The 288,358-nt window shown below is 36.7% G+C and overlaps 3 protein-coding genes across 12 annotated transcripts; 2 read left to right on the top strand and 1 right to left on the bottom strand.

The window, feature by feature from the left end:
• Positions 1-73,728: 73,728 nt before the first annotated feature.
• Kif20b (kinesin family member 20B) lies at positions 73,729-143,870 on the bottom strand. 6 transcript variants are annotated; one of them, XM_047554536.1, is made up of 32 exons: positions 143,798-143,870; positions 142,060-142,222; positions 139,795-139,881; positions 139,586-139,702; positions 138,458-138,596; positions 137,409-137,593; positions 135,054-135,090; positions 134,113-134,340; positions 133,108-133,219; positions 131,921-131,992; positions 131,685-131,831; positions 130,865-131,027; positions 130,052-130,333; positions 126,865-127,004; positions 125,041-125,179; positions 123,910-124,138; positions 122,824-122,855; positions 116,986-117,136; positions 111,807-113,040; positions 111,355-111,493; positions 110,346-110,465; positions 106,989-107,049; positions 96,726-96,851; positions 95,344-95,471; positions 93,937-94,092; positions 88,975-89,151; positions 86,575-86,685; positions 84,471-84,668; positions 82,241-82,342; positions 81,678-81,828; positions 75,231-75,373; positions 73,729-73,977 (listed from the first exon to the last, which is right to left on the bottom strand). In XM_047554536.1, the coding sequence occupies exons 2-32, from the start codon at positions 142,204-142,206 to the stop codon at positions 73,900-73,902; spliced, it is 5,331 nt and encodes a 1,776-aa protein (XP_047410492.1). In that variant the 5' UTR covers positions 142,207-142,222; positions 143,798-143,870; the 3' UTR covers positions 73,729-73,899. The 6 variants fall into 6 exon arrangements, with proteins under 6 accessions (XP_047410492.1, XP_047410496.1, XP_047410493.1 ...); XM_047554540.1 differs by having other exon boundaries at positions 123,910-124,018; XM_047554537.1 differs by having other exon boundaries at positions 142,060-142,207; positions 143,798-143,848.
• A 173-nt stretch (positions 143,871-144,043) lies between these two features.
• LOC124985314 (jerky protein-like) lies at positions 144,044-195,133 on the top strand. Of its 4 annotated transcripts, none has more exons than XM_047553940.1 (3): positions 144,044-144,162; positions 149,205-149,354; positions 160,186-163,407. In XM_047553940.1, exon 3 carries the CDS (start codon positions 160,405-160,407, stop codon positions 162,061-162,063), a length of 1,659 nt encoding a protein of 552 aa, XP_047409896.1. In that variant the 5' UTR covers positions 144,044-144,162; positions 149,205-149,354; positions 160,186-160,404; the 3' UTR covers positions 162,064-163,407. The 4 variants fall into 4 exon arrangements, 3 of the variants coding, with proteins under 3 accessions (XP_047409896.1, XP_047409897.1, XP_047409895.1); XR_007108840.1 differs by lacking the exons at positions 144,044-144,162; positions 160,186-163,407 and adding exons at positions 144,171-144,718; positions 194,966-195,133; XM_047553941.1 differs by lacking the exon at positions 144,044-144,162 and adding an exon at positions 144,171-144,497.
• Positions 195,134-213,121: 17,988 nt separating this feature from the next.
• Positions 213,122-276,028, top strand: Pank1 (pantothenate kinase 1). 2 transcript variants are annotated; one of them, XM_047553937.1, is made up of 7 exons: positions 213,122-213,824; positions 248,825-249,177; positions 259,585-259,838; positions 265,004-265,180; positions 265,671-265,794; positions 270,352-270,477; positions 275,174-276,028. In XM_047553937.1, exons 1-7 carry the CDS (start codon positions 213,122-213,124, stop codon positions 275,231-275,233), a joined length of 1,797 nt encoding a protein of 598 aa, XP_047409893.1. In that variant the 3' UTR covers positions 275,234-276,028. The 2 variants fall into 2 exon arrangements, with proteins under 2 accessions (XP_047409893.1, XP_047409894.1); XM_047553938.1 differs by lacking the exon at positions 213,122-213,824 and adding an exon at positions 214,509-214,716.
• The last annotated feature ends 12,330 nt before the right edge of the window (positions 276,029-288,358 follow it).

Raw genomic sequence — 288,358 nt, 5'->3', positions numbered from 1 at the left:
TCCTCCAGCTTCAATAGACCATCTGTAAAGTAGATCGTGAAGACTCAGATCTATTTGATTTTATCAAGACTGAAAAAATAATCATGCCATGTTATGAAGTATACTAGTGGAGGAAAATATTTGAGTACTGAGTACCTCATGGCAGTAGGAAAGAAAACAGAGACCTGAAGCAAATTCACCAATAGTGTCTGCTGTCCAAACTGTCATCAGAAATGTATGGTCCATAGAAACCTAATGGCAGAAAAACTGATCTTTCTTTCTTTCTTAATGAATATTTACTTGTTTGTTTATCCACATTTTTATTGGTACATTATGGTACACTGTAGTTGTACATAAGGGTGGGATGTGTTGTTACATTGCACAAAATATAATAATATGATTTGGCCAGTATCATTCCCCAATATTTCCCCTCCTCATTCCCCAAGTCCCTTTCCTCTATTCTACTGATATACCTTTAATTTGCATGAGATTCCCCCCGCACTTTCTTTTCCTTTTCTCACACAGTTTCCACACATGAGAGAAAACATACAACCCTTGCCCTTCTGAGTTTGGCTTATTTCACTTAAAATTATGTTCTCAAGTTCCATCCATTTTCCTGCAAATGACATAATTTCATTCTTCTTTTTGACTGAATAAAACTCCATTGTATATATATATATATATATATATATATATATATATATATATATATACCATATTTGCTTTATCCATTTATCCATTGATAGGCACCTAGGCTGGTTCCATAGTTTGGATATTATGAATTGCGCTGCTATAAACATCATGCTATCACCGAAGTATGATGACTTTAATTATTTAAGACAAATATCAAAGACTGGTATCATTGGGTCATATGGTAGTTCTACTCCTAGTCTTTTGAGAAAACTCCATACTGATTTACATAATGATTACACTAATTCACAATCCCAAAAAGAGTGTAAAAAATCTTCCTTTTTCTCCACATCTTCTCCAGCATTTATTATTGTTTGCTTTGTTGTTGTTGCTTTGTTTTTTTCTGTGGTGCTGGGGATTGAACCCAGGGTCTTGTGCATGCGAGGCAAGCACTCTACCAACTGAGCTAAATCTCCAGCCCCTTATTTGTATTCTTGATGACTGCCATTCTTAATGATATGAGATGAAATCTCAGTGAAGTTTTGATTTACATTTCCCTAACTGCCAATGATGTTGAACATTTTTTATATATTTTTTGGTCATTTTTATTTCTTTTTTTGAGAAGTGTCTCTTTAATTCATTTGCCCATTTATTAACTGGGGCTTTGGGGGGACAGTGTTAAGTGTTAATTTTTTTTAGTTCTATACATATCCTGAATATTAATCCTCTGTCAGAAGAGTAGCTAACAAAAATTTTACCCCATTCTGTAGACTCTCTCTTTACATTCTTAATTGCGGCCTTTGCTCTACAGAAGCTTTTTAATTTGATGTCATCCCATACATTAACTCTTGACATTATTTCCTGAGCTTTAGGGGTCCTATTGAAAAAGTTGTTGTCTGTGCCTACATTCTGAATTGTTGACCCTATGTTTTCTTTTAGGAGTTGACTAGTTTCTACTGTAATTCCTAGGTCTTTGATCCATTTTGAGTAGATTTTTTAGGCAGGATGAAAGACAAGGGTCTAGTCTCATTCTTCTACATATGAATAACCAGTTTTCCCAGCACCAGGAAAACTGCTCTTGGATGTTGACACGAACATCAAGATTGTAAACTCTAGTTAGCTTTAAAAACAAATTCACCTTTTACAACAAGCTGGATATCTTCAGTGGTAGAGCCCTCTACTCAGCAGATCCTGCTTTTGATGGACATAACGTCAAAGAGCTGCCAGAGGGGTACTCAGTAGAATATATTCCTTCTACATGCCCATGGAGGGTAAAAATTTGCTCAAGAAATGTCTCAGTCTCAATCCCAGCATGTTAGAGCACATTGTGAGGGATCCAGGGATGAAGGTGGGTTATAGACATGAAGAACGTAAGAACTACATGGATTCACTCCCTGACTTGAAGGTCCCAAGACTAAGTTCATGGTACCCATGGGTTACAGACAGGAAGGGAACTTGGACTTCTTGAAGAGCAAAAGTAAGGCCAAATGGGCTTCTCTGCCTAATCATGAGTTCCAAGAGATCAGAGTTGGAGGGTTACCCTATCACCTGAAGCCCTGGTCTTCAGCTGATCTGACCAGCAGCAATATGCCTCCCCATCCTGCAAGGTACAGTTTAGGGTCTCTGCCAATCCCAAATGATGGAGTTTCCCAGATTACCACCCCCAAAGACCAATCCCCCTCTCACTGTCACTCTAAGAATACTCAAAAGAGCAACAAAGGTCCTAAGGAGGACCAGGAGACAGGGCAGAAGACAAGCAGCCCAGCCCACAAGTCTGTTAGCCTAAAGAGAAGACAAAGGTGCCCTCTCTGTGAGCAGTAGTGAATTCCCCACCAGCACATATCAGAGCAGTAATTCCTCACTTTCAGAGGAGTCAGCCTTGGCCAGACCTCCATTCAGAACGGCAAAGTCGACTTAACCTGCCAGGGTCTAGGCTGTGTCCCACAAAGAGTATCTGTGGGGTGCCACCGCTCAGCACAGCCCCCAAGTCTTTCCCTGTTGCCTCTGTCTCCATCCACAATCTCAACAGAGGGGATAGAGCCTCAGAAAAAATAAAGCAATCTCTGCAGGGCATGCCCAAATGGAAACTATCCCAAGTGGGCATCCCTAACCAATGTTAACCCCAGATTCTCTGCCCAAAGCTCTAACCCAACTTTTCCCTCTAAAAATGGCCAAGACTAGCAGACTGGCATTGAGAGTTTCTTTGGAAATTTCAGGTCCAGATATTCAGGAAGAAATTTGCTTCAGGTTTGCCAGAAGTAATCTGAATGAATCAAAAAGCAAAGACCAAGTTGGAAATGTTCAAACCTCAAGAAGTCAATTGTTCAGTAGACTTTGGGTGGGTGCTGAGGATACCGAGCTGAGCTTCAGCAGCCTGCAAAGAGGCGAGCAGATGACTGACATTAGAACTAGGAACTTAGGCTGAATCAGCCTGGCCTCAGGGCCTGGAGGACACATGTGGAAAGATCCAGGTCACCTCCCTGCGGCATGGGGACCCTGGAAATGTGTGCAGCCATCTCCTCTGAGACCTTCCTCAGCGCTTAGGCTACTGAGTCCCCATCCATCGCCAGCTAGCATAGAGAAGGGACCTTCGCAGGGCACTGCCCCCACAGGCCGCGGGCTGTCCATCCTCGGGGGCCTTCTCCCCTCACCTGCAGTTCCAACCTTCGCTCCACCTCTGTGCTGTAAAATAAATGAAGACGCATCAGAAGGGCGCATCTGAGCTAGTAATCAGAGTTCTTTTCAAGGTGGAGGCGGCTAACAGTACGTGGGTGGTGCAGGGTCCCTAAGGCGGGCAAGGGAGCAGGAAAGTTCAGCCCCAAGGCCACGCTTCCTTCCTGCCCCGTGGGGAGTGGAGACTGCATCTGTCTCCCGCTCCCAGGGACACTCAGCATTCTCCATTCTAAAACAGCCTTTTGTCTGAAAGCTGACACTACCTGCTCTACCTGCGTCCTCTTCTTGCTCTTTTTTTTTTTGGTTGGCACTAACCTGAGCCCACCGCTGTCTCATCTCTCTGTCCTTGGGCTGGGGGACAAGCAGGTCAAAATGGTTCCCCATGTGCTAACTCAAGGCCAGTGTGGGAGCCGGTGGTTCTGGGCATAGGATGGTAGCGGCTCCTGCATCTCAATGTATTTCTCTGCTATTTCTATTCTTGAGAAATTGGAAGATCCAAGATGGCGGCCTAGAGGGAGACTGCACCCCCAGTCGCTCCAGAACCCAGGAGTTAAGAAGGGGAGGCATTGAGAGACTCGGACTGAAATAGAGCCACGGGTGAGTCTGCCCACTGGGTAAAGCTCAGCCCGGGTGGCAGGCCCAGATAGAGGTGGCTTATCGGAGCCGGGCAGGGCAGCTAGAGTCATCCACAGGCAGCCCTGCACACTCCGGCGGTGGGCTCCGCCCACACATCCAGCTTCTCCAAGTTCTTGGAACGGAACTGGCCCGCTAGTGAGAGCCTTTCTGACCAGAAGAAGCTCCGAGTCCCGGAGCCAGTGCAGCGCAGCATACTCTGGCAACAAACCAGCGGAGAGCCTCGATCTGCAAGCAGCCTCTAGGATCAGGGAAGGGCAGCCAGAGACCTCTTCAGGCGGCTCTGCCCACTCCGGCTGCAGGCTTTCTTCACGGGGTGATCCAAGATGGCGGCCTAGAGGGAGACTGCACCCCCAGTCGCTCCAGAACCCAGGAGTTAAGAAGGGGAGGCATTGAGAGACTCGGACTGAAATAGAGTCACAGGTGAGTCTGCCCACTGGGTAAAGCTCAGCCCGGGTCGCAGGCCCAGATAGAGGTGGCTTATTGGAGCCGGGCAGGGCAGCTAGAGTCTTCCCAAGGTAGCCTTCCACACTCCGGCAGTGGGCTCCTCCCACACGGCCAGCTGCACAGTGCAGGCCCACAGTGAGAGCATTTCCGCACAGAGCCAGTTCCAAACCGTGGAACCAGTAGGGGGCTAGGGGCAGTTTTCTTCGGATGCGCTGCTTTATCAGATTCCTCCAAGACATCAGGCTACTGAAGGCTGGGAGGTGATACACTGGAAATCTACCGGGACACTATAAGCCAATAGAGGAAATCTGCAATATCTCAGGGTCCCACTGACAACTGACCAATATGAGAAAACAAGGGAAGAAAATGTCCCAAGCAAACCTAGATACTACATCAATAAAACCCAATGACAGCACAGCAGAAGAAATGTCAGAAAGGGAGTTCAGAATGTACGTAATTAAAACGATCAGGGAAGCTAATGAGGAGATGAAAGAGCAAATGCAGGCATTGAAGGAGGAGATGAAAGAGCAAATGCAGGCATTAAATGATCACACCAATCAACAGTTAAAAGACCAAATACGGGAAACAAGAGATCATTTCAATAAAGAGTTAGAGATACTGAAAAAAAAACAAACTGAAATCCTTGAAATGAAGGAAACAATAAACCAAGTTAAAAACTCCATAGAAAGCATAACCAATAGGATAGAACACCTGGAAGACAGAACCTCAGACATTGAAGATAAATTATTTAATCTTGAAAGCAAAGTTGGCCAAACAGAAAAGATGGTAAGAAATCATGAACAGAATCTACAAGAATTATGGGATATCATGAAAAGGCCAAATTTAAGAATTATTGGGATTGAGGAAGGCTTAGAGAAAAAAACCAAAGGAATGAACAATCTATTCAATGAAATAATAACAGAAAATTTCCCAAATCTGAAGAATGAAATGGAAAACCAACTACAAGAGGCTTATAGAACTCCAAACATACAAAATTACAACAGACCCACACCAAGGCACATTATTATGAAAATACCTAACATACAAAATAAAGACAGAATTTTAAAGGCTGCGAGAGAAAAGAATCAAATTACATTCAGAGGGAAACCAATAAGAATATCAGCAGATTTTTCAATCCAGACCCTAAAAGCTAGAAGGCCTGGAACAACATATACCAAGCCCTGAAAGAAAACGGATGCCAACCAAGAATCTTATACCCACCAAAACTTACCTTCAAATTTGACGATGAAATAAGATCCTTCCATGATAAACAAAAGCTAAAGGAATTTACAAAAGAAAGCCAGCATTACAGAACATTCTCAGCAAAATATTCCATGAGGAAGAGATAAAAAACAACGATGCAAATCAGCAACAGGAGGCACTAGCCTAAAGGAATAGTCAAATAAAGGAGAAACCAAATCATGTCAAAAACAAATATTGAGTCAATTGACTGGGAATACAAATCATATCACAATAATAACCCTGAATGTCAATGGCCTGAATTCATCAATCAAAAGACACAGACTGGCAGATTGGATTAAAAAGAAAAATGCAACAATATGCTGCCTGCAAGAGACTCATCTCATAGAAAGAGACACCCATAGACTAAAGGTGAAAGGATGGGGAAAAACATACCATGCACACGGACACAGCAAAAAAGCTGGAGTATCCATCCTCATCTCAGATAATGTGGACTTCAAACCAAAACTAGTCAGAAGGGATAAAGAAGGACATTACATACTGCTTAAGGGAAGCATAAATCAGCAAGACATAACAATCATAAATATCTATGCCCCGAACATTGGCTCATCCACGTACGTCAAACAAATCCTTCTCAATTCCAGAAATCAAATAGACCACAACACAATAATACTAGGTGATTTTAACACACCTCTCTCACCACTGGATAGATCGTCCAAACAAAAATTGAATAAAGAAACTATAGATCTCAACAACACAATCAACAATTTAGACTTAACCAACATATATAGAATATACCATCCAACAAAGAACGAATACACTTTCTTCTCAGCAGCACATGGATCCTTCTCTAAAATAGACCATATTTTATGCCACAAAGCTGCTGTTAGCAAATACAAGAAGATAGAGATACTACCTTGTACTCTATCAGATCATAATGGATTGAAATTAGAAATAAATGACAGAATAAAAAACAGAAACTTCTCCAATACCTGGAGACTAAATAATACACTATTATATGATGAATGGATAACAGAAGACATCAGGAGGGAAATAAAAAAATTCTTAGAAGTAAACGAGAACAAAGACACATCATATCAAAATCTCTGGGACACTATGAAAGCAGTACTTAGAGGAAGATTTATTTCATGGGGTGCATTCAAAAAAAGAAGTAGAAATCAACAAATAAACGACTTAACAGTACAGCTCAAAGCGCTAGAAAAAGAAGAGCAGACCAATACCAAAAGTAGTAGAAGACAGGAAATAGTTAAAATCAGAGCCGAAATCAACGAAATCGAAACAAAAGAAACAATTGGAAAAATTAACAAAATATATAGTTGGTTCTTTGAAAAAATAAACAAAATTGATAAACCCTTAGCCACACTAACAAAGAGAAAGAGGGAGAAAACTCAAATTACTAAAATTCGGAATGAACAAGGAAACATCGCAACAGACACGAGTGAAATACAAAACATAATTAGAAGCTATTTCGAAAATCTATACTCCAACAAAACAGAAAACCTCGAAGACATCAACAAATTTCTAGAGACATATGAATTACCTAAACTGAACGAGGAGGACATACACAGCTTAAATAAATCAATTTCAAGCAATGAAATAGAAGAGGTCATCAAAAGCCTACCAACAAAGAAAAGTTCAGGACCAGATGGGTTCTCAGACGAGTTCTACAAAACCTTTAAAGAAGAGCTCATTCCAATACTCCTCAAACTATTCCATGAAATAGAAGAGGAGGGAACCCTCCCAAACTCGTTCTATGAAGCCAATATCACCCTGATACCTAAACCAGACAGAGACACATCGAGGAAAGAAAATTTCAGACTAATATCCTTAATGAACATCGATGCAAAAATTCTCAACAAAATTTTAGCAAATCGCATACAAATATATATTAAAAAGATAGTGCACCACGATCAAGTGGGTTTTATCCCAGGGATGCAAGGTTGGTTCAACATTCGGAAATCAATAAATGTCATTCACCATATCAACAGACTTAAAGTTAAGAATCACATGATTATTTCAATAGATGCAGAAAAAAGCATTTGATAAAATACAGCATCCCTTCATGCTCAAAACACTAGAAAAAATTGGGGTAGTGGGAACATTCCCAAACATTATAAAGGCAATCTACGCTAAGCCCATGGCTAATATCATTCTAAATGGTGAAAAACTGAAAGTGTTCCCCCTAAAAACTGGAACAAGGCAGGGATGCCCTCTTTCACCGCTTCTATTCAACATCGTCCTTGAGACTCTAGCCAGAGCAATCAGACAAACCAAAGAAATTAAAGGGATACGAATAGGAAAAGGAGAACTCAAACTATCCCTGTTCGCTGATGACATGATTATATATTTAGAGGAACCTGGAAATTCCACCAGAAAACTTTTAGAACTCATAAGTGAATTCAGTAAAGTAGCAGGTTACAAGATCAATGCTCATAAATCCAATGCATTTTTATACATAAGTGATGAATCTTCAGAAAGAGAAATTAGGAAAACTACCCCATTCACAATAGCCTCAAAAAAAATAAAATACTTGGGAATCAATCTCACAAAAGAGGTGAAAGACCTCTACAATGAGAACTACAGAACACTAAAGAAAGAAATTCAAGAAAACCTTAGAAAATGGAAAGATCTCCCATGTTCCTGGATAGGCAGAATTAATATTGTCAAAATGGCTATACTACCTAAAGTGCTATACAGATTCAATGCAATTCCAATTAAAATCCCAATGATGTACCTTGCAGAAATAGAGCAAGCAATTATGAAATTCATCTGGAAGAATAAAAAACCTAGAATAGCTAAAGCAATCCTCAGTAGCAAGAGCGAAGCAGGGGGTATTGCAATACCAGATCTTCAACTCTACTACAAAGCAATAGTAACGAAAACGGCATGGTATTGGTACCAAAATAGACAGGTAGATCAATGGTACAGAATAGAGGACATGGACACAAACCCAAATAAATACAATTTTCTCATACTAGACAAAGGTTCCAAAAATATGCAATGGAGGAAAGATAGCCTCTTCAACAAATGGTGCTGGGAAAACTGGAAAACCATATGCAATAGAATGAAATTAAACCCCTATCTCTCACCCTACACAAAACTCAACTCAAAATGGATCAAGGACCTCGGAATCAGACCAGAGACCCTGCATCTTTTTTTTTTTTTTTTTTTTGGGGGGGGGGGGTGTTGGGGATCGAACCCAGGGCCTTGATGCTTACAAGGCAAGCACTCTACCGACTGAGCTATCTCCCCAGCCCCGACCCTGCATCTTATAGAAGAAAAAGTAGGTCCAAATCTTCAACTTGTTGGCTTAGGATCAGACTTCCTTAACAGGACTCCCATAGCACAAGAAATAAAAGCAAGAATCAACAACTGGGATAGATTCAAACTTAAAAGCTTTCTCTCAGCAAAGGAAACTATCAGAAATGTGAAGAGAGAGCCTACGGAGTGGGAGAATATCTTTGCCAACCATACCTCAGATAGAGCGCTAATTTCCAGAATCTATAAAGAACTCAAAAAACTCTACACCAAGAATACAAATAATCCAATCAACAAATGGGCTAAGGAAATGAACAGACACTTCACAGAAGAAGATGTACAAGTAATCAACAGATATATGAAAAAATGTTCAACATCCCTAGTAATAAGGGAAATGCAAATCAAAACTACCCTAAGATTTCATCTCACCCCAATTAGAATGGCGATTATCAAGAATACAAGCAACAGTAGGTGTTGGCGAGGATGTGGTGAAAAAGGAACACTCATACATTGCTGGTGGGGTTGCAAATTAGTGCAGCCACTCTGGAAAGCAGTGTGGAGATTCCTCAGAAAGCTTGGAATGGAAACACCATTTGACCCAGCTATCCCACTCCTTGGCCTATACCCAAAGGACTTAAAATCAGCATACTACAGAGATACAGCCACATCAATGTTCATTGCTGCTCAATTCACCATAGCCAGATTGTGGAACCAACCTAGATGCCCTTCAGTTGATGAATGGATAAAGAAACTGGCATATTTATACAATGGAATATTACTCCGCAATGAAGAATGATAAAATTATGGCATTTGTAGGCAAATGGACGAAATTGGAGAATATCATGCTAAGTGAGATAAGCCAATCTCAAAAAACTAAAGGACGAATGATCTCGCTGATAAGCAGATGAGGACATATAATGGGGGGTGGGAGGGGCTAGCATTAGGTTTAGGGTTAGGTTTAGAGTTAGGCTAAGGAGAGCGGTAAGAATGAAGGAAAGAAGGACTGTATAGAGGGAAAAGAGGGGTCGGAGGGGTGGGGGGGAGGGAAAAATAAAATAAACATCATTACCCTATGTAAACGTAAAAAAAAATAAAAAAGAAAAAGAAAAAAATAAAATAAAAAAGAAAAAAAATAAATAAAAAAATAAAAAGAAATTGGAGCTCAAACCAAGGGCGCCCCCTACCTCCTACTACATACTTCCTGCCTCCCACCATGATCTTGCCAGGAGGGGGCTAGGATCCTGAAGGGTAATAGTGGTTGTCGCATCTCATTAGGGAGCCCATTCCTACCCAGCATCCCCTCCTGCAAAGTAGTAAAGAGGTAAGTAATAAAGAGAATATGGGGGATGGAGGGCAGGTAAGACCTTTAGGTGTCTATAAACACTGTTAATCAAAGAGAAATAAAGAGGCATTAGAGGAAGTTCATAGAAAGCTAATATAATCTAACTTAATTTTAACACTATCCCTGTGTTTGATAGTGTTCAGGAAAGCAAAGGCAGAAGTAGGTAGACACTAAGAAATATTGCCATAACCTGGGTGACTGGTGATGGCTAATTGGGCCTGAGTTGTGGGAGCAAAGGTGGAGGAGGAGAGCCTGCCTGTGGCTGGCAGTGTGCCTGCTGAATTGGCAACCAGCTGGCCTGGTTTCTGATGGTGCTGCACAGGGCTCTCCCTGCCTCACAGGCCCAATATGGCCTTACCTCCTATCCCAACCTCTTCTTCCAGACCCCCCTCATGTAGCTAATATCAGGAGATTCAAGTAGCAGAAGTCAAAGAGAGTAAGATTTAAGTTAATACATATAGAACTAAGGGAGGGAAGATAAGTCCCTGAATTCATGAGTCTTAGTCATAAACAGCAGAAACTAACTCATGTCGACTTACATAAGAACTTCATGATAAGGATATGGGGCAGGTCACAAAATTGTCAGAATGAACCAACTTCCATGAAACACGACTGGGATCGATGCCCACTACCACATCTCGTCTAGTGTGGGTATCCCTGCCACCATCAGCAAGCCAACCCCTAGCTCTGCTGCTACTGCAAACTAGGAACTCAGCATAAAGGGAGGGAGGCTCCCAGTCCCTCCCTCTCTGAGTCGCTTGTTTAATTTAAGTCACATGACCCTCCTAGCTGCAAGGCCATCTAAGAAAGCAAGACTTTGGCATTTTCATCTCTCTGGGGAAAGCAATGTCTGCATCCCACTATGGCTAATAAGTTGGAGAAATCCCAAACATACAAGGGAATTCACATGCTAAACAGATCAAAAAACTCACAAGTACCCATAAGAAAAAGTAAGCCAGAGTGGGACGAATGACTGTCCTAAGATTATAACATAACCAGACAGATTTCCTAATCTACAATCCCAAAAAGAAATTACAAAATTATAAAAATGTACCATACTTTTATAAGTAACCTAGCTTCCAGAGAAAAAAAAATCTTAAATGATTAATATTTGTTTGGATACTTGTTTAAATATTATTGTTGACATGAGAGAAATTTTTATTTTAAAAAAATTATATGATATGAATAGATCAAACACCCAAACCCTGGCAATATCATTATATCATGTGATAGCTACCTTGATCCAGCTATAACTAGAGCTGAATAAACCACTGGAATTTCTAAGTATTCAAACAATTAAATTACCTGCTTTGGTTCCAGTTGTCTTGAAATGAGTTTCTGTCACTTACACCCAAGAGAGTCTGGAATAAAAATACATACTTAAATATTGTTGGTCCTTAATATCTATAAATTTTGTTTATATTTATTAAATTGAGATGTGGGAAATTTTTAAGTAATATTAGAAGTAGATAAAAGCTGAAATTATTATAGTTTTATTTTTTATAATTTTATAAAACCTAGAGCTATAATAAATTTCACATTTTAAATTTCCCATCATTTTTAAGGTTTAGTTTTTCCTGAGGTGTATGAGTGGGACACATGCATGTTTAACAAAAAGAAAAGTTTCTGTTATATTTTGAATAATTATTTTTAAGTTCCAAGTGACACAGGTTCTATTCTTTCCTGGAAAGGTAATTGCTTTGCCATGGATTTAATGTCATTTTATGAAAAAAAAAAGAGTGGATTTTTAAACTTAAGTTATTCATAAAATATATGAGAGAAAGGAGAAAGATTAAGTAGATTAAGTTTGTGATTAAATAAATATAGAAACAGCATAAAATTAAGACTTGACTAATCATCTGAGTCTAGAGCTAATGCCCTTTATCCTTAATACACACACATCAAACATCTACTTACTTTGCACTTTAAGTTCTGGGATACTAGATTAAACTTATATATAAAAATGTGTGTAAGAATTTTATGAGCTACTTCTCACTAATTATTAAAACAATAATCAAGGATATTTATCTCCATTTCCCTGCTAACTCCACTAAAATGATAGTAAAAAGATTCATTTTAAAGGTGAAACCTCAGAAGAAATAGAAATGTCAAGGAGACACAGTATATGATTTTGGAAGCAAGAATGGAGATGTATGAATCTTTGCTTTTTAGCAAACACCCAAAAGCTCAAACCTCACCCAGCAGGGGCAGAAGTATGGAGAGCTCATTCCTGCTGCAGACCTCTCAAAAGCTCTGAACAGGAGGCGTCAGGTAGAACATGGTAGAATAGGTGAGTGCAAACACAGGGAGACTCATGGGAAGTCTGAACTCAGAATGGTTAGAATCCCATGTCCTCTTCGCACTGGCAGACAACTGGAGATTTCAGGTTTACTCTCTGGTACTGTTGACTCAGCAAAGCTCTGAACTTTAGGTTCCAAGTTGACCCAGCAGGCAGTGAAGCCTTACTGAAAACAAGGGAAAAAGGGAGAGTCTACAGAGCAGAGTGACACCTTCTGGCCTCCTTGTCCACTAGGCTCCCCTGATATTGGAGTTTAATTTAAGGTGCAGCTTCCAAGCTACCTTTACTTTCTTCTTTCTATTTTTTTTAATTCTTTACAATGAGCAAGTAGTATGCACATAATTACATAAAAATAATTCAGGAGGTGAATAATTTCTAACCTATAATTTCATATCTAGCCAAATAAGTGTGAGAGACCAGAATATGCTACCCTAAAATATGAAGCATTGTGAACTGCAGACAAGAAGCAGATGCAAAAAAACTCTCTGCATTCCTTCTTCTTGCCTAAAATCAAGACTTATATTTATAAAGACAAACAGTATTCTGCCCAGCTTGTACCAGCAAGGCCAAAAGTTAACCACTGCAGATAATTTTAAACCCTTATCATCTGGAGATGATACCAGGAGACTCTACATGACCTAGCTTTCCTCACTAACCTCTATCTGCCATTTATTTGTCTTCTCACAAGCCACCACTTCTAGACACTCAAAGTCCTGTTCCTTTGTCTTCTCACTTCTCTAAAAATGTACTGTTCTTTATTGAAACTGCTATACAAACCAGAATTCAAAGCCACCTCTTTGAGAACTATTCATTCCCTGGGTGTCTCTGATATACACATGAAATATACATGTTAATAAATTTGGGATTGTTTTCCTCTTGTTAATCTGCCTTTGATTCTAAAGATAGATTTTTTAAAAGGAACTTTAAAAAGATTATTTTTCCCCTGCAAAATCAATTATAGGGTAGACTGAAACATTTATCTGACATGCAAGTCCTCAGACTTACCTCTCAGACACCTTATATCAGGAGTCTTCTAAAAGATGCCACCAAAATGAGAGAATGGCATGGTATTTATTGACTTATTTTAAACTTCTCCAACAATCTAGGGGGAAAAATGACATGACATACCAAAAGTAGGGGCTTAAATTTATGGAAGATTAAATATATGGGAGACAAAAGGAATTGTCAGGATGAAGGTAAAGGAACATCTTAGGTCTAGAAAATAAGTAGTATATGTTGGAACATGAGAAGAGATGACTCCAGGAGTGATGGATGCCTCCAGCAGGACTTGTTTACTCATTAGACCTGGTAGACAAAGTGCCTAAAACCCAGGACACTGTCAGAGCTTTTCAAAAATGTTTCCATTTTAATTTCCTTTAAAATCAGTAGGAAAAATCAATATAATAGCAATGAATATATAATAATAGCTCCTGCCTGAATTATATTCATCTTTATATCAGTGCAGCTACAAAGTAATTTTTATTATCTTTTATGTAGAAAGGACACAAAGACAAAGTGAGGACAACCCACGAAACTCATAATGGGGCTTTCTTTCTGGCCTCCAGAAAGAAAACGAGAGAAGCTGGATAGTTTTATTGGAACATGTGAAAAGGTGATTTAGACTGGTCAGAATTTCACAGAATGCCAGGTGCGGTGGCTCACACCTATAATCCCAGCTACTTGGGAAGCCGAGGCAGGATGATCACAAGTTCAAAGCCAGCCTCAGCAACTTAGTGAGACACTGAGCAACTCAGCAAGACCCTGTCTCTAGATTAAAAAAAAAAAAAAAAAAATTTAAAAGGCTGGGGAGGGAGGCTGGGAATGTGACTCAGTGGTTAAGTGCCCCTGAGTTCAATCTTTGGTACCAAAAAAAAAAAAAAAAAAAAAATAGAATTTAGCAGAATGAGAGATAAATTCTTAGAAAACTAACAAAAGAAATATCAAGGGATTATACACTGTTAAGGTACAAAAAAAATTAAAAGAAAGGGGATGTGAGATACTTATCCCTAATACTTGATCCTATGAATAATACTTATATTGTCAACATACACACTGGACACTGATGTAATAAAAAATGTGATATTGTGGACTGGGGATGTGGCTCAGTGGTAGAGGGTTTGCCTAGCATGCACAAGGCCCCAGGTTCAATCTCCAACAACACACACCACACACACACACACACACACACACACACACACACACACAGATTTTAGTGGATCAGGAAGATGAAAGAAGGGGCATGTGCCTGGTTTTAAGACAACTGATTCCTCATCCTCTACAATAGGAAGGCAATTAATAAGAATTAAACTGAAAAATCAAGAAATATTGAGAAACTTGTAACAGAAATGTGAAGGTAAGTAATAGAATAAAGTTAAAGGAACTGAAAATTGTTCCCTTTGGGGAGTTTAGAATCAGTGGTAGAGAAGAGGGATCTCGGTGCAGATTTGCATTGTGCAATATAATTCTCACTTTACAAACAAGAATGTAGGTTACCTTAATGAAATTTAAATTAAATGAAAGGAACTATAAGAATTGGTGAGAGTTAATATAGTTTCTTGAAGAATTTTCTATTTTTCTAAATGTTTATGTGTTAAATTTTTAAAGTTTAAAGTGTGGAAAAGACTGAATTGTGTGTTGGAAAGCAAAATCCATGAAAGATGTACTCACAGGACATTAAAGAGATTGAGTAGATTGTGAAGTCAAAGTGAAAAATTTGACCAAGATGAAGTAGGAAATACTTGAAGAAAGAAAAGAATGACTGAAAATTAGGAAAGTAAAAAATGGCAAAACCTAATTGAGCACAAGTGTCTGTAATAGTCACTATGGTACAGTCAGTATGAAAGAACAGGATATAATATAGGTTATTGCTATGGTTTAGACATGAGGTGTCACCCAAAAGATCATGTGTGAGGCCGTTTAAGAAAGTGTAGTGGTGAAATGATTGGGTTATAAAAACTTTCACCTAATCAGTGCATTAATCCCCTGACAGGGATTAACTGAGCAGTAACAGTAGACAAATAGGATATGAATGGAGGAGGTGGGTCCCTGAGGGTGTGCCATTGGGGTATATATTTTGTCCTTGTTGAGCAGAGTACTCCCTCTCTCATTCATATCCTCTCTCTCTCTCTCTTTCCCCCCATCCCTTCCCCCCACCCCGTCCTCCTTCTCTTCCTGGGGCCATGTCCTCCATCACACTGTTCCACCATGATATTCTGACACTCCTCAGGCACAGAGCAATGGAGCTGACCATCTACAGACTGAGATCTCTGAAACCATAATCCCCAAATTTTCCTCCTCTAAAATTGATCTTTTGTTCATGGCAATGAAAAAGCTGACTAAAACGGATATAAATAAGAACTTCAAGACAAGAAGGAAAGGGTTAAATAATATAATAACAATATACTATTGTATTAACAATTATTTTTATTTGCTAAAATGGCATATATTACATAGGCATACATGCCATAAAATGCCATTTATTACATTTGAAAATCTATCCCCGGAAATTACCCAGAAAGGTCAAAATATAGCTTTCATAATTCTTTAAATCTTTAACAGCTCTCCAACAACAGTATGTCCACCCCACAATGCTTCATACTAATCCATGGATAGTTGATTTTGAAAAGGAAAAAGAAAAAGAAAAAGAAAACAGAAATGATGCTCTTAGGTAAAACAAAATTTTAAAAAATCATTTTCTCAGACATGAATCAAAAAGTTATATATAAAATAATTAGACATGTTTTAAAAGTCCATGTAACTTCACAAAAGTAAGAAAAGAAAATCTTGCTGATCACAGAATACTGAAAAAAATTAAAATTCAAGAAAGGCAGAGAAGAGTTATAATGAAGGCATCAGTTAGTGAAACAGGAAGTACAAGTCACATTTTTCAGACCACTGAAGTGCCCCACCTACAGAATTCAGAGTGATATCAGACTTCCAGGGAATGGCATGGATTTGGAGATCCAGGAAACAAGGTCATATGGAGGTCATATGCTTCCTGAAATAGATAAAAAGAATTTTCTCTGATAAACCTTTAAAGCCAGATAGTGAAAGCAAGTTTCTCATGTATCCTCTTTCTTAGGTTGTACCCTCGTGTTTGAAAATCTAAGTACTGGATAAATAAGAACTGTGAATTATTGTGGGATTATTATAAGCCATGTTCGTGTATTAGGCCCTTTAATAATCCATCGAATACTTAATGTTTTCTAGGTGCCAGTTACTGGGACAATAGCTGTAAACAAAACAGTACAGTGATGCCTGCCTCACAGTTTAGAGTCTACTAATTTAAGAAGGAGACCTTACACAATATGGGAGGAAGTGATAGGTACTGATAAAGAGATAGAGAATCCAAGGAAAGTCCTAAGTGATGTGAGGGAAAAGTCAGACCGTGCAGGGAAATCTGGGGAAATGGGCACATGGCTCTGTAAGAACAGGACCACAGTCAGGAGCTGGTGAAGAAGTGCAAGGAGGCTGTTGCCCCTGCTTGGATGGAGGGCTTGGGGCTGCTACTGTCAGCAGGGCACAGAGAGGCAAAGAGCTGGAGCAGAACAGAGGCCACCAGCACATCTGCATCTGTCTCTCACTGCATTTAACATGAACAGCAGAGAGCAGAGGCTGCTCTTCCACTTCCACCTTCCACTCTTGCACACATATCTCTTTTGACCAGCTCTAAGATGAACCCTTAAAGGAAATGTGGTTCCATCCAGGGCCATTTGGCACACCAGAAAAACATCACTGTAAACCTCTTGTCACATTCACATCCTACTCACCTCTTTTAACCATATTTAACTTTCCATAACAAAATCTTACTTCTACCTCACATGAAGCAACTAACCCTTGTACAACCAATAACACCGTAATTTTCTCCCCATCAAAAAAAAAAAAAAAAGAATAGTTCAAATTGTTAACTTTCTAGATAGCAATTTGGTAAAGTATCAAAATCCTTAAGGACCTCAGCTGGGGTTTGGGGCTCCAGCACCTGAAGGTCCTCATGCCACTCCACAGCTTCAGCCCCAGCTGGGGGACTCTGGGTAGGGAAGTTTGGCAGAGCTGCCAGAAGTATTAAAATGCCAGTAGAGATTTGTAAAACGATCTACCAGTATTATTTGGAGCACTTAATCCTGTTTAAATTGCCATGGCTATATACCTTATATTGGTTTTAAAAATGGAAATAACCTAAACATGCAATAATAAGGGAGCTGGCTAAGTAAATTATTTATTGTACAAATAATATATGCAGCCATTAAGAATAATTTTAAAGATATATTAAATGATGTAGAAAGATTTTCACTAACGGGACTAAAAGTAAATACCTAAATAATATGTGCAATAGTAACTCATTTCCATAAAATTACAGAGGAAAATAAATTTGAAAGTATATATGTATACCATCATGGTAATATTGAATTTAGATAACAAGAAGCCACAAATAATAATAAAATAAATTGAATTTACCAAAAAAAATTTAAGGAAAAATTAAAATAATAAATGAATAGGATATATTTGCAAAGCATAACAGCAAGATAATCTCTTTAATGTACTACCAATTACCTCAAATCAATAAGAAATAGATTGACAATCCAACAGCAAAACTGAAGACTTTTTTTTTGTTTGTTTTGTTTTTCATATTTTTTTATATATTTATTTATTTTTTTTAATTGTATACAAATGGGATACATGTTGTTTCTCTATTTGTACATAGAGTCAAGGCATACCATTTGTGTAATCATACGTTTACATAGGGCAATGATGTTTATTTTTTTTTCCCTTCCCCCCCACCCCTCCCACCCCTCTTTTCCCTCTATACAGTCCTTCTTTCCTTCATTCTTACCGCTCTCCTTATCCCTAACCCTAAACCTAACCCTAAACCTAATGCTAACCCCTCCCACCCCCCATTATATGTCCTCATCCGCTTATCAGCGAGATCATTCGTCCTTTAGTTTTTTGAGATTGGCTTATCTCACTGAGCATGATATTCTCCAATTTCGTCCATTTGCCTACAAATGCCATAATTTTATCATTCTTCATTGCAGAGTAATATTCCATTGTATAAATATGCCACAGTTTCTTTATCCATTCATCAACTGAAGGGCATCTAGGTTGGTTCCACAATCTGGCTATGGTGAATTGAGCAGCAATGAACATTGATGTGGCTGTATCTCTGTAGTATGCTGATTTTAAGTCCTTTGGGTATAGGCCAAGGAGTGGGATAGCTGGGTCAAATGGTGTTTCCATTCCAAGCTTTCTGAGGAATCTCCACACTGCTTTCCAGAGTGGCTGCACTAATTTGCAACCCCACCAGCAATGTATGAGTGTTCCTTTTTCACCACATCCTCGCCAACACCTATTGTTGCTTGTATTCTTGATAATCGCCATTCTAATTGGGGTGAGATGAAATCTTAGGGTAGTTTTGATTTGCATTTCCCTTATTACTAGGGATGTTGAACATTTCTTCATATATCTGTTGATTACTTGTACATCTTCTTCTGTGAAGTGTCTGTTCATTTCCTTAGACCATTTGTTGATTGGATTATTTGTATTCTTCGTGTAGAGTTTTTTGAGTTCTTTATAGATTCTGGAAATTAGCGCTCTATCTGAGGTATGGTTGGCAAAGATATTCTCCCACTCTGTAGGCTCTCTCTTCACATTTCTGATAGTTTCCTTTGCTGAGAGAAAGCTTTTAAGTTTGAATCTATCCCAGTTGTTGATTCTTGCTTTTATTTCTTGTGCTATGGGAGTCCTGTTAAGGAAGTCTGATCCTAAGCCAACAAGTTGAAGATTTGGACCTACTTTTTCTTCTATAAGATGCAGGGTCTCTGGTCTGATTCCGAGGTCCTTGATCCATTTTGAGTTGAGTTTTGTGTAGGGTGAGAGATAGGGGTTTAATTTCATTCTATTGCATATGGTTTTCCAGTTTTCCCAGCACCATTTGTTGAAGAGGCTATCTTTCCTCCATTGCATATTTTTGGAACCTTTGTCTAGTATGAGAAAATTGTATTTATTTGGGTTTGTGTCCATGTCCTCTATTCTGTACCATTGATCTACCTGTCTATTTTGGTACCAATACCATGCCATTTTTGTTACTATTGCTTTGTAGTAGAGTTGAAGATCTGGTATTGCAATACCCCCTGCTTCGCTCTTGCTACTGAGGATTGCTTTAGCTATTCTAGGTTTTTTATTCTTCCAGATGAATTTCATAATTGCTTGCTCTATTTCTGCAAGGTACATCATTGGGATTTTAATTGGAATTGCATTGAATCTGTATAGCACTTTAGGTAGTATAGCCATTTTGACAATATTAATTCTGCCTATCCAGGAACATGGAGATCTTTCCATTTTCTAAGGTTTTCTTGAATTTCTTTCTTTAGTGTTCTGTAGTTCTCATTGTAGAGGTCTTTCACCTCTTTTGTGAGATTGATTCCCAAGTATTTTATTTTTTTCGAAGCTATTGTGAATGGGGTAGTTTTCCTAATTTCTCTTTCTGAAGATTCATCACTTATGTATAAAAATGCATTGGATTTATGAGCATTGATCTTGTAACCTGCTACTTTACTGAATTCACTTATGAGTTCTAAAAGTTTTCTGGTGGAATTTCCAGGTTCCTCTAAATATATAATCATGTCATCAGCGAACAGGGATAGTTTGAGTTCTTCTTTTCCTATTCGTATCCCTTTAATTTCTTTGGTTTGTCTGATTGCTCTGGCTAGAGTCTCAAGGACGATGTTGAATAGAAGTGGTGAAAGAGGGCATCCCTGCCTTGTTCCAGTTTTTAGGAGGAACGCTTTCAGTTTTTCACCATTTAGAATGATATTAGCCATGGGCTTAGCGTAGATTGCCTTTATAATGTTAAGGAATGTTCCCACTATCCCTATTTTTTCTAGTGTTTTGAGCATGAAGGGATGCTGTATTTTATCAAATGCTTTTTCTGCATCTATTGAAATAATCATGTGATTCTTAACTTTAACTCTGTTGATATGGTGAATGACATTTATTGATTTCCGAATGTTGAACCAACCTTGCATCCCTGGGATAAAACCCACTTGATCGTGGTGCACTATCTTTTTAATATATATTTGTATGCGATTTGCTAAAATTTTGTTGAGAATTTTTGCGTCGATGTTCATTAAGGATATTGGTCTGAAATTTTCTTTCCTCGATGTGTCTCTGTCTGGTTTAGGTATCAGGGTGATATTGGCTTCATAGAACGAGTTTGGGAGGGTTCCCTCCTCTTCTATTTCATGGAATAGTTTGAGGAGTATTGGAATGAGCTCTTCTTTAAAGGTTTTGTAGAACTCGGCTGAGAACCCATCTGGTCCTGGACTTTTCTTTGTTGGTAGGCTTTTGATGACCTCTTCTATTTCATTGCTTGAAATTGGTTTATTTAAGTTGTGTATGTCCTCCTCGTTCAGTTTAGGTAATTCATATGTCTCTAGAAATTTGTTGATGTCTTCGAGGTTTTCTGTTTTGTTGGAGTATAGATTTTCGAAATAGCTTCTAATTATGTTTTGTATTTCACTCGTGTCTGTTGTGATGTTTCCTTGTTCATTCCGAATTTTAGTAATTTGAGTTTTCTCCCTCTTTCTCTTTGTTAGTGTGGCTAAGGGTTTATCAATTTTGTTTATTTTTTCAAAGAACCAACTATTTATTTTGTTAATTTTTCCAATTGTTTCTTTTGTTTTGATTTCGTTGATTTCGGCTCTGATTTTAACTATTTCCTGTCTTCTACTACTTTTGGTATTGGTCTGCTCTTCTTTTTCTAGCGCTTTGAGCTGTAGTGTTAAGTCGTTATTTGTTGATTTCTACTTCTTTTTTTGAATGCACCCCATGAAATAAATCTTCCTCTAAGTACTGCTTTCATAGTGTCCCAGAGATTTTGATATGATGTGTCTTTGTTCTCGTTTACTTCTAAGAATTTTTTATTTTCCTCCTGATGTCTTCTGTTATCCATTCATCATATAATAGTGTATTATTTAATCTCCAGGTATTGGAGAAGTTTCTGTTTTTTATTCTGTCATTTATTTCTAATTTCAATCCATTATGATCTGATAGAGTACAAGGTAGTATCTCTATCTTCTTGTATTTGCTAACAGTAGCTTTGTGGCATAAAATATGGTCTATTTTAGAGAAGGATCCATGTGCTGCTGAGAAGAAAGTGTATTCGTTCTTTGTTGGATGGTATATTCTATATATGTCCATTAAGTCTAAATTGTTGATTGTGTTGTTGAGATCTATAGTTTCTTTATTCAGTTTTTGTTTGTACGATCTATCCAGTGGTGAGAGAGGTGTGTTAAAATCGCCTAGTATTATTGTGTTGTGGTCTATTTAATTTCTGGAATTGAGAAGGATTTGTTTGACGTACGTGGATGAGCCAATGTTCGGGGCATAGATATTTGTGATTGTTAAATCTTGCTGATTTATGCTTCCCTTAAGCAGCATGTAATGTCCTTCTTTATCCCTTCTGACTAGTTTTGGTTTGAAGTCCACATTATCTGAAATGAGGATGGATACTCCAGCTTTTTTGCTGTGTCCGTGTGCATGGTATGTTTTTCCCCATCCTTTCACCTTTAGTCTATGGGTGTCTCTTTCTATGAGATGAGTCTCTTGCAGGCAGCATATTGTTGGATTTTTCTTTTTAATCCAATCTGCCAGTCTGTGTCTTTTGATTGATGAATTCAGGCCATTGACATTCAGGGTTATTATTGTGATATGATTTGTATTCCCAGTCAATTGACTCATATTTGTTTTTGACATGATTTGGTTTCTCCTTTATTTGGCTATTCCTTTAGGCTAGCGCCTCCTGTTGCTGATTTGCATCATTGTTTTTCATCTCTTCCTCATGGAATATTTTGCTGAGAATGTTCTGTAATGCCAGCTTTCTTTTTGTAAATTCCTTTAGCTTTTGTTTATCATGGAAGGATCTTATTTCATCGTCAAATTTGAAGGTAAGTTTTGCTGGGTATAAGATTCTTGGTTGGCATCCATTTTCTTTCAGGGCTTGGTATATGTTGTTCCAGGCCCTTCTAGCTTTTAGGGTCTGGATTGAAAAATCTGCTGATATTCTTATTGGTTTCCCTCTGAATGTAATTTGATTCTTTTCTCTCGCAGCCTTTAAAATTCTGTCTTTATTTTGTATGTTAGGTATTTTCATAATAATGTGCCTTGGTGTGGGTCTGTTGTAATTTTGTATGTTTGGAGTTCTATAAGCCTCTTGTACTTGGTTTTCCATTTCATTCTTCAGATTTGGGAAATTTTCTGTTATTATTTCATTGAATAGATTGTTCATTCCTTTGGTTTGTTTCTCTAAGCCTTCCTCAATCCCAATAATTCTTAAATTTGGCCTTTTCATGATATCCCATAATTCTTGTAGGTTCTGTTCATGATTTCTTACCATCTTTTCTGTTTGGCCAACTTTGTTTTCAAGGTTAAATAATTTGTCTTCAATGTCTGAGGTTCTGTCTTCCAGGTGTTCTATCCTATTGGTTATGCTTTCTATGGAGTTTTTAACTTGGTTTATTGTTTCCTTCATTTCAAGGATTTCAGTTTGTTTTTTTTTCAGTATCTCTAACTCTTTATTGAAATGATCTCTTGCTTCCCGTATTTGCTCTTTTAACTGTTGATTGGTGCGATCATTTAATGCCTGCATTTGCTCTTTCATCTCCTCCTTCAATGCCTGCATTTGCTCTTTCATCTCCTCATTAGCTTCCCTGATCGTTTTAATTACGTACATTCTGAACTCCCTTTCTGACATTTCTTTTGCTGTGCTGTCATTGGGTTTTATTGATGTAGTATCTAGGTTTGCTTGGGACATTTTCTTCCCTTGTTTTCTCATATTGGTCAGCTGTCAGTGGGACCCTGAGATATTGCAGTTTTCCGCTATTGGCTTATAGTGTCCCACTAGATTTCCAGTGTATCACCTCCCAGCCTTCAGTAGCCTGATGTCTTGGAGGAATCTGATAAAGCAGCGCATCCGAAGAAAACTGCCCCTAGCCCCCTACTGGTTCCACGGTTTGGAACTGGTTCTGTGCGGAAATGCTCTCACTGTGGGCCTGCACCGTGCAGCTGGCCGTGTGGGAGGAGCCCACTGCCAGAGTGTGGAAGGCTACCTTGGGAAGACTCTAGCTGCCCTGCCTGGCTCAGATAAGCCTCCTCTATCTGGACCTGCCACCCGGGCCGAGCTTTACCCAGTGGGCAGACTCACCTGTGGCTCTATTTCAGTCCGAGTCTCTCAATGCCTCCCCTTCTTAACTCCTGGGTTCTGGAGCGACTGGGGGTGCAGTCACCCTCTAGGCCGCCATCTTGGATCACCCCGCGAAGAGAGCCTGCGACCGGAGTGTGCAGAGCCGCCTGAAGAGGTCTCTGGCTGCCCTGCCCTGATCCCAGAGGCTGCTTGCAGATCGAAGCTCTCTGTTGGTTCGGGGACTTGTGGCTGGTTCTATGTAGAAAGCCTCTCACTGGGCGGTCTGGTCTGAGAAGCTAGACTTGAAAGGCACCTCCCACCGCAGGGGTCCAGGCTACTTGGGGGGGTCTCTGGCTGCCCTCTCCTGGTCCCTGAAGCTGCTTGTGTGCCGGAGTACATTGCGCTGCAGTGGCTCCGGGACTCGGAGCTTGTTCTGGTCAGAAAGACTCTCACTAGCGGGCCAGTTCCGTTCCGAGAACCTGGAGAAGCTGGCTGTGTGGGCGGGGCCCACCGCCGGAGTGCGCAGGGCTGCCTGTGGATGACTCTAGCTGCCCTGCCCGGCTCCGATAAGCCACCTCTATCTGGGCCTGCCACCCGGGCCAAGCTTTACCCAGTGGGCAGACTCACCTGTGGCTCTATTTCAGTCCGAGTCTCTCAATGCCTCCCCTTCTTAACTCCTGGGTTCTGGAGCGACTGGGGATGCAGTCTCCCTCTAGGCCGCCATCTTGGATCACCCGGAAGACGTTTTAGAAAATAAAATGAAACTAAGTTTTAAGCATACAAAGTGTTCAATCTCATTCATAGTAAGAAAAAAGCAAATTAAAACCAAAATCAGTTGCCTTTTGTTTTTTAAACTATAGACTTGGCAAAATCAGATAGTTGGACACATAGATTTGGCAAGAGTGTAAGAAAAACAGGCAGTCTGATATATTGCTTTGGTGGTGAAGGAAAATAGAAAAATCAAAATTTAAATCTGGGGACTTTGAACCCAACATCAAAGAATTGATCCCACCATTGTATTAAATCACATGTGCAATGACTTGTGTACAAAGGATATTTCATGCAGAAATTTTCATAACCAGAAAGGACAAGAAACAACATAAATGTACTCATATAGGAGACAAATAATTATAGCAAAGTCATATGATGGGATAAAAATAATAAGGCAACTCTTCATGCACTAATGTGAAAAAAATCTCAGAGAAATATTCAGTATGTATTGGTGTGATTTAATACTTTCATGTTTGTAAAAATAAAACAAAATATATATGTGTGTATACCCAAAGAGCCTATGCACACTTGCATGCACATGCCCATATGGGCACTGAACATCTCTGGAAGGCTACAGCACAAAAACTGATAAATTGCTTCCCCTATAATTTTGAGGGCTTGATGAACTAGCTAATTAATTCTTATTCTGCATCTCAAATCTAGTTTTCTTGCCCTTTTACTTTTCCAGACATTACTTCTTAACTCATTGATTATGTCAGGAAAACCAAGAATCAGATTCATTCCTTTTCTTGTCCTCTCCCACTCCCATTAAATTCAATCATCGAATCCTGCTAATTTTACCACCAAAACATATCTCAACTTTGTCTACTTCCATAGAAAAAGATGCTGGTTGTTAATCATAAAACTCCTGCTTTTCAGTTAGACATATAGTCCTTAGAATAACTTTTTTATTTCCCAACACTTATTCCAATCAAATGGAACCACATGGCTAACATCTCTCCAATGAGTTATTAAGTAAAAGCATAGCGTGTTATTTTTAGAAATGCCCTTAAATGAGAGAGACATACCTTTTTTCTCCCTTCCTACTCATGTTGGCTAGAATAAACACCATGGTTAGAATTAAAGCAGCCATATTGGATCAAGAGGTGAATCACATGTTGAGAAACAAGATGGAGAAATGTGGCCCTGGTGATCATGAAGCCACCAATCTAGACTGGCTTTGTGCAAACTTCAGTTATATGAAAGAGGAATAAACATCTGTCAGCCCAAGTCCCTGCAATGCAGTTTTCTGTCACAGCTACTCCTAATTCCAAATGAGAAAATGTGTCTCCATTGCAGCCAACAAGCACCAAATCTAAGCCCAACCCATCTCACCTGAACCACTGAAGCAGACTTCTCACTGTTTTTCCATATCCAATCTTGACCTTTCTCTTTATTCAATTCTCCACACTCCAACCACAGCATTCTCATAAAAATAGAATTATGATCAAATCACTCCTTTGTTTATAATCCTTTTGTCAATTCCCATTCATTTTAGAAGAATTTCAAAATTCGGAAGATGACCTATCCAATCTTGCATTGGCCTCTATAACTTCAGCTCATCCCTTGCTATTTCCTCACCTCCTAACCTGGATTCCAATCACATTAAAACTTCAAATATCCTATGCCCTCTACCATCAGGTTCATCTTAAATTTCTTCCCTTTTTCTACTACCTAGCAAACTCTACTAATCTTTCAGATCTCTGACAAAATAGCTTCCTTAGGAATTATCGTAAGGGGCCATTAATATACATCCTCATAACATCTTGGACTATTCTTTAGAATCCTTATCTCATTTCTCCTACATAATTATTTGTGCAATTGCTCCTTTAATGTAGATGTTTCAAGTAATACATAGGATTAGTGTGCCTGCAGATGTATGCCAAGGTCTACACAGTATTTTTCTTTTTAATTGAACTAGGAGAACTTTAGTTGGTACATGTCTTTTTGCCTTGTCACAGGTCCCACTAACTTATGCCATTTCACATTTGGGGCCCCCTTCCTGTCTTCTGCATCTTTTGCATCTCTAAAATAAAAGTAAAATAAAAAATGTCTGTTTTGCACATCCCTGGCCTCTATCTCAATATATTTGGGATATATCAAGGTAGGTGCTATGGAAATCTTTGTCTACCAAATGAATTCAATGAATGAACTGCACTTGCCACCATTACTAACAGCTTTTTTCTTCCTTTGGTTTTACTTTTCCTTTTTTTCTTCCTTTGGTTTTACTTTACCTACCTTTCCATAAAGGTAGGTAAATGTGGGGGAGTATCCTTTGGTAGATATTTCACACCAAAATATTGATCAAACAAGATTCTGAACTTTCACCTTTTTTACTACTGAACAGAAAATAAAATCATATTTATGTTTCTGAAAGTTTTAAGAAGGTTGCACAAATATGTCATCTGGAACATTCTAATCTATATGAGATAGACACCTTTCTGACATGTCCCCAATACCCCAAAGATAAACTTAAGGTGCTCCAAAATGTATCTTTAAAAAAAAAAAAAATCTGTCCTCACTGATAACAACTCCCCAAAACAACTCCAGAGCACACTAAAATGAGAAAACAGGAAACTTTCATTTATATCAATAATTTAAAATGAAGATACAAAGCAATGTATTCCTGTACTTTCCAGGTATTTTTATGTTTCATATTCCCTTATCATTTGAAATGGCATATGTTTGAGTTTTTGTGTTTATTTTCTTACTCTTGAGGTCATGAAAATCATAAATCTTCTGAAGTCCTTGGTCCCCCAAGATTTCACAGAGAGCACTAAGGCTAATTTACTTCTAAAAATTAAATTCCAGGTTTTTCCACCCCTTCGCAGCACAGCACATTTAGATTGATGTGAGAATTTCTTATCATACCTTCAAATACATAAATTTTTTTTAACTTTTCCTCACTTGGTGAAGACTGCAATCTTGCTAATCCCTCTAAGCATTTCACATTTCAGAGTAACCTATATTCTAGATGAAAATACTATAATCCGTTTAAAATTTTTACCTGGAGATAGAGGAGGGAGGGAGAGATCAGTTCAAATTTCAAACATAATGTTCAAAATTAAAATTTGAAATGAACTACATATAATTTTTAAAAGAAGACCTGGATGGAAAATATATCCTTAAGTAAAACAGTAAGAATTTTTGTTTGCTGTTTGCTTCCATTAAACAGGAAATCCACTAAGTTAATAAGAATTGATCATAAATTTAACTGAAATAGTGTCATTGGTTGTTGCTGTATTTTTTTCATCAGTAGGTAATATCTCAGCAAGTTTGAAAAACCAGGCATCTTCACTATTTTTTCTGTTTGTTCAAATAGCTAAATGGCTTGATACACCATTATATATTTTCCTATTTTTTTCATCTCCCTTCTACTTATTACACTTTGTTAAATTGATTCGAAGACCAAAAGCAATAACCTCCTGCAAATTCAGCTTTCCGTTTTAAAATATCTCCACTGGCCTTTCCTTCAACTCATTGGAAAGACAAATCACATAGTCTAAAAGTTATGAATTATGTGCTACTGTGGTTGTTACTTTTTTTCTGAGAGCAATCTTTCCAACAGCCCTGTGCCCTTCAAAATTGAATTTTCACAAACTCGAAATTTTCTAAATTACCCTCACAATGGTTTTCAATGATAAGTTGTTTGGTGTTTTTCCATTAGGTATCTCAGAAAATCCAAAATCATTTGACTCTGTCATTGATGCAACTTCTGATAATAATAATAGCAGCTATTATTTATCGAGCACTTGCTCTCCTCCAGGTGCTGTGTTGAGCATTTTATATGTGTAGTCTCATTTTATCTTCCTAATAACCCACCATTACTCAAAAATTTTTTGGTGGCAAGTGGTAAAATTTCAGGTTAAAAAATTTTCAGCAAAAGAAAACCAATAGGCTCAAGTACTTGGAAGTCTTGATGTATAGTGGGTTGAAGACACAGCTGGACCTACAGCCTTGATAATGTCATCAGTATTCCATTTTTCTCTCTCAGCTCTACTCCCCCAAAAAGGCTCAGTTCTAGGGCTATCCCTATGTTCTTAGGAGGTCAGTGGTACTAGCTCCATGCTTACATTCTATCAGCATAACAAACTGTTATGGTCTGCATTGCATTCCCCCAAAATCCATATGTTAAGCCCTAACCCCACAACATGACTCTATTTGGAAAGAGAGCCCTAGATGGTTAAGGTAAAATAAGGCCATAACACTGTGGTCCAAATCAAATGAGATGCATGTCCTTATCGGAAGAGAAGGAAACACCAGAGAGCCCTCCACCATGTAAGGAGACAGGGAGAATGCAGCCATCTACCTTCCAGAGAATCCTCACCAGAAACCAACCATACTGACATCTTGATCTTGGACTTCTCAACCTCCAGGACTCTGAGAAATAAATTTCTTTTGTTAAGCCACCCAGTCTATAGTATTTTGTTATATAAAATGCAAAATACAAAGCCTGAGGGTGATTAATACACAACCCTACAGGAATTTCCCCCAACAACCTCAGTCAAAGTCCAGGCATTGATTCTCATTGACCTTGTTCAGGTCACATGCCCACCATTGAACCAGTCTCTGTAGCAAAGGTTAACAGGCCTGGGTCACCTGTTGACCCATCAAGTTGGAGCTGGAATACAGCCTTACTTAATCTATTTGGACCAAAGTTAAGGAGAGATTATTCCTCAAAAGAAAATTATTTCCAAAAGGAAGAAGTGATGCAAAGGAAAACAAAATAGAATTGGGTAAAGTTGGAATCCTGTGGACAAGGAACCATTATTTCTCCCATTAATATAAGAAGAAACTGAGGCTGAGGGATGTTAAGTAACCTGCTGAAAAGCTCACGTCTGGTGCAGGGAATAGCTCAGTGGGACTCAGACTTTCAGGTGTGAACTCAGCTACTGCACTGTTCAACCTTCTGGATGAGAAAAACTTTCAGTGTGGAGCGTAGGTCTCTTCATGGACACCCTACCCCCATTCCCTTCATTATAATAAAATTTAGCAAAATGATAAATAAGTAATATGCTACTTTCTCTGTAATTTTTATCAAAATACTTAAAACAAAACCCTCCAGTCAAAATAAAAAGAAATGATCACTTTTCTAGATTGAATCAATGGTTCGTTCAGCCCCATAGCATCTTCATCAATTTATTTGGGATGTGATTTGCCCCTCATTACAGTCTTAATAAGCATTTCCCTGTGAATGTCAGGGTCCCTTAATCAAGACTCTTTTATCCATGAATATATCAAAACATTTTTAAACTTACAATATTTTTCTGGGCTTACTATCCACCACAGGAAGTAGTATTTCTTCTTGTCTGTCCTAAGCATCATTAAGCTGCCAGGGAGATGGCTCTCTCTTATGTTTCAGGATTTAGTAAAACACTCTCATCTGATACCCAGATGAGACTAATGATGATCTTTCAGATTATCGAGGTGTTTATCTCCCTACACATCTCCCTTCATTCCAGGATAAGTGTTGGACATTCAAGCTGATCCTCTTGAGGCATCTCTCCCATGACATCTTTCCTGAAACTTTGTGTTTACAAACATGTCAGGGAAAAGATGCTCCAAAACACAGTTCAAATAGTGTGGCACTGGGTCATCTCAGACTCTCCAGTCCCAATCAATTAGGGACAAAATTCACTGAGAGGTGGAAGAAACAATGGAGAAGCTGAGAGGAGTTTGGTAAACAATAGGCAGGTAAAGGGATCCAATCTACTAGATTTATAATAAAGCTAAATTCCACAGCAGAGAAGGCAGTTAGAGTGCCCAGGAAAACATGTCAGACAATTTAGTTATGAGTACAGTCAAGGTTCATTGCAATCTTGCTGCAAGGGCATAAACCTCTAGTCAGACAATCAAAAGGGCATTCTTTGTAGGAAGATTTGATGGGAAAACACAAAATGGAAAAGAACAATTTTTAAAAGTCACTAGATTGTTGATGTCAGTCAGCAGGGTGGATAGGTGACTGGTTTCCCAGAAAAAGGTTTTGTTCCATTAATGTTTACCAGAAAATTACTCAAGCATTTTATCAGGAATATTAATTTCTTCCCAGAAGGAGGTCTCCAATTGCCTCATGTAAAAATATTCTTCTTACAACAGGTGTAGGTGACTTCCTTTTTATAGTAGTCAATCAAAAGGTAATGGCCATGGAATTTAGATGGCAAAGTTAAGAACTGGAAAAGGTACAGAAGAGTAGTTCTGAGCAAGGGTTTTGCAACCAAAAAGACCCAGGTGGTCAACTATTGCCTTGGTTTATTCATGCATGAAATAAGGAGAGGATAATAATAAATAGTACTTCATTCTTGCTATTTTCTCTGAATTATTACAATTGATCATTTTTATGTTGACCACTTTTATTATCATAAATGATAATATGCATTATTACACAAAAATTTATAAGGACGTCCCAACAATCCATTCTATGTCAATTCCCTAAACAAAATAAGACCAAAGAAAACATTTCTTTTCCTCTTTTTTTTTTTTTTTTTAATGCGGTGGCTGGAGATTGAACCCAGGTCCTTGTGCTTCATAGGCAAGCACTCTACGAACTGAGCTATATCCCCAGCCCCCAAAGAAAACATTTCTAAATCTTTGTTGTTCAGAGTCCTTGGCTCCCCTACTTGTCTTCTAAATGAACTATGAGCCCTGTGCTAGGCATCAAAAATTCAAATCAACTTGGGTTTAAATGTCTCAAAAGAAGATATACCTTCTCCCTCTTTTCCACCTACAAGCCTGTGTGTGAGGACCACAACAAACTGAGGCCTAGTGGCCTGCTTGTTCGATAGTGGAGTCCTCTTCAGCATGAAGGCACAAAAGGAATGCATATGGCCACTGTCCAGACATTCTGAGAGTGCTCTGAGCAGACATGACAGAAGCACGGCCAGAACTCCACACTAGGATCAGGCCTCAGTGTGATTAACACTATGACTTCTCAACAAAAGCAATTTCCATATTTAAAAATGTAAGTTAAAGAAATATTGAATAAAAAGGAAATATTGCATTTTTTGTACTGGGTTAAATCCTGTTCAGTTTTACCATCAATAATATACCTCACCTATCTCAGCACTTGATCTGCTTTATTGCAATTCCATATTTAGTCTTCTGATGCTCCTGCTAGATTTGAGTTGGGGTTTCTGGAGAAGATTGTGTGTCTGTCTTGCTGAGTGCTGTACATCTGGGGCCCAGCATAGTGCCTGACAAGCAAAAGCAGAGTGCAGAGGTGACCCCATGAATATTTGACTTTAATTATTTGAAATTGTCAAGGACAAAATGCATCAGATAATTAAGGAGATGGTTTTATTTAGGTTGCTGCAATAGGAATTCAATATTCTCAAAATAAAATATATAAAGCAATTACCACAGAGAATAAGAGCACGTGGTAGTTACTTACAAGGGGCAACAATTGTTTACGATAAGGCAGAGAGAAAAAGGAAACCATGATAGGACCTCGTCACTAGGACCTGCCTTGTTGGCAGTTGTTCCCACCAGTGCCTCTGGTGCTTGGCTGCTTCTCATTCTAAGCTGGCTACCAGGCTCCTAATAACTTCAAGGACCCCCGTATTGTCCTTCCTGTCACTCTCACTGCCCGTTTATCATGCTATGTCCCTCAGAGGCTTGTCCAGTGTCTAAAACATCCCACACTGGAATGCATATTCAGTGCTCAGCACAACCCGCATAATAGGTCTTCCATAGACATATAAATGAAATGAATGCATGGCCAAATCTGCACTTTAGCAAATCCTAAAGTCAGATTCATGGTAACACTCTCATTGTTTTCCCTCTTGATAATGAACATACTGTGACTCTCCATGGCTGCTGTTTGGTATTACTCCAGGTTCCTTTTGCTGGGTCATATTTTAGAATTGCCTTTTTAAAATATGTTGTGATTTGGATGTCAGGTGCCCCCTAAAGCTCACATGTGAGACAGTGCAGGAAGGTTCAGAGGAGAAATGATTGGGTTGCAAGAGTCTTAACCCAATCAGTGATCTAATCCCTGATGGGATTAATTGAAGTGGTAGGGTGTGGCTGGAGGAGCTTGGAATTGGAGCGAGACTTTGGGGTATATATTTTGAATCTAGAGAGTGGAGTCTCTGTCTCTCTCTCCCTCTCTTTCTCCCACTCTCTCTCTCTCTCCCTCCCTCTCTCTCTCTCTCTGCTTCTTGATGATGCAAGCCGCTTCCCTCTGCCACACTCTTATGCCATGATGTTCAGCCTCACCTCCAGCCCCAAGGAACGGAGCCAACCTTCTATGGACAAGGACCTCTGAAACCATGAGCCCTCAAATAAGCCTTTCCTCCTTTACAGTTCTGCTGGTCGGGTCATTTAGTCACAGCAGCAAAATAGTTCACTAAAACAAAATATTTTTAATTTTTCTGTACTATACGCAGGCATGTATGTGTCTGCACTTAGACTCATGTTCCACCTTCCTACCTAGTAGCACAGTTTCTAAATTTTCTCTGTAGTTGATACTCATCCGTTTAGATTTTCCCAGTCCTCTGAACTTCAGCATTAGCTACAGATGTGAGAGATTTCACTGTGCAAGCCCTTCCCTGGATCATTTATACAGTTTTAAATAAGATTGACCCAGACCAATCCCTGAGGAACCTACCTGTGTTTAACCTTCTCCTTCCAAACAATCATGCGTTTCCACTCTGTTTCCTGTCTCTAAGCCAGCTCTAAATCTCTGAGAAAATGCCATTACCCATCCTATGGTGACAGTAGTTCCCATTAAACTGTACTTTGGAGGTTTTACAAAGCACAAAATGCCACTGGAGGGACAGAGGCAATTCATAGTATGCTGATATGACTATCCTCATTGTACCATTTAAGAATTATTTAATCCAAGCCTGGTATGGTGACGCACACCTGTAATCCCAGCAACTCAGGAAGCTGAGGCAGAAGGATTGCAATTTCAAAGCCAGTCTCAGCAACTTAGTGAGGCCCTAAGCAACTTAGTGATATCCTATCTCAAAATTAAAAAGAAAATGGACTGGTGATGTAGCTCAGTGGCAAAGTGCCCCTGGGTTCAATTCCCAATACCAAGAGAAAAAAAAAAAAAAAAAGAGACAACCCAAAGTTTAAATACTGTACCCACAAAATTTCAGGCACAACAGTTGACCAGCAAAATGAGGTGCAAAATAATATTCAAAACCCAAATTGTATGAAGAATATTTATTTCAAATAATGCCATTGTTTAGTTTAATAGAAGCAGTTTTAGAATTCTCAAGACTTCAGTATGCAGATGTTTCCACTTAGGAACCTTACTTCTTGTGCAGTGAGGCTTGTGCATTGTTTTATAGAAAACTAGAGGATTCTTTGTGAACTTGAAACTCCTCATATACATGAACCAAAATAATGCTCCTTGGCTCAATTTGCACCTGAGCTAAATTTAACATTTGTTAATTTTTCACTATGCACCAGGCATACTCAAGAGCTCTCCTGGTACAAAGCCTTCTCTGCTATCCCTCTACTACAAGTGAAGCACCTATCATTCTCTCATTATAATACAATTGTATGCTTAAGGATTTCTCCACTACCAGGATATAAGTTTATTTGTGTACAGAACACATTGTATCCATCTCTCTATATCATTAGGGCTGGAAACACAGCTGATACTTAGTACCTATTTGATGAATGAATGAATGGATGAATGAATGAATGAGCAAACAAACCACATGGCATTCTTCCCCCCTCCCCAGGGTTATCACCCCACTTGAAATAGCAGCAGTTTTCTTTTTTCTGAATGGATAAGGAGGAGGAGGGATAAGAAATTCAACTTTGGACACAGCATGTCTGAGATGTCCTTTTAGGTATCTGAGAGGAGATGTGCACAAGACAATTGGACGTTTGGGTCAGGATTCAGGAAGGAATTTAGACCTGGAAATGCATAATGGTATGATTTTTTCAAACATAGACAGCATTTAAAAGAATGAGGAAGACAAACTGAGATCTCCAAGTGAGTGAACAAGTGAGATAAGGACCAAGGACCAAGGATGGAGCCCAGGGCACTCCAGCAAGTATATGAGGAGAAGAGGAGGAGCCAGCAAGTCCACCAAGAAGTGACAGTGAAGGAAATAAAACCAGGAGAGTGCAGCGTGTGATAAAGAAAGTATTAAGAATGCAAATGAGCCAAATAAGATCATTGGCAATTGGATTTAGCAACACAGAAGTAATTCCACACTGAATGGAGACTAACAGACCCTTCTTCCTCTAGGTATTTGCACATCAATGGGGCTGAATTACTGATCAGCAACAATTTGGGCATTTGCTGAATGTCTCCTGTGTAGGCCAGGTAGCACGATAACTCCTAGAGGGTCAAAGGTGATGGACATGGTGTCTGACTACAGAAATTTATCCTAGTTTTGACTGTAAGTACTTGATTACAATGCAGAGTGATGCACAAGTCTCTGAGGATCTGTGTAAAATAGCAGAAAAAAAAACGCATCTGTGTTATCTGGAATCAGATTAGCCTGGATTTGAATCCTGCTTCCATTGTTTACTAGGTGGGTGACCTCAGACGAACTTGCCTTCCTGAGACTGTCTCCTCACCAGAAAAGTTAAATCACCTCAGAACATTGTAGATTTGATTAAAAAAGATCGTGCATTTAAAGCACCCAGGAAGTGCCAGATAGAGGATGTGCTCCAAAACATTGATCATTTCTATTGTGGAGAATGAGCAATGCACTAAGAAGGTCCAGAGGAGGGACACCAACTTGGCTAACCTTCTAACCCTGCCTGAGGAAGTGACAAGAAAACGTCAGAGTGAGTAACATCTGAAATGGGCAGTGAAGGCTTAAGTAAGAGTTTTCTAAGTGGAGAAAAACATGATGCTCTAAAGATAGATTTCTTGTGCACTAGTGTCCTTTCTTTGAATCTTGCCCTGCCTAGCCCCTGGAAGTTTTTGGTAGTCCCGCTGGGCTGCAGCAAGAACATCCCCACCCTCAGGGGTCAGAGGGCTGGACAGCATAAGCCTCCCCTCTCCACATAACTTGCAGGAAACACACCCCTGGCCAAAGAGGAGGAAGAGAATTAAATGACCTTTGAAAAGGGAAAGAAGGGCTGCACCCTCCCTTGACCCTGAACAACTTCAGTGGTCACTGTCCCCTCTTAACTCCATGGGCACAATAAGGGGAATGGCCTCTGGGGTTGAGCAGTACAGATACCCTGCCAAAGAACCACACAGCCACCAAGTCCCAGAAAAGCCAACCCATAGGTTCTGTCTACCCAGGAAGTGGTGAGATTCAGACCCTTGAATTTGCTGAACAATAGACCCAGGGAACTTGAAATAGCTTTGGAACAGTCATTGATTCCACTGATAGGTGCTGAGCATGGTGTGACAGCCTGTGGCTACAAAGGTAAATACAAGGGAGCTGCATCTGGGAGATGGAAGGCATATACTAGATAGGCACACAGCTGTGCAAACATGGAATGTTCTAGATTCTCTAAGTTGAAGGTAAATTTTCAGTAAGATAATACTTCCGAAGTGTTTGAAAACTATCTTTCCTTACCCTCTTCCAACATTTCTCCTTCCAACTCCCTTGAGATAACCAGTTTTATGGCACTCTTTCTCCACCTTGCCTTCAGCTCATTCATGGCTTCATTTTAAAGGTGGACTGTACTGGGATGGGACAGCTATACCAGAAGAATTAATCACCCTCAGTGGGACTTAAGATGTTGGTGGCTTCCCTGTAGTAGGAAATTCTTGAACAGGGACTTGTCCCACTAAAACCTGTTTTATCTATGTGCTCCCAGGTCTCAAATTCCTGACCAAGATTGCCTTAAGGTTCCCCTCAGCTTGGTTAAGCTTCAGATAGATCACTTCCTGACCATGGCCCTCAGTCTACCTTTTTGTAGAGCACTTACTTTAGAAAATTTGCTGTAAATTTTTTTCTCTACCCCTTTGAGATATAAATCCACTACAATCCAGGAATGTTTCTCAAGGACCTGGGAGCCAGCTCTGTGGACTGTAACCATCAAGAAATATCTCCCAGACTCTGTGAAAAGGTAGAGCCCAAAATAGATTAACAAATACAGATGGTCCAATCACATTGAACTTCCCTCTAGAGTACTCCAGAATCTTTTCACTAGCTCACCCAAGAGCTAAAAAACCTTCTGCCTTTTGTTTTAAGGGACTTGAGTCCAGTCTTCCTCTCATTACAGTCATCTGAACTCCCATTGCAATAGTCTCAAATAATCTTCCTTGTCTGGAGAGAAGTCAGGGGGTGGTTAATCAGTCAACAACTACTTCACATTTCTGAATGCATGCTAAAACCTTAACTCAAATCCCCTCATGATCCCTTAGGGGCCACTGCATTCTCCCAACCAATCCAGAAGCAATAATTACTGTCCCTTATGAGCTATCCTATTCCAAAGCTTCCCCCACTTATGTTATCCTGACTGACTTATCTGAAGTCAACATAGGTCCAAACAATTTATTTTCTCCTTCCTCATATTTGTGTTATGAAAATGTTCTTAGCCAGACATAGTGGTGCACACCTGTAATCCTTGCAACTTGGGAGATTGAGGCAGGAGGATCTAAAGTTTGAAGTCAACCTCAGCAATTTAGCAAGGCCCAAAGCAACTTAGTGAGACCATGTCTCAAAATTTAAAAATAAAATAAAATACAAAGGGTTAGGGATGTAGCTCAGTGGTAAGGTACCACTGGATTCAATCCTCAGTACCAAAGAAATGGAAAGAAAATAATGTTCTTAGTTCCAGGTCCAGCAGATATTTTTTAAGTGCTACTTAAACCTTGCTCCTAGAAGTGGCAGCTCCCTTGTCCCAGGACATGGTTCTTTTTCTGACTAGCATCTGCAATGGCTCAATAAATCCTTTTATTTTAGAGAACTCTCAGTCTCCAGAGTTTGGATTTAGCAGACAGAGTTTAGCTCTGTTCAGGGTAATTTCTCCTTGCCAGCCCCTTCCCTTCCCGTTAGAATGGATCTCCTCTTCTTGAGGCTGCAGGCAATGCCCAGCCTGCTCGCAGCAGGCCTGGGGAAGTCCCAGTCATGATGACATTTTCCAGCTGCTACTGTGCAACTTGACTAACAGCAACAGCCTAGGAGAACCAGAGTTCCCTCGTCATGAGCAAAAAGCTGGAAATCAGATGCCACGTTGCATTATGCTACATTTTGCTCTTCCTTTATCTCTTTTCATCCAAAATTTACCAGTTACCCAGAGTTCAATTCCATGTGTGTGTAGAACTGTCATCCCATTCCTGGGTTCGGATATCCTAGTCAGAAAAAGAATCATTTCCACCAGCCAAATTCTTGCAAAGAGAATGAATGAAAGAGAAATTCTCCTCTGGTTGTGCCATGAAGCATCTGGTTAAATCTTAGGAAAACCATCATGGTTCTCTGAACACTCTATTTCTGAACAGAGTAATGACGAAGCAGAGACCAGAGATTCTGCGTCTTTTATTCTCATATTCCATTATTTACTAGGTCAAATAACCTGACCGCCACTGTGAGATGGACCAAAGCCAACTTTCTCTGAGGAGGGTATTTACATAGTCACAGGTGCCCTGTGGCTATATTGATCATTCTCTATGTGTTTAAACATTGCAGGGATAGAATTGAGATTATATTTTATTGCAATCCTTTCCAAGCACAAGGGAAAAAAATAGTAATTCCATTAGTGGTTGAAATTTGCAATAATTCCATTGGTATATATTTTATTGCTATAGTAACTCTAACATGAAAATATTTTAAATTGTAGAGGGATAATTGTGCATTAATGGAGGGACTGATTAAGATAAATAAGAAATTGGAAATGAGTAATCCATAGCCAGAGATCAGAAACCTGAGGTTTGAGTAGGTATGACCAAAAATAGAAAATTAAGGAATATTCATACTCTCTTCCCCTCCTCCCATGACTGGCATGGGCTCTGCAATCTTCCCCCATGACCCACCCATCCTTCACTTCTCTGCTCTAACAGGCAAATGACGAAAATGGTGAGAAACCAGCAGGAATGCCTGGATTTCCAAAGGTAAGAATAATTAGGAGAAAAGAAAATAGTATGAGTATGTGTGAGAGAGACAGACAGACGGAACGAGAAAGTAATCTGGGTTTGGAAGACTATTTGGAGCTGGGAGTTGAGAGAAGATGAAAGCTAGTTTGAAGGGACAAAGATTTGGACAAATATTAAAGTTTTGTTATCCATTAGGAATATTCTTGCTGCCTTTGACATTTTCTCATTAGATTGAGTATATATATATATATATATTTTTTTTTTTAATTCTTTGTTGTTGGTTATGGGTCTGTGCACTATGCAAGAAAGCAGTACCAGAATGCTTGTTTTATTCAGGTTATAGTTATAAATTTATTCTCTAAAAAATTCTAAGTACCGCGATACTGTGGTCTGTAAGCACACTAAATACTTGGGCATTGACTACCATCCAGTTCTAGTCTCCACTCCGGGAGGGGTCCATCAGCTTAAGAACACCACTCCATTCCTTATGCTTGCAAGGTTGCAACAGAAAGCCATGATACTCCAGAGATGGCTCCTACAACGGTCTCAACATCTCTATCAACCCCAGAAAATGATACCAAGCCTGATGAACATAAGCAATGGATTTTTCACAAGTGAGACAATGTTCAAGATCTGTGCCTTCCCCCGTCCACCCATCTGTGCCAAAGATGTCCTACCCACATGAAACTGGGATTATATTACATTATATGACAAAGGGGGAATTAGGATTGCAGATGGAATTAAGCTTTCTAACCAGATGACTTTAAAATAGATTATTTTGTATTATCAAGTAGGTTCAGTGTAATAACAGGGGTCCTTAACTGTAGGAGAGGTGGCAAAAATAGGAGATCAGGGTAAATGAGAAAAGAACTCAATCTGCCAACTTTGAAAATGGATGAAAGGAACCACAAGCCAAGGCCTATGGAAGCTAAAAAGAGCAAGAAGACAGATTCTCTACTATAGATACCAGACACATTGATTCTAGCCCAATAAGATCCACTTTGGATTTCTGATATCTATAACTTTAATAAATGTATGTTGAATTTTTTAAAAAAGATATGTACCTTGAATGAGAGTATTGTGAAGTCTCCTCTTGCTCTTGTGCAAATAGGTTTTTAAAAAATCTAGCAAGAGCATTGGTTTGTGTCCTATGGAATATACTCCAGGCTTCATTTCAGACAGGTACTGATTTGGGGGCATTCTTGCCATTTGTATTCAACTGTAAAGTTATAGGAATTAGACCCAGGGTGCTTTATCACTGAGCTACATCCCCAGTCCTTTTTTTTTTTCTTTTGACTGGGTCTCACCAAGTTGCTGAGTATGGCCTAAACTTGCGATCCTCCTGCCTCAGCCTCTGGAGTCACTGGAATGTAGCTGACTCAATCAATTGATCTTTGGTAAAGGTGCCAAGAACATACCATGAAGAAAAGACAATCTTTTCAAAACATGATGTTGGCAAACTGGATATCCACATGCTGAAGGATGGAATTAGACCCTTATCTCACACCATATACAAAAATCAGCTCAAAATGGATTAAGGCCTCAACATGGGACCCGAAACTGTAAAACTGATGGAAGAAAACCTAAAAGAAAAGCTCCATATACTGGTCTGAGCAATGATTTGGGAGATATGACTCCAAAAGCCCACAACGAGAGCAAAAATAGACCAATGGGATTATGTCTAACTAAAAAAATTCTGCACAGACAGGAAACAATTAACAGCATGAAGAGACAACTTAAGAATAGGAGAAAATATTTGTTAATCATGTATCTGATAGAGTTAATATTGAAAATATATAGGGAAGTCAAACAACTCAACAGTAAGAAAATAAATAATTCAATTTTAAAAAACAACAAAGGACCTGAAGACTTTTCTCAAAAGAAAATACACAAATAGCCAACAAGTTTTTAAAAAGATACTTAACATCACCAGCCTATCAGAGAAATCCAAATTAAAACCACAATGTGAATCACCTTAAAACTAAAAAAAAAAAAAAAAAAAAAAAAAAAAAAAAAAAAAAATCTGTCAGAATGACTACTATCAAAAAGAAAAAAGACAAGTACTGGCTAGGATGTGGAGAAAGGAACCCCTAGTACACTATTGGTAGGAATGTAAATTATTAGAGCCACTGTGGAAAACAATATGGAGGTTCCTTACAAAATTAAAAATGGAACTATCTGTGATCCTACAATACCACCACCGAGTATTTATGTCCAAAGGAAATAAAATCAGTATGTTGAAGAGATGTCTGTCCCCAATGTTTATTGCAGTATTAGTCACAATAGTCCAAATATGGAATCAAACTGAAGTGTCCATCAACAGATGAATCCACAAAGAAAATGTGGTATGAGTATACAGAGTGGAATACTATTCAGTCTTTATAAAGAAGAAAATACTGTCATTTGTGACAATATGGATGAGCCTGGAGGACTGGATGCTAAATGAAATAAAGCAGGCACAGAAAGACAAATACTACATGATCTCACTTACGTGTGGAATTTTAGAAAGGAAATCTTATAGAAGCAGAGAGGAGAATGATATATACCAAGAGTCACAAGGGAAGGGATTGATTGGGGAGATACTGACCAAAGGACACAGAATTTCAATTAGAAAGAATAAGTTCAAGAGATACATTGGTCATGGATTCTATTTCCAAAAATTGCTGAGAGAGTAGATTTAAGTGTTCTCACTATAAAAATGTGAAGTACATGAATCAATGCTTGTGTTAATTAGCTTGATTTAGCCACTTTATAATGTATACATATTTCAAAGCATTTTGTTATATACTATAAATATATGATCTTATTTGTCAGTAAAAATAACAAAAACTCTGAGAACCACAAACAAATATAAAATAAATAAATATTTTTAAAATAATGCTAGCTGACTTTAGCTTCCAGGATATCACCACATTTTTTTATACCAAATTTGATCAAAGGACTTCAAACAGCAGAGCTGATATTAGTCTGTATGTCAGGATTTGTCCAAACCTTGCTTCCAATCATAATCTAGTAGGAATTTGTGAATAGGAAACCTATATACCCCCTTACCAGTTTTTAATCCTGGGTGACTACTGACATTTACCAAAAGATCCTAGTGCTGTACAAAAGCAAATTAGTTTCGGGTCATTTCCCAGCACCCATCCAGTGAAGCAGATTGAGCTTTATAATCTCAAAGATCTCTCCAGCTACATACAACATTCCACAATTTTGACAATTTATCTAAAACATGCATAACATCTACCTCCCAATCCTGGAAGTGGTTCTATAACCATGCAAAAGCTCCGTATCTCTCAGTCTTCATTTTGGTGTTGATCTTTTCCATCAACAATAGGTAAAGAAACTGACTAGGTTTTTCCAAAGCCAACACTCCCTATTTTCAAAGGTGCTATTAAGTAGTGATGGCATAATTGATGTCAGCAATCACCAGAATTCAACAAAAAGACCCCTGGGAGAGGTGAAGTGGATTTGTTCTCTTGCCTTTCCATCCAAGGAGGCTTCCCCCTGAATCATGCCACCTGAGGAGCAGTATTATGTGGTGAATGAAGCTGTTCTACTCCCTTTCTCCTTACTTGTCCAGAGTAAAAGCCTCTTAGAGGTGGCTCCTGCTGCTCTTTCCATGGAAGTTCCTTTTTCTTGCAGCAGGAGTTCTGCACCTGCGGGAGAAGGCCAGCTGGAGGCCAGGAAATGGGATTTTAAACTCTTTGGGTACCTGGCACAGATAGGTAGAGGTGCCTACATGAACTGCTGGTTGTTTCCATGGAAACATGAAGCTGTTTGGACAAGCAATTCTAACATTAACCAGCATTTTGCCACAGGACAAACAGGCTATCTGACTCTTCTAAAGAGGACTCTCAAATTCAATGCAAGCCAGTATTTTATTGAGTACTTACTATGGACCAATATTGTGTTACTGTGAGTACAAAGGTGAAAAACAAACAAACAAACAAACAAAATAGATACAGTTCTTGCCTTCATGAAACTGCAGTCTAGCAGAAGAGTGTGTGATCTGGAAAGAAAGATCCAAGATACCACCTGAGCAAAAATCCAAGGTTCGACCAGAACATAAACCAAACAGATTCAACCATGCCTCAGAAGTGTTAAATGGGAGACTCAGAAGTTGAGTAGGAATAATGTATTAATATGCAGATAGATAAATTTTAAGTAAATGCATAAACATGTTAAAGATAAATAGTTTTTTAATTTAAAAAAATCATAGGCGTGAGCTAAAAAATCACTGAGGGTGAGCAATGAATAATGTTTGAAGATCACCACCCTTGAGTAATGATTCCTAAACTTCATTTCACAATGGAATAGCCCAAGTGCTTATTAAAAGGGCAGATCCCTAGTCCCTACTTCTAGTAGGCACATTTGGGAGGTTAGGATAAGTTCCACGAAACTGTTTAATAAGCGCTGCAGGTAATTCTGATGAGTTCTGCTCTGTAGCCCAGCTCCTTAGAAAGCTAAATCATTGACTCTGCCACCAGTCCCAAAGGAAGTCTTTGTCTGAGGCTAGTCCACATTTGAATTTAAGGTGGGGAGTGAGTTTTATTTGATTGTTTCTATGATTTTGTAGTGTTTGAATATTTTGCTTATTGGTTATCCAAAGAAGCCTAAGTGACCCCTCCACCTTCTGGGCTTTCCAAAAATTGAAGAATTCTACTTTGTGGCCCTAGGGATCCACCTGTATTGTGTTAATTGCTCTTTGCCCTGTCTCCACCCTATAATTCCAGAGTTCGTTGAAGCTGTCTCTTCAACAATTTGCCTTGTGCCTTTCCAGTAGGGCAGCCTACTGTCCTGATTGGTCTGGGACAGAGAGATTTACCACAATACAGGCTTTTTAGTGCTTAACCCAGGAGAAGTCCAGGCAGGCCAGAATGAGATGGTCATGCTAGCCAAAAGCTTAGCTTTCAACAAACAACAGCACATTTGAAGTGTTAGAGTGGTGGAACAGGGTCAAACAAACCAAGTGAATGTTTCCATAGCACGGCTAGAAATGGTTGGATAACCATTTCTAAGCCTTCTTTGTTTCAATCTAGTTTCCACCCAGATCCATGGAAACAGGAACAATAACAAGGCTATTAACTAGAATTTGAAACTCTTGTCAATTCTCGCCACTGGCTACCTGCAGAGATGTGGAAAAGCCAAGCTATATAGGCTGTCTAGATGGGAGAATAATTAATAGAAGTGTCCACGTTCATGAGTGTTGTCAGTCAAGCCAATCGGATCTGTCTCTCCCTGGCTCCAATGTTCAGGAGTAATGTACCATTAGTCCTACGACTTGAAGGGTTGTAACTGATCCAAACAAGAGGACTCCTGCAGAGATCCACTCTGATCCTTGTGACAGCAAGAATTAAGAAGAGGTTATTTTGTGAAATTCCTTTCCCTCCAAGTTGAGTCCAGTTCCTACAACCCCATACTTGCTTAGGAAAGTGTCACTTTCTGCTCAGGGGGCAAGAAATGAATCAATGTTCATTGAAAGAATTAGCTACATGTTAGGACCCTTCATAGCAATTTTTAAAGCCCAATCTCCCTTTATTTTGGTCAGTTTTGCATTGCTATGACCAATATGCCTAATAAGAACAACTTATAGGAAGAAAACTTTGTTTTCAGAGGCTCAATCCATGGTCTACAGAGTCCATTGCTCTGAGCCTGTGGCGAGGTAGAACATCATGGCAGAGGTCATGGTAGAGGAAAGTCACTCAGCTCCTGACAGCCAGGAAGCAGAGACTGAGTGCAAGGATCCAGGGATAATGTAAGTCCCAAGGACAAGCCCCAGGAACCTACTTTTTCCAGCCATACCCTACCTGCCAAGAGTTACTACTTGTAACTCTTTGTTACAAGTATTGTTGAACTCCTCATTAATGCATTTGAATTAGTAATTCATCAAATGGATTAATCCACTGATTAGGTTATAGCTCTTGTAACCTCTAAACATTCCTACATTTTCTCACACATGAGCTTTCAGGAGACAGCTCATACAAACCATAACACCCTCCATTCTCAAACCAGCCCTAGGAAGAAGATATTCATAGCTCTCTTTTTAAAATGAGGTATTTGAAAGGGAATTGTTACACTCTGCTGTCTCTTCTGTAGGCTAATGACTTTGTATCAGGTCATCATATGCCCCTCCAAGCTCATTGAAGTCCCCTAAAAATTATTTACTATTTCCCTAAAAGTTGTCTACATTCTGCATTCTTCTCCCCCATGGAAACGGGTATACGAACTTCTGAATCACACAGGGCTAATCAGACTTTGTGATGCCTCCATACCCATAGTAAATGTGTGTGTCTCTTCTTAAAAAAAAGGGGGGGGATTTAATATGAGAGAAATGAAAAGTTTCCACCTCAAATATACTTCTTTGGTATATTCCAGGTTGGTTATTCAGAGAAACTGCAGACCTTTGCTAGCATAGGAACAGCTCTAAAAGCTATCTTTTTTATAAAAAGAAATTTTTGTGTACCTCTGTTAGTAAATCAAACAATAGACGCAGGCAGAGGCTTTCCTATCTGATATGTCCCTATCTGCCTAGGAAAGATCTTTTCACAGGAAAAGATTGGGAGTCTGACACCTGATGCCTGGTCCAGACAGAGATTACCACAGCTAGCTTTCTGATGACTGTTACCTGGGAGACTTTATCTGCAATAAAAGGACACATTTGTTCACCTTGCTTTCCTCTCCTCAACCTGCCATAGCTTGCTGCCACCCATCCCTCAGTAGCTTCAAGTTCCTATTTCTTTGTGTAACTCAAAATGTTATTTTAGCCTCAACTAAATAGCCCTTCTTTGAGTCTCATACTCTGTGTGGGTGGCTTCCATATTTTGATATGTAATAAAACTTGTTATAGTTTTTCCCCCTGCTAATCTGTCTATTGTCAGTTGTTGAAACTTCAGAAGAAGAAGAGAAATGTAGCACTTTCCTGCAGGTGCACAGAGAATTAAATAGTGGGCGTAGTCAAGGTTTCACAGCTAGAAGGTATGAAGTCTCTGAGGTTCAACTCGAAGGAAAGGACTGTGATCTCTGGGCGCACTGTGGGTTCCCCCACAGCAGGATTCCTGCTCTTTTCCTGGGCTCCATCTAATTAATGTGAAACAGGCAAAGGGGAGGCTTTTTAAAACCCAGATCTCAACAATGGGAACTCCCAGGACCTTTTGCTTCCTCTGTCGGCACCTTGGAGGTAGGGAAATTAAGTGTTGATTATAACCATGATCATAATAAAATTAAATAAGCCCTTTATTTCAACATTCTCTATTCCATCCAGGTTACATCTTGGACTTTATAATATTGTAGAGAAGAAAGGCAGGAAAATCCTTATTGATAAAATAAAAGAGAAAAGAATATTTTAAATCTCCCATTTGTGGATAACTTACCCGTGGGATGACATTTTAAAGTTGGTGTCTAGAGGTCAAATCTACTCTGATTCTTAACCCACATTGTTCAAAGTTCTACAAAGCAACCCAGCCTCCCCTCCTTTGAAAATGAAAGAAAACAATGGTGTCAATTATGTTTTGGCTATAAATTATCTGCTATTTTTGTCTTTTTTTTTTTTTTACACTGGGTATATTTTTATTCAGGCTGATTGTGTTAGCAGAAGATATCCCAAAGCATATTTGCCCCACAGATTGTTTCCTGAGTTACATCGCCTGCCATCTGTGAAGTAATGTCTTCTTTTTGACAGCATCCAATTGAGAGCATCCCTACTTCCCTCAGCACATTGCCAAATCACTACTACAAGCCTCCATCCTTTGAGTCCATCCTAACATCCCTCCTCTCTTACTCTATGCTTCTTCATGGTGTTCACTCTCCCGCATTGCAAGTGTATAAACCCAATTCTGTTTGGAGACAGGTGGCTATCCACTGAGGGCATTGACAGAGTGAATGAGCCTCATGGATTTCAGAACCAACTCTACTGTTCAATAACACCATATCCTTGAATAAACCATTCCCCTTCTCTGGACCTCATTTCTCACATGAAAAACAGAAGTACAGATATGACTTAAATGGTCATAAGTAAATCTATAAGCAAACATAGCATTCACTTTATTTTTATGACTATTTCCATTTTTCTTTTGTGAGTACTCATTTGTTCTCAGCTATGACAAAACTAAATATAAGTCAATCTGGAAAATTTGCCCAATCTAGTAATTTTCCTTTTATCATTTCCAGTTTAAAATGCCATTTTTACATGTAGTATCATCATTATTATCAGTCAGCATGCAGTCCTAAGTTCTCTACCCACTCCACCAACCTCTAACAATCTGTCTATAAACTTCCAGCAACTTTAATACTTTACTACAACCCCACCAGTCTTTAGTCTTGTGCAGGAACATTCAAATATCTGAAGGCACAGAAGTAATAAAGATGCTATTCATCAGATTTTTTTTTTATCATTCCTGTGCTAATTATCACCCGCTTAGCTAGGTGTCATGGAAGGTCCTCCAGAGAAGGTCCTGTTTCCTCCCCCATCATTGCCTGAGAGTGGCCCCAGCTTGTCCCACTGCATAGTGGCAAGATGACACAGCAGCCGCTATATCCTGCTCCCTTTCCAGTTCATTCAGAAACCACAGGAAAGACCAAGTATTCCCACCATGGGATGCAATTATCCCCTTCCCCATCTTCCTTGGTTTCTCAGCTGCACCTTTCCACAGTTCTCCATACTCAGCACTCAAGGGATTCCAGACAAGAAGCAAGAATCAGCTCATATCTCTGTGGGGACAAAACAGTTGACACTTGTCCTTATCCATTACAAGCATCAGAGCCAATACTCTATAACAATAGAGAGATTAACAAGAGAAAAGTATAACAAATTTATTTAATCAACCTTTCATGTGACTTGGGAACCTTCTGGAAAAGAAAAAAAAAAAAAAAACCCTGTGATCCAAGGAAAAGTATTTTTATGCTTAGGTTTGAAGAATAGACAAACATGTAGAATTGTGATTGGACAAAAAGATACAATCTAACGTAACAGACTGACAGATGGCCAAACCTAGCAAGGCCTGTCCAGATTCCCCTGGACCTCTGAGTGTAGCCTTCCTTCCCCCCAGGTGTGGACAGGATCCCTTTTGGAATAAGAGTCTTCTGACCTACTCTCCGACAAGATATGTCAGAGAATTTCTTTATAGCTAGTTTTAGCACAGAAAGGCAAAAAAGGATAGAGTAATATTTCTAGTTTTTATGACTGACTTTCAGGGAGAGGAATTCTAGTTTTCATGGCCTGCCTTGGGACATAAAGAGGCAGAGGAGAAAAAAGGCTTGCTAGTATTTCGTTGATGAGTTTTTGCATTTATGTTGATCAAAGATATTGGCCAGCAATTTTTCTTATCTATTGTCTTTCTAGTCTCATTTCATTTATTCATTTCTAATCTTTATTAATCTCCTTTTCCTGCTAATGTTGGGCTTTTTTTGTCCTTCTTTTCCTAGTTTCTTGATTTGTAAAGTTAATTTTTTATTTCAGTGTTTTTTAAAAAATATTGCTATAAACTTCCCTCTTAGAACTACTTTGGCTGCATCATATGAGTTTTGACATGTTACATATTCTTTTTTTTTTTGTCATCTCAAGATTTTTTCCTTTTGATGTCTTCTTTGACACATTGATTGTTCAGGAGTATGCTATTTCATTTCCATATATTTGTGAATTCTTCCCTTTCCTTCTATTATTGAGTTTTCTGCCTTTGGGATTGGAAAAAACACTTATGATTTCAGTCTTCTTAAATTTGTTAAGATTTATTTTGTAAACTAACACATGATTCTGGAGAATGTTTCAGGTGTGCTTGAAACATATATTCTGTTGTTATTAGGTAGAATGTTTTGTGTATGTCTGTTAAGTCCATTTAGTCTAATGTGTCATACAAATCATTGACTCCTTATTGATTTTCTGTCTGGATGATCTGTCCACTTTTTAAAATGGGATATTGAAGTCCCTTGCTCTTAATATTGCTACCTGTTTCTCCCATCAGTTCTGTTGATATTTTCTTCATATATTTAGGGACTTCAATGTTAGGTTGCATATATATTTATAATTATTTTATCCTCTTGATGAATTGATCAATTTATCATTAAATAATAACCTTCTTGTCTGGCTACATTTTTGGCTTAAAATCTATTTTATCTAATACACAAATAACCACCCCTGCTCTCTTTTGGTTACCATTTGCATAGAAAAAAATCACTCATCAACCCTCCACTTTCCTTCAATGTCTATTATTAAATCAAAGTCACCAAAGTGAGTCTCTTGATGGCAGTATATTGGTGGATCTTTTTTTAAAAAACTCATGCAGCTACTCTGTTGTTTGGTAATTATTGGTAAATGAGGATGTATCATTGAAATTTTATTTATTGACATCTGTCTGTTTTATAGTTCCTTTGTTCATTTCTTCCTCTCTTATTGTCTTCCTTTGTGATTTGATAAGCTTTTTTTGTGGGGGGAGTGGTATATCTTAATTCTTTCCTAAAATTTAAGCATATACTGCAGGTTTTTTATTTGTGCTCAACATGAGGCTTACATAAAATAACTTAGAATTATAGTAGTCTGTTTGTAGCTGATAACAATTTAACTTTGCCTATGAAAACTCTAAGCTTTTACTTCTCCCTCTCACACATATTACTTTATTGATGTCACAATTTACATCTTTTATATTATGTATTAACAAATTATTCTAGTCATTATTTTTAATGTTTTTGTCTTTTTAGCTTTTGTACTAGTATAGAAAGGAATTTGCACACCATTTCAGTATTAGAATATTCTACATTTGACTGCACAATTACCTTTGCCAGTGATTTCTAGATTTTCATGTTTTTGTGCTGCTAACTAGTGTCCTTTCATTTCAACTTGAAGGAATTCCTTTAGCATTTCTTTGTAAGACAGATTTAGTAATGACGAATTCCCTCAAATGCTGTTTGTCTTGGAAAATCTTTCTCTTTCACTTCTGAAGGACAGTTTTGCTGGATATAGTATTTTGGTAGATTTTCTCTTTCAATATTTTTAATATATTATTTTACTTTCTCATGGCCTGCAAGGTGTTTGCTGAAAAATGCACCAATGGCCAGGCCTGGTGGCACAAGCCTACAATCCCAGCAACTTGGGAGGCTGAGGCAGGAGAATTGCAAGTTCAAGGCCAGCCTCAGCAACTTAGCAAGGCCCTAGATAACTTAGCAAAAATCCTGTCTCAAAATAAAAAATAAAAAGGGCTGGGGATATAAATCAGTGGTAAAGCACCCCTGGGTTCACTCCCCAGTACCAAAAATAAAAACAAAGGAAGAGAAAACAAACTATCAGTTATCTTGTGGAGGGCTCCTTAGTATACAGCAAGTCACTTTTCTCTTACTGCTTTCAAAATTTCTCTGTCTTTGACTTTTTACACTGGATTATATATAACATGTCTTGGTGACATCTGTTTACATTCAATCTATTTGGGATCCTTTTGGATTTATGATTTAGGTGTTGATTTCCCTCCCCAGTTTTTAGTCATTTCTTAGAGTACAATTTCTACCCTTTTCTTTCTCTCTTCTCCTTCCAGGACTCCCATAATATTCAAAACTCACTTAGGCTTTCCTCCCTCTTTTTTTTTTTTTTTTTTTTCCTTTTTGCTTCTCTGACTGGATAATTTCAAATGGCCTGTCTTTGATTCGATGATTCTTTCTTCTGCTTAATCAAATCTACCTGTGAACTAGTAGATATTTCTGCTTGGTAATTGTGATCCTTAGCTCAAGAATTTGTTTGGTCCTTCTTTTAATAATTTTTCTTTTTGAACTTCTTGTTTTGTTCTTGTATTGTCTTCCTGATTTCATTTATCCATCTGTGTTCTCTTATAACTCATCTTGCTTCCCTGAAATGAGTATTTCAAATTCTTTGTCAAATAATTCATAGATCTCCATTTCTTCTGGGTTTCAAATATATTTTCTTCATTTAATTATTGTTTTCTTGGTGTTCTTCATGTTCCTTGTAGGTTCACATTGTTGTTCTTACACTTAAACAATTACCACTCCCAATGTTTATAGACTAGTTTTGACTGGAAGACTCACCAGTCAAAGGTGAGTCTAGATAGAGGCCAACCCCTCAAGGAGTGTACCATACAACTGGAGCAAGTCCCTCCCTCACTTCTGGAGAGAAGTCCTCAAATCTGTGCTTTCCCTCAACCACACAGAGCTTTGCTAGCTATAAGGACATGCTGGCCCTTTTTCTTTGTTGCTGTCCTAGGGATTGAACTCTGTTAGTTATTCAAGGCTTGGTATGAGATGAGATAGAAACCAGCTCCACAGAGCATATCCCAAGATGCTGAGGATAAGACCCTTTACCCCTTCTTTCTTCCTTCACATTAGAAAAATGTTGGTTCTGTGGCTATTCTTGATCTAACAAAGCAGTACCTGCAGTAAAGGGCTCACTCTCCCCTTTCCTTCATTCCTAACTGTACCAGGGGACCCAACTATGCAGGTCATCCAAACAAGATAGAAACATGCCCCTGAGCATGCCCTATAAATCCAAGATGGCAGGTAGCCAGATGTGCCCTCCAATCTCACTGACTCCCTCCCACCCACAAATACATAGGAGAAACCACAGGCTGAGGCAATCTTCTCAGTGTTGGACTAAGCCAGTAACTGAGGTTAATAAGGTGAAATTTCTCTTCTTACTCATATAAGTACAACTCTTCTCATTTTATGCTCCTCTAGCATACTTCTGCACATTAACTCGATTCTGAATTCTCTTACATGCATTTTTGTACCAATATCATTATTTGACTGGTGTTTCTGTGGAGGAATGAGAGGTTAGGTTTCCTACTCCACCTCCTTGTTGACATATTCACAAAATAAAAACTTTTTAAACCAAAAGAATGAAAAGTAACTGACTTTTGTAGGATATGAAAATGTTGACATTTGTTCAAATGTGTACATGAACATTGTCAGTAGCAGAACACAAGGATACAACACCAGATTCAAATAGCTTTGTGTGAGTCTAAGAGTGTTTAAGAAGAACTTTTACTAAGTCTCGCAAAATATTAAGGAAAGGGGAAAAGGGACTTGATAAATATATGTATATTCCAACGTAGCTGTAAAATAACCAGATCTTCAGTGACAAGTTAGGCATGGCAGAAAAAGAAGAAAGGAAAAGGTGGAAGGATTCTGCAAAGTAAGAAATGGGAAGAGTTGGTGACAACTTCAGCATATGGATGAGTGAAAATGAGAATTATGTCCAAAATGACCTGTTAGACTTCAGACCCGCAGACATATCACACTGTTGGAGGTCTGCTCTTACGAATGTTTTTGAGAAGAATATTTTATGAGTTAACCATGCTAAAATTGAGCAAAGGCAGCACTTATAATAAAGAAAAACATCCCAAATCAACTAGACAGATCCGGAGATAAAAAACCAAGAGGTAGAAGAATGATATGCTAATAAGTTTTAGAAGAAACTTTGAAATAAAATAAGGCTGCAATGAGACAGATGAAAAGGAACAAGAATTGTGAGTTAGACCGATGTTCACACTTTTTTTTAAAGTTCCAAGCAATAAAATGCCTAGTACATAGTAAATCTAAATAAAGAGCAGATATACTTACTTGTACCCAAATTTTAGCTCACCTACTAAATTTAGAGGTCCTAATGCTATTTTCCTTAGTATTTCCCCTCCCAAGTACATGGTATACTGTCCTATCCTTAATAAGTTCTCAACAACTATGTGTTAAAGAAATAAGTGAAGGTGGTTAATTCCATTTTATCCTTTCTAAATACCACCTTTATTAATAATACTTTTCTTCCCTTCTCTCCCCAGTTTTTTCCACTATAAAAAGAAAAGGACAGGTGATGATTAATCACAGTTTTTATTACTCCCTGTAGAATGAATTCACTTGATCTCATAGACTGCTGCAGGCAGAACAATTTTAGAAATCACCAAGTCTAGGGGTTTTCAAACTGTGCTCCATTCTTCCACCTTGGGATGGGAAGTGACCCATACTCAGTCTCAATCAGAGTAATTCAACTGTTATCTGTTTTGCATATTGGGTTTTCTAGTATAATGTTATTTGCATAAAGCTTTTGAAGCTAAGCAAACTCTGAAAACCATTGAATCTAAAGCCCTTTCATTTCACAGATAAGGAGACAGCAGCTAAGAGAGGCAGAGCTGTGGATAGAACACAGTTTTTCTGATACTTTTTCCAAAGATCTTTCTGCCACATCAATCAGCCTCTAATTCAGGGTATTTTTTCATCATTTCCACATAGACTTCCCAGATACAATAGTGGATGTACAATTTAATTTTAATTTCAATTAAATAATGATAAATATTTTGTATAGGTATGTCTCAAATATAGCTGCAGTAGTTGAACTGTCCAAACACCTTGGTCCATAAACACTCTTTTAGAATCTGCTGCAACAACTATATTTTCAGTGTATTGCTATAAAGGTATCACTCCTCAACACTCAGTGTGAACTGTAAAAACCCAGCCCATATTCATATTCCTGTGTTATCATGGACTGAGTCGGGATCACACAACCTTTACCACAACTATCCTGATCGCCATTAGAGTAAAATAAGGAATTTCCTTTTCAATGTGGTTGGTGTTTCCTTAAATATAATTCCCTACACATGTTCACAGTTAAGTATTCAAGTGGATGTGCCCATTTGGAATTGATGAAACCATGTGCCTGTTTAAGTTGTAACATCTGTGCTATTGACCTACGGAGCCAATTGGACAATCAAAGCATAACCCATCAATTGTTTCCTTGTCTTAGGCATCAAACTACTCTTCTTTCCAGGTAATCTAATATCTCCTCACTTATATTTCCATTCAGGGATGAGATCCATTTCAAATTTCATTTGCCAAGTATTTTAGTCAGCTTTTTCACTGCTGTAACTTAAAGACCTGACCAGAACAACTGCAGAGAAAGAAAAGTTTATTTGCCAGCTCACAGTTTTAGAGGTCTCAATCCATAAACAGCTGGCTCCATTCCTCAGGGCTCAAGGTGAGGAAGAACATCATGGCAGAAGTGTGTGGCAGAGGGAAGCAGCTCACATGATAATCAGAAAGTAGAGAGATTGCCACCTGCCAGATACAATATATACCCCAGAGCCACGCCCCCCAATAGACCATGTCCTCCAGCCACAACTCACCTGCTTTCAGTTAATCCCATCAGGGATTAATTCACTGATTGGGTTAAGACTCTCATAACCCAATCACTTTTCCTTTGAACCTTCTTGCATTGTCTCAGATGTGAGCTTTTGGGGGACACCTCACACCCAAACCATAACACCAAGCTGGACATAGAGATGCATAAATTAAGGTCCTGTTCTTGAAGTGCCCATATTCAGAAAGGAAGGAAAATGCAAAAATATAAAAATAAAATGCAGTGTGCTTAATTGCAGTACATAAGAGCCACTATGAGCTTAGGAGGGAATGTGAGGCAGAAGTAAAATGGGAGTTAGAAAAAGAGAAAGCAAAGTGGGTCTTCAGGAACAAGACAGCATGATCACATGCTCAGAGTCATGAGCCATCTTAGATCTATGAACAGTTTGGGAGTACCTGGTGTAAAGTTCAAGAGGAAGAAGAAAACAACCATTAAGTTCAAACCCTGGGTCAACGTTATAACACAAAATAGGAAAGCACTTAGAAAATCATTAGGGAGGAAAGCAACATAGTCAGATCCAGGTTTTGGATAAAACTGTCTAGAGGCAGCATAGAAAATGATGGGGTGGAGTGGAATTTAGGAAAGGAGAAAATGTAAAAAACAGCATGAAAAGAGTAGTGCATGATCCACATAGAAAAGATATTGATAGCCTCAACTAAGGAAGGGAAAGAAGAGATGGGAAATATTTAGGAGGTCAAATAGGTAAGACAGGGTGATCAATTCTATATGAAGGTCAAGAAAGAGGGAAAGGAAAGTAAAATGCCCAGTGTTTTGGTGTAGATGATTAGGTGGGTAAAAATACTGCCATATTAGACATGAAGTTCTCCTGTTAGACTCAGGCAAAACCTCATGCCCATTCTTTTAAATCACAGATTGAAATTCCTGAGTATTTGTGAGTAGACCATATAGCATTGTACTCTAAACAGAAAACAGGGTAGAATCAGGTCTGGTTTTGCTCGTTCTCTTATTTCCAGCACTAGTACAGAGAGTGGCACAGGGTAGACATGCAATAAAGAGTGGTAAAAAAAAATTACAGAACGAGAAAGGAATACACAGGAAGAAAAGACACTTCAGTGAATTCCTTTTTGGGCATGATGGGATGGAAATAATGGCAAAATCCAGGTGGAGATAAAGAGACAGCTGATAATGAGTCTGAACCCAGGGGAGAGATTAAGTTTGGGTATAAATATCTTAAAGCTAAGCATCATGAAATAAAAGCATGAAAATAAGAGCCAGGAATAGACCCTAATGAAGTTCAACATTTAATGGAATTTTATTCCTTCCACTTCTTATCAATTGCTTTTGCCCTCTCCAAGTACAACATCACTGTCCCCTGGGCTGCTCAAAGGGCTGGCATGATGTAACCTCAGAAAACACATTTCCATGTTGTGTCCCAGGAAGGACCCTCTTTTGCCTTTATGACCCTTCCAAGGAACATCATATGCCTCTCATACCTTTTCCATTTGCTAACTAATTCTCTCCAGTTCTTTAAATAGCTCACAAGTTCAGTGAAGTCCTCTTCAATGAAATCCTTCTGAGATGGACCAGAGAATAGTAATTACCCTCAATATCCTGAACATTAAATAGAAAATAACATTCTGCTTAATCAAAATGTGAACCTCTTACTCTCTCCCAGTTATGTCCAATTAGATGTCTTTGGCCTTTGTCATCTACCCTTAAAATAAATCAGGATTATCTTGGGGTTGAGGATACAGCTCAATGGTGGACATTTGCCTAATGTATGTGAAACCATGGGTTTGATCCCCAGCACTGCAAGAAAGAAAGAAAGAAAGAATGAATGAATGAATGAAAGAACGAATAATTTGGCCTGTCTTAATGTAAATGCTTCATTACCTGTTGCTATCTAGCTTATTGTTTCTGTCCCACTGTCTGATTTGACCACAGCAGTGATTCTGTGTGCCTTGACTTTGTGTCTACTCTGAAGAAATGACAGGCTGTGAAGAGAATGGGACAGCCTGGGTTTTCTAGCATAGTTCTGTCTGAAATATTCACTCTACAATCAGGTGATATGTCCAACTATGCATGTTGGCTCAGAAAATGTCATTAGGGCAAGAACTCTTGGCAAATTGCTTGGTATTTATAATTAGGAACTTAATACATGCTTTTTAAGAATAACAACAGCAAACAAATAAAAGGAACCTGACGGCTAGAACATAGAACATCTAAAGTCAACATTATAAACACATTTAGAGTCTGTTTTAGTTTTTGTTTGTTTTGGGTTTTTGTTTTGTTTTTGTTTTTGTTTGCTGCTGTGACTAAAAGATCTGACCAGAACAATTTTAGGGGAGGAAAAGTTTATCTGGGAGCTTACAGTTTCAGAGGTCTCAGTCCATGGACAGTAGGCTCCATTCCTCAGGGCTCAAGGTAGGGCTGAACATCATGGTGGAGTGTGTAGCAGAGGAAAGCAGAGATGACCAGGAAGCAGAGATTCCACTCTCTAGATACAAAATATATACCCCTTAGCTGCGTCCCCAATGAACCACTTCCTTCAGTCACACCCTACCTGCCTCCAGTTACCACTCAGTTAATCCCATTAGGGATTAATTAATTGATTAGGTCAAGGATATAACCCAATTATTTCTCCTCCAAACCTTCTTGCCCAATTTTGGGGGAACCACATCTAAACCATAAAATAGTCTATATGCCAATATAGTAACTTTTCAGTGATGGATCAGTTAGGAATAAATTTGTACGCCAACAATAGGAAGACTGATCAACAATGGCTTTCTTGCCTCATAACAAATTTAGGGACCGTTCCTGACTAATCATAGCGGCTGTTTAGGGTGAACATCTATGGAGGACCTAGGATCCTCCTGCCTGTCCTCTCTGCCATCCTTAGTTCTACTGGCTTCTGTCCTCACACTTGCCATCATGGTGAAGCCTGCTCCATTTCCAAGTTTTGGGTCCATAGAAAGATAGAGGGGGTCAAGAGGAACAGGGGATAAGAGAGATAAGAAAGTTCTTGCAGTAAGGCTTTGCCACTTGATTTAGGAAGATGAGCAAGCCCCAGTGGTGTCTGCCTGCATCTCATTGGCCATCTCCACCTACAAGGGGGCAGAGAAATGGAGCCTGCAGCTTTTACAACTTCTATGATAGAGTTGGGCAACAGATTGAATAAATGAAAGTACTCCAAATTTAAGAATAAATCTAAGCCACAATATTTTATCTGCATATTTACTATAATCCTACAAGCAACATTATCTTAAGGTAATTTACTTGTGCTGATGTTGATTTCTATTTGCATGATTTTTGGAGTAATCTTCTTTCAAAATTTTCCACTGTATATGAACAAGGTTATCCTTTACTTTTATATGGCCTATTTTATCAAAATAAGCTAGGAAAAACACTAAAAATATTTCTATATACCAGTTCAGGTATTTGGGTGAATAAGACATATTCTTTAAATTAGTTCCTGGAGTTTTCTCCAATGGTGACAGGAATTCCTTTGGTTGGCAAGCAACAATATCAAAGAAAATTTTACCTACCCTCCCACATTTTTGCTCGGTTTGGTATATTACATAAATTGGAGTTGTTGCAGATGTTAAAGTCAGAGAATGAGGTTTGTTGTATGGAGCCTTTCCACTGAGAAGTGCTTTGTCTCCATCTGGTGGGCGATCTTAACTTTGCAATGTCAACGGTACTGCAGTCATTCGATGCTCTTAAGATCACCAGGGTGTATGTAAACAATCCCACAGCCGGCCTCTCCCTAGCCCAATTCAACCAGGAGAGCTGGGAAAGGACCCAGGATTAGCATTTTTAAAGATTCATAGGCAATTTTATTATGAAATCAGGGCTATAAACCAGTGAGTTAGAAGAAACTCTAAACCCAGCAGGGTGGTGCATGCCTATAATCCCAGCTGCTCAGGAGGCTGAATCAGGTGGATAGCAAGTTTGAGACCAAGATGATTTTGTCTCAAAATAAAAAATAAAAAAGGGCTAGGAGTGTAGGTCAGATGCCCATCTTTAGTACCATTTAAAAAAAAAAAAAGCTAGATTAATTATGAATGTTGAACAATCAACAAGATTGCCAATAAAGTAATCAAAGGATCTATGTAGGCAAATTATGTTATCTCCCAAAGGTCCTTTTACACTTTCCAGAGTAGAAAACACCAAGGAGTTGCTGGCAAAACTAGAAAACCAAATATGAATCTAAATCCCTTCCTGTGTGACTCTCCCTATATGAGGCAGAATGTTAAAACAAAGCAATGCAAACACACACACACAATCAGACCAATCAGACTTGTCCCTAGGCAAATCTGTCAAGTAGTCAAGTAGTTTCAGTATGACTTTGGTTCCTTATGTGTTTAGACAACTTTGTTACATATTTGCAGAGTTAATTCTCTCCAGAATCCATTAGGGTGAGTATTCCTTCTTTCCATGTGTGCCATGGCCCTGGAGAGCCCCATGTGCCCACTCAGATCCTGCTTTTTCCTTTATTTCACAGTTGGTGAAAACTTACTTTCTGGGATCTGTTTCTCACTTTTTAATTTCAACCAATTAGAGGTTTATATAATATTCATTTGTCAAACACAGTTGATAATATTGAAGGGGAAATGCATCTAATAATTATGGAAGCTCATTTACACATAGCATGAAAGATTCATTTTCTTGCTTTTCATATATTCTGAAACACTCATTGAAGATTCAAACTAGTCACTATCTTCTTAAGTTTCTCAAATCAATTTTCATTGATAATGACTCATTCTTCATCGTGGTACAATGCATTACTGGTACAAAATGTGTGTGTGTGTGTGTGTTAAAAAGGAGACCAAGTTCAACTTGTGGCATTATTAGACTATGTGGTTCTGAACCCTGTCACTGAGGACAACCTGAAAAGTTATACAAATTATATACCATTAAAACAGTGAAATGACAAATCAGAGTGATAAATATTTGCAACACATAAATGAAAAAGAGTCCTTATCTAGAATGTATGTAGTTCCTACTAATCAATAAAAGATTGGTAACACAATTTTTAAATGGGCAATTGACTTATAAGAGGATGTCCTTTTATAGATGTTCAAAAAAAAAACAGTAAACCTAAGGCTCTTTCATTAGTAATAAAAGAAATGAAAAATAATACCATAAATCATACACCTAGAACACCTTTCAAATAGCTAACATTAAAAAAATAAAAAAAACTAACAATACCAAGTTAGGCTGAGCAACTGCAACTCTCATAACCTGCTGGTGACAATGCAATTTGGTACAATCAGTTGGAAAACTGGTGGTATTTTCTAAAGTTGAGCATCATACATATGCTATGACTTGGCAATTTCAACTCCTAGGTACATCCATAAATATGCATAGAATGTTTATGTGGCAGCATTGTTTGTAGATAATCAAAAGCTAGAAACCTGTCCATCAATAGAATGGATGTAATGTTTAATACCATGTAACAATAAATTTGAAAAGCCATAGCTACACACACAACATAAATAAATCTCATAAGTATAATTTTACACAAATGAAGCCAGACAATGAATGCATAGTTTTTGTATTCCATGTTGTTAGAAATCAAGATATTGATTACCTTCAGGTATTAGGGAGTAGTGACAGGGAAGGGGTGAATAATGACAATTTTTGCTTTGAGTTAACATTAGATATATTCACTTTGTGATAATTCATTGAGCCATATTAATTTTTTGTGTACTTCAACTCGTAAAAAGTTAAAGAAAACAGTACAGAGATAGTTTTGTAAAACTGAAATCTTCCTTGTGTTTTTCACCTTACACAGGGACGTTTAATTGATGAGCACCAGCAGTGCACCTCAAACTTTACTGAACAAATTACTCACCAGAGAATCTTGTTTAAAGTCAGATTTTTATTCAATAGTCTAAGATTCCACATTTCTTGAAAGATCCCAGGGGACACCAATGTTGATGCTGACCACATTTTGAATGGCAAGGTCCTAAGAGTTTTCCAAACTGTGTTTCTTAAGCAACAGCTTTTACAAATTAATAATTTGTGTGTGTGTGTAGAGAGATTTAACACGGGCACTCTACCATAGTTACAACCCCAGCCCTTTTTTTTCCCAACATGTCTCTATGTGGTTTCCTTCTTTTAAAATTTTTTATTGGTTCTTTTGTTATACATGACAATAGAATTCATTTTTATATTATTACAAAAGCATGGAATATAATTTGTTTTAATTCAGTTCCCAGTATTTCCCCTCCCACTCCTTTCTTCCCACCCTATTCCCTTTCCTCTACTCTATTGATCTTTCTGCTATTTATAGTTTTTTTTTTTAAATTACTATCTATGAATGTACATGATGGTGATTCACTGTGGCATATTCATGTATGTACATAGGAATGTTAGGTCAGATTCATTCCGCTGCCTTCCCTTCATTCCCCTTTGTCTACTCCACTGATCTTCTATTCTTTTTATCCCCCTGTCCTTATTTTAGATTAGCTTCAGCATACCAGAGAAAACCATCTTTGACTTTTGGGGACTGGTTTATTTCACTTAGCATTATATTCTCCAGTTTAACTACTTACCAGCAAATGCCATAAAATCAATTCTTATAGCTAAATAATACTACATTGTGTATATATACACCACATTTTCTTTATCCATTCATTTACTGAAGGGCACCTAGGTTGGCTCTATAGCTTAGCTACTGCGAATTGTACTGCTATAAACATTGATGTGACTGTGTCACTGTAGTATTCTGCTTTTAAATCCTTTGGCTGGGATTGCTGGGTCAAATGGTGGTTCCTTTCCAAGTTTTTTTTTAAAGGAATTTCCATAGTGCTTTTCCAGAGTGATTGCACCAATTTGCAGTCCCACCACCAATGTTGAGTGTACCTTTCCCCCCACATCCTTGCCAACATTTGTTAATACTTATATTCTTGGTAATTACCTTTTTTATCTTGAGAAAGGGCCTTCCTAAGTTGCTGAGGCTGCCCTTGAACTTGCGATCCTCCTATCTCAGCCTCCCAAGTCACTGGGATTATTATAGGCATGGACAACAGCATGCAACAAATTGTTAATGGCTATTAAATTTTTCATTAAAATTTACTTTTAAAAGTAATACTGTTAGGCCTTTCCTCATTTTGTGAGAATTTGATTTAAAAGTAAGTGTATGACACTTACTTAAAACACACACGGCAAATAAAAATAGTAAATGCTCAATAAGCATACCTATATCCCAGGTCCTGTTAACATTACCTCTTTTATTTTAGAAGAATAGGTCAGAAAGTGGCAGGAAGGATTCCATGATGATGAACACAACCAGCATCTCTACTGTCTATTGCAGGGACTGGCAAACTTTCTGTAGAGCCAGATGGTAAATATTTTAGGCCTTGCAGACCATAGGGTTTCTATCACAACTACTCAATGCTGCTAGTATAGCAGAGATAATATGTAAATGAATGGGCATGGCTGTGACCTAATACACCCCCAGACCCCCAGTCTACTGGATCATTAGTCAACAATAAGTAGTTTGTTGTAAAATTTCCACATTTTACTTAAGAAAACATCCTAAATCTTGTGTTATTTTTTCATTAAAATTTCAAAAATGAGTTTTAACTTTGACCAATTATCCTTGCATATATTATACCTCAAGAATGACTTTTGGTGTTTTGAATGACCATTCATGGCTATTATTGTCAAACGTTTTAAATGGTCATCTAAGGACAAGTATTCAAAAATAAATGATATATAGAGTGATAACACAGGGAATTTTCTTAACATAATTTCCATTCTTTGAACACAACTAGGACCCTGGCTTAACTGAGTTATAGTTTCACAGAAGTAGCAATTATCAACCTTCATATTGCTAAGTTGGTATACAAACTGCACAGAAAATATGTATCTGAATGTAGATTCCATACAGAACTGAATCATGCTGAGTTCATACCATGAGACCCATGGGTTTTTACATGGATTTGAATTCTTAATACACATGGAAGGTATAACCGAGGAAAATTTAAAAGGTATTTTAAAAACAAGACACACTGATCAAACTTTTAGCTAACTACTGTCAAAAAAACTGTAATTTATATTACAAACACAATTTTATTATGCATACTAAAATAGGACATGCTAGCTCAGGCCGTAGGCTCAGAAAGTCAAAATGAAAGCTCCTGTTTATGGAAGGTTAGCTTACCTGGCCATCTAAATTTCCTTAATGTGTTACATGTTTTGAGAAATCAGGGACTTTATTGTGTGCAAAACTCTGAAACAGAGTTCAGATATTGGTTTGAATCTGCTGGTCACCAAGAGCTTTAAAAATCTAATTACCAGAAAAATTCTGGTCTAGTGAACAGTCTGATTTCTCTTCGAGATTTGATCAAGTACATAAATAACAACCTCTATATTTGACAAAATATGTGGAGAAGAAGGGAAAGTGCCCATCTTGATTTAACTACAACCACTACATTTACAGCTATGGTGATTGCTGGAAAAAGATATCAAGTAATAGCTAAACGGTTTCTTTCTAGCTTGCTCCGAAGTAGTGATGGAAGAAGATCAAAATGAGGGAGGCAGGCACTAGAGAGGTAAACTTTTTTTTTCAAGTTTAGGAAGGATAAGTTTATGAAAGTAAGCATTTAGTTTTCAAAAGATTCTCAAAGATTTGAAGTTTTCTAGGCAATGTGAAAAATTATGTGTAATTTATATATGTCATGTTCAAAGACAACTGAAACATTATTTCAGTTGTGTTATTTTGTAAAACTGCAAAATGTGAACAAAACATGTCCCCAGGACACAAAGTAAACTTTCACTGTTTCGTCTTCTGGCTGGGATTAAAGGAGACTTGGGCAAGCAAGAACATTTCCTATACTGGAATGCAACTTTATAAAAACCAAGTGGACCAAGTGATAAACATACTGAACTTGTTTAACAAGCCCACCAATTAATGTTTTTTCCTGAATTTCTTTGGAGTTGTTCCCTTGACTTTAATATTCTTAACCTCTCTTCAACAGTAAAGACAGCTTTTTCTACATAGAGCCAGCCACAAGTCCCCGAGCCAACAGAGAGCTTTGATCCGCAAGCAGCCTCTGGGATCAGGGCAGGGCAGCCAGAGACTTCTCCAGGCGGCTCTGCCCACTCCAGTCGCAGGCTCTTTCCATGCGGCGATCCAACATGGCGGACTAGAGGGTGACTGCATCTCCAGTCGCTCCAGAACCCAGGAGTTAAGAAGGGGAGGCATTGAGAGACTTGGACTAAAATAGAGCCACGGGTGAGTCTGCCCACTGGGTAAAGCTCGGCCCCGGTGGCAGGCCCAGATAGAGGTGGCTTATTGGAGCAGGGCAGGGCAGCTAGAGTCTTCCACAGGCAGCCTGCGCACTCCGGCGGTGGGCCCCTCCCACACAGCCAGCTTCTCCAGGTTCTCGGAGTAGGCCCCCTAGTGAGAGTCTTTCTGATCAGAACAAGCTCCAAGTCCCAGAGCCAGTGCAGTGTGCTCCGGCCCACAAGCGGCTTCAGGGACCAGGACAGGGCAGCCAGAGACTTCCCCAAGCAGCCTGGACCCCTGCGGTGGGAGGTGCCTTTCAAGGCTAACTTCTCAGAGCAGACCGCCCAGTGAGAGCCTTTCTACATACAGCCAGCCACAAGTCCCCGAGCCAATGGAGAGCTGCGATCCGCAAGCAGCCTCTGGGATCAGGGCAGGGCACCAGAGACTTCTCCAGGCGGCTCTGCCCACTCCGGACGCAGGCTCTTTCTACAGGGTGATCCAAGATGGCGGCCTAGAGGGTGAATGCATCTCCAGTCGCTCCAGAACCCAGGACTCAAGAAGGGGAGGCATTGAGAGACTTGGACAAAAATAGAGTCACGGGGTGAGTCTCCCCCACCGGGCGAAACTTGGCCTGGGCGGCAGGTACAGATAGGGGTGGCTTATCAGAGCAGGGCAGGGCAGCTAGAGTCTTCCCAAGGTAGCCTTCCACACTCCGGTGGTGGGCTCCTCCCACACGGCCAGCTGCACGGTGCAGGCCCCTCAGTGAGAGCCTTTCCGCACAGAGCCAGCACCAAGCCCCGGAACCAGTAGGGGGCTAGGGGCAGCTTTCTTCCGAAGCATTGCATTATCAAGTTCCTCCAAGACATCAGGCTACTGAAGACTGGGAGGTGATACACTGGAAATCTACCGGGACACTATAAGCCAATAGAGGAAATCTGCAATATCTCAGGGTCCCACTGACAGCTGACCAATATAAGAAAACAAAGGAAGAAAATGTCCCAAACAAACCTAGATACTACATCAATAAAACCCAATGACAGCACAGCAGAAGAAATGTCAGAAAGGGAGTTCAGAATGTACATAATTAAAACAATCAGGGAAGCAAATGAGGAGATGAAAGAGCAAATGCAGGCATTGAATAAGGAGATGAAAGAGCAAATGCAGGCATTAAATGATCGCACCAATCAACAGTTAAAAGACCAAATTCGGGAAGCAAGAGATCATTTCAATAAAGAGTTAGAGATACTGAAAAAAAAAACAAACTGAAATCCTTGAAATGAAGGAAACTATAAACCAAGTTAAAAACTCCATAGAAAGCATAACCAATAGGATAGAACACCTGGAAGACAGAACCTCAGATATTGAAGACAAATTATTTAATCTTGAAAACAAAGTTGGCCAAACAGAGAAGATGGTAAGAAATCATGAACAGAATCTACAAGAATTATGGGATATCATGAAAAGGCCAAATTTAAGAATTATTGGGATTGAGGAAGGCTTAGAGAAATAAACCAAAGGAATGAACAATCTATTCAATGAAATAATATCAGAAAATTTCCCAAATCTGAAGAATGAAATGAAAAACCAAGTACAAGAGAGGCTTATAGGACTCCAAATATACAAAATTACAACAGACCCACACCAAGGCACATTATTATGAAAATACCTAACATACAAAATAAAGACAGAATTTTAAAGGCCGCGAGAGAAAAGAATCAAATTACATTCAGAGGGAAACCAATAAGAATATCAGCAGATTTTTCAATCCAGACCCTAAAAGCTAGAAGGACCTGGAACAACATTTACCAAGCCCTGAAAGAAAACGGATGCCAACCAAGAATCTTATACCCAGCAAAACTTACTTTCAGATTTGATGATGAAATAAGATCCTTCCATGATAAACAAAAGCTAAAGGAATTTACAAAAAGAAAGCCGGCATTACAGAACATTCTCAGCAAAATATTCCATGAGGAAGAGATAAAAAACAACGATGCAAATCAGCAACAGGAGGCACTAGCCTAAAGGAGTAGTCAAATAAAGGAGAAACCAAATCATGTCAAAAAACAAATATGAGTCAAATGACTGGGAATACAAATCATATCACAATAATAACCCTGAATGTTAATGGCCTGAACTCATCAATCAAAAGACATAGACCGGCAGATTGGATTAAAAAGAAAAATCCAACAATATGCTGCCTGAAAGAGACTCATCTCATAGAAAGAGATACCCACAGACTAAAGGTGAAAGGATGGGAAAAAACATACCATGCACATGCACAGAGCAAAAAAGCTGGAGTATCCATCCTCATTTCAGATAATGTGGACTTCAAGCCAAAACTAGTCAGAAGGGATAAAGAAGGACATTACATACTGCTTAAGGGAAGCATAAATCAGCAAGACATAACAATCATAAATATCTATGCCCCGAACATTGGCTCATCCATGTACGTCAAACAAATCCTTCTCAATTCCAGAAATCAAATAGACTACAACACAATAATACTAGGCAATTTTAACACACCTCTCTCACCACTGGATAGATCTTCCAAAAAACTGAATAAAGAAACCATAGATCTCAATAACACAATCAACAATTTAGACTTAACCGACATATATAGAATATACCATCCAACAAAGAACAAATACACCTTCTTCTCAGCAGCACATGGATCCTTCTCTAAAATAGATCATATTTTATGCCACAAAGCTACTGTTAGCAAATACAGGAAGATAGAGGTACTACCTTGTACTCTATCAGATCATAATGGATTGAAATTAGAAATAAATGACACAATAAAAAACAGAAACTTCTCCAATAACTGGAGATTAAATAATACACTATTATATGATGAATGGATAACAGAAGACATCAGGAGGGAAATAAAAAAATTCTTAGAAGTAAACGAGAACAAAGACACATCATATCAAAATCTCTGGGACACTATGAAAGCAGTACTTAGAGGAAGATTTATTTCATGGGGTGCATTCAACAAAAGAAGTAGAAATCAACAAATAAACGACTTAACACTACAGCTCAAAGCTCTAGAAAAAGAAGAGCAGACCAATACCAAAAGTAGTAGAAGACAGGAAATAGTAAAAATCAGAGCCGAAATCAACGAAATTGAAACAATAGAAACAATTGGAAAAATTAACACAATAAATAGTTGGTTCATTGAAAAAATAAACAAAATTGATAAACCCTTAGCCACACTAACAAAGAGAAAGAGGGAGAAAACTCAAATTACTAAAATTCGGAATGAATAAAGAAACATCGCAACAGACACGAGTGAAATACAAAGCATAATCAGAAGATATTTTGAAAATCTATACTCCAACAAAACAGAAAACCTCAAAGACATCAACAAATTTCTAGAGACATATGAATTACCTAAACTGAACGAGGAAGACATACACAACTTAAATAAATCAATTTCAAGCAATGAAATAGAAGAGGTCTTCAAAATCCTACCAACAAAGAAAAGTCCGGGACCAGATGGGTTCTCAGTTGAGTTCTACAAAACCTTTAAAGAAGAGCTCATTCCAATACTCCTCAAAGTATTCCATGAAATAGAAGAGGAGGGAACCCTCCCAAACTCGTTCTATGAAGCCAATATCACCTTGATACCTAAACCAGACAGAGACACATCTAGGAAAGAAAATTTCAGACCAATATCCTTAATGAACATTGACGCAAAAATTCTCAACAAAATTTTAGCAAATCGCATACAAAAATACATTAAAAAGATAGTGCACCACGATCAAGTGGGTTTTATCCCAGGGATGCAAGGTTGGTTCAACATTCGGAAATCAATAAATGTCATTCACCATATCAACAGACTTAAAGTTAAGAATCACATGATTATTTCAATAGATGCAGAAAAAGCATTCGATAAAATACAGCATCCCTTCATGCTCAAAACACTAGAAAAAATTGGGGTAGTGGGAACATTCCTCAACATTATAAAGGCCATCTACGCTAAGCCCATGGCCAATATCATTCTAAATGGTGAAAAACTGAAAGCGTTCCCCCTAAAAACTGGAACAAGGCAGGGATGCCCTCTTTCACCACTTCTATTCAACATTGTCCTTGTGACTCTAGCCAGAGCAATTAGACAAACCAAAGAAATTAAAGGGATAAGAATTAGAAAAGAAGAACTCAAACTATCCCTGTTCGCTGATGACATGATTATATATTTAGAGGAACCTGGAAATTCCACCAGAAAACTTTTAGAACTCATAAGTGAATTCAGTAAAGTAGCAGGTTACAAGATCAATGCTTATAAATCCAATGCATTTTTATACATAAGTGATGAATCTTCAGAAAGAGAAATTAGAAAACTACTCCATTCACAATAGCATCGAAAAAAATAAAATACTTGGGAATCAATCTCACAAAAGAGGTGAAAGACCTCTACAATGAGAACTACAGAACACTAAAGAGAGAAATTAAAGAAAACCTTAGAAGATGGAAAGATCTCCCATGTTCCTGGATAGGAAGAATTAATATTGTCAAAATGGCCATACTACCTAAAGTGCCATACAGATTCAATGCAATTCCAATTAAAATCCCAATGATGTACCTTGCAGAAATAGAGCAAGCAATTATGAAATTCATCCGGAAGAATAAAAAACCTAGAATAGCTAAAGCAATCCTCAGTAGCAAGAGCAAAGCAGGGGGTATTGCAATACCAGATCTTCAACTCTACTACAAAGCAATACTAACAAAAACGGCAAGGTATTGGTACCAAAATAAACAAGTAGATCAATGGTACAGAATAGAGGACATGGACACAAACCCAAATAAATACAATTTTCTCATACTAGACAAAGGGGCCAAAAATATGCAATGGAGAAAAGATAGCCTCTTCAACAAATGGAGCTGGGAAAACTGGAAAACCATATGCAACAGAATGAAATTAAACCCCTATCTCTCACCCTACACAAAACTCAACTCAAAATGGATCAAGGACCTCGGAATCAGACCAGAGACCCTGCATCTTATAGAATAAAAAGTAGGTCCAAATCTTCAACTTGTTGGCTTAAGATCAGACTTCCTTAACAGAACTCCCATAGCACAAGAAATAAAAGCAATAATCAACAACTGGGATAGATTCAAACTAAAAAGCTTTGTCTCAGCAAAGGAAACTATCAGCAATGTGAAGAGAGAGCCTACAGAGTGGGAGAATATCTTTGCCACTCATACTTCAGATAGAGCGCTAATCTCCAGAATCTATAAAGAACTCAAAAAACTCTACACCAAGAATGCAAATAATCCAATCAATAAATGGGCTAAGGAAATGAACAGGCACTTCACAGAAGATGTACAAGCAATCAACAGATATATGAAAAAATGTTCAACATCTCTAGTAATAAGAGAAATGCAAATCAAAACTACCCTAAGATTTCATCTCACCCCAATTAGAATGACAATTATCAAGAACACAAGCAACAGTAGGTGTTGGCGAGGATGTGGGGAAAATGGTACACTCATACATTGCTGGTGGGGTTGCAAATTAGTGCAGCCACTCTGGAAAGCAGTATGGAGATTCCTCAGAAAGCTTGGAATGGAACCACCATTTGACCCAGCTATCCCACTCCTTGGCCTATACCCAAAGGACTTAAAATCAGCATACTTCAGAGATACAGCCACAACAATGTTCATAGCTGCTCAATTCACAATAGCCAGATTGTGGAACCAACCTAGATGCCCTTCACTTGATGAATGGATAAAGAAACTCTGGCATATATATATACAATGGAATATTACTCTGCAATGAATAATGATAAAATTACGGCATTTGCAGGCAAATGGATGAAATTGGAGAATATCAGGCTAAGTGAGATAAGCCAATCTCAAAAAACTAAAGGACAAATGATCTTGCTGATAAGAGGATGAGGACATATAATGGGGGGTGGGAGGGGTTAGCATTAGGATTAGGGTTAGGTTTAGGGTTAGGGATAAGGAGTGTGGTAAGAATGAAGGAAAGAAGGACTGTATAGAGGGAAAAGAGGGGTGGGAGGGGTGGGGGGAAGGAAAAAAATAATGAATCAAACATCATTGCCCTATGTAAACGTATGATTACACAAATGGTATGCCTTGACTCCATGTACAAATAGAGAAACAACATGTATCCCATTTGTATACAATAATAATAAAAAAAGAAAAAGAAACAGTAAAGACAAAATAAATACTGAAGACTAAAAAAAAAAAAAAATCATAATGCAAAGTACAAGTTTCTTTCCATTTTAAAGTAGCCACCTCTTGGTTTTCTTCTCCTGTGTTTTTAAACACTTATCACCACCATATTTTTTGATAAGCATTTGCTAAATGCCTTGTAATCCTATATAGATGTAACTTCAGATAAGAAAAAATTAAATTTTAAACTCGTAAAGCAGAAAGTGATTATTCTAAGTATTAAAACTGAGACAAAAAGCATCACAGTATTCCTCTGAGTAATAATCTCCTTTAGGACATTTAGAATTAATTGCATTTATCTTACAGATCATTTTGAATACCATCCATAGAATTTCAGATCATCTCCATAATCTAGCCTATCAACCATTTCCTCAAGGGCAATCGACACTTGTATTGTAAAGTGAGTTTTGCCTGGCATGTTGGCACATACCTGTAATCCCAGCAGCTCAGGAGGCTGAGGCAGGAGGATTGCAAGTTCAAAGCCAGTTCAGCAACTTAGTGAGGCCCTAAGCAACTTAGCAAGACCCTGTCTCTAAAAAGGCTGGTGATAAGGCTCAGTGCTTGAGTATCCCTGGGTTCAATTCCTGAGAGGCCACACATAGATGACTTGCTTCCAAAGAATATACAAAGAAAAATTAATTTAAACTGGAGAATCTTGCAGACATGACCTTAGCTAAGTGATATGGTTAATGTTAGCAGTGATAAATTGAGAAGGTGTACTCTTGTGCTATGGAAGGGCACTTCACTCCACTCTTCCTAAAAACCTGTATTTCTGGTCAAACCATGAGAAAAACATTGAAAAAACTCAAAATGACAGACAATACACAAAATACTGGTACCCCCAAAATTGTCCAGGTCATGAAATGCAAAGAAACCTGAGAAATTATCACAAATAGAGAAAACTAAAGAGATAGGATGACTGCTTACAATGGGTTAAGATAGGATACTGGAACAAAAAAGATCATCAGTGGAAAAACTGATAAAATATAAGTTAATAATAATATGCCAATGTTTGGTTTTTAGGTATTTCAAATATACTTTGATAATGTGAAATGTTACAAAAAGAGGAAATTGGGTGAGAGGTACAGGGGAACCATTTTTCCAACTTTTCTGAAAATCTAAAATCTAAATAAAATTTTTAAAGTTTTTTAAGAAAGTTTCAACCAAAAATAAATGCCTTGAATTTTTTTCCAAAATACAATCTTAATACAATAAAGTGCATTTAACTCTATAGAAAGGAAAATAAACTTAAAAAAAATGAACTAGAAGTCAGTTTTCACTTGGTATTGTCAGATTTTGCAATTTTAGCCATTATAAACTCCATGACCCATTAATGTGTGTGAGTTTTTAACATTCTTTCCCCCGTGTGGCTTATGCCTACAATACCCAGCTACTCAGGAGACTGAGGTTGAGGTAGAGAACTGAAAGTCCAGATTTGTAACTTGTGAGACTCTATTTTTTTTTTTTTTTTTAAAGGCTGGGGAATGTAATTCAGTGGTAGAAAGCTTGCCTAACATGTGCAAAATCCTGGGTTCAATCCCCAGCACTGAAGAAAAGAAAAATTCCAATTTGTTATTAAGATAAAATTTCATGCAGTAAAATCATTTCAAATGGACAATTTGACTTTTAATATTCGTATACAGATAAACAACAATCAAGACATAGAATATATCCATTTCTCTAATTTCATCTTTTGATCCCATTTTCCAGCCCCAGACTTTAGCCAAACACTATTTTCCTTTTTCCACTATAAGTTTTGCCTTTGTTACTTTAACTTGCCTTTCTCTGATGACCAATGACTTTATCTTTTCATACTTACATATTCAAGTCTTTTACTAGAATTTTATTGGGTTGTGTGGTTATTGCATTATAATTCTAAAAGTTTCTTACATATTCTTATATAGTCATGAATCACATAGTGATGTTTCAGTGACAAGTCACATGATAGTAGCCCAATAAGATTATAAGACTGCTGAAAAATGGTTATTACCTTGCAAGGTCTTATCTGTGAATGTCATAGCGCAATGCATTATTTAGAAGGTTTGTGATGATCACACTGATGTAAACAAATCTTACTATGCTGCTGCCAGTCATATAAAAGTATACCAAATAAAATTATGCTTAGTACTTAAAGCTTGATAATGATGATGAACAACTGTATTACTGGTTTATGTACCTGCTGTAGTTTTTGAGTATATTTCAATATATTTTAAAAAGTTTAAGATAGTGTGCCATGTTATGCCAGCAGCAGCCTCATACACATCTCTTGACTACACTGAGGCCATGTCAAATGATTAACCTATGCCATCTAGGTTTTGATCAGTACTCTCTACGGTGTTCATACAGTAAAAAATTGGCCTAATGAGGTATTTCTCTGAATGGATCCACAGTTCATACTTTTGCTTATATGCAATGTGTTGATTTTTTTCATGTTGCTTTCAGGATTTTCTCTTTATAGTTGATTTTCAGAAGTGTAACAATAATCTTTCTATGTGTAATTTTATGTGGACTTATCCCAACTGGAATCTGCAGAACTTCTAAGTCATTATTTCTATATGAGTTGAAAAATTAGGGGCCAATGTTTCTTCAAATATATTTTTTTCATGCTCTATTTTCATGCTTTCATCCTTCTAGATCTCACACAACATCTGTTATTAATCCTTTTGGCATTGTTCCACAGGATACTGAGGCTCTGGTTATTGGGTCCTCCCACCCTTCAGATTTTATAATTTAAATTGGTCTATTTTCAAGTTTACCAATACTTTCTTCTGACATCTCTAATCTGTTATTAAAGGTATCCAGTGGATTTTCATTTCAGCTACTTGACCCTTCTGTAGTAACAATTCCATTTGTTTTTCCTCTTCATACTTTCCATTTCTCCACTGAGATTCTTTAAGGTGACACTTCCTTTAAATCCTCCAACATATGCATAACAGCTGTTTTAACTTAAGGTTTTGCAAAATTCAACATTTAAGTCATGTCAAGCTTTGTTTCCATGGGACTCATTTTCCTGTTTCTTTCCATATCTAGAAATTTTTTTCACTGCATAACATGCATCATAAAAGATATGTTGCAGAGAATCTGCACTACATGTTTCTCAGATGAATGTTGCTTATTTGTTTGTTTATTTAAAATATTTTGGTCCCAATAGGTATTTCAATTACTGTCTCATTAATTGCAATTCATGCAGGTTTGTTTCATGCTTTGTTAGTGTGCATCTGTAGAAAGTCCAAGGTGTTTCCTGAGTCCTTTTAATTTGTCAGTACTCCCCCTCCAAACTCTTGACTCCGCTGAGGATCTTGTTAAGGTTTGGTTTTAATCTTTATTCTGGATATAGAACGGGCATTTATTTACAGTATGAGGGCTGAGACAAGAACACAAAGTGCTGCATTGTTCAATTTCAGTTGCGAATGTGCACGTTGGTTAACTCAAAATTTTTTGCCACTCTGAACATTTCCACAAATAACCACGTGTGCTATAAAAGTGCTGATTTTGAGGTTATAAGCAAATTTTAGTAAGCAAACGTGCAAATGTAGAATGAATAATAAATATTAAGTATTTTTTGATATTGTATAATGAAAACATTTTGATGCCTAAGAGGTTAAGTTTTAAGATACTATTTTGATGGAAATTTTCCCTAAATATGATGTGTCACATAAACAAAACACCAAATAACTTTCCTTACTCAGTGTCATCATGACTATAAACAAGTAAGCAATGCTAAAATGAAATGAAACCTTTAAGATTTTAGATGAATGTATGCTTTTAGATTAAAAGCCCCAGTTGGCAAAAATTCTTGAGTTTAGTGCCCTTTTTTTGTATTTTTAATTATTAGTTCACTAAACCTTAGCTGTATGATCTAGTATAAGTAAAATTCAGGATTCCGCCTTTGGGTCCCCTTCTTCCACCCGGGAGAAGTCTGCTTTTACTTTCCTTTAATAAAGCTTCTTACTTTCTACTCTATGTTTGCCTCCGTGTGCTTCTCTGGCGTTATACTTCAACACCTGAGGAAGCAGAACTCGTCACCGGTAAACGGCGGTATCACTAGCATGTGTGAGGCATTGAGTTTGATTCTCAGCACCACATATAATTAAATAAAATAAAGGTTCATTGAGGACTAAAAAGTATTTTTTTAAATTAAAACAGAATAATATCTTCAAGTTTATAAGTTTTCCTCCATATTAAGACTTTATCTAGGGCTGGGGCTGTAGCTCAGTGGTGGAGCACTTGTCTGGCACATGTGAAGCACTGGGTTTGATCCTCAATACCATATAGAAAAAAAATAAACAAATTAAAAAAAAATAAGTAAAATTCATATGTCTTGGCTTTCTCATCTGTAAAACAAAGACTATTTCTAAGGTCAAGGTCTAAAATTCTTTTTTTTTCCCCCCAATTGTCACTATTTTGGCTCCTAGGTGATATCTTTTCCTCCTTTCTAATTTTTACCTGTAATTTTCTGTGTCCTGGAAAAATCAGGAAGCCAACGTTATTAGATTATTTTTTTAAATTAAAAATAGTTTTTCTAATTAAACACTTGAGATCTTTTCAAAATAATGTACACACATTTTGGCAAAGAAAAAACATGTACATGATTATTCCCTAACTCCTAATTATAATCCAGACAGATATATAAAATCAGCTGTACATCCCAACACAGTAACAACAACTCCTAAGACACTAAAACACAAGTAAGCAAGCCCAAAACCTGACTTATGTCATCACATGTAGAAAAATTAACATAAATAATAGCTGCTTTCCTAGTATCTAATGCCTGAGATAATACAGAATACGCAGATTTTAAAAAAGTTTTTTAAAAAGTACACAGGTAAACTGATTATATTTATTGAACTAAAAATTATGCTATATATAAAATAAATCTCTATACAGAGAGATTTAACACATCATAATATATGCAATTTTTAGAAAGTCAAGATGCAAGTTACAATGATTATGAATATAAAATTTACATTAAAACACTCTCCAAGTGATTTATTTGGCTGTTCTTGTTCGAAGTCGTCGTTTGAGAATCTGGTGATCACTTTCCTTCACTTTCTGATCCATTAAAATCTGAAATCAACAATTTCAGTTTTTCAAAAATTGTAGGCAAAAATAAAAACATGTATGTCTATGTACTTAATTACTGACATCAATAGGAACACTAGTCTTTCGGTCCTGTTAGGCTACAGGTATTCCATCTTCCATAAAAACACATGGGAAAGAAAATAGATTTTGTAAAAGACTCATTCAATGAGTCTTTGGTTCTAGAATTAAAATCACCAACAATCTGTACTGAATTCAAAGATAACTTCTTACTGTCTCAGTGTTATCAATACTATTATTGTGTAAACAAATGCTAGAATCTAATGGAACCTTTAAGATTTTAGATAAATAAATGGATGTTTTCAGATTAAAAGCCCTTGGCAATAATTCTACTTTGTGTTTTGGGCCTCTTGAAATAATTATTATCATATTTGGAGATAAAGGCCTCAAATCAATGTGATGAGATGAACTTTTACAGCAACAAATATGTAACTTAAAAAGTAAAAAGCACATAATACTGCAACTAAGAAATAATACTCAGCCAAAGAAAGAAATTATGTACTAATAAGACAGATGGTAAAAAGTGACTAAGAGAATAGTACTTTCAACAGCATGTCCTAATTAACCCTAATTCTTTACCACTTGCTTTTGCATGTCATCTCTGATAGCTACTATTGCAAAAAAGGTCTCTCCTAACTCTTCTTGGCCACGTCCAGAAAAAGTCTTTAATTATTTTTCAACCTTCACTTTCATCCGCTAAGCAAATGTAAGCATGACAGAAAATTAGAACCTTCCCTGTAATAGCACAGACTGTTCTGAGTGAGGAGAATGAGTCACAGAGTCAGGGTGACAACTACCATCTCTTCTTAATAAAGCCTGGAAGGCTGAGAAGAAGGTGGGAGGAAATGGCTAAATGTCAATTTTTTTTTTTACCAGGCACACTTGGATCCAGATTTGTGCAACTCTGGTGGTAAACATAACAAGGAAAAATAGATGTTAGAGGCAAATAAATTACTAAATAGTGATAATTCTATTGATGAAATATATTCCTTGAATGAGGTTTCAAATGCAAGCGCATGGCACTTACATACAGTAATATAGCATTTGTATTTAATTACTATAAGGTTAACACATCTGATCAAAAGTTAAATATTTTAAGTGATGTGGGGTCTAAAGAATAGAAATTAAAATCAATGAAAAATTCAAATTATAATGAATGCTTCCAAATTAAAAAGAACATGAACAGTTTTACATTGACGAAAATTGAAATACTAGCTTACCACTTGGCCTGATATATCAATAGGAGATGAAATTTCATTTGTGTACAATTTCCGTTTGGCTTTTTTTGGTTGAGACACATTTTCTTTACTTGCTTCTACATTTGAGAGCTTTGAAGAGCTCATTGTTTCAATTATCTTCTTTGCTATATAAATTAAAAAGAAAAACAATGTAAAATATAAATGATGAAAGGACATGAAGAGACACTGATAAAGAAAAACGTTAAATGTTTCAGAAACAATGATTATCAGTAAGGCGGGGGAATAAATAAAACAACAACTGAATAATGTGCAACAAAGTGGAAAGGTCCATAAATTATAGTACCACCAGTAAAACTCAAGTATCTTTTTCTGTCAGTGACTTGGAAAAGGTTTATGCTATGTTAAACCAGAGAGGATTATACATAATAGAGTGTGTAGCATTAAAAATAAGATGATGGGCCAGAAAACTTCTAGAATTCATAAATAAATTCAACAAAGTAGAAGGATATAAAATTAACACCCATAAATCAATTGCATTCCTATACAACAGTGATGAATCACCTAACCCATTCACAACAGCCCCAAAGGAAAAAAAAATACTTGGGAATCAATCTAACAAAACAGGTGAAAGACTTCTACGATGAAAACTACAGAGCACTAAAGAAGGAAATTGAAGAAGACCTTAGAAGATGGAAAGATCTCCCATATTCTTGGATAGGCAGAATTAATATTGTCAAAATGGCCAAACTACCAAAAGTGCTATACAGATTTAAAGCAATTCATATGAAAAGTCCAATGATGTTTTGCATAGAAAGAGAAAAAGCAGTCACGAAATTCATTTGGAAAATAAGAGGTCCAGAAGAGCCAAACCAATCCTCAGCAAGAAAAGTGAAGCAGGAGGCATCACAACACCAGACCTAAAATTATACTACAGAGCTATAGTAACAAATACAGCATCATATTGGCATCAAAACAGACATGAAGACCAATGGAATGGAATAGAATACACAGACTAACCCACCTGCATATAGTTATCTCATACTAGACAAAGGCACCATACACATACATTGGAAAAAAAGATAGCCTCTTCAACAAATAGTGCCGGGAAAACTGGAAATCCCATTTCATTGAGATTAAAATTTAACCCCTATCTCTCACCCTGCACAAAACACAACTCTAAGTAGATCAAGGACCGAGGCATTAGACCAGAGAACCTATACCTACTAGAAGAAAATGTAGGCCCAAATCTCCATCATGTCGGCTTAGGAACCGACTTCCTCAACAAGACTCCTAAAGCACAAGAAGTAAAATCGAGAATCAATAAATGGGATGGATTCAAATTCAAAAGCTTCTTCACAGCAAAGGAAACAATTAAGAACATGAAGAGATAGCCTACAGAATGGGAGTAAATCTAACACCTGAACCTCAGATAGACCATTAATCTCCAGGACATAAAAAGAAAACAAAAAACTTAACACCAATTAAACAAATAACCCAATCAATAAATGGGCAAAGGAACTGAAAAGACACTTCACAGAAGAAATATGAATGAAATGAACACAAATATATGAAAAAATGTTCAACATCCCTAGCAATTAGAGAAATGGAAATTAAAACTACACTGAGATTTCATCTCACTCCAGTCAGAATGGCAATTATCAAGAATACATGTAAAAATAAATGTTGGCAAGGATGCAGGGGAAAAGGCACACTCATACATTGCTGGTAGGACTGCAAATTGGTGCAACCACTCTGGAAAGCAGTATGGAGAATCCTCAGAAAACCTGGAATGGAACCACCATTTGACCCAGTTACCCCAATCCTTGGGATATACCCAAAGGACTTAAAATCAACTTATTATAGTGATACAGCCACATCAATGTTTATAGCAGTTCAATTCACAATAGTTAAACTATGGAACCAACCTAGGTGTCCTTCAATAAATGAATGGATAGAGAAAATGTGGGGGTGGCTACTGGCAGCCAAGGTAGAGGCAGCCATACTGGAACTGGTTGGGGGCTGTGGCAGATTTGGAACTTAAGCGGCTTCTTCCAAGGAAGAGTGCCAGTGCAGCCACTGTTGCAATCCAAGATCTTCATCTGTATACATAGATTGGATTATTGGTGGGGCAACAATCCTCAGACACCTCACTTAAGACAGATGAGGAAACTGAGGCTTAGTGAAGTTATGAAACTTGTCCAAAGTTACATAGCTGGTAAAGGGCTTAGCCAACATTCAGAGCCAGGTTGTAAAAATTAAGATGAACAAACTATAGCAAAGTTTCAGGAGAAAGAAAGATGTTTATGTTCCAGAGGCCAGTCATCCACCTCAGTGGCAGACAGATGAAGAAGGGGTTTGCACTGGAAAATGTACCTTCTCAGTTAAGCATAACCATGTAGAAGCTGATGAGCATGTTGACCAACATGCTGTCAACATCTCCTTAACACATTGTGCTCAGTAGACGTTACTGACTGAGTATCCAGGAAGAACAGTGTTTCTTTCCATGAAAGATGTGGGCTTACTAAAAGAGAACATCTCATGTTGTCCACTCAAAGGTATAAATTATAAACACCAACCTCTTCGATTTAGACCAAACTTTACCCCAAACATACTTCTGAAATATTATAATCCATATGAAACAAGTGATATAAAATTTGATGGAAGAATAGTATTCTAAAAGCAAAATAAAAGTGTTCAAAAAAAAGAAAATGGTCCATATACACAATGGAATATTACTCAGTCATAAATAAGAATGAGATTATGTCATTTGCCAGTAAATAGATTGAACTGGAAGTTATTTTGCTAAGTGAAATAAGCCAGTACCAAAAAACCAAAGTCCAATGTTCTCTCTGATATGTGGATACCTACTCATAATAGGCTGGAGGCGTGGGGTGAATGGTCACCAGATAGGACAGGCGGGCAATGTGGAATGGGAGGAAGGGAGGGGAGATGGGAATGATGTAGAATGAATCAGACCTTAGTTTCCCCACGTTCATATATAACATATATAACCAGTGTAACTCCACATCATGCACAACCACAAGAATGGGAAGTTATACTCATGTATGCATGATACATCCAAGTACATTCTACTGACATTTATAACTAAAAAGAACAAATAAAAATTTAAAAAAATAAGGTGGTGGATTTAGTTCAATAGCTATTCATAAAGATGTCCACAATGAACAAATGTACAAATAATGTGCAACTGTGAAACCTTAACTTAAAATACACACACACACACACACACATAAAGGATAGAAACAAAACTGTTCACAGTTGATTCCTTCTAGGAAGTAAAAGAGGGATGTTTTTAAATTTCCCACTTTGTACATTGATTTTGTTTTCTAATAGATACTGATTTCTTTTTTTTAATTTTTAATTACAGATGAACCAATACCTTTATTCTATTTATTTATGTGGTGCTGAGGATCGAACTCAGTGTCTCACATGTGTGAGGCAAGTGCTCTACCACTGAGCTACAACCCTAGCCCAATACTGATTTCATTAGAAAACATATTTCCATGTGGGAGAATTCCTGAAAAGAAAATCAATCTCTCTCTCTCTCTCTCTCTCTCTCTCTCTATATATATATATATATATATATATATATTTATATATAGGTACATCTCTATACAAATAAAATATTTAAGGAAATAGACTAAATGAAGAGTTTATTTGTCAGGAGACAAGCTGAGACATTAAGACAAAAAGCCAAAATGACCCAGGCCTTTAACCACTTGTTGCAATAATAAAAGCAAGAGGCTAGACCTGTGAAAGCACCATCTCCTACTCATTCCCTTCTAGATTACACTACCCCATGAAATGGAGGCATGACCTAGGGTCAGGTGGATCAGCACAGAAGCAGGGGTCATCTAACTGCCTAGAGAGCTTCAAACAAAAGGGTCTTGCAGTTTTTTCGACCTCAGGGCTGGAAGCTTGGGATGGGGAGATATGAGTGAAGAAGTACTGAGTCACAGTGCATAAAAGTTTTTTCAAGGTGCCATGCCCTCTCCCTCCATAAGTTGTTTGGGAGAGGCACCTTAAGAAGCCCCAGGGAAAAGGTTCTACCTAGGAATAGGCTATGAATGCAGGTGTATATCAGAGCATGGTTGGTCAGGGGTCCTGAGTTCTTGATAGTCACTCCCTTACCAGACTATAATACATTGAAAGTACACCAGTTCTGGTACAGGAAAGGACGTTTTCTCTCTTGAGATCTACAAGGTTTTTGTGATTACACTGGTTGGGCTTAAAAAAAAAATCATGCATATGATTTTGGCCTGGAGCCAAACTCTATTACGTGCAAGCCACTATACCAAGTGCTGAAGATGTGAATTAGACATTTTGTCCTTGTGGAGCTTACACTCTATAGAGGAAAAGATATTAACAAAATAAGTGCAAAGACAGAAAAAAATAGGATCGAGTAATGAAGACTGAATGAAGCTAGTGATAAGGAATTTTAGTGAAAGGTATCTTCCTTCCTTCTCAAAGCATCAGTTCTAAGTTAAAGGATGAGAAACAGTTAGAATGAGAACAGTTATGTGTACCAGATAAAAGCAAACACAAGATGCCAAAGAATGCAATGATCACAAGGAAAGAGAAGGAGCTGGCATATTTTAGAAAAAGTCAGAAGTCGATATGATTGAAGATGGCCTGTCATTAACCATAGAATAACAGGAGATAAGTTGGAGAGAGGGTCAGAAACCAGGTCATGCAGAGGAATGGGAAATCAAAGGAGTAACATAAAACAAAGAAGTGACATAATTCAATTTGCACTTTGAAAATATCACTCTGGCTATCATGTACTGAATGGATAGGAGATGGACTAGACATAAAAGCTAAGAGACCAGAGATACTGATTAATGGATTAGTAGAGGTTATCAGAGCAGCAGATTTTTTTTTCTTTTTTCTCTATATTTCCAAGTGATCCACCACAACAGATATGTGTTGTAGTTATAATCTAAAATAGGGATATCTTATATTCCTAGAAATAATTTTTAAAAATATGTCCATGCCAGGTATATTAGAAGGAAAACTGTTGAAGAACTGAGTCAACCAAGTAAGGAGGTCATTACCTTATAGGTACCTCCCTCTCTTGAAAACATTCCTTTTTAATATATGATGCAAATATAACTTAAATAAAAATCTTCTAAAATAAAAAAGCCCCTCCTGTTCAAATTTAGATGTTTAACAGTTTGCTGTTTATCCCTCCAGATATTTTCTATGTTCAAACTATACATTTTGAAAATATGTATTTTTTTAAAAGTCTGAAAGATTCAAATTTCAAAACTGTGCATTAAATAATAATTTGCTGTCCCAAATTATAAGAGCATCTTAGAATATTTTTCATCTTTAAGAAAAGCAATAACCTTTAATAGTTTAAGGTAGTTCATGGTTTCAAAACGGAATCACATTACATTCTTTCAATGATGACATATCTGTGCAACCTAGATTTTCAGAAGCTGGATTTTCAGTGGTTTTTGGGCCTTATGTCTAATGGATGAGGCTATTAGGTTATTCTTGGGGTGTAGGAGCACAATGAAAATAATTACTGAGACACTAAGGGTTCTGAACCAAGAAAATTTAGAAAGCTCTGGAGTAAAATCTTCACAGAATGTATTTTCACACAACATATTTGACTCAACTCAATTGTCCCCTGCTTCTGACCCCTCTACCTCTCCCACATTCCTCATTTCTGGTCTCTAATTCATCCAACTGCTGCTACTCAAGTGATCACACAAAACCCACACCCCTACCTATCACCAATGGTCCCTCCACATTCTATATGCCAGATACAGATTGCTACCTGAAATCGCCAAGAATGTTCTCTATATATTTCTAATCCTACCTGTGTAAAAACTGTTCTCTGGTTGATGTGCATGTGTACATTTGTGCATAGGTGTGTGTGTGTGTGTGTGTGTGTAGTATACAATATTAATATATACATAAGTATTAACATGTCCAGATTATAATATAAAGAAAAAAGCATTATGTGTATGATTTTTGTGAATTCAATTAATATTAAAGGAAATGTTTTTGGCAAATTACTTTTGGATAATGTTTACATATGTATAGGCCATACACACATACATAAGAAGGATATACATAATAATACTAATAGTAATTATCTCTGAGAGGTGTTATCCTGCTAACATTTCAATACCTATTTCCTCCATAAAATTTTCCCAAAGCTTTCTCCCCTCCAATACCATCATGCCACTTTGCTTGGACCACTATTATATTAAGCAGCCTGCTCTATCTGGATCAATTACTTATATATAACCCTTTCTCTTCCAATACATAATGAATACCTAGACACATAATCCTTTTGTTTCTTCCCACAGTGTCTATCTGTTTAAGCATAATATTCACTCAACAGAACAGGTGCTGAGTCAGTATACCTACCAATAAGATATCAGAAAGCACTACATCTAATAGAAAGGGTCATTTAATTAATTTTCTACAAACCTTTTGATTGAAGAATTGTCGGAGAATGTTGCAAAAAGTCTCCAAATTTCTGCAGTGTGCCTTCTTTTTTCTTGGTGGTCAAGTTTACGCTAATTACAGGTGCATGACTCCGCAAAGAATATGTCTTCTTAGACGATGGATGTGTGGAAACCTAATAAACAAACATTTTTGTTATTGTTGATAAGAAATGTTAGAAAGAAACAATTATGGCCACAGTTAAATTAGAGACCAGCGATAAGTTATGAATTCCTGGATAAGAAACTTAGGATTAAGAACACTGGAAGAGCAATGAAAGAGCCAGAGAACAGAAAAATGAGTTTGACAGTTTGAGAGTTGAGTCAGAAGTGATGCATTGAAGTACCGCCAGCTAATGGTCAAATGCTAAAAGTTATATTCCAAGTTGAATCAGATGTATAGAAAATGGAAGATAAATGAGTTATAATTGGACACATTGGATCTCTGGATAATTACTAATCAGAACTTGACATCTTAATCTCCAGCTTCTATATTTTATAAATGCAAATGATGGAAATGGTCAATTTTGTGCAAATTAAAAGACAAACCTTTTGTTCCTTTTTGACTGAAGAATTTCTATGCTCTGAAGTAGGGAACTTAGAATTAGTTCTAGGTGTAGAATTCTTCTTATTTTCAGATTTCACCAAGTCCTAAAAATAATATATTTCAGCACTGATTAATTTCTTGACAGTATTTTATCTAGACTCAAAAAAAAAAAATCTGTAAAACGCTGTATTATCACTTAAAACTGTGGTTCTTATCTGGGGTCAGTTTTGACCACCAGGGGACACTTGCTATGTATGAAGATATTTTTGGTTGTCTTTGCAGGGAGGAGGAGGATGATAATGGCAACTAGTGAGCAGAGGTCAAGAACACTGCTAAACATCCCTGCAATTTGAAGGTCATTCCCACAACAAAGAAGTATGCAGTCCAAAATGTCAAATGTGCTAAGGTTGACACACTCTGACTGCAGATATGAGTTTTTCATATACATCATAAATAATGAATTACCCAAGCAAATTATAAACCTAGAAGAGATAACAAGTTTCATTTGAATTTGATTTTTTAAATAAAGCACAGCCAAGTTATACCTAGTTTTCCCCATTCCCAAATCATACAAGCATCTATGTTTAAGACCTCTCATCGAAATCTGTCAACATCAAAAACAAAACAAACTTCACACAGGTAAAATATGGAAATTAAGAACTATTTTAATCTTTCTTCTTTACTAAACAGGCATGGAATCCTCCCCTTTGTTTCCCCACATAACCACACAGGACAAAGTCCTTTTATAGGTATATTAATTGAATTTAACTGTTGTACATGCCAGTTGTACCAAAGAATATAAGCAGGAGGGTGGAAGGTAGAGAGAAGCAGAGAAAAAATCATGTCTGAGCATCAGAATCCAAGTTACAAAATAGAAGGCATAAGGGTCATAAGAAGCTGTCTTCATAAAAGGAGAAAGACAAAAAATCATGGGAAGTAAACAAAGACTAAAGGGTTAGGCCATCACATTCACAGTATTCAGTAAAAAGCTCTTTGCAGTCTTTACTGGATTAGAAAATTGCATTGTATAAATGATTTTTCACAAGGACCCATATACATATTACATACACATATTAAACATATATACATACATATACATACTATAGAAGTGAAGCTTTAGCAGCATCAGTTCAAAAATTTAAGTTTCTATATGATATATCTAATGCAATCTGCAAATCTTTTCTGAAACTCGTGTAAAGGATATACACCAACAATAAAATGAACAGACTTACATTTTAACCCTCAAATACTACACTTAATTTTTCCTTTTCCCTTGGCATAAAAAACTGGATCCAAGAAAAATCAACTTAACACAGATTAAAATGATACTCAAACACTAAAGGTATTACATGTGTATCAGGACTACACTAAATAATATAAACTTGGCAAATTTATTATCTAACAGAGGGCCTCAGTAATATGGCTAATACTACCTGCTCTTTCACCAGCTTGAAAATATACTACTCTTTAATGGAGTAAACAAAGCTAGCGAAAAGTAATGTTGCTAGAGTTTATAATTACTTAAATGTAAAACAAATAACTTTAAAAGAAAATGTTACCCTTTTTTATATATCTACCAAATGCAGAGTAAAAGCTAAGCATTTTAAATTCATTAATACATTATTTTAAAATGGAGGAAACTGAAGATGAGAAAGCTTATGTGACTCACCAGATCTACATGATTAAGATGTAATTAAAGGTTTAACAGCCCTACCATTCAAAAGCTACAGTAAGAAAAAGTAAATAGTTTAGTCTAGCACTACATGGAGGCTCAAATTTTAATACCAGTTGATGGAAAAAGATTTTCTCTTCCAGAACTTCCAAAGACCATGTAGATCTAAGGTTTTAGTTAAATGACAAAGACAATATACTCAAGCATGTTCAGTTTCTCCAATTTCATTATCTTTTTTTTCCTCTTTCTCTGGATGGAAAGTGATAAGTTTGAAGGAGACTCGTATATGGAAAATGACCTCCAGTAAAATCTACCATCTTGTGACCTATTACAGTTTAAATGAAACAAGGAGCAAGTTTTGTATTTTAATACTCAGTCTTTTGTCTAAGAACTATTATGCCACAGTATTATTCTTAAAGGGCATAAAATATGCCTTAAAATTATGATTTTGATCTCCATACAAACAGAAAGGTGGCGTAGCAGAGCTTAACTGTATATTAAAACATAGCTTAATAATAATAAGATTTGCTGTTAAATTTACTCATCGATTAAATATTTACCTCCTCCATTTCATTACTCTTCCTCTTCCGGGCCTTGGAAATCTTAACTGTCACTGGTGTGGTACAACCAGGGTGTTTCACTGCCATTTTGTTTGGCTGTAAAGGTGTAAACTGAATCTCTAACTCAGGTTTTGGAAATCGAGTACTCTGTTCATTTTCTGTTGACACTTCACAAGAGTCAAGAACTACAGATCCATCCTATAATAAAATTAAAAATGAAAAAATAATTTGTATAGAATAAGAATTTACAACCACAAAATTCTCTCATGTCTATTAAAGACAACAAATTAGGAAAAATAAAAACTATGCTGGGACACAGAAAGGACAGCAAGACTGAGTTATCATCAACATTCTACTAGGTTTACACATGGTATGTTAAAATTGGAAGAGAGTGGAGCTTGGGAGTTTAGATCAGTGGTAAAGCGTACGCTTAAGCATGCATGAGGCCCTGGGTTCAATTCCTAGAATCAATAAAAATTAGCTGAAACTTAGAAATCAACTTAGAAATCATTCTCCAAACTTGTATGATCATGATAATTACCTAGAGACCTTATTAAAGATTATAGGACCTTATCACAAACCTACTTAGTCAAAAATCTCTGAGAGAAGAGTTTGGAATAATTAACACCCAATAATGGCAGGTTTAAAGCTGGCTACAAATTCTTTGCTACTCTTCTCATTGAGAAAGGAATTTCTCATTCTCCTCTTATATCTGGACTGTCCTTAAGGCTCTCCGTGGCCAATAAGATGGGATAGAAATAACATACGGTTGTCTAAAGTTCAATGATAAAAAGCATTCTAACCTCCATTCCATCCTCTTGGATCACTAACTTCCAAGTCATTTTCCCCTCCTCAAAATTCATCCTAGAATACAGCGACATCCTAGAATACAGTTGTGAAAAGCTCAGGGCATAGGCAGAGGCCACTGATAAGTTCAGAACCAGAATCAACTGCCAGCTATGCAAATGAATCATGTTTGGGCTTTCAGTCTAGCTGAACATGCTGATTTCATGAAGGCAGGAAAAGTACACAAAAGAGCATGACAATATGATTCCCCCAAAACTATGAAATATATAATAACTGCGGGAATAATTAATAGGAATTGGAACCAGGAGGTTTAGGATAACTCATATAAATAAATGAAGAAAGAAAGGTTCTATTACATGTGATTGCTCATGTAATCAAGAATTAAACCTTATTTCTGGATCAGATTTAAATTTTTCCACAAACTTTTTTAATTTGTATTAGTCCCTAAGATCAATACTAATTATCTGAAACTACCAAGAACTATCAAGGAAAGGAATGGATCATGTTATTTTCCCAGATTAAAATAAAACGCCTTTCTCTTCCCATTTGCTTAGAAAGCCTCTACTCACCATTAAGGTCTCTAACCTACTTCCACAATCCCCAAGGCAAATACACTGCATCTTCTGCAGAGTTACTTGCAGCATTCACTTCATGTTTCTATCACAACACTTAGCCCATTATGTTTGTAGCCTCATGGCTTAGTACATTTCCAAACTCTGAATGCTCTGAATAAATTTGTTTAAAAATAAACTTAAAAAGTAATTTTACCTTCAAAATAAAATGACAAGAAATTTTTATCTATTTCAAATCCAATCTGAGAATATCTGTATTATCCAGTTATTTGCCGAAGACTCAACCAAGGCACATTAAAGGAAAGTCAATATGCATTATTAATGGCTGGTGACAAAGTTATTATGTGGACGCAATTCCCAAAAACATATTATTTAATACAATGCTTACTAAAGGAACCTCTTATGAGAGCAAATAATCACCCCTATTTTATCAGTTGTGGGATTTTCTACTTCTGATCATTGAGTTGGTGTGTATTAACAGGTCTGTTTTTAAGGAGATTAGCACCATCTGGGGATTTAATCTACCAAAAGAGAAGCCTCCAGTTTTCCTTCACACAGCCCCACACACATATAGGTAATTATGAAGCAAGGCACCTACAAGTATTGATTACATTACACTTGGAAGTATTATGAGATGATTAATGGTAGAGAAAGAGAACAAAAAGCAAAGAACTGTGTTACTGAATACTCACAAAAAGTGAAAAACTGTGTTACTGAATACTCACCTCTACTGCATTCCTGGAAATTTCAAAACTTGTTGACTGAGGTTCAGTTTCAACTCTGTCAGTATCCACTAAGGTAGTATGTCTGGGTTTGATATCTATGCTTTGTTTTTCCTAAAATAAGGGAATATTAAATAAGTCATTATATTCCATGTATGTATGATATGTCAAAATACATTCTACTATCATGTATAACTAAAAAGAACAAATTAAAACTTTTTTTAAAAAAGAAGTAATTTTAACCTGAAAATACATAAAACTGCTCTCATAAAGAATACAAAATCTGAAAGACATGGCACATGCCTTTAATCCCAGCTTCTCGGGAGATCAAGGCTGGAGGATCCTAAGTTCTAGATCAGCCTGGGCAACTTAATGAGACCCTGTCTCAAATAAAAAATAAAAAGGGTTGGGGATGTAGCTCAGTGGTAGAGCACTTGTCTTGAATGGAGGAGGCCCTGGATTCAATTCCCAGCCAAAAAATAATAATCTCCCCCAAGAAATAGGAACATATATAAAATTAAGATTTGCATGGACCAAACAGTAAAAAATATTAAAGATTTCAATGACCACCTTACCTTCCTTCCACCTCTTTCAACCTTAGAGATTCAGAAGAAGCTCAGTAATACTTTAGCCTCATCTGAATCTAGTCTAAGGAGAAATTCATAAGATGGCTTTCACCTTCCAAAATGTTTCATGTACACTCTCTCATTTTACTTTCATGGCACCTTTCTACTTAGGTATAACAAGAATCATTATTCCTGCTTTCCATATGAAGAAACAAAGACCTAGCTAGACATGTTAAATGGCATGACCAAGGCCTGTACTGACCTGTATTTTAAACACCTCAATTACTTTTGATAACACAATTTTGAAAAACTAGTCTTTTGTGGAATGTGATCGCTCAGGTAGAATTTAGGAATAGAACCTATATTATGGGAAAATGAGATGGAAAGTGCTCAATAAGAAAAGATTTAGCTATCATTATGGCTTTCAGGCTTTAAGGTCAAAGTGATAACCTAAAGTCATAATGATAATTAAGGTCTTCAGGCCATAATGATACCTACATCTTTTCTTGCAGAACACTTCTCATCCTATTTTCCCATAAAGTAGGTTCACTTCCTAAACCCTATTTAAGTGATCTATAACGAAATATCAAATAACATTTTTAAACTTGGTAAGTTCCAATGTATATGTTCTTATCACAGTCATCAAAGTTTTTAAAAAAATCAAATACACCTTTTATGTTATCTATCCACTACTGCCAAATAATAAAAACAATCCGTAATTCCTAGAGGGGAAAGCAACCAGCATGTATTGGTGTCCAAATTTTATCAAGAAATGTGATAAAATTTTATAATGCTCTCAATTAATTTCATAACTCTATCAGGGAGACATTGTTATAAACTGTTTTAGATAAGGTTTAGAAATGTTAAATAGTGTTCCCCAAAGGTACCAAAACAATAGTGACAGCAGTGATACCTAATAGTTTTTGACTTTCAAGTCTGTGTCATTTATACAAAACGATACTACCACTTTTTAGAGGGATAGTATTTCTCTCAGAATCATTTCTTTTGATAACTCTCTCTTTTCTCTCTCTCAAACACACACACATTTTTCCCTTATTGCTTAAGGCTTTAGAGAAGTAAGTGCAGATTATTTATTCCAGAAAGACTAGCTTCAGATGTACCCTGATTCCACTTACTGGCACATAGCACTGCAAAACAATTATGAGAGTTCTTACCACAGTGGAAGCCAGTGACTGCTAGTTGCTTTCCCCATTATGAAAGGCAATCCTCTTCATTTCAGGATTCCCAGCCCCAAATATATTAATACAAGAGTAACTGCTTGGGGGCTGGGGAGATAGCTCAGTCGGTAGAGTGCTTGCCTTGCAAGCACAAGGCCCTGGGTTCAATCCCCAGCACCCAAAAAAAAAAAAGAGTGAGTGCTTGAACAACTCATGATGTGCTACACTATTGTGCTTACTTTTAAACTAATTTGTATCATGGATAGGCCCAAGTACTCATGGTAAAATCATACTTCCATAATTTAAAGATAAATTAGTAACAAATCATAAATTATTGATTTTCTAATTATTCTACATGGGAATATTAACAAAACTTTAGAGAAAGTGCTACACCTCAGGCCTTGGCAAATTAATCATAATGATAAACTCTCAAAACTCAAAATTCATGACAAATATCCAGTTTTTTCAAACTCTGATTTTTCTCAGGTCTACTGCAATAATTTAATTGAGAGAGAATCAATTAATTTTAATTTTTTTCTACATTCAAAAAAGGCATAGAAATAACAAGATTCTAAATCCCATCAATATATACAACTATAATGCATCAATAAATCATGTAGAGGAAAAAAAAAAAAGAAAGAAAAAGATTCTATACTGACTATTTCAGACACTACTGATGTGATCTTTTTTAACTGTTCAATTTCATTATCTTTCTGTATGTTACTGGAGATTAGAGCTTTCAACTGTATTTCTAAAGCTGCAACCAGTTGATCCCGTTCTTCTCTCCACTTTTGAAGGTCACTATTTTTCTCTGCCAGCTGTTCTGTCAGTTTCTCCTACACAATAAATAGAGAAAATACTGAACTAAACCACATGATGAATCTAAGAATGTTTAGAAACTTCTAGAATTTTTAGTATAAATAACACTATGAATGCAACAACAAACAAGATAGATAACAAAATATGTAATCAAGTGTAGATAAAACATTAACCAGAAAATAAAATGCACGGTATTATTATATACATTTAATGTCCATGTTATAATTATCCCTATTCCATCCTCATTCAAAGAAACTGGTTTATTGGATATTTCTTTCAATATACAATTGTAGCGATAGCCTTTAATCTAAAACCAGTATTTCCACCAATATTTGGGAAATGAGAGGATAAAATTATAGTAAAACAAATGACAAACCCAACAGCAATAAATGATAGAAAAGTGAAAAATTTAAAATGCTTCATTTACACTGGGTTCAAAAATCATGAAATACTTATCAGTAAATTAAGGAAATATGTACAAAACCTCAACATGAAAAACTGTAAAACACTGCTAAAAGAGATTAAAGAACCTCTAAATAAATGGAGAGTAAATCTGTGTTTAAGGATCAAAACACTCAATATTGTTAAGCTGTCATTTCTCTCCCCAAATAAGTCTAAAGAGTCAAGGTAATTTCAATCAAAACCCAGTTGGATGTACATGTGTGAAGAATTAAAAGAGCTGATTCTAAAAGTTAAATGAACATACAATGATCAAGAACAGTCAAAATTACTTTGAAAAGGAAGAAGAGGAAGCAATCAACTATCATTTCAAGACTACTACAAAAAAAACCCAGTGTGACAATGACATAAGGATAGACAGAAATCAGTGAAACAGAAGAAAGGGTCCACAAATATGGTCAACTGACACTCTACTGAAGTGTCATTAGAAATTCAACACTGAAATAACAGTCTTTTAACACATGGTACAGAAAGACTTGAATAATTAAATAAAATTTAACCAACTCTAATCTTCTACCACATACAAAAATTAATCCTTGGACAAAAGATTTATGACAAGCTGGGCACAGTGACACATTCCTATAATCCCAATGGCTCGGAAGGCTGAGGCAGGAGGATCAGGAGTTCAAAGCCAGGCTCAGCCACTTAGTGAGGTGCTAAGCAACATAGTGAAACCCTGTCCCTAAATAAAATACAAAATAGGGCAGGAAATGTGGCTCAGTGGTTGAATGTCTCCGAGTTCAATCCTCAGTACCAAAAAAAAAAAAAGATTTATGACCAAAGTAGAAGAGCAGTGGCAAACAGTTGTTCAATACTACCAGTCAATCGGTAATCCACATTAAAATGAGACGACTCCTATCTCACACAAACACAAAAAACAAGTCTAAGATCTAAATATGACAGGTAAGAAGATAAAGCCTCAAAACTTCCAAGAAATGATAAAAGAGAACACCTTCGTGTCCTTGAAGTTCATGAAGAGAAGATTAGGGAAATTAACTACAATGAATTCTAGAACTTCTATTGATAAAAAGGCAATAAGAGAGTGAAAAAGCAAACAGGATATTAAAAGAAGGCCCTTGCATAACATTGCATAGGCTCCTATCCAGAAAAATATAAAGAACTCCTACAGGGGCTGGGGGTGTAACTCAGTGGTAGAGTGCTTGCTTAGCATGTATGAGGCACTGGGTTCAATCCTCAGCACCACATAAAAATAAATAAATTAAATAAGGTATTGTGTCCATCTATAACTAAAAAATATTGAAAAAAAAAATTCCTACAAATCAACAAGGAAAAACTAGACAATCCAACAGAAAACCAGGCAAGGGGACTTGTATAAGCAAAGTCAATAAATAAATGAAACAATTTCAACTTTACTACTAATCAGGGAAAAGCATATTAAAAGCATAAAAAAAAAAAAAAAAAGACTGACAGTATTTTGTGTTGGTGGGAATATATAGCAACTGCAATACTAGTTTGGAGTACAAATGGGTACAACTATTCTGAAAATCAGGCCAGAAATCCACTACTTTCACATATATACATACATTCTATCATCCAGCAATTCTATTTTATATACATATGCAACAGAAATATATGCACATGTGCACCAAAATACTCATTAATGCTGAAATCAGAAAACACCACAAATATCTTCAACATTAAAACAAACAAATGGTGGTATATTTCACACACTGAAATAATCAGCAGTGAAAATGGACTATCTTCAGTTGCATGCAACATGGATGATTCACTCAAATGTCATTCTGAATGAAAAACAATCAGGCACAAAATGTATTCATATCTGCCCATTTATAAAAAATTCAAAATGAACACAACTGAAATATAGCATTAAAAGACAGAATAGTTATTCTCACTGCAAAGAGGCAGAAGACAGAGCCTCTGAGATGCTGGCAATATTCTATTTCTTGAAATGGGTATTAGTTAAAAGCGTGCTGACTTTACAATAATTCACTGAACTAAATGCATTTTTTTTTTTACTTTCTCTCTTATATGTTACAATCAAAAAGCTTTAAAAATAAAAAATGTACTCCTTAACTGTAAATGGCACATACACAACTTAAGTATGGTTATAAAGAAAATGGGAGAAATAAGCAAACTGGCTTTCCCTAGGATCAAAAAACCAATGAGCAGTGGCAGGCTTATAGTTCCCAGCTTCAGGAGACTGAGGCAGAACTGCTTAAACTCAAGAGACTGGGGCCAGCCCAGGCAACATAATGAGACACTGTCTCAAAAAACAAAAAGGAAAAACTCAAAATGGGTTTTCCTGCGTATATTATTGCCCAAGGGACCATTTACTAGGAAAAGTAGCCTTTAACAGTGTATAGTTTTGATTTTACTTCTTGTCTCTTATTAATGACCAGCAAGTTTCACTGAGCTATATAGGACAGCAACAAAGAATCAGAAGCAACCTCTGTAGCATCAGAATTCTGTTCAAACCAATACTTCTTTGCTATAGTTTGGATCTAAAATGTCTCTCAAGTTCCATGTGTTGAAAGTGTGGTCTCCAGATTCACTGTGTTGGGAAGTGGGGAACCTTCAAGAGGGGGAGCCCAGTGGGAGATTATAGGTCATTATTGATAAGCCCTTGAAGAGAATTATGGGACCATGGTCTCTTTCTCCTCTTTTGCTTCCCCACCATTAGGTGAAAGGTTTTGCTCTGTCACATATTCCCATTGTGATGTTGCACCACAGACCCAAAGCAATGAGCCAACAGATCATGGACTGAAATCTCTAAACTACAAGCAGAAAATAAACCTGTTCTCTTATAAGCCGATTATCTTAAGTATTGTTACAGTACAGGAAGCTGCCCAACAAATTCCTAGAGGTACTTCCAATCACACGGATTTGGTACATGAAATGAAATATATGACCATCTCAGAGATATAGTAATGATCAGTAATAGTCTCATGGGATTTCTCATATGACAAAAATAAAGAAAAAAGTTGATACTCTACTGAAATGAGACAATTAAATATAATGTAGTATTCTGGATTAGATCCTGAACCCAAAAAACCAGCAGTCAGAAAACCAGTAAATTTCAAATACAGTCTAAAGTTCAGCTAACAGTATTATAAATACAAATTTATTGGTTTTGATGATTGTATTGTAATATAAGATACCAACACCAAAAATTCTTTTTACTAGATTGTTAACTTTTCTATAAATAGTAATTTCTAAATAAAAATGTAAATGTTTTATTAATAGGATCAAATGAAGTTTATTTTCACCAAACAACACAAAAGCAGAAAACATCAGAAGAGACCCTGTGCTTGCAGAAAGGACAGATACTTCAAGTGCTTTCTGAGATATGGCTTCTGCTTTTTGAAGACTACATATGGTACACAATTAAATTTAGTCTGTCCACAAATCTACCATTGAGAGCTTGAGGGATGCTGATGCACTTTTGCTCTGCCTTTCTATCTATGTTTGGCAGCCCAGGGACAGAGCCAGTGTACTACTTTGTGTTCCCTTTCCACTTCAGCCCTGGATCAAATCAAAAGCCCTAAAGACCTACAAAAGCAACAAAATCTCCTTAGCATCTTACATAATGAGGGAAAAAGTGACCATTGATTTTTCTGCAGGACCAAGTGATCTTAGGATCAATGACGACTCTTCTTTTTCTGACTGGAAACACTATGTATCAAATAGACTAAGTGGCAATTAAAACAGGAAAAGAAAAAAGCAGGCTAAGATGGAATCATACAAGCCAGTGAAAAACTAAACATCATTTCTACCTATGTAGTCTTCTAGAAACTATTTAGTTGACTTTTTCCAAAGCTCTGATAAAATTGGTTTCTGAAGTAACGTCCTAGAATCTGCAGTTTAAAATGTGCAAAGTTTAATATATTATAGGGAAAAACTGCAGCAGTCCAAAAGGAAGAGATTTTTAAGTTCAGTATCTACACATTGACAGACAATTTCCCAACTTGCTAAATGAACTGAGAACAGTTAGAACAACATAAGGGAACCAGTCACAGTGGTATAAGCCTGTAATTCCAACAACTAAGGAGCCTGAAGAATCCCTAGTTTGAGACCAATTTGGGCAACTTAGTAAGACACTGTCTCAAAATAAAGAATAAAATCGGTTAGGAATGTATCTCAGTGGTAGAGCACCTCTGGGTTCAACAACCAGTACCAAAGAGGGGGTTCAGGGAGGAACATAAATGAATGTCAACATAAACAGAAAAGTTATCTTACAAAATCTGCCTTAAGAAAAAAAAAAGTTAACCATGGAGCGACTAGTAAAATACCCCAGGAATAAATGTAACAAACCAAATCAAAGAAAGCTGATGAAACATAACAAAGATATAATGGTTACCAACCACTTCATTTTGTTGCTTTAAACAACGCTCCCTATCTTCAGCGTATTTTTTCATGTCTTTGTTTCGTAGATTCTCAGCTTCTTTGGCTTGAGTAATAAGCATCATTTTTTCTTCTAACCATTTCTTTCTATCATCTTTATATTTCTTCTCAGATTCCTGTAAGTATAAATGGTACAAGTTACTATCACATGCCTGAGTTGTCAGTAAATCTGATTTTATAACATTTTCATGCAACCTATCACTTTGTACCTTCTTAAAAAATAAAAAATAAGTTTTTTTAATTTAATAAGATTAGAATTATTGTAGATTATAAAAAAATTACCTGTTTTTTTTCTTTATAAACTTTACTTTTCTATAAAGTCCACCTACGAATTTTATCAGTGAGTTTAATTAGAAATAATATAAATTTCTGAAAGAGTTACAGTGACTCAAGTCTTCTTGAATTCCAAGGGCAAAGGGGGCTTGGTTTGTGGTAATCACTTCTAAAGGTACAATTCTAAAAATAAAATATTACTGGTATAGGATGCCAAATAAAGAATATTTTGTTGTAACAGGACGTTTATTAAAGGAACATTCAGAACAGCTGAACAGAAATTACAGATTAATAATTCTCCAACCGGGTTCAACAGTCTCTGGGTTCACAGGCATCTAACTTTTTACACTCAAATTCAAAGTAAATTCCACTTGAAACAAAAATAATATCACTTTAAAAGCATCTAAAACCATGGTACTGGAAGAACTATGGCAGTCCATTCCACAATTAGAAAGTTTATAAACTAAGATATGGGATTACATCCCAGAATAATACAAATACACCAACACTTCTCAACATAAATATCTTAATATGGTAGATGTACTATTTTTTATAATGTCATAGACACTTCATTAAATTCCTGGAAAAAAACTGTCCCTTTGTGTTGTTTTCTATATACAGCATGTTAAAGCTGAAAAAGGAAAATATACATAAGTACAAAATAGAATATCTGCTATATAGTATGATATCATATGTATTCCAGTGTTCAGATATATGACTTTATTCTGATTAAATAATTAAACTTTGAAAAGATTAGAAGTAATCAAAATAATGATGATCATCTTCTCCATAGTGGTATTATTGGCTGAGTAAGAAATTTAAAGAGTAGAAAAATAGAAACAAAAATATTAGAAATGAAGACTGGAAAATAAAATGCATAAAATATAAAATGGAGGATCTAATAGCTACATTTTAAATGACACTTAATGGTTTGTATCCTGGGAAATTTTCTTCCATGTCATTTCAACATGCATTGAAAATTATAGATAAACATTTCCCAAGTATTACTTCACATATATCTAGGTTAATTACAAAATATAAAATACTGAATCCTTCTCTTATTAGAAATAGAAATGAAGAGACAGAAATCATACCTGTAACTCATCTTGAAGTTTACTGAGCTTTTTACTAAGTATGTCTGGGTTATCCTCAAATTGTTTATTTGACTTTTTATTACTTGTGGTTTCCAGGTCTTTGCATTTTTCTTTCCATTTTTCCAATTCTGATTTGAAGACACAAAATTATTTTTAAAAACATACAAAAGATATACCACTTAGAGATAATATGTGGTATGGGATATACACAAAAACCAGCAGAGTCCCAAAATATACACCAAGATGAAATTGAGACTATTTTTATGGTTTTATTGGTATATTATAGTTACACATAACAGTTGGACACATTGTGACATTCAAACATATACACAATACAGTTGAATCAACCTCATTTGCCAGTACCTCCGCTTTTCTTCCCCCTGGTCCCATTCCTCTACTCTACTGAGGAACTGAGACTATTTCTAATGACTGAACTTTTAAGAGTTCTTTTCCAACTCTTAGTGAAAAGAAACTAGGAACCTCTCAGGAATTAAATGACTCATGTTCAGAATACATAGTATAAATTCATTTTACCTTTAATTCTATAAGATGTTTATGTATTTCTCAAAAAAATAAAAAGCTATGCCAGGGCTGTGAAAGTGGCTATGAAACTACAAAGTGGAATGTACTCATCATCATTGTCACTTCATCCACCAATATGTTGTTTTAGGGTTTGCAAAGTGCTCTTATATTGATCATCTTCTCTAATCATAATAATAATTGTATACATGGCATATATCATCAGCAGCAGCAGCATTTTACAAGAGGACAAATAAAACTCAATCAGCTCAAGTATCTTGCCAAGGTCATATACAAAATGGCATGGGTAGTTTCCTCATTCTAAATTTCCTGAGGTCTGAGGTGTAGCTCAGTGGTAGAATGTATGTCTAGCATGCACAAGGCCCTGAATTTTATCCCTTGCACCACAAAATACATAAAAACAAAATAAATAAATTTCTTGCTTTTTCTGCAAGAAAAAATTTAATTGTTATTAAGTGCTATATTTTTTTTACATACTTATTCTGAAAGCATAAATACTCTGAGTATTTATGAGATAAACACATACAATAACACTAAAAACCTTGACAGGTATGAAATTCAGTTAAAAGCTTATTCTTAGCATCTAGGGATATTACAAGTTACTTGCAACTTAAAACTCTTAAATGATTACAGAGTGTCATTATTCCTTATTTACTACATGCGAATTTTACTTAGATAGAATGATTTTCATCAAAGTGGAAACGATGAGCAATAGGGCAAAGAACACACCATTTTCCATTATGAATTATTATAAATTCCACAGTACTTTAAAAAGGGAAGAAATCTAAAAAAATAAAGAAACTGAAAGACTGTTTTGAGATATGAAAATAATACTGTTTTACCTGTGGCCAGCCATTCAACTTCCTTTAATTTAGCCTCAAGCACTTGATCTTGTTCTACCTGAGTCTGTTCTTGTTCTTCTAGTGTCATTCTCATGTCTTCAATCATTTTCTCTTTAACATTTAGATCTAAATATTTAAGAAAAATATGTTACAATAACATTTTCTAAATTAAAATACTTTTATCAACTATAATAGAATAAAAATTCTATATAGTCAGACACTTTTTCTTGTTCATAGCAGTATCCTCTGCCTAGAACGCTATAGGCATCTGTGATGCATTAAATATATACCTGATTTACAGACCAATGCTTGAATGACTGCAAAATAAATGAACAGAAAAGGAATCTTTTCAGATTAAATTAGCAATTTTCAATATAAAAATATAACTATTAATAAACACAAATCATAAGAATTTAGGGAAAATTTTTACTTAGCAAGATACTAATTTTTAGCATAAATATTCTCAAGCCAAAACTAAAATCTTTACCTTCTAAAGTTAAAAAAGGTTCAATCCCAATTAGACTTATTTTCTTAAATTTCAAGTAGTTACTTTTTCTAGAAAATTCAAAATTAAATAGTATCCAGTTTCTCAGGAATGAAAGTGCTACTAGCCTTACCAAAATTGTTTCTGGCCCTTGAAAAACTATTACAGTAACAACTTGTAAAGAATTCTGTTTTAGCCTGGAGTGGTGGTGTATGCCTGTAATCCCAGCAGTGGGCGGCTGAGATAGGAGGATTGCAAGTTTTTAGCCAGCCTCAGCAACAGTGAGGTACTAAGCAACTCAGTGAGACCCTGTCTCTAAATAAAATACAAAATGGGGCTGGGGATGTGGCTCAGTAGTTGAGTGCTCCTGAGTTCAATCCACAGTTCCACCATCCCTCCCACCCCCCCCAAAAAAAAAACCTTCTATTTTAAGTCACTGGCTTACAGTGGTCCATGCCTGTAATCCTAGCAGCTTGGAAGGCTGAGACAGAAGGATCACAAGTTTAAAGTCAGCCTCTGCAGCTTAATAAGGCACTGTCTCAAACTAAAAAATAAAAAGGGATAGGGATGTGGCTTGGTGGTTAAGTGCCCTGTGTTCAATCCCAGTATCAAAAACAAAAACAAAAAAATCTATTTTAACCCTGTCTGCAAGAAACAGATAAAGAAGAAAGATCAGTTCACTGCCTGTAGTGATGACACGGTATCAGGGCTCATTTCAAAGAACTAATGCTGATGTCAGAGGTGGTAAAGCTAGAAATGCAAAATTCAATCTCAGGTTGCTTTAAATGATATAAACCCAAGGAATGGCTCCCTCATAGTGCACATAAAGCAAACTTAAAACAATAAGAAAATTATGTAAGTAATTTTCGGTATTTCTGTCCATTTATATGTAAGCAGGAAATGTCAGTAAACTCTTCCTGGGACTTCATTTTTCTTTCAAAAAGCACAAAGTAGAGGTGAAAGACCTCTACAGTGAAAACTACAGAGCACTAAAGAAGGAAATTGAAGAAGACCTTAGAAGATGGAAAGATCTCCCATATTCTTGGATAGGCAGAATTAATATTGTCAAAATGGCCAAACTACCAAAAGTGCTATACAGATTTAAAGCAATTCATATGAAAAGTCCAATGATGTTTTGCATAGAAAGAGAAAAAGCAGTCACGAAATTCATTTGGAAAATAAGAGGTCCAGAAGAGCCAAACCAATCCTCAGCAAGAAAAGTGAAGCAGGAGGCATCACAACACCAGACCTAAAATTATACTACAGAGCTATAGTAACAAATACAGCATCATATTGGCATCAAAACAGACATGAAGACCAATGGAATGGAACAGAATACCCAGACAAACCCACATGCATACAGATATCTCATACTAGACAAAGGCACCATGTGTACATTGGAAAAAAGCCTCTTCAACAAATAGTGCTGGGAAAACTGGAAATCCCATTTCATTGAGATTAAAATTTAACCCCTATCTCTCACCCTGCACAAAACAAACTCTAAGTAGATCAAGGACCGAGGCATTAGACCAGAGAACCTACACCTACTAGAAGAAAATGTAGGCCCAAATCTCCATCATGTCGGCTTAGGAACCGACTTCCTCAACAAGACTCCTAAAGCACAAGAAGTAAAATCGAGAATCAATAAATGGGATGGATTCAAATTCAAAAGCTTCTTCATAGCAAAGGAAACAATTAAGAACATGAAGAGATAGCCTACAGAATGGGAGAAAATCTTTGCCACCTGAACCTCAGATAGACCATTAATCTCCAGGACATATAAAGAAAACAAAAAACTTAACAACAATTAAATTAATAAACCCAATCAATAAATGGGCAGAGGAATTGGTGCTTCACAGAACAATTCATCAACGAATATATGAAAAAATGTTTGACATTTCTAGCAATTAGAGAAATGCAAATCAAAACTACTCTAAGATTTCATCTCACTCCAGTCAGAATGGCAATTATCAAGAATAAAACTAATAACAAGTGTTGGTGAGGATGTGGGGGAAAAGGTACACTCATACACATTGTTGGTGGGACTGCAAATTGGTGCAACCACTCTGGAAAGCAGTATGGAGAATCCTCAGAAAACTTGGAATGGAACCACCATTTGATCTAGTTATCCCACTCCTTGGAATATACCCAAAGGACTTAAAATCGGCGTATTATAGTGATACAGCCATTTCAATATTTTTGGCAGCTCAATTCACAACAGCAAATCTATGAAACCAATCTAGAGGCCCTTCAACAGATGAATGCATAAGAAAATGTGGTATAATACACAATGGAATATTACTCAGTCAAGAAGAATAAAATTATGACATCTGACAGTAAATGGAGACTGTCATCCTAAGTGAAATAATCAGTCCTAAAAAACCAAAGGTCAAATGTTCTCTTTGATATGTGGATGCTAACACACAATAAGTGTGTATGTGGAGAGGAGGGGAGAGAGAAGTTCATTGGATTAGATAAAGGGGAATGAAGGGAAGGGAGGAGAAGTGGGATTAGGAAAGACAGTAGAATGAATCGGACATAACTTTCCTATGTTCATATATGAATACATGACCAGTGAAACTCCACATCATGTACAGTCACAAGAATAGAATCCTAATTAGGATAAGTTATACTCTATGTATGTATAATATGTCAAAATACACTCTAGAGTCATGTGTATCTAAAAAGAACAAATTTAAAAATTTTTTAAAAAGCACAATGTGCAAATATATTGAGATTATACCATTAATTTTTATTTTATTCAAAGACTATCTCTCTATTTTAACTTGTAAGCTATAGACTAGGAAGAATGAATTTGCCTATCTATGTATCAATTAAGAAAGTCCCATAACACCCCTGATAACCTCACTAATGACTATCTGTTATTCAAAAGGTAGGCACACTGGAACAGAAAAGGAAAATAGAGAATTATTATCTCAGTCACTGCCTCTAAAAATTTAAATTTTATTTCAGGGAAGATTTAAAAAATACCCAACAAACAAAATGGAAAATAAAGCTAAGGCTGAGACGGGTATATGTCATCATAGCTATTGAAAGATATATCTAAAGATAACTATTAGCTATCCTAGTGAAATAAACTACTATCAAATTAACAAGCAATCAAGATTTTAACATTCAGAGGAAAGAATTCCTGAGAACTATAATGCCCTTGGAAGGTTTCAAGCAGAAAATGCGTATTAAGTATGACATTTGAGATCAGGAAGTGAAAAGAACACTATTCAAGCTAAGAATGAAAATGACATATAAAATTCTGCATTAAAGATTCTCAATTAGTAATAGTTCCAATTTATTTTAGAGTATCAGTTTAACAGAATTTAGTATAAAGCAAATACAAAAGCTTTAAACCATGTGATACCTCACATTTCACTTATCACACTAGTGATACGTTTAGAGTATGATAACAACTAATTTTGGTAAAAATGTGGAGAAATGAGTAACAGGATATTACTGCTCTGACTAGTATAACCATTTTAGGGAGCAGTGCACTATTTATCAAAATCATAAATATACGCAATTTGGGCCAATAAAAATTATTGATAGGAATATCCCTTACAAATATATTTACATGTGTACACCAAGACTGTGGTACAAAAATATTCATGGTCATGTCTGTAATAACAAAACCTCATGTCCAAAATAACCAAAATACATTTTTATCAAAAGAAGTAATATTAAATAAATTATGATATGTCAATAAAATGAAAAAGCCTTAAAAAGAATGTGTTTAAAAAAGACGATAAAAAAAAAAGAATAAGGTAGATCTGCGTATTATTATATGGAAAAATTTCTCTAAAGGTCCCAAATACGAAGACCTGCTCTCCTGGGATCTTTTCCTGGAAATCAAACAGTTCCAGAGGAAATATGATCTTTTATTTTCTTTCTTTCTCACAGGAATGAAGGCAAAATGAACAGGGCAAGCTGGAGAACAAAACAAATTAGTCTGAATAGAACAGAAGGGTTATACAATATTAGGCTAGAAAAAGGTACGATGGAATGCCAGGCTAGAGGGGGAAAGTTTATTGTGTGGGCACTACAAAGTGAATGAAAGCATTTAATAGAAACATGGCACATGAAAGAAGAGTTTTAGAAAAATTTAATCTAGCTGTATAGCTACACGAGAAAGCACATTTGATATAAGACCTGGCAATGGACAGATATGAGAAAACACTGGGAGAAAATAACAATTTAGATATTGTTAACTGAGTGTAAGGATAATCAATAAGATTATTTAAATGGGCGGGCAAACATTTTCTGTGAAGAGTCAAACAGTAATCATTTTAAAGACTGTCCCACCTATTTACCTCTACCATACAGCATGAATACAGCCACAATCAACCTAAAGACCAATGTGTGTTCCTATGTTCAAAAAGCTTTATGTACAAAATAAGGCAGAAAGGATTTGATTTGAGGACTGTCATGTACTAATACCCTACTCTAAGCAATGGAAACAAGATTTCAGTAGTAGTAACTGATAATCAGAAGGTTAAGATACTACAAGCAGAATTTAACTTTGGGATTCTAAAACCAGACTCAGCAAGAAAAGAAAGCTATAGGCCAATGTCCCTTATGAACACTGACACAAAAGTCCTCAACAGAATACTAGCAAACCGGAGTCGGGAGTGGTAGTGCACACCTGTAATCCCAGCAGCTCAGGAGTCTGAGGCAGGAAGATCAAGAGTTCAAAGTCAGCCTCAACAAAAACCAAGGAGCTACGCAACTCAGTGAGACCCTGTCTCTAAATAAAATACAAAATAGAGTTGGGGATGTAGCTCAGTGGTTGAGTGCTCCTGAGTTCAATCCCCAACACACACACACACACACACACAAAAAAAAAAAAAAAAAAAAAAAAAAAAAAAAAAAACCAAACTATACAAAACCATTATATACTATGATCTCATAAACTGAAATTTTAAGTTTGCTCAATATATAAAACTAATCAATACAATATAATGTATTGGTAAGGAACAAAACTACACAATTATCTAAATCGAAAAAAAAAACCAAAAATTTGACAAAAATCAAACAATCTTTCATAATAAAAACATTCAACAAAGTAGGAATAAAATGGAATTCTCTCAACCTGGTAAAAGAGATCTACAAAATTCATACCTAACATTATCATAAAGTAAGAATGTATACTCTCCCTAATTTCAGGAACAAGACAAGCATGTCTGTTCTCACCACTTCTAGTCAACAGTGTTCTCCAGGGTTCAGCCAGGAAAATTAGGCAAGAAAAAGAAATAGGGCAACTAGATTGGAAATTAAGACATAAAATTATCTCTAACTACAGATAACAGATATAAAATCCAAGGAAATACACAGGAACACACAAACAACACAAATATACATACATTTCATAAGCACCCATAAACCAGTTCAGCAAAGTCATAGAATATAAGATTGATATAATTAAATCAATTTTATGCACTGGCAATGAATAATCCAAAACTAGTATTAACAATTCCAGTTTTAAAAAATGCAGAGAGAATATAGGTAAACTTTATTTTAAAAAAAAAATCCATCCTCAACAGACAGTTGTACAAAATGTGCACACTAAAAACTAAAGACCATAATCGAAAAAAATTATAGACTTAAATGAAAAGATATCCCATATTTAAAATTAATATGGTTAAATAGTAATCTCTCCAATTAGATCTATAGACAGCATAATCTCTACTAAAATTCTAGATAGATTTTTTTGTAAATTGACAGGTAGACATACAATTCATATAGAAATGCAATACACCCCAAATAACCAAAGAAATCTTACAAAAGAAGAACAAAAGTGGGAGAATTCACACTTCCCAATTTCAAAATTTACTACAAAGCTACAGTAACAATAAGGTAAAATACTAGCATAAGGACAGACGTACAGATCAAAGGAATAGTAATGAAAGCCTGGAAATAAACAATTATAAACAACTTATTTTCCACAAAGTTGTAAAGATAATGTAATTTGTGAAAGAACTGTTTTTTTTAATAAATGATGCTGGAACAAATGAATATCCACATACAAAATAATGAGGTTGGAAATCTACCTCATAATATAAAACAATACACTCAAATGCATTAACTCTAAATAGGCCCAAGACAAATATAACAGTTAAAACTATAAAAGAAATTTTTTTGTATAAAACTATCTTTCTATAAAAGAGCACAGGAAAGACTGGTTTCTTGGACATGACAACATTTTGACTGTACAAACAACTAAAAAAAAATCTAGATAAATTGGACTTCATCAAAATTTTGAAGTGTCTGTGCACCAAAGAACACTATTAAAAAAGGGGAGCAGGTGGAGCTCAGTGGTAAAGCATTTGCCTTGCATGTAAGTCCTAGGTCAATTCCCTTTCCAACCCCAAAAGAGTCACTATCAAGGAAGTAAAAACAGCACTCCACAGAATAGGAGAAAACATTAGCATATCATTTATCTGATATAGGTCTAGTATTCAAAATATACAAAGAACCCTCACGACTCCATAGCAAAGGCACACATAACCCAATTTAAAAATGGGAATTACTCCAAAAATGTAAAAATAGTCAGTAGCATAGGAGATATCCAATATCATTAGGCAAATGCAAATTAAAACCAATGACATATCACTTTATACCCACTAAGACATCAGGTCAAAATTCATGTCCACCCATTGTCTATATATGAATATGATCTTATTTGGAAATAGGAATTCGGCAAATGCGATCAAATAAAGAATGAGCTCATACTGGATTTGGATGGGCCCTAAATCCAACAAGACTGGTGTGCTCATAAGAGGAAAATTTGGATAAAACCAAGAGAGACACGACACAGATGTACACAGAGGGAAGACACCATGTGAAGACAAGAGACAGAGACTGGACTCAGGCGCCACAAGTCAAAGAAAACCCACAATTGCCACTAACTATCAAAAGCTAAAAGAGACAAGGAAGGAGTCCTTCCTAGACTCTTTGGACAGAACACACACCTGTCAATACCTATACTTTTGACCTGTTTACTGAGAAAAAACAAATTTCTGTTTTAAGTCATCCAGTTTATGGTACTTTGTTACAAAAGTCTATAAAACTAATAAAATCAGCTATAATTTTTTAAAAATAAAAAAGTACTAGTGATAATAAGTAACTGGAACCTTCACCTATTGCTGCTAGGAATATAAAAGTGGTAGTTTGTTTAAAAAAAAACAAAGCCTTTTAGAGGGCTAGGGTTGTAGTTCAGTGAGAGTGCTTGCTTGCCTAGCACATGTGGGGTGCTGGGCTTGATCTTCAGCACCACATAAAAATGAACAAATAAAATAAAGGTATTGTATCCATATACAACTAAAAAAAAAAAAGTTTGCAATTCCTCAAAGTTACCATGTGACCCAGCAGTTACCCTCATAGGCATATATCATCCCCAAGAAAATTGAAAACATATGCTTACCCCAAAACTTGCATATAAGTTAAAAAGTAGAAACAACCTAAATGTCCATCAACTGATGCATAAATAAAATGTGGCATATCTATAAAATGGAGTACTATTCATTCACAAAAAGGGATGACACACAATATGGATGAAGCTTGGAAACATTATGTTGAATGAAAAAAGTCAGACACAAAAAAGACATATATTACATAAATCTCTTTAACATAGAATGTCTACAACAGGCAAATCCAAAAAAAACAGAAAGTAGATTTGTAACTGCCAGGGGTTGGAGGGTATCAAGGGAGAATGGTTAGTGATAGATGCAGAGTTTGTGTTTAGAATAAAACGTTCTGGAATTAGTGGTAATGGTTATAGAACCTTATGAATACACGATGGCCCATTAAACTTTTTAAAGCATATACAATTTTAAAGAGTGAATTTATGCCATAAGTACTATATCTTAACTTTAAAAAAAAAAAAGAATTTAAGAAGATAGCAAAATGGAAGACATTCAGGATTTAAATAGAAATTTAGAAGGTAGGGAAAGACATAACCTAAAGATGCCATTTTTATTTCATTGTCTATAGGATAATATCTCCTATACAACTGAAGTCATAGGAGTAAATCAAGAGAGTAAATAAAGAGAAAAAAAAAAAAAAAAGATGATATGGGCTGGCGATGTAGCTAGTGTTAGGCCATTAGCCTGGCATGTGCTATATGCCCTGGGTTAGATCTCCAGTACCACAAAAAAATAAAAAAATAAATTTGAAAAAACATGATGTATCTATCAGGAAAGTTGTCAGAATAGTTGTGACCCATTCTGAGAAAGGTGACTAGCAAAGAACAGATCACAAAAGGTAAAGCTAGAGACTTTCAAAAGAGGGGGAGCTACGTAGTACCTTTATATTATACTCACAAACCATAAATACTATTTAAAAGTGAAAATGAGGAAAAGGAAAGTGGAAAAATAACATCAAAATAACCTAAGAAGTCACATAGGGATTGCAAAAAGCTAACACATTTCAAAGATGTAGGTTATAAGTGACTTGGGAGCAAGCTGCAAGAACTTGGAAAAGATGAAAGGTCATATAGTAGTCACAGTGGACCTATGGCACACTTCTCAATATTTGACAGAAAAGAAAAATTTAAATACAATAAAATTTATAGGCATCCTGCTCCAAAAAACATTTTCAGAACAGCTAAAATCTATCCACATTTGCTAATAATGACAAGGAGCTAAAGTAAAAGGAAATCCTAAAATACGGAAATATGTTGAGCATGGTGGTGCATGCCTGTAATCTAAGCAACTCAGGAGGCTAACACAGGTCAGCGTTGGCAATTTAGCATGACTCTCAGCAACTTCAGGACACCCTATATTTAAATAAAAATAAAAAGGAATGGGGATGTAGCTTAGTGGTATAGTGCCCCCAGGTTCAAACCACAGTATTCCCACCCTCCCCCCAAAAAACAATTATTATTACAGAAATAGGGTACGTTTAGGGACAAAGACCTAGGAAATACAAAAGAAAACAGGACTGTGTGCAGAGATATATTTTCACATCCATATTTACCACATCAATTGATGGCTCATCTAAATAAATAATCTGGTTGTCTCACTCCTTCTATTTTTTGATCAAGTATAAATAGCATGAATTAATGAAGAGGGTCTGAGACTTAAGAGCAAAGCCAACCAAGCTTTAAATTCCAATTCTATCACTCACACAACTAGGAAATTAAAGAATGAGTGACGTAGCAAAGAGAACTCAGGATAATTTTAATATCAGAAATGTTTATATAATCTATAAAATTTTATATTTCAAAAAACAAATCAATACAATTGAAGACAGTAAAATTCAGCACCTATGATTTGAATGAAAATATTGTCATTTTTTAAAACTCTTTAAAATTACAAACTAATTTAAAAGCTATTTTATCTGATGTGTATTCTTTCCATAATTTTGTCTAAAAATCTATTCCAATCATTGTAAACTATGTAAATATGACAGACTTTATTTTTCACAAAATACTGATCATTACCAAGAAATCCATTTACATTTGCATTCACTGAATAATGCATACTGTTTTATTCTACTACCATTCTAAGAAAAAACCTCCTCCAACCTGTGATCAAACCAAGAGCCTTACAAATGCTAAGCCAGCCCTCTACCCACTGAGTATATCCTCAGACCACTAATAGTAAACTTTGAATTACTCATCAGAATCAACGCTTTTTTCTTTTAATAAAAGTACATCTTATGTTGTTTTTACTTCAACATAGTATTTTCAAAGGAAAATGTTAGTCACTGCTATTGCAACTAGATTTTTGCAGTTATTTAAGTAATGAAAATAGAAATTTATTCCTGACCTTTGCGCACACTCTCATATTGTTGTAGAGCTTCTTTCACTTTCTGATTATTTAACTGCTCCTAAAAAAATGAAAGAATATAAATTAAATGCAAATGTAACTTCAATCCTTAACAATATTTAACAGTGGATCTTGAAATCAGGGATCAAATTAAGTCTGAAATCAGTCTCCTAGGCAGTTGAATACTAATCTCAAAAAAAAATGTAGGGTGAAAAGGATAATTGGAAAACAAACAAAAACACTGTATACTTTTAATTTATGACTGAGTCAACTTGTTCAATACTTTTAAGTAAATGTTTTCTTATATACCACAAAACGCAGAAACAAGCAACTAGACAGTCACTATGTACTTAATAGAAGAAACAAGGAAACCATTAAAAGTACAGTTCACCCACAGGAAACTCAAAATGAAGGAAAAATAGAGCACTCCACCCCCTCCATCTAGATGCAAGATTTGGAAAAAGTAGTAGGAGTCTTAACGGGCAAGATTTAAGTATGGAAATCCTACAATTCTAATCTGTCATGTAATCCAAACTTCATTCCCAATTTCACCTAACTTCATCACTATCTCCTAACTTTATAAAGTCTTAGGCAGAACCAATATAAAATCTGCAGATCTTAGTCCTATTATGAAAGAACAAACAGCTATATTAAGAATACATTGTGTTAAAAATTAAAAATATGTGTTTACACCAAAATAATCATTAGTATGTTTCATTTAAAAGCAAATACAGTGAAGATTCGGGCCTACTTTTTCTTCTATTTGGTGCAAGGGTCTCTGATCTAATTCCTAGGTCCTTGATCCATTTTGAATTTTGGGCACGGTAAGAGATAGGGGTTTAATTTCATTCTAGTACATATGGATTTCCAGTTTTCCCAGCACCATTTGTTGAAGAGTCTATCTTTTCTCCCTTGTATGTTTTTGGTACCTTTGTCTAGTATAAGGTAACTGTACTGATGTGAGTTTGTCTCTGTATCTTGTATTCTGTACCACTGGTATACCTGTCTATTTTGGTGCCAATACCATGCCAATTTTATTACTATTGCTCTATACTATAGTTTAAGGTCTGGTATTGTGATACCTACTGTATCACTCTTCCTGTTCAGGGCTGCTTTGGTTATTCGAGGTCTCTTATTCATCCAGATGAATTTCATGATTGCTTTCTCTATTTCTTTGAGGAATGCCAATGGGATTTTAATTGGAATTGCATTGAATCTGTATAGCACCTTTGGTAGTATGGCCATTTTGACAATATTAATTCTGCCTATCCAAGAACATGGGAGATCTTTCCATGTTCCAAGGTTTTCTTTAATTTCTTTCTTTAGTGTTCTGTAATTTTCACTGCAGAGGTCTTTCCCCTCTTTTGTTAAACTGAATTCCAAGTATTTTTTTTTTTTGAGGTTATTGTGAATGGAGTTTTCCTAAAATCTATTCCATATGCACTTCAGATAGAGCACTAATCTCCAAAATTCATAAAGAACTTAAAAAACTTTACACCAAAAATACAAAGAACACAATCAATAAATGGCTAAAGAACTGGGCAGACACTTCACAGAAGAAGATATACAGGTGATCAACAAATCTATGAAAAAGTGTTCATCATCTCTAGTAATTGGAGAAATGCAAATCAAAACCACCCTAAGATTTCATCTCACCCGAATTAGAATGGCTATTATCAAAAACACAATAACAGATGTTGGCAAGGATGTGGGAGAAAAGGCACAATAATACATTGCTGGTAGAGTTGCAAATTGGTGCAGCCACTGTGGAAAGCAGTATGGAGATCCCTCAGAAAACTTGGAATGGACCCACCATTTGACCCAGTTATCCCACTCCTTGGTTTATACCCAAACAACCTAAAATCAGCATACTACAGTAATGCAGTCACATCAATGTTTATGGCAGCTCAATTCACAATAGCTAGATTGTGGAACCAGCCTAGAAACCTTTCATAGATGAATGGATAAAGAAACTGTGGTACATATACACAATGGGATATTATTCAGCCATAAGAAGAATAAAATTAAGGCATTTGCAGGTAAATGGATGAAGTTGAAAAATATCATGCTAAGTGAAATAAGTCAATTCCAAAAAACAAAGGTTGAATGTTTCCACTGATAAGTGGATGATGATATATAATGGGGGTGGGGGTAGGGGGTGAGAGAAGAATGGAGGAACTTTGGATTGTGTAGAGGGAAATGAGCAGGGGAGGGGAGAGAAGGAAAGATAGTGGAATGAGACAGATATCATTATCCTATGTACAGTATGATTACACAAATGGTATGAATATACATCGTGTACAACCACAGAAATGAAAAATTGTATCCCATTTGTGTACAATGAATCAAAATGCAATCTGTAAAAATGAAATTTAAAAAATAAAAATAGAAAAATAAAAGCAAAAATGGAATACAAATCTGTATTTGTTAATTGTTGCCTATCTTAATTAATATCAAGCAAAATATAACCATTTACAATAAAGCAATTTTGCTTTTCAAGTGTCTTTTTAAAGAATATGTTGTAATACCTCTGTTTTACTTTTAATTATTTTTAGATTTACAAAAAATTTACAGGTGGCAGGGAAATTTGTTGTATAACCTTAACTCAGCTTCTTCTAATATTACAACACCTGATACATTCATCAAAAATCAAAAATTAACACTGGTGTAATACTATTAATTATACCACAACCTTCACCACAATTCACCAATTTTCCCACTGTTATCTTTTTTCTGTTCTAGGATCCCCCAAGATATAACACTGCATATAGTCATCATATCTCCGTGGTCTCCTTCAATCTGTGACAGTTCCTCAGTCTTTCCTTGTTTTTAATGACCTTAATACGTTATACTAGGCAGGTATTATGTAGGACATCCTTACCTTGGGTTTGTAAGATGTTTTCTCATGAATAAACACAGATTACCAACTTGGGGGAAGAATGCCACAAAGGAGATATACCCTCTCACCACATCATTATCAGAAAGCAAATTCACCAATATGACTTACTACTAATGGGTCTTACTCTTGAACACTTGGTTTAAGGTGGTATCTGCTAGGTTTCTTTTCCATATTCTATTTGTTAGAAGCAAGTCACTATGGACTTATTTAAGTAAAAAAAAAATAAAACAAAAAAAAACAACAACAACAAAAAAACAATTTTTAGGAAAGATCCGGGCTGGGAATATAGCTCAGTGGTAGAACACTTGCCTAGTATGTACAAAGAACTAAGTCCAATCCCCAGCATTTAAAAAAAAAAAAAAGACAATTTGTTATTAAAAATGAACTTACACATTTTATCAGAAAAAAATATACCAACAGAATGCACTTAAATCATCATTAAAAAATAAAACTGTTACCTGGAGTTGCTGAATGGTTCGCTGTTTCAGATCTATTTGCTGAGAACACTGGTTTTTCTTTTTCTCCAGTTCGTTAATTTTACTCCTCAGTAATTTTTCCTCGTCACGCATTAGAGACACCTATAAAGTAATGTTTATAAAGCAAATTAAATATTTTTTCAACTGTTACTTTTTGTTAAATTCATACCCACTTGTTCAAAATTCATGTCCTCAAAACTGCATTAGAAAAATGTATAGATAATATTAAAATAATGTATACTATTAATTTTTTTTTTAAGGTACCTGGGATTGAATTCAGGGGCACTTAACCACTGAGCCACATCCCCAGCCCTTTATTGTATTTTATTTATAGAGACAAGGTCTGAATGAGGGCCTCACGAAGTTGCTGAGGCTAACTTGGAAATCACTGATCCTCCTGCCTCAGCCTTCTGAGCTGCAGGGATGTATGTATCACCAGCAAAATAATGTATATTATTAAGTAGAAAAAGCATCCATATGTTTTCATTTTTTAAGGAGAAGGTAAAAATGATGGAGGAAGGGAGAAGCATAGCGAATGAAAGTAATTAGCAACATTTGATATCTTGGAGGGAAACAAGTGCTGGGAAGAATGGGAAGGACTTTATGCTCACTAAATATATCTTTGTACATTCTGAATTTAGAATAATTAAATTTTAATAAAAAACTTACTATAAAAGTCACATTACATACTTTCTTAAATATCATCTGCAGAGAAAAGCTACTTCTTAATTTTTTGGAGGGATTTGATTTTTAGCAGTCCTTAAAAGGAAAAAAATATTCTAATTCTACATAAGGCACATACTTTTCTTAATTTTGGTCTTTCTAATTTGTTAAAGTTGGCTACATTTTCCTTTATGAAATAACTGTTCTCATCATTTTAAGAAATATAAAGTTGATAAATGTTCTGTTAAATCATAAAATTAGTTTCTACGCTTTCTATGTAAGAGAAATGATCTTTATCATTGGTCATACAACTTTTGAAATAACCTACCTCTTTCTGTACTTGCTCAATCTGCTTTTTGGCATCAGTCAGTTTCTCTTTCAGCTCAGCATGATCTTCTTCTTTCCTCTGAAGAGCTGCTTTGAGTTTCTGGGTAAGAGCAGAGCTTGCAAAGAGTTCCTCTTTCAATCTAAAAAACACAAGCCATTTTTCTATAGTGACACACCATTAACCACCTGGGATCATCATATGAACCGGTAATAATCTTTACAAAATTACATATCTTCACAAATTTGGAATATACAAACTATGAATCAGAGAATTTTATTTTTTTTAATAAAGTGATCTTTGCAGATAATTTTTGCTTCTAAAGGTTTATAGGAACAGAATTCAAGTCCTTCACTTATCATACACACTATATTTAATCAGATTAAATTATGTCCATCTAATAGAAACATAAATTCTTTGTAAAATTTTCAACAGTTTAAATAAGATTTACTTACTTTTCTGTCTCCTGTCTCATGGTTTCTTTTTCTTCTTCCTTTAATTGAAGTGAATGCTTCATATCTTGCAAATTACTTGTTAATTGTGTGATTTCTTCTTTCAACTTGACTTCCTTGGCACTTAAATCTTCGATGTTTTTGATAGAATCTTGAAGATTTGCTTGAAATTCCTTTAGATTTCTTTCTAGCTTTAAGATGATAGATTCCTTTTCTAAAATGTCTTGCTCTAACTTGGCTGAATGCCTACATTCATCTTTCTGAGTCTCTAAGATTGTTTCAAGCTCTTTTATTTTGGCTTCATAGCAAGCAACATCTTGTGTAAGTTCTGAAAGTGCTCTTTTTCCTTCAACTACAAGCTGTACCTGAACATCAAGACTAAAACTTTTTTCTTGCAGTTCTTCTTTCAGCTGCTTTATAAGACTTTCTCTTTCTTTTAGTAGGTCGCCTTGATTCTTCTCCTTCCTCTCCTTCATTTTAAGTTCATTGTTTTCATCCTTATAGCCTTTTACTTCTGCCTGTAATTTTTCAATTTGTTGTTCCAGTTCCTGGATCTGATGGCTTTTTTTGGAGGAGGCCTTCACTATCTCCTTACATTCTTCCCAAATAGCTTCAATACTAGAGTGGAAAGAGCTTTCCCTACTGAGTTCCTGAACACGACATTCTTTAACCTGTTTACCTAACAAAAACTCATTATCTAAAAGGTGTAACTCTGTGTTTGGCAAATTATATTCCTGAGAGCCATCTGACAGATCCCTTAGATTGAGTAAATCTATGTTTGAGATCTGGGAAATGGAATCAAATGAACGGAGTTCATCTATTTTTGTTTGCATTAATTTTATTTGTGAAACGTTGTTTGTGATGCTCCTTGTTGCAGTTTCTATCTCCTTTGATAGTTTCATGATCTTTTCCTCCTGTTCTTGATTTATTCCTTTCTGCTTATGTAATTCAGCAATTGCATTTTCATAATTTGACTGAATTTGCTGAACTTCTGTACTCAAAGTTAAACTCTTTTTTTTCAGAAAAAGAAGTTCTTGCTGCAAACTAACAATCTGTTTATTTAATTCTGTTTTTTCCTCCTTTTCATGTTTAAGTTCATTCTCAACAGTAAGTAAAAGTGTTTTCAGCTCTTCATTATTTTCTTGTAAAACTCTAATACTTTCCCCATCTCCTGAAATGGTCTGCTGCATTTCTTCACTTTTCTTTTGGTCTTCAGGGATAACTGAACCAATAAGTCCTTTAAAATTAAGAAAATTATTATTAATCTTGCAAACTTTAACTAAAATATTACCATATAAGCCAATATTCAAACATGAAACTTATGAAAGTTAATGTTCAATGAAAACCTAAAACTATTGAAAAAAAAGGCTATATACTATAAACACATTTATAGAAAAAAAATATTTACACAAGTTAAATCAGAGTTAGCAAAAGAGGGACAGCAAACTGATGATAGCTACCTCTAAGTAGTTATTACCAGTTTTTTTTCAAGTAACTCACCTTGTATAAGTTTCATTATTATTTAAAGTTTATACCACAAACTGTATTACCATTATATAAGGCAGATAAGAGGGGATCACAATGAAACACCCTAGGCAGATATCCACATCCAACTGCTTTGAAGTCATAAAGTACGATTATATCATGTAATCTACAATATTAGTGATTTACAAATTAAGTATCTTATATTTTCATAGCTAAAATCAGTGGAGAAACAGCTGAAATTCTCAGAAGTCATTTAATATAGGCTTACCCTTCACTAGCTCACCAATAAACTGCTTAATCCTATTACCATTTCTTCAGATACAAAATGGAAATAGTAATACCACCACCTAAACAAGAGTTGTTATGGAGAACGAGAAAACAATGAGATTACAACACTGTGCTTTGGATATAGTTAGCTATTAAAAGAACATGAAAATCTGTACAGAGGGTTTGGCAAGTAAAAAATGAAAAGTTTTGGGGCTGGAGAATATAGCTTAGTTGGTACAGTGCTTGCCTCCAAAGCACAAGGCCCTGGATTCAATCCCCCACACCACCATAAAAAAAAAAAAAAAAAAGAGAGAGAGAGAGAGAGAGAGAGAGAGAGAGAGAAATGTTTTGGGCCGTGTACATTCCTACAATAAGGATATCTCTGTTTGCTCTACTTACTCTAAAATTAGGGATAAGATGTTCAAATGCATTAATATATGAAGTAGTTAAATCGTTTTGTAAATGTTGTTCAATATTTACAGTTGGCATAGACTAAACTTTGCCCACAGTAAATGCACTACTAGCTGAAGTTTTAATTCATTACACTCATTTTGACAAATAAACCCACCTCACACAACTGTCCAATTATATTCCTCTACATTTTTTACATAGATTTTATGATTAAATCTTAAATAATACTCAATCTTTTAGACATATATTTTAGATATATAAATTATATCTGTATATTTTAATGCTTCCATACTATTTCTATTATAATAATAAGGGTCAGAAGAGTGTGTCACATCCAAGGAACTTTATTTCAAAACAGACAAGAATTTAACTCTTCCTTTTTATTTTTTTATGCTATTTTCCTTCATGGTTTGATGTTTACATGTAAATTTTCTTCACAACATTGCTCTGTCAGTCAACTCTGTATTATGCTTTTGACCTTCAATCACACCCTCACTGAACATTTATTTGCCTGTGGAATTCACCTATATTTTTATATGGTACCCTCACTAAGTAACTAGGAGTCAAATTCCTCATAAAGGTCCCAGATATAACAGCAAGCACAACAGGTGCTTATCCATAAAGGCAAAAGACAGTTTTAAGGGAGACATGGCTTAAAATTCTCCTCCTTAAGAAACCTTTTACTACTTTCAGTTGGTAGCTGCCCACTGAATCTAAAGAGGGTATTTTTTATTTTATTTTTCTTTATAATGAGCACCTCTCCACCCCATTATTCTACACATCTCAGCTCCGTAGACTTTATTGAAACGTGTTTGTCTCTCTTAGCTACTAGACTCCAAAATTCCCTGATGGCAGACTCTCTGTGTCTGATTAATCCTAAATAATAAACCTAAATGAAACAATAATCAATAAACCTAAATATTTTAAACTTAACTACATAATGTATATTCTCCTTTTCTAACTCTGAAACATATCAATCTGCCAAAATAATCTTTAAAAATAATCTGTTTATATATCCTTATAAATATATGTATATATCTTTATAAACATGTTTATAAATATGTTTACAAATATGTTTATAATCAGTAACCTATTCTAGTTCTAGATATATGCAAAAATTCATAAATCTGACATACCCCAGTTATAGTAACTTACTTTCTTATAACGGCATGTTTAAAAATTTGAGGTCCTCTCTTTAAATACTTATAATACAATAGTGACTTCTAGTTTGATTGGAAAGAATTACAGAGGGTCCTTATCAAATGCAGATTCCTGGGACCACACCCAAAGATACTGATTTGTTAAGTCTGGGGTATATTTTATATGCAATACTATGAGAATTAGTACTCTAGGCATTATTTCTGGAAATTTCTTGAAGCTGATAATCACCAATACATCTGGGATCTAAACATCAGTTGCTTCATTACAAAGCACCTATCTTGCAGCACTGCTATATGTAATTGCCCATTAAGAGCCAAATATGAAATGTCAGGTAGTTATGAGACTCAAAACTTTTAAGTTTTAGCCTGTGTCTGGCTGGGTCTTGTGCACCCTACTTGAGAGATGACATCAGCCCGTGGATGCCAAATTTGTTCAATAGAGGCAGTGGCACTTTTGAGATCATAAACACTTATTAAATTTAAATCTGCCACACTATCCGCAAATTAAAGGCTCTATCTTCCTGTAAGCTAACCACAGTTGAAGCTGTGAGCTAAATAAAGGAAACATATAAGCATTTCTGAGGACTTTCAAATACTATTATACACAGTGGAGGAAAACAACTTAAGTAGTTATTCTTAAGATTTTTTCAATCCTATAACTCCTTTTGATAAATTAAAATTCCCTAGCCCTCTCAATATATTGATTTGTAGCTGGGCCCAGTGGTGCACACCTTCAATTTCTGGGTTCAATCCCTGATACCAAAAAAAAAAAAAAAAAAAAAAAAAAAAAAAAAATACTGATTTGGCCCCAGTGAGAGAATGCCCTCAGTGAAGAATCATTGCATAATGTAGGAATTTCACCTCCCTATCACATCCAAGAATTTATCCAGTTTCACTTTCAGGAGTGTATCCACCAAAAATAAGCTTTAATTTTTAATTTTTCAAATATAATTCATATTCTTTTTGTTTACCCAATTGTCTAAATGTTCTTGGGCAGGTGTAATCATATAATCCCATTATGAGATTCCAAGAATACTTTTCTTTAATATAGACTAATTTTAAAAGTTCATTGAACAAAGTTTTATTATAATTTACATTGTCTCTCCAGCCTCAAAGAGGAAGGGGAAAAATTTAGCATTACCCTCAGTTGAGATACACAGGATAATAGACAGGGACTCATTATAAAGAAAACAAATTTAAAAATACACTATTTGGATTGAGTGGGCAACTACCAACTACAAGTAAAAGGTTTCTTAAAGAGGAGAATTTCAAGTCAAGCCTTCCTTGTAACTGTCTTTGGTCCTTATGAATAAGCACTTCTGGAGTGCTTATCCATAAAAGAATTGAGAATTATCTTCCAAAATTCAATCACAACTTTGTTGTATAGCATCACTTTCTTAAAAACAACTGTTAACTATTTTTTCATCAGACTGTCTCCTAGCATCTTAGTAAAATACATTTGTTTGGTAATATTTAGTTCAAAGTTTTACTGTCAAGTATCCTTTTTCCCCAAATGAATAAAGAATGCAAAGAAAGAAAACAATGTAAAGAGATTTGGGGAGAAATAGGTACTATATTTATGAAAGTAATTTTTAATATTATAAACAGTGAAAAAGTTACAGGTGTGCAAAACAAAGTGATAAAAGCATAGTATCTAAAAACATTAATTTAAAGAAAAGATAGCATTAAATATACTTATCCTCCAGTTTATAACATGTTTACATAAAAATTCATGATATTTAGATTTTCTTGAGATTTTTTCTTTAGACAAGTAAATTTTCCACTTATAGCTTTTCTATCTACTGATTTAGGAATTAGATTTCTTAAAAGCCTCCTGCTGACATTTAAAGTAGCAGTACCTTTCTTTGCTGGTGGTTCATCTTGTTGAAGTTGGTTTTCATGTAATCTTTTTCTTTGTGCATAGGTTTTAGCTGCACTGTCCTTAGGCATTTCAACTGCTTCATTACAAGTCGGTTTATTGTTTATTAAAAAAGATGTACCAGCCTCATCCTAAAGCAAAATTAAATATAATTCACATACAGAAAGCGATAATAAATATTAAAACTACATAAATTACCTCTTAAGAGTGTGCCATAAAAATTTTATTTTCAATTTTGTTGAAACATTTTCTAAATTATTTCTTGTTTTACCCTAAAATAACATGGCTCTGGCAAACAAGTAACATTTGGGGATGACCAGAGGACTCTACGAACACTCATTCCTAAAGTCACATTTGAAATGTACTGTGAAAAGAAAAATATGAAAGCACTGAAAAAGTTGTTTCTTATACTTTAATTCAAACCTCAAGGTTTCACTCTTGAAATTCAACAATTATTTTGTTTTATAATCAAAACCTCTTAAGTAATATTGTCCTAACTTGGAGAACTCCCAGAAAAATAGTTTTAACCTAAGCTTTTAGCCTATGTATAGTCATAAGATACACAGTCTACACACAGTTTTAAAACTGCACTTCGAGATCACTTAGGTTTTTATGTATTTTATGGCAAAGAATACACTCCCTAAAAAAAGACTAACAGAAAGAGTATAATATGGACTTATCCAGAAAGAGGAAGACTATTTCAGCAGTGTTGAGCAAGTCTAAAAAATAATCAAGGGATTGAAATGGCAAAGAATCATACCAATCTACTTTGAAAAAGTGTAATAAAACACAATATGCCATCTTACATCATTAAAATCAGCAAATGTCTTATTCCCAGGAGAGAAAAAATAACTATTTAATGACATAATTTTTTTAAGCAGAGTTGTTTTTGGATATTCCTAAACAAAGGATGTCATAAAAATAACCTCCATGCTTTTTTAACTAGTCCATTGGTGTTACCAACACATGACAAAATCCTGGGACAGAAAATTGAACCTTTGAAAGAGCTCCATTAATGGGTCTAAGTTGTCTCCTCCCCAACTCAAGGTACCTATAACAACTTGGTCACCCTCCCTGCCCCCACTTTAGACTGCACAATTTACAACAAAAATCTATCTTCCAAAAGTCAGTTATTGAAAGGGGGGTTTTCTGCTCATGAGATATGCTTAGAGAGAAAAAACTATGAGAAACATTTTTTAAAGGAATCTATCCATCCATCTATCTACCTACCTACTTATTTATTTAATTATTCATTCATTCATTCATTCATTCATTCATTCATTGCAGTATTGAGGATTGAACCCAGGGTATCAGACATGCTAGGTAAGTGCTCTAGCACTGAGCTATATCTTCGGTTCTCAGAACCATCATTCAGAACAAAATAAACCTTTTCATTTATGAAGTCTACTTTACAACAAGCTCTGGAATAGTGACCCCTGATCATCAGTTAATTAGTACAGTCAGGTAAGTTTCAAATTACTTTGCATTTGTTTATATATTTATGTAAAAACTGAGCACACTGGGAGCTGGGGTTGTAGCTCAGTCATAGAGCGCTTGTTTAGCACCTGTGACGCACTGGGTTCAATCCTCAGCATCATATAAAAATAAATTTAAAAAATAAAGGTATTGTATTCATCTACAACTAAAAAATATTTTTAAAAAAACTGAGCACACTGTTTGAAATTAGTTGATAAAACAAGGTTAGAACCTATCTTATTAGGTATTTATAAGCAGGGACAAATTAAACTAGGAATAATGATTATCATTTTTTACCATTACTTATTTAAATATTGCTAACACATTGTGGTATATAAATATACTACAGAAATAAACATAATTCCATGTGAAATTACCAAAAATTTTTTTTAAGCTGTGGCCACCAGAAGTAATCTATCTCTGGCATTCCTTTCTCTTATTTTTATTTTCCTTCACTGAATCAAAGAGCAGACTTTAAAATACATAAAAACCAAGATGTAAAAAAATCAGAGCAAAATCATGTAGTAAGGAACCAAATAAAAGTGATAAGCGCCTGGAGTCCCAGCAATTAAGTTATCAGAAAAGATCAGACCCCAAGTCCCAAATGCCTTACTTGCCTTATTTCAATCAATTTTCTTTTCCTTAATCTCTACCACCACTACCCTAAACCAAAGTCCTCATCAACTATCATTTGAACTCTTCCAACAGGTAGCTAAATGATCTCTGTCTCCAATCTTAAACTCATCTCAATCCATCTGCCACATTTCCAAAAATATATTTTAAAAACAATAAATAATGCTTAAAATAACCCCTCACTGCCTAGAAAATAAAACTGAAACCCTTTAATGCACTACTCAAGGTCTTCTACTGCACATTGCACTATTGTGTTTATACTTTATCTCTCTTACGGGAGGGGAAATCATTAAGAGGAGTAATTTTCATTAATCTGTATAATCTAGCACAGTACCTGGTATACAATAGATAACGAGTATTCTTGCCTGAATTAAATCATTTTTTGCTTCTCATCCCTATTCCTCCACCTTATTAAAAGGGCTATTTTTCCCAGTTCACATTCAGAAAAGTTAACACACTGAATAATGTATCTAACTACCAATAGAAAGGACTGCCACTAGAGATAAGACAATATTCATCTAGAATGTTCCCATTTGCCAGGTGTGCCTATAATTCCAGTGACCCAGGAGGCTAGGGAAGGAGGATGGTTAAGTTGTAGGCCAGCCTCAATAACTTAGTGAGATGCTCAACAACTTACCAAGACCCTGTCTCAAAATATAAAATGAAAAGGACTAGGATGTAGCTCAGTGATAATGGGTTCCTGGGTTTAACCCTTATACAAAAAAGAAGAAGGAAGGAAGGAAGGAAGGAAGGAAGGAAGGAAGGAAGGAAGGAGGGAGGGAAGTAAAGAGGGAGGGAGAAGGGGAAAGAAAAGAAGAATGCCCCCCATTTATCCCTGCAATATCAAAATCCAACTGGACTGGGTGTGCAGTTCAGTGATAGAGCACTTGTCTAGCATGCATATAGCTCTGGGTTCAATCCCAGCACCATAAAAAAGAAAACAAAAAAATTTTAAAGCCCATTTAATTTCCAGATGATTCAAAGAATGTTGGTGGGTTTAGGAGTCTGACAGGATACAAAGGAGCATCAACTGTTAGATCTTACAAGCTACCACTCTTACCTCTTCTGGTCACAGAACAAACATACAAAAGCATATTTAAACAAAGAGGAAATGGTTAGCTATTAATTTATTCAACCACCTGGGATAATATGAGATCTGAAGTCATTAAGGTGCTAGGGACCATACAGAAGTATCCTTTGTTCACATGCTGTACACTGGTTGAGTCATAGCCCATATTTTAAAACATTAAATAATTTCTGATAAACACTTATATGGTATGATTATTACATATATCTTACCATTTCTACATCTAAAAATAATTTGAAGAATCTTATAATATGGAAAAAAGGAAACAGGGAAAGAAGGAGAGGGAGAAAAAGAAAGTCAAAAGTCATTTTTATCAAAAAAAAAAAAAGATGGGTTGATTATCTTAGACTGAATAAATGAATATGGAATCACATAAATTTCTATTTATGAAAGGCTAAAAACCTTTAAAGGCTTTACATGTCACAGTATATAATGTAACTTTTTAAAGAAAATATTCTTGGTAATAAGCATATGAAAAACAATGCATATTAAAACAAACTTTTAAGGGAAAAAAAAAAAACCGACCTAATCCTACTGAATTTCATGTTATAGTTCCCTGATCATTAAAATCTGTTATCTAAGTACATTCAAGTTCCTTTTGTCTCAGAGTTCCCCTTTCAACTGAGGTTTAAATTTCCAAGGTTTTCATATTCTTTTCCTCTTCGGTGCAAAACATTGTTAGCAGTTATGAGATGTTATGTTCAAAAAGATCAAATGCCCTCCTCTAAATTCTCAAAAATTTGAATTTACACAATAGTAAATTTAATTCAATCTCAGCATAAGCAATTCAACATTGTTAATACAAGAGTCTTGGTTGCATAATTTTTTTTTAATTATTTTACCTTGAACAAAAACATGAGCTTTTAATCTAATAACAGCTATTTTATAAAGCAAAGTTAAATTCTTACACTGCCTTTAAATATATTTTCCTTATAAGGAAAATTTGTTGGTAGTATCTCTTTTTGATTAATTTTATATACCAATTCTTGACTTCTTTGATTCTGCATAATTTTTTTGTTTGTTTGCAAAGGAGAAAAATAGCAACGTTTAGCAAAAAAAATGTTAGGGTATCTAGAATGCAAACATGATACAGTTTTAAAATTTCTTGAAGTTAAAGGATTAAATAAAAATAAGCAATAGCAATACACTATAACATAATTGTCATTATGATCTCATTTTTGCTTAAAAAAACCTTGTTTCTGTATACAAAGGAAAGAGAAGTAATATGGCATATTAGGTAAGAGGAATCTGGAACCAGACTATCTGGTTCCTAGATTCTTCACCTTTAGTTTGATCACCCTAGGCAAGTCATTTACTCTCTCTATAAAAATAAGTAATAATGGCCAGGTGCAGTGGCACACACCTATAATCCCAGGAGCTTGGGAGGCTGAGTCAGGAAAATCACAAGTTCAAAGTCAGCCTCAGCAACTTCGCAATGCCCTAAGCAATTCAGTGAGACCCTGTCTCAAAATAAAAAATTAAAAAGGGCTGAGGATATGGCTTAGTGGTTAGGCACCACCGGGTTCAATCCCTAGTACCAAAATAAATAAATAAATACATAAATAAATAACATATCTACCTCAGAATTCTGAGATTTGAATGAGTTAATATATATATATATATATTTTTAAAAAGATGTCCAGAAAATAGTTAAGTGCCCTATAAACTTAAATACATATAAAACAAAAGTTTGTAAGAGCTACCAATCTACTTGCTGATTTTGTTTTGTTTTAATTTAGAAGGAAGATTATGGGAACTCCTTTCTTTGCTATTTTACACACTTTAATATGATTTAACTTGTACAACTAGAATCTACTATTTCATAACTAGAAAAATAAAGAAAAAGATAAAGAATTGTCTAGATAGCTATAATGTCTTCCCCTACATTATTTTGGTTATTTCTTTAAATTTTAAATTTTGAACCATTTATATTTAATATCTTAAAATATTCAGCTCTTTAGAAGAATAAATTTAAGTTAAAATAAGATGTGTGCCAAAGAAGAGTAAGAAAAGTAACAAGTTTAGAGTTCTAAATTCACAACACTTCCACAGATACCTGAAATTTCATTTTATAGATCTACAAAAGTCAAATCCACCCTCAACCACTTGGGGTGAATATGTGATGTATAGTCATTACAGTGCAGAGGACTCTCCAGAAGTAACTTTCATTCATATTCTGTATACTGCTCAGGCTTTATCCTATATTTTAAAATGGTTAGTAATTTTAGAGAAAAATAAACAAAATTTAAATATATCTAAGCAATGTCATATGCCTAATGAATGACACCTATACATGCAATATAGAATTATTTCAAGATTATCTTTTAAGGAAAGAAACAAGACAAAGAACTATAATCCCATTTGTATAAAAATTTTTAAAAGGAGTAAATTTGTGTGTGTGTATTCTACATATGTATAAATCTTCTAGAACATTTGAAGAAACTTTTTACTGACCATCACTGAAAAGAGGCAGAAAGGTGAAGGCACTTACACTTTTCATTTTTTTCCTCAACTACATTTACTACTTTTTAAAAATTATTTTTATAATAAACATACAAGGTCCTAATTCATGGTCCTTCATTTACTTTAAGTTCCTTATCAAGACAAAGATTAAAATATTACCTTATTAGACGTCTCAAGTTCTTGAACCAATTCTGAAAAAATAAAGAATATTGAAACATCTAAGCATCTAAAAAAAACTATGAAACATTTCTGAACAACTATGAAACATGAGCTGCTATAGTGTATTATATTCAGGAAAAAACTTTTGACAGCATTAGAAGGGCATAATACTCATCTGATAATTCAACCACAAGAGGATAATATATTAAAAAAGCCACTTTGAAAACTTTGAGCAGTCAGGTGTGGTGGTGCACACTTGTAATCCCAGCAACTTGGGAGGCTGAGACAAGAGGATTGAAAATTCAAAGCTAGCCTCTGCAACTTAGCAAGACTTGTGTCCAAATAAAAATGAGCTGGGGATGTAGCTCAGTGGTTGAGTAACCCTGCATTTAATTTTCAGTAATACAAGAAGTAAAATAAACAAAAAAAAACTGAGTGCAAAATTTAGTGACATGTGCTAAAGAGTAAAGGAATAGCAAAACATTAGAGAAATGGAACAAGTTCCTTTTTGGTCCACGTCAAAAAGCAGAGGCACCACTGACCTGTTATCTCCTATCTACCTTGTTTTACACAGAAAAGGGTGGAGTATTTGATCTCTAGTAAACTCAGATGGCATCAACAATAAAACATACATATAAATACATATAATCCTTCAAAGATAAAATAAAGCATGAATCTAAAAGACTACTTTAAACCACTCTACCAAATTGGTAAGCCCATAGCAGAATCTTCCTATCAGAAGAATAAAATTTACACCTTTACAATTTCCTAAGGGATTTCTTTAATGTATTTATAAAACTAGTACTTAGTTTTGTTTTGGGGGGGGGTTTGTTTTAGGGCTTTTTTTTTTTTTTTAACTTGTTTTGTTTTCAGAAGTTTTTTCTAATAATATTAGTCTAAAAATAAATGAAAGCAAAGTTCATTTTTAACCACAACAATATAAATGGTAAAAATATTAAAATATGCTACCTTTATCAAATAATTTTCTGGTCACTATGGTAAATAAGCCGCATAAATAGCATCCTGACCAACTATACTTTTTATGTGTTTATAAAGTCTAAATAGAGGTAAAATACATCCACTTACCATTTTCTCTTTTTATTAGCTCTTCTTGGGCTTTGATTAATTCTTCCTTGGTTTTAGCTAATTCAGCTTTAACTTGATTAAACTTTAGCTGCAAACAAGCAATAGCTTCCTGGGGATCAGCAAGAGATGCAATGTATAAGTGAGCGATTTCAGCCTGTTTCTTAATATCAGTGACATCATCTTGAAGAGAATCAATAATATCTTCAAGTCTTACAGAATTATGTGCTTCCTAAAAATAGCAAAAACCACATGTCTAACATTAACAGCAAGTTTAACCTTTACATGTGGTACTATCTGACTTAGTTTTAAAAACAGCAAAAAATTCACAACCTGAAATTATTTAAAAGAAATTATATGGAAGCATCCCCAATTATGAAAAATTGGAGTTCCAGAATTCATTTTCTATCATATAGAATATGAGGCATAGTTCCTCATAGAAATGTCATTAACTGCATTAAGAGAACAATTATGATTATCTAGCTCAGAAAGTTTCACTTACAAAATCAGTCTTCTTACAAAATGTTTTTATCCTCCATTTTCACAACTCACCCCCCATCCCACCATGTCTAACATAGTGGTTTGATAATATAGTGATTTGAAAACAAGAGCCTGGACATCACTGTCCCAGGCTCTTGAACTGAGTAAGGGTGGGGGTTGAGGTACGGGGTGTCGATCAATTTCAACTTCACAGGAAGCAGCAAAAAAGGATAAATTTTCCTTAAAAGTACAGAATGGTGGTTACCTACAAAGGGCCACCCTTTTTATATATAATTTTTTTTTTTTAATCAAAGCAATGAATAAGTGATCCCTTAGTTGTTCCCTTACACCTTTCTAGGAGTATTCCATAATCAGACGAAAAAGAATCTTACCTACTTACAATCAATACAATGATTCAAGTAAAAAAAAAAATGGAAGATAGATTTTGATAGAAATTCTTCCTAATTCAAAAGGTATATTTAAAGTATTGTGCTTACATTTCTAATAAAACATGCCTAATTACAATAAAGCTATATTACTGTAAATATTGTCTTAATTCTAAACTACATTAATAGTCTTCATCATTGATGTGGTTTACTAAATCTCTGCACCAAAACCTCAAGAGATAATTTTAATATATATCAAGTAACATACTTCAGTTTCAACTTTCATGACACAAACTCCATTCATTGGTTCATCATGGATATCACATTTACCAATCAAATCCTTGAAGATAGCCAAACGACATTCAGCATTTTCTTCTAATATCTCTCTTTCCTGAAGGAGTGTTTCCCTTCATAACACAAATTAATTCCATTAAGAAACAAAAAGGCAATACTTTGTCTTAAACTTCTAAAGTTAAGTATATTACACATTAAAAGCAAATTTAAATAATCATGTGTTGGAATTAGTAACTTTGTAACTTTTTTTAACTTTGTATAAAGAAAACTAAAATTTTTACAACTTTGGTATTTTTTTTACATCTGTTCCTATGAGAACTACTGACCTATGATTTTGCATTCTTATAACTGCTTTGCCATTTTTAAAAAGCAAGATTTTGTGGCTGGCCACAGTGGTGCAATCCTTTGTAATGACTTGAGAGGCTGAGGTAGGAGGATCAAAAGTTCCAGTTCAGACTCAGTAATTTAGTAAAACGCTCAGGAACTTAGTAAGACCCTATCTCAAAATAAAAAATAAGTAGGGCTGGGGATGTAGCTTAGTGGTAATCCCACTCCATCCTCCCAGTTTCAATACCATGTACCAAAAACCAAAAACAACAACAACAGCAAAAATCAAGATTTTGTGTTTATAATATGAACCAGGAACACATCTTCTCTGTGCTGGAAAAGTTTCCATAAACATCAGTATCATTCTTCCCAGAACATTAGGAGATTCACTAGTGAAGGCATCTGGGCTTAATAATTTCTCTGTGGGAAGGTTTTGAATGTATAGTTTTACATTCCTTATTGGTCTAGAACTGTTTGGATGTTCTGTTTTATTATCTTTTGGTGGGTTATATTTTCTGAGGAATTTATGCAGTTTGTCTAAATTTTAAAATTCACTGACAAAGTTGTACTCTTCTCTTAATGTATGTAATGGCTCTAATGATACTTATTCTAAATTCCTCACATTGACCATTTTTCCACCTCTTATCTCTTGATCAAGACCTTGCCAAGAATTATCACATTTCATTAGTCTTTTAAAAGACCAATGTTAACTTTACTGATACTACGTTGTAATTTGTTTTCCAACTCATTAATTTCTACCTTTTAGAGTTAACAAAGTCTTCCTCATATTTTAGCCTTAACATGATCTTTTAATCTAATTTCCATGAGATTTATTATTAGTTCCTTGATTTGAGGACTTTTTATGGTCTAATACATACATTTAAGTTTCAGAGCAACTGGATGAGTTTAACTAATCACTGAGATTTTCTCTTTATTTGCATTTAATCTAAAATTTGAGATTTTTTTAGTTATCTTTTCATCATGAATTTATACCTTTAAACATTACAAGCAAAACAAATTTCTACATTGTCTCCATATTTTGGAGTTCACTGATGTTTACTTCAGTGCAATCAAAAGTGTGTATTCTGCAGTGATTTGTCCTATGTTGTATATAGCTCAAATAAAGTTTACTAGTCGGGCCCAACAGCACATGCCTGTAATCCCAGTGACTGGGGAGGCTGAGGCAGGAGAACTACAAGTTCAAAGCCAACCCGCAACTTAGCAAGGCCCTGAGCAACTCAGTGAGAACCTGTCTCAAAATAAAAAATAAAAAGGGCTAGGGATGTGGCTCAGTGGCTAATCACCCTTGGGTTCACTCCCTGTTACCAAAAAAATAAAATTTACTAATCATGGTGTTCAGACAAAAAATATTCAGAAACCGTCCATTAAAAAACAAGAAAATAAGTTTAAAAAACTAAATAAGTAAATAAAATCTTCAATTTTGTGCCAAGTCATGAAAGAAATAACTTACTTAAAGTCAGCTTCCCGTTGAGCCCAATATTGAGTAAACTCCTGGGTAACTTCTTCTCGAATTTTAAATTCCAATGTTAGCTTTTCTTTTTTTTCACTTATTAGTTTTTTTTTCAAGTCTTCTATTAAATCCAAAAGTTTCTAAAACATTTAAATATTGAAATTCTTAGAAAAGCATATCAAGAGAAATACCTTCAAAATGTTCAAAGATAAAATTATTTTCACTTAGTCAATTATAAATATACATCCTTCTTATAGTGCTAATATTCTCACTGAAAATTGTACATTTGCAGGAATTCATTAATCTGAAAAATCAAGTGGACTTCTCTGCATTTCAGAAACAGATTTATGGAAAAAATAAAATTATGATAACTCAAAGGTCTCTCTAGTTGTACTAAGAGAAAAAGTAATGTAAGATCTGAGCATGTATTATCCTTCAGGAATTATGTTGGAGAGTTCTATTTCATCCACATTTCACAGGTGGAGAAAGGACTAGATCTATGGTAAATGCTAAAGTTGGGTTTGTTATATTGTGTGGACATACAAATATGTAATAATTAATTACACCAATATGTATAATTATAATGCATCAATTAAAATTTTAAATAAAAAGGTAAAAAATTTTTAATAATAAAATGGAAGTATCCTATCAAAGTCTAAAGACCAAGTGCTATACAGAATAAAGAAATCGTGGGCTGAGATTGTAGCTCAGTGGTAGAGTGCTTGCCTAGCATGTGTGAGGAGCTGGGCTAAATTCTCAGCACCACATACAAAAAAATAAAGACTCATCAACAATAAAATATTTTAAAAAAAGAAACTGCTAAAAATACCCACTTTCCAAACATAAAAAGACATTACAAAACATCATCTTCCTAGGTTTTTAGACTATCCAGATATAAGTAACAGCTCTGTAGCCTTTGAAAACACATATAATCATGTAATAAACAGTGAACAAGATAAAGTAGTTATCACTTAATATGGTAGGTATAGATTAATAAATAAAATAAGTTACAGAACTAAGAAAAACAACTGATACTCTTTTTTAACATTTCTGATTAAATTTCTCAGTAACAAATTAACCAATAAACTCTCTTAAGGCTTACAGATCTTTCATTGTCTCAACTTTATATTTCAAAACATTTCTGCAGACATATTGACTTTGAAATTCTACTCCTAAGAACTTACACTGAGCAAATAATGATATAGCCCAGTGTTTTAGCTGTAAGAAGGCTTATTCCACTGGTGGTGTTTGCAGTAATTCAGTTTTATTTAAATGAAGTGAAACCCAAGTCAAGAGCCAAACTTGAAGGATTAATTCAATTACACTACTGTCATACAGAAACACCATAATTAGTAATAAAGGCCTATAGTAGTAATTTATACTTTTCAATTTTTATTTTTGGTACTGGAGATTGAACCCAGGGGTGCTTTACTACTGAGATATATTCAAGAACCTCCACACCAATTTTTTGAGAAAGGGTCTTGCTAAGTTGCCCCGGCTGGCCATAAACTTGTGATTCTCCTGTCTCAACCTCCTGGGTTACTGGGATTGCAGGTGTGACTACCACTTCTGGCCACTTTTTTATTTCTGAGAATTGATCCCAGAGCCTCAGGCATGTTAGAGAAACACTCTACCACTGAGATACATCCCCAGTCCAGCCACAACTTTTTTATATATATATATATTTTTTTTTTTTTTCAGTTATAGATGGACCTTTATTTTATTTATTTATTTTTATGCGGTGCCAAGGATCAAACGCAATGCCTCACACATGCTAGGCAAGTGCCCTACCACTGAGCTACAACCCCAGTCTCACAACTTATTTTTAAATGAAGAAAATCAGGTTACAAAACAGTAAACTATACCACTATTCACATGAGTAGCAGATTAGGAGATCTTTATACATAATTTTCTTTTATTACATTCTCCTATTAATATACTACTACTTTAAAATGTTTAAATAACCACACACTGTCCCATTGTTTAAAACAATAAACTCTAAGGAAAAAAAATGCTAAGAATTGGGGAACAAATGTGGGCATACTTAAATTATTTTAATAATTTCCAACAATTGTCAATGCTAGATTAGAAATGACTAAAGAAACATAACTCAAAGGGCTGGAGAGATAGCTCAGCTGGTAGAGTGCTTGCTTTGCAAGCACAAGGCCCTGAGTTTGATCCCCAGTACTACAAAAAAGAAAAAAAAAAAAAAAAAAAAAAAAGAAAGAAAGAAACATAACTCAAAAGTTATATTCTAAGTTAAGTCATAGATAAAAACAAAGTGGCTATAAAGGACATATGCATTTACCACTGGAAAAATGTCAAGATGGATGGTATGATAGATTATTTTACTACCTTAATGTTAAATTTCTTGGTCATGTAAATGGTCTTGTCATCATGAGTAAATGTCTATGTTCTCAGGAAATACCTTATTTAATGTCTATGTTCTCAGGAAATACCTCAGGAAATCTGAAATATTTAGTTTTAAGGTATCTTTATGGATGTATATTATTTTCAAACAGTATAAGTCAACAAAAAATTTGTAATCAAATTGCATTCTACTGTCATGTATAACTAATTAAAACAAATAATTTTTTTTTTAAAAAAAGGAAAGAAAATGTGTATCTACATACCCAAAACAAATGGCAAATTCAGGTATTAAGCATTACATCAGTGTTTCTATAGGTTTGAAGTTTTTCAAAAAATAAAATGGAGATACAAAAATTTTAGTGTATTTCTGAAAAAGAAATGGAAGAATGGCACACACCTGTAGACCGAGATACACATATGGCTGAGGCAGAAGGATAACTTGAAACCAGGAATTCACAGCCAGCCTGGGCAACATAGAGACCCTGTCTCCAAAAGAAAAAAAAGCCTAGCATGGTGGCTCACACCTGCAATCCCACCTACTGTAAGTAATTCCAGCTATTCAGGAAGCTGAGGCAGGACCATCACAATTTCAAGGCCATTTAGAGAGATACCCAACACTCTCCTGACCCCATCTCAAAATTAAAAATTAAAAAGTGGATACAGGATACAGCTCAGTAGCACAACACTTCTGAGTTTAATACCCAGTATCAAATAGATAGATTTTAAAAAAGAAACCAAATAAATAAGAAAAAAAAAAAAGGGGAAGAGAGACTTAAGAATTGTTAACATTAGATTCATAGAAATTCTTAATACATACTCTTTTCTCCTCATGGCTGAGAGCCTTGTCTTCCTCTAATGTTTTATCTAGATTTTCATCAATAAGTTCAGTTTCAACATTTTGTTTTTCTTCAGTTTTTTCTAGATCCTCAAGTAAGTCTTCATCTTCAACTAGATCTTCTAGACTATTGTCCCAGGAAATGGTGGTTCTTTTTACATTTGATACTTTATTATCCAAATTTCTGTCTAATGATTCATCTTGAGATTTGATGGGTCCAAAAGATTTCTCTTGAGAAGAATTCAAAACATCTGGAACACAAACCTGTTAAAATATCCAATGTGACTTAAAATAAAAAAAAAAGCAAGAAATATCCACTAAAAATTAATTTTATAAATTCACATCAAATGATAACTCGTTACAGCTCCGCAAACAAATAAAAAGAAATCAGCATCCTTAAATGAAGATTCTATTTAGAAAAACCAACTTACACATGAAAACTCCAGGTAAATCTACCTTTCTAAGTTCTGAGCAATATTTCTAACAAAAGCATTTCTGATTACCTAGCACTAAGTGAACAAGATGAATGGCAGAATAGATAACTAATTCCAACAATACTCATTAATTTACGCTTATAATTAACACTTATTACTAAAAGTCATTTTAGTTTTTACAAGGACAACTTTAAATCTTTTCCCATCTCTTCATATTGGGTCAAATAGTTACATTTTTACTTTCAAGTTATATCCTAGGCTTAAAGTAATAAGTGCAAAATATTTATTTCAAAGAAAATTGTTCATATTCTAATAGTAAGAGATGGTTTCATAAATTTTACAGCAATTTGAATATATTTACCTTTTGTGCAATGGCTGAGAACTTCAATACATTGAGTGTTTCATCATAGGCAAAACAACACTGGCTGATATTGACAATCATACATATTTTCCCTTTACCATTAAAAAAACTTTGAAAATAGTGGGTCAGTTTACTTTCCCGGAAAGGCACATGCTGTTGAAACCTATGGAAAATTTTTTCAAAGAACTAAATTAAGATAAATCTCATGAAGTCAGGATGTTGATGAATTTTACAAAGAAATAACTAAGCCACCTACCATGGATATAAACTTCAGGTCAGTGACTAATTCTACCAGTAACACTGTAATAGTTCTTCTATTTTCTTTAAATACTACTACTAATAAAAATACTACCAACAACTGACTAGCCAAAAAGTAACTAAAATCATATTTAACTGAGTTACATCCTCCAATGTAGTCCTACAATAGATGTCATAAAACACTTTTCTAGATGGTGAGGACTGATTTACCACTGACTCATTTTCAAAATGCTAATTAAAGCAAAAATCTATCATATCTAGTGGAACACAACAACACATTAGTAAGATCAAAGTGGTAAAATGATGCCAAACCAGCGTCAAGAAAAACTTATCTAAGTAAAAAGTATCTGCTAGTAAATATTTGCTATGAAAAATACTGAGTTTACTTGATAAGTCCCTGCATCAATTAACAATTTTTTTATTTCTATCATTTTTTTAATCCAAGATCTCTAAGTACTTCAATCATAAAGCATACATAAGAAATTTTTAAAATAGTATTTTCATAAAATAGCGAAGTTGAGTTTAAATATAACACTTAATATGCTCTTTCAATACCACTTACTTAGATTTTTCACTGTTCTTCAAAACATTAATACACTTTCCCAGAGTCAATAAAGAAGTATTTATGTTCCCAGTCTCTCTTAACCTTTCACCTTCATTCTGTGTCTTCATGCTGCGTTCTGAACCAGCAAGATCACATAGAGACAATCTGAATCAACCAAAAACACACAAAAAAGATTACTTTAAAATTCTTCAAAAAATTAAAAATAATTGCAGTTTAAAGAATGTTCAACTTACTCACTAACTCGAATAACACGAGACATTTCAGGATCTTCGATTTGTAATATTCTAATAGTGAATATGCTGTGACTAAAAGAAATATACAAAGATCAAATATTATTTTTCCATTTTTAATAATCAAATAATATATTTCCAATAGTATATTTCCATTTTTGCAGTCTAAATAAAAGAGATAAGAATCACAAATGGACCTGTATTTATACTCAAGTATTAGTAGTAGTCCAACCAGGGCATTTTCCAAATAGTTACCATATATGTTAACCCATTGTTCCACAGATACCTATATATCCACTAAAATCATCTTATCTTTTGCCTAGCCCCAAATCCCTCAAATCTTCTCCTTTTGACATTCCAACTTCTATTAAGAAAATCATTTATAATACTGAATTTTCTTGCAAAGATCATATTAGTTAAAATATTATATATATTTTACAGCTAATAATTCTTCATATATATACCTAAAGCCAAACATACATTTGACCTTATATGGATTTATCATATAAATCATGTATCATGTATCATGTATCACCCAGAACTGAATACGAGACCATGGCTCCTAAGAGAAAGTCTTTCCCCTTAAGAGAAAAATCTGTTTTAAATAACTCACTTCTGAAACATCTTTACTTTGTCTCCCATCCCCTAGCCCTTTCATCAAAAACATCCTTAACCCCTTGAAATATGGCCTAATGTAGTATACATATAGTATCCACGGGGTAAGTGAGAAAGAGAAAAGATCACCATTCTAGGCTACTTCAAAAACGAGCTAGGGTATTGACGTAAAGGAAGAGTAAAAAGACTCAGGAGGCTGAGGCAAGAGAATTCCAAGTTCAAGGCCAGCCTCAATAAATTAGTGAGACCCTCAGCAAGACAATGTCTCAAAATTTAAAAAGAACTGGGAATACAGTTCAATGATAAAGAAACCCTAGGTTTAACCACTAGTACCAATAAAAAGTAAAAAAGTTTGAGACTTCCTTCAAATTAGTGAACCTAATGTTAAGACAACAAATAGTGCTGATAATATTACGTGTTTTGTTCTCTTCACTCTACAGAAGTCTTTTATGCCTATGAATTAGTTTAACATATCAGAGAACTTACTGACCACTTTAATCTAAAATTAGTTGCATTTAAATTAGCACAGAATACTATGAGTGCTTCAGGATTACTCCATAAGGTTTACTCCTTACCTTCTACTGGAAGAATTGTTCAGTTTTGTGAAGGCAACACTCTGATGCTTTATCCCCAGTTTTAAAAGTCTATATGCTTCTTTGGAATCAGATACTTGAATCCACTGTAGATCTTAAAGAAATAAAGAGGATACATAGCATTTTATGAAAACACAGGACCCGCCTAAAGTTTAATCTCTTTGAAGGTATTTTCCCAGTAATATATAATGAAATCTTTCTTCTAATAAAATATTCTAGTTGGAGTGAACTCAGTTTTCCATATTCCTCAACATAAATGTTTCAGAAGAGAGATTATAATGTTATAGCATTTAAATTACACAAACTACAAAATAAATGTTCTTCAATAGAGCCTGCCCATGGGAAAACTAAAAACAGATAAATGCCTTAGAATCTGACACTCAAGAGGGGAAAAAAAAAAGGACAATACAATACAGATTAAACCTATAAATTATGGAGTCATGGAACATTACAGATTGTAATTCATTAATGAATAATGCAATAAAAATTTTTTGTTACAACCAGAATTTTATAAAATGAAACAATACAGAAAACATAATAGGGCATACTTGCAGTAAGATAAGCATAATTACTGAAACTTCTGAATTCTGCATATATATACATATGTAAGTACTGGGTCATGATGTTATTAATATGTATTTCTTACTGTAATGGTTTTAAAAGATGTGAAAAATACCACTATGGTATTAGTTACAAAATTTGGTCAGTGTTACAAAATAGCAATAATGTAAATAACAACACATCCAGTTTTTCCCATCACTAAAAACCCAATTAAAGATACTCAAGCAAACACACTATAGGTCTAGACCTTTTTACATTCAAGTATAACAAACACACCAAAATATATTTCCAAAACACAAAATTCTCTTATTTTCTTAATGGTTATAATGAGTATAAAAATTCCTAATTTGGTTTGCTTTTCTGTACCTATCACAAAGCCTAGGAGACAACTATGGAACAATAAAATAAAAATACTCATTAGTATACCTTTTATAAAAGAATAGCCCTTTACATCTTGAGAAAGTCGTAGCATCTTTCTCTTTTGGAACTTTGAGGATACAGGAACAAACAAGTCATAAATACATTCATTGTAAATTTCAAAAAAAGAAACCCACACAGAAAATTTTGTATTATTATCCATATTCAAACTAGCTTGTTCACAATCTTTCATGGATTCTTCAAACTCTGGGATATTCAAAGAGTTTGTTAAGTTTCCTACAAAATAACAGAAAGAAAAAAAGGAGAAGCACAAAATTAATCAATGGACTAAAACTGAGAAAAAGAATACCTCATGACTCCTGGACTTGAAAAAACAAGTATCCTTAATCTTCTGATCATCTACTTTCAATACTTTTTGAATTAGAGTTAGGAATAAATAATATTTGGAATAAGTATGATTTCTTATCCTTCCTTTATTTTTGAAAATATGCTAGTGAACTAAATACAAATTAAATGCAGCAAGTATGGTGATATACACCTGTAATCTTGGTGAATCAAGAAGCTGAGACAGAAGGATCTTAAGTTCAAGGTCAGCCTCAGCAACTTGGCAAGACCTTTAGCAACTCAACAAGATCTCAACTCAAGATAAAAAAAAAAGGGGGGCCTAAAGACAACTCAGTGGTTAAGTACCCTCAGGTCCAATCCCCAGTAATACACTCCCCCCCAAAAAGAGAGCAATTAAATGCAAAAATAAAGAAAACTCAGAGAATCTCTTGAATTTTAATATTAAAATTATAGCCAGTGAAAGGGACATCTGTGACAGTTAATCTAAATCAAACTTTATAGTCACTGATAACTCATAGATATCATTTTTCAGGTACTGCTATATCAACAATTAAATTATCAGGAGTGGTTTAAAAATTAAAAGCTTTTTCAAATGTATTTCACATAGTCAAAAAATAAAAGATAAGTGAGTAAGAAAATCTTACCATAGAAAGTATCATAACTGTCATTATGCATAGCAACCTAAAAAAGAAAGATTTGAAAGAGTTTAAAGACATTTTTAGTTAAGGTTAAAAAAACAAGCTATCAATCACCTACCCAAAAAGTCACTGACCAAACCACAATCTTCCATCCACTCTCTGTTCAGTGATTTGTGTTTATTATTTTTTTTCCTAGTTAAATAATACAATCATATAGTAAATTTGAGAAACTAAAGAAAAGTATTAAACAGAATATCATCATGTATAATCCCTGTCGGCCAGAGATAATTACTACTGTTAATATTTAAATGTATTCCTCCTTCTATTTTTTTACCCCATACTTAAGTTATATGGTAAGCTTTTTCTCACTATAGCTAAAAATTACTTATAAACATTTGATGATGACTGTGTAACTACAGATATAAAATAACTTAATTATCATTTATTATTAAACATTTTAGATTTGGATTTTTTACAAAATTTTGCCAGTAAAATAATACTATAATAAACATCATTATCTATTCTCTACAAGCTAATTATTTCCTTAGAATGTATAGCTAAATGAAGTTGTATAAAATTCTTGCTCTTAATATAGCACTGCCAAATTGCTTTTTGTTATTTGTGAGCTCTTCTCAGTTATACATAACAGTGGAATCCATTTTGATATAATTATACAAGCATGGAATCCCACCACGTACATCCAAATTGCTATTTGTAAACATTTTACAATTTTTAAAAAAAATTTGTTCAGATTTTGATAGACCTTTATTTTATTCATTTATTTATATGTGGTGCTGAGAATCAAACCCAGTGCTTCACACATGCTAGGCAAGCGCTCTACCACTAAGCTACATCACCAGCCCTCCTCTCAATGTTTCAAAGAACAAAATTTCAGCCAGGCATGGTGACACACACCTATAATCCCAGAAACTCAGAAGGATCACAAGTTTAAAGCCAGCCTCAACAACTTAGCAAGACCCTAAGCAACTTAGCAAGACCCTGTCTCAAAGTAAAACATAAAAAACAAAAAAAAGGGGGGTGGGGATGTGACACAGTGGTTAAGCATCACGGAGTTCAATTCCTGGTATCAAAAAACAAGAAAATTCCCATTAATATTTTGCAAATATTTATAAAAACTGCTAATAGTTCTTAACCATAAACAGAATAAATTGTCTGAAAACACCACAAAACCCAGGAGGCACAAATAGAATAAACAGACAAGTATAACTTCATAAAAAATTTTAAGTTTATATAAAATAATATCCTCTCATGGCATATCGTATCTTTACTTCTCTATTAATTTATTATCAGTCTCTGCTATGGTCTGAAATGTTCCCACTAAAATTCTTGTTGAAATTTAATTCCCATTCTGAGGTATTAAGAGGTGGGGCCTTTAAGAGGTAATTGGCCATGACAACTCATATGGATTAATCCTTTCATGGATCAATGGACTAAAAGGTTTTCTTGAAAGTGGATCTATCATGAAAGTCAATTTAGCTCTGCCCCACAGATACACCCCTCTTGCCGTGTGAAGGTCTGAATCACCTCTAGACTCTACAGTCTCCACCAGTAAGAAGGCCCTCACCAGATACAGCTCTGAGACCTTGAATCTTCCATTCTACAAAATTGTGGACTGACTAAGCCTTTGTTCTTTACAAATGACCAGTTTGAGGTATTTAGTTATAACAACTAAAATAGTCTCCATGATGGTAGTACTATTTGTCCTCAACAGTTGAGATGGGTGCAGTGGTGCATACCTGCAATCTCAGCAGCTTGGGGGGGCTAAGGCAGAAGGATCGCAAGTTCAAAGCCAGCCTCAGAACTAGAGGCCCTAAGCAACTTAGCAAGACTCTGTCTCAAAATTAAAAATTAAAAATTAAAAAAGGGCTGGGGATGTGGCTCAGTGGTAAAGCACCCCTGGATTCAACCCCTGGCACACACACACACACAAAAAAAAAAATTGAAATATTGCTGGACCAAGTAAGTGCCTTAATAAAAATTTACCAAATTAATACAAAAAAAAAAAAAAAAAAAAACCAAGAACTAGGCACAATGGCACACACCTATAATCCCAGTTACTCAGGAGGCTAAAGCAGGAGGATCTCAAGTTTGAGGCCAGCCTCAGCAACTTAGCAAGACTTTATCTCAAAATAAATAAAAAGGAGGCTGGGGATGTAGCTCAGTGCTAGAGAGCTCCTCAGTTAAATTCCCAGTTCCATAAAAAATAAGCAGAAGAGATTTCTACAAGGAAGATCTAAATATTTTTCTTAATAAAGAAAAACCCACCATGACCACAAAAAAGTTGAAAAAGAGTTTATGAGTCATCATTTATGTATTTTGCATAATACAATAAATCCATACCTCTTTAATTTGTCTAAGTAATGCATTTTTGCTAGCAGCTTCTTCCTTCTCTTGGTCTGGTGATAACCGTAAGTATTCTCTGGATCTATGTGGTTTAATGTTCATCTTGGTATACAGTCTTTCCTGAAGACTATCAAATAATACATTCAAAGTTCGGGGCAAAAAGCCAATATTTTCTTCTGTGCCTGTAAAAGAATGTTTGTGTTATTTTCTGTCAAACTAGTAGGAAAGAAGAAATATTCCTACTCTAATAAAACACCCTTTATACTACCAATAAGCAAGAGTAAACAATCAAACTAAAAGTGAGAAAAGCTGAGGGATTACTTTGTTATATATCACTTTGGTCTTCACTGTATTAACAGCATTTTATTGACTACTATTCTGATGCAAAACCTGAAATTTTACATTCAGACCAAGCCATAATATTAAGATTTGCAATCACTCATAAAGTAGAAGAGCAAAATGAAACATTAAGCTAAGTGCCTCACTGGTCATCCACGCTTAATTCTCTAAATTATATCAATCCTTGTTCATGAATTTTTACCATCACTTTATTCTCTATCATATAAGTAAAGCAGTTTCACAAGTGATTAAATAAATCTGAATTGGCACCAGATACAATGGTGTATGCCTGTAATCCCAGCAGCTCAGGAGGCTGAGACAGACGGATCACTAGTTCAAAGCCAGCCTCAGCAAGGCGAGGCACTAAGTAACTTAGTGAGACCCTGTCTCCAAATAAAATACAAAATAGGGCTGGGGATGTTGCTCAGTAGTTAAGCACTCCTGGGCTCAATCCCTGGTACAAAAATAAATTTTAAAAAGTTATTAGCTATGCATGTTCAACATGCTATTAAAAATGGAGGGCTGGGGATGTAGCTCAGTGTTAGAATGCCTGTTTAGCACCCTGGGTTCAATCCCTAGCACTGCAAAAAAAATAAAATAATGAAGCAAACATGTACTCTAGAGGATAAAAACATTAACTATCCACTGTTATAAAAATACTGAAAGTTTTTACTTTTTCCTTTCTAGCCAAAATAAGCAATACTTACCTTGAAATGTATATGTTTTTCCTGAATTGGTTAGCCCATAAGTAAAAATCAGACGACTCTGTCCTTTCAAAAGGTCTTTTACTGGCTGCATGATACAACCCTGAAAGAATTCTTTCTGTGAAGTTTCAGGGCCAAAAACCTAAGAAAACATTTTTAAGAAAGTCTTTTTAGAAAATTCAATTTAATATTCACAATGGGTTCTACCCTCTCTCTCATATTTAAAAAACTTTAAAGATTGATTTTATAAGATTTATTCTCAAAAAGGTGCTGTTATCCCCACTATAAAATATACACTTAATAGACCATTTAACTACTACCAGCAAATTTAAGATGAAATTTTGACCCACTTAGTCAGTCATGTTTTCATTTCAGCTTTAGAAAGAACATTGTTGTAAATTAACTTAAAAAAAAAATTTAAGATAATGAAGTGGCCCATGCCTGTAATCTCAGAGGTTTGGGAGGCTAAGGCAGGAGGATTGCAAATTTGAGGCCAGCCTCAGCAACTTAGCAAGGCCCTCAGCAACTTGGTGAGACCCTGTCTTCAAATAAAAAGAGCTGGAGATATAGCTCAGTGGTAATGCACCTCTGGGCTCAACCTCTAGTACCAAAAAAAAAAAAAAAAAGTCCATTAAGAATATTACAGGGCTACAAGGCTGGGGTTGTGGCTCAGTGGGCTTGCCTGGCTCATGTGAGGCACTGGGTTCCATCCTCAGCACCACATAAAAACAAATAAATAAAATAAAGGCATTGTGTCCATCTACAACTAAAATAAATATTTTTTTTTAAAAAAAGGAAAATTACAGTGATTTAACTACTTTGAATTATATTATCTTCAGACCTAAAATTTGAGTCCTACTCTTAAGAAAAATTACCAGTACCAAAGATCTAATTTCCACAAGCACAAAACATACAGTTTATCATATATGATCTTACAGCAATTTAACCTAACTTTAAAGTTTCTCTTTAAGAAAAAAAAGAGCAAGTGGTGGGAACTGAGGATGTAGCTAAGTGGTAAAGAGCACACTTTATATGAACAAGGCCCTGGGGTTTAATCCCCAGCATGCACCCCCCGGCTTCAACACCCCATCCTACCCCGCAAAAAAACCTTCATTCTCACAGAGTATTTACCTTGGAAAAGCTGAATTTCTGTGCCATCTGCCCAGAGCTTTTCTCACTTAACCGGCCAAGGATGCTTTGAGGATCTTTAAGTAGGATGGTCTGTGAATCCAGAACATGCACACAGCCCTATAACACATACTCACAATAAATAAGAGCAATGGCATTTTGCCTGTTTAGTGAAAGTAAACTATTAAAATCCAATTAAATTCAACACAAACCTCAGACTCATGTTCTTTTTCTGATTGTGTGAATGGTCTTATTCGAAGACAAACCTGAAGATTACCTTTAGATTCCAAAACATTTGCCTAAAGGAGAACAAAATAATTATATTTTTAAAGTAAGTAATATAGCTTTTCAGAACTCACCTTTTTTAAAAATGTTGATAGTTACATAAAAATCTGAGATTATACAGTTTCCAAGCAAACACTTTTCTGTTTTTAACATTTTTCCATTAAGTGTTATTAAATTTTATTTATAAGACTCAACAAATCTATTTTTAAGAAAACAAATATACCACAAAAGATTCACTCTCTTCTACCTCCTCTATTATTGTGTTAAGTTTGCAAAAAGTCTTTCTCCATAACATTCTAATCTTTATATCTAATAACATAATAACAAGACTCTAAATCGTTGAAAATAGAACCCTAGAATAAACCACACGTAATCAGAATATTCTATTAACATAAATGCTGGATTTCATCATACATTCAGAATTTCTTTTTTACAATGTGACATTCTCTTTGGTTTCCTTGAGAAAGAAAAGAGCTTACCTCACTTTTTAAAATAATTTTAAAGAAATGTCTTTAAAATCACTTGAAAAACAAAACTTACCAAAACCGATACAAAAACTAGAAAATCAGAATAACCCTATATCTATTTAAGAAATTTCATCTATTATCAAAAAAAAATAATTGCACCACCACACACACACAAATCTCTAGACTCTGGTAGTTAACTGATAAATTCTCTCAAACATTTAAGGAAATAATCATACAAATTATACATAAACTTTCTAAGAAAATACAGGAAAAGACCTCAACTAATTTTGAGTTTGACATAACCTGATACCATAATCTGATAAGGATATCTTCAGAAAAAAATTACAGAATATACCATATTAAGATAGGTGCAAAATTTCCCTAACAATGCTGGTTAGTACATAAAATGGGACAATACATTACAGCCAAGAACAGTTTATCTCAGGACTATAATGTCAATTTAAGCATTTAAAAATCAATTAGAACAATTTACCATGTTAAGAAAACAAGAAATTTTATAGATATAAAAAAAGCACTTGACAAAATTCAACATTCATGCAGTGTAGAGCCTCAACAAAGCAGAACAGAAGGAAACTGACCCTAATAAAGGGCACTTAGAGAAAAACTACAGCTAACATCATACTTGTAAAAGACTGAATCTAAGAAGAGTAACAAGACAAAGGATTTCTACTTCATCACTTCTATAGCATACTGTACTAGAACAGTTCTAGTTGGTGTTATCAGTGAAAATAAATAAGAAAGAAAACACATCCGAACTGGGAGATGAGAAAATTTTTACTAATAGACAACATGAACATCTGCCTACAAAATCTGACAAATAAAAAGCTACAAGAATAATTAAATGAGTTTAACAATGCAGCAAAACACTATGCAAAATCAAATGTTTTTCTATCACAACTGGGTAGTTTCTAACTAGAAACTGATTTTAAGAAAACACCACCATTCACAATAGTATCAAAAATTCCAAAATATTTACGAATAAATTGGAACAATAAAAGTGAAAGACCTGTATACTAAAAACAACAAAACACTGAAGAGAGAAATTAAGAGACCAAACTAAACTCAATATTATTAAGATAGATTCTTCCAAAACTGATGCACAGATTCAATGCAATCTTAATCAAAGTTTTTTGTTTTTGTTTTTGTTTTTGGCAAACTTTTTTGAAGAGATGGACAAATTCATCATTTTAAAATATAGAAATGGAAAGTACAGACTACTCCAACAATTTTGATATATTAGAAATTTAGAGAGCTAAGACCACCTAATTTCAAGATTTATTTCAATGCTACACTGACAGTTTCTTACTGGCAGAAAGGTCTACTGGTTATACAAGAATACCTCAGAGACATTGCAGGTTCAGTTCCAGACCACCACAAAAAAAGCAAATGTCACAATATAGTGACACAAATATTCCATTTGTAAGTGCAATTATCAAAAAATAAAATTCTAAAAACATTTAATTTTTTTTTTCCAAATTGTAACCAAGTTAGGGCAAAAAGGGTACTTATTAGGTTGTTGAGAGCTAACTTGAAAAGAAACTTTTATGTATTTCTTTTGAACTAAGTCTCCGTGAAAAAGTTGCTGAAATACAAGGTGGCCTTAAACCTAGAAAGGCTGGCAATTTTTGTTCTAGTCACATGCACACATTTCCCCTGAATCATGATAATCAATATAATACTTTTCTTATATTTATTTGTACTTACCTCAGTGTTTGAAGCAACTAAGGAAAATTCATGAGAGAGATCAAGCTTAATGCCATCAAAATTTATTTCCGAAGGTCTTGCAATTGGGTCAGCACTAAAAACATAAGATGGTCTAGGGAGTCCATCTTGATCCAAATTAGATTCCATTCTGCAAGAAAAACTTCTTTAAAGAAGATAAAGAATATCTTCTTTAGACAACTTTAGTAAGTCAATATGCAAGCCACACATGATTTTAAAAGTGTACAATCCAACCCACTACTTCCCCACAAATAACTAGATTTTATAGAGGGAAAACATTACACTGTTTCATTTCTAACAAGATAACCTATGGACAAAGGACCAAATTATATTTTCAGATTCTGAATCAAATAATATTGAACACAGCGTATATTACTGTTCATTTGACCCAACCTATACGTAGATACATCCAAAGAGATTTCTTGAATAAAGAAATAAGAAAATCAAAGTTTACTCTGCCTAAATCCTCATAGAAATCAAATGGCAATGAGATCAGAGTGAATTATAATCTGCCATTATTTTAAGTTAGTGTCTTCTGAAGAATGTCACATATTTTGTAGCACTTGACAGTTAAACTCAGTTATCTGGAAATTTTATTTTCAGTCTAATTCTTTCAAGAGCACACAAAAAGTGAAATAATGTATCCCAATGTATTGAGAACAGTACTGGGGTTGGGACTGTAGTTCAACCATAGTGCATTTGCCTAACCAGCATGTGATTCTGGGTTCCATTCCCAGGACCCAATAAATACATACAAGCATACATACATACATACCAGGAATACCACAGGTCTTAAGTTGAACATGAAATAATGCATCAGTAACCTATTACAACTAATTAAACGTCAAATCACTAAACTTAAAGATAAACTTAAGGGCAACCTTAACAGAAAAAAAAAAAAAATCAACATTTAAATATTTACTAACACATACTAGTTCCTCAATACCAGGGAGAAAGTTCTGTTCTGTAATAAGACTATAAAACATCCAGAAAATGAATCACGAACTAGGGTTCCTGGCTGAAAAGGGTAGTTAGTAATGGGCATCCACAGGTGTTTACTTCTACTTAGAATATGAGAAGTTTAGCTTTAAAGTCCTTAATTCATAAAGCAGCTAGGGTTGTCCAACTCAAATTCGTACTCAACCATTTGCTGTGAATATAGCCCAAATAAGCATTTTTTAGCCATTTAGAGTCCACCTGGAATGGCACCTTGGGCTAACTACTGAGAGGCCATGTCACCTGTGTAACAAATTGCTCTCTTCAAGGATTCGGTAAAGTTGGTTTGATAAGAGGCTTGTTCCTCAACAATAGAAGCAACCACAATAATAAAAAAAATAGTAATTGCAAAGAAGTAATATCAACTTATGTGCCAGCAACATTTCTAACAACTTTAAACACTATCATTTAATCTTCACGACAGCCCTAAGTAGACACTTTGATTACCTCCTCTTAAAAGAGGAGGAAAGCGACCGGAAGAGAGAAAATAAATTGACCTTCATCGCTCAGCTGAGAGGCTGCAGAGACGAGGTTTAAACCCTAACCCACAGAGTGGGGCTCAGCCCTCGCCGCGCCCCACGGCTCTGCAACCAGTTACTGACAGGGGCGTCACGAACCCCACCAGAAACCACTGACAATGCTACAGCCGTTTACCCCGCAGCAACACATGCAGTCACCCACCTCCCCCTCCGCTCCCCTACCCTACCCTAGGTCACCTTCTCACCTGCAACATCGCCCAGACGCCCGACCCGCGTGCAGCACCGCGATGTTTTGGTTTTCAAATTCAAACAATGGCGGCCAGGGCACCGCACTGAACGCTGGGAGTGGGTGGGGCCTCCGCAGCGCACTCGGGAGTGCCGCCGGCTGCGCTGAGGGTTCTCCAGCGGCTCCCGGAAGAAGCTTTCAAATCTGGGGGCGGGTCTTGGAACCCGAGGCGACCAATGGGCAGAGACGTGCTGGTGGGCGGCACCCAGGCTCTAACTTCCCTCAGGGCTCCTCGCGGCCACGATAGGTGTCACCTTCTGTTGGCTGGGACGCAGGTCTCGGATTCCATCCCTGAGACAAGAAAGACGTGGCGAAGGCCCAGAGGTGAGGCCTCTGCTGCCGCACTTATTCTCGCGCCTCCCCAGGGACGGGCCAAAGAATGGCGGGCTAGTCACCTCCGGGTCCTGTCCCCGCGGGGGCCGGAAAAGACTCCTCAAGTCGGGATCCGGGGTCACTTCCCTCGCCGCGTGAGCCTACCTGTAGACAGCGGTCTCACGGACCAAACACATTTTTCCCAGAATAGATTTTTATGAGCATTTTCTTTCTTTATTTTTTTTTTGAAATATATTTTTTGGCCTTTCTGAGTATAAATCAGCTACCGCTGCAAGGCGTTATGCTGTTAGTCTTATCATAGGCATGGTCTTTGCAGTGCCCTAAATGTAAGTGCCAGTGCATCCTTCTCTGCTTCTGTTAAAGTGATCCTCTTTATTTGAGTGCGATGATCTTTACTATTACACTTATATGGCAACTATTCTTAGGCTGTCTCCTAACTACTTGCTTTTAAAGAAAAATAACTGACATAAATTGAGCGCTTATTTGTGCCATCATGGTGCTAAGCTTATAAAATGGATTGTCTCACTGACCCTGAGAACCCTTTGAGGTAGGTACTATTATTATCCCATTTTATAAATTCTGAGGAAACTAAGTTCACAATGTTAAGTAATGGGCTTAAAGGCAAATGGAGGGAGATTTAAATTAAGCTGAAGGATTTCAGGACACAGACACACCCTTATGTATGGTCTCATTTTCAACTATTTTACTTGGTTAGAAGCATTTTTGAAACACATAGTTTGATGAGCTTACCATTTTCCTTCCATTATCATACTGTATTTACATCTCCCATCACTTACCTTTTCCTTAACTTCCCATTGTTCCATTCAGTTTTTCATCTTTCCCCACAAAATAGTCAAATTTGAGGTGAACCAATTGAGCCTGAAGTAGAGAAGAGGATGCAGAACCTGGATGAAATTTGCACAAAGAAATGTATGTGTAAAATGGAAGAAAATAGGGGAGACAAAGTAGAAACTTTTGAATGGGCTCTGTCATATTCTCTATTGCTCCTTCAGGCAAGTCTATCCCTGAATCCCTGCTTTGTGTCTTACTCCACAGTGCTTTTTGCTAGTTGTCACTGATTCCCAACTCTTAAACCCTCCAGTTGCTACATTTATTTATTATTACGGAAATATTTGTTTAAAATCTGCTCTATGCTAGAGGGTAGAGACAGTGGAGAAGGGAAACATAGACACTAACCCTCAAAGCGTCTACAATCTAATGGGAGAAGCAATCAAATTTGAATACAAAAAAATTGAGAAATTACAACTGTTTTGAATGGTTAGGAGCTTACAGCTATACATAGCTGTAACCTGAGCAAGGTTACATATACATAGGGAATATACATATACAAGGTTACCTATACATAGGGAAACCTGAGCAAATATTTGATGTGGATCTTTAAGGAAGATTAGCAGTTAAATAGGTAAGAAAGAGAAATGAACAAGGGAAAAGAGGTACCGAAAATTCAGTGGATTTTCTGTCATCTTATTCCAGCTCCCAGCAGAGTTCCAGTTGAATGTTTCATCCACACAATTAAATATTTCAGCCTTAAGACAGTCTTCATTTGGTGTTGGGTTACTACTCTCCTTTTGTATTCCTAACCTCTCTAACCATCTGAATCTCCTTTTTTCTCTCTCTTCTACCCAACCTCTAAATTATATGAGTTCTCAGAACCTGAGTCCCCTTTTCGTTCCTGCACAGTGTTGCTCTAGCAATCCTGTCAACTTGCGGATTTAAATAGCATCTTTATAGTGCTGACACCTAAATTTCTTATCCTCTCCAGACCTCTCCTCAGAGCTCCAACTAGACAGAAATATTCTAGTACTCACTTAACATCTTTAATTGAATGTGTAACATATCTAATTTAACATATTTAGTGTGAGACTCTCAGTTTTTCACTAACAACTCCAAACCCTCTCCTCCCTAATCTCCATCTGAGTAAATGACACCACTATGTATCTACCCAGTTACACAAGTTAAAAATCATCTTTGAGTCCTCCTATTCATTTATCTTTCCATTGTGCAGAAGACCTCAGCCTACCACTGGACAAGCCAGCTTTAGGTGCTGCACCTCTCCACACTATCACAGAGCCACCAAAGTAATCTCAAAATGCAAATGATCACATCTCCCCCTTGCTTAAAGCCTTTCAATGACTTTTAGGAAAAAAAAAAAAAAAAGCTACAAGAGAGTACAGTTTCATTTTCCAAATTTCAGTTACCCAGGTTTAACTGCATTCAAGAGACACATCATCAGAATGTCAGTAGTAACCTAATGGGACACAAGGCCTGCATCATTAACCTCACTTAATCTCATCATGTAAGCATTGTATCATCTCATATCATCACAAAAAGTGAGTACAGTACAATGTATTTTAGAAGAACAGACCACACTCAGATAACTTTTATTACAGTATATTTTAATTGTCCTATTTTATTTGTATTCTTAAGCTCTTACTTTACCTAATTTATAAATTAAACCTTATCACAGGTATGTATGCATTATAGTATAATGTACGTATTTTGGTTTTCATCCATGGTTTCTGACTTATAACCTCCTCCCCAAGGCAGGCCATAAAAACTAGAATTTCTTTTCCCAAAGATGCATCATAGAAACCTTGATTTTACCCCACCTCTCTGTCTTGGTGCTGGCCATAAAGAAATTCTCCAACCTACTCTGTCTAATAGTAAGTCATAAGACCTCTATTTCAGAAGAAGAATGCCCAAAAGGAAGGAATGTTGGTCAGAGAGGCCAAAAGAAATGTGGACAGACAGATGTTGCTGGGTTTCCCCTACTCTGTCTATTAGCATTAGATCATATACTTTTTGTACAATCACATATCTACACGGTTTTCCATGCTTTATGCCTATGCAATGAAGATTCCATAAACACCTACAAGGAAAGGATTCCGAGAGCTTCTAGACTACTGAACACATGGAATCTTTCAGGAAGATAAACGAGATCTCATCTATCAACCAGGAGGGTGGCACACCCCAATTCCATGTGGTCAAAACCTCCTGAGCTTGGGACTCTTCCAGACCTCACCCAATGTTTTGTTTTATCCGGCTGGTTATTTATATAATTTAAAATGTCCTTTACGATAAACTGGTAAATGTAAATATAGTGTTTCCCTGAATCCTGTGGGCTGCTTTAGCAAAATTCATCAAATCTGAGGAGGGAGTTATAGGAACCCCAATTGTAAATGGTCAGTCAGAAGTTGCAGAGACCTAGACTTGTAACTGAATGAAATAGGGAAAGGTTTGTGGGACTGAGCCTACAACCTGTGGGATCTGATGCTACTTACTGTTTGATTTTATCAAAATTGAGTCAGAGATTGTCCAGCTTCTGTCCACACAAAATTATTTGCTTGCTTACTGGTGGTTAGAAATCCATGCACACTTTGGAATCACAGAAATGGTCCATGTTTTGAGCACATAGTAAAAGAAACAGTATGAGTTTGTTTTTCTACTTGTTTTAAACAACAACAAATAATATATATTAACTGAAAAGTTGTTGAGAAATAAGACATTAGCACTATTTCCAAAGAATGACCCTACAGATTATTTCTTAATTATAAGTGGAAAAGCAGTTTTGCAGTGAAGAGAATTATTAGACATAACTTAACCAAGTGAGAATATTTGTACCAGAAATGTTTGTCATGAATCTAATAAGGAAGCAATAAGAAAAAACAACAATAATGTAGACTATTGTACAAGACAGCAATCACAGGCTCTTCAACATGTCATGACATGAAGAACAAGATGGAAGATTGCTTTAGTTGGGAGAAAATACCTAACTGAAACTCATGTCTCTTGATTGGTTTATATATCTCCTTTTAAAGTAATTGCAAAATGTATTTCATGGACAATTGAGGAAATTTAAGCATGAACTACGTATGGTATTGGATCAGTTTTAAGTTATGTGTGACAATGAATTTGTAATTATGTGGAAGAATGGCTTTGTTTTTAGAATGTACTTGTTGATTTATTTAGCAGCAAAGTGTCACAGTATCTACAGCTTGCTTTCAGAAGATCTGACAAAAGCCAGAGGAAATGATGCTCACCTATAATTCTAGTGACAAAGGAGTCTGAGGCAGGAGGATTGTAAATTAAAGGCCAGCCTTAGCAACTTAATGAGACCCTGTCTCAAAATTAAAAAATAAAAGGGCTGGTGATGTAGCTTAATGGTAAGGTACCCCAGTTTAATCCCCAATACTAAAAAGAAGAAGAAAAGAAAAACAAAAGATTTGACAAAAAAAATTTTTTTAACACAAAAACAAAATAGAAAGTAAATGTGACAAAATATTAATAATTGATGAATCTAGGTGAAAAGTATAACGTGAAGATTGTGTCATGTTTTCAACTTTTTAAAATAATTTTGAGATTTTCAAATAAGAAAAGAAGGGAATGAAATTCTAATCTTTACCATTGCCTATCAAGCCCTACAAAATCAGGCGCCAACCACCTTCACTTCCTTCTTACTTTATGTAGTAAATTGATCTTCTCTGGGTAGTTCAAAGACTGTTCTTTCCAGCATGCAAGAACTTTTTCATGGGTTGTTCTCTGTACCTGAATTCTCTCTTCCCCATTCGTTAGATGGCTCATTCTCTTCCTCCTTTGGATCTCATGTAAAATACTACTTTCTTAGAGAAGACTTTCCTGATCACTTTATCTCAAGAGGGCCTTTTTTGTTATTTGCAGGTTTTTACTTATTACAATTAACAATTACTGTATTTGTTTATTTTTACTATGCTATCTCCTTCACCCAAAGTGTAAGTTCTGTGAGTATAAGAACTGTGTTTCTCTCAGTACCTGGTTTATCCTTCATGACTCTGTAAATGCATTCCAAGCATATATTTGTTAATCAGTAAATGAAGGCTGATGTGGAAACTGTGAGAAGAATGGTGAGGAATGAATTTGGATGATCTAAGAACAGATCCAGTCAGACAACTTACTTTTGGGGTTTTATGAAATGCTACTGAACTATTTTAATGCTGAGCACAGTACAATTCAGTCTGCATCTCTCTTTTGAAAAGGTTAATCTCCCAGAGAAGAGATTAGAGGCAGCCAAGGAGGATGCTGTTGAACCAGTTAGAAGATTTTTGCAGTCATCCCAGCAAGAGATGATGATGATGTGAACTTGGGAAATGGCACAGAAGATATAAAACAGAGGACAGATTTCAGAGGTATTCTTTCCTGCATTTTCTATTTCAGCACCAACCACTAGGTTTTGCCTTAGAGAAACAAAGCCAATGTGGCCAAGAAGGTTTTTTTTTTTTTTGACAAAAGTGAAACACAAAAACAAAATAGAAAACAAATGTAGCAGCCAGGAATGTTGACTCACACCTGTAATCCCAGTAACAAGGGAGACTGAGGCAGGAGAATCGCAATTTCGAAGCCAGCCTCAGCAACTTATTGAGACCCTGTCTCAAAATAAAAAATGTTTTAAAAAGAACTGGAGTGTGGTAGAGTATCCGTAGTTTCAATCCCCAGTACTGCCTTAAAAACAAACAAAGGAAAAAAGAAAATAAATACAGCAAAATATTAATAATTGATAAATCTACATGAAATGAATAATGGCATACATTGTGTCAATCTTTCAACTTTGTAAAATAACTTTGATATTTTCTTTTTTTTGTTTTTTTGTTTTTTTGGTACTGGAGATTGAACTCAGGGGCACTCAACCACTGAGTCACATCCCCAATCCTATTTTGTATTTTTTTTTTTTTTTTTTTTTTTTTTGGCAGTGCTGGGGATCAAACCCAGGGCCCTGTACCTGCAAGGCAGGCACTTTACCAACTGAGCTATCTCCCCAGCCCCCTATTTTGTATTTTACTTAGAGACAGGGTCTCACTGAGTTGCTAAGCACCTTGCTTTTACTGAAGCTAGCTTTGACCTCGAAATCCTCCTGCCTCAACCTCCAAGCCACTGGGATTACAAGTGTGCTCCACCATACCCTGCAACTTTGATGTTTTCTAAAACAAGAAGAGAAAGTTCCTATTCCAGAGAATTCTTTCTGTGTTCTTATAATAAACATTAGCATAAAAAGAAAATATTGATAAAGTACATCAAGCTGATTTTCTGGCCTGGTCATAGCTTCTGCTGGTAATAAAGGCATACCTTGGTGATATTGTGGGTTCCATTCCAGACCATCAAAATAAAGTGAATACTACGATAAAGCAAGTCACAAATTTTTTGGTTTCCCAATGCTTATAAAAGTTATGTTTAAACCAGGCACCATGGCCCACACCTGTAATTCCAGTGACTAAGGAGACTGAGATAGGAAGATTGCAAGTTCAAAGCCAGCTTCAGCAAATTAGTCATGCCCTAAGCAATTTAGTGTGACCCTGTCTAAAATAAAAAATAAACAGGACTGAGGATGTAGTTCAGTGATAAAGCACCCCTGGTTCAATCCTCAGTACAGAGAAAAAAATAGTTATGTTTTTAGTGTTGTGTAGTCTAGTAAGTATGCAATAGCATTTTAAGTTTTTTAAATGTACATAATTTAAAAATACATTATTGTTTTAAAAAAAAAATGCCAACAACCATCTGAGCATTCAACTATTTGTAATCTTTTTTGCTGGTGGAAGATCTCATCTCAGAGTTGATGACTGCTGATTAATCAGAGTGGTGGTTGCTAAATGGAGTGGTTGTGGCAATTTCTTAAAGTATCAGTGAAGGGCTGGGGTTGTAGCTCAGTGGCAGAGTGTTTGCCTTGCAGGTGTGAGGCACTGGGTTCAATCCTCAGCACCACATAAAAATAAATAAGTAAATAAAGATATTGTGTCATCTATAACTGAAAAATATTTTTTAAAAAATACATCAATGAATTTTGCCACATCAATTGACTTTTCCTTTCACAAAAAAATTTCTTTAAAGCATGAAATGTTTAATAGCATTTTACCCATAGTAGAACTTCTTTCCTCAAACTCTGCCACTACTTTAAAAAATAAATTTATGTAATATTCTAATTCCTTTGGTATCATTTCAACAGTGTTCACAGCTTCTGTACCAGGAGTAGATTTTATCTCAAGAAACCACTTTTTTGCTCATCCATAAGAAAAAATTTCTCCTCTTTTAAAGTTTTATTGTAGGCAGGCACAGTGATGCACTCTTGTAACCCCAGCAATTCAGGAGGCTAAGACAGGAGGATCACAGATGCAAGGCCAGTCTCAGAAGTTTAGCAAGACCCCGTCTCAAAATAAAAAATAAACAGTGCTAGGAATGTAGCTCAGTGTTAAAGCATTCTTGAATTCAATCCCCAGTACCAAAGAAAAAAATAAAGTTTTATCATAGGATTATAGCAATTCAACTACATCTTCAGGCTCCACTTCTAATTTTATTTCTTTTGCTGTTTCTTCCACATCTGTAATTCACTTCCTCCACTGAAGACTTGAGCCCTTCAAGGTCATTCATAAAGGTTGGAGTCTAGACCTTCCAAGTTAAGGTTTATATTTGGACCTCCCATGAATCAAAAATGTTCTTTTTTTTCTTTTTGCAGTACTGAATTTTGAACCAAGGCCTAGCATATACTAGCTAAGTGCTCTGCTATTGAGCTTCATCCCCAGCCCTTTTTATTTTATTTTGAGTTAGGGTCTTGCTAAGTTACACAGACTGTTATGGAGCTTGCAGTCCTCTTACCTCAGTCTCCCAAGTAGCTGGGATTTTAGGCATGTACCACCATGCCCAACATGGATGTTCTTAATGGCAACTAGAATAATTAATCCTTGCCAGAAGGTTTTCAATTTACTTTGCCCAGATCATCAAAGAAGTCTCTACCTATGGCAACAGTAGCCTTACACAATGCATTTCTTAAATAGTAAGACTTACCAGATGAAATACTTTTGATTTTGATCCATGGGCTGCAGAATGAACCTTGTATTAGCAGACATGAAAACAACAATAATGGCTGGGGTTTTGGCTCAAAGGTAGAGCACTCGCCTAGCATGTGTGAGGCACTGGGTTCGATTCTCAGCACTGTATATAAATAATAAAAATAAAGATCCGTCAACAACTAAAAAACATTAAAAAAAAAAAAAAGAAAAAACAGAAAGAAAACAACAGTAATTCCATACATCTCCATCAGAGCTCTTGGGTGATCAGGTACATTGGAAAGGGACTTTTTAAATTTATTTTTAATCTCCTCCTTCCCTCATAGAAAGGTGTTTTGTTGATTGGTTGGTTGGTAGTTATTGGGGGATGTGTGTGTGTGTGTGTGTGTGGTGGTGGTGTTTTTGCAATAGGTCTCAACTGTGGACTTAAAGTATTTAACAAACCAGGTTGTAAATGAATGTGCAGTCATATAGATTTATTGTTCTCTTAGTAGCAACCAGGCAGAGTAGACTTAGTATAATTCTTAAGGTCACTAGGATTTTCAGAATGATAGTTGAGTATTGGCTCCATCTGCATTACCAGCTGCATCACCAGCTGCATTATCCTCTAACAAATGAGTTAACCTGTCCTTTGAAGCTTGAAGCAAAGCATTGACTTCTCTTTAGCCATAAAGTCCTAGATGGCACCTTCCAGTGTAAAGGCTGTGTTGCCTACATTGAGAATCTATCATTTCGGGTAGTTCCCTTCATCGATGATCTTAGCTAGATTTTCTGGATAACTTGCTGCAGCTTTAATATCAGCACTTGCTATTTTACCTTACACTTTTATTTTGTGGATACTCTGTCTTTCCTTAAACCTCTTGAGGCAATTCCTGCTGCTTTAAACTCTCCTGCAGCTTCCTTGCCTCCCTAGGACTTAATAGAGTTGGAGAGAGGGCCTTGCTCTGAATTAGGCTTTGATTTTAAGGGAATGTTAGTTGATCTTCTATCCATACCATTAAACCTTTCTTCATATCTGCAATGAAAACTGTTTCACTTTCTTATCATTTATGTGTTCTTTGGAGTAACCCTAATAACTTCCTTCAAGAACTTTTCTTTGCATTTCACAAGTTAGCTAACTATTTAGAGGAGGAGGCCTCTAGCTTTTGGCCTAGCTTGGCTTTTGACATGCCTTCCTCACAAAGCTTCCTCATTTCTAGCTTTTGATTGAAGGTGAAAGATGTGCAGTTCTTCCTTTCACTTGAACGTGAACAAGACCATTGTAGGGGTTATTACTTGATCTAACTTCAGTATTGTTGTGTCTTAGAGAATGGGGAGTCCTGAGGACAGAGAAAAAAGAAACAACCAGTCAGTGGGGCAGTCAGAAAATGCACATTGAAGCTCACCCATTTAGGTGAGACTTGTGGTATCCCAGAACAGCTAAATAGTAACATCAATGATCATTGATCAGATCATCTTACAACAGATAAAATAATAATAAAAATTTTGAAATGGTGGAGAAATTGCATTAATAGACCTGCTTTACACAGCATTGCTACAAAGCTTCAATTTGTAAAAATACAGTGTTCATGAAGAACAATAATGCAGAACATAAAAAAATGATGTATATTTGTAAAAGCTAACTTTCTGTGTGCCAGATATATTCTAAGCAACTTCTACTCATTTTAATCCTAAAAGTAACCGCATGAGGTAATTCATTATTATTATTATCCCCACTTAACAAAGGAAGAAACTGGAGCATAGAGCTATTAAAGTAAAAAAAGTAAAAAGTAAAGTAAAAAGTATCTTCCTCACAGAGATGTTAAAAAGATTAAATCAGGTAATAAAGTTACTTATGAAAGTAGCTGGCACTTATTTAGCTGGGTGTGGTGGCACACGCCTGTACTCCCAGCTCAGGAGGCTGAGGCAGGAGGATTGCAAGTTCAAAACCAAACTCAGCATAAGTGAGGTGCTAAGCAACTCAGTGAGACCCTGTCTCTAAATAAAATATCAAACAGGACTGGGGATGTGGCTCAGTGATCAAGTGCCCCTGAGTTCAATCCCTGTTATTCCCCAAAAAAGTAGCTGATACTTATTTAAAAATAACTTGTTTAAATTTAATTAATTAGTAAATAGTGGAATTGAAATCCAGGTAGTCTCCAGTGTCTATAACATTAAACCCCCTCATTCTACTGCCTCTCAGTGTTTGAATCTAGCACTCCTGGAATTCTGTCAAGAGAAGACTGGGTTCTTAACTCCTGCTACAAAGTACCTTCAATAGTAGGATTAAAGCAATTCACTTTACATTCCTCAAATTACTGAGAATATATTCATCACAAATTTATCAAATATACCCTATGTGATAGATGTCTCTACCCCGAGAAGCCTTTAGTCTAAAGCAGCCTTCCTCAATCTAGTGTTTCAGGAAAGAACTAATCTCTAATGCCTTAATGAATCCATTTTGTATAATGTATTAACTTCTCTTCTGTGCATCTAGTACTAGTTCTGCACCATCCTGAGAAAACTAAAAAATAAAGATCTTTTTTCTTTTTCTTTTCTTTTTTAAATCTTGGGTATTAAGCTAAGGGCCTCAAGCACGCTAGCATGCTAGGTAATCATTCTGTGACCAAGCTGCATTCCCAGGCAACCCCCAACACCCACTTTTTTTTACTGAGTTTCCTAGACTGGTCTTGATCCCCCTGTCTCAGCCTCCTGAATAATTGGGGTTATAGGCATGTGCCACCATACCCAGCTACCACACAGGGTTTTTTTATGTCCTGTGGTCATATGATGAAATCTACACACAACTTCAAAATAATATGACAAGTGTTATAGAAGTGTACAAGGAGTACTGGGAGCATAGTGAATATAACTTAGGAGTAGTGACTTTGTAAAGTCAGACTTCAGTTTGAATAGAAGCTCAACATTTACAGGGTGTAACCCCAGGATGGATGTTAAACTTCTCCAAGTCTCATAAAGTTTCTGTGAATATTGAAATAGAATATGTGAGTTATTCAGTACAATCCTCATACATAGTAGGTTTCATAGTGGTGGTTGATTTTATTAAGTTACTAAGAATGCAAGCTCAATAGTATCTGTCTTAGACTACTGAAGCCCTGACACCTAGCAGTGCCTTACACATGGCAGACATTCATTAAAAATCTCTTTATTTAATAAATGACACCTAAGGATGTGGGGGAAGGAAAGAGAGTAGACTGAGACAAACAGTATTACCCTATGTATATGTATGATTACATGAATGGTGTGAATCTACATTGTGTATAACCATAGAAATGAAAAGTTGTACCTCATTTGTGTACAATGAATCAAAATGCAGTCTGTAAAAATAAAAATTAAAAACAAATGACACCTACCAGGGAAGATTTTTTAAAGTAGTGTGTAGACTAAAACGAATAATAGAACTTCCCAGTGAATTACAGGGAGAGACCATTCCAAACGATGGAAAGAAATGAAGCAATGAGAAAAAAGACAAGAGCTCACAAAAGCTTCCAAAAACTATAAATACATACACATACATATTTCAGTATGACTGTAAGTCTAACTCAAGTGAATAATGGTACAATATGGAAAAATAGCAGGACAAGATTATAAAGAGCCCTCTATATTATTTTAAAAGAGTTGGAATTAAATTTTATAAGGCATAGGAGATTTTGCCCACCAGAAATACAGAGAGAAAGTGAAAGAAGAGAAGCAACAGGAAGGTTTGGGTCTATGATATCTCAGTCTTACAAAATGGAAATTGAGAGATGAAGAGGAGCTGGGGATATAACTCATTTGGTAGAGTGCTTGCCTTTCAAGCACAAGGTTCAATCCCCAGCACTGCAAAAAAAAAAAAAAAAAGAGAGAGAGAGATAAAGAAACAGGATCTAGATGTTTAAGTACATTACTTAAAGGTACAAAGGTAACTAGTAGAGGAAAAAAATATAACTATCTCGACCTAAATGTTTATCTGTTATTTTGGAAGGTAAATGGATAATCTCTATAATTGATATGTGAAGAAATAACATTAGGAGATACTACTTAAAGGTGTATACAGTAACTCATAACTAAAAACAAACTATGAAATAGTTGCCTCTGGAAAGCAGGTCTATAGTTGTGAAAGGGTAGGACTTTTTACTATAAGCTTTTCCTAAATTTGTAATGAACATGTTTTTAATTTAATTTAAAGAAGAATTAATTTATTAAGCACTTACTGTGTATTGGGCTACTGCGTACCAGGCTGTAAGACCCCATCACCTCCTCAGTGAAGGAGACTCCTCACCCCTGAGTCTACAGAGATGGCATCATTGGCTATCTCTCTAGAACACACCAAACTTATACTTACTTGAGAGCTTCTGCACTTTCTGTTCCTTCTGTTCTTTGTATGACAAACTCCTTCCCATTACTTTTCTTAACTACATTGTCTTCAAAGAGGCCATCTTTGCTCACTATTCCTGAGTCATATCTGAAGTTGTTCCCTTTACCCCACAACCAGTCACTTTCTATCACATTGGCCTATTTCACTTTTTTTAACACTTAAAATACCTGAAATTACTTTATTTATTTATGCTGTCTTTCCTTCGCAATGTAAGCTTACAAGATGAAGACCTTAATCCCTTTTGTTTACTCCTAGATCCCTAGTATCTAGAACTATAGTACCTAGATCATAGTAGATATTCAATAAATATTTGTGCAGTGAATGAAGTTTTACAAATGTCACTGCACCCTAACATTCTATGACATACTTGAAAACAATGATAGTATCTCTCTTTCAAATACACACACACACACACACACACACACACATATACTTGTATACAACACAGGGTCTGGTTTCAAAATATGAACTAAAAATGATTTATCATTTTTACTAAGTATTGTTTGAGTGTATGCCATCTCATTTAGTATTTCCCCAGCATATACGCTCATGTATGTGCATGTGTGTGTAATACATTCATGTAACTAAGAATGGGTTTTCTGCCATCCAGATCCTTCTAAGTACCATAACTGGGACTTCAATTTCTATTTAATTTTTGGCATCCTCTGGTGGTAAAGGAATCTACATTGTTTTGAAGAAAATTGCGAGTACTAATAAGGGTATAAAGAACAGTTTGTGTGTGAACTTAGCAAAGTCTTAGGGCACAGGTGGACTCTCTCCACCTGCATTAGCCAGGTGACTACATGTGGGTGGCTCCAGTGGCCGGACAGTGATAACATTGGCACCTGTGACTTCTTGACCCAAAGATGACATGCTCACTCAAATGGGATAGCTTGGCTTCCAAATAGCTCTCCACCGCTAGCCAGCAATCATTTCTTCACAGGGTTCCCTATCCTACTTTACCCGTTTTTGGAAGTCATTCAGTTGAATATTAACTGTTACTTTGTCTTTGTGTCACTCATATAACAATCTGTTTTCCACAAGTTAGCACAGATGCACGAGAACAAGAAAAGCACACCACTAACATTTTAAGACCTTCCTCACTGCCCATAATATTGCAAATATGAAAAATCATATGACCCAGTAGAACATACATTTGGAATTACCAAAATGAAACTATTTATAATCAAAAGGGCACTATTTACAGATCTTGTTTTACATTGGTTTGGAAATCACACAAGGTGGTACTAGTGGACCTCACATACATATTCTTCAACAATCAGCACAGACCTGCCTATTGAATCTATTTATTCCAGAGTTTTATATTGACAAGCTATTTCAAGATTCTAGCTGTCTCGGAAAGAAGTAGGATCATGCCAATATGATCTTTTTATTTTAGAAAATATTATCTTTGGGGCTGGGATTGTGGCTCAGTAATAGAGCACTTGCCTAGCATGTGTGAGTTCTCAGCACCACATACAAATAAATAAATAAAGGTTCATCAACAACTAATAAAAATATTTTTAAAAAAAGAAAATATTATTCTTAGTATATGTGTTTGAAATTTCAGTTACTAGGGAAAATAATGATGTCATGAATAATTTGATTATTTTTGGTTAAGGAAAACCATTGAATTAATGTAATTATAAAATACTGAGACCAATTTCAGTAAATACCTCCAAAAATGTAGCCATTGCTATATGCAAACAGGGCCTTCATAATATTGGGAAGAAGGAAGAATAGGAGGAAGGGTAGAATGAAAATGAGAAGGAAAGGGAAAAATGTTTTTTGTTTCTGTCATCCATGGAAATATTTTATCAATCTTAAGTTATGGAGGTATAGAATATTAGGAATCTAAAGGAGCCTACAAATGATCTAGTTCAGCTTTCTCATTTTATAGGGGAAAAAACTCAAGACTAAAAAACTAATTAACGTGCACAAATACTTATTACTAGGTAGTAACAGAGGCTGAGGCAAAACATAGAACATGACCTTTTTTTTTTTTTTTGGTGGTGATGCTGTGGTTCAAATCCAATTTCTCACGCATGCTAGGAAAGCACTGTACCACTGAACTATACCCCCAGCCCTTAGGAGAGAAATCTTATAAAAATTTTATATATATTCACCAGGGCCCATTTGGTATTCCTAAAAGTTACAGTAAAAAAGTATCAGCATTACTACTACTACATTTTATGGTATTTTGAGGTGCTTGTCTTTGCAACTAATGACAAATTATAGAATGAGTATTTTCAAAATAGTTGCAAAGAATTGCTTTCCTTTAAAAAGTTTTTAATTTTTTTTAACTGTCTTTGTGTTGATGACGAAAATCTCTCTCTCCAGAGGACTGAATTCTTTGACACTAGTCCACGAAAGCAAGAGTCATAGTCACTTCCCATTTTAATTTACAGCACTCTAGCATGGGCCAAAATACTTGGTTCTAAAGCAAAAATTTACTAATAACATAAATATATTAAGAAAGACAAGCATAAGGGGTTTATGTGCTTGTATTAATTATTCAAGGAAGCTTCCCCAAAATCAATGATTCAAATTGTCCCTTTGGTGGGCAACCAGATTTTTACTCCTTCATATGGTGCACCCTAAGAATATTCCAGATTCATGAGGATATTTCTCTCTTTAATAAAGTGGGAGAAAGGACTATATAAAGGGAGAGGTAGGAATACAGAACATTTGCTCAAGGCAAATTAAAGTATGCTGAAGTAAAAGAAAAAATAAATAAAATGTTATGGTCAGGTGACTTCTAGGCTCTCACTTAGAAGTTTGTAATGCTGGATAAGGGCAGGTTGACTCTCTGAGTCTGATACTTCTTAAGTAGTAGCCTATGTACCAACCTGGCAAATAGAAGGCACCAAATAAATGGTAGTTATTATTACAATCAAATAGAGACCAGTGTAGAAAAGTAATATGAATATTCCAACCCCACCAAATATGATCTCTTCATCTCTTCATGAATTTTATACATTTCTTATATTTAGTTACTGGGTTTTAAACTCTGCTGTGATTAAGGAAACTGTGCTTGACTTACATAGACCTCCCAGCCCAAAGGACTGCTCTTGTACCTAGTGGAAAAAGGGAGACTTAGGACTGAATCAGTAGTCTTCAGGCTTTAGCATTAGATGAGGATGATGAGAATGAGGAAGAACATCTGAACTTCCTACAGGAACTCTTAGAGTAGTACATGAAATAAACCCAAACCACAAATGCTATCATTTTAAAACTCCAGTGCATTCTGAGTTCTAAGTTAAAGGGAACATCTTATTAGAATGTCTGAAATGTGTTTTAATTCTGAACTTGATTAATAATTCTGAGTCATATTTTGGGTGTATAATTTATAGAACGGTTAAAAACAAGCAAATAAAAAGACTTTTTAAATGCATGGATATTTAGTGCAAATTTGTTGAGTACTGGAGACTTAACTGAAAAGACTTTACTTTCATTTTTCCTCATTACTTGTTGTAGAGCAATAAGTAACCAAACAGATAAGTACCAACCAGATGATTTGATCCAAAAAAGAAAATCTATATTCAATTACTATAAATTTAAGATCTTTAACTTCTTCCTGTCAAGACATGTCCATGTTACCCAGCACGGGGCTCACCTACTAACTATGTCAGTCACATAGTTAGGTTCCTTTGCTAAAATATATTCCAATTCAAATCTTTTTGACAGACAGTACCCTTCCCCAAAAAAGTCTGTCCAGTAAAGTGGTCAGATTTGGGGGGACTGAATATAAGCAGAACAGGCAAGTAATTGAAAAGGCCCTCATTGAGCCTCCGTCTTTTCATCATTAAAATGATATTTTTAATACAGGTTCACAATCTCTACTCTGCAATTCCAAAATAAGACAAAAACAGAAAACACTCTGAAACTCAAAAGTGTTTTGTGTGTTTGGCACCAGGACTCTTTGACGACAAAACAAACCGTGGATAAACATGAAGTCTCTGTTTTCTCAGCACTCATATCCTTTCATCACACATGCCTCTGTTATTTGCTGACATTTTGTGACTTGGGAATTAATAGCATTGGAAAATGTCCAAAAGAGTTAAAGATATACCTGTGGATAACAGTGAGAAGAAGAAAAGGAAGCATCTGTCTTTATCAATAGCTCAGAAAGTAGAGTTATTACAGAAGCTCGATGCTGGTGTGTCTGTAAGGTGTCTTACTGAAGAGTATGGTGTGGGGACCACCACAATATATGACTTAAAAAAACAAAAAGACAAATTGCTGAAATTTTACAGTGACAGTGATAACCAAGAACTAATGAAAAACAGAAAAACATTACATAGGGCCAAAAATGAAGATCTTGACCGTGTGTTGATTGAATGGATTCGACAACAGAGAAGCAAAGATATGCCACTGACTGGTTTGTTGGTCATGAAACAAGCTAGAATATATCATGAAGAACTAAACATTGAAAGTGAGTGTGAATATTCAGAAGGGTGGCTGCAAAAATTTAAAAAGCGTCATGGAATCAAATATCTTAAGATGTGTGGTGAAAAAGCTTCTGGTGATCATGAAACTGCTGAAAATTATATTGATGAATTTGCTAAGATAATATCTGATGGAAACCTTAGCCCTGAACAGATTTACAATGCTGATGAAACAGCTCTGTACTGGTGCTATGTTCCTAGAAAAACCTTAACCATGGCTGATGAAAAGGTACCAACAGATTTCAAGGATGCCAAGCAAAGGTTAACTGTTCTTGGATGTGCTAATGCTGCAGGTACACACAAGATAAAACTGGCAGTGATTGGAAAAAACCTTTATCCAAAATGTTTAAAAGGTATAGGCAGTTTACCTGTGCATTATTATGCAAATAAAAAAGCATCAGTAACCAGAGAAATCTTTTCTGATTGGTTCAACAAACACTTTGTGCCAGCAGCACGAGCTCATTGCAAGAAAGCTGGATTAGAAGACAATTGCAAAATTTTACTGTTCCTTGACAACTGTTCTGCACATCCCCCTCCAGAACTTCTTGTGAAAAGTAATGTTTTCAGCATCTTCCTTCCCCTCAATGTAACATCTGTAATACAACCTTGTGACCAAGGAATTTTACGGTCCATGAAGAGCAAATATAAACACTTTTTCTTGAACAGCATGCTTGCTTCAGTCAACAGAGGCCTGAAAATCCAGGACTTCCTTAAAGAATTTAGTCTTAAGGATGCTATCTATGCAATTGCTAATGCTTGGAATGATGTTGATAAATTAACATTAACGAATGCTTGGCACAAACTTTGGGCTACAATGATGTTTGAAAATGACCTTGCCGATGAGGATTTTGAAGGATTTAGAGACTCTAATGAGAAGATCATGATATCAAAACTTATTACTTATGCCAAAAGTTTATCAGCTGAAAGTGTAAATAAGTTAGAAGAGGCTGACATTGAAGAAATATTGAACATTGATAATGACGCACCTGTTGTGCATCCTTTGGGTGAGGGGGAAATTGCTGAAATGGATATAAATACAGATCTGTATGAAGATAGTAGCAGTAACGATGACATGAACACGGGTGAAAAAATCTCTATAGAACACCTGGTGAAAATGTGTGACCAGTTAATTGCTGGTCTTGAACAATGTGCATTTATCAGTGAGCAAGAGATCATGGCAATTTACTCAATTAAAGAGAAATTGCTTAGACAAAAACCTGTGTTAAGGAGACAGATGACACTGGAAAAGGCCTTTTAGAAAGCTCTTTGTGGTAATGCTTCTTTGTCACTTCTTTGTCTGGCTCATTATCATATATCTAGCTGCCACCTGGTTTTATAGGCAATGGTAATATTGGTGTAACCTTTTCTCCAAGATTCTCTAGGAACCAGAAGTGATGAACATTTATTGCATTTATTGTGTTATGGATTAGTTTTCATCAGAATGAACTTAAATTTTTACTTAAAATTTTCCTTTAAAATGAGAAGTTTTATCAAAAGTAAAAGAAATAAGAAGCTTAAAGTACATATAGTCTATATCCTATTTCATCTACCAGTAAGTTTATTTACCAACAAATTTTATTTACTGATACATTCACTAATTTATTTATGTAAATAAATCATTTTATTTATGGTCTTTATTCCATTTTGTATAATTTTGTGTAATTTGGTGTTGGGTATTGAACCCAGAACCTCACACTCACTAGGCAAGCACTCCACCATTGCTACATCCCCAACCCTTCATACATTTCTTTACAGAAATGTATTAATATGTTTCATTACAGGGTACAATTTCATACCCACTTGGTGTATTACAAACTTATATACTATATGTATTATATGCCAAAGAATTCCAATTTTTTTATCTATTGCAAAAAAAATCTCACTTCCAAAACACATGTGGTCCCCAAGGTTTTGGATTAGAGATTATGGCCCTGAAATACTAAACCTTTGTTTTGCAGATCCATTGAGATGATCCATGTAAAGTGCCTGGTACAAAATACTCATTAAATGAAGTTGCTATTACTATTATTGTATTATTCTATTCTTAAAATGTGGGACAAAAGACCTTTCCGATATAATAGTTAAATAAGTTAACCTAATGTAGTTAATAATAAGCACTCTTCAAATTTTATCACCCTAAGAGAAGCTTTGGTAATATGCTAATGATGTGTACTTGAGTATCTCCTAAATCTTCATCCAGAGTTGGAAGCATTTCCTGCATCAGAATATAAAACATGTCATGCCACGTTGAATTACATTTCATGTAAATAAAATGTATCTACTTCTAGTTTTCTCTTTTTCATCATATAAATATAATTAATCTGTATCTGTCTGCTAAATATTCTCTCAGGTCATTCTGCCACAAACACCACATAAATAAGAACTTAATTGTGATCAAGGGTCCTTAACCCTCTTTGTATAACCTCCACTATCATAAGAATTTGAACATAACTGAATAAATAAAATTGGTATTCTATGTAATAAATAAGGGTATTCTCAGCCTGATGAATGTGAATTGATTCGATATAGCCTGAACTTTGTTTTGGTTTCTTTGTAGAATTTGTTCACTTAAAATATAATATTTATTGCTTCTCTTTCATTATAAAAAACATACATAAGAATTCTAGAAAATGGAAAATATGGTTTTTAAATAAGGAAATAAATTTATCCCCAATCTTATAACTAGTGATATTCATTCTTAGTATTTTGTTTACTTTCACAGCTATCTGTTGTGTTAAACAGTAAGCCTTAGGCAAAAACCATGTCCATTCATTCCTATTCTCTACTCTGTCCTCACCTTTTCCCAGTAGCAGACATAGTAACATGTTTTAAAAAATACAAACATTGACACGCTTAGAAATCAAACTGTATTCACAGGTTTTTTGTTTTTTGTTTTGTTTTTTGTTGTTGCTGTTTGTTTTTCTGTGTGTGCGTTTGCCAGATTACTTTTAGTTAATATTACATCATGAGCATTTTTCCTTGTCCTATTTGATCTGACAAATACAGGTTTCTACACTACATTCTATCCTCTTTGCTTTCAAGATTTGCTACTCCAAGACCCTGGAAACATTACCCTTGTAGCCTCTCTGCCTTCTCTATTTTCCCCACTATTCCCCTGTCATAATTGCCTCTCTAACTTGTACACCTGCCCTCTGCTAGTTCCTCCCATAAGGTGTGGGAACTCACCATCAAGTGAACTCTTAGATTACCTGAATGGCAATTGGCTCCCATTCTCCACTTAGAATTGTTCTCCAGTTGGGGTGAGCTCAAATTGTACAGAATGAGGCAGGACAGGGAAGGGAGAAAGAATCCCAACAGGAAAGGAAATAGCAGCAACTCCACCTTGGTAAATAGGGATGTGAAAGCTGGTCCTTGAGTCCTCAGTATTCTTTCTAGGATCAGTAATCAAACTGGGTCCCAACTAATTAAGATGCCTATCCTTACTATGCTCCTCTGGAAATCTTAGGCATTGATTAAAAGACTGACCCATTGATAGCCAAAGTAAACAAATGACCATCAAGTGATACTAAACTTTGTATCATGAGCTGGATCCTAGGAACTGGTCTTACATAATTGAATTTTTGGAACTCATTTACTCTGTTATGTCAGGCTTTTCTGTACTTTTTCCAAAATTCTAAAGATAGATAATATTTCTCTTCCAAATAATATGCTTTACTTGAACTGTTCATTTCTTTACCTAGGGAAAAGTATCATCCACAGTGGGAATTCTAATAGATAAATAATGACTGCCTAAAGTACAAGTTTGAGAATTCAGAGCCATGTCCTGGTTCAGTCAGTCAGTGTATGGTTATCATCTATTGAAGTTTGCCATTGGTAAAGAAAATAGAAGGGAAAAATATGTACCATGTACCTCTCGTAGGGATCTTACATTTTTCCCACTCACCTCTGATTTAGGACCTGCTACTTTGCTGAGTTAGTTTATAGGTGATCTCATAGTGTTGTATCCTTAATCCTTATTCTGCATTATATTGCTCCACACGTAGACAGGATCCCCTTTCTTTACACACACACACACACACACACACACACACACACAGCCTCCAGCCATTTGCATTTCAGTCATTATTTAAAAACTAGTCATGGTTACTTCGACATAAACCAGAGACTTTAAGACTTAATACTTTAAGTCTTTAAGACATTATAGTCTTTAAATGTTTAGCCAAAGTGAACCCTGTGGTGTTGAATCAGAATCTAATGTATTAGTAACTCATTTTTAATACGTATACACAAGTAGATACAGAAATAGATGTGTTAGTATACATACACATGGGTTAGTATACATGCATATATGTTCACCAAGAGAGCCAAGTAACAATTTCCTAGTACTAAAAAGCACACCAGGCACCTAAATTTAGTTTCTAAATACCCTTCTCCAATAAAAGGAACTAGGGTTTCTTAAAAGGGTGATTAGTCCCAGCAGAACCAGAAAAAAAACTAAGTCTGAAAATCTTGAGAGGGAAAAATTTTTTTTCTTAAAATGAATCTTGTCTAAGATACATAAGAATCAACATAAAGAAGCTCCTAATGACCAAAACTGAAACAATTTGAGCAACAAAGTAATGATCATATTGCCAGGCACATTGGCACATGCCTGTAGTCCCAGAGGCTCCAGAGGCTGAGGCAGGGGGATCAAGAGTTCAGAGCCAACCTCAGCAAAATCAAGAAAGTCATCAAGCAAATAACAGTGATAATTGCTGCAGATATGATACAGTGATGAATGCTAAAATTAGTGCATGAAAATTTGAGAAGAAACATACTTTGCATAGTCTCAAATTATCTCCAACTGCCACCTTTGGAATTCAGATGTAACTATGGTTGGCTTGGGTTTTAAATAACATTTGTTTTCTCTCTTACACTCCCAAGTTTAAAAATTCCTATGAGCCTATTTATTTGTTTTCTTTAAATGTCTGTGGGCATTAACTCTGAATTTTGACATGTCTAAATTGTCTTCATTTTATGCTTTTTCTTTGAAAATATTGTTACAATGTCTTCAAAGCCTTCATTCCTTTGTTAATAACCTGGTTTTGGTTTGGTTTGGTTTGGTTTGGTTTGGTTTGGTTTGGTTTGGTTTAGAAATACTAGGATTTTTCGCTTCATCCTTAGTTTTCTGAAATTTTACCAGCCAGTGCCTAGGTATCATCTGGGGTTTTAAAATTTGTTTTTCTATTCATTCTAAGTAGCATTCACAGGCCCTTTCACTGGAAGTTTCATGTCTTTTTATTGACAAAGAGATGTTTTATTCTGTTATTTCTTTGAATATTTCCTCTGGCCCACTCCCACCATTCTCTCCTTCTAGAACTCTTCAGTTTTCCTAATATTTGGTAGTTCTTGGTTGTGTCCTTAATGTTTGCATTTCCCTTATCTGCTCAGCTTCCTGTTTGTTTGTGAGTGCTTATCTGTTTGTTTTGTTTGGCTTCCTGTGATTATAGGCAGAGTTGCTCAGTAGTACACCTGGACGTGGGAACTCTTGCTTCCTTTTGGGGGTACACAAACCTCTTAGGTACTGCCCTGCTTGTAATAGCCAAGTGTTACCATTCACTGAAATTGTTTTTGTGGTTTACTTCATAGCACAGTGGAAGAACAAAGAGAGTGAGTGTAAAAGACTCTGAGTGTAAAAGAAAAATCACACTGAATATTGATTTGAGACTTCCTTCTGGACCCCCTATCCATTTTCTTCAAGCTTAGAGCAATACCAAAGCCTGTCTCATAATTTATAGATGCCCTCTTTGCAAGTTTGGGGTAGTTGCTCCTTCCTTCATTGTTTCCCCAATTCTATTTTCTGTCTTTCATCAATTCCCCCAAATTTTCTGGTCCATTTAAAGCAATTCATTTTGTAAATCAGCAAGGTTATCAGATATCTCCTTTGGGCTAGTTTTAGGATTTGGATCAAGAGAAGGTGGCAACTAGATAAACTTGTATTCATTTATATTGCCATTTTTTTTTTTCTTTTGAAAAAAGAAATTGAACTCAAGGCACTCAACCACTGAGCCACATCCCCAGCCTATTTTGTATTTTATTTAAATATAGGGCCTCTCCAAGTTGCTTAGCACCTCACTTTTGCTGAGTCTGATCTTGAACTTGTGATCCTCTTGCCTCAGCCACCCAAGCTGCTGGGATTACAAGCATGTGCCACCATGCCCAGCTTATATTGCCATTTTGATCCAATATTTCTGAAGAAGTTTTTGGACTTTTTTAATGTACTACTTTTCAGAAAAAAATGTTATATAGAGGATTACTGTAATAAACAGGTAAGAACAAAGCAATCTGGCTGAAGCAGAGAATGCAGTCCTGAACATGAATTGCTTCATCTCTTCTTTGCACTCCACTGCAACTCCTGAGACCTTCTAGGGGTTCCTAGAACTCTGCAGAACAGTTTAGAAACCACTAGCAGAATTTATAGCTCAGAGTTCAGGAGTATCTGTCCATAATAAATTCTTTATTTTTAAATTTTTTTTATGTATTTATTTAGTTTTGGGTATCATGATTGAACCCAGGGTTACTTAATCACTGAGCCACATTCCTCAGACCCCTTTTTTATTGTTGTTATTTGAGAAAGGATTTTGCTAAGTTGCTCAGGGCTTTGCTAAATTATTTAGGCTGACCATGAACTTGGCAATCCTCCTGACTCAGCCTCCCAAATTGCTGGGATTACAGGAATTCGTGTGCCACATGCCCTACTATGTTCTTTACCCCCCCCCCTTTCTCTCCCTCTCTCTCTCTCCCTTTCTCTCTCTCTCTCTCTCTCTCTCTCTCTCTCTCTCTCTCTCTGGCCCTCCCCCTCTCCCTAGCTATAGATCAAACCCAGGGCCTCACATATGCTAGGCAAGTGCTCTACCCCTGAGGTATACCCCTAACTTCTAATAGGTTCTTAATATGGAGGGAAAAGAGGAGTGGGGAGGTGTGGGGGAAGGGGGAAAAAATGGCAGAATGAATCAAACAACATTGCCCTGTGTAAATTTATGATTACACAAATGGTATGCCTTTACTCCATGTACAGAGAATCAAAATGTATCCCATTTGTTTACAATTAAAAAAGAAGAAAAAATAGTAGCTATACATATGTGTTTGAATGTGTATTTGAGATGGGGTCTTACTAGTTTGCCTGGGCTGGCCTCAAACTTGTGATCCTCCTACTTTAGCCTTCAGAATAAATGGCATTACAGGCATGTTCCACCATGCCTGACTCCTGTAATTGTTATTGTTACTATTGAAACATTGCCACTCAACCTTAGACTTGCCTAAGTCCTGAGACCACCTTCTGCTACTCATTCTTAGGGTCCCATATTAGAGAATTTTTAAAAAAATTTTAAATAACAAATGGCAACTGAGAAGCTACTAAATATGCCTAAGCACTCTCCCAGACATTTAACATATCACCTTGCATAATCCTCACATTGACGGAATGAGGCAAGCGTTTTGATCTCCAGGATGTAATGAGGAAATAGAGGTTCAGAGAGGCTTGGCAGAAATGTGCACAAATCATATGTATAAGAAATAATGTCCAGATAGTCCATTTCCTTAAATTTAATTAAAACCAAGTACTGGCATGATCCCATTGGAATGGAGGAAATGACATCTCAGCCATTCAAGGTCTTTCCTATGAAAACTTGACTCCAATTCTAGGGTCTTGCCCAGTGTGGTAAAGCATGGGGAGGGCTGTTCTGTCATTTCCCTTCTATCTACACAGCTCTGCTAGATGCCCAGAAAAGCATACTCTACATTGCACCAGTCAGTGGCTCCTGTGTGACCTGTGATGACAGGAACTTTGAGAGGTTGAGTTCCAGTATCTTCAGAATCTCAAGATACACTCCACCACACAGCCATACTCAGCGAGCACCAGCTTCCCCCTCCAGCCACTGCACCAAGATACTCAAAATCTCAGGAATCCTTTTACCCCTGTCCCTCACTTTTTAGTGTCAGAGACTTTTTTGTCTCCTCTTTCTTGCCCTCAATCTTTTTCCTTTCTCCTCTTCTCAGAATAGCTAACAGAATCTAACAGAGTTTAAGCTTTTACAAGATAATACTGCTTTGTGGAACTTTCTGCTTTGCTTTTGAGGAAAAAAAAAAAAAAAAGAGCCAGGTCCAGTGGTGCATACCTGTAATCCCAGCAACTCAGGGCCGAAGCAGGAGGATCTCAAACTCAAAGCCAGCCAGTTAGTCCTAAGCAACTTAGCAAGACCCAGTCTCAAAATTTAAAAAATAAATAAATAAATAAAAATTTAAGGGCTGGAAATGTGGCTCAGTGATTTATCACCCTTGGGTTCAATCCCTGATACCAAATTTTAAAAATAAAAAAATAAAAAATCTGAGGCATGTGGGTGAGGGTGTAACTCAGTAAAGTGCATGTTTAGCATGTGTGAAATTCTAGGTTTGATCCCCAGCACCACAAAAAAAAAAAAAAAGAAAAAAGAAAAAGAAAAAGAAAAGAAAAGAACACCTACAGCAAGAAAATACCAAATCTTCTGTTTAGAAAAGAGGTGGTAAGGGACTGGGGATATAGCTCAGTTGTACAGTGCTTGCCTCACATGCACAAGACCCTGGGTTCAATACCCAGTGCCACAAAAAAATTTTAAAAAGAAAAGAAAAAAGAGGTGGTGAGTACAGAATATGGAGAATATTAATTATCGCAATAAATTTTCCTGCCATAGAATTTCAGTTACTGATCCAAAGTCCTCCTACATTAGTAAGAAACAGAGTGACGATTCAAAAACATTCTTCTAATTATGCACACCATCTAAATAGAAACTCATGAAGATCAAGCTCCAGTTGTTGCAGAACAGGTGCTTCTGAGCAAGGGAGAGCAGCAGCTGCAAATTCTAGCTGAGCTGCCCTGTGACCGTTCATTGAGATGGCAAATGGGTGAGACCCAAGGATTTGAGTCTTATCAGGTTTGCAATCCAAACCCAGAACTATCTCACCTATAACAAGACATTCCATTATCTTACACTAGATAAATGCAGTATGTCCCAAGGACAGAATGTAAATCATTCTCATCATACAACTTCCACACGATTTATGCTTATATAAAGCTGTGCTTGCCAGAATGAAATGATAGTACTATTAAAGAGCATAAAAATGGAATAAACCCAGTATGTAAGGGAGAGGTAAAATGAAGTGACTTTTCCACATAGATGTTCTTTCAGAAGATTTTAAAATTATGTACTTTTCAACAATAATTTCACATTTCTAGATAGAAGACTTTTCTTTAAACTTATTTCAAACAAAGAACTCCATTTTGTTCTAAATTAATTTATCCCCTGAAATACCACTATCAACTTGATTATTCAAAATGAAATCTTAAATTACTAAGGAGTGTAGCCACTGAGAAAACTGAGCCATTTAGTTCTGGATCTATCTTTATATTTACCAAAGTACTTTTATATCTCATTCAACTGTTGAAAAAACATTAACATTTTTTTAAATAGATGGGGAGGTAGAATGAGTCCTCTGAACAGCCAAAATAAGAGATTTTAAAATTCAGGTTTTCATAAGTGAGATTTTTGAACCCACAGTATCTTGTTTACCCAGTTTATTTTTATCTTAATAAATACTTTAGACTTATACAAAATATGAAGAGAAAAACAAGAAAAAATGAAAGAAAGAAAAATTCTTCTGAAGATCTACCACCCAAAACCCACTAACGTTTTTATTTATTTATTTATTTATTTATTTATTTATGGGGAATTTTATATATGTGTATGTTCCAATATTCCCACTATTGTTATTATTGCTATTTCTTTTATATAGTCATCAACAATATTTTCATTGCATTCCCTCTCTTTCTTTTTACTTATTGTAAAATAATTTCCTTTATTTTAATCTTTTTTAATGACTATCTAACAGACTATCATGTACCTTCATTTAACTAATTCCCTATCAGATACAGAAGAATTTTCTGATTTCTATACCTGCCTCTTCATCTGGCATTGTTGTATATGATGGTGCCAAGAGTTTCTGGGTACCACAGGATAAACATCTTTGAGTAATTAATTTTCCACAAAATTGAAAGATTCATTTAAAATTTTAAGGCTACCTCAGACATATTATCAAATGTAATTAGAGGGCTAGGGATAAGCCTGTGATAGAGCACTTGCCTAGCATGTGCAAGGCCCTGGATTCAATCCCCAGCAGTGCAGATTATTAACTAATTAAAAATTTTTAGAAAGGAAGTCATAGAAATATTAGCAATTTTTACAATAAAGCAGGAAAAGAATTTTTAAAACTAAATGAAATGTGATTAAAGGGAATGATTTTGTTCAGATACTTGTGAATCACAGATAAAACCTGCACTGGTAGAACTGTGTAATGGTCTTTTGTGATACTTAATTTTACATCTTCTGTGCAGATACACAAGAAAGCAATCTATGTATAAATACATAAGAAAACAAACTAATCAGTTAGATTTTCCCTTGCTTTTACTGAAGGTTTTCTAGGAGTCTGTATGTTTCCATGATCTGTTTTAATTACGTTTATCCTTTCCCTATATTTGATACAATAAAATAAGAAAAACAACCCTTTCTTGTTAAGTGTTTGGCATTATTTTTCTAATTTTTCTTTTTGCAATATATGAAGTCAGTTTTATTCCTTTAATGTGTCATTTTCTTTCTTATTGGAAACATTTTATGTTTAAAAAATGAATTTACAAAGGAACTTTTGTAACTCATTTGTTCCAAATTAATTATGTTGTGGTTTTAAATATAAATTTTACTCTCTTAAACATTTTTAAATGTGTTCTCTTCAGTAAAGTATATTCACATTGTCATGCAATAGATCCAGAACTTTTTTATCTTGCAAATCAGAAACACCATACCCATTAAACAACCCTCCTTTTCCGCTTCCCCCAGTAATCATTATTCTACTTTCTATTTCTATAAATTAACTCCTTTATATACTACAGTCCACCCTTATGCATGGTTTCATTTCGTAAGGGTTCAGTTTCTCAAGGTGAGTTCAACTTTTCATTGCTATGACAAAATACTTCAGAAAATCAATTTTAAAGGAGGAAAGATTTATTTTGGCCTACAGTCAGTTGGCCTCATTGCTGTGGGTTTGTGGTGAGATAAGAGTATATGATGGAGCAGAATTGTTCACCACATGATGACAGAGAGAGAACAAGGAAGGGTTTGGGAAGAAAATATACCTTTCCCAGGCATGCCTTCAGTGACCTACTTCCTCCAATTTGGCCCCACCTCTTATGCTTTTCCACCACCTCTCAATAGTCCATTCATTATGAACCTATAAATGAATTAATCCACTGGTGAGATCAGAGCCTTCGTAATCCAGTCATTTTTCAAAACCTCTCCTCTGAACATTGCTGCACTGGAGTCTGCCTAGGCCTTCAACACATGAACTTTTGAAGGACATTCCAAATCCAAACTATAATACAAAGTCAAGCACAGTCCAAAATTACTGAATGGAAAATTCCAGAAATTAGCAATGCATAAGTTTTACATTGTGTGCCATTCTGAGAAACATGAAATCTTGTGTCATATCTCTCCCTCATGCCCAGCACATAGATCATCTCTTTGTTCAGCATATCCACACTGTATGCTACCAGCCATTAGTCACTTGGTAGCTGTCTCAGTTATCAGATCAACTGTTGTGGTATCACAGTATTTGTGTTCAAGTAACATTTATTTTATTTAATAATGTCCCCAAAGTGTAAGAGTGGTGATCCTGGTAATTTCAATATGCCAAAGAATAGTCAAAAAGTGCTTCCATTAAAAAGGTGGAAGTTCTTGATTTAATAAGGAAAGGAAAAATATCATGTGCTGAGGTTAAGATCTATGGTAAGAATGAATCATCTATGTATGAAATTGTGAAGAAGGAAAAATATTCATGCTAGGTTTGCTGTCACAACTCAAATTGCAAAAGTTACAGCCACAGTGCTTGATAAATGCTTAGTTAAAATGGAAAAGGCATTGAATTTGTGCAAATATATGTAGAAAAAGACAGTTTATATAGTATAGCAGTTAGTGTTGTGTTAATTGCTATGACAAATTTCTGAGAAAATCAGCTTAAAAGGAGGAAAGATTTATTTTGACACAATTTCAGAGTTTTCTGTCCATGATCACTTGGCTCTGGCACTTTGGTCCTGTAGCAGGACAGTAAGTCATGACAGGAGCGCACGGCAGAGGAGAGTCTGTTCACCTCATGGCAACCAGGAAACAGAGAGAGAAGAAAGGGTCGTCAGGCTCCCAATATCCCCTTCAAGGTCAAGACAGTCCCCTAATGACCTAACTTTTTTCTAGTAGACCCCACCTCCTAAAAGTTCTGCTACCTCCCAATAGCACAACAGATTGGTGCCCAAGCTGTTAGCACATGGGACTTTAGGAAACATTGAAGATCCAAATCATGTAGTTTCATGTATCCACTGGGAGTCTTAGAAGGTATCCCACATAGATGAGGGACTGCTGTAGCTTATATAAGTGCATCCATGCAGTATTTGTCTTCTTGTAAATGACTTATTTCCCTTAGCATAGTGTTTTCAAGGCTCATCCATGTTGTAGCATGTGAATGGACTTTCTTTTTATTCTATTCCATTGTGTTTGTATTTCACATTTTATTTATACATTCTCCTAATGAGGGACATTTGTGCATTTCCAAATCTTTGCTCTTGTGAATAGTGCTGTGATGAACATGGGTGAGCAAATATCTCTTCAAGAACATGTTTTCAATTCTTTTTTTTTTTGAAAAATAATTTGCAGTTTTTATTAACTTTGAATTATGTTGTCTTTCATTAAGTATTTTCCTTAGTCTTAGACTCATCCAAGGAATGAATAAGTAGGGATTCATCTTAATTTTTTAATTATTTATTTATTTCTGAATATTTTACGGACTGCTTTTTTTTTTTTTTTTTTGCCCAACCCCCAGACTGCATTTTGATTCATTGTACACAAATGGGGTACATCATTTCATTTCTATGGTTGTACACGATGTTGACATATACTCAGAAGTGGAATTGCTCAATCTTGAAGGGGTTCTATTTTTAACTTTTTTTTTTTTTTTTTTTTTTTTTTTTGCAGTACTGGGGATCGAACTCAGGGCCTGTGCTTGCAAGGCAAGCACTCTACCAGCTGAGCTATCTCCCCAGCCCTATTTTTAACTTTTTAAGGAAACTACATAGAACTCATTTTAAAGAGAAAGAAAGACGATAAAGATGTCACCAAAATATCCTCTTATGGAAATCATGTTGGACCAACACTCCATACTCACAAAGCAGGAATTCACTTCCCCAATCTCTCTTGTCCCCATTCTTTTCCCTGAAAACGCCCTGGTTTTCTTTAGGTATCCACACTTCCTTCAGAAGGCTCTTGACTCAAAGGAATTCAACCTCATACCCAGCTTTGGGAGTATATCTCGCCTACTCTAAGCCATTCCTGGTGATACCACCATCTAGCCAGTGAATGGTTTGGAAACTCTGACTTTAGGCATTCAGTTTATGACTTCCCCCTGGGGACTATTATTGGTAGAGGATTGGGCCTGTAACCTAAGTTAACCCAACCAGACTGAAGGGAAATGTTTCTATGGTATGATTGGGTGGAAGATTTCCTATAGAACATGAACAAATAAATATATCCCTGTTTGCTGCTGAAAGCCATTCTTAATAGTAAGAGCCTTAGACTAAAGATGAAGCTGTTATATAAAGGATGACCACACCAAGAGAATATCAAAGAAATGGAATGAAGCCCTTATAGCATTGGTCCTGGAGCCCTTCTGAGCTCTAGACAGCATGTTTATAAACTTCATTGTTTAAGATAGCTTCATTTGGGGTGGGGGTTGTAGCACAGTGGTGGAGTGCTTGTCTAGCATGTGTGAGGCACTGGGTTCAGTTATGAGCACCACTTATAAATAAACAAAATAAAGGTTCATCAACAACTAAAAAATTTTTTTCAAAGATAGTTTCATCTGAATTTTGTTACATGTCAAAGAATCCCACCTGATATAATCCTCTGCTTTAGGAAATTTTGGGTGAAGCTTGAGAATCATCTTTCTTATAACTCTGAGGTCTAACAACAGGCTCCTGCCACATTTTCTCTTCATGCATTGGCTGTTCAATATGGTCTTCCCACAACCAACCTGGGGATGTTACTCCTCAGGACTTGTTTTGCTTTGTTTTTATACTGGAGGTAGAACCTGGGGCCTCCTGCATGATAGTACTCTGCCACTGAGCTATGTCACCAGCCCCAAAGAGCTTTGAAATTCTGAGAGAAGTTTTCAATTCTGTTGCTGAAAGAGGAATGAGGAAAACCTTACCAGGAAATAGTCTGATTAGATCTGATTAGATCTAATCTAGAGGAAGAGAGGTTGTACCTCATGGTGGCCATGGGGGGAAATGCAGCACTGCCAACCTATACAGTTCCCCTATTTGCTTTATTTGTTTGTTTATTTATTTATTTATTTATTTGGTACCAAGGATTAAACCTAAGGACACTTAACCACTGAGCAGGAGTTTTGCAATCAGACAGATCCAAATGCATATATTATCTCCCATGTATATTGGTATTCATGTTTAAAACTCCATATACATATATATATATATATATATATATATATTTTTTTTTTTTTTTTTTTTTGTAGTACTGGAGATTGAACTCAAGTCCTTGTGCATGTGAGGCAAAGAGGCAAAACCCTACCATCTGAGCTATATCCCCATATCCCCAGCCCCAGTATGGGATCTTAAGTAGATTGACTTCCCTAAGGATCAGTTCACTTTTTATGGAGCCTACTTTATGGAATTTTTAGTATGAATATGTAGCACTTTTCAGTGTCTGGCATAGAGTAAATACTCTGTAAGTTTTAGCTATTATAATGATATCATTATTATTGTAGCAATCTTCAGCAGAAAGAAGATCCACAGTTACTTGTATAGTTATTTATGAAAAAAAATCTTTTTTTCATAACCTCTCATAAAATATCCTGGGAAAAATCATTTTTTTTTTCAGTACTGAGGATTGAACCCAGGGCCTTGTACATACTAAGCAAATGTCCCACCACTGAGCTACATCCCCAGCCCTTTTGTTTTGTTTTAAGACAAGGTCTTACTAAGTTGCCCAGGCTGGCCTCAAATGTGTAATCCTCCTGCCTCAGCTTCCTAAAAAGCTGGGATTATAAGTATGTGCCACCAAACTCAGCAAGAACATACTTCTGATGAACTAGGTAAATGGGAAAGAAATCAGATTGAATATGCACATGTGTGTGTGCACACACAAACATAATATGTCCAGTATTTTAGGCCTGATGACAGGGAAAGAGACTAATTGAGATATATTCAATATAAAAATAGTATTTAGGAGTTGAAGATGTAGTTCAGTGGTAGAACACTTGCTTAGCATAGCATGTGCAAAGCTCTGAGTTCAATCCCCAGCACCACAAAAATAATAAGAATCAGAATAGTAATATTAGGATTATTGAGAACTGTAGCAGATACTCTGAGTTTGTTGTAAGAATTTTGGGGTTTCTTTGTTTTGTTTGTATTGTTGTTTTACACCATAGCAAACAAGATGCTTGGAAATGTCCCTAATGGAAAAATAACATTTATTTTCCCAAGTTCCCTTTCAACTAGTGGTGACTACTATAGCTAACAAGTTAGCTAATAAGTACAAATCTACTAAGTGTGTCATCTGGGAAAGCTATAGAATTTTTATAAAAGAGACATACTCCCCTGAAATGTGTCTTTTAACCCTCATTCATCTCCCTTCTTCCTGCCTGAAACTCAGAAACAATGCTTGAGATGCAACAGTCACCTGTCAACCAAAGGACTGAATACCCTACAGTCACATAATAATTGATATTTCTTGCTAGTCTTTAAATTCTAGGCCTGAATTCTTAAATGGCAACAGTGAACTGGAGCTCCCCCCTCCCAGTATACCATTCCATTCTGTGCCAGAGTATTTGTTTTAAAATGCTAGTGTTTGGATCTTGAATGTCCTCCATGGGTCCGCAGCGTGGTGTTGTTGGGAAGTGGTAGAATCTTTAAGAGGTGGGGCCTTATGTTATGAGGGAGGTTCTTATGTTGTTGGGGGACATGAACTTGAAAAAGACTGTGAGACTCTCAGCTCTCTTTTTTCCTTTCTCTTTCACTTCCTGGCCATGAGGTGAGTAGTTTGCTCTGCCAAGTGCTCCCTGCCAGTGCTATCCAGCATTCCACCAGAAAGTCCTAAAAGCAATGGGTCTACCCTGTTATGGACTGAAACATCTAAAACCATGAACCAAAATAAGTATTTTCTCTTTATAAATTAATTATCTCAGGCATTTTGTTACAGTGACAGAAAGCTGACTAACATACCAACTATAAACTATTTCTTATAATAGAAAAATATTTTATTTCTCTATCTAAAACAAATGCAAATGGATAGAGCTCCCTGTTTCTTAAACCTGTCCCACACAGTCATTTTAGTTATACACACAGAGGCTTAGAATTTGAAAGAAAACTGATACATGCTTCCTTAATCTGTATATCAGAATAACAACCCCACTAGCTCATTCACAATTCTCATACTTCAGTATGTTATATCAGCAAGCCTTTACAATAACTATTGAAGTAAGTGTTAGCATTCTTCTTGGGATGCAAGAAGTTAGGTGATTTTTACGAGATTTTGTTATTCATTCTAAATAATTGTGTGGTTAAAATTTTGATGACTGTTTTGTTGATCTGCAAAACTGTTAGGTTTGAGTTTTCTTTCTTGGAAAACTGAATAGGTAGAATAGGAAAATCAATGAACTTCCTTTGGCCTTGAACTGGTGACCTAACATAATCAACTCTTCGCTGCATTGAAATTATGATCGCCCACCGCCCGCGGGGACAATCACAACGCGTACGCTCTTCTTGATCACAGGAACCAAAAGGGGTTTATTCCACAAGTCTCAGACTTATATTGAGAACATCAGCCTATCAGAGAGTAGACTACCAGGAAAGTCAGCCTATCAAGGAACAGTCTCCAAGCAGATACCAGGATTGCCTCATGTACAACAGCCAACCAGAGTTACTTCCTAAAACTTGTTTATGAGTGCAGCTATGTCTGGCAAGCTGCCAGGCGCCATCTTAGAGATCAGGCCACGGTGCGGCTCTGGGGTCCTCAGAGTCTGCCCCTGACATCTCCCCCTTATTCTTTAAATAAAGAAAAGATGACTCGGGACCATGCCTGTCTTAGGTTGTCCATGGCAAATTACATCCTTACCCGTCATTGGAACTCTGACCTCCAGGCGTCAGAACCCTGTCTTAGGTTGGTATGCATTTCCACGGATCTTACCCGTCTTTGACTACTGGTCCAGCATGCTTAGCCATACTTGGGGGGATGTGCCTGTCTCAATGGCTGTCAAAGTCTGTACTATAGCCCATTGATGACATCGGGCATCTTGGCGAGCTCTGATTTGGCTGCGTATAACATAGGCTATCCCTAAGCAGATAATAATCAGAACAGCTACTGTTCCAGCCCACTGTTTTGTCAATCCCAGGGCTTTAGATAACAAAGAGAACATTTCCGGATACCGATGCAACTTGAACCCTGGTGGCATTGACTCTGAGTATTTCAGCTCATAGCTGACTGGTTAAATTATCAAACATTAGATGACCAATTACCAGTAAGGTAGACAGAGAGATTTTTAGATAACATAACCTCAGAGCTAAGGTTATTATAAGCAATAGGGGTGACACACACTGCTCTTAAAGGATAAACACATCCCAGTCCCAAAAGTTCTTGCAAGATATCCACTTGTTCTTGTAGTAAGTCCACTCTTTGATTTACAAGGAGTATGCCTGCTGTTAGATGTTGGTTTAGGGTCTCTTTAGTCTGTAAGGCTGCAGCTGTATTTTCGGCCAAGTGATTGTTGTTGCTGTCTGTATGGTTGTGTCAATGCTGCTGCTGCGGTTGTGGCTGCCGCTGCAGAGACTGCTATCGTGGCAACCACGGCCGCTGTGATGCCAAAATCTCTCCTGTTTCTTGAAAGTAACACTGGCAATTCCACATCTGTAACAGAGACTGGGACTGGTAGGAAGGTAGGAACACACGTTAAGACTGCCAGCGGGAACCTAGAAGCATTCCAACATTGAGAGATAGCACAAATCTGAAGTACAATTGAGAGAAGCAGTTGTTTTGTTAGTTAGCAGAGCGACCCTCATTATCCAGAGTTAAAAAATTTAAAATAAAGAGGCAAAGAGAAAGTTTATCTTTAGGGGACCTGAAGGTCTCCCCTATTCCCCCTTTTTGTTTATAAAGAGTATTTTTGAGGGTGAGATGTGCACGTTCAACAATACCTTGTCCTTGTGGGTTATAAGGTATTCCTGTGGTTAGAGTTATTTCAAATTTAGTGAGAAATTGGTTAAAAGAGGTTGAAGTATAAGCAGGGCCATTGTCCGTTTTAAGTTGTTTAGGAAGTCCCCAGGCTGTGAAAGCCTGGAGACAGTGGGAAATGCATCTTTGACTTTTTCTCCGCTGTGTAGCGACGCAAAGATGATACCTAAACATGTGTCTACAGATACATGTAAATATTTAAAGTTACAGGAATGTGAGTAACATCCATTTGCCATAGATGATTAGGTAACGATCCCAAATCATTTGTTGTAATGTCCGTAAAGGATGAAAAATAGTAGAGTTTGAGGCAATAAGCCCTGCACATTCTAAGTTACTGAGAGCTTGAACTACATATAAACTATCTGAGTAAACATTGAATGGAATATTAGGGAACATTTTAAAAACTTCAAGAACTGTTAAGAGTTCTGTTTGTTGAGCAGAAGAGTTAGGGAAAAGGAATGTTTGGACTTTATAGGTTGTTGTCTGGTAACTCTTGGGAATATTACAGAATTATTACTACAAAATTGTATATAAGGATGTTTAGGATAGTGAATATCAAAGTTAGCTTGAATGGAGCATCTAACAACAGTCCAAGAATCCATGAAATTACATAACCAAGAAAGTTGATGCTTATCATAGGGAATAATGATAGTAGCTGGATGAATTCCAAACACTGTGATAGATGATTTAAGTGCCTTTAAGATTACTTGAGCTACTGCTTCAGGGTAGGGTAAGAGAGTTTTATTGGGTACCATTACAGACAAGTTTAGTTTGGAGAATAGCAACTTGATAAATTCCCTGTTTTAAAAACTTGTATACCTGGAAAATATGAACACATTTAATATACAAAGAGTGACCATTTCACAATTACCTTGACACTTACCTTACCAAATTTAGTTTTTAAAGAAAAATTTAGACTCTATAACATAGTACAATACTCTAACAGTTGCTTAACCATAATTGTATAAACCCCTATTTTTAAGACTAATTGTTCTAAAGAATAAAACTTAATAGACACAAAGTTAAGAGTAAATTAGTGTTTCTAAGAAATCCTTGTTATTTTACCATGTCATTTTACCATATAGATTAAACTTTGGTTTATATTAGAACATTAGTATTTCACCTTAGGAAAAACCTTAAATAGCTTTAAATGTTTCACATACATACAACCAACTTAGTTACATGCAAACTTGTTGAAACTTGCCCTTTACTTACATAGACTTTCTTAGCACTTACTTAGACCCTCATTTATTTCATCACACAAGCACTTTCTTACTCAGAAACATTTCCTTTTCCCTTTTACTAAATATATTTCCATACCCAGAACCTTTATTTTCTCTTTCCTGTTGACCCCTTTTTGTTCACATTCTGAAACAACTCTTATTTCTGAATTTAGATAAATTACTCTATTTTAACAAGATTAAATATTTTGTTATTTATAGTACTCTAATTGAAACACAGTTGAAACTTTTGCTACCCTTCGTATACAGAATTGTACCTGTTAGGACATAACTCTTAGTAACCTTGTTTTTAGTGACACAAAGCAATTTAAACCCTTTTATTTACCAACCTATGAAAACACCAATAATGTTTAAGTATGTTACCCCATGGAACTTAAGGAGTTAAGAGTACTCGATGTTATTTAACAATTAGCATTTTAACTTTGTAGATTAATCAGATGTCTCTATAAACACGTTTGAGTAATCCCATACATGTTAACTCTAATTCACTTATTTTGTAAAAACCAAGATATCAGACAAGTGTCCTGAACAGTATTTGCCATCTCTTTCCTGTTGAAGAAAAGTCCTAGAAAAATTGATGTTAGACATTTTATAAACATCAACATTATATTAGTTTGACCACCTAGAGACTTGCAAGTTATTTTCAAGACATTTTACTTCTATTAGTTTACCCAATTTAAATTGAACCTTTTTAAATCACGTGAATTAAAAATATTTGGATCCATTTTTAAATTTTAATTTTAGGAGCGCTCAGTTTTGATACAGACAAAACATGACATCAGACATCATGACATACACATAACACAAAATCAAAAGCCTTGAAACTTTATAGGTGAATCTCCATTGCAATGTAACAGATGTTCAAAAACTCTAGTTGAATAAAAAAAAAAATAGAACTGATCAAAAAAGTCATGAGCTCAAAAAAAAAAAATGTAGAATTCAGAAAAAACAAGAGTCCTGGGAAAAATGTTACAGCCATTAATTACTTTAGTAAAGCACCATAAAATTTACTTTTGCTGGAGTTCAGGTAAGACTTTTGCTCTTTTTTTTTTTTTTTTTTTTCTTTTTTTTTTTTCCACAGGAACCAAAAAAACTTTATTCCACAAGTCTCAGACTTATATTGAGAACATCAGCCTATCAGAGAGTAGACTACCAGGAAAGTCAGCCTATCAAGGAACAGTCTCCAAGCAGATACCAGGATTGCCTCATGTACAACAGCCAACCAGAGTTACTTCCTAAAACTTGTTTATGAGTGCAGCTATGTCTGGCAAGCTGCCAGGCGCCATCTTAGAGATCAGGCCACAGTGCGGCTCTGGGGCCCTCAGAGCCCGCCCCTGACATGAAATTATAAAATAAGTTAACGTTATAAAATTCCTTGTCATTATAAAATAAGCTAACGTTATTGAGCACTATGTGCCAGTCACTGTGCTAAGGGCTTGATGTCCATTGATTAATTTAGTCATACCAACACTATCAACTATGTTCAAGAATAATTTTTTTTCAAATGGAATCATGATTCACATGCAAATATAAAATAAACACGTCTATGATTTTATTTAACATATCAACAAGTGATGAAATCAGTTAATATGTTTTACCGGCTAAAATGAGAATTCAAAAAGCAGACAAATACTTTAATCCATTAGGAATCCTTCCTTATTGGGTTCAAAATGTTTCATGGATGTTAATTGCATTATTATAAACAAAGGAGTGGATTAAAATAAACCAAAGTAGAAAATGAAAAATGTATCCCATCAGAAGGACTGAAGGACTAAACTTTAAGTGGAGTTTCCAAAAATCACTCCCAGAACCCTACATAACAGATCATATGAGGAAACTCTCTATGGAAGACCAGACAACTGAATTCAAAAATATCTCATTATATATCTGAGCTAAATATTGCAACTTCCGTATTATAATTTTGAGTTAGTCACTATGCTGTTACTATAACATACCTGACATAATCAACTTATAAAGAAAAATTATTTCTTTTGACTCACAGCTTTAGAAGATTTAGTTCATGACAAGTTGGTCCTGTTATTTTAATTCTGTACTGAGCTAGCACATCATGGTGGGACCACATATCAGGGCAAAACTATTCATCTCATAACTGGGAAGTGAAAGAGAGGAAGAGGAAGCAGAGGGGGTCCCAGAGTCCCTTTCAGGAGCATGACTCCATTGTCCTAGAGACCTCCCACTAAGTCCCACCCCTTAATGATTCCACTACGTCCCTAAAGTACCGTGGACTGAGGACCAGTCTTTTAACACATTTAAAATGAGCATTTGTGGGATATTTGAGATCCATACTGTAGCAAACTTCTTATCCAGAAATCTGAAGAATGAACACTGGAGGTTGCTGCTGCATAAAAATCTGCTTTTCATGATGTGCTTGCCAATAGAAAGCAGTCAAAATGTAAGAAGATAGTCTTTGCCTCATTTCTTCCTCCCAGACTTCATTTGGGTATATTCAACTGACAGGACCAAATTAGTACAACTAAATTAGCACCAGAGCTCTAGCTGCAAGGAAGTCCAACGAATATAAATTTCATCTTCCTAGCCTTGGAAATATAGAGAGAAATACCAGAAAGATAAAATGGAAGCTGAGCAAGCCAGGTATTTGTATCTGTGGCAGAGATAAAGCTGGGTTTTTATTAAACTCATTTCATTTTCTTCTTAGGCATATAACTAAATTTCCCATTCTCCCCTGAGGTGAGTGGTGCCCTATAATTCATTCTACTAAATGAAGTGTGTGCAGAAATGATATGCTACTCATAGTCCTGGCTCCTAAAATATGCTCTTCCTCTCCTACCTGCTGACTGGTTGTTGATGCTCAGAGAGTTGAGCATGAAAGATGATAGAGCCTCTGTTAGCTTAGGCCCTGCTTGACCACAGACAGCAGACTTCCCTCTCTCCACCTTCACTCCTACATTGGACTATAGAGTAAGAACTATAATGTTTTTTGTATTAAGTCACTGAGATTTGGAGGTTGTTTTTAGCAGTAATGCCATGACTAAAACCACAAATGGAACCTTGGAGTAGAGTGCTCCTAAAACAAAAACCTTAAATAAGTGGCACTAATTTAGTTGTGAGAAGAAAGGAAACTGATTCCAGAAGCAGAAAAGATGACAGTCAGAGATATGCAGTGGCAAAACATTTGGCAAAAATCCTCATGTATAATAACTTAATAGGCAGGCCATATGCTTACTACTATGTAAGCTCCAAGAGAAGCAGTTTGAGAGAACCAAACTGTTAGTGTATTTTGGCTACTATTGGCTGGCAAGTATTGGCAGTTTAAGAAATGAAGGAAAATTACATAAGTGTGGTATTTTAAAGTAGACTATTTCTAGATCTCAAATAGTAGGAAACAAAATTGAGAAAACTGAGCAGCAAAGATACCTGCTAGATCACTACCTTGTGGCAAAGATCTCATTAAATTTGTGACCTTCCCACTCAATCCTGACAGCATCACTGGCTGCCACTAGCTAGACCTTGAAAGAGGCATAAGGCTAAGGAATAAAAAAAAAAAAAAAAAGACAAAGAAGATTGAGAACTATATCAACAAAAAATTGGGAGTATACTTTGTGGCAGAGGAACTATTAGGAAATCAATGAGAAACCCATTAAGTTTCTGAGGAATTATAATTTCTAAAGAAAACAAAAGTCTGGGACAGAGGATTAGTGAAGGCATAAAACAGCTCTCAACTGTCCAAGACCAGGAAGCAGATTCCAAAATCTACATACCCCAAAAGAAAGCCTACTCCCCATTACCTTCTTCAGATACCACCATGAAAAATAATGAACAATGAAGAGAATACCCAAAGAGCAGAACCAGGGTCATAAAAAAATAGACAAAGTAATTTCTGTAATAGAACAGAAATGGTTCAATCAAAGAATTTTGTGGTCTAATCGCCTTCTGGTCTGAGAATTTCACAAGACCTACCTGACTGCTTTAGGCCAGTGACAGCTTTGTGTCTTTCATTTTCCCCTCTCCAAATGGGACACCAAAGTTGTCTCTACTTACTACTGCATATTTAGAGAAGGAAAAGAAGAGCACTTCTTTTTAGTAAAATTACTCAAAAAGAACCCCTTCTACATTAAATACATGACTGAGTATCAACCAGGGCTTTAAGTTGAATATAATTACTTAGACTATTCTCCTTAGTATTTTGATGGGGGAGTATATTCTGTGTAAGGGAAGAATGAAATGGAGATTAATTGACCAGGAAGAAATGGAAATTTATTGGCAAACTAGCAGAGACTAATCATTTATCTTCCAAGCTCATTTCTTTTTCCTTCTAGGCATTAAGTTAAACTACATTTCAGATAGAGGTCCATGTAATTGGGTTCTGGTCAATGAGATATGGATAAAGTTGATGTAAGATATTAAGCCTAGTCCATAAAACATCCCACACAATCCTCGATGCTTTCTTTTGCCCTTAATCTATTAGATGAGTGTCTATACCTAAGGTTCCTAAAGTATTGTAGGGAATGGAAACCCCTAGCTGACCACAAGATATTTGTGAATAACCAAATTTTTCCTGTATTAAGTCACTAAAATTTGGGGTTTGGTAGAGAAGCTAATGTTTAAGAAGAAAAAAAAGAAAACTTTACCATACAAATTTAACATGCTAAATATTATATGATAAATGCTTATTATATGAGTTTACAGATGTATAAATATATTATTTCATCTGTTAGATGATTACAGACCAGCCTAAGACAATCAGGGCACTCCATGAAAAACAGGACCCATTTAGATTAAGACAGTAAACCTCTCAGCGAGGAATGACACAGCCAAGGTAGCCCTAGTCTTATGGGGTTAACAGACATACCAGAAAATTAGGAGTTAAAAAGTAGACCAGTCTTCAAGGCTATAAAATTAATATCACACAACGGGAGATGGAAGACTGGGAAGACAACTCAGTCTACAAAGACTATGTTCTCAGCCAAGATACCAAAAAACCAGAGCCAAGAAAAACAAGATTATTTAAAAGTAAACTCACTGTGGCAGGTCAGTGGCCTGTCATACTCCAAAACCCAATTAGGAACTTTCCCAGATGATAGGGAGCAAAGTCCAGGTGGTGAAAGACAAAGGCATGTATAGAATAGTCACTAATATAACCTGCTGTTACCGCTACTTTGTTAGTATGATAAAAATCAAACCCTGAACAAGAGACTTCAGGTGGGAATGAGACACACATCACGTGAAAAGACACGGAGAAGACAGGCACAGTGCAACTAAGGTCCACCTCCACATGTGATGACATCAAGGGACTGAGACCATGTCTACCCTGCCTTTGTCCTTTGTTGAGTCACCCTGAGATTTCTGTCCCCAATATGCTGTCTTCCTTCTGCTGGAGTATAAGAATAGTCTTGTTCCTATCCCAGTGGTGTTTTTATCTGATTCTTGGGATAGAGAGCACATGACCAAACCAAGTCTGTGACAAGCTTATTTGATAAGTAAATTTTAATTTTCTAAGCATTGCATATCTGACACAATTATACCCACTCATAATGGAATATTGTATGTCAGATATAAATTTACATGAGTGGTAGGCCAGAAAGGGATGCCATTGACATAAGCAGTTAAAGCCTTAAAATTATTTGGGGTCTTAGATATGGTCTTAGGCTCAATCCTTAGTAACATCATAAACAGTCTATCATTCTAGGTCCAACAAGGAAAAGAAAAGCACCCTGGGTATTCATAAGAGGAAGAATGCAAAAAACTGAGGATGCAGGAAAGAGAAAAAGGCAAAAAACTGATCAGAAGATGGTGAAACCCAAACATTAACAACAACAGGAAGCCATCACTAACTTTATGTAGGCAAGACAAAGGGACAAGATGGTATAATCAAAGCCTAGAAGTTAGAAAGACAAATCAAGGTAAATTTATGCTATAGTTGCTGGAGACCCCAGAAGAGGGGTAGCAGCTGTTGGTAATGTCATCCAAAGCAGTGAGGGAAGGAAAGAAACTACCTGTTATTTTTCTGTATTGTTTTCTATATTTTTCTGTATTGTCCTGTATTGTCCCTGTGTTGTTTCTTACCAATGCCTCCCATTGGCTAAAGCTAGCTGCAAAACTACTGACATTAGAGACTGAGAAACAGCCTGTGAGAGCCAGCCCTCCTTTCTGTACAGAACAGGGTGAGGGCAAGCAAAGGCTCTCAGTACATATAAGTGTAGGATCAACAGAAACTGTAAAAACAGGAAGCAGTATATACCATTCTATCAAGAAAAATCAAAGTTCAAATGTTTGAGCAACTTAAAAGAACATTATAATCAAAGGTAGGATTTTTAAATTTTTCATGCTTTTAGAGGACTTATTCTAGTTTGGTGATTTAAATTATCACTGTTTTCATTTTTATTCCAGGCTGTGGAAGAGCCAGTATGTGGGGGAACAACTTTATTCTTGTGTCCACATAATGAAATCTATATATAGGTTTAGCTTCTTTCTCTTTCAACCTTAGCAAGCAATTTTGATTAAACATTTGAAAACTGCAGAGGGACAATTCTGCTTCTGCCACTTAGCAGCTCTTCAAACCACACCCAGTAATGCCTTTGTGCTTATCTTCTGGCTTATTTGAATGATCATAATTTTTGCTTATTTTAATGAGATAAAGTGAAAATAAATGGCATATGGAAAACATTATATACTGTTAAATTATCATACATATTAACATATTTCCAAATCATCTCCCTACAATCCAATCCTTTATTTTTGGGTCAACTTTACTGAGGCAAAATTTCAAATGCAATAATTCATTATAGAGGGCTTTTGCAGTGGTGGTTGTTGTTTTGGGTTGTGTGTGTGTGTGTGTGTGTGTGTGTGTGTAAATGGGGATTAAATCCAGAAACACTACCATTGAGCTACATGCCCAGATTCTTCTATTTTTTATTTTGAGACAAGTTCTCACTAAGTTGCCCACACTGGCCTTGAACTTGTGATTCTTGTGCACGAGACTCCTGAGTAGCTAGAATTATAGTCATGTGCCATTGTACCCAACTCATTTTAATTTTAGTGTATTATTTTTCTCTTCAAAATTATAAGAGAATGTATATGAGCTAAAACAACATGAAAATAGCACCTATATCTTCACACTCTGAAATCAAACTGATTATTTCTTGTCCCTAGTCCTCACTTCATGTTTGAGTATTTTTGCTTGGTTTCTAGTCATAAATAATATGTACACCACCAAGTTGCTTCCACTAGTTAATATCAGATTGTGAACATTTTTCCATAGTGCTGCATTGTCTTCAAAATGATCATGGTGGAGACCATACAACATTCTGAATCTCTAACTACTTTTATATTTCTCCGTCAGCTCAGGTACCCAAGCAAAAAACCTGAGCTATGCCTAGGTTTCTCCTGCTACTACTCCAGTTCTGAACAGTATCGTCTCTTGCCTAGATTACTACAAATGTTCCCTAACTGATGCCCTTGCTTTCTGATGGTCTTCTAGCAATCTGTCATGCACAGCACAGGGCAACCAGGTCTACAAGACATTTCTTCAACAACTCCAGACCAACTATTCACTAGAGGGCAAAGCACTTCTAGTGACTTACACAGACCTTCAGATACGTGCCCTTGCCTACATTTTCAGCCTCATTACTGCTCTCCTTACCACCATCTCACTTTATATTTTCTGTTTCCTAAAAAAGCATACAGGGTTTGTAACTCTCCCACCCCCCCTCCCTTTTTCCTTCTACTTGGCAAACTCCTACTCATCCTCTAACGTGTAACAGTTGTAAGCATTGCCTCCTCTGAGGAGTATCATCTGTCCTTCTCAGAAGGATGGACGTGCTCCCACTTCCACATTAGTAGAATATTTCAACACAGCTTCATTTTATTCTGTACTTCCCATGCATTCTCTATGCTTATCTCTTATCATAGTAGGCATTATGTTCAATTCAGTTTATTATTTCTAGCACTCCAATATCTGACACATAGTAGGTACCCATAAATATTATTTGAATAATTTAATAATTATAATTACTTTTAGGCACTATTTTCCTGGCACTGTTCAAACTGCATTTCACATTTGTTCTCAGTCTTCTCAATGGTCCCAAAAGATAGGTATTGATATTCACCATTTTAAAAATGAGAAAACTGAGGCACAGAGAAGTTAGGTAACTTGCCCCAAGTCATCTCACAGCTAATAACTGAATGACAAGACCAAGATTTGAACTCATGCAGTGTCATTCTGATTCTGGAGGCCATGTTCCTAATCATTATACCGTACCACACACAGAAAGACACACAGAAAGCATTCCTTTATTGCCTAATACATGGGTTACTTATAATCTTTCTCTCTCTCTCTCTCTCTCTCTCTCCTCTCTCTCTCTCTCTCTCTCTCCCTCTCTCCCTCCCTCCCTCCCTCTCCCTGTTTCTGTCTCCTTCGCTCCATTCTTTTGAGTTTGGCTTGAGATAATTTCCCATAGGATTCCTATGATGTACCTGTACAATGTTACTTAACATGATATAACTTTTCCCAACAAGTTGAAAGATTCATGGCCATGAGACATCCTAGGCTATAAGGTGTAATCAGACAGGTCAAATAAAGACTGAAGATGGCTACAAGACAAGTACAAGAAAGTGCATGCTGGCATGATCCCTCTTTGACCAGCACTAGACCTGCTTCTCAATACAGCTTTCAATATAATTTTAGGATGAAAGAATGGAAAGCACTTCCATGGTACATCTTCTCAAAAATGCCCAATGTTAATGATTAATGACTGAACTAGCACAATTTTCTCAGTGTAATTCTTTTATGCCATAATGTAGGTTAATCTTAACAGTAAGAATATTGATTTTTGAAACCAGTTCCATATAAGTCTATCTACCTGAAGATACTTGCCATGCTTTGAAGGAACCTAAACTAGCCAGACAGATACCATGTGAAGGGAAAATGATAACCAGCTGGCCCAAGCTGTCTAATCATTCCAAGCTAGATACCAGACATGGAAATGAAGGAGCCATCTTGTATACTTCAACTTCAACAGACATGATAAGAGAAACCAAGAAACCCAACTGAAAGCCAGAATTAAGGCTTCACTATGGCCCTTGTCCCTTTGGAATGCTATAACAAAAATAATATAGACCAGAGAGCTTATAAACATTAGGAATTTATTTCTCACAATCTGAGGCTAAAAGTCAAATCACAGTGCCTGCATAGCCAAATATGGCTAAGATCCGTCTTCAGAGTTGCATACTACCTAATTTCTTGCTGTGTTCTCAAGTGTTGAAAGGGGCAAGGATCTCTCTGAGTCTTCTTAAAAGGGCACTGATCCTACTCATGAAGATTCCACCCTTATGATCTAATCACCTTCCAAAGGCTTTGCCATGTTGGAATTAGGATTTCAACATATGAATTGGGAGGGAGCAGGCACAAATATTCAGACCACAGTAGTTATGTGATCCCAGTTGACTGCCCAAATATTTATAGCCATTTCAGTCATCCCAGTCATCTAAGTCATCATGGAACAGAAGCTAAACTATTACTCCTGAGCCCTGTTCAAGTCCAGATCCACAGTATAAGGACTATATTAAATGTTGTTTAATGCCACTAAAAAGTAATAATAATAATTTTTTTTTTAATAAAAACTTTTTTTCCATCATAGGATTCAGGTTTGGTTTTTTTTGGTTTTTTTTTTGTTTTGTTTTGTTTTTTCAATGCTGGAGACAGATGGAGCCCAGGACCTCATACCTGCTAGGCAAGTGCTCTACCACTGAGCTAGTCCACAAAAAGCCTATTTGAATGAAAAACACTGAATGAAAATAAGTTCCATTTTTGCTCTTAAATTATAGAAGGCCATTGTTTTGAACTAAGGTCCTTGCACTATGCCCTAACTGTGCTAAAAGTCATAATCAATTGAAAGTTCCAAGCCACCAAACTAAAACTAAGCTGTTTATCTGACCTTTTGATAGAAATCAGGATTAAAGAGATAACAGCCAAATTTCCCAAACAGGCCAGTTTTAAATGGCATGATAAGGAAGTTCCTTCTCCCTTAGTCCTTTCACAAGAAGAAAGCTAATTGACGTAACCTGATATTAACCAGTTATATTTTTATTGTTCAATCTCCCTACCCCTGCCTAAAGAGGAAAGTAAATCTGAAATAATCAATCCACTTTTTGTTTTTCTGATTTGTTTTTCTGCTTTCTTCATCCATTGTGTGTTTAAAAAACCACTTTTTATCTCAGTACATCAGAACACTTGATCTATTTTATGGAATGAAGTGTTGTCCAATTCTAGAACTGAAAATAAACCCTAATATTGTTAAATTAAGTTGTTACGATTTTGTCCTTTGACACTACCCTCACAACTGAATTGGCTCCCATATTCTTTGTTTTTGTTTGATGAATTGATTGACTGGTTTTTTGCTCTTATGTTAAACAGCAGTTGCTCACCACTGGCACTGATTTTGATTCCAAGTCTGTAGATCAACAGCAGGGATAGCAGCTGAAAGTTTCTCCTGGCAGAGTTTTCTTCAGCTGCTTTAGCCCAGAGGGCCAGGGTGATCTGTGAAAGCTGACCTCCCACTGCCAGATTCTAGCCACTCTGAAGCCTGATACACATAGTTTTATCTTAGCCTGCCTGGTATGATAAAGAAAGCATTGGCTTTAGATTTAGCCTAATCTGGGTTCAAATCCCAGCTCTGCCACCTAAATTAGTTGCATGACTCTGGGCAACTCAGTGAAGTTGGGGACACTGAATTTTCTTATCTTTACAGTGAAGGTAGCTGGGCATGGTGGCACACACCTATAATGCCAGCGCTCAGAAGACTGAGGCAGGAGGATAGCAAGTTTTGAAGTAAGCCTCAACAATATAGTGAGGCTCTAAGCAACTTAGGGAGATCGTGTCCCAAAATAAAAAATAAAAAGGGCTGGAGATGTGGTTCAGTGGTAAAGTGCCCATGGGTTCAATCCCAGTACCAAAATAAATAAATAAAATGAAGGGAGAGTAGCAATCTTAACTTTGTAGGCTTCTCTCTGGTAATACCTAGGTAGGTTTAAATAAGCCTTACTTTACCTAGCATTCAATAATAGCAATAGCTAATGATTACTGAGAATTTCATAAATGATGTTAAATTCTTTATTACCATCCTCAAAAGATTATTCAACACTCCCTTATAAAAGTAAACTGATGTCTAACTACCTCATACCCTTCCTCTTTCCTCAAACCCCCCCACCCTCTTTCTCCTCACTCTAAACCGAGGATCTCGCCTCATATTTCACTGATCAAAAAGAAACTACTTTATCTTTCAGTCACTAAACTGAGACTGCTACCTGCATGTGCATATGCTCCTCCTTTACTCTTTCAACAATGGAAGAAGTGTCCCTCCTCCTATTAAAGTACCAGTTCTTCCATTTGTGTTCTGAATCCAATACCTTCTACCCTCTCCACTGAATCATTCCATTGGCATTCAAATAGGTTCCCTTCTCTCTCATCTTTGGAAATCTTACCTTGACACTAATCACCTTCCAGCTGCTGCCCTGTTCCTCTGCTCCCTTCAGTAGCAGATTCTCAAAAAAAGTTTCTGTACAAGTCATCTCTACATCTCCACCTATTCATGCTTCAGTTCCCTCAGATTTGGATGCCAACTCTACCACTGTTCTGAGGTTGTTCTTGTCAAAGTCACCAATGATCTTCAGGTTACAAGTTGCAGTGTGTCCTTTATTGTTCTCATCTTATTCTGCTTCTCAGCAGCACGTGCTCACTGGGACTCTGTGAAACACTCTTCTCAACTTCTGTGACACCTTACTACCTGATTTTCTTCACCTTTATGAGAATCTCCATCTTTAGTTTCTTTTCCTTTCTCACCACCATATGTAAATGATAATATTTCTCAAGATTGTTCCTGGGTCCTCTTTTCCTCCATACCTATGCATTTACCTAGATGATTTCATTCATTGCAAGTTTTAAATACAATATTGTATTATTCTGATAGCTTCCAAATGTATACCTACAGTTCAAGCTTCTCTTATCATCTCTAGATACACATATCCAATTGCCCAATTGACATAGACATTGAAATGTCCAACTGATGTTTGAAGTTTACCTCTTCTGATTCTGTTTTGTATCTAAAATAAGAAAACAAAGTCATCCCTGACTATTTCCTTTTCTTACTGAATCTTCCAAGTTTGTTTAATATTTTTTGTTAATTTCATTTCCAAAATTGGTCTCAAAACTGTCTGTCTCTGGAGCTGGGAGTATAGCTCAGTGGTAGAGTGTGTGCTTAGCATTCATGAGACCCTAGGTTCAATCTCCATCACCCAAAGCAAAATAAAACAAAAAACTGTCCACTTCTGTTTATCTCCTATTGAATAGCTACCTTTGTCTGGTGTCCCCATGCTTAACCTATTGTGCCTGCCCTAGTCCATTCTCTGTGTAGTAGCCAGAGTTATCTTTCTAAACACAAATAAATTGATTCCTATCACCAGTCCACTTCACAACTGTCAGCAGTTCCTCATTATATTCTGAATAAAATCTGCTTTCCATGGCCCACCATGTCCTGAGCCTTTAAGTGCCTGCTTACACCTGCAACCTCATCTTACCTTACTGTTCTCCCTCATGATGTTCTAGTTACCTGGGCCTTCTGTGAAGTCCCCAATTCCTTCCTGTCCCAAGCCTTTTGACTGTGGTGCCCTCTATCTTACTCTTTGCCTAGATTGTTCCTTTCCGTATTTTGGATTTTAGCCGAATCAGTTATGAACAGCTTTGTTTGCAAATGAAAGAAACCCGATTCAACCTGGAGGTTTGTTTGAGTCTTATAACAAAATTTCCAAAGTAGGCATCCTAGGGCTGGTGCAGTAGCTCCATGTTTATTGGTCCCACATGTCTTGCTGTCTGAGATCATGAAAGGGATGTTGTACTTTACTGCAGAAGGGGAGAACAGAGGGGCAAAGATCACTTTTTATGTTTTTATTATGCCAGATTTCAAATATTAAAAAAAAGAATACTACTAGCAGTCCTTCATGGATCCATCATGCCACTACAATAATTTTCAACTTGTGGCCACTCTTGTTTTATCTGTTACTGTTCCCCAGCTCTCCCTCTCCCCTCATTATTTGGAAGTAAATCCCACATATTCTGTCATTTTTTTCCCCACAGTGTTTCACCATGTATCTTCTTTATTTTTTTGAGATCAGGTCATGCTATGTTGCCCAGGTTGGCTTCAGACTCCTGGGTTCAAACAATCATTGTGCTTGTTTCCAAAGTAACTGGGACTACAGATGCACACAGCCACCCTGGTTCACTGTTCTGAAATACAAGACTCTCCCTTTTATTTATTTATTTATTTTTTTTTTTATTTTTATTTATTTTTTTTTTTGGGGTGCTGGGGATCGAACCCAGGGCCTTGTGCTTACAAGGCAAGCACTCTACCGACTTTCCCTTTTAAACACAACTGCCATACTATTATCACAAAAGAGAATTTCTTAACATCATCAAATATCCTGTACTCAAATTTCCAATTGACTCCTGAAAGTCTTTATTTATGTATTTATTTTGTGCTGGGAATCAAATCCAAAATATCATATTTTTGGCAGTTTAAATTATCCAAATAAAATAATTGCAATTCATATATCTTTGAAGTTCCTTTTAATCTCCAGGGTCTTCTTTTATTCTTATTTATTTATTTTTTATTTTTTTTGGTACCAAGTATTGAACCCAGGGGAGCTTAAACACTGAGCCACATCCCCAGCCTTTTTATATTGTTTTTCATTTTGAGACAGGGTCTTGCTAAGTTGCTTAGGGCCTTGCTAATTTGCTGAGGCTGGCTTTGAACTCACAAGCCAATCCTCCTCCCTCAGCCTATGGAGCCTCTGGGATTACAGGCATGTACCACAATGCCCAGCCCCTTTTACTTTTTTCCCTCAATTTATTTTCGAAAAAAAAAAAACAAAAAAACATTTGGTCTGTAAAAGTTCCCACAATCTGGATTTTCCTGATGGCATCACTAAGGTTTCTTGTGCCCTCTGTATATCTTGTAAGTTAATAGTTGGATCTACTGACTTGATTATGTTCAGATTTGTATTTGTTGTTCCTTTTTTCTTGGCAAGATTATTTTATAGGAGATAAGGGGAAATACTGGAGAGGGATATTGGTCAAATTTTATTGTTATATTGTGTGCATGTACAAATATGAAACAGTAAATCTCATCATATGTGCAACTATAATACATCAATAAAATGTGGAAAAAATTTTTTAAATCTTTATGAATTCAAGGATTTAAACTTATTTGATGTGTTTCAATACATTGCAGCTATTATTTTTATTGATACTCAGTTGTGCCATCCTTGGCCATTGAGAGCATCACCAATCGACTCACTAGTTTCCATTTGATCAGAAAAATAATTTGTGTGTGTGTGTGTGTGTGTGTGTGTGTGTGTGTGTGTGTATGTTTTACAGGGGTGCTCTACCATTGAGCTACATCCCCAGTCCCTTTTAAAATATTATTTTATGACAGGGTCTACACTAATTTGCTCAGGCTGGCCTAGAACTTAAAGCCTCAGTGTTCTGAAACATCACTTGACTAGTTTACATTTTTATGTCCCTGACCAGAATTCATGGATTTAAGCTAATTTGATGCATTTTAATATATTGCAGCTATTATCCAGAGTTGTGGATGGAGTTTGAGTCATTCACCATCTCTCAAAGAGGCTTCTCCTGAAGTCCACATGAAGATTGCTCCCTGTATTATTCTGCAGGACACTGTTCTGTTTACTTATACTACTAACCATAAACTATAGTTAACTGCGTTTGTTCACTTGAGTATCTAACTGCCTCACTGAACTGTAAGCTTCATGATGTTTTTCCTAGCACGACACCTCTGTGTATTTATTGAATAAATAAAACAAATGAGGTAGACAGCACTGTTATCTCTATTGATACAGCACTGTCCTCTATCTAAGATGGTAACAGCACATTATTTAAATGTAAATTAATTAAAATTAGATAAAATTTTAAAAATCTAGTTCCTTAGTCATATTAACCTCATTTTAATTGCTCAAAGCCTTGTGTAACTAGTGATTATCATATTGTATAGTGAAGCTCTAGGGCATATCCCTTATCTCAGAATTCTACTGAGAAATAGGGTGTGGTGATGCATTCCTGTCGGCCCAGCTACTCAGGAGATAAAAGTGGCTAAAATGGAAATTAACTTAATCAATGTCACCAGGTTACTAGGGTCACACAGCTACTGAGTGGAGAAGCTGGGATTCAAACCTCTGTCAGAGTGACTTCAGATATAAAACTCCTAGTATCCTAACATAACTATTGCTATTATTACTTGCTTAATCTTGCTTTCATTTCAGTTCCTCTGGAGGAATTTACAGGGAGCTTTAAACCTAATGCTTCACAGGATAATAAGCAACTGCCCTGGTTTGCCTGGACTAAGGAAGTTCCCAGAATGCAGACAAGCCCAGACACCATACTAATTAATTATCAAAATTTTCTATTATAGGGCTGGGGAGATAGCTCAGTTGGTAGAGTGCCTACCTTGCAAGCTCAAGACCTTGGGTTCAAACCCCAGCACCGAAAAAAAAAAATTTCTATTATAGTTTTTGGCAGGTAAATAGATAGGTTCACTCAACTCCGTATCAACCACCTACAATATGCTGTATTGAATGCTAGAAATGAGAAAGTTGATGACTTCATGTCCCAGGCTTCCTTGCAGTTTGGGTCATGTACATGGGCTAGCTTTGCCAAACAGATGCATTTGGGTAACATCTACAAGACCAGATTGAGGAGGAGGCTGCAGTTCTGCTGCTTCATCTGGAAGGTAGTACAGTAGCAATAGAGGTCTAAGTGTCCTGTCAATCATAGATTTGGAGAGGCAAACTACAGGGCTTGCATTTTGCAGGGCAGTACAACTAAGAGGGTATGGAAGCTCTTCCACCTTTCCCCTGCTCAAGCTCTGCACCCATACCTTGCCCTGTGTACCTTTTCATCAAACTGTTCATCTGTAACCTTTATAATATCCTTTACAATACATGGATAAACATAAGTAAAGTGTTCCCCTGAGTTTTGTGAACACTTCTAGCAAATAATCAAACTTGAGGAGCAGCTCAAGGGAACCCTAATTGGTTGGGCAGAAGTACATGTGACAAACTTGGACTTGTAGAATTGAATCCTTAACCTATGGAATCTGACATAACTGCAAGTGGACAGTATCAGAATTGAATTGAATTGTAGGTGTACCAATTGTACCCAGTTGGTATCTAACAGATAGTTACTTAGTATCTGAGTATGTGTCAAATATATGATACATTTTGGTCACAGAAGTTGTTCTGTGTTATGATAAGTATAAAAATAGAAAGGAAAAACTGTGTTTTCCCTTAAAAGTAGTTTTAATTATATGCAGTAGATAAACCTCCACTATCAAGAGGGGACTCTTCCTAGACAAAGCAATTATAAGACAAATCTAAAAGTCCAGAATGCTAGAGTTATGATATACGAATCTCCCTGTTATGGTTTGGATGTGAGGTGTCTCCCAAAATCTCACATGTGATACACTGAAGGAAGGTTCAGAGGAGAAATGATTGGGTTGTAAGAGTCTTAACCCAATCAGTGAATTAATCCCTGATGGGATTAGTTGAAGTGGTAGGGTGTGGCTGGAGAGGTGGGAATTGGGGTGTGGCTGTGGGATATGTATTTTGGATCTGGAGAGTGGAGACTCTCTCTGCTTCCCTCTGCCACACTCTTCTACCATGATGTCCTGCCTCACCTCGATCCCCGAGGAATGGAGCTTGCTGTCTATGGATTAAGACCTTTGAAACCATGAACCCTCAAACTTTTCCTCCTCTACACTTGTGATGGTTAGGTCATTTAGTCACAGCAGTGAAAAAGCTGACTAAAACACTTCCTATCACTTCTATCATTTTTTAAAATACTGGGGACTGTACCCTCAGGGCACTTAACCATGGAGCTACATCCCCAGTTTTTATTTTTATTTTCAGACAGGATCTCACTAAATTGCTTAGGGCCTTGCTAAATCACTGAGGCTGACCTTGAACTTGTGATCCTCCTGCCTCAGCCTCCCGAGTTTCTGGGATTACAGTCGTGCACCACCAAGCCCAGCAATCCTTTAATTTGCTTATCCCTTGGTTTTTCTGGTGATTGGTCCCTGGGGCCACACCCCAAATCACCTCATTAGCTTAAACTCAGTTACAATCAGAAAGGGTCCATTATAAATAACAGAAGACAATCCTTTCACTCAAGAAATTTCAGGGGTATTAGGAGCTCTTTGACAGGAACTGGGGACAAAGACCCAATATATTTTACATTATACCACAACGGATTCTGAGGCTATCCAGAATTGAGTTTGAATGTCATCAACACCATTTTCTTCTCTATGAACTTGAATAAGTTAATGAGCCTCTTTAAGTTCCATATCTGGAACGTGGGAATAATAATAGTACTCAACTGACATGGCTATCTTTATTACAAAGATAACAATATGCTTAGTACAGTATATGGCACATGAGGACTGAATAAATGTTAGGTAATATGACAATTATGATTTTACTGAAGCAGCTCCATTCTTGAAATTATACCCAATACTTGGGATAGTTTTAATTTTAGCCTATTGTAAAAAATAGAAAGTAGGTGGTCCGTTTTTAGAATACAGTATTTAGACTTAATTGGGATGTAAGATCCAATGGTAGCCCTTTTAACTATAGACCTTTCCTTTGCCAATTTTAAAATTATCCAGTCATGTAAATTGTTAGCCAGAGCTCCTCCTATCAGAGCAAGGAGCAGTGCTTCTTAAGGATAAAAACAGGCAGACTGCCCATGCAAGTGCGCTTGCTTGCCAGACTGTTCAGTAGCGCATTCTTTTGTAGAAGTAAAATTGACCTTGCTGAGCTACTTGTGAGCAAGTGTTTGATTCCTTTTAGCAGCACCCTGGAATTTCTGACACTACCAAATTTCTATGTGGCCACATTTCATCTCCCTTGATATCCTAATTAATAGGTACTCAAAAATTATTAGTGACTGACAGGAAGTTTGTTTGTGAGGGACCATGTTTTATTCCTGCGCACATAGTTGTTACTGGCATGTTATCAAAGTTCTACACCAGAGACCTGACTCTGAGGATCCAACAAATCAGGTCTGGCAACTTTCCCCAAAAAACAAGGAGAAAAAGGTAATGGTGAAAAGCATGAAAGGAAATTTAATCGTTGTAGCTACACAGGGGAAACAAAAAAAAGGGACCCATGTTTTTAGCTCTATTTTCCAGGGACTGACAGTGACTTTAAAGTTTTATAGAAAAGATAATGAGGCCATTATCCTATGTAAATGTATGATTACACAAATGGTATGCCTCTACTTCATGTACAAACAGAGAAACAAGATGTACCCCATTTGTTTACAATTTTAAAAAATAAAATAAAATAACGAGGGCAATGGTGGCAGCTCTGGATAGCCAGAGGAATTGCACAGCTACCAAAGCAGATGATCCTGTTCAGACATGGTCTTTCCATCATATATCAGAATAGGACAGGCAGGGCCTTATCCTCCATAAAAAAGTTACTATTCCCTGTGGGTAGTTTCCACTCATCACAAGATGTTTATCCCATCACATCTTGGACTTTTTGTTGTTTTGTTTTTTTGTACTGGGACTTGAATGCAGAGACTCTAACACTGAGCCATATTCCCAACCAACTCTTTTTATTTTTTATTTTGAGACAGTCTCACTAAGTTGCTGGGACTGGTCTTGAACTTGCCATCCTCCTGCCTCAGTCCCCTGAGTCACTGGGATTAGAGGCATGCCCAGCACACCCAGCCAGACCTTGTTCTTGTAATCCCAGGTGACTCAGAATCAAGGAGACAGATGCAAAATGGAGACAGAGATGCCAAGTCTTTAATCCTGCTTTTAGCCACATATTGGAGTTTTATGAGTAAAAGTGAAGAATCTTTTTTTTAAATTTATTTTTATTGTAAACAAATGGGATACATCTTGTTTCTCTGTTTGTACATGAAGTAGAGGCATACCATTTGTGTAATCATACATCTACACAGGGTAATGGTGTTTGATTCATTCTGTTATTTTTCCTTCCCCCCACCCCTCCCACCCCTCTTTTTCCTCTATACAATCCCTCCTTCCTCCATTCTTGCCCCCCTCGCACCCCCCATTATGTGTCATTATCTGCTTATAAGTGAGACCATTCGCCCTTTGGTTTTTTGAGATTGGCTTATCTCACTTAGGATGATATTCTCCAATTTCATCCATTTGCCTGCAAATGCCATAATTTTATTATTCTTTATAGCTGAGTAATATTCCATTGTGTGTATGTGTGTGTATATATATATATATGTATATATATATCACAGTTTCTTTATCCATTCATCAATTGAAGGACATCTAGGTTGATTCCACAATCTGGCTATGGTGAATTCAGCAGCAATGAATATTGATGTGGCTGTATCTCTGTAGTATGCTGATTTTAAGTCCTTTGGGTATAGGCCAAGGAGTGGGATAGCTGGGTCAAATGGTGGTTCCATTCCAAGCCTTCTGAGGAATCTCCACACTGCTTTCCAGAGTGGCTGCACTAATTTGTAACCCTACCAGCAATGTATGAGTGTATCTCTTTCCCCACATCCTCTCCAACACCTATTGTTGCTTGTATTCTTGATAATCGCCATTCTAATTGGGGTGAGATGGAATCTTAGGGTAGTTTTGATTTGCATTTCTCTTATTACTAGAGATGTTGAACATTTTTTCATATATCTGTTGATTGCGTGAGATTTTCTTCTGTGAAGTGTCTGTTCATTTCCTTAGCCCATTTGTTTATTGGATTATTTGTATTCTTGGTGTAGAGTTTTTTGAGTTCTTTATATATTCTGGAAATTAGTGCTCTATCTGAAGTATGAGTGGCAAAGATTTTCTCCCACTCTGTAGGTTCTCTCTTCACATTGCTGATAGTTTCCTTTGCTGAGAGAAAGTTTTTAAGTTTGAATCTATCCCAGTTATTGATTCTTGCTTTTATTTCTTGTGCTATGGGAGTCCTGTTAAGGAAGTCTGATCCTAAGCCAACATGTTGAAGATTTGGACCTACTTTTTCTTCTATAAGATGAAGGGTCTCTGGTCTGGTTTCGAGGTCCTTGATCCATTTGAGTTGAGTTTTGTGCAGGGTGAGAGATAGGGGTTTAGTTTCATTCTGCTCCATATGGATTTCCAATTTTCCCAGCACCATTTGTTGAAGAGGCTATCTTTTCTCCATTGCATATTTTTGGCCCCTTTGTCTAGTATGAGAAAATTGTATTTATTTGGGTTTGTGTCCATGTCCTCTATTCTGTACCATTAATCTACCTGTCTATTTTGGTGCCAATACCATGCCGTTTTCGTTACTATTGCTTTGTAGTATAGTTGAAGGTCTGGTATTGCGATACCCCCTGTTTCATTCTTCCTGCTAAGGATTGCTTTAACTATTCTAGGTTTCTTATTCTTCCATATGAATTTCATGATTGCTTGCTCTATTTCTGTAAGGTATATCATTGGGATTTTAATTGGAATTGCATTGAATCTGTATAGCACTTTAGGTAGTATGGCCATTTTGACAATATTAATTCTGCCTATCCAAGAACATGGGAGATCTTTCCATCTTCTAAGGTCTTCCTCAATTTCTTTCTTCAATGTTTTGAAGTTTTCATTGTAGCGATCTTTTACCTCCTTGGTTAGATTAATTCCCAAGTTTTTTTTTTTTTTTGAGGCTATTGCAAATGGAATTGTTTTCCTCATTTCCCTTTCAGATGTTTCATCACTTGTGTATAAACATGCTTTAGATTTATGCATTTTGATTTTATAGCCTGCTATTTTGCTGAATTCATTGATGAGGTCTAGAAGTTTTCTGGAGGACGTTTTTGGATCCTCTAAATATAGACTCATGTCATCAGCAATAGTGACAGCTTGAGTTCCTCTTTTCCTATTCGTATCCCTTTAATTTCTTTAGTCTGTCTAATTGCTCTGGCTAGAGTTTCGAGGACAATGTTGAATAGAAGTGGTGAAAGAGGACATCCCTGTCTTGTTCCCATTTTTAAAGGGCACGGTTTCAGTTTTTCTCCATTAAGAATGATGTTGGCCATGGGCTTAGCATAAATAGCCTTTACAATGTTCAGGTATGTTCCTACTATCCCTATTTTTTCTAGTGTTTTGAGCATGAAGGGGTGTTGTATTTTGTCGAACGCTTTTTCTGCATCAATTGAAATAATCATATGATTCTTATCTTTGAGTCTATTGACATGATGGATTACGTTTATTGATTTACAGATGTTAAACCATCCTTGCATTCCAGGGATAAACCCCACTTGATCATGTTGCACAATTTTCTTAATGTTTTTGGATATGGTTTGCCAATATTTTGTTAAGAATCTTTGCATCTATATTCATCAAGGATATTGGTCTAAAATTTTCTTTCCTTGATGTGTCTTTTCCTGGTTTGGGTATGAGGGTGATATTAGCTTCATAGAATGAGTTTGGTAGGGTACCCTCCTTTTCTATTTCCTGGAATACTTTGAGAAGTACTGGAATGGGCTCTTCTTTAAAGGTCTTGCAGAACTCGGCTGAGAATCCATCTGGTCCTGGGCTTTTCTTGGATGGTAGGTTTTTAATGGCTTCTTCTATTTCATTGCTTGATATTGATCTGTTTAAATTGTGTATGTCCTCCTTATTTAGTTTGGGAGGATCATATGTCTCTAGAAATTTGTCAATGTCTTCGGTAGTTTCTATTTTGTTGGAATACAGATTTTCAAAGTAGATTCTCATTATGTTCTGTATCTCAGTGGTGTCTGTCATGATATTTCCTTTTTCATCATGAATTTTAGTAATTTGAGTTTTCTCTCTCTCCTTCTCTTTGTTAGTGTGGCTAAGGGTTTGTCTATTTTGTGTACTTTTTCAAAGAACCAACTTTTTGTTTTGTCAATTTTTTGAATTGTTTCTTTTGTTTAAATTTCATTGATTTCAGTTCTGATTTTAATTATTTCCTGCCTTCTACTACTTTTGCTGTTATTCTGTTCTTCTTTTTCTAGGGCTTTGGGCTGTAATGTTAGGTCATTAAGTTGTTGACTTTTCATTCTTTTCTGAAATGCGCTCCATGCAATGAATTTTCTTCTTAGTACCACTTTCATAGTGTCCCAGAGATTTTGATATGTTGTATCATCGTTCTCATTGGCCTCTAAGAATTTTTTTATCTCCTCCCTGATGTTTTTTGTTATCCATGTTTCATTCAATAGCATATTACTTAGTCTCCAGGTGTTGGAGTAATTTCTGTTTTTTATTTTGTCATTGATTTCTATTCTCAGTCCATTATGATCTGATAGAACACAAGGCAGTATCTCTATTTTTTTTGCATTTCCTAAGGGCTGCTTTGTGGCATAACATGGTCTATTTTCAAGAAGGTTTCATGTGCTGCTGAGAAGAAAGTGAATTCGCTCATTGATGGATGGAATCTTCTATATATGTCTATTAAGTCTAGGTTATTGATTGTATTATTGAGTTCTATGGTTTCTTTGTTTGGTTTTTGATTGGAAGATCTATCTAGTGGTGACAGCGGTGTGTTAAAATCACCCAGAATTATTGTGTTGTGGTCTATTTGATTCCTGAAATTGAGAAGGATTTGTTTGATGTACAGGGATGCACCATTGTTTGGGGCATAAATATTTACTATCATTATGTCTTTCTGATTTATGATTCCCTTAAGCAGTATGAAATGTCCTTCTTTATCCCTTCTGACTAACTTTGGCTTGAAGTCCACTTTATCTGATATAAGGATGGAAACACCGCTGTTTTACTGAGTCCATGTGCATGGTGGGTTTTTTCCCATCCTTTCACCTTTAGTCTGTGGATGTCTTTTTCTATGAGAAGAGTCTCTTGGCAGTATATTGTTGGGTCTTTCTTTTTAATACATTCTTCCAGTCTATGTCTTTTGATTGATGAGTTTAGGCCATTAACATTCAGGGTTTTTATTGAGATATGATTTGTATTCCCAGTCATTTGGGTTTATTTTTGGTTTTTAACTTGGCTTGGTTTCTCCTTTGAGTGTGTTTTTCTCTAAGGTAGTTCCTCCCTTTGCTGGCCTACATTGTTGTTTTTCATTTCCTCCTCATGGAATATTTTGTTGAGAACATTCTGTAGTGCACACTTTCTATTTGTAAATTCTTTTAACTTTTGTTTATCATGGAAGGATTTTATTTCATCTTCAAATCTGAAGGTTAGTTTTGCTGGGTCTAGGATTCTTGGTTGGCAACCATGTTCTTTCAGAGCTTGAAATATGTTGTTCCAGGCCCTTCTAGCTTTTAGAGTCTGGGTTGAGAAGTCTGCTGCTATCCGTATTGGTTTCCCCCTATATGTAATCTGATGCTTTTCTCTTGCGGCCTTCAAAATCCTATCTTTATTTTGAATGTTAGTCATTTTCATTATAATGTGCCTTGGTGTGGATCTGTTGTGATTTTGTGCATTTGGTGTTCTGTCAGCCTCTTGTATTTGATTTTCCATTTCATTCTTCAGGTTTGGGAAATTTTCTGATATTATTTCCTTGAATAGGTTGTTCATTCCTTTGGTTTGTATCTCTGTGCCTTCCTCAATCCCAATAATTCTTAAGTTTGGTCTTTTCATGATGTCCCATAGTTCTTGGAGATTCTGTTCGTGATTTCTTACCATCTTTTCTGTTTGGGCAACTTTATTTTCAAGATTAAATATTTTTTCTTCATTGTCTGAGGTTCTGTCTTCCAAGTGGTCTAGTCTTTTGGTGATGCTTTCCATTGAGTTTTTTATTTGGTTTATTGTTTCCTTCATTTCAAGGATTTCCTTTTTTTTTTTTTTTTAGAACCTCTATCTCTTTGTTGAAATAATCTTTTGCTTCCTACAGTTGATCTTTCAACTGCTTATTGGTATAATCATTCATTGCCTGCATTTGCTCTCTTATCTCACTCTTTGCTTCACGAATCATCTTAATCATGTATAATCTGAAGTCCTTTTCTGACATTTCTTCTACCATACTGTCATTGGATTCTATTAATATAGAATCTATATTTGTTTGGATCATTTTCTTCCCTTGTTTTTTCATGTTGTTCATGTATCTTCCCCTCAAGCAGTGCAGATCTGGGGTATTGCAGATTCCCCCTTATAGACTTATAGTTGCCCTATAGGTTTCCAAAACCTTTTCTGACAATGAGTTTCAGGTCTCCAACAGGCATCTCAGGATTGGATTTGCCCCACCTAAAGATGGGAGATACAGCTTCCAGGATTATCTAAGATGTCTGCTCTGGCTTCCAAATGTGTTGGCAAATGGGGAGCTGCAGCTCGGCGTGTGGACGTGGTCTTTTGGAGGTCCTGGAGGCATGGTGTAGTTGGTCAGGCAGGGGTCCTGGAGATCAGGTGTGCTTGGTGTGGTTGCAGGATCCTGGAGGCCAGGTGCAATCAGTCTGTCTGGGGTCCCGGTGATAGGGTGCAGTCAGTTGGTCTGGGAGTCTTGGCAGCAGGGAGCAGTCAGTCGATGTGAGGGTCCCGGAGGCAGGGTGTGATCAGTCGGGCTGAGGGATCCTGGAGACGGGGCTCAGTCAGTCCGGCCAAGGGTCCTACGGGGCCTGGCTGTTGTCTCAAAATGGCCAAAAGTGAAGAATCTTTAGCCCTTGTTACAGTAGTGGCAACTGCTGATGCTATTTTTATCATCTCTGTTGACCCAAACAAACAACAACAAAAAACCGAAAAATAAGCAACAAGAGGATGTTGAATATAAGTGTTTGCAGAAAATAGTCCATCAGTAGAGAGAAAAGCAACCATTATGGAAAAACAGTAAAGAGAAAAGAACTACTCCTGTGTGGTTAATTATTGTGAAAGGCTGATAACCAGGGAAATTGGCCTAAATCCTCTCCAATGGTTCCTTCTGGTGAATAATTTTCCCTACACTTAATTTGCCCTATTGAGAAGGATAGGGTCAATTCATTTTTCAAATCAGCAAGTAGTCTATGAAGTGCCCACCATATTTATGATACAGGATAGACTGCGAAAATCTCTACATCCACATCCACCATAGTTAACTTATATTCAGTATTCAGAACTCAGTTTAAATATTAATTTCTCTTCTGAAAACCGTACTAACCAGGTCACTCTAGTTAAGTATCCTCATAGCACTAGGAACATCATTTCTTTGCACCTTGCAGAATGCACCATTGGAGGACAAAATTATAACAATTTAGTTCAAAAATCTTAATTGATTATTTTCTAGAGATGGGGGGTGGGTGGATGTTGGTGGTAGGGTGTTGTCTCACTTTGTTGCCAAGACTGATCTTAAACTCCTAGGCTTATGCAATCCTCCTCTCAACCTTCCACGTAGTTGGGACTACATGTTTATGCCACTGTGCCCAGCAATTAATTTTTGATTCTAGAATCAGGCAACACTTCAGTTCATAAAGTAGAATAGGTGTTTCAATGTATTCAACTTAAGTTGTTTTTTGTGGTTTATTTGGTGCTGTGGATTGAACTCAGGGCCTCCTATTTGCTAAGCACACACTCTTTTACTGAGCTACACCTCAAACCCTATGAAGTTGGTTTTATAGACCAGGAAGGGCTGAAAAAAGCAGAAACAATAAAAAGCAGACTGGTTATTTCAAAGTTACTTTACTTATAAGGCAGGAACAGGGAAATTAAAGAATAGAAAAAGAACTGTTGGTTAACATCAAGTTACTTCAGGTTAGCTTTTTTGTGTAAGCATTAAAGCAGAGGGAACTTCATTATCCTGTCAATGGAAACTGGCCTGTTTCCATTGGAAATTTGGCTTTATTTCTCAGGATTTCTGGGAAAGTCAGATAATAACTTAGTTTCTGTTTGGTAGTATAGAACTGTAGCATCAGTGACTCCATTTTTACTTTTAGTCTGAGTTATTGGGGTTTAGTGTTAATATTTTAGTCCAAAATAATGGCCTCCTGTAATTTTTATTTAATGATATTTACCGTTTAGCTTTTTGATGATTGTATGCTTAAGACCTGTCTTCTCTGTTGTCTAGATGAGGGCAGGACTTGTTTTTTCTTGAGATTATAACCTACTACATAGTAGTTGCTCAGTTCTGAAGAAAGGAAAAGTGAGAAGCTCTGATGGGTAAGTGGGTCATCAGAACATCACTGTAACATGGCTTATTCACCACTGAAAGCATAGATGATTGCCCCTAAAAGTACCTGCCAAGCAGCTAACAAATGTAAACAACTTATACTTTCCTCCCCTACATTTTCATTATAAAAATATTCTTAGCTCTAGGATTAGTGGATACTGCTGTGATCTGTTGTTGAAACTTGTCGTAGGATCTGGTCCTTTTTCTGACTGGTATCAGTACCAGCTCAGTAAATCCTTTTATTTCAGAGATCACATGGTCTCAAGAATTTTGATTTAACAAAACTATGTCTTTGTGTGGGGGTGGGGGGGTGGGGGTATTGGGAATAGAACCCAGGGCTTTGTCCTTGCTAGACAAGTCTTTACTATTCAACTTTACCCCCCCCCCAAAAAAAAAGAAAAGAATTTTAAAAAAACTTTTGCAATGGGGTCTCACTGAGTTTTCCAGGCTGACCTCAAACTTGAGACACGCACCCCCCGCCTCAGCCTCCCAAGTAACTGAGATTACAGGCATGTAGCACTAAGCCTGGCCAAAATTGTCTTGAGTGTACCTTTTCTCAGAGCCCTACACTACAGCTGATGTAGTTAAGTGAATAAAAACTTGAGCATAATATTGTTATCAGGGGTTGAGAGTCAACTGATGGGGCATTGGTCCTTGGGTGTAATTGTCTACGTTTAGCCATTACCCCAGTGCAGACACTGAAGTATACAATGAGACAGAGAAAACATTTAGGGCAGGTTTACATAAGGTAAGGGAAAAGCAAAAGGAAGTGAGATAAACCTTGGAAAGAGGGATGGACTCCAGGAGGGACCTAATTGCCCTGAAATTATTAGACCTTTTGTTTTTGTTAGGATGCAGGTAGAAGCTTGCAGTAGCTTAAAGTCTTGTCATGCTTCTTTGGCCCCGGTGTGTGTGTAGTGATACTTGTTTGGGGGACATCTTAACACTCATACCATGTGAAAATTGAGGGCGTGCACCTGTGTACTTGGATCACTTTGACCTTTCTGACTTAGCACCACTGGCAGAAGGTCACATTATGGTCAACTGACCCTTGGAACAGCTTCTGGGTGCATAAGTGACTCTGGGAACATGATGTGTGCCTCTAATCTACAGGAGACAGTGTGGGGCCTCTTTCTGAATGTAGAAAGAACACTGGTACCTCTGGGTCAATTCCTGGTCAGGCAGGAACCCTTTTAGATTTGCTCCCCTCTTCTTCCTATTCCTTCTCCCATTCCTGCTGATCTATAGCCAACTACCTATGCTAATAGTTTGTTTCCATTTCTTTGTTTTGTTTCCTTTTTGTTTTTACTTTTTTGTAGTGCTAGGGATGGTGAAGGCTGGACATATTTCATTTTATTATAACTTATGCAAGTAACTAGAATTTCTAAAGTGATAATGTGTAATGATGACATAGTGAATGGGTTTTATCTGTGTGTCTTCAGAAAATAAAAGTAAATTACAAATTTGGTTTCAAATCATTAAAAACCAGTATACTGGATTGAGGGTGTAGCTCAGTGATGGAGCACTAGCCTAGCATTTGGGAGGCCCTGGGTTCATCCCCAGGACTGCAGAAAAACAACAAACAAACCAAACCCACATGGCACACTTCTTAATCCAAAGACATTTCTCAGAACTCCACCCCCAGAAGCCTTCCCAAGGTAGCTCATTGGCCAGGCAGCTTCTAAGTCAATCGTAGACTTGTGCCAATCAGAATTGTGCTTCTGAGTCTGGGAAGCCCACCTCCTCAGGAAGTTCCACCACTCAGAAAACAAAAAAGAAGACCCCTGTACCAGTAAGGAGTAACGTGCTCTCCAGATAACAACTGGTGTCTGTGACTTTGACTCTGCAGTCTCAATTTATTTACTTGTACTTGTAGGAAACTGCATCCTTCATTGTTTCCACCCACATTTCTTCAGCTCCCATTTTTGTGCCTGGTATAGGGTTGAGTCCTGGGGATTCAACATTAAGATCTTCTTCTTCTTAGCCCAAACTTTTAAAAGAAGACACCAACTGATCAAAAAGGACATATATTGACTAAGAGGGGGATTTAGTTTTTTGTTTGTTGATCCTTGAGGAGATAAGAAAAGAAAAAAATACTGCACTGAAATATGGCAAGTGTTGAATTATACTGAGATAGGGAAAGAGTGATATGGCTTTGCCAAGAAAAAAATAAGACCAGGTGCATTGGCACCCCGGGTAATCCCAGCACCTTGGGAGGCTGAGGCAGGAGGATCACAAGTTCAAAGCCAGCCGCCACAATTAAGCAAGACCCTGTCTCAAAATAAAAAATAACTTAATAAAATAAAATAAAAAACAATTAAGCAATGTAGCAAGACCCTGTCTCAAAATAAAAAATAACAAGGATTGGGGAAGTGGCTCAGTGGTTGAGTACCCCTGGGTTCAATCCTTCATACAAAAAAAAAAAGCAAAGAAAAATGGATGGAGTGGTGTTGTTTTGGTGCTCAAAGTCAGGAGTCCTTGTTAAATCTGGTCTCAGAGCCACAGCTGAACCTTTGAACTGGGCTGCAGACACATTCACTCCCAGAAGCAAGTGGACACAATCACACAGAACCGTTGAGGAACAGTAGTTTGTGTAGTTTCACAGAAGCACAGGGTATGAAGAGGATGGCAGGAGATAAAGGCTGGGCAGGCAGGTCTTGAAGGACTCATGTGCCTTACTAAGATGTATTATGAATTGTGGGGCATCCAGAAAGAATTTAGTGCAAGAATGTCATGATCAGATCTGTGTTTTTAAAGTTTATTTATTTATTAGTGGTGCCAGGGATAGAATCCAGGGCTTAATACATGCTAGGCAAGTACTCTACCACTGAGGTATATGCCCAGCCCTCAATAAAATTTTTATTTATTTATTTATTTATTTATTTCTACTGGCGATTGAACCCAGGGGTGCTTTGCCACTGAGTCACATCCCCAGCTCTTTTTTCCAATGAAAATTTTAAAAGAAGGTTGAAGATGTAGCTTGGTGACAGCACTTACCTAGCATGTGTGAACCCCTGGGTTAAAGCCCCAGAACTGCAAAAAAATTTTAAAAAGAGCCAGGAGCAGTTCAAATTACTTGGGAGGCTGAGGCAAGAGATCTCTTGAGCTCTGGGCAGCAAAATAAAACCCCATTTCTTTCTTTTTAACATATTTTTTGATTGTAGTTGGACACAATACCTTTACTTTTTTATTCTTATGTGGTGCTGAGGATTGAACCCAGGGCCTTATGCATGCTAGGCGAGCACTCTACCACTAAGCCACAATCCCAGCCTGAAACCCCATTTCTTTTTAAAAAAGAAAAAGAAAAAAATTAAAAGGAAAGAAAAAAAGTTATTCTTTGTAGGGGGGCTATTAGGGATTAAAACCAGAGGAGCTTTACCGCAGAGCTACATTCCCATTCTTTTTCATATTTTATTTTGAGATAGGGTCTTGCTAAATTGCTGAGGCTGGCCTGGAACTTGCAATCCTCCTGCCTCACCCTCCTGAATCACTGAGAATATAGATATGCACCATGGCACCTGGCTCCTAAATTTTTCTTCTGTAACATTGATGTTGGAAAACTAATGATATTTTCTGTCTCTCTAGTAAGTTGTAAGACCCTTGAGGGTAGTGAAGGCATCTACTTTGTCTTTGTATTCCCAGCATGTTTCAGTGCCAACAATGTAGTACACACTTAATAGAAGATTGATAGATTAATGAAGGATGAAGAAGTGGATTGGTTTTCTCCTTCCTTAAGATCTTCTAAAGATTATTTGCTCCCCTCCTGGAGCACATGGTAGCTCATACCTCAAAGTTACCCCCTTACACACCTCCTGTGAGTAAACTTGTGCGATGCCATCTGGCTTTCTCTCTACCACATTCAGCGTGTTGATGCAGGGCACCAGATTGAAAAGGGTGAGAGAAAGGACATAGGTGAAAGACGTTCTGTTCCCTGTACCAGTACTTCTGCCCTGCCTGGGTCTGAGCCACCTGGCTCAAGCCTTCCTCACCATGTCTGGGAATCAAGCTGGAGAGAATATGTCCTTGGAGGTACCGCAATACTAAAGCTTCTATTTGCATCTCTGGTGTTAAGTTGCTTCCCAAAGGACTCAGTTTTATGATGTAGAAATTTGAAAACTATGTATTTATATATTGACAAGTGGTAAGGGTGATCTTTAGCAAGTTTACAGTAGAAAGTGAGAGGGAACCCGGGTGGAATACCACCTAATTCCCTTGCTCAGTCACAAGTTATTACCAAGAGCTTCCTACTGATTCAGTAATGAACAAAAAAAATCATCTACCTTAATGGGGCTTATAGGAGGGGGAAACAGCAATAGAATAAAATACAGTTGTTTCATAGAATTTATAATGTGCTAGGCACTTTATATATATTAATTCATTTCATTATTATAACAACTCAGTATTGTCCTATTATTATTACCATTTACAAATGAGTGAAATGATGTATTTTATAGTTACAAACTGATAAGGAGACATGCAGGGAATATAGGAACTTGGGAGAAAGTATAGCAGGAAGACCTACTATAGTCCTAAGGGATTATATGAGAGGTGGAAATGGAGATCTAAGTGATGAGTAGAAGTCTAGCAGACAAAAATGTCTGAAGAGACATAATTGCAGGCAATGGAAACAACAGATGAAAGATGTTCAAGGAACTGAAAGGAGAGAGAGCCTGGGATGAAGCAGGAGAGGTAGGCAGGGGCTAGATCCCTTAGGTTTATTTCTCTATGTCTTCAAATAATATAAGGTTAGGGAAGCAGAGAGAGCCAAGGTTAGAGTTGAGTCCCAGCTTTGCCCTAAATAACCTCAGTCATTTCTCTGTGACCATTCCCTTTATCTGAAAGCAAAAACAAATAAAAACCGAGTTGATGGACCAGAGCACTCTAGTATCCCAGTGGTTCTAAAGCTCTGATTCTAGGTCTGCTATTAGGAATTGCCATAGACATTGCTGAATGCACTGTCTTAGAGCCCAAACAATCCAGTGGCCAGCTAGTCTTTACCAGTCTGACCCCTCTGTAGATTAAGTATAAATGACAGAGAATATTACACACAATGAATATTGCTGTGAGCATAATCTGTTCCCCCAACTTGAAAGGAAGTGTGAACTGTTGAAATAAGTGCAACAAAGGTAATAACTATCTATTGTCAAAGGACAAAACCATAACAATTTAATGATTTATTTTTAATTCTAGAATTGGGCAACAGTTCATTCCATAAAGTAGAATAGTGTTCCAATAGGCAGGGCAAAGGAAGTTGGTTCTATAGAGAAGGGCTTGAAGAAAGCAGAAACAAAAACTAAAGTAAATAGCTCCTTTTAGTTATTTTTCTTATAAGGGGAGGACAGGGAGAAAAACTACAAAAATGACTGATAAGTCAAAATCAGGTCACTTTAGGTTACTTATTGGGCTTTAGGTTACTTATTTAGTTTACTTAAGGGTTGGAGGGAACTTCACTATTGCCAATTAAAACTGGCCTGTTGGGTTGGGGATGTAGCTCAATGGTGGAGCACTTCCTAGCATGTGCCAAGGCTTGGGTTCAATCCCCAGTACTGCAAAACAAACAAGCAAAACCAAAACAACAACAAACAAAAACAAAACAAAACAAAATGGGCCTATTTGGGATGTTTGTTATCTCTAATCCAGATTCCTAGGAAGGACAGATAAACAGCTTAGTGACCTGAACTTTAACATGAATGACTCCATTTTGATTTTCAGCCTGGTCTGTGCAGCAGGTTAGTTTAAAACATTGGCCTCCTGTAATTTTTATATAAGTCTTTGGAGCATTTATTGTGCTTCAAAATTGTACCAGGTACTTTTAGGCATATCTCCTCACAAGTGTCCCATGTTACAAATACAAAAGTAGAGACCTCAAAGGATTACATAATTTTTGTAAGATCCTCTCCATCCAAATTTGTCCTGTCTACCGAGCATTCTCTGTTGGGTTTTCTGTTGCCAGGTGTGTTGAGTCTGGGTTTGCTCAGTGGTTGAATTGGAATTGGAACCCAGGGCTGACTCTAAAACTTATGGTGTCGATGACCCTGTGATGCTGCCTTCTCTTTTTAAAACAAGAGGCAACTCCTAACTCTATAAATAACATGACATTGTCTCTTGAAGTCCTTTCTGGGTGAGGAAAGTGCTTTTTATAGCTTGGGATTGCTTCTGTTTACTTGGTCTCTTCCAGCACCAGTTAATCCTGCCCAGTTTTGTCCTTCACTGTCCTTTCACTGACTGTATTCCTAGTTTTCCTCCTTGCTAAAGCCAACTAACTCCATGAGACCACATGGTATTGGTGTGTGTGTGCCAGCAAGGAAATTTCACTCCTCTCCCTCCGCAAGTCTGCCTACCTTTCTATAAATAATCGTTCTCTTCCCTCAGGCCTTTAAGTAGTTTGGTCATTTAACGCAGGCGCGCGCACACACACACTCTCACGAGCGGCGGGCGGGGGTGGGGGTAGTGGCAACACAAGTGACCTTGCAAAGGTATCTAGCCCACTGGGGACAGAATTAGCAAACCTGAAACCTCTGCAAATATTTGGCTTCCTCCCACATTCCTCCAGAAGCTGCTGAATCTCTCCCGCTAGGCTCACCCAGTACCCTTTTAGCTCGCTCGCCATACAAAGCCCAATCCGCCCATCTCTTTGCAAACCCAGAGAACTTCATTCCCCATGTTGAAACTCGGCGGTGGCGGTGGCGGGCAGGACTGGGCATGCTCAGTGGCAGGGACAGGTCTGGGAGCCGAGGAGGCTGCATTTGAAGTCGCGCGGCCAGGGGATCAGGGGGAGGTGGGCGGCTGGGGGCGCGGCTGGGGGTGCACGGAGACCCCAGATTCGGTGCCCAGGGCCAGCATGCTCCAGGCAGGCGCGGCAGGGCTGGCGCACGGGGGGAAGGGCGCGGAGGAGGTGGGGGAGTCCGCGGGAGGAGGGGAGGAGCGCTGGGTTCGCCATCCCCGGGCGCCGGCTCTGCGGCTGCTGAATCGGAAGCCGCAGGGAGGATCCGAGGAAATAAAGACGACCGAGAATGACCTCCAGGGAGGCCGCTTGAGTCAGGGCCCGCGCGCTGTCCCGCCAGCCCAGAGCATGGGCGACCGCGGCGGGCAGCCGGAGCGCTCAGCCTCGCACTCCCCAGGGGCCCCCGCGGGCACCAGCGCAGCCCTGGTGAACGGGTTGTTGCACAACGGCTTCCACCCGTCTCCAGTCCAGCCGCCGCTCGTCTGCAGCCGGGGCCCCGCGGGCGGCGGCGACGCGGCTCCCCCACGCCTCCCGCTCCTGTCGGAGCTCCAGCCGCAGCCGCTGCTAGCTCAACATGACTCTCCGGCCAAGAAATGCCGGCTGCGGAGGAGGATGGACTCCGGGAGGAAGAACAGGCCGCGTAAGTCCCGCCCGGAGGGGAGCATCAGCGCGAAGTAGGCGCAGCGCGCGGGGACCGGGAACGGCGGGAGCAAGCACCACCGCGCACTCTGTGCGCCCCAGCTCCTGAGGTCCAGGGAGTGCACGGAGGGAACGCTCGGGACTGATTCTTTTCCCCAGGGGCGCCAACCATTCACTGAGCCTGCTCCTTGTTTGGTCCTGTCCGCATAATGGACCGATTGGACACGGATCTTGAGCTGGTCCTTAGGTCCCTGCTCTATAAAAGGCGAACGCACTGCCCACCCTTCTAATTGGTCGCTGGGAAAATGCACGCCTGTGAGCAATTGGTGGGGTCCAGGAACGGGGTAGAGCGGGCAGCATAGCCGAGGCTGAGCGCTTCCTTTTCAGAGCGCATCTTTTTGGGATTGCAGCTCGGGCTACCAGCTTGCTTTTGAATCGCAGAATAACCGCCCGTAACTTGGGTCCTTTGGCGAGCTCAAATCTGGAGGCGTGGAGTTGAACAATCCCCTCCCCCCAAATCACAGCCTATTAAACACTGTTCACAGCCAATGAGCGGGCCTGTTGGGAGGGACACACCCACTGATACCATGTGGGCCGGAACTATGTGGACCAATGAAGATTGCAGGTGAATTTTTTTTTTTTTCTGGGAAGCAGGGGGGTAGAGTTCTGGGTTTGTAATTGTAACGTACGGTGCAGAAAGCCGAAGTGTGTTATTTCACAATCTGAAACTTGTATATATAATGGTAGTTTGTAAAGGGTACCTTCCCCTCCGAACGTCCTGGGATGTAAATTTGTAGGTCGAGTTTACGACTCTTTTCTCATCTGAGCCGAACCTCATTCAACTGGTTACCTCTTTGTGTCTTTAATGAAGCTTATAAATGGCAAAAAGCAAAGTAAGTAGAATGCATGCTAGTAAATTATTGCATTCAAACTTTCATCTTTTGCATATGATTATTCTTTGGATGTAGGAAAATTATTAAGTAGATTTTTGGATTTCTGTAAAAGTGTGATATTTGATAAACAGCACAACACCTTCACTTTTCCCGGTTTATCTTTTAATATCTCCTTTCTACTCAACTTTTCTGCATTGAATTAAAGTTTCTAAGACTTTGGGAAGTCTTTTAACATGACTTTGGGTGAAACCAATGCTTGTATTTTGTAGATCTGAAATGTTAAGGTTTTGTGTGGAGCTTTGAAACCACACAACAATTTTGGTTATGGTTTTAAGAAAGGCATGTTGCACCTGGAGTTTTAGTTACTTTGTATGTTTTTGGTCTTTGTTAGAAAATTATTTTTTTTATGGACCTAATATCGATTGCCTAAGATTATTAATCTGATTTACTTCTTTTGAAACCACATTTTAGTTATTTCTCTGATCTATATTAATAAATACAGAGATTGCAACAAAAATATAATGAAAGAGAACTGTACTGAGTTTTTGTTTTGTATTATCAACTTGAATTTTTTTGTTTTTGGTAGTGGGGGTTGAACCCAAGAATCACATCCTCAGCCCTTTTTGATTGTTTTATTTTATTTTATTTTATTTTTTGATTTCAAGACAAGAGTCTAGCTAAATTGTTTAGGGTCTCGCTAAATTTCTGAGACTGGCTTTGAACTTGGAATCCTCCTGCCTCAGCCTCCCCTGCCTCCTGAGTCACTGGGATTACAGTGTATACCACTGCACCCAGGTCGAATGGTGTGTTTGAGGTTGCAAGACCTCTTAAAATAATTTTTAAGGAATTTAAAGTACGATCATGAACAATAGCTTATTGACAAAAAAACTAAACTTATCCTTAACTTGTGCTTTAAACCAATAGGAATTATTTTAATATACAAGAAAATATAACTTACTGGCTATGTGCTTTGTGTCAGAAATTAAAGTGGTGTATTACAAAAATAAAAATCTTAATTCTTTTAAGTAGCCATGAGAGTTATTTATAAAGTTTTAAAAGGATTCATCAGATTGGCTTTTCATTATCCTATCATGTTTTCTTTTCTCAGGATTTGAACAAACATTTCTAAAATAAATTTTACAGGGTTATGGGGAGTTACATCTACACATTTCACTACCAGTATTTCTTTGTTAATATTGGGTTTACATGTTTGTAATCCCAGTGACTTGGAGGTTGAGGCAGGTGTCACAAGTTTGTGTCCAGTCTTTGCAATTTAGCAAGGCCTTAAGAAACTTAGACCACGATGCAAAATATAAAATAAAAAAAGACTGGGCTGTAACTCAGTCATAGAGTGCCCCTGGGTTCAATTCCCAGTACTGTAAAAAACAAAAACTGGGTTTAATATTTTTGTACTTTGTGTATTAACATTCATATATCTTTTTATAAAAAAGAAATATTGTTTAATCAATTGGTACTTTGGTAAAGAGGAGTCTATTTAGACTTAAGCATGTTTCTATTTTCAGATAATTGAGAAATTTTAAATGAACAATTACTGCAAAAAATAGTTGGGTCCTTTCAATGTGAACTTTAAAAGTATGCGGGTGGTAAAGCATCAAGCTGGACAAATAATTAATTTTCACTTACCAGTTTACAACATGAAATGCCTACCCTTGTCCAAACTAGAGTTATTAAGATATATGTGTGTGGATAGGTGTATTTCTATTTGTCACATTTTGGGTAGAGTAGAACATATTAAAACATTGCATTTGTGAAAATAATGAATGGAATCATGAAATAAACAGTTCTGTATTTTTAGATTATTTAAAACATTTAAGCTTGATCTCTCAAGAGGACTATTCACCATTCTGTAATCTAAAAATAAGATCAGGAAGCTGGAGGTATAGCTCAGTGGTAGAGCACATGCTTAGCATGCGGAGGTCCTAGGTTCAATCCCCAGCACCCCTCCCCATAGCAAACAAATTAGAACAGTTGCAGGTTGATTTTGCTAAACCAAGAAAGGAGCATAATGATTATTGTCCACTATTTTCTTCTACAGTGCCATCACCTTACTCTCCTCATCCTTGGAAAGCTTTTACAAGAAAGACTAACTGCCTCATTGGTATTTCTTAGTTACTTTGCCTGCCTCTGTTATTTAGTAGGGATGTTACTTCAACTAGGTTACTGGCTGTTACCTTGAAGCAGCTGGAGTTGAGCTAGTGATCTCCAAGTGTTATTTCTTATACCTTCAGAATTCTCTGATATTTAAAGCTGATAGTTCCTCTACATGATCTCTACACTCACAGTGAATCCAGTCCAGTCTGCCACATACACTCAATATTTAATTATGCTTTTTTATATGGGTATGTGGTGCTGGGGATTGAACCCAGGGCCTCACAGGTGCTAAGCATATGGTCTGCACCAGCTCAGCCCTTATGAATTTCCCCCCAACTCATGCTGATTGTGCTCCCCACCCATGAGTGAATAGTCTCCCCAATTAAATTGAAATTCTGATTATAGATGATACTTTTTTTCTCATATGCCGTGCAAAGTGCAAGGTAATGTGAATATATGTGCTTGATGTCACAGAAAAAAAAATGTTACAAGTGACATTTTTATCTCATTGAAATAATTGTTTCCATTTCTACAGTTGACTTTGGCAAAGGACTTTCCATGGAGTTTCTCTAAAGTATTAGTAGGGAGATTAGTTGGTCTACTTCTTCTACTGATTCTTTGAGGCACACCTAATAACACCTCATGGGTCAGTTCATGTGCCAAATATTTTGAAACTATGATCGTCCTAAGATGCTGTGAATGCCTAATGTGTGGTATTTAATTCAGCTTCCAAAAGGGCTTGGATTTGAATCTCAGCTTGATGATCAGAACCTGCTATTTGACCTTTATGTTTGTTTCAGTATTAATAATGTGGAGATAATAATGCTACCTTGTGGAGTTGATGTGAGACAAAACTAAATAATATATATTAAGAGCTTAGATTCCTGTGTGGAACATAGCAGTTATTTATATAGGTCAGCTGTCATCACCATCACCACACTAAATATTGCCCACTGTTAATCCATAGAACAAGACAATTGAGCTGGCAGATATAACCTTCAACTGACTTTCTTTTTCTTTTTTTTTTTTCTTTTTTTCTTTTTTCGCATTGGAGATGAAGCCCAGGGGTGTTTTACCACTGAACTACATCCCCAGTCCTTTCATTTTTTTAAATTTTGACACAGGAGCTCACTAAATTGTTGAGGCTGACCTCAAACTTGTGATGCTCCTACCTCAGCCTCCCAAGTCACTGGGATTACAGGTGTGCACCACCGTGCCTGGCTATGCACCCAGTTTTTGAATTACTAGTTCAAACATTGTATTCTTGATTCTTGATTAGAACTTGGAATATTTTACTGTATTAGAAAGCAATTTTGTACATAACTGTTCCTAATAAGTTATTTTCTAAGATAGGTGAATACAGTTGACCCAGACAAAGGTCAAAAATATTTGGAAAAGAAAGAGCATTTACATTAAATGTGCAGATTTTTTTCTTGTCATTATTCCGTAAACAATGCTGCATAACAGCTATTCACATAGCATTTGCTTTATGTTAGGTATTACAAATAATCTAGAGCTGATTTAAAGTATATAAGCCAGATGCTTTGGCACATGCCTTTGATTCCAGCTACTCTAGGGACTGAGGCAGGAGGATTGCAAGTTCAAGGTCAGCCTCAGCAACATAGTGAGATCCTGTCTTAAAATAAAAAACGAAAAAGGGCTGGGGATGTAGTTCGGTTCTAGAGTACTCAAGGGTTCGATCCCGAGTACTGCAAAAAATAAATAAATAAATAAATAAAAATAAAAGTATACAAGAGGATGTGCGTAGTTTATGTGCAAATATGGTGCCATTTTATTTAAGGGACTTGAGCATTCAAGAATTTTAGTATCTGTGGGGAGCCTTGGAACAGATTCCCCCATACAAAAGTATGACTTTAAATAATTTTTTTTTTGGTTGGGGAGGACAGAGATGACACAATGTGTCTTGAAATTCTGGACATTTTAGACACCAAAGATGCTGTTTTAGATAAAGCACAACACTAGTGGAGAGAAATGAAAAATGTGAAGGAAATAGTAGAGTCACTCATTCCAAGTCTCCAGAAAGGCAGATATCTGAGCATCTTCTGAAGGACTGAAGAACATGCTGCCCTTTCTTTGCCCAGCACATGGCTACAGGCAGGAATAAAGGATGGTTGTGTGCTGGTGACTTTCTGGAAGGAAGTTCTGACTTAGAACGTCATCCATACAGAATATCCAGGTAGCAGAAAACAGGTGAGAGTTTATGATGCACAAACATATGGGTACAAGATGAAGAATCCCAAATCGGTTACAAGTTTTGGCCATTGTTGTAATAGTATTAATCTTCCAGTTTTTAACTGGGATACTAAACTTTGGTGCGTGGACTTTACATTACCCTTAAATCAGGCCACGTAGAAGAACCAGGTTGAACAATAGGGAGAATTTTCGGGTTGTATCTGCATAGAATGTGGAGATATATATATATATATATATATATATATATATATATATATATATATATATGCCTTTCTTTTTTTCTCTTCTTCTTTTGACATAATCAAACTTCAGGGTAGAAAGGAAACTGCAAATTCAAGAAAAAAATGCTAAAATGTAAAGTAGGAGCACACTCTAATATTGTTACCTTCTGGGATATATTCAAATTTCCAAGTTTGTCAATTAAATTATGAATTGTACAATTCACATTTGAAGTAAGGATCAAGAGTTTAAGGCCTAGGTGTCCAGTGTCTAAGTGGTTAAAGATCAGGATTCTGTTAAGCATGTGAATACCACTTTTCCTCCAAAGACTAGTAAATGATTTTCAACATTAATATAGAATATATTTTATTTGGCTTGGTAGCCAAAGATGTAAGTAATGCTGTTAATTCTTAACATGTGGAATATTTAATAAGTGAGCAAAACAAAACCCATCATAGTTTTGGAGACAGACTAGGTAGGGAAAGAAAGAAGTATTGGTTTTAACTGACAGATTTTTGTTTTTGTAAAAGTCTGACTCTTAATATTTTGTTTGTGGTACATGGATGTGTGTGTGTGTGTGTGTGTGTGTGTGTGTGTGAAATACAAACAAATTACCATAAATAAACCAGTATTTGACTTATATTTAATTACATGTGCCTTAGCTTTAATATGTAAGACAGAATTCACCCTAGGATAACAATATTCTGAATCAAACATGGAAACTGGTGTACCCAGTGTGGTGTACAGAATTTTTAGGTAGACCTTTTCTCTGGATAGTGCAGCTGTCAAGATTGATATCTCATTACTTAATTCGTGGCATCTTTTAGATGCTTGGAGTTTGTTAGTCGCCTGTGTGCATGTGTGTGAGTGTGTACATGTTATATGTATTTTCTACTTGGGAATGTATTTGAGAGCAGCAGGTGATTCAGAAGGGTGGGAATGAATTTTTAGAGGCTGTTACAAATGGGCTTCTAACACATTTCCCTATAGTTCGGAAATAGGATGGAAACTCATGACAATAGTTGGTCCTTCTAGTAATAGCTTTGATTTAGGGAGTAATGTGGGTAGCTATTATTGAGCAATCACTGTGTACCCCTTGTTCTGAATGTGCTTTTACAAATATATTTGTACATTCTCATTTTATTTATTTATTTTTGAGTACTGGGGATTGAACCCAGGGGCAACTCACCACTAAGCCACATCCCCGGCCCTTTTTAGTTTTTGTTTTGAGACAGGGCCTCACTAAGTTGCTAAGCCTGGCCTCAAACTTGCAATTCTCCTGCCTCAGCCTGCCTGTGACACACAGTCACATTCTCCATTTTGCAGGTGGGGAAAGAGAGGCTCAGAGAAGTGAAGCAACTGCCTGAAGACCTGTAGCTCATGATGACTCCTAGGGCCCAAAAAAAATTTTTTTTAATTGTGGGGATTGAACCCAGGGATGTCTAACCACTGAGCAACATCCCTAGGCCCTTTTTATTTTTTTATTTTGAGACAGGGTCTCACTAAGTTGTTGAGGCTGCCCTCAAATTTGTGATCCTGTCTCAGCCTTAGTCACTGGGATTATAGGCTTGTGCCACCGCACTTGGCCAGTAGGGTCAAAATTTAAACTCAAACTCATTTCCACCAGCTGACTTTTATACCACAGTAAGACTATTATTTATGTTGGGAATAGGAAATGTGTTCTCTAAGACTTTCTGAAAAGATAGGTATACGTAATCTGTACAACTTTGGCAATAAGCTTATCTATGTGTCTATGGGAGTAACAACAACCAATATTAAGAGAACTTAACTTGTTATGTGCCAGGCACTAAGCTAACCACTTTACATGGGTTATTTAATCAAATACTCCTAACACTCTGTGAGATAAGTACTATTATCTGCAAATGAAGAAACTGAGAACTAAGGATTTTGACTCTGCTTGTTAGGACCCTAGTGAGTTCTAGTGCGGATGTAAACATTCTGCAGTGGAAAGGTCTTTGGAGCCATCAGAGCTGAATTTAAGTTCTCATTTCAGTACTTACTAGCAGTATGACCTTAGGTGAGATACTTTCTAAAAGGAAGCTTCCCTAATGCATGCTGATGTTTCTAGAAGCATAGCACAGGGCCTGTGTTGATCTTGTCACATTCATGGATTATTTCATTGCAAGTCAACTTAGTCAAAAAGAAGACTGTGTAATTTATTTGACTGCTAATTTAGTGTCAGGACAAAGTTAATTTTTATAAAAGGAAGTGCCTTCCTTTTATCTTGACTGATACCCTTGCCCTTGAATAAGGCAAATCTTAACCACAAAGTGGCACAAAGGAGATGAAAAGGATTAGAAAGATGAGCACTTTTCCTTTTTAAGAGCCACATGAATTGAACAAGACTTCAGAATTCAGAACATCTGCAATCTAGTTCTTGGGTCATTTTTTAAACCTATTCTCCGGGGATTGAAAAAAAATGGGCTTGCAATCTTCTTTCTGGCAGATGATGGATGAGACGGATATTTCTGCTTGTTGCCTTTAGAACTAGCAGGTGGACCTTCTTGACCCTTTACTGAATTTGAGACTAGAGGGACTTTTTAGATAGTGGGGGTTCAGAACAGATGACTTGCACGAACCTCTGTGAACTGTGGCCAGCTCAGGCAGTGCCAGTTACTTGGAGATTTCTGGGGCTTCTGCACTAACAACTTCTTTACAGCACAGATAGGTTGTCTAGGTGTGAAAGAGGCAGGGATGGATTTAGTTGACCTCAAATCTGATATAAATCAGCAGTACAGTGAGGGTTGGAGCAAAATGTAAGTACTGCTAAACATTAGCTATTGGTATTAGTGGTGGCATTAGATATTCTTATTTATACTATGGATCTGCCTTGCTGTAACTTCTGCCGTGTTCCTTGAGAATACAATATATCTGATCCATCTTTTACATGACAGCTCATTAAATATTTAGCAATAACTCTTATCATAACTCTTCCTCTGGATCCTACCCTGTGAAGAGTCAAGTCCTATACACTTGCCTGCTAGACTCCACTTATTTAATCCACCATGGGTTGTATTACGTCACTGGCAAGTTTTTTTTTTTTTTTAATGTGTGATTTGTTTATTTACCAGTTTTTGAGAAAAAGAAGTGTTATCATATCACCCAATGACCCTCAGTTTCTTTTTAAAATATCATCATAGATATGCTTATTCCCCTGATTTGATCATTTCACAGTATATACATGTGTCAAAACATCACATTGTTCTCAATAAATACATACAATCGTTTTCAATTAAAGATAAAACTAAGAGGGGCTGGGAGTGTAACTCAGTGGTAGAGTGCTTGCCTAGCATATACAAGGTCCCAGGTTCCACTTCCAGCACTGCAAAGCAAATTCAAAATTAAATAAAACTTTTAAAAATCATATGATCTCATGACTTTAAACATATTTGATGATTTTCAATATTTTGCAATAGTTATTCTTATTTTAGATCAAATTATCCTATATTTGGCCTCTTCAGGTTAGCACCTGAGGTCTTTGAACATGACCTAAGCAACCTCTGATATCTTCCTGCCATCTGGTATCACAAGAGGGAACAGGTTCCAGGGGCTTCTGAATCAAAACATCTTTTATAGTTTGCCCAATTACATTCTTCCACAATGTGACAATTTACTAATGTTTTAATGACATACCTCATTATCCTTAAATCTCTAACACGTTATGCTAAGTGAAAGATGACTGGCAAGTTTTAAAGCAAGACTGGAAGAGGGCTTTTTGGAATTGTTGTAAAGGCGATCAAGGAAGTATTGACCTAAGTGTCCGTACATTCTGAGATTTAATCATTTCTTATGGAGTCTACAGGGACTAATGAGATTTTACTTCTTTGGGTCAGGCATGGTGCTAGACTCTGGATGTGCTATTCAGTTTCATGAGACTCTAGAATGTAACCTGAAACCAGTTGCCTAATTTGATTTTACTTAGCTGCCACGGCAGTTCCAGAAGTCATGAAACAACATGGGAGAGGCAGGGTGAGAGCATTAGTTTAGTCTGTTTATATTCATACTTCCCCAACTCCATACCTTTCAAATTTTAATTTTAATTAATTTATTTTGAGAGGGTGTCTGGCTGTATTGCCCAGGCTAACCTCAAACTAGTGATCTTCTTGCCTTAACCTCCCAAGTAGCTGGCATTACAGACACACACCACATTTGTCCCCAAATACTACCTATTTTTGATGAAAAAAAATAAAAAAAAATAAAATTGATGTTATATATTTAGGATATTATATACTAAGAAGATAGTTTAAGCCTGAATGCTCCTTTTCCTTTTGCAGAAAGTTTTTATTATGAGAAAGGATCCAAATGTGATTTATTCTTTGGGGGTAACCACGTATTTCATTAGCATTTTTTAATAGTAGTAGGGGTGCCATAATTAATTATGCCAGGACCACAGGCATACATTGGGATTATCCTGGGCAAATTAGGAATTCCAGTGATATGCTTGAGCCAATTTATCCTGGTTCTGGGTTCCCAACTCTGAATTCAAGATTTTTGGCCATGGACTGAGGCTGTAGCTCACTGGCAGAGTGCTTGCCTAGCCTGTGTGAGGCATTGGGTTCAATCCTTAGCACCACATAAAGATAAACAAATAAAATAAAGGCATTCTTTCCACCTACAACTACCAAAAAAATTAAAAAAAAAAAAAAAAAAAAAAAAAAGAAAGAAAAGAAAAAAAAAAAGATCCTTGGCCATTTGGCCATGCCCGGCATGGTGCTGCATGCCTGTAATCCCCACGTCTGGAGGCTGAGGCAAGAGAAACACACGTTCAAGGCCGAGAACAGCAACTTAGCAAGATCCTGTCTCAAAATAAAACATAGAAACGTCTGGGGGCGTGTTACTCAGTGGTAAAGCACCCTGGGTTCAATCATCAGTACCAAAAAAATTAATAAAAAAGATCTTTGGCTATGATGGGTATGTTTACATCATGGAAATTGGCAAACAACTGAAAATCAGGGCTTTATTTTCATTTTTCCCCCAAAGACATGGACAGAAGCTTATTTAGGAAAGTAGGTACATATTCAACACAGAAATGGGACAATCTCAAGAGAGATGCTTTTAGGGTAAAGCAGGAAGAAGCATTCATGCAGACTATCTCCAGAGGTAGAGACAGCCAAGGGTTTTATTTTCAGAGATCTAATTGTTATGCAGTGACCAGCACACAGTGACTGGGATACACAGTTCACAGAGAGGCTCAAAGAATAGTCCTAGAGGGCATCAGTAATACCAATTGAATTACTGAAGCGGTTGAGGTAGGGAATTGGAGGAAAGGTCAGTAACATGCCCTTTACTAAGTTACTTTACTGTGCCAGAAGATGAGAAGTTAAATGAGGTAAACTTTTTTTTTTTTGATACTAGGGACTGAACCCAGGGTCGTTTAACCACCGAGCCACATCCTGGCCCTTTTATTTTTTATTTTGAGACAGGGTCTCACTAAGTTGTTAGGGCTTTGCTAAATTCCTGAGGCTGGCCTTGAGTTTGTGATCCTCCTGACTCAGACTTGGGATTACAGACATGTGCCTTGACACCTGGTGGAACCTAATATTTAAGAAAGTAAGTATTCTACTTCTACTTGAGCTCCCCCACTATGGCATAAAGGTAGAATTTCTTCAGAATCGTATTATCTGCCTCCCATTCTCCCTCTTAAATTCCTACCCCAGATATAGTTGGACTCAGCACTGAATTAACCAGTAGGTAGAGCAAACAGGTATTAGTGTGCTATACACGTAAGAGTGGTTCCAAAGAAAGGAGAAAAAATAATATACTATACATGTCTTTTTAGTTTTTAGTTTTTTGTTTGATTGTTTGTTTTGGTTTTTTTTGTACTGGAGGTTGAACCCAGGGGCACTTTACCACTGAGCTACATCTCCAGTCCATTTTTATTTTTCATTTTGAGATAGGATCTCACTATGTTGCTGAGGCTAGCCTTGAACTTGCAATCCTCCTGCCTCAGCCTCCCCAGTTTCTGGGATTACAGGCATGCTCCACCACACTTGCTGTGAATGACTTAAATTATTTTCAGTTACTTGTTCATTGTGGTTTGGGGAACACCAAAATTTTGTCTTTAAATACATCAATATAAATCTGATCCCAATTAGGCCTTTCTAGGATGATTTATAATTATTGCTGCTGAAATGTCAGGGTGGAGTTGCTAGACTATCTTCATTTCATGTTTCTTATTAGGGCAGGCAGGTTAAAATTTGTCCTATCCAAGCTGAAAGGAGCTTGATTTGTTTGGCTCCACAAACAGATTTAGAAGGCAAAATAGGGACAGTTGAGACCTGTTTGAGTTTTGCTTCAAAAGTAACTTATTCTGTGCCACTTGTTTTTTCACTATCCTGAATGAGTATTTGGAGAGTGTTTGTGTTTATAATTTTTTTTTCATTTAAGTAAATTTTAAACATTAAACAAAACTAGAGAACATAATATAACGAACTGCCAAGTACTCACCACTTGACTTCTTTAATTATCAAGTCATGTTTGATCTTATTTTATTTCTTCTGTTAAATGCCCAACCTCACGGACTGTGGCTCAGTGGTACAGCACTTGCCTAGTGTGTGCAAGGCCCTGAGTTCAATCTTCAGCACTGCAAAAAAAAAAAAAAAAGGCATAAATGCCAACCTCCTCTTTTTCCAAACTGTATATACTGAAGTAAATCTCAGCAATCATCTCATTTCAATATTCAATGTTTTTGTATATATTTCTAAAAAAAAATGAACCTTTAAAAATATATCCATAATCTGTTATTTGCTAAAAACAAATATCAGTATTATATCCAGTTAAGATCATAGCATTTTATAATGCCCGATTAGATGAATAAATTCTGTTATCTAACTACAAAGTTGTTACAGCTTACTTATAAGCAGATAAATGAAAACTTGATGGTTGTGTTGCCCCCAGAGAATACCTTTGTTTGCCAGTACCCACTATTGTTTGTATATGACTAATTTTTAACCATTTTTTCATGGTCTGAGATTTGAAATTTCATTCTTGGAATGACATAGCCCTGTGCCAAAACAACTGCTTTGGGATCACCCCAAAATCACTGGACTAGAAATATTGTCTTCTATTGTTAGGGAATATGTAGATTTTGTCTTGACATTAAGAAACCAGGAACAATATTGCCTACTGTGGTGGTGCATACCTGTGATCCCAGCTTGTCTGGAGGCTGGCAAGTTAGAAGCCAACCTGGGCAATTTAGTGAGACATTATCTCAGAATAAAATAAAAAATGGTGGGGTTTTAGATCAGTGGTACGAGTGCTTGCCCAGCATGTTTGAGGTCTGGTGTTCAATTCTCATTAGAGAAGGAAAGGAAGGAAGGAAGGAAAGGAGGGATAGAAGGAAGATTTTTAAAAGAGCTCCACCCCTCCTTTCCTCTGAAGCCCTTAGAATGGGGTCAGTGGAGCACGCAAAGAGACTATATTAGTCAAGGACTATTAGGATTCAGGGCTAGGCTCAGGTCCCAGGATCTGGAGTCCCTGGATTCAGAGCTGAACTGGGGTTAATAGGAGGGGTGTTGTTGAAATCTGTGAAATATGTAATACCAGGCAATTTTTGGAAATATGACTCTGTATTTCAAAGTTAAGCACAAAAACAAAAACCTTGAGTCTGTTTAGGATCAGTCTGTTTATCAAACATTCTTGGGGATCGAACCAATTAAACATCAGCAAATCCTTATCTGTGTAAATACCAGACTGGGTTTGTCAGTTTTATGAAAATGTGCTTCAACTTTACTTTTATACATTCCTGCTGTTTTTGACAGAAGGAATATCATTTAATGTATTTCAGTAATTTAGAGACATCATTAATACCAGGTTTTGTTGTTTGTTTTGTTCTTTTGTGGTACTGAGGATCGAACCCAGGGCTTTGTGCGTGCCCCACAAGCACTCTACCACTAAGCTCCATCCCCAGTCCTGGGTGAGTTCCTTTAACCTCTGTGAGTTCCAGCTTTAAATATGCCTTGGAATGAGTTTCTTCTGAATTGCTACAAATAGACCATTCTTTGGCAGATTTGTGGCTCTGAGGTCTCTCTTTGTGGTGTTGGGGATAGAATCTAGGGGCTTATAAATGGTGGGCATGTGCTCTACCACTGAACTACACCCCCAACCTCTGTAGGTACATGTTCACAAAAAGTGGCACGAGCTCTAGGACCACTTCAACACACGGGCACCAGACTCGACTAAATTTTAGTCAAGGCCTAGATGTATTTGCTTGGCAACTTCTCTTACTCTGGCTGAGGTCAGTTATGTAATAACAAGTAAATGGGTAACCAGCAAGCCCTTGCTAAGCTCTGTTAGCATTTTTGTAATTATTAAAAGGTTTGGATGGGGCTGGGGAGATAGCTCAATTGGTAGAGTGTTCACCTTGCAAGCACAAGGCCCTGGGTTCAATCCCCAGCACCACAAAAAAAAAAAAAAAAAGGTTTGGATGATTTTTGCTTGGTTTTTATATTCACAAAGTGAGGAGTTGTTAGATATTTAATATTAAGCTTGTGTGAAATATTTTTAGCAATTCTTTCCAATCTACTGAATCGGTTTTGATTCAAGAATTCCTGCAATTGCAAGAAAAACTGTTCAAAAAAACAGCTATGATTTGCATTTGTTCTGTGAATCAGGCTTTTCTTTTTTTTTTTTTTTTTTTTTTTTTTTGGGACCTGGGATTAAACTCCAGGGCCACTTAACCACTGAACCATATCCCCAGCCCTTTTTATTTATTTATTTTTTTTGAGACCAGGGCCTCACTAAGTTTCTAAAGGCCTCGCTAAATTGACGAGGCTGAGCTTGAACTTGGAATTCTGCCTCAGCCTCCTGAGTTGCTGTGATTATAGGCATGTGCCACTCTGCCCAGCTGAATCAGGCTTTTTTCCGTATTAAGTCAAACAAAGCACAAAAATAAATGGGTGCTGAAGTTCATGCAACTACAGCTTTCAACCATAAATGACAATTTTCCAAACTTTTATGTTGATCAAAATATCTTTATTGTTCTTATTAATTAACTTTCCATTGATGTGTGATGATTTGTAAAATAAAATGGTGCAAAAAAGATGTCACTTCTGTGTCTTTCACATGTGGGTTTCAGTGTTAAAAGGTAATTAAGAAAAAGATTCCAATGCTAAAGAGTCTGAAAAATCTCTCTTAATGATAAAAAAGGGAGGGCACCGTACCCTCAAATTAAATGGCCCCAGATGAGTAAAATATCTTTTCTCTATCAAAGCTGTGCCTTTGTTAAAAGTTGATAAAGTAAAGCCAGGTGCAATGGCACATGCCTGTAATCCCAGTGGTTTGGGAGACTGAGGCAGGAGGATTACAAGTTCAAAGCCAGCCTCAGCAACTTAGAGAGACCCTAAGCAATTTAGTGAGAACCTGTCTCTAAATAAAATATTTTAAAAATGGCTGGGATGTGGCTCAGTGGTTATAACTTCCCCTGGGTTCAAATCCCCTGTACCAAAAATAAAATAAAATAATTAAATGATAAAATTTAAAAAAGTTGTTCTAGTAGAAAAACATTTACAACATTTACTACCAATGATAATGACCATCACATTTGGCAACTTGCCAGTGATAACCCAGAAGGCAGCTGAGAGCTGGAAGGAAGCAAACACTTGAACAACCAAGACCAGTGTTGGAAAGTAAATGAAATGAAACTGGAAATGCTTAGGCTTCTTATACTTGGGAATGCCTCTGTGCTCTCCCTGAGAGTCTGTTTACTCTTCACCAAAGTAACCTTTTGCTTTAAAAAAAATTTTTAATGGTATGGAAGATCAATTCTAGGGCCTTGTGCCTGCTAAACAAACTCTACCACTGAGCTACACCCCCAGTTCCCAAAGTCACATTTTTAACAAACTTGCTTTTCTAGTTTCTCTGCATTCATACAGCATAGGTTCTAGAAAGACACATTGCAGTAACACTGGCTATCGCAAGAAAGTTAACACCTTTAGTGGACTGAGAAACCCAAGTTTTACATGGTTCCTGAGGGCATCAATGGGTGGTGGTCACAATAATTAACTCTCATTTGTCCCTGACTCATCAGAAAGAACTAAAATATTATTCAACCTATTTTGTTTAAGAACATGGGAAATTGGGTCATGCATTTTGAGATTTTCTTCAGGAACAATTATAATTAGGCATTTATATTTTAAAATTTGTTAACCTGTACAATGAGGTGATTGAGATGTAATCTGCATACCATGCAATTCATCTATTTAAAGTATAAAAACCATGTTTTTTAGTATATTCAGCATTGTGCAACTATTACCACAGTCAATTTTAGAACATTCCATTGCCTCCCCAAAAATACATTAGAAATTTCTTCCCCTATCTTCCCACAATGCCAAGCCTGAGGCAACCACTAACCTGCTTTCTGTCTCTATAGATTTGACTCTTCTGGACATTTTATGTGTGGTCTTTTGTGATTGGCTGCTTTCACTTAGCATAGTGTTTTCAGGATTCTTAGGTGTGATAGCATGTATCAGAATTTTGTCCCTTTTTGTTGCCAAATAATATTTCATTGTATGGATACATCATGTGTTGTTTAACCATATTCATCAGTTGATGGAAATTTTGGTTGTTTTCCCTTTGCTTATTATGAATAATACTGCTATAAACATTCAGATATGCAGACATATATTTTCATATGCCTAGTAGAGGAATTGCTGGGTTACATAGTAACTGGTTAACCTGCCGAACTGTTTTCCAAAGTGATTGCACTATTCAGCATGCCCACTAGTGGTGTATGATTCCTGTTTCTCTACATCCTCACAAAACTTGTTTTCCTTTTCTTTTTATTAACGCTATCCTAGTATTTTGAAATGATATCTTATTGTGATTTTATCGATGTTTCCCTAATGACAAGTGATATTAAGCATCTTATATGCCTATTGTAGGCCTTGTCCCTCCAACACTAACAGACTATGATATTCAACTTTTCGTGAGTTTGATTCTCATGTGCAGCTACATTTTAAGTTTCTTGAATGCCTAAAAGCATCAGATTTTGTGTTGGTTGCTGTGCTTAAGAGGGTGATCCGAATAGAGCTGTCATTAGCAAATATCAAAGGGTTGTTTTATTTAAGTAGTTCTGGGGCAATGTGAACTTCACTCCTTTCCCGACTATTTTTTTAAGAGTATTATAGTTAAACATAGTAGTTGGATTCATTTTGATAAAATCACACATGCATGGAATTTGATTTGATTTCCTCCATTTCATTCCCATTCCCCTGTCCTTTGCTCTTCCTCTCCTCCTTCCTCCCCCATTCTCCTTTCTCTACTCTACTGATCTTCCTTTCTCTCAGTTATTTATTTATTTTTGGTTGGTAATTTCTACATATACAGAAAGGTATAATGCCCTGTGCTAAATTCATATATGACATGGCATTATTTTGTTAAATACATTCTGCATATCCTCCCCTTTCCTGTCCTCCCTCCCTCTCTCTTGATGTCCTTCTATTCCACTGATCTTTCTTATGTCTTTATGAGTTCCTTACACATTTATATTTGATTCTCCCCCCCCACCCCCATTTTACTCTAGCTGCATATGAGAGAAAACATTCAACCCTTGATTTTCTGAATCTGGCTTATTTCACTAAGCATGATTTCTCCACTTTCCATCCATTTACTGGCAAATGCCATAATTTCATTCTTCTTTATGGCTAAGTAAAACTCCACTGTGTATGTATACCACATTCTCTTGATCTGTTCATCTATTGACAGGCATCTGGACTGGTTCCACAATTTGACTATTGTGAATTGTGCTGCTGTAAACATTGGTGTGGTTGCATCCCTCCACTATGCTGATTTTAGATATTTTGGATGAATACTGAGGAGTGGGATAGCTGGGTTATAAGGTGGTTCCATTCTTAGTATTTTAAGGAATCTCCAAATTGTTCTTGATTCTTGTTCATCCATCCTTATGGACTTGAATGTAAGTGCCAGGGGCAGGTGCACTGTTGTATCTCTTTTCTGTTTACCATGGTGCCTCATGTTGTCTAGGAACAAATAAATATCTGTTCGATCAGTGAATAAATAAGAATGAAGTTGGTCTCAGATCATTTGAGGTGGGTGCTTATGACCTTGTCTTTATTTCACTTGCACTTCATGTGAGCATTTGGCCCATCTTCTGTTTCTCCACCATTCTAGCTCCACTTTAAAGATTTACCAGTTTTTCACAGTTCAGGCCGAAATAAATTACCTGGTAGACCTTTTGTTTTGTCTAGTAGTGCCACCTAGCAATGCTGTTCTCTCCAAAGCCTCTTTAATTAACTATTCCCTGGCATTAAATTGCCAATAGCATCCCTAGAGAAAGTAAGCATGCTCTGGTGGCTTGTCAAGACAGAAAACTAAACCTCTTGGTGGTTTAAACTGGGATTTGCTTAAGCAAGTAATGAGATTACCATCTTGAGCTCCAGTGCAGGGTATTAGGAAGCTGGAGGAGCTGTGCCTGGGTGGACACTGACCAGTTCTGGTTGCAGAAATGGTAGCCCTGGAGATAATCACAAAGGTGCATAATTGTCAGGTCCCTTAGTACACTTGGGTGTGGTCAAGTATTATGGAATATTCTTTTTCATCCAGGGACTGTATTTCTGATGAACAGTGTAGTGTGTGGAATGCTGATGACCCCATGGAAGGTTGATATTCATCTTCTATTACCTCTAGATTGGGCAGAATCCATAGCTTCTTGGTGAGAAATAGGGGTGATGATTATGGCTGTTTGTAATTGTGTTTTCTTTACATCTTCTCTGGACAGCCTGGGAAATTACTTTGGAATGGGAACCAAATTTCATCTGTCTGACATTTCCCCTTCTCGAGACCTGGAGCAGAAGAAACACAGGGCTTGACTGCAGGGGTGCTGTGGAGAAGTATCACTGGAGTGACACTGCTCTTTCTGTTCCAGTGTATCTTGTAAGGGTGGCCTGAAAAGACTTCAGGACCTTGGGAAAGAAGCTGCACTCTCTGAGCTGCTCAGGAACAGTAGGAAGAGACTGAAGGGGAAAAGTTCTTGTAACCTCATGAGTTTGACATTTCTTCAGAGTTTTTTTATTTCTATTTTTTATTGATGCATGTTATGGTTTGGATGTGAGGTGTCCCCCAAAAGTTCACATGTGAGACAATGCACAAAGGTTCAAAGGAGAAATGATTGGGTTGTGAGAGTCTCAACCCAATTAGTGAACCAATTCCTTGATATAAGGATTAACTGATGGTGACTGAAGTGGTAGGGTGTGGCTGGAGGAGGTGGGAATTGGGGGCGTGGCTTTGGGGTATATATTATAATAGTATCTGGAGAGTAGAGTCTCTCTCTGCTTTCTGATCATCATGTGAGCTGCTTCCCTCTGCCACACTCTTCCACCATGATGTGCTGCCTCACTTTAAGCCCTGAAGAATGGAACCGACCTTCTATGGACTAAGACCTCTGAACTGTGAGCCCTCAAATACACTTTTCCTTCTGTACAATTTTCTGGTCAGGTCCTTTTAGTCACAGCAGCAAAAAAACTGACTAAAATAATGCATTATGATTATACATCATAGTAGGATTTGTTGTTTTATATTCATGCATGCACACATTGTAATAATATAATTTGGTCAATATAATTTCCCCTTTCTCTCCTCTCTTCCTTCCCCTTGGTCCTTTTCCTCTAGTCTAGTCTAGTCTTTCTATTTTCATGAAACCTAACTTTCTTCCTTTTTTTTTTTTTTTTTTTTTCTTTTTCTTTTTCCTCTCTAAATTCCAAATATGGGAGAAAAAATAGGACCCTTGACTTTCTGGGTTTGACTTATTGTACTTAACATTAGTGGTCTCTAGTTACATTCATTTCCTGCAAAGAACATTATTTCATTCTTCTTTATGCCTGAATAAAACTCCATTGTGTATAAATACATGTATATGATATATATATATATATATATATGTATATTTTCTTTTTATGTAGATGATATGTATTTTTTTCACCATACTGAGGATTGAACCCAGGGGTCCTCTACCATTGAGCTACAATCCCAGCCCTTTGTGTTTTCTTTATTTTGAGATAGGATCTCTCTAAGTTGCTGAGGGTGGTCTTGAACTTACAGTCCTTCTTGCCTAAGCCTCCCAGATCTCTGGGATTACAAGCATACACCACCATCCTGGGCCTATATATCACATTCTCTTTATCTGCTCATACATTGACGTACATCTAGGTGGTTCCATAATTTGGCTATTGTGAATTATGCTACTATAAACACAGGTGTAAATGATCTGTATCGTATGCTGACTTTAAGTCTTTAGCATAAATACTGAAGAGTGGAATATCTAGGTTATGTGGTGTTTCCACTCCTAGACTTGAGGAACTGCCATACTGATTTCCATAGTGGTTGTACTAATTTATAATCCCACCAGTAGTGTAAAAATGTTTCCTTTTCTTAAGAATTTTTTTAAAAATATTGGAGCATTATAGTTATACATAGTTGTTGGGTTCATCTTGACACATTCATACTTGTGTGGAATTTAATTTCAGGTCATGTTCCCCCACTTTTCCTTTTCTACCTCCCTCCCCAACCATTCTCCTTCTACTCTACTGATCTTCCTTTCACTCATCTCTTTGTTTATTTCTGATTATTTCTTTCTACTTACACATAAAGGAGAAATTCCTTGTGGTATATTTATATATGCATATAACATGATTTTTAAAAAGTTTATTCCATATTTCCTCCCCCTTCCCATTATTGTTTGTATTCTTGCAGACTGCCATTCTGGCTAGGGTGAAATGAAGTCTCAGTGTATTTTTGATTTGCATTTTCCTAATTGCTTAGCTGTATTGAACATTTTTTCATATATTTTTTGGCCATTTCTTCATTTGAGAAGTGTCTGTTTAGTTCATTTGCCCATTTTTTGATTGGGTTTTTTTTTTTTCAGTGTTAAGATTTTTGAGTTTTTAATACATTCTGGTTAGTAATCTTCTGTCAGAAGGGTAGCTAGCAGTGGGCTGGGGAGATAGCTCAGCTGGTAGAGTGCTTGCCTCGCAATCACAAGGCCCTGAGTTCGATCCCCAGTACCGCAAAAAAAAAGAAGGGTAGCTAGCAAAGATTTTCCCATTCTGTAGGTTCTCACTTCACATTCGTAATTGTTTCCGTTGCTGTGCAGAAGCCTTTTAGTTTGATGTCATTCCACTTGTTGATCCTTGGTATTATTTCCTGAGCTTTAGGGATCCTTTTGAGAAAGTCATTGCCTGTGCCTGTATGGAGTGTTGACCCTACATTTTCTTTTAAGAGTAGAAGAGTTTTGGGCTTAATTTCTAGGTCTTTGATCCATTTTCAGTTGACTTTTTGTGCAGGGTGAGAGGTAGGGAACTAGCTTCATTCTTCTACATATGGACCAGTTTTCCCAGCACCATTTGTTTAAAAGGCTCTCTTTCCTCCCTTGTATGTTTTTGATTGCTTTAGGGTTTGACATTTTGGGGCTCCCTCATCTCTGGCTCCATCTTGTCCCTGCTTCCTCCTGGCCCAGATCCAAGCTAAGAATACACTTACTGGTACTACCAGAATGGTGCCTTAGTACATGGCTTCCTTTGCTCCTTCAAGAGTCGCCCCACCCCCATCATAACTTTAAAACATAGGTTTTATGTTGGTGTTTACGTTTCTTGTTTTGATTTATGTGGTTCTCTGTGTCAGTGTCAGCCATGTGGGTTGCAAATCAAAGAATGACTGCATGACCTAAATACGTGAATACTGTTGCCAGAGTTAACTTTAATTGTGAAATGCATGCTTACCTTTAAAATGACAGTCACTGGGAGAAAAGAGCTCATCAATGGAATTTAATTATAAGTGGACTTTCTAAATCACAGCCATGGGGTTTAATCATGCATGGGGTGATATCGAGAACTGCAAACACTGTATTTAAAATGTGAAAATCACCTGTGGCACTTATGGTGTAACTTGTCCATAAATAATTTCATTAACAAGCAGTTAGATATGTTCTGGGAACAGGAGTATCTGCTGGGTCATTACCGTGCATTGCCCTCAGCTATCAGCCAGAGAGTTCTGCCCTCCCAGTTGCACGCAAGAGCAACTCAAACTTACCTTTCTAGATTTTAAGACATGGTCCAGCTATTTATTGCATTCATTTGGATTCAACTAGAATCGTAGTTCTGAACTCAAAGCAGTGAGAATTATAGTGTCTCTCTTCACCACTTGCCCCCACCTCGAGTCCCCCGTTCAAAATGTTTTCTGGGCATCATTCCAGGCTCATGGAGTCAGAATCTCTAGGTGACTGGTGATCTGTATTTTTTCCCACAGTGCTGGAACTTGAACCCTGGGACTTGAACATGCTAAGCAGATGCTCTACCACTGATTATACTCCTAGTCCTACAATTCTAATTGGTATTGGGGATTGAACCCAGGGGTGCTTTATCACTGAACCACATCTCCAACACTTTGTTTTTTATTTTGAGAGAGTCTCACTAAATTGCTTAGTGCCTTGCTAAGTTGCTGAGGCTGGCCTTGAACTTACCATCCTCCTGCCTCAGTCTCCCCAGTAACTAGAATTAAAGGTGTGCAACACTATATTTGAGCCATATTGCTACATTTTCTTCAACCTAAAAGTTTATGTTTTCTTCTGATTTTAAAAGAAATATTTTCATGAGTAGAATATTGCAAGTCCTAGCATTGTGCCTATTGTGACTGATAGATAAATTGGCTTTGAGTGACAGAGGTGAAGCCCCGACTCTCCTTTTTTTTTTTCTTTGCTGACATGATGACATTTCTACTTGCATCAGAAGTTCTAAAAAGAAAAAAAAAAAAATCCTTCCAGTTTTCTTTACCCCTCTAGTTTTTGAGAAGATGATCAACCCTTTTGTTCCTACTCTTGTTGGGGTGAGAGGGAGAAAGCGGATTGGAAACTGGGACTGTGACAGTGAGAGAAGAGTTATTGTCACACAAGGATGTGTAACCTTTCCCACAGTGATCCCTTCCCACAAACTTGCCTGTGTCCCTTTTCAGTGTGGTTTGAATTGCCAAGTTTAACATATACTTTTTTTTTCTCATAATAGTGTAGGTAGATGCCATGGTTTGCATATGATTCATGCCCATCGAAACTCATGTTGAAAGTTGATTGTCAGTGTGGTGGTACTGGGAAATGGGGCCATAGGAGGTGATTAGGTCATGGGAGCATTGCCCTCATGAATGGATTAATGTCTTTTTCCAGAGACTGTGTTAGTCCTCTAAGAGTGGATTGATTCTTATGAGAATGGGTTGTTACACAGCTAACCTGACACTCTGTCATGATTGATACAGCATTAGGTCCTCACTAGACACTGAGCAGATGCTGGTGCTCTCCTCTTGGACTTCCCTGATTCTAGAACCATGAGCTAACATAAACCGTTTTACTTTGTAAATTATCCAACCTCTGGTGTTTTGTTCTAGCAACAGAAAAGGACTAAGACAAAGGCAAATCAAGCTTTTTCCAACCTTAAATCTCTACCTGAAGGAATCTTTGTTTTGACAAGTGCCTAACTGGTTGAACGACTTGCTCTTGAGGATCAGTCCTCCCTACTAGTCCCCTTTTGCAGGGGGGTGCTAAGTTTTGAACCACTGAGCTATATCCTAGCCCCACTCCCTACCATTATTTAATTTATTTATTTTAAAATTATGTATAAATTATATAAATTATGTAAATTATGTATAAATTATTTATGTAATTTTTGGTGGTACTGGGGAGTGAACCCAGGGATGCTTTACCACTAAGTTGCATTTGCAAGCCCTTTATATTATTCATTTATTTTTATTTTTAACTTTTTTGCAGCATTGAGGATCAAATCCAGGGCTAGGATCACACATACTAGACAAGCATTCTACCATTATAACCCCATTTTTATTTTGAGACAGGATCTTGTTAAATTGCCCAAGCTGGCCTTGAACTTGCAATCCTTCTGCCTCAGTTTCATGAGTTGCTAAGATTATAGCTGATGTTAGATATGGTAGTGTGTTGCAACAGAAGAAACTGGTGAGGTAGGTATGTTGTTTTTCCTGGGCAAACCACAGATCTGCTATCTGCTTATTGAAGCAAAGTTAAAAGAGTTTCTTTTTCCTTTGCATCATTACAGAGAAACTTTTAAATGAGAGTTTAAAAGTATCTCAGATTATAAAGCTTCAATGTGTTGATTGTAAAAACTTGAATGAGAAACATCAGAAAAAGCCAGAAGAAGAAAATAATCACCCCCAATATATGATCCAGAAGTAATAGTTGTTAACATTTTGGCCTTAAGTTTCTAGTCATGTTTTCTGTCCAAGTAGCAATTTGATTTTTAGACAAAACTGTCATCATATGAAATGTACCATTTAATCTCTGTTCTTTTTCACATGAACATTCTCATGTTGTGAAATGCTGTCCAACAAAATGGTTTTAATGGTGATATGTTGTTTCATTATGTTAGTGGATAATCATTTGTTTATTCAGCCTTTTATTATTGGATGGTAAATTAGTTTTCTCATTATTATAAATAAAACTTAAATTTTTAAGCTAAATTATTTGGATACATACATAATTATTTCTTAAGGGTAAAGTAGAACCAATATATCCAGGGGGCTATGAATCTGACTTTTTAGTATGTATTTCCAAAGAGCTCCATGGAAAGATTGTACCAGGTTTCACTCCCATTGGTAGTGTGTAAGTGCTTGGACCCCTGCCAATACTGGGTTTACCACATGACTAAAATTCAAACTAAGGAAATCTGGTATGCATTAATTTGAAAGAAACCATGACTGTTTTCTTTGCATGGAATATTTAATGTTTAACAGATTGCTCCATGTGCAATAATTATGGGTTTCTTTACAGTGCAACAGAAACCCTTTCATTAAATTTTTCATTTACCACTTTAAGGCCCTTAAATAGTTCCTAGGTTTTCAACTCTTACATTTTCTTCTGTTAAAAGTGTAGTTTTTGAGGGTGTGTGTGTTTTGGGGATAATGGAATGTGAGCACCAGACAGAACTTTATAACAGGTTAATCTAACTCCATTTACAGATTGGTAAATAACTCAAATAAGTTCCCACAGATTCTCTACTCAGCTCAGATTGGGCAAAATGGGAACTTCATTGGTTCATGAAACTGTAAATTGGTTCTGATGTGTGCTGTCACTGACCTTGGACAATTCCTTGATCTTTCTAAGTCTCAGTTTTTATATCTGTATATAGGATTTTGAATTTGACCTAAGGTTCCTTCTACCTATTAAGGTTAAATGTTGGGGCTAAAGTTGTGGCTCAGTGGTAGAGTGCTTGCCTGGGATGTGCGAGGCCCTGGGTTCAATACTCAGCACCACATATAAATACATAAAATAAAAATATCTATTGACAACTAAAAAAAAATTTTTTTAAAGTTAAATGTTTCTGTGTATAAATTACAAATAATTACACCATGCTGTTAATCAAATTTACACACAGTGACAGGAAGGCCTTCCAAGATAAGAAAAAGAAAAAATTCTTTTTTAGTGTTTGGGATCAAACCCAGTCCCTCATACATGTTAGCAAGCACTATACCACTAACCTACATCCTCAGCCCAAGATAAGAAATTTAAAAAGAAATACAATTTTATTGCACACCTGGATGTAAGTTAGCAAGGTCTTTTTATTTTTTTATTAATTAATATATTTATTTATTTATGGGGGTGGTTAACTGGGTATTGAATTCAGAGGCACTTGACCACAGAGCCACATCCCCAGTCCTAGTTTGTATTTTATTTTATTTATTTATTTTTTTCTGAAGCTGACTTTGAACTCGAGATCCTCCTGCCTCGGCCTACCGAGCCATTAAGATTACAGGTGTGCACCACCATGCCCAGCAACAAGGTCTTTTTTAACCTATAGAAGCCCTTAGGCAATTTGAACATAATTACTATTAACAGTGTAAAAATATCTTCAAAGTACGTAAAACTTTTTTCTGTTGGTTATACAATACTCAAATATCTTTTCCTCATACTAATTTGTTTAACAAATCTTCACAAATAGTGGAGAAAGAAATTTCAATTCTGCTGCTCCCTGGTCAGTTATTATAGCTAATTCTAATTTAGGTAATTCTTAAGAGAATTGTTACTCTCTGTGGCAGTAATAAGTTATTGAGTCAGACCCATGCCCAAAGGAGTAATTGAACACTCAAGTGCCTAATTTACAGTCACCCTTTGGTTAGTGACGGGATACATTCTGGTGATGTCATGTTTGGGGCCGTTTTATTATTGTGGACACCTCAGAGAATGCACTCATAACCTAAGATGGCTGTGACATCACTGGGCCGTATGATCTTATGAGACCACTGTCATATATGTGATCCGTCGTTGACTGAAATATGGTTGTGCTGCACTTCACTGTGAGCATTAGGAAATCTTTCCTCACCAGGAACACTTCTTAAAGCTCTGTGACTGATTATAGGGAAACTCAGATTTTATACTTAGTCCTCTACACCATGAAATCAAGAGTACAACAATTTTCTTATGACAGTCTCTTTTAGCTCTTTAAAATTGTTTCTGTGAGGCCAGATATGGTGGCATCTACCTATATGTAATCCCAGCTACTTGGGAGGCTGAGGCAGGAGGATCACAAGTTTGAAGCCAGGCTCAGCTATTTAGTGAGACCCTCTCTCAAAACAAAAAATAAAAAGAGCTGGGGATGTAGCTCAGAGGTTGAGCACCCTTGGGTTCAATCCCTAGTCTCGGGGGTGGGGAACATGTTAAAAAACTTTCTGTGACTGATAAGAAAAGTTTCCTGGTCCTCCCCTCACATCCCACTCCTGTGTTTTTGCTCATTTTTTTTATTATGGAGTTCACTGTGTACCCTTAAGATTTACTGCAGGAAGCATAAATGCCTCTCAGAAACTATTCTTGTGTTCTAAAGAGTCTTTAAGAAACAGACTTTGTTTTAAAGCAATCTAATCAATAATACTTTTTAAATATTGTTGTTGCAACTTTTGAAATGCAGATTCATTTTTATAGTTTTAACTACTACCATATTGACAGTCTTAGTTTGCTTTTGGAGGAAGATTCAGAGAAAAATAAATATAACAGGACATACATATCTTTTTATAAACACTAAGCTACCACATGTTTTATCAGTAGTAATAACAGCTCCCACATATGGTTCTGTTGGACACAGAGGATTCTGGGAAAATAAACAGCTAAAGACTTTGATGCAGGATATGTTACTCAGCATAGACAAGTGCTATGATTTATATACGTGTCTCCCAAGTGTCCATATGTTAAAAGTTTTGGTCCCCAGGTGGCCCAATAGGTGGTGAATCATTAGGAGGTGGGGTATAGGGGGAGGTCCTTAAATCATTAGAGGTGTGCCCTCAAAGGATATGGGAAGACCCTAGTGTCTTCCCCATCTCTCCTGTTTGTTTCCTGGCTGATGAGGGGAGCAGATTTGCTCTACCTTATGTTCCTGCCATGATGTGCTGCTTTGCCGTAGATTCAAAGCAATGAGGCCACTTGATCTTAGACTAGAATCTCTGGAATCATGAGCCAAAATAAATCTTTTCTTTATATAAGTTAATTATCTCAGGTATTTCATTAGAGTAATGCAATAGCGAGTTTATCTGACAGGAACAATTAACTCTGAAATCTCAGTGACTTAAAACAAGAAAGGTTTATGTCTCAACACAAACCCATTGAGGTGCAACCTGGGGCTCCACTATGGCTTGTCTTCCTTACTCTGAGACCTTGATGACGGAACAATCATTAGCTTAAATTTTATTGGTTATGATAACAAAGACAGAGTTCTGAAGTGTCCCACTGCAGCTGGAAGTGCTCTTGCCTGCAGGTGATACAAATTCTTTCCATTCATATATCACTAGCCAGATTAGGAACACTGCCCTGCTCTGTTTTAAAATATCCAGGAATTGCAGCCTGACCCCATGGGCCTGGAAGGAAGAGACCAGAAATATTGGCCAGCAGTAGTAGTGACTATCACAATTTGCTTTTCTGATGATCAAATATTCTTGTCTTATAGGTGAGATCCTATAAGACATCTTATAGGTGCATTCTTGTCTTATAGGTGAGATCCTTTCTCTAAAGCAGACTATCCCAAGATCCTACCTAGTCAAAACATGTGGATGGTGCAGGATTTAGGCTTTCAGTTAAGGAGTGATACAGAGTCATTTCTTTGTCAACTCTAAATGTGGTTCCTCTTGAGCTAGAGACTTCAGAACAAAAAAAGATGAGTTATCTGCTCTTTATTCACCCCCCAACACAGGCTATATGCTAATATAGCAAAATAAAGATTAGAAAACTTAATATACAATGTCACCTTTTTGTCATTGTGACAAATACCTGAGAAAAACAACTTAAAAGTAAGAACAATTTATTTTGGCTCACAGTTTCAAAGGTTTTAGTTCATGGTCATCTGGCTCCATTGCTATTGGCCTGTGTGTCAAGGTAGAACATCATGGTGGAGAGTGTGTGGTCTAGCAGAGCTACTCACCTCCTAGTAGCCAGAAAGCAAAGGAGAGAGAAAAAAAGAGAGGATTTGGGGTCCAGGACAAGATATACCCTTCTAGGGCATGCCCCCAGTGACTTACTTGCTCCAATTAGGCCCCTATCTCTTATAGTCCCTACCACCTCCCAATAGTTCACTTAATTATGGAAGTCTGTTGTTGAAATCAGAGCCCTTCAGATCTAATCATCTTCCCAAAGCTCTATCTCTGATCATTGCTGCATTGAGACAAAGCCTTCAACCTGAGTTTTTGAGGGACATTCCAGATCCAAACCACAATACACTGCCATTCAGAAAGGGGTGAATGGGAGATACCAAGTAGTCACTGATCCTCATTCTAAAATACTAAAGCATTTCTGAATTCCCTCTGGGTTCCTTTTTTTCGGTCCGTAGAGAATGTTGCTTTGGGACCCCGAGTCTCCCTGGGAGGGCCTCCAAGTCCATTCTTTCTTCAGCCCTTGACTCCACTCTAGGGAGATCTCTCCTTTTCCAGTAGCCTCCTTGATCACATCTGTTCAATGAAAATTAGGAGAGTCCATTGTTTTGGACTCAGATCTGCACTGGGTCCTAACAGAGCCAGCTAACAATCAAAATGGAATCTCACACACACAAAACTTCAATGTCACCAATCTGAAACTGAGCAATTTATGTAACTTTTTAAGAAATCAAGATTAGAGAGATAACAAACAGCCCAGTTTCTGAAATAGACCAGTTTTAATTGGTACAATAGTGAAGTTCCCTCTGCCTTAGTCCATACGCAGAAGAAATAATCAGAAGTAACCTGACGTTAACCTGTCATTTTTCTATTGTTCTATCTCCCCATCCCTGCCTTACATAAGGAAGGTAACTCTGAAATGCACAATTAACTTTTTGTTCTTGCTTTTTTATGGCCTCTGTCTGTAAATCCAAATTCCTTTGCTCAGACCATTCGAACACTTAATTAATTAATTAATTAATTTTGGTACTGGGGCATGAACCCAGGGGCACTTTACCACTGAGTCGCATCCCCAGCCTTTTCTTTTTTTGTTTTGTTTTGTTTTGTTTGGGTTTTTTTGAAACAGGACAGCAACTCTCCCTAAGTTGCTGAGGCTGGCCTCAAACTTGTGATTCCCCTGCCTTAGCCTCCTGAGTCTCTTGGATTACAGGCCAGGGCTACTGAACCCAGCTGGGCCACCTAATCTATTTTATGGAATACAGTGTTGTTCTGTTCTAGAATTGAAAATAAAGGCAGGCTGGGAGTAGAATGTGTGCTTAGCATGTCCAAGGCCCTTGGGTTTGATTCCCAAGGGGTGGGGAGATAGAAAATAAAGTCAAAACCAAATGGTTGTAATTTTGTCTTTTGACAGATGGCAAGTGAACCCTGAAGGCGTGCTCTTCTTAGAGGCTAAGCAGCTTTCTCATCTGCTTCCTCATTTAGAGAATCAGGGCTCCAGAGTTCTTTTGGGTCTTGAACTGTTCTCCTTGCATTTTTAGACTCAGGCTCATGGTTCCCTTGGCAGGGCACTTTTCCAAAGGATATAGGTTTCTTGTCTATTTGGTTCCGGTTTTTTCCCATATGCCTATAGCAAAGCCCTCGGTTCTTTTCTGGGCATTCTGGTATTTGCTGTATGCCCTTGCGTTTTTGCTTTCATGCCTTTCCTTGTTGACTTAATGGATGATACTTTGAACCAGTCTGGCTTTGTGGGGTAAGCCATAGCTTTAGTCTCTCAGACTGAACTGAGAAGCCACAACCTTCACTGTATTTTTTACTTGGAGACAATTTAACCCTTACAGAGGGTTTACAGTGGGTGCAATGGCCAGCAGATTCTCTCCCTTTGAGAATGAAAGTACAAAAGCTGTGTTAAGTGCTAATTGACTTTCACTCAAAGGCTTCTTCATTTTGTTAATTTTTTTTATCTGTTGGGAAAACAGGTAGCACTTTTTCCTACCCTGCTAGTCTGACTTAATGAATATGATGCCCTTTGCTTTTTGTTTGTAAACCAGGCAGTTATTTCTGAGCTAATTCTCTCTCAACTTTTAGAATGCAGCCAATAGTGGCCAATAATAGCCACTAACTTTTGACTTTCGAACTCTTTCACTGGGTCAACTAATTCTTTAGGCACACTACCTGCCTTCTAAATTTTCAAAAGCGATTGTTTTACCAAATGCTGTGGCAGTCTCCAAAATCTCCTCCCTTCCTCCTTGTTGCCTGACCCTAAGCCATGATCACACTGCACTTCAAGTCTTCAAGTGTCAGAACAGAGAGTTCTATTGCATTGACAGATGGCACCCAAATCTCAGTGATTTTAAAAAAACAAAGGTTTATTTATTTGTGCTGTCAAAGGATAAATTATAACAGTGTAGTTTAACAATCCTAGTTGACTTTGTTGTTAATTCTAGAATCGGGTAACACTTCATTCCATAAAACAGAATCAGTTTTCCAATGGGCTGAGCACTCACTCATCAAAAATAATTTGATGATCAAATTACTTCTTTTCCATAAGGATTAAGGAAGAGGGAACTTCACTCTTTTGCTAGTTGAGACTGACCTATTTGAAATGAATTCTTGGTGAATGAACATTGTTGATGCATATTCTGGAAATTAAGAATGACATCTTGTTTAGGAAGAGTAAGGGGTGAATATCAGTATTCTATGTCTAGCACCAGCATCCCTTCTGGCAAAAAGAACAACCTCTTGATCTTAACAGTAGCTCAGCTGAATTAATCAAAGCATCTGGATATCCTGGGGTCAGTGACCAGCATGAGTCATGGACGGAAGAACTCAGATGTTCTTCCTTCCTTTTCTCTTCTATCTCCATCCCCAGTGTGTACATGGGAACCTTAGATTAGGCAGATCATGATATTAGGAAGATGAATAAAACTGTACATGTGAAATATGACAGTAACTAGAAAAAGCATTATCATGTGAACAAAAGAGCATTATATTTTTCATGAAAATAAGAAATGAACATAGGTAGCCAGGCATGATGGTGTAAGCCCCTAATCCCAGCTACTCAGAAGACTGAGGCAGGAGGATCGCAAGTTCCAGGACAGCCTCTGCAACTGAGCAAGACTCTGTCTCAAAAGAAAATAAAAATGACTAGAGATGTATCTAAGTGGTAGAGCACTTGTCTGCCATGTGGGAGGCTCAAAGTTTAATGCCTAGTACTGGGGGTGGCAGGGAATGAACATAAGTTAATAAAAGCAGCTTCTTTCTTTCTTTCTTTTCAGTGCTAGGGATTGAACCTAGGGCCTCCACACGATAGGCAAGTGCTCTGTCACTGAGCACTGAGCTACATCCCCAGCCCCTAAAAGTGATTTCTGTTGCCACTTAAACTAACACAATAATTCTAGTCCTTATTCCCTCTTACCTTAACTCAGACTGCTGGTATACATTGAACTGAATTTTTAAAACTCAACACCCCTCCCTTCTGCCGTTTAGTTGTGTTGCCAATAGACTTTTTGAAATAGCTAAAAAATGACCAGGTGGTAAAGCAAGAAGAAACTGGTTCTAAATTAGTTATAAAATGTTTAGGTGTCCACTGCAATATTTTTAAAAGTGAGACTTCTTTTCAGTTGCTGGGTTTTAGCAAGAGCCAACCAAATAAAAGATTATGTGAGGTCTCTTCCTCTTGGAGGAATACTGGGTTTCTAATATAGAACTGGATTATTTATATAGGTTTTACACAACTTGGTTTGTCTATAAATGCTGAGATACCTTCTGTTTTGCATTATTGCTGACTTTTTAAAAATTTCTGCTTGTATGACAGTTCTAAGTATAGAATTTTCCCACCCCTTCCCCTGGATCTCTAGCTTCCACACTCACAGCCTGCTCATCCTGCTATCACCTGGCCATATTAACACGTTGGGGGCCTTCTGTACCTTTCTGTAGATTCATATAATCAACTCGTAAGAATAGTCTTTCTTTCCTCCTTTTTTCCCTCCCTTCTCTCACTCCCCTCCTTTTTTCTTTTTTTTCAAACCCTGCCACACACACCTTTTCCAGGCATTTCTTACATTTCTCATTAATGGAAAATTGGAGGAAATCTTTTCCAGTAGTGGAATAGATTTGCTCATTGTTTTAACAGTTGCCTAATACTCCATAGTTTAGAAGTCATATACTTGATTGGTAAAAAGCATGCCTTTTGTTTCTGGTTTGTTTTGTTTTTGTTAATTTGACAACTCTTGTGCTTAATATTTGAACATCTTTGCATTTAATTCCTGGAATGTTTGGGCTTTTTAAATTATGGCCCAGGAAAAGGGGTTAATTTGATTACAAAAATAAGTACACTTTTAATTTTAATAACTTTTGCCAGAATTTTTCCAAAATGGTTATGTTAGAAATATTGGAGAACCCTTTTCCCATCCTGTTCAAGTCACAAGTGTCTTCCCTGCTCTGATAAGAATGGATTAGAGCTGTAGTGCTGGGTTCATCACCTAGGTACCTGTTAACATGCCCTGGAATGTTTCCATGGACCCCACTGAGAAAGACTGTAGTTAACCCTTAATTAATTAATTAATCAATTTTAGTACCAGGAATTAAACCCAGGGGTGTTTAACCACTGATCCACATCCTCAGCCCCCCTTTTTTTTTAATCTCCTTTGCTTTTTCCTTTTTTTCTTTCTATTTTTATTAAAATCTTTTTTATTTTTACAGAGTGCATTTTGATTCATTGTACACAAATGGGGTACAACTTTTCATTTCTATGGTTGTACATAATGTAGATGCACACCATTCATGTAATCATATATATACATAGGGTAATACCGTCTGTTTCATTCTACTATCTTTCTGTCCCCCACCCCTCCCACCCCATTTTCCTCTACACCATTCAAAGTTCCTTCATTCTTCTCTTCCCTCCACCACCACCCTTGTTATATATTGTCATGCACTTATCAGAGAAAACATTTGGCCTTTGGTTTTTTGGGCTTGGTCTATTTCACTTAGCATGATATTTTTCAACTTCATCCATTTACCAGCAAATGCCATAATTTTATTCTTTTTTATGACTAATATTCCATTGTGTATATATATCACAGTTCTTTATCCATTCATCTGTTGAAGACAGGATCTCACTAAGTTGCTTAGTGACTTGCTAAGTTGCTGAGGCTGGCTTTCAACTGCCTCCCAAGTTGCTGGGATTATAGGCATGCACCATCACATCCAGCCTCTAGTTAGCCTTTTTGATTGGGAGTGCTTGTGTTTTTCTTTGTGTCTCTTAAAAAATTCACAGTTTGTAGCAGGGAAGAAACCGGAAGTCATTCTAATGCAATGCATTCCCTTCAGAGATAAGGAAATTAAGATCCAAAGAGGTGGAAGACGTTCCAGTGGTTGTGGCTGTTACTCCTGGAGTACATTTATTCTGAATTTTATTTCAAGGCTTTACTTATAACGTGATGCTGCTCCTATTCTGTGAGCCACACTGATGATGAATTTTAGAGAATGGAGCAACAGACTTCATCTGTGAACTGAATTGACTAATGGGAATGTACTATTTCCAGTTTTCTGTTATTTCCTACTAGGACAAGCAAGTTTCTTGACTTACCCTGGGCCATGTGGGATTTGCTTTGAAAACTTCTGAAAAGATAATAAAGCGTTTGTTAACCTGGTCCTGTCAGTGGAATTTGTTGCTCCTAATATTTTAGGGACTTGGAATTTTGTTTCTCTATAGTATTAGAATTGCTACTTACCAAGTATGGTGCAGCTGACTTTTGTTAAAACTAAAATAGCAACCGCAAGGTGCAGAAGAGATTTTGTTTGCAGGGATGGTTTCCCCTATGCACCCTTCCCAAATCTGCTTGAATAGAAAGCTGGTAAGTAGGGAAGCCTAGAAAAAAGACCTTCTGTAGGCCCCACTTCTGTTTCTGACCATGTATTATGCACAATTTGGCAGTTGTAACGTGCACAATTTGACAGGGGCTTATGTGGATGCTCCCTAGGGTTGAAATCAGGGAAACTTTGAAAGAAGCCTGAGACTCCCAGCGTCTTTAAATTCAGTTTCAATATCACAGTTCAGGTTTAGCTAATGGATTCTGCTGAGGGAAATGAAAAGGGAGACTCCAGCATTTGGATTCCCATTTGGGTTCAATCTGTTCGCAGCAGAGCATTTGACAGCACAGCATTAATTTTCCAGAATGTCTCTAAATAAAATCAGCCTATTCAGGCAGCTCAGCCCTTTCTCTTAACAGCAATAAACATAATTGTGACGGAGATTCATTTACTCTCAGATAAACATCTCAAGTAGGTTAAGTCTTCATACATCTAGAGTCGTGCCTTTCCGTTTCGGTCCTGGGCAGGAGCTGTGGTTATATGTGAATCTGGCTGTCAGTGGCCAAAGTTTTCTGGTTTAGTGGTTCCCACCTCTGCAACTGAAAGACTGGGAAACTTTAAAAATATTCTTATGATGGGACCCAAGCCTGAATTAAATTAGCACCTGTGGGAGAGGAGACCAGATATGGAATGTTAAAAGCTTCCCCAGGTGATTTAGACATGTTTGGCTTAAGAAATTCTGGGCAGCTATTTGGGATGGAGAGAGCATCTCTGTCTACTGCAGAAAGAAATCAAATGTAATATGAGCTGTTCTTAGAATTCTACCACCCTACAGATCATCCTTGCTCATCATCTCTCATAGTCTACTTTCTCTCTCCCTTCTCCTTCCTCCATATTGGGTAGTCACATCTTACAAGTCAGCTCAGGATGCAAAACATGAATTGTTGAAAAGTGCACTAGGAAGGCACCATGTGGGTTAAAGACTAATCTTGATACACCCAGCATAATCAGTTCCTCTTCTGGACCCTATGCAGAAACAACAAAAATTACTAAATATTGAAATAGCACTCAATCTGGTGAGATACTCAAGCCCCAGGAAGCCCCAATGAAACTGGCATAGGGAACGGCAGAATCCTATTTCTCATCTCATTCGATTCTAAGGTCAACTCACTTAGTGGAGTGTAGACAGTCGTGAGGACCTCTGCAATTGTGAATTTCTCTTGATGCCCTTTTTTTAGGCACATATAGTCAAATTCAAGAAAATTGAAGTGAAATGCGTTCCCTTATTGAATAGTCAAAAACTGAAACTTTTTTGCATGTCTAGGATTCAGCAGGACTCTTTCTCTCTGCCCTCTAGCATTCCCGTGGTTCGGCATGGATATTGGTGGAACTCTGGTTAAGTTGGTCTACTTTGAACCAAAGGATATTACAGCTGAAGAGGAACAAGAGGAAGTGGAGAACCTGAAGAGCATCCGGAAGTATTTGACTTCTAATACAGCTTATGGGAAAACCGGAATCCGAGACGTCCACCTGGAACTGAAAAACCTGACCATGTGTGGGCGCAAAGGGAACCTGCACTTCATCCGCTTCCCCAGCTGTGCCATGCACAGGTTCATTCAGATGGGCAGTGAGAAGAACTTCTCCAGCCTCCACACCACCCTCTGTGCCACAGGAGGCGGGGCCTTCAAATTTGAAGAGGACTTCAGAATGGTAGGTCATGCTTCTTCTTGTTAAAATAACCAAGCTTGTCACATGTCCAGTCATGACATCTCGTGCCTAAAAACTAGACTGCTAACCTTGGGACCTGGGCAGATTCACTTCATCTCTGTGCCTTAGTTTCTTCACGTCATGGAGTTGTTACAAGATGGATTAAATGAGATAATTTGTACCTGACAGGAAGTACTTAAAATGTGTTAGGCATCGTCATTTTTTCTGTTACAATTACTGCTATGTGATAATGCTAAGGGGATAGAAATTCCCATCTGAAATACATATTTCACTTAGAATTTTCCACAGATTCTTACTACATAATCATGAGCCCAATGTTGTAGATGTATAAACTGAGGCTCACAGGAAGGCTTTCTCTATAAGTCTTACTAAGATTATTATTTTTTTCTACCCATTTGTTCTTATAAGTACCTTTTTTTGTTGTTATATGAATGTTATTCAGTTTTGCTCACAAATAAAAGTGAAATCTTTATATTTTTATATTATTTATAGAATTATATAATTATGTTTATATTATATAAGCATCATATAATATATAAATATTACTATATTAATATTATTTATAGGTTAATTCCTCCATTAATGAATACCATTTAAGGTTATGGTTCTGCATCATAGGAATGATGCTATATCCTGACAGGCAGTACATACCACCTCTGCACCTGTCATTTAAATTTGACAAAAGTGGCTAAAAGTAAGCTATGGACAAGAAATATGGAGTCTGAAGTTTTTCTTTATGTAGTAATTTCTTAATATCTGCACATTCCAATTTCCCCATCTTATTGAGTCAAGACAATAATCTCTGTATTGTCTAGCCTCATCTCACAGAGTAAAATGAGCATAAAGTTCCATAGTAGATGTAGAGATATATTGGCAAATAAAGGGAACTAGACAAACAAAATAGATTGAACAAAAAGAAAGGGCTAGACAATTTTAGGTTTAATCTTACCACAATTGAAAAATTAAGGACTGAATTTGTAACTCAGTGGTAGAGCACTTGCCTAGCATGTGTGAGGCACTGGGTTCAATTCTCTGCACCACATAAAAATAAATAAATAAATAAAAGTCCATTGACAACCAAAAAAAATTTAAAAAAAGAAAAATCAGTGAGGTAGTTGTAAAATGCATTTTCTCAAAGAATGTAGTGCAAACCACCGTGTTTTGTCATGGAACTAATGTAATTTACGCTTGCTGTATTGTCTGTCATTAATGAATAATGGATCATGGAAACATTATTCCTAGTATTTAATAAGGCTAGAAATGCAAATTTTATTTATGTCTTCGAAAGTAACACCATTTACCTCTTTAATTATACCAAAGGAGCTGGCAACAGAATCCTAGAGCAATGTCCCAAGCAAAACTGCTTGTATGGAGATTTGGGCTTTTTTCATCTGTGTCCCCTTTTCCCATCCAGCAGTAAAGTTCAATACCACTGCTTACTTAAGCGACCTATGAAATCTTTCCCACTAAAGGGACTCAGTGACTAACAGTTTGAAAACTTAAAAGGTTAAGGTCCATTGACATGAGAACTAAACTTGAGTCCATAATGAAAAACACATTGAACCCAAATGCTAGTCCTGTTTCTGCATTTTATCAGCTGGGTGACTCTGGGTGAGACATGTCCTCCCTGTGGGTCTCTGTTTCATCCTCTGTAAAAAGGCAGTAAGGTGAAGAGGGGAGGAGGAGTTTCTAGTATGTCAGAACTAGAAGGGACCTCTAGAGAAGAAGTTGTATCGCATTCTTGTTAAGTGACCTGGAGATGAGGGAGACTATGTGGATGAGGAAACTAAAACTTAATGGGCATTTAAGAGGCTCTAGTAGAGTTGTGCTCTTCTAGGTGATATCTGGGGCTTTGGCTCCATTCCGATTCAGAAGTGGGTGGAAACGCTATGAGCTCCCAGGTCCCTCAAGGACACACCATCTTCCCTCTCCACTAGAGAGCCTGACATGAACTTACACAACCTCTATCAACACCTCCTTCCCTCCTTAGGGGTAATGTACGTCCTGGGAGAAAGTTACTCAATACATACTGGCCATGAGCAAGTGTGTTTCTCAAGGTTCTGAGCTGAGAAAGGTCAGATCCTCTTTCAGGCAGGCTTTTGGAGCCTAACAAATAGACTGGAGCAGGGAGCAAATCTGGAGTATTTGCTAATAAATAACCTGGCCAGGCTGAGACTCCATCTATAAAAGAAAATTCCATGGGCTGCCTTATGTTTCTGTGCTCAGTCTTGCCCCAATGAAGACAGAATTGAAAGACAGAGTTCTTCCTGTAGCCTGTTTGACAGTACACTAAGTGATGTGCCCAGATTCGTCCAAAGTTTATGAGGACAAATCGATTTTACCATCCTTTTTCCTAAGCATTCATTCACTCATTCTACAAAAAATTTATCATGCTCCTTCTGTGTGCCAAGTCCTATTGTGAGAAAAACAAAGCTCCTTCCATCCCCTCTTGAACTTATATTCTGGTAGAGTAGAGGCAATAATTAAACAGGTGAATATAGAATATATCAAATAGTAATAAGTGCTATGAAGGGAGAAATAAGGCAGAAGGATATGGAGTCCTGGGAAGGTCTCTGTGTGAAGAGGTAACAGAAACATGAAGAAGTAATATAGCAAGCGATGCAAATAGATATCTGGGGAAGAACATTTTGGGCAGATGGAGAAGCGAGTGCTAAGGTACTCAGTTGTCAAATTCACCCTCTTCTTTCCTGGATGGAAAATTAAAGATGCTTATTTTTAAAATTATTTTCTTGGAGTGCCAGTGATGGAAACCAGATCCTCTGGCATGCTAGGCAAATGCTCTACCACTGAGCCATATCTCTAGTGTGAACATTTCGCTAAGTTTAACAGGATCAGTATATACTTCTGTATATATTAAACAATTTGACAAATAATAAGGTAGTGCATATACATACCTGTAAAGCCCTGTTATTGTATAAAATCATTGTTTGGGGTATAATAAAATTTTGCAAATAGGAGTTTTAAAAATCCATCTGAGTAGTTAGGGCTAAAAGATGTTTAGCAAGGCTGGGGATGTAGAATGTTTATCTAGAATGCACAGAGGCTCTGGGTTCAATCCCTAATACCCTAGTTCAGCAGACTAATGGTTCAGGAATTGTCAGGTGTGATGACTATCCTTGTTGTGTGTGTGTGTGTGTGTGTGTGTGTGTGTGTGTGTGTGTATTAAGTATACTTAAATCCTTAGGTAGAGTGATTTTTCTTCATAAAATTTAAATGTATAAAAATAGAATCCCATGTTGAATATTTTAAATTGGACAAAGCTGCATTTGGTTCTTCCTTTTCTTTCCTTTATTACCTTCCTTTTTTAATATTTAAAAAGTTTCCTTCTTTTTTTAACATTTTAAGATAACTGTCAAGCAAATTCTAACTGGCTAAAATTAGTTTTCAAAAGTAATTGTTTATCAAAATGAAACACAATAGAAAAACTTAATCTAACTTCAAATGGTCTAAAACATTTGATAATCCAATGAGGAATCCCACTATTTAAAAAAAAGACCCTCCAGGTAGGGAATCCTGCATGGCTATAGGCTTCAGTTAATTTTGTGTTTATTCCTACTATCTATCTCTGTAGGTTTTGTTGTTTGGCTTTTTTTTTTTTTTTTTTTCTATATGTTGATAGACCTTTATTTCTTTTTCATTTATTTATAGGTGGTGCTGAGAATCAAACCCAGTGCCTCACACGTGCTAGGCAAGCGCTCTACCACTGAGCCACAATCCCAGCCCCTCTAGGTTTTGTTTTAAAGAGCTCAGAAGACTATTTTATTTACCAATTCTAATATTTTTATCCACCACCATACTTCCTAATTTCAACAAGAGTATTCTCAAGAATTAAAGTATGTAGGATACAGTGGGGTGCATCTGAAATCCCAGCAACTCAGGAGGCTGAGGGCAGGAGGATTCTGTTCAAGGCCAGCCTCAGCAATTTAGCAAGACCCTGTCTCAAAATAAAGTCAAAAGGGCTGTGGATGTGGTCAGTGGTATAGTGCTTGCCTTGCATTTGGGAGACTCTGGGTTCAACCCCCAGTAACACACACACACACACACACACACACACACACACACAAAGTATTCCTAATAACAGAAAATATTTGTAGAAAAAAGTCATCCTTTTTGCCCATTTTACTCTTTATTACAATAGATAATTGTGAGTTTAGTTCAGTCCATGGCTAACATTAATGAGAAGTTGGAAAAGACTCTTTTAGTTATATACTTAAACAAAATAAGAACTACCCTTTTAATAAATAGGATATAACAATTTTATTTAGTTGATGTAAATTTAAAATAGAGGAAAGAATTTTCTTATTCTCTCATTACATGTTTTTCAATTTTTAAAATATTTAATTTTCTTCTTTTTTTCTTTTTTCTTTTTTTCTCTTTTTAGTACTGGGGACTTTACCACCCATCTACATCCCCAACCCATTTTATTTTTAATTTTGAGACAGTTACTAAGTTACTGAGGCTGGCTTGAACTCATGATCTTCCTGCCGCTTACCTCCTGCCTCAGCTTCCCCAGCCCCTGGGATTACAAGCAAGCGCTGCCATACCCAGCACATGTCTTTCAATTTTAAAAACATCCTTATGCTGGAAACTCTAAGGAATAAGTTTTAAAAAGTAATGGTAGAAAAATCATCAGGAGAAGGTAGTAATCGTGGATATGTGGAATCTTAAGTGGACCATTCAAGCACATTTATAGCTTGGTTCCCATTACTAATCCAGGGACTGATTTGTGTTACTGCAAGAGCATACGGTTTGGTAGACATTCACCATTGCCTCCTGGCTTGACACTTGACACTCACAGATGCCCCTTTCATGCTTGCGGTGGGAAGGTAGGGAGGAAAAGCCATCTTTGAGGTTTTGTTATATTTCTTCCTCACTAAACTGCTTTGAAATTCGCCTCTCTCTCAGGTCTATTTTGATTGTTCTTTATGAAAAGAAAAGAACCCTAAGTGTAATTTGTAATTCAGAATCAACTATTTTATTTATGTGCAGATTGTCCTTGCTTTAGTGAGATAACCTTTTCTGCCACTTCCAATTTGATTTATGGAGCCAGTGTCAGCCAGAACACCTTGGGAAGTATAATGTATTATACAGATTGGTATTTTACTCATTTCTGAAGCACAATTTGGCCCTCAGTTCCCTACCACAGATAAATGATATAACCGATTTAGGTAGATCCAAACTCTTCCCAGGGAGTAGTTATGAAACCTCTTTTGATAGTGTTTATTTATTTGTATATTTAACTATTTAGTTATTTTTGACATATGGAGCTGAAGTATATAAATAGTTTCTCTTATAAAATATATCCTCAACAAGCCTGTGTTAGCATCAGTGTTTTTTCTAATACCAGCATATAGGGAATTCTTGAATGTTCTCCAAAAAAGTCTTCAGATTGGAAATGGTGCTTCCAAGAGCATTTCACCTTGAGATAAGATCTGAGTTATTTTGCTTCTCATATGTATAGTAATTACAATTCATATGTGTAGTACTTTATAGTTTCCAAAGCAGCTTCACACAACCATCTCATTTGATTCTTAAAAACATCCCCGTACATTAACTAAAACAGATGCTGTCAGGGAGAGAATGAAATTTTGTCAAATACCTGTACTGGGATTGGTAAAGGACTCAGTTTCAGCTCTTCATCCAAATGTTCCAGGTGCTCCAGGTGCTCCTCCTCCTATCTCACTGGATCTCAAGTTGTGGTCCCAGCACCAACAGCATCAGTAGCACCTAGGATATTGCTAGAAATGCAATTAGAAATTCTAGGGGATTGGCTCAGCAACCTGTTTTAACAAATCCTTCAGTAATTTGCTGCACTTGAAGTTTAAAGACCTTCTGTAACCATACTTACTTTAGTGACTTTGGTACCACGGGAAACAATGTTAGTTTTTCTTAATTGTAGTTGAAGGTGTTTTGTACCTTGCCTTTCTACTCGTTAGCTTTGGGATCCCAAATAGGTCATATAACCTGCTGGCCCCAGTGATATATTTTATTTCCAAAATAGGTCATAAGAGTATCTTCCTTGCCTAAAGTTCTACAGATGGTGTCTACATAACTCCTTACATAGAATTTGAGTCTTAGGGCAAGCCTAGGTTTGCTGTTTTTAAGTTTGTGGATTGTGATTTAAATTTAACTTAGTAATTTGGGAATTCACAGAACTCTCCAAAAGTGCTAAGAACAGTTATAGGCGGCGGGGATCTGGAGCCTCCTCCTACTGGCCTAAAAGTGACCATGTACACATCTCTTCCCAACTCTGTTTAGTGACATCAGGTTAAAAGCTTGAAATTGGCCATGGTGAGGGTGATTATAACACAGAAATTAGTAATTGCTACAAACCAGGACTTCTGTTCCCAGAGAGCTGGGTTGTTAACATAAATCAGCACATCTTGGTTACAAGGTTATGTTCATATTAGCAGAAGCTTTACCTGCATGTTTGCTGGATCTGATATTTCAGATTTATCATCAGTTAAGGCCCATTATAAAGATCAACATTAGAATATATATAGTTATGACTTCATAACATCATTTTGTTCAATAGCAAACCATTTAAATAAGTTTACTTTATGATGTTTGCTCAGTAATGAAATCATCTAACAAGGTATTTTCAGAATGCGTGTTCCTCATTAAGCTATGCATGACTTGTATTAGTAAGCTTTTCATTATTATTATAAAATACCTAAGACAACCTAACTTTATAAAGAAAAGAGATTTCTTTAGATTCAGTTGTAGAGGCTGAAAGTCAAATAGCAAGACACAAGGCTCTAGAGGCCACCACTTGGTGGATGAAAGGGGTCATATTTTGAAACAGGAGAGAGACTCAAGGGTCAGGTTCTCATGAGAACTCACCCCAGGAGACTAAGTATCCCCTTCTTAGGATAGCACCCTAAGACCTCCCACTAGGCCCCAGCTCTTAAAGCGTTCATCAACTCCCACATCTCCACACTGGGAGCCACACTCCCAACACACAGAACTCTGGGGAACAAACATCCAAACCATAACAACCATACATAAAATTGGTGATATGGACTAAAAGCCTTGTGTTTTGTTGGCCTGCAAGAGGTAAACAAAAATTATCAAATTAACCACCAACATTTAAAAATTAAAAAGATTTCACATAAAATCTGAATTTCTGGCTCTTGAAAAAATACAGTCGTCTGGCAGCATTGGGGCCCTTTTACCACTTAGCGGCAATGGGCTGGAAGTGAATTGTAAATACATGCAGACTGTTTCGTTGACACAGTCCCATTGTTGAGTCACTTTCATGTAGACCAGGGCTTTACTCTTTTTTTTTTTTTTTTTGGTACTAGGGATTGAACCCAGGGGTGCTTAGTCACTGAGCCACATCCCCAGCACTTTTTATGTTTTGAGACAGGGTCTCACTAAGTTGCTTAGGGCCACACTAAATTGCTGAGGCTGGCTTTGAACTTCAATCTTCCTGCCTCAGCCTCCTGAGTTGCTGGGATTACAGGAGTATGCCACCACACCCAGCTTCTTTCTGTTTTCTTACTGCCACCTTTAGGCATATGAGCTTGTGACTCCTGATATAAAGAAAACTTTGCCTAGAAAGAGTGTTTCTCCTTAGATGAAATTTTTAAGCCTTCCACAAAATGAACTCAGGTTTACCAGCAAACTGCAAAATCTGAGGATTAATTCCCAACTTGTTTTGAATTTCAGATGACCTGTTTGAAAATCTGAGTAGCAATTTGACTCATTACCTGAAGCTGGGAGCCCATATTTTTTCCTATAGTTCTCCAAGAAAGTGACTAACATCTTTGTTTCCTATTTGTCTGGGGCTGCATGACCTCAGGCTCCATAAATATCCATCCCTCAGTAAAATGTGTAGAAGAGATGTTTGTTTGCTACTAGCACTTTATTTGAAAATCATTTTGAGGGGAAAGGTGAGATAATAAAATTTCTTTCAGATTGAAGTTGTACGTGCTCAGTTTATTTGTCTTGACAAGTTCCCCCCAACCCCCCACCCCCGATGTAGTTTCAGACTGTCCAACTGGATGGACTGTGTCTTTGTCCATGTTTATGATGTTGGTTCTGGACTTGGCTGTCAATATTGTGGATGAACCTCTGATTAATTTTTAAGCAGGTTAACCTATGGTCCCTAGACTAGCTGATGAAATAGCTACTTTCCAGCTTGGGGTGATCCATGAGGTGATAACTTTCCCTGTTCCGTTTAATAAGTATGATTAGGGGCAGGCCTTTCAGCCAAGTGTTGAGGAACCTGAAAACCAGCCATATTGTGACCAATGCTCTGTAAACACAATGGAAGGCTGTGGAATCAGGCAAAACAGAGGAGATACTATTTACCCTGCTGTGTCCCACTATACTCTATTAGGTCTCCAAATAATTCTATACTAATAGCAATGCCCCCTTAAAATGTATGTCATTATATGCATCTCATTCAAGAGTTTCACCTGATTAAAAAATGAAACGTTTGGAACCATTTATGAGCTATATTACTTCATCACCAATGATCATTTAGAATGTTTATTTCCAAGTATAAAGGATACTTTCAGGGACTGGGGTGGTGGGTAACTCACTGTTTGCCTATCATACACAAGGCCCTGGGTTTAACTCTAGCACTGCAGAAAAGAAAAAAAAAAAAGTAGAATACTTCTACCACCTTGCTGGTAACCTATTCTAATTCTTTGCAGGTATAGATTTAGCCAATTTTTGTTAAATAGGAAGCTTAGATAAGTAACACTAAGTGAAAAGTGTTCTTGTTAACTTTTGTAATGAAGATGATGTCTCTTTTGGCAAAATATCAAAGTCTAGTTCTTGTATAGGTTGTTTCCAGACCCCAGAAACAGTATCCATTATGGCAGTGAAGACAACAGAACAGGGAGTCACTGGTAGCTATTTTCTAGTTGTGTCACTTAGGCACCATGAACCTTAACCACATAATAAGGTTAATAATATCTACTTATAGGGTTTTTGTGAAAATTGACCCATACCTTCTTTCGTTGGCTGGGTTTCATGTTGGTGATTATTAGTCATTAATTTTTTTTTTTTTTTTTCTAGTCCATGGAAAATGATTATCAACCCAAACCTTTGGGTCAATGGTATACTCTTGAGGATAATGAATTAAACTTTTGAGAATGCATAGTGGCCACTAACTTCCAATGCTAGCCCACAGCCAGCTGGTTGTCCTTAGGTTTTCCCCCCGTACCTAAGAGAGTAGGCATTTTTATGTCACAGAAACATTAAAGGACACTCTGGCTACCCCAGCCGATAAGCCCTTTGTATGTGCCAACCCCTGGGTAAGCACACTGCATATATTATTATCATATAATCTTTACAGCAACACTTTGTAGTAGGCATTATTATCCTCATCTTACAGGTGAGGAGACTGAAGTTTGAGAAGTCACATAACTCACCTTACATCCTTTAGTCAAGTCAGTTTTAGAGCTAGAATTCAAAGTAAGATCTGTTTAACTCCAGAGCCCAGGTCTGGGAAAAGGTTAGCTGAGCTTCGTGAGCTCAGGAGATTCTCCCCAGTTCCCAGGCCTTTGGGATCCATGCCCTGACAAGGAAGTGTAGGAGTGTAGGATTCTCATTATTTTCTGAATGTTCTCACTTGATGGCATGCTGAATTTTCCACAGTCTCTGTTAACAAATGATCACAAACTTGGTGACTTAAAATGTCAGATATATTTTTGCTCATAGGATTTTTTGTTTTTGTTTTTTTGGTGGTACTGGGAATTGAACCCAGAGACTCTCTACCACTGAGGCACCTGTCTGTTTTATTTTGAGACAGGATCTTGCTAAGTTGCCAAGGCTGGCGTCAAACTTGCGATCCTCCTGCCTCAGCCTCTTGAGTTGCTGGGATTACAGGAGCATGCCCCTGTAGCACAGCTTGCTCATAGTTCTTGAGGCTGCACTTCCTTCAGAGGTTCTTGGGAGGATTCCATTCCTTGCCTCTTCCAGTGTCTGGTGGCAACTCTTAAATCCCTGTCTTCTTCCTCTCATGGGCTCATCCTGTGTGTCTTTCACATTTTTCCTCTGTGTCCTTTATAAGAACTCTTGTCATTGGCCCACCCAGATGATTTAGGATGATTGCTTCAAGCTCCTTAACTTAATCACATCTGCAAAGACCCATTTTTCAAACCACATTCACAAGGTCATAGACAGGGACCACCATTCACCCCACTATACATGCTTTTCCAGGCAAAGCGCCTATCCTTTAGCACAGCTGCTTTTCCAGGGGACTGATTGAATATCAACAAGATTTCACAACTTGGTATTTCAAGAATGTTTCCCTACTTTTAAAGTGAATGACCCAATCTTAAATCCAGCTAAAGCTTCTGGGGTTTCTTGCAAGATGGTCCATGGCATCTTACAAGGTTTTTTCTCTTTCAGATTGCTGACCTGCAGCTCCATAAACTGGATGAACTGGACTGTCTGATTCAGGGCCTGCTTTACGTCGACTCCGTCGGCTTCAACGGCAAGCCAGAATGTTACTATTTTGAAAACCCCACAAATCCTGAATTGTGTCAAAAAAAGCCATACTGCCTTGATAACCCATACCCTATGTTGCTGGTTAACATGGGCTCAGGTGTCAGCATTCTAGCAGTGTACTCCAAGGACAACTATAAAAGAGTTACAGGGACCAGGTAAACATGTTTTCCATTAGGAGAACCTCTCTGTGCTTAAACCCAGGCCTCTTCCTCAATGAACAGTGTATAATAAAAGTTATTTGTATTGAATCCATTTTTAAAAGAAATGTCTTGGCCTTCTTGGTCAACCAAAAAGAATTTATCAAGCAACATGTTAAGGGAGTGAAAGGGTGATTTTTATAAAGGTTTTATAAAACCCAGTCTTTGTCTTGCTGGAAATTATGGTCAGATTGAGGGGAGAGGATTGTGCGCAGCAGAAGATTGCCAACAAGGTGGTATGTGTTAAATGCCAAAAGAATGGTAAGGTCAACAGCCCAACAGAAGCCAGATAGAAGGGTGCTTGTTATGGTCAGAGAAGGCTTCAGAGAAATCTTCTATTGGACTCATTGGTGCCTAGCACAGGGGAAATAATACGCCATTTCAACCAGCAAACAAAACAGTGTTTACAAAGAATTTGTCTCCCCTCTTCAGGTAAATATGCTGGCTGAAAGCTAGAATCATCTGCATAGCCCACAGAGAATTTTGGAATGCAATGGACAGGAAAATAGCCCTGTAACCACAGTTGGTCAGAGCGCCTTGATTTTTGGTACGCCTCCCACCCCAAGGCCCCATGTAAGGGCAAATGAGCTCTGATAATGATTCAACATGGGAAATGGATCTCCTGTCAAATATTTTTAAAAGAACCTCCAATGTAAACAAAATTAAACAGGTTTTCCTTACTGATCTGGTAAGAAGAATTCTTCCAACTTATTGTACAGCAGAGCTCATTTTTAAGGAACAATTTAAGGAATTAGTGCCTTGTAGAATATGCTTCAGGACATGGTGTTGAAACCATGGTTTTTGACAGATGAAGCTATATTCTCTTGGTCTCAGGATCCTCATTTCATTTCTACCATGAAAGCTATTGCTACTTAGGCTATTTCTACAGGCTTTTCCAGCACTGGAATTCAGCAGTACTGCTCACCCATTAGGAGAAGAGCTCTGCTTTTCCAGTGTATTTTCATGAGTTGTGATGGATCTGTATAAATCAGTGGTTTCCCCAGTGAAGAGGGGAAGATTTTGCTTCTTCCAGGGGGTGTTAGATAATATCTGGAGACATGTTTTGGATGTCCTCACTGGAAGTGGAAAGCTACTGGCATCTAGTAGGATTGAGGTCGGGGTATACTAAAATCCTACATTGCATCGGGCAGTTCCCCCAACAACAAAAAATGTCAACAAGCCTCAAATGTCAATAGTACTGCTTCTGAGGAACCCTGCAGTCTCACCCTGCCAACTGAAGCCTTCATGGGTCCATAGCTTAGACTGTTGTGTCACTCAATTGCTACTAGGTGTACATTTTTTCATTGAGATTCCAGAAGCTTGCTTGCTCACACAATAATCAAAACTGACCCTATGACCTTAGTAGTACTGACATGAGTGTCAAAGACATGGATATTTCAGCTGAGTTAGTTTTACCTTAGAGAGTAATCTGATAAAGGTATAATTTTTAAGAGACTACAGACTTCCTCCTATAAGGAGTAATTGAATCAGTACAGCTAGTTCAAGGAACAAGCTAAATATTTTCTACAATTACAGATACTTACAGTTTAGTTGATGAATACATAGCAGTTTGTGAGTTATATAGCAGGTGCATTCTTAAATGTGGAGACTCCAGGGTTCTGAGTCATCCTGAATAGCTGCTCAGGAGCTAATTGTGGTTGATTTCTCTCACATGTATAACAATGCCTATAAATTCTAGTTACTGGTAAATACCCATTAAAGACCAGTGTTATGCAAATACCAACATAACACTGTCTGGATCTTCAAGCTGCCCTGTAAGCTCTCTCTTCAATAAGTGTTTTGGAAGTGTACTACAGGAACCTGCAAATTAATAGGGAAACTTTCAGGGGCTGCCACATGTAGTGGAGGGAAATGGAACCTCGTGTTTGTGGGGCTTCTGATCCCTGTCCAATCAGAGTTGTTCTGCCAAGGGTTTCTTTTGATCCAAGTCACAAAACCCCAACCTAAACTATTAGAGTTAGCAGTGAATATCAGCTTGTGGAACATACTTTTGGGAATCACTGATCTAAACAAATGGTGTAAGCTTTAAATTTTAATACTCCTCTTATGAACTGATAGCTGTAACTTTAGGTTTTTGTTATTGTATTATCCCCTACTTTTCCATTAAGCATTTTTAAGAGACCATGCCATTTATTTTGGGATATCAGTTTTCTTTTAAACATGGTTATGTATAATTTTCCCAGTTTGAGTAGCGGTATTTTTTTTATAGTGACACAATTCCAAGTTTAGTGTGAAAGTCAGTGGAAAAAAATAGAACTTTACAGCATGTAACCTGTTAAAAGAGGAATGTTAAAAAACTGGCAAAAGTAGCAGTACATTTCATCCAATCATTTGGGAATCTGTTTTAAGGGTAATGCACACTAATACCTATTAAAGATCAGTGTCCTGAAATTATCAACAGATTGGTTACTGAATGAGCAACTGAAGATTTCTTCTTCTTCCAAAGATCTTTCACTGTTATGAGTAATGATAATATTCAGTGGCTTTTTCTAGCAACATATTTTTGTCTCTGATATACTGAGGGTTTTACTGTGTATCTGCCAGAACAAACAGGTATATCTGACTGCGAGTGAGGAAATCACTCAATTAAATAATGGTTAGCAGGTTGAGGATATTAATAAAGTATTAGGAGACTCTTGGCTCTTCTGTGACCATGCATTCTTCTCTCCTATCTGCAGTGTACCAACTGTGCCGATGCATGCTTGCTTTCCCCATTCAGCTTTTTATCTGGAGTCACCTGCCATTTTCCAGTTGTATTTGCCCCTTTTCACTTTTACCAACACATCCGTTGATGAGTTACCTTCTTTCTAAGTCAGCCAATGTCTTCAGTTGCCTACATTTGGAGGAGGTTATTCAATGCCTTAATTATGATGAATCCCTAATATTTGGAGAAAGATTCTTAGGAACAAAAGGTAGTGAGAGCGGCTGGGGTCGTATCATAGTAGTAGAGTGCTTGCCTAGCATGTGTGAGGCCTTGAGTTCGATTCTCAGCACCACATATATATAAAAAAAAAAAATGAATAAAATGAAGGTCCAATGACAACTAAAAAAAAAGTATGTATATTTTTAAAAAGGTAGTGAGAATGTAGAAATGTGAGCAAAGACTTCTTTTAAAAAACATACAGGGAGAAAACAAAACAAGTCCAGATGACTCACAAATGAAAGAATATTACATTAAAATACACTAGTGGCCAGACGTGCACACACCTGTAATCCCAGTGACTCAAAGGTTGAGGCAGGAGGATCACAAGTTCAAAGCCAGCCTCAGCAACTTAGTGAGACCCTGTCTCAAAATAAAAAATAAAAAGGACTAGGGTGTAGCTTAGTGGTAGAACTCTTGTCTGGTATGCCTGAGACCCTGGGTTCGCTGCACAACACCGCAAAATAAAAGCAAATAATAATAGCCACAATAACTTTGTAGGGTAGGCTGAAACCAACTATGTAGCATGACACACCATGTTAAATGCATGTGAAGACAAACTCTTAAAGGAAATCCACAATTCCTACTGTGACTGAAATGTCGATGCAACAGTGTACATAGAACTCTTTGTTTCCTCATGGTATTGCCCCTACAGTTTGGGTAGCTAGCTACTACTAGTGGTGCTTAGCTATATCATTCTCCATGAAAAAGAACCCATAATTTCATCAAAGATGCATTTTTTTTTTAAAGAATCATAGTTTAAGAATATTATACAGTTTTGCTTTGGATGCAATTTAAAGAACTATGTGCCTATTTACAATCTTATACCTCCTTGTTAGCAGTTATTGACATTGAATATCATTTTCACTGAATTTTCTTTTTTCAAATTTAAGGTTAAAATAAACTTAATTCCAGCTGACCCTCTTGGCGCATGCCTATAATCCCAACAACTTGGGGGGTTGAGGGAGGAGGGTCTCAATTTGAGACCAGGCTCCATAACTTACAAAATCCTGTCTCAAAAAATCAAATAGAAAGGACTGGAGATATAGCTCATAGATAGAGCACCCCTGGGATCAGTCACCAGTGCCAAAAATAAATAAATAAATAAAACCTTAATTCCAACTTAATTTTTTTCCTTAGAATTAAAAGCAAGTGCAAAAATACAAATTGAGTTCCCAGAGCTAGTGGCTTTTGGGGGCTTCTGAATCAATTGATAGGAGCAGCTCTCTCATGTTTATTTTTTCACATGGTAAATGAAGAGTAAAACCTATGTGCAACTGTTTAGGAACCAGCTCCTTTTCCTAGGAGTTCCCTGATAGTAGCTTTAACCTGAACCTGCTTTTCTTTCCAGCAGGTAACTTTGATATGAATGCACATTCGAGTTTGTCCTCACCTACTATAATTTGTTTCTGATTTTGTCTAAAAAGACAAACTTAGAGGAGTGTTTCCCTAAATGATTGAAAAAATTTTAAAACGTAATTGAAACATTGGAATGATTTTGTGACCTTTGTGACTAGTTTTTAGTCTTGGGTGGTAAGTAAAATATCAATAATCAAATATCCAAAGCCTACCAGGGAAAACAACTTTAATATCAGATTGATCTATGGATCTAAGATGGTAGAAAGAGATTATTTTCTGCTAGGAAAGCAAGGTCAGTTGAAAGATAACCTTTGGACTGGTGGCTCCTACCTGAGTCCTGGGTCAGTTTTATCGCTTGAGGGTTTAGCTCCATAGTTAGTTGGGAATTATATATACTTCTTTTTCTAAATATTTGTATTCAGCTGCTCATGGTTTTAAAATATCAGTTGTTTCTCTTATTTGTTGCTTTCAGACCACCCAATTAGAAGAGGTCATGATTTGGTCCCATTTCATAGGTGGGAAGATGGAAGAGCTTAGGTTAGTGGCTGGTTGAAGGTCTCACAACGGAAATCAGTGAGAGTCTTTCTCTAGATTTGTTCTCAAATTTAGGGGCAAGTTTTCCCTTATTTTTAATTTCATCCTCTGCCCTCTTTTCTTACCCAATCTACCCCAGAGTTCTTTTGCACTCTAGCACTTTAATTCAAGTGCCCCTTTGCTTTTCTTCTGTTTTTCTTAACCCATATTAATAGTCTTGATGTAGTTGGGGACTCGGATGGGCATAACTTAAAGTAAAAATTAAAAATAAACCTTATTGTTCCTTCAGTCTTGGAGGTGGAACATTCCTAGGCCTATGTTGCTTGCTGACTGGTTGTGAGACCTTTGAAGAAGCTCTGGAAATGGCAGCTAAAGGCGACAGCACCAATGTTGATAAGCTGGTGAAGGACATTTACGGAGGAGACTATGAACGATTTGGCCTTCAAGGATCTGCTGTAGCATCAAGGTAGAGACTAAGTAGCTAGGAGCAGTAGTGACTATACATGAGGCAGCCTCTCCACCCTGGCCATTCATTTATTTTTTCAAATGTCAGCCCACCAGCCTGGTGCAAATATCTATCATATCAGATCTCAGACTTGATCTCCTGTCCTTAATGAAGCACTGAGATGTTTAGCCCTTGGTGCTTGTGCTTAAAATAAGGCAACTTTGAAAGAAGGTTCTGGAAAACTGCAACAGTTATCCCTCTTCCATTCTTGTCCAGATATCTAGAAGCATTAAAAAATTTCCCCACATTATAACCATTCTACTTTGTCCCTATTAAGAAAGGGGCAACCAGCCATTCATACTGTAATCCTGTCTGCTTATAAACCATGGTAGTGAAATCAGGTAAATTGAGTTTGAACAGAGATTCATAGAGCCTTCCACATTGCCTTGGTGGAAGCCCATGTCCTGCCTGAGGATGATTTTGAACGCTCTCACTAATATTTCCAACATAGCTTTGGCAACATGATGAGTAAAGAAAAGCGAGATTCCATCAGCAAGGAAGACCTCGCCCGGGCCACCTTGGTCACCATCACCAACAACATTGGCTCCATTGCTCGGATGTGTGCACTGAATGAGGTAAAAGCCTTAATCTGGGGAAACCCATGTGTTTTTTTTGTTTATCATAGGGTGATAACTGTTGACTCTTAAGAAACTTCATATCCTTGGGAAACCTGCTCTTCATTATATAGTTACTCCTTAGAGAACAGGAGGTGTGCTTGTGGGGGAGGGGGAAGAGTACGTGTTGTATTTTTAAGTAGACACAAGGTGACAGATGATAAACTATCCAACTGTGGAAACATGGTAAAATTGCAACCCATGTCACAGCCTCTCTAAACATCATTCTTGCCCAGTGTTCACTGAAATGTGAGGAAAAGCTTTGAGCATCCTTGCAAATAATTGCAGATTAAGTGCTTCTACTTGCAATATCCGATATTCTCTTTGCTTTCAGCTTCTTTACAGTGTTGCCTTGTGGCATGGAGTTCAAGCAGCATTGTACAGGGCTATCAAAGCACAGAGAGCTTTCTACAGCAGAGGCTAGCCAGAGCTCCAGGCACAAGAAGGGGTGGAGCTGGTGACAGAGAAAGCTTTATTAACATGTCTTGAAACACTGCAAATTGGAAGCCTTTTCTGAAATACAAGATTTGTATAGTAGAACAACTCTTTCTTTTACCGAGGTATGTCAGGAAGATATGAAAAAGAAGTTGGGTGTGGAGCAGGTAGTAGGAGAGATATTAAAAGAACAATAGTAAATCAGTAATGGAGTTTTCAAATATATAATTATATGACATACATACAGAAGAGGGCTCAAATTCCAAGTGTATAGCTCGATGAACTTTCACACAGACACACATACACCTGCATAGTCACAACCCAGACTAAGAAATAGAATGGTACAGATACTTACAAACCCCTTCCTGGCCCCTCCCAGTTGAATAGTGGAGGGTCAGGATATGGGGCATTCTTTGTAATGGGTGGGAGCTAACCTTACGTTTAAGCTTTGGGATTACAAAAGAGACACTTCTTTTATGACACTCGATAAAGTATTTTGCTGACTTGTGGGTCAGGTCATAATTTTTTGGAAGTCCTCAGTTTGAATGGGGATTAAGTGGGAGGCTGATAATTAGGTAAAAGTGTATTCCAGAGATATGCCCTTTTGAAGTCCACTTTGGTCATCAGATTCTTTGTAACAGGGATTATTTTTTTGGCATTAACCTTTAAAGGGTGTTTATCCAAGTAGCCAAACAAGCTCCACGACTAATATGTGTGTAACTGTCTATACTCAAAGGCTCCCAAAGGTCAGATACACAGTTACATCCCTTGCCACATACAGCAATACCTGCCCTTTCCCCTACTTGCCACAGAGCTGCCTCTTCCTTGCACTTCTGGCTGGAGTGAGCCAGCAGGTCTTTTCACAGGTATCATAATCCTTTTGGGAGAGAATAATGGACTTTATTTTTCACTATGTGAAAATGTAGTCACATTGTATATTGGTTTGAGTAGGATGTTTCTGTTGGAGTTTAGTGAATGAAGGCACTCAACCGTTGCCCAGGGGCCAAGACTCCATTAGAGGGTGTTCAATCAGTACTGGCTCTCAAGGGACACACTAGCGACTGGCATTGTCCCATTGCCCTATGAGCCCAGTAACCAAAGTCTTCAATTGTTGCGTTGCTCTCTGGATTCACTGATTTCAGAATCTTTGACTTCAGCCATGTTTACTAGGTCTGAAACATTTTTGTTGTGATGATCAGAATGCTATAAAACACTTTTCCATCACTTTAAATTTTCATATTTCTGTTTTTTAATAGATCATAGAAGCACAAAATGCAGAGTTCTAATGACAGCAGAATAGACATACAGGGAAGCGAGTTACCATTTCCACCCTATCACTTGATGGGAACCTCACTAGATAGAGGCAGCCCCTTGTTTTAGTCTTTGTTTGTTTCTATATGTATTGGTGACATTTGGATAAATATATCCTTCCAAAGGTAGCAAACTACATAATATTCTTTTTTAAAATAACAGCTTTGCTCAGATATAATCACATACCATACAATTCACTCTGTACATACTATTCTACATTGTGCTTCATTTATTGCCTTTTTATTATGAAAATTGGTAAGCATGCATAAAGGAAAGACAACAGTTCAAAGAACCTTTACTCTCCAGTTATCAAGACTTTGCCATAATGCTTTATCTATTTCTTTCTCCTCCTTCTCCTCTTAGGTCCTTCTCTTTTTTTGCTAGAATATCAGAAAGGAAACTCTAGCCATTATTAATATCAGTCTTCGTGTACTTCAGTGCACATCTCTCAAAGTATTGCCTCTTGCTTTTTTACATAACTCACTTGAGATTGTTCATATCAGTGTCTTTTCAACTTTCATTTTTAATGACCATATAACACGCTAACATATTGATATGCAGTTATTGATTTGGTCACTTTTCTAATGATATTTGTTTTATTTCTAGTCTCTGAAAAGCCTGCACTGTATTTATGTATAGTATACACACATATATGTACACACACACAGTTTTGCTTGCACGTTAGTATATCTGTCAGATAAACTCCCAGAAGGGAAATTGCTGAATCAAAGAATTTGTTTACTATGATTGTGACATATTACAAAGTTCCCTCCAAAAAGTTGTTCTAATTTATATTCCCACCAAGCGGAGTATAAAAGTACAAGTTTCTTTACCCATTTCTATATTAGATTGTTGACTTTTTTCTTATTGATTCATAGGAACTCTTTATTTGATAAAAAATATATTTTATGTGACATGTACTGAAAGTATTTTCTATTTATTGCTTTCCATTTGGATTTGCTTGTGGTGATGTTTTTCCTCTGAATAAGTGTTTAAAGTAAATATATAAATTTTTAATGGATTCTTAGTATTAAACCCTTTCTACTTCAATATTACTTTTAGAAAGAATTCTCTCATGTTTCCTTCTAATGTCTTTTTGTTCTTTTTCTTTTTAAAAAACATTTCCAATTAAAAAAATTTAGATATAGATGGATGCATATCTTTATTTTATTGATTGATTTTTATGTAGTGCTGAGGATCAAACCCAGTGCCTCACACATGCTAGGCAAATGCTCTACCACTGAGCCACAACCACAGTCCAAACATTGCAATTTTTCATCACCTGGCATATATTTGAAACATGGAATGCTCATTGGTTTGTTTTTGTTTTAAATACTGGGAATTGAACCCAGGGGTACTCCACCACTGAGCTACATTCCCAGCTCTTTTTATTTTTTATTTTGAGATAAGTTCTTGCTAAATTGTCTAGACTGGCCTTGAACTCGTGATCCTCCTGCCTTAGCCCTCCAAGTAGCTGAACTTACCCATGTACACCACCCCACCTGGTGTTTAGCAGCTTTTAATGCTACTTCTACTCCTTCTGGCTTCTACCAGGACTGGGCTTTGAGTAAGTCCTACACTGAGCTCTAATTTTAATCAAATTCCTCTTTAATCTGAGTTTCTTTGGTTTTTTTTTTTTTTTTCTTCCCGGTACTGGAGTTCGAACTCAGGGCCTTGTGCTTGCAAGGCAAGCACTCTGCCAGTTGAGCTATCTCCCCAGCCCTGAGTTTCTTACTTTGAGTGTTCCTTGCTACTTCTTAGTCTGGACAGTTTGTGACGACAGTTCTCCTTCTAGTAAAAACTTACTAAAATTACCCTGACTCCTCCATTTGTAGAAAATTGTCACTGGCTAATGGCTTCATGAATGTGCATTGTTAAAACTTGAGATAGTTAAAGGTTGATGCTCCCAGACCTTAATTACTACTGATAGACTGAGCAGACAATAACGGCACCTTTAAAGACTCTCTTGCCTTTGATAAGTACCCATAGCGACTGGTTTTGTGCTGAGTGAGTGGTGAGCAGGCTCTGCATGGCAGACAGGTGGAGTTAAAGATTAAGCTTAAGAAATACCTGGGCAAGTGGGAAGGGCTGAGTACAGCTGGAACTGGAAGCTTGTGGGATTTGAAGCATGTCTGCCTGGACAGGATAGGAGAGGAATATTCCTAAGTGTTGTTTAGAATGCAAATCTACATCCATGGTCACAAAAATACAAATGGAGTTTTTGGTACCTTGTTTTAACCCATATGTTGACCAAACAGGCTATTCCACCGCCATGCCCTGAGGGCAGAGATGGAATGTTGTTTCCTTTTTTATCCCCATTGTTCAGCCTAGAGCAAAGGGGGAAGTCGTTTGATGAATCCACCATGCCATAGCCATTTCTTTTGTGAGTTAGTTGTATTTGTATTTTATACTTGAAGTTTAGGGGATTAAAGAAATGCACAAGAAAATTTAGCTAAACTTGAACTCCAGTTACAATGTTATATATGTTTATATATATTGGGAGCTGAGTTACACGTTAGACCTAACACAATCTGACGTAACACCTACAAACAAGCCCGATACAGTTCTGCTTTTTCCAGGGAAAATCTCTCCCTCCTGTCTTTGTGGAATGCACTGTGAGGTTTGCTCAGCTTCCTTTTGGAGATACTGAAATGGTTCTACTTAAGGAATTCACTGCAGGTTTCTGAACAGTGACATACAGAACATCTGGGTCTTTGCTGGATAGTATTTTTCTGCCATCGTTCAATTGTTTTTCTTTAATTTTTTTTCCAGAATATTGACAGAGTTGTGTTTGTTGGGAATTTTCTCAGAATCAATATGGTCTCCATGAAGCTGCTAGCATATGCTATGGATTTTTGGTCCAAAGGACAGCTGAAGGCTCTGTTTTTGGAACATGAGGTGGGTTGAGCTTCCACAGACTGACTTGTGTTACATGGAGTATAGGTTGACTGACATATGAGTGGGTCTCTTTGTTTTACAACTGGTCAAGAAGAAATGTTGCCAGTTTAAACTTTGTGTTTATGCAAAAGATAACAAAGAACTATAGAAAAATTTTGGGGACAGGGTATTGGGGATTGAACTCAGAGGTTCTTTACCACTGAGCTGCATTCCCAGTCTTTTTTATTTTTTACTTTGAGACAGGGTCTCCTTAAATCTTTGTAGGTCTTGCTAAATTGCTGAAGTTGGCCTCAAGCTTGTGATCCTTTTGCCTCAGACTCCCAAGTTGCTGGCGTTACAGGAATGTGCCTGGTTTTGGTTAATTAAAAAAAAAAAAATAGAAAACTAAATTAATATAACCATTGTGGAAAACAATATGGATGGCTCAAAACATAGAACTACCCTACAACTCAGCAATCCCACCTCTGGGTATTTACCCAAAAAAGATTTGAAATCAGTATGTTGAAGAGATGTCTGCCTGCCCATGTTTATTGCAGCATTATTCACAATAACTAAGAAGTGGAATCAGCCTAAGTGTTCATCATCCTGAGTGTTCAGCAACACATGAATGGATAAAGAAAATATGGTATCTAATGGAATACTACTCAGCCTTAAAAATGAAAGAAATTCTGTCATTTACAACAATATGAATGAAATTTGAGAACAAGATGCTAAGTGAAATAAATCAAGCACAGAAAGACAGATACCACATGTTCTCACTTAACATGTGGTATCTTTCTTTCTTTCTTTCGTTCTTTCTTTTTTTTTTTTTTTTTTTTTGGGTACCAGGTATTGAACCCAGGGGAGATTAATCACTGAGCCACATCCCCAGCCCTTTTTCATATTTTATTTAGAGACAATGTCTCACTGGGTCCCTAAAGGATTCCTGAAGTTGCTGAGTCTGGCCTTGAACATGTCATGTTCCTGCCTTACCCTCCCATGTTCCTGCCTTACCCTCCCGAGTGTTTGGGAGTACAGGCAAGCGCCACTGCTCCCAGCACATGCGGAATCTTAAGGAACTGAACTCACAAAAGCAGGCTGGGGGTTGGTAGGAATGAGGAGATGACGGTCATAGGGTACAAAACCTCAGGAGGAGTAAGTCTATTTTGAGATCTAATGCAGTGTGGTTAATAGTGTATTTTATATTTCAAAATTGTCTTGAGTAAATTTCAGATATTTTTACTGCAAAAAAAAAAAAAACAGTTAAGTATTTGATGTGATATGTTGGTTACTTTGATTTAATCATCCTACATTGTATCAAAAAGTCATAGTATCATTTTTGTACCCCATAAATATATATAATTACTAATCGTCAATTACTGATAAGATTTCTTTCTTTCTTTACATATTTATTTATTTTTATGGTGGTAGGGATTGAGCCCAGGGGCACTCTACCACTGAGTTGCACCATCATCCCTTTTCACTTTTTGAGACAGGGTTTTGCTTAGTTATCTAGGCTGACCTAGAACTTGTGATCCTCCTGCTTCAGCCTTCCAGGTTGCTGAGATTGCAGGTGTGCACCAACATGCCCAGTTTAAAATTAAAATAAATAAATAAAGTCAGCTAAAATAGGTAATCATTTAAAAAATCTCCCTACTTTAACCATTTTAATTTTAAAATGCATAAACGTGCATCTACCTACCAGTCTTCCACTGTAGGACCAAAAGTCCATTTTTGAGAATGGTTTATGTTGATTAGAGCACTACAGTTTCTTTTTCTGAATCTGTAAGTATTATGTACCTTCTTGGACTTTCAATTTGTTTCTTTGAGGTGAATCAGGAAATTAAAGATATTGTGGAGCAGTTTAGTTGCAGAATCCTTCTAGTTTTTTCCTCTTTAATGTTGTGGCATCCACCTAAGTAAAGAGCAATGACTTGTGAGTACCTTTTTCAGCTTTGCCGAATTTTCACAAACTGATCATCATTTTGCATTTGATTGGTTTATATGGTCATAATTAGATTGTTACCTAAACAATGAAACCGTTAAAAACAACTGCGAGGTCAACACACTGACTCTTGGCAAGTAAACAGCTCCACTAGGGAGAACAGAAGTTCTTAGGCTGCTAAGAGGAGCCTACCAACCTTGAGAGGTCATTGCGCCCGGCTGATAGTGACGCTGATTAACATGAGAAACAGCACCAGTTAAGACAGGGCATCTTTGATAGGGCATTTCTACTGTAACAAAGATCATGGTTTCCCAAGAGCAAGTGGGGGATCCTCCTTTCTCCTGCCCGTTGCTTCTGTCACCCTTTAAAACCAGTGCTGTGTAGAGTCACAAGCAGTACCTAATGTCCTGTTCAAACTGCTGCAGAAAAAATTTAAGAAAACTAGTATTATAAATTTCAGCTGTAATGAATAACTACTATGGCATTTTCTTATCTCCAAACTGAATTATTTATCTAAAAAGCTGCTTATAAACTTAGAAGTTATTTAGAGCTCTTTATGTCCATATTTTGTTTTCTTAACGGATCTAAAAAATAAGAACTTAAATACTAATAGGTTCCCATGATAGAAATTAATACTGAAAGACTTTTTTTCTTTTCTTATTTTTCTTCCTTTCTTTTCTTTTTTAAGCAGAATTAAAACACAGTTATATAATTTATTTTGGTTGAGGGAGAGTAAGATCCCAGAATCTTCATTCCTTTGTCCCTCGAACAGAACACCTCTGATTCTGCTTATTTATGAAGTTTCCATGATGTAAGGTTTTGTTTGAAAAAGAAAAAAGCATCACAGCTTTAAAAAAAAAAAAATAATAACATAATGTAAAAGAAAATAAAGGAAAACTACTGTTCTGGCCTAATACAGTTGCCATATTTAACACTAAAAATTGCAGGATGCCTGATTATTTTATCTGGCATTTAACTCTATTTTATTGGGCAACTTTCTGTCCAGATCTTCTTGGCCTAATGTAGAGAACAAAACCTAGAAGCTGGCAGGGATACGACATCATCTCCAAGATCATACGAGTAGGTGGTAGTAAGATAGAAAATGAAATCTGACGTTTTGGGAAAACTCAATTCTGTAGGTCAGCATGTAGTCACCTATATCACTGCACGATCCCTAACCATTGTGGACTGTAGATTTGGTTTATTATAATACATCATGACTCAGACTCTCCTGCCAGTGAACTGCTTGAATTATCCCTTAGAAAATTCTCTACATTCTTAAGCCTTACCAGAGCCTATTATGGAGGGACAACATTTGGGAGGCTCTGGTTTGGTTGGTGGCTTTCTGGTCACTTGCCTTGTCATTAAGAGTCTTAACTCACTCAATTTCTCTTTTCATTCAACTAATATTATGGAACATCCCTTAAGTAGTATAGCCAAGCCGTTCAGAGCACAACCTTTTATTGACTGTGAAATCTTAGATAATAACTCTCCATCTCTGTTTTAGCATTTGTAAAATGAAGGGATAATATTTGTCTCATAGAGTTACTGTGATGATTGAATCACTACATCCACATAAAGTGCTTAGAATAATTTCTAGCATGTCGTAAGGCCTCAGCCAACCTTAGCTGGAAGCAGCAGCAGCAAAGGTCCTGACACGTCCTGACACGTCCACACTTATCTCTGTAGTAACTGCTGAGTCGTGCAAGTGCCAGCAGGGTGGAGTCTCCAGATTTTTGGAAAACAAGCCAAAACTGAATATCTGTGTGTTGTCCCTCCCAACCCCAATTCATCTGTTTAAATGCTTGCTAATCTACCAGAGGATGGAATTAGGAGGTGGGCCTTGGGGAATGGTTACATCTTAAGGGTTGCACTGTCATGAATAGGATTAGCATCCTTATAAGAAAGGCCCAAGAGAGCTGCCTTTCCCCTTCTGCCATGTGAGGTTACAGTGAGAAAGACAGCAGTCTATAAAGAACTGGCCCTCACCAGGCACCTTGATCATGGACTTCCCAGCTTCCAGAAGTCTAAGAAATAAATTGCAATTGTTTCTGAACTGCCCAGTCTTTGGGACTTTTATATATAGCAGCTCAATAGACTGAGATGAAATTTGCTAAAATTTCTGGGTTTTAGTTCCTTTCGTTTTCACAGAGGCATGAGCTTAGTTTTGCAGATGGGCAAAGTAAGGCCTCAGCTGACTTAAGGGCCTTCCACAGCTTTTCTGAGGAAAGTTTAAGGTTTTCTCCCTTAAATAAGTATTGATTTGATGTCAGACAAATCTGGGTGTTGAGCTCTTCCACAAGTCACATAACCTTGAAAGGATAGTTTATTACCTTTCTTTTTTCATCTGTGAAATAATAATACGGATTTTGCTGTGCCAAAGGTTAAAATGAAGTACAGCTATAATACTAGCAGTATCCAACACTTAGCACATAACATGTGCCAAATATTGTTCTAAACACTCTATGTTAAACTATTTATTACATATAAGCAAGTACGCATTCGAATAAATCATTGTTGCTATTCCACCATGTTTCATAGCAAAGAGTTGGTTTGTTTGCTTTGGTGTACTGGGGATTGAACCCATGACTTTACGCATGCTAGGTAAACACTCTACCACTGAGCTATAGCCCCAGCCTGAGAATTCATTTTTTTCATTTTCTCTTTCTTGTATAAATTTAGGGGGCAGCATTTCTAGAAGTATGGACAATAAAAGGTCTTTTGGCTAAGGTTCCAAGACATTCCTACAGAAGTTTTCCATTGTTTTTGTAGGGTTATTTTGGAGCTGTTGGGGCACTATTGGAACTGTTCAAAATGACTGATGACCAGTAGAGATGAGCAGTAAAGGGAACAGCCTCCTGTGAGGACAGAGAACTGACAGGTACTGCTGGAGAAGGAGAAAATCGCTGTGGGATGGAAGCCAAGCCATTATGGCAGAGGAACCTGCTGGATTTGTAAATAATCTAAAATTCTTCTAGCTGATCTTTGACTCTTAGGTTTTGAGCTTATGATTCAAACTGGGGAATATAAGAGTTTTTTCTGTATATTGTATTTTTTAAAAAAATATTTGTGCAGTGTGGCCAAACCCACCAATTTTATGCATTAACTTTGAAAAATTGTACAGTGTCTAAAAAGGGCCTGAAATGTAAGCGCTGTTCCTTTTTCTTCTGGGGTTTACTGATCAGTGTGGTAATTTTAACTTCATTTAGTAATTACTCTAGGAGATTTTACCTTTACTTATATTTTTCATGACATTTCATGATTTGCTGTTGGTTTCAAATGAAACTACAAATCTGGCATGTTTTACTGTGAACACTTTTTTGTTTTGTTTGTATGCCTTTTTTTTTTTTTTTTTGTCTATTCTGTTCCAATGTCTTATGAAAAAAATGAGTCTCTCCCCATTTTTGTTATCAGCTGATCTCCCTATCGAGTACACAGTCTTTCTTTAATGTAATTGTTCATATCAATCAAGGTGCTGACCAACTCAATACAAAGTTAAACACATAATATAAAGGTCTCAAAAGTGCCCACGAGGAGAAGACTCTAAATGTGTTAATGAATTTTAATGAGTGTGGCAAAAGTTGAAAATGACATGCAATTTTATCTTATCCCTTATAAATATATGCTGTGTTATATTAAATCAAGCTATTCTATGATGAAATGCCTTCATCCCTGTAATCCTTATGCATGAGGTTTGGAAAGTATTGGGAAAAGCTTCCCAGCAGATGAACTGTCTATATCACATGAAGGGGAAGTCATGGGTTGAGGTGTCAGGTAGTAATTATAATAACTGTTTTGTATGTGTATGTACTTAGAAGCTTTGTAATAAGACATCTTAAATAATAATGTTAATTTTTTCATTTTTAATATTTTAAACTGAAAATTGTACTTTAATCTCAGTTTCTAAAATTAAAAAATAATTTATAATACTGATCTATATATATTTTTTTCTTTTTGAGAGATTCCATTAAGAATAGTGGGTAACTTTCAAGTGAGGGTCTTGTACACGCATTGGAACACATGAGATCTTATGATCTTTTGGGTCGAGCCTATCAATGAAAGGGATTTTTGAAGAGCAGAATAATTGCTCCATGAAGAATGTTCCCTTTTCTGCCTTCTGAGCACCACCTTTAATTTTAATATCTTTAAATCTTGAGGAAGTTGATGCTAATTGAAGAATTCACTTGTCTGGTTGAAATAAAATCCATTTCTGTTGTGATGTTTTCAGTGTATATGTTATTTTCGTTTCTCAAACCTCATCTTCATATTATCTACTTTGTACCGTAAATGACTCTGTTGTATTTTTTGCTCTACATTTCATAATTTGAGGCTTACCCTGAGTGTGGTAAGGCCCAAAAGTGTCTTCAGTTGAAGCTGTAGCCCCTTATACAACTGTATTCCAAAGGAGTTTGGAATTTACTGATCACAAATACTTTTTTTTTTTTTTTTTGTAGGGGTGGTTACTGGAGATTGAACTCAGGGGCACTCAACCACTGGACCACATCCCCAGTCCAATTTTGTATTTTATTTAGTGACAGGGTCTCACTGAGTTGCTTAGCACCTCACTTTTGCTGAGGCTGGCTTTGAACTGATGAGCCTCCTGCCTCAGCCTCCCAAGTCACTGGGATAACAGGCATGCACCACTGTGCCCGGCCACCGATACATTTTATCAGCTCCTGCCAGAGTCAGCGTTCTTGAAAATGATATTATCTAAAATTAGTGCCTTTTGTCTCTTCTCCCATTCTTTCATCAGGAAACAACAGACCTTAGATCTGTAGATCAAGGTTCTACAAAGGAAATCAGGGCAAGTTAGTGTGACTCTGTGTACTTTGGGTTTTTTTTTGATGCCAGGGGCTGAACCCAGGGACATGTGACCATGGAGCTACATCTCTAGTCCTTTTTATTTTTTTATTTTGGGGCATGGTCTCACTAAGTTTTTGAGGAGCTTGCTAAGATGTGAGGCTGGCCTCCAACTTGGAATCCTCCTGCTTCAGCCTTCCAAGTTGCAAGAAATACAGGCATCGTCCACCATGCCCAGCTGACTGTAGTACTTTTAATTATTTAAAATCATTTGATCTCTCATTACAAACATTTAAAAAATGGTTTATCTGAAGAAATAAATTATTTCATTTTACAAATATTAGTTAAATATTGGCTACATATAGCCAGCCTATTTTTACAAGAGCTACTTGTAGCCTGAGGATTCATTCACTCAAATTACAGAAACTTTTCTTAGAGTCAACACCACAAAGAAATTTGGCAAAACTAAGAATTTTCATCTTGTGCTGTGTGAAGTCAGGTTGATCAGGTGGTCCAGATCATGGCTTTTTATTGTGATACAGCTGTCTTATAATATTGTTTGGATCCAACTTGGCCAGTTACTAGCTGTGCAGGCAAGTTGCTAACCTTCTCTCTAAACTAGCTTCCTCACCTGTAAAATAGGACAAATAGTCATTTCATACCCACCTTTAAGGAGTACCAGAGTTAATCCACAATAAATGCTTCATTCGTGTTAGCAGTAATAAAAATATATAGATATTTTAAACTAATGCATTAAGGCAGTGATTTCTTACCTTCTGGGATGTAAGGAACTCATTTTAGCATGGAGCCGCTTCACAGATATCCACATGCCAGTATCTATCCTCGTTGCTCATTCACAATTCCAAAATCCCAAACTTTTAATATTTACCTTGATAACCAACTTGGTAGCAAAAACTGACTTGAGCATTATTTATCACAAGTAATAGGACTTTTCCCATGTTTTGTTGTTGAGTTACTAATGTATTGGATTAGAGGGTACTGACCCTGCATTCTAGGGATATTAAGTAATGAGTGAGTCTGACTTGAAAACGTATCTGGACCTAAGAATTTCAGTTAAAGGAATGTAGCTTCTGCAGTACACATAGATTCACAGTCCCTTGGTTGGGAGTTACTGCTATGGGTAATTATACTTAATGTCATGCAGCTACCCAAGGAGTATTAAGAAGTTACTCTGTACCAGGAAGGAGATGGAGACCAAGAGAAATAGGTTACAACCCGTGCCAGGAGAGGAAGACAGCAGTCTTAAGCCAAAGCATATTAATAGCTATAAGTGCCATTCATTCATTCATTCATTCATTCACAAATATTTACGACAGTAAATGAAATGAAGACCCACAGTCACAGAACTTGCATTCTAAAAGGGAAGGTGAACACATTACTAAATATGTAATACAATGTTAGGTCAATACTACGAAAAAAAAAGTAAACTAGGATACAGAGGTAGAGAGGGGATTACTACTGAGGACAATGAGAAATTTCTTTGGTTTTGTGGTTAAACATAACCTCTCAGAGGAGGTGACCTTTGAGCAGAGTTGAATCAAGTTGGGAACACACTGTAAAGATCTGAGGAAACATTTTTTCGCTCACAAAAAAATGGAAATGGGAGTTTGGAGGATCCGCAAGGAGGCCAGTGTCGGGTAAAAAATGCGAAGAGTGGTGGGAAATGGAGTTTTAGGAGTAGCCATGGGCCGAGTCCTATGGGAAGTCTCTAAGGGTAGAGAGTGGCACTGGAAGGAGGGATTTCTCCTTGTGAAGGATGCTAGAAAAGATTTCATGGAGTCTTATGCAATGAACAGGGGCTATCAGATGGACCAGAAGGGGAGGACTTCCCAAGCAGAGGAGGCTGAGTTAGCAAAACTCTGAGGGAAGAAACAGCCTGGCTTCTTGAAGGAACTTGGAATGGCATGCTTCAGCTGGAGCCTTGTTCATGAGGAAGAAAACAGAAATAGGAGAGAGGAAACCAGACCAACTACAGAAGGATTTGTGCTCCATGCTAAAGATATTGAACTTTTCTGTGGTCAGTTTGAAACCATCAAAGGGTTTCAAGTAAAGTGAAAATGGAACTACTCTGGCTTCAAAGTGAGAGAACAAATTGTCCTCTTGAGGCAAATGAGTAAACCAAGCATTGTGATTTTGAACACAACACTATTCAGTTATCAGGTCTTTTCCCCTATTGAGCTATATACCTCATGCAGCAGCTGCATCGTGGGCCATATTTTCTTTGTGACCGAGGTTATATGAGAATTTCCCAGGGAACAAAGACTGCTCATAGCTACAACTCTACTATGAGTATAATCAGTGAACAGGAAAGTTTCAATACCAGGGATCACCATAAATTCTTATCACTTGCAAAAATCATTAGAGTAAATATGATTTTCCTCTCAGTGACCAGAAGATGTCCTAAATTTGTGAAGAATATTTAATTAATGCACATTGTTTAGTGGGTCTATCAGTACTCATTCATTTTCTCTTTTTTCAATGTTTAGTAAATGTCTATGACATGGGAAGCATTGAGTAACATTCAGGAGGCATTTGATTGTAAAGAAGTCAACTGAGCAGGTTCCTATTTTCACTGGGCTTATGTTCTGGTGAGAGAGAGAGAAACTTTAAACATTGAAACAAAAAAATAAACAAGAAGACACCATTAGTAGTACAAAGAAAAGAATAGGGTTGTGTTAGGTTTTCAGGTATTGTGACCAAAATGCCTGATAAAAACAGTTTAGAGGAGGAAAAGTTTATTTTGGCTCACAGTTTCAGAGGTTCAGTTCGTGGTTAGCTGACTCTATTTCTCTGGTCCCAAGGTGAGGCAGAACATCATGGTGGAAAGACCTGGCGGAGGAAAGTTGCTTAGTTCATGACAACCAGGAAGTAGAAAGAGAGAGAGGAAAGGGCCACAGGAAAGATGAGCCCTTCCATGGAGTGCTCCCAGTGACCCACCTCCTCCAGCCACGCCAGGTGCCTACGGTTGCCACCTGGTTAGTTCATTCAAATAAGGATGGACTGATTAGGTCACAACTCTCATAACCTAATCAGCCCACCTCTGAATATTCCTACATTAACACAGGAGGTTTTAGAGAACACCTCATATCAAAATCATAACAGGCGAAATGATAGGAAGAGGAGGGACTTCCACAGGCAGATGGTGTTGGGATGCAAATATGGTTAAGTCATGGTCTCAGTTTTTGAGGAATGACAACTGGGCTTTCATTCTTGCTACCTCCTCAGTGAAAAGGAAAGGTGTTTTCAGGAAACCGTTTGATAGCTAATTCATTTTCTTTTTATTTGAGTTAGAATATTTAGTTCACACACACATTTATAACCAAGTATGATATCAATTTAGTAATACACCTATTTTTACTACTCATTTCATGAAACAGTTTTATTTGAATTGTTCATTTAAATCTTCATTGTTTGATGACTTTATCATGATCAGAGTCATTTAAAAGCACAAGTTTAATGCTTTTGGAATCTATGTATGATATGTCAACCTAATTTTTTTCCTGCAAAGCCACACATTTATTCTCGTAATGAGCTCAATTATTTCATTTTCCAAAAGGTGTCTACTGGCAATACAGGGTAACATTTATGTAGAGCCCTTTAAAATCAACTTTAAAAGGCTAGTTTACAAGCATTCATCACATGCAATACAAAAATAAAAATAATTTGCATTAAGTTTTGCATCTTTTTTATTCACTCTTAACAGGTACCCAATAAACATTCTAAACTAGAAACAATTGAGATGACTTAGTTAATCTTTTCACTAGATAACTCTCAACCAATCCACAAAGAGTATTCATTTTTTTTTTAGATTTGAATTTTTTAAATTATTTTATTTTTTATTTTTATTTTTTTATTGTGGCCCTAGGGATTGAATCAGGGCCTCATATATGGTAGGCAAGTGCTCTACCACTGAGCTACATTCCCAGCCCCAAATTTTCAATATTTTGTGTTTATATTGTTTAAAAAAGTCAAATAGTTGCATAAGACTATGAACAATAGGAGTAACCAAGTTCTCTTTTTTCTTGTTTCATTTCATTTTGAGCATAATGGCTTCCCAGAAAAGGGTAAGATGATAGAGGAAAAATGTGTTGAAGACCTACATGTCAAAAACATTTTTATTCTACCGTCATACCCATTGGACAGTTTGTCAGGTTATAGAATTTTAACTTAGGTATTTATTTTCCCTTGTGATTCTGAAAGCATGAACTTATTATCACCAAGCTTCCCAAATTGTTGTAATAAGGCTTTCTTCTTACAAAGAAGTCATTCTGGTTCCTAATCTCTTTGTGGGACAGTTTTTCTTCTTTCCCTTGGAAATTTTTAGAAACTTTTCAACTTCTCATTTCAGTTTCAACTTGTAAAAATATTGAAATTCATCTCTCCCAATTTTGTAATGCAAAAGCTGAACAAACTGAAAACCAGTGACTTTTCTTTGACCCATCAGAGAACTGAAATGGCAGGGACATCTGCCACCCAGAAATCTGAAGAAATATCACAATACAAAGAAATCACAGCTGAGATCAGTTTTCCTTCCCAAACTGATGGGACATTTATTTTATTTTTTGGTGTCTTACATACTGATTTATTTTAAAGCATACTATATGATCCAAAAGTATTTGATAAAAAAGTTTGAAATACAATTTTTAAGTTCTAAAAAAGTCTCTACTTAGAATAAATATGTGCATTATTAGCCATAAAAGTACAGTTTTAAAGGCAGATTTCAGACTTCTTAAGCTATATGATGGCTAATACTTAAGGACTTCGAAATATACAACTAACTCAATTTTTTAATAAAAATTTGAGGAAATTCATTAAAATATAAACATCTCGGGTAGAACATTTACACCATAATTTTGATGAACTGGTGGAGGCTGAGTGTGGACTATCTTAACAGAGAAACTCATGAAGGCTGTTCTCTTAGGGGAGGGTCTCCCACACTTTTGTGGGTTATGCTTCCAGGAATCCTGTCAGGTTCTTATGGTGAAGAGTCAAGAAAATTCTCCTCAAGTCTCTAGCAGAAAGAAAAAAAAGATTCATTTTGAAATGTGTCTGAGTGTTCTCCATGAAAAAGGCTTCCTTCTCAGGGGAAAAGACTATCAGAAGCATCTCACCTTGTTGGGAGAGGCAATTACCCAACTTTCAGCCCTGGTCATCCTCTCTGACTTATCTGAGGGGGTGGAAGAATTGCTAAGAAGCATTGTGAAGATTTCCTCTCAGGCATTTGCTGGTACATGGACAGAACTGGAGAACATTATGCTAAGTGAAATAACCCAAATTCAGAAAGTCAAGGGTCAGACGTTTTCTCTTCTATGTGGAAAAAGAAAAGGTGGGAATCGCATGAACACAGACGTTAGTGAAATAGAAGAAGGGGATTGAGAGGGAGGGAAGAGGAATGGGAAAAGGGAAAGGTGGAATGAATCTGACCAAACATTCCTGTGTACATATATGAATATACCACAGTGAATTTCACATTTATATATATATCCAGAATGTACTAATTAAGAAAAAAAAAAACTTAGTAAATAGGAGAAAGATCTGTAGAGTGGAGAAAAGGGAACAGGGAGGAAGAAAGGAAGGGAAAGAGCCAGTACTGAGGACTGAATTGGAATAAATTATATTCCATGTTTGTATAATTATGTCAAAATGAACCCCAATATTATGTATAACTATAGTGAACAAATTTTTATGTTTATTTATTTATTTATTTTGCAGTGCCAGGGATTGAACCCAGGGCCTTGTGCTTGCAATGCAAGCACTCTACCAACTGAGCTATATCCCCAGCCCTTTTTTTTTTTTTTAAAAGTGTTGCACTGAGGGACACAGGCCCACTGTAAGACTGAGATTTAATCATAACAATATAGACTGCCTCCCTTCTCCGTTTATTACCACCACATCAACGGGGTAACAGTAAAATAACAGTGGATTGCAACTGAAGGAACTGTAAGATGAAGACAATTTAAAAGAAGTTATTGGGGTTACCCAAGGTAATAGAGTCAAAAACACTTGAGGAATTTGTAATCTATAAACACAGCCCAATTCCTATCCAGCTGGTTAACTTAACTCACACTGAAGTCTTTTTACCTCTGTTTCTATTACTTAGTACATCACATCTAACTTTTCTTTGCGGCAAGGGGTGGGTACGGGGATTTAATCCAGGGGTACTTAACCACTAAGCCACATCCCTAGCCCTTTTTATATTTTATTTTGAGACAGAGTCTCGATCAATTGCTTAGGGACTCACTAAATTGCTGAGACTCGGTTTGAACTCACGATCCTCCTGCCTCAGCCTCCTGAGCCACTAGGATTACAGGCATGCACCATAGTGCTTGGCCCATCTGGCTTTTAACAAAAGATTACAAGACTTGCTAAATGACAAGAAAAAAAAACAGCTTGAAGAGATAATAATGTAAGTATTGGAACTAGATTGACTAATGCAAATTTTTAAATTGCCAGCTGTTGAATTTTAAGTAAGTATGATCACCTGGGTGCAGTGGCACACATCTGTAACCCCCAACTACTTAGAAGGCTGAGGCAGGAGGATCACAAGTTTGAGTTCAGCTGGGTCCAAATAAAAAATAAAAAGGGTTGGGGATGTAGTTCAGAGGTAGCGTGACCCTGGGTTCAATCCTCGGCACCACAAAATAAATAAAAGAAAGAAAATAAAGTAATTATGATTTATATATTAACATGTCCAAACAGCTGGGTAAAGTAAGTAAAGATGGAAACTCTAATTAGGAATCAAAGGGAAATGTTAAAGATAAAACCACGGCAAACAAAGGAAGGATGCTTTTGACAGGCCTCCTGGTTTGTGGATGTTGGATCTTCTGAACTGCTCCTCTAATTTTCATATCCTTTTTCTTCTCTTTTCTTCAATCTTTTTTGCTTTATTCAACCAGTTTAATATCATATCAATAATGACAAAAGTCACATGATCCTATCCAAAGATGCAGAAAAGGCATTTACAAAGATTCACCAAAGGGCCAGAGTTGTGGCTCGGTGGTAGAGAGGTTGCCTCGTATGTGTGACCCCCTGGGTTCAATCCTCAGCACCGCATATGAATAAATAAAATATAGGTCCATCCACAACTAAAAATATATTTTAAAAAATTAAAATAAAATTCATTAAACTTTCAAGATTTAAAGGAAAACAGCACTCGACAAACTAAGAATAGAAGGAAACATCTCCACCTGATAAAAGGCATCTGTGAGACACTCACATCATCTTCAATGATGAAGACTGAATACTCTCCTGCAAAGATCAGGACTACAATAAAAATAAAAATTCTTGTCCCTACTAGTCAGTGTTATGCTGGAAGTTCTAGCTGGGATATTAGGCAAAAAAGTGAAATTCACCTGAATTGAAAAGGAAGTAAAGCTATTTCTGTTTTCAAATGACATGATCTTGCATATAGAAAATTCTAGGGACTTCACTAAAAATAAACAAAACAAACACACAAACAAAAAACACCTTAAATTTTAAAAACAGGGTTGCAGTTTACAAGAATAAATTGTATTTCTATAAACTAACAATCAACTGTGAAAATAAAATTGTGTAACCAATTGCATTTACAGTATCGACAAAAAGAATAAAATACTTAGGAATTAAAGAAGTGCAAACTTGTATTCTTTCTTTTTTTTTAATGCACTTTTGTATTGGAGATTGAACCCAGAGGTGGTGCTTTACCACTGAACTACATCCCCAATCCTTTTTAGTTTTTATTTTGAGACAGGACCTCCCTAAGTTGCTGAGGCTGGTCTCAAACTTGAGATCCTCCTGCCTCAGCCTCCCTAGTCTCTGGGATTATAGACATGCACCACCATGCCTGGTCAAATTTATATTCTTGAAAGCTACGAAGCATTATCATTCAAGGAAATGCAAGAAGACAAATAAATGGAAAGACACCAATTGGTCAGAGATTGAAAGACTTAATAGTATAATATAAAGATAGCAGTACATCCCCAAAATTATCTACAGATTCAATGCAAATCTCATCAAAATTTCAGAAGCTCTTTTGTTGTTATTTTTATTGCAGAAATTGAGGATTCTAAAGGTCATATAGGAACTCAAGAGACCAGAAAGGCCAAAACAATCTAGAAAAAGAACACAGTTGGAGGACTCTTACTTCCTGAATTCAAAACATATTTCCTGATTTCAAAACAAAAGCTACACTAATCAAGACAGTGGAATGCCACCATAAGTATAGACATATATAGGCCAATGGATTAGAATCAAGAGTCCTAATTGATTTTTCCCACAAGCCTACCAAGACAGTTTGATAGAGCACAGTTTTGGGAACAAACCAGGTTGGCACAACTGAACATTCAAATGTAAAAGAATGAAATTGGACCCCTTTCTTATATCTTACACAAATATTAAAAATGTATCATAGAGACACAGAAAGCAAGAATAGCTGCTAATGGGGATGAGGTTTCTTTTAGTGGTGATGAAAATGTTCTTAAATTGATTGTGGTGATGTTTATATAACTCAAGTAAAAGTCATCAAATTGTATACTTGAAATGGATTAATTAAATGTTATGCAAATTACATTTCAATAAATTTGTTTTTAAAAAGCAACCTAAATCAGAAGACTGAAAAAAATCTTTTGAATATAGCACACAGTGAAATTACATATGTTCATCAGATGTCCTTGTTTTTTCAACCTGACTGGTATCATTTTCAATTTGTAAAATATTCTACTTGCTGCTTTTGCTCTTCCACCTGTTTTCCCCTATATGTTCCTTGAATTATCACAACATTTTCAATCACTAAGTGCATTTTATTAAACTTGTGTGGTCAAAATTTGGTGTGGTTGACAGGACACTGTGCTATAAATTCAAGTGACCTCAGACCTAGTTGCACAGTTTCTTTCTTTCTCTCTTTCTGAACTGGGAGTTGACTCTGGGGGTAATTTATCACTGAGTTGCATCCTTAGTCCTTTTTTGCTTTTTGTTTTTTGTTGCTGTGATTGTTGAGACAGGGTCTCTTTAAGTTGCTTAGAGCCTTGCTAAATTGCCAGACTGGCCTCAGAACCTGTGATCCTCCTGTCTCAGCCTCCAGAATCTCTGGGATTGCAGGCAGGCACCTTGGAGCCTGGCGTGATTTCTTGCTTTTTTTTTTTAACAAAAGGATTTTCTTTTTAGTTTTTGCAGTTATAGCTTAAGAAATTTCAGTCCTTACCTCAAGACCCTGGGTTTTATCTCCAGCACTGCAAAAAAAAAAAAAAGTTTTAAATTTTCTCTTAGGTTGTAAAGCAACTAGAAGTAATTGGGCTTTTTTTTTAATTATTAGTAGACTTTCCTCTCTTCTCCCACTCACTTGGTTATGAGATGTATTTTTTCTATACTAACCAGATTTGGCAGCTAGAGAATTTTTGCAATTTGACTGACAAGACATGGCTATGAATTATGTCACATTTATTGAGGGAGATGATCTTTGTTTTCTTGTGTTTTAAAGAGAATTTAAATTTTACAATAATTCTTCCTTACTACTCAAGTTTGTTTACCCTGACATTAAAAATGTATTTCATAGTCTGCTTTTCTAGCATTTATGGTGTGTGTGTGTTTGGGTGCATGTGTGTTTGTTGAATATCCCCCAAAGAGTTAGACCCCAAGTTAATCCTACAAGTAAAGGATATAGAGTTTATATTTAAACTAATTCAGGCAGATCATACTTTTAAATTTAATACTTGAATAGTTTGTCAAATGTCACATTATTTTAAATGTATGCCAAGAATATTTTTGTATTAAGCTCCTTAAGTGTGTGGGTTGAAATTAGGTAAGTTAAATGTTACTGTGAATTTTAAAATAGGAACATTTTTAGGCCTTCTCCTTTGGGATTTGATTACTATTTATGTTGAATTTATAAATTTTAAAATGAGCAATCACTCTTCTGACTGTCGGTTCATGTGCCAACATCAATATTGAATTTATCTAGTAGCTATTTATGCAATGTTTAGACAGGCAAAATAAAATGGAGAAGTGAGGCAATTATCTGTAGATCCTACCCACACAACTGTCAGCAACTGCAGAGAAAATGGTTGGTTGTCCAGAACAATTGAGTTGTGTTCACTGTGCTCTGAACATTTAGTTAATTGCACAACTCTTGATGTCCTTTAGCTGTGTTTCTGCAGTTTACCTCTGACCTCAGCTGTTCACAGCAGTCTCCCGTGGTCATTAATTACACATGAGGATTGTCTCCATGAAATCAAACTGGGGATCTTTGTACATTGTGAAGCTTGCTCTCAGAAAATTTTAAGGGTGAGTTCATCAGTGGCATAATCTCTTTTAATGGCCATAGGGGAAGAGATTACCAAGATATAGCCTCTCTTGGATATAAGAAATTGACCCTTTAAGAAAAGCAGATGGCATTAAGATTTGAATTTTCTTTATTTTTTTTAAATCATACGGTGCATAGTTTTTGTATATCAAATTCTAAATACACTGCTGTGCAAAACCTTTTGAAGAACTGCCAGACTATTTTCCAAAGTAACTACCCCTTTTAAAATCCCATCCACAAGACATGAGGTCTCCAGTTTCTCCACTTCTTTGTTAATACTTATTATCTATGCAAACTTGAAGACGTGGAGATTTAGTAATTCATAGATAGTGTTAATTATTGAGTAATTGCTGCTCATGTTAGTTGACTTTGACTCATTGGTTCAGTCCTGCAATTGGAAGCAATACCTGAGTCTTACATTTCAACTCAGGAGAAGTTAATTTTGATCCCTGAGGGGTGAATTGCAAAACTGTGCTAAAGGTCTCTCCCAAAGTGAAGCTACCAAGTATGAGAAAGGGAAATGACATGTTTCACTATTGTTCTCATTTTTCCATTCCTAAATAAATGCTGATTGACCTTTGAGAGGGTTTCAGTAAAGAAGATGCCTGTGTTGAATTCTCACAGGTTCTGACCTGCCACTGAATGGAGAGGTAGGACTTACTAGAGATGACCTTTTAATGTCCTTCCCAACCTTGGAATTTCTGTGCTTTCAAGATAGGGGCATTAAGCCTGTCCTTTACAAATCTACCACACTGGAATAAAAGATGTTCACACTAAAAGGAGTTCACAGTAATGACAGCTCTAAGGGGTCAAGCCTTTTCTGTGCTTGGATCCATGTATATAACCTCCTTTAATTCACC

The sequence above is a fragment of the Sciurus carolinensis genome, chromosome 5, assembly GCF_902686445.1.
Source record: "Sciurus carolinensis chromosome 5, mSciCar1.2, whole genome shotgun sequence".
NCBI classification, from domain to species: domain Eukaryota; kingdom Metazoa; phylum Chordata; class Mammalia; order Rodentia; family Sciuridae; genus Sciurus; species Sciurus carolinensis.
The sequence above is the reverse complement of the archived record's forward strand: the minus strand, read 5'-3'. Positions and strand labels throughout refer to the sequence as shown.

What these genes read in the sequence shown, in the direction of transcription:
- Kif20b (XM_047554536.1), bottom strand. Translation starts at nt 142,206, where the DNA reads ATGGAATCTAATTTGGATCAAGATGGACTCCCTAGACCATCTTATGTT. An exon ending in ATATGAGAGTGTGCGCAAAG is followed by an intron (nt 96,852 to 106,988) that starts GTCAGGAATAAA and finishes TTAAATATTTAG; the next exon opens with ATCTAAATGTTAAAGAGAAA. An exon ending in CATCAGTAGTGTCTGAAATA is followed by an intron (nt 86,686 to 88,974) that starts GTCAGTATAGAA and finishes CCCTTATTTTAG; the next exon opens with GAAAAACAAAGCATAGATAT.
- LOC124985314 (XM_047553940.1), top strand. Translation starts at nt 160,405, where the DNA reads ATGTCCAAAAGAGTTAAAGATATACCTGTGGATAACAGTGAGAAGAAG.
- Pank1 (XM_047553937.1), top strand. Translation starts at nt 213,122, where the DNA reads ATGTTGAAACTCGGCGGTGGCGGTGGCGGGCAGGACTGGGCATGCTCA. An exon ending in CGGGAGGAAGAACAGGCCGC is followed by an intron (nt 213,825 to 248,824) that starts GTAAGTCCCGCC and finishes TCTGCCCTCTAG; the next exon opens with CATTCCCGTGGTTCGGCATG. An exon ending in GGATGTGTGCACTGAATGAG is followed by an intron (nt 265,795 to 270,351) that starts GTAAAAGCCTTA and finishes TTTTTTTTCCAG; the next exon opens with AATATTGACAGAGTTGTGTT.